Raw genomic sequence first — 287,130 nt, 5'->3', positions numbered from 1 at the left:
GCTGAGAAAAAGCGCCCGCCGTCTTGGCCTGTGGGCCAGCCTGGGGTGCATTTTCTTGATTGCTGGTTGAGGTGGGAGGGAGGTGTCATCCCTTGGCTGTGGTCCTGGTCACTAAAAGAAAGCAGGCTGAGCATCCGTGGGGAGTAAGCAACGTTCCCCCACGGCCTCTGCTTCAGCGCCTGCCTCCAGGTTCCTGCCCTGCTTGAGTTCCTGTCCTGACTTCCCTCCGTGAGGGAGTGTAACCTGAGAGTTACTAACCGAAATGAGCCCTTTCTCCTTAAGCTGCTCTGATCATGGTGTTTTATCACAGCAACTGAAACCCTAAGACAGTTGAAACCAGTCATGGGACCCCGAAATGGACTAGACCTGACTGCAGCAAAGCCAGGAACAAGGCACCCCTGGAAAGACGTGGATTCTCTCCAGAGCGGCACAGCCAGCTCCCCCTGCAGCTCATCACCTACATGCCGGAATCTGACGACCGAATGCCAAAATCCCACCCCTCAAGGTAGGACCGGATGCCTCCTCCACTGGCTTTCAGCGGACCCACTTTCCTTTGGTGCCACCCGTGAGGCTATTTGATGAGTGGGTGTAGGATGTGTGCCCCTTGTACAGTGGGGGGAAGAAGAGCAGAAGGGACCACAATGGCTGCGTTTGAAGTAGTCTTCAGGAGGAAGCAATGAGTTATCTTTTGTTCAGAGTTCTTCTGGGTTTAGATTTGCTGACCTTGCTTAACAGACATCCACCCACACGAACATTTATAGACTTACTGAGTGCTTATTCACCACCAGGGTTTCCCACTCAACACTGGCTCTCAGGAAGAAACTAATTTGACTTACTGTTGTCATCATCATCACCACCACCACCACCACCATCATCATCATCATCACCATCATCATCATCACCACCATCATCATCACCACCACCATCATCATCACCACCATCATCATCATCATCACCATCATCATCATCACCACCACCATCATCATCATCATCACCATCATCATCATCACCACCACCATCATCATCATCATCACCACCATCATCATCATCACCATCATCATCATCATCATCATCATCACCATCATCATCACCACCACCATCATCATCATCACCACCATCATCATCATCACCACCATCATCATCATCATCATCATTTGGCAATTTGGAACAGAACAAGGTCTCAACCAACCCTCAGACCACATTAGCCTAAGATTCCTGGCATTTCTTCGGCCTCAGCTCCAGAGCTCTGGGACACAGGCGGGAATGATTTTTATAGTAAAGGAGAACGCAATACTGACACTACGGTGCACATGGAAGCTGTGGTTCAGACTCCAAACGCCACTTGAGAGACAGTGTTTTCAAAGTGCACGCCTGTGTGCTCTGCACCCCTCCTGGTTAAACATAGTTGGAAAGAGGCAATTTTTGTCCTTACTGAACACCGACGGGCTGTCTGTCTTTCTCACTACTCCCTACGCAGCACAGCGTAACAACGATTTCTTCATTTGCGTTGTGGCGATGGTTACAGGTGCAGGGTGGGACACGGCAGGTCATATGCAGGCCCTTTGTCATTTCATGTAAGGGACTTGAGAGCATCAGCAGACTTCAGAGAAGCCTGGAGCCAGTGCTACGCAGACACTGAGCAATGGCTGCCCACCCTGAACCAACACCTGCTCTTTGTCCCACACTCTGGATATGCAGGTCTGAGTGAGTGGAAGGGGTGACATCAGGAGGAGTACCTCTGTAATGGCCACTGGAACAACTGTTCCTCAGCCCCGGACTGAGCTGTGGATATGAAAGCTTGAGAAAAGTCACTCCCCAGCAGAAAACAGCAATATTTGGATTGACTTAGCAGCAAGCATCACCACCTGGTCAGTATGGCCTCCTCATACTTGGTGAAGAACTGGAAAGACACTCTGGTGTCACTAAAGAGGAAAATGATTGACAAGAGAGTCGTGGGAATCAGAGGGTCCCTTAAATTTCTACCGTGTCTAGTACTAAAAACCCCAGTGTGAGGATCATGGAGGCTCAGACCCTCTGTGGATAAAAGTTTGGGCCATTCTACTGAGCAAGTGATCCCATCAGCCAAATGGCTGGCTGAAAGGAGCAAGCATTTGGAACAGGAAATGGATGAGGAAAATTGTATAGAAATCACACCTCCTAACCAGCTGTAGAAATGAATATCGTTGCGTTGGTATGCATTTTTTTTCCCTTCCATGTCATGCATACACTTTTCAAAAAATTTTTTCTTGTCTTTCTCGACTGAAGGTGTGTTACCAGCAACCAAATTTAAAATGTGATTCTGTGTAAGACTCTTCAGATTTGACATGCTTGCTGTGTAGGCCTGAGGACCCACATTTGATTCCCAGCACCTATATAGAAATCCATGGTGGCCTGGCTTGTGACCCCAGTGTTGGAGGAAGAAACAGGCAGGTCTCAGAGCTCACTGGCTAGCCAGCCTAGCTGAGCTGATGAGCTCAGGTCCAAGAGAGAGACCCTCCCTCAGAAAACAAGATGGACAGCTTATGAGGAACACCTCTGACCTCCATATGCACCTTTCACACACACACACACACATGCATGACCATAAGCATGTACACAAAAATAACAATTGTTTTAGTTTCTAAAGTTCTTTATTTCAATTTCAATTTTTATTTTATACTTGTACAGGTATTTTGCCTGCATGCCTGTTTATGTACCACATGCGTGCCTGGTGCCCACAGACACCAGAAGAGTGTCAGATTCACTGAAACTGGAGTTACAGATGGTTGTGAGCTGCCATGCAGGTGCTGGGAATCGAACCCTGGTCCTCCAGAAGAATAGCCAGTGCTCTTAACCACTGTTCCAGCTCTCCAACCCCTCCCACCTCCAATAATTTATTTAAAGTTATAAAATGCAGAGGTTGGAGAGATGGTTCAGGGTTTCAGAACACTCGCTGCTCTTGTAGAGTACCTAAATTTGGTTCCCATCGCCCACATAACACAACACACAGCTGCCTGTAACTCCAGCTCCAGAGGATCCGACACACTCTCCGACCTCTGCGGATACCCACGTGCATGTTTACACACACATACACAAATAACTTTTTGAATCTTTAAAAAGTAATAAAACACATTAGCTTGATTTTCCTTTAAGCTTTTTGACCTATGACCTTCCACTGCAAATACACATTTATTAGCAAGACTAACATGCCTAAGAAGAGAAAAAAAAATCTCAGTTAGCTTAACTCAAAATGCAAGAAAATAAATATGTAAAGAAAGAGGTACTCATTCGAAGTCATAGCAATAAAAATAGTTATTTTTGCCTTTAGTCATTATTTTATTTTTACAAAAAATTAATATACTTATGTAATTTTCATAACACAAAACTGTGAGAAGATAATACATGAATATTGATCCCATAGCTGGTAACACACAAAATGCTATGTTGGTGGACAACTGTAACCCTAGCCCCACTAATTAGAGGTCAGCCTGGGTTACATAGCAAGACTCTGCCTGAAGAAGGCCTAACCTGAAAAACAATCAAACAAAAAAACCAAACAAACAAGCAAACAAAACATTGATTAATGGGGACTGGAGAGATGGATCAGGCAGGGGTTAAGAGTACTCGCTGCTCTTCCAGAGGACCAAGGTTCAATTCCCACCTCACAACCGTCTGTAACTCCAGCTTCAGAGGACTCAACACTTCGGGCCTACGAGGTCCCCTACACTCATGTGTACACACCCACATGCAGACATACACAACTATACATAAATAAAAATAATACGAAAATTGATTAAAGTATTTAGAAAGCCATTTAGAAATATTTGTGTTAGGTTTTATATTTATAGATGTTGCCAGGTTGAAGTTTCCGTAGTGGGCACTTACCGTACCCTACTTAATAATTAAAATAATGAGGCAATACCTAAGTTTGCAGTCAATAAAAGCCGCCTCATCTTCTCCCAGGATTCCTCTCGGTGAGGTTTTTAGTGATCTTAATATGTTCAGATTTACCTTTCTCCTCAGCATGTATCTTCTCAAGGAACTACAGAAAAAAAGAGAGTCTCCTCATTAGAAAGCCACACAAAAGCTGTACAGCCCTCCTGCTATAATACCCCAGCTTAAAAGCTTCACTCTCACAGATTTCCTTATGCTAGACAAAATTTTTAAGTTGAAAATTTGAGTGATGTTGGTCTGTAGGAAGGGGATGCTCAGCATCAGAAATACTCTGACTGAATTCACCCTCATCCTGTGCCCCAGCCTGCCCCAGCTCAACTCAGCTCAGCAAAGGCTTATGCTGTTAAAGGCCTGGGATCTATCTGGTTCACTGTGGACAACGTATAGACACTGGTATATGTACATAAAAACATGTTCCCCTATTGTGGTGATATTTTATTTGTGCGCTAACAAATAAAGCTTGCTTGGGGACCACAGGCAAGCCAGCCACTATGTTAAACATAGAGGTTAGGCAGTGGTAGCACACACCTTTAATCTTAGCATTCGAGAGGCAGAGATTCATCTGGATCTCTGTGAGTTCAAGGTCACACTGGGAACAGAGCCAGGTGTGGTAGCACAAGCCTTTAATCCCAACACTAGTTAACCATAGAGGTCTGGAGGTCTGTATAGACAGACAGGAAGTGATAGAACTGGGCGGAAAGAGGAAGTGATGTAGCTGGGTGGAGAGAGGAAGTAAGATGGCAGAGCACAGAAAGGTATAGAGGCGTAAGTACACACGAAGTAGCTCTCTTGGACTGAGGATTTCCTAGCGGTAAGAACTTGTGGCTGGCTTGTTCTATTCCTCTCATCTGGCTCTGGGTTTTTTATTAATAAGACCATTTAGCAATTTGTGTTACACCCTGTGACATATGTGAATGCATGTATACACAGAATTCACATACATTATGGGTTAGAAAGAATGAATGTTCACATATATTTAAGTGACAGCATATAAATACATACACATAGATATGTTTTGTGTGCATGTATGCCTATGCATATAATTTACATTTAATTATTTTTTCGTTTTCTTGAGACGGGGCTCACTCTGTAGCCTAGGCTGGCCTTGAACTCACAGCAATCTTCCAGCTTCAGCCTATTGAGTGCTGAGATTACAACTGTTGGCCACATCTGACTTCATTTACCATAATGGATCCCTGCTGTGGGATGTATGGCAAATGTGTTGCTGATTAATCAATAAAACACTGATTGGCCGTTGGCTAGGCAGGAAGTATAGGCGGGGCAAGGAGGAGAATAAAGCTGGGAAGTGGAAGGCTGAGTCAGAGAGACACTGCCAGCCGCCATGATGACAAACAGCATGTGAAGATACCGGTAAGCCACGAGCCCTGTGGCAAGGTATAGATAAATGGAAATGGATTAATTTAAGCTATAAGAACAATTAGCAAGAAGCCTGCCACGGCCATACAGTTTGAAAGCAATATAAGTCTCTGTGTTTACTTGGTCGGGTCTGAGGGCAGGTAAGAGAGATTTGTCCTGACTGTGGGCCAGGCAGGAAAACTCCAGCTACAGATCCCTTTTTAGATGAAATGTTATCGGTAAGATAATAGCTATAGGATATAGGAAAAAGGGAAAGTGTGAGAATCTGGGTGGCTGGTGTCCTCAGAGGGCTCAGCTTCTTCCAGGGACACCATCTCTCTGGAGTTCGTGCAGCAGAGAGTACAGCCAGTGTGTCAGGGATTTTCCTGTCTGTCCCCAACTGATCTATGTGTGCATCAAGAGAATGAACTAACGCAGCAGGGACAGACCTGAATGGAAGAAAGCAGCTCTGGTGGTGTAACTAGTAAGACATACACAGCCCAGGCTGGGAAAGTGGCCTGGAAGCAGGAATGCTGGCTGTACAAAAATATGGATTTGAGTCACTGACACCCATGAAAAAGTCAAGCATGACCAGACACGGGCCGGCATGCCTGGAACTCCATCACGGGGGAGGCGGACCTTGGAATAGGCGACTCCCAGGAGCTCACCAGCCAACCTAGCCAAAATCGTGAACTTCAAGGTGAGTGAGAGACCCTGTCTTGAGAGAATAAAGCAAAGAGTGATAGACACCACATGTCCTCCTCTGGCCTCAGTGGGCCACACTCATACACACACACACACACACACACACACACACACACACACAACTTAAAAACATTTTTAATATATTACACAATAATTATATATAGACATATATATATTACACAATAACAGGCATGGTATCACTTGCCTATAATCCCAGCACTGAATTGGAAACAAGAGGATCTTAAGTTCAAGGTCACAAACAAAAAAAACCCACCAAAAACAAATAAAGGCATATATATATATATATATATATATATATATATATATATATAAAATCTATAATACACGAAAGTATATAAAATGTACAACATAATAAAGTATTAAACATATTTTACATACCCTATACATATAAATAAATAAACTTATGTGGACTTTATATGCAGATCAAGTAGCTACTGCGTGTATGTCAAGCCCAGTATGTATAGATTATATATATATATATAGAGAGAGAGAGAGAGTACAGAGTAAATATAGCTAATAAGTCTGTCACTGATGCTCGGAGCTAAAGGAGACATTCCATTGAACTCTATGATGGACTGTTTTTAATCCTCAATCTCTGTCTCATGCTGTAAACTTACCTAAAGCCAGGCTGGCTCTGCGCATGTTCAATATGTTCATTTATATGACATTAAATATAAGCCACTGTTAGTTCTATTACTCGGGAAATAGAAATCCAAGTCAGGTGTGAGGGCAGATCAGAGGGATCTGAAGTTCAGGGCCAGCCTCAGGTACATAGTGATTTTGAGACTAGCTTGGGCTACATAAGATCCTATCTCAAAACAATAACCATGGGGGTTGGGGAAGAAAAGAGAAGAAAGAAAGAAAAAGAAATCCAGTGTGTGGTCCTAACAACATCTGAGTGCCTTGGCTGTTCTGTCCTCTGAAGAACCTGAGGGGTGTGATGAGGGGCTGACTGTACACAACCTGTTATTAGCTGTCACTTTGGTCCCATATGCCTGTCCAGCTGTCCGGGTGCACAGCTTTGTGTGGTCTGCTCAGCTGACCTCCCACTGTGATCTTCAAGTTGGAGGTGTGTATGAGCCTGCACACTGTGGGAGAAGGCTGGAGGGCCCTTTACACATGACAGGTCAAACCTTCTGGAACAGGGAGAGGGCAGAACAGAAGCCTGGAGGCCCCTGGACAGAACTATAACTGCCGTGTGTTTCCGTTAGAACAGAGCTCACACTATAGTGATACAATTCTAAGTGCCAACTCTGTCCTTCAACCGGAAAGTACAGGAGACTTATGGAGTTCCTAGGGAACTCAGAATGTCTTAGGAACAGGCTGTGCCGGGCACATGCTCTGCACCTGGACTCCATTCCCTTTGGTCCCAAGGAGGGTGGACTTCAAAGCAGCGGGAAGACAGACCCAAAGGACTCCATCTGGAAAGTGATGATAAATTTGTTTGGTTTTGTTTTTCAAGACAGGATTTCCTGGAACTCTCTTTGTAGACCAGGCTGGCCTCAAACTCAGAGATCCACCTGGCTCTACCTCCCGAGTGCTGGGATAAAGGCGTGCACCACCACCACCCGGCTCATAACATTGAATTTTTATTTGACCACTCCTTCTGGAGGCTTACGGATGCCGGGAGAGGACTATCTGGTTATGCTCCGTTACTTCTCATCCACAGCTGTCTTCTTCAAAGCCTTCAGCAGAGTTCTGCAACAGGACTCTTCACTCACCCTGGGCATCCTGTAACCCCGGCTTAGAATGAAGTCCTTAAAGGGGGCGGCGGTTCTGTGCAGGACTGGGAGCAGCTCCGCCTAAAAGAGCAGTTTAAAGAGACGTTGGCGGGAAGCCGCTGTGGGGCCCTCACTGCAGGCACCTCCTTCTCACGCTGAGGTTCTTCAGTTAAGGAAGGAGGGCTTTCAGAGACTTCTGATTTCACCCTCTTGCCCATTTCTTTTTTCTTTATACTTGTATAAAGGATAAGCAACAGATTTTAGCAATTGAAAAGTTTTGACTTGGGATATCTAGAAACTAACTTGAGAGAATCTATCCACAACTTATAGATTTTAATTTTTTTTTTCCGAGACTGGGTTTCTCTGTGTAGCTTTGCACCTTTCCTGGAACTCACTTTGTAGACCAGGCTGGCCTCGAACTCACAGAGATCCGCCTGCCTCTGCCTCCCGAGTGCTGGGATTAAAGGCGTGTGCCACCACTGCCCGGAGTAGATTTTAATTTTTAACTTTTTTTTTTTTTTTTACATTGACCTAGTGAGGGAATCAAATGAGGCATCTCAGCGGCCCCACAATTTACAGATCTCAATTGCAAAGGGCACACCAATCAAAACGGACTTGCTTCAGTCCCAAACCCTCGGAATATTCAAGCCCCCTTTTGATGTTTTTTTCTTTACATTTATTTGAATTCTAAAAGTGGATGTAGAAATTTACATGCTGCAGTTCAACTCTTTAAGGTCATTTCGCCATCCAAACCCAGTCAGTCAAGTATAGTGAGAACTCTTGAGTTCCTGGTAGGACTGTCACAGGGGCCGTCCCCTGCTAACACACCACTGTAGCAGCCAACACTTTGTGCACAAGCTAAATCCTCCCTCAGGCATTATTAAGGTGACTTATCAACAACATTGCAGGCTAGGCATTGTGGAGCATGCCTGTCATCCCGGTGCTTGGAAGGATCATAAGTTCCAGGCCAGCTTGGACTACATATGCAAGACCATGCCTCCAAAAAAATTGTTGTAGAACAATTCTATCATTTTGACTCCTCCCTATGTCTAGATCTCCTAATGAATAATTTTAGTGTAATAATTATACCAACCATATTGCCCAAGTAGAAAAGATGCTACCTCTTTATTAGCTGACAGACACTATAAATAGCTTTTGCTGTCAGAATAAAACATTATGTTATGAATTAAATTCCCACACATTTGGGCACTCCTAAACTATGCACTCAGAAATTCTACTAAGTGTTATTTATATTATTTTGAAGTTTATTCAAGCATGTTGTGCTTATAGATTTACGGCAAGCCTCACTCCTAAAAGAGTTTTTTATACCCAGCATTGGGAAACAGAAAAATGTCTACCCACCAACTGTCTTAGCTTTCCAATCTGCAGACCAGCTTGACAGACAATTACTAACAAAACATCCACATCTGTCATGGTTTTACTTTCGCATGTGATTCCCACCTAGTATTCGGAGATACTCTGGTCTTTTGTAAATGAGAAGAGGTCCACAAATGTGCTCATCAAGCCGGGCGGTGGTGTGGTGCAAACCTTTAATCCCAGCACTAGCGAGGCAGAGGCAGGCGGATCTCTGTGAGTTCGAGGCCAGCCTGGGCTACAGAGTGAGATCCAGGACAGGCTCCAAAGCTACACAAAGAAACCCTGTCTCAAAAAAACAAAACAAAACAAACAAACAGAAAAAGCGCTCATCAGAGTCCTGTGAAGCATGTGTCAACACCTTCCCGTTTCCAGAGCGACGGCAATGACCTTTGCTCCAGTAGATGCATGTACACAAGGGACAGGCAAGCACGCAGCTTATCTACAGTGAAGCAGGGCCACAGTTGGTGGTGTGGCTTTGCTGCTCTGTCACCTCAAAGTGTTAAACTCTTGTCCCCTCTCTTAGAGATTCTGTGGCAACTGACTTCTAGTATTGAAACTTCCCAGGCGCAGTTTTGAATTCTTTGATCGTTATCTCTGGGTGATAGGAAACAAGTTCCAAACTTAGTTACCTGAAACTTCGTGCCATCACACCAGTTCTGAGCACTGTGGTGCTCCTACCTGGTCACCCGCCCTTTAAACCTTTATTCATAGAACACATTGTTCCAAATGGTAGTAGTGGGCTGAGGCAGAGGCACACACCTTTAATCCCACCACTTAGGAGGCAGGGGGATCTCTGTGAGTTTGAGGCCAGCCTAGTCTATGTATGGAATTCTAGGACAGCCAGGGCTACATAGTGAGACCCTGTCTCAAACATAAAAATGTTAGGAGTGCTGCCCCAGTTTAGAGGCACTGGTGCCTACCATGAAGCCAGGACTCAAGGCTCCCCACAATTCATCTTGCCTTTCCTGTTGCTGAATTTGACACACATACCCTGAGATGTTGGGGGAACCCCTGTGCCCAACCAGGCAGTGATCATCTGTGGCTCAGACAATCAAATCTCAGCACATGTACATACCTGCTCCCAAAGATGCTTTTTGAAGTCAGCGTCTTGGGCTTTGTGTAAGATCTTGGGGTCCACCAAAGGTTCATCCGCTCTTCGCTTCTTCCACAAGTTTGTCTTCAGATACCAGGCTCCGTACCTCATCTTCACCCGCTTTGGCTTACGAGGACTCTGGAGAAGGTAACATAATTCCAGGGTCGTTAGCTGCCTGTACTTACTTGTTTATTGGTTGGTTGGACGTTTCCATAATCTAAGGCTCATCTTATGAAAGGCATGTCATTGTTTAGAATTTGCAGCTGGTCCTTGCCAATTATTTTACAAAGTTTCAATGTGCTTTGATTTTTTACGAAAGAAGCATGAAGTATTCATAAATTAGGAAAACAGAGTAATGCCTAGGAACACAGCCTTTGGATGCAGACAGACCTAGGCTTGAACCCAGTAGCTCTGAGTCCATGGGCACACCCCTTAAACTATTTCTCAGTGAAACAGAGACAACAGCTACTAACCCCATAAGAGTGTCCCGAGGATTATAGGAGGGAACACATGCAAAGCAGGTAGAAATCAAGTAAAAATCATGTGTTTCGCCTACGGCTGATGATCTTAAACAAGACTCAAGTGAGCCAAACTACTAAGTTAGACTTACTAAGCCCAGCACTATGCTGATCCCAGGGATCACTGTATTATCTTTGAGCAAACGGCTCCCTAGCCCTAAGCTTCTACCCCTTTAATGGAAAGAGAGAATGTGATGGAGGAGCAGATCTCACTCTCTTTTCTGCTCCTTCCACAGTTGTGCTCCAAGGATGTAAAGAGAGCTTGAAGCTGGCCCCTAGCCAGATGCTGTGGACACATGCTGCAAACTGTCTTATCACAAATATTGATTTAACTCCTGGGTGGAACACAGAAACATGGAAGCACAATTCTGTCTCTGTCCTCACATTTATGTTTTTAAGTTTTTTTGTTTTTTTTTTTTACACATGTGAGGGCTTGTCTGCATATAAGTAGGTGTATCACATGTGTTGCCTGTGGAGGCTGAAGAGGGCGTTAGATCCCTGGAGCTAGAGTCACAGATAGTTGTGAGCCACCACGTGGGCATTGAGAACTGAATCCAGGTCCACTGCAAGAGCAGCAAGTGTTATTAACCACTGAGCCATTTCTCTAGGTCCATATACATATACATATACACATATACATACATATACATATATGTGATTTGATTTAAATTATGTGTATGTGTAGATATGTGTACATGAGGGCTGGTGCTGAGGAGGCCAGAGAGGGCATCAGTTTCTCTGGAAGTGGAGTTACAGACAGTTGTGAGCTATCTGATGTAGGTGCTGGGGAAGAGTCGAGCTCTCTCTCCAGTTCTTGTCATCCACATTTAAACGATGTAATGGAAAGGGTGGGACAGTTTGTCTAAAACATCAAATATGGCAGCTTATAGGGGGCAGTCCATCCTAGGGCTGGACTTAGCACCCTCTTTCCAAGCATCCCTTCTAGAACACGCCCATCACACTCCTGCATTGGTTCCTCCTGTACTGCCTTCCTATACCTAGTTCATGCTATTCCTGGTCATGTCTGCCCTGACCACCCGATTTAAGTATCTGCCAACCCCACAGCACACCTTGTCTTCTTTGCCTGCCTCGGCTTTCATAGCGGCACTGGCCACTGTCCGATGAGCTGCGTCTATTTTCGCTGTCTGCATCTCTTTGCGCCCCTGGAATGCAAGCCTGGGAGGCTGTTCTCCACTGTGTCTCCCTAGCATCTGGGCCACTTAGGACATAGCAGGTGCTCTACAAATATTTGCTGAATTACAGTGCTGTTTCTTAACTCTGCCACTGTTGACATTTGGGATTTGATCAGTCTTTGCCGAGGGGAGGTGGCTGGCCTCCTCACGGTAGGATGTCTAACAACATTCCTGGTCTCTATCTGTGAGAGGCGAGTGGCAGCCGCTGAGTGAGGACAACACAAAATGGCGCCTGCAAACATTGCCAGATATCCTTGGGCGGGAGCAGGGAGGATGCAACATCTCCCTCAGCTAAGAGCCACTGGCCTAAAAGAAGGGAAACTGAGGATGGGGTAAAGAGTGGGCAGAGAGATGGGACCCAACCGAAGAACAGAAGTTGTTCATTTCCTAGTGACCTCCCATGATTCAGCACAAGCATAATTTCTTCTTTGAAGCCTTTATCGAAACTGCCCACACCCTATGCTTGCTGGATTGACTATTTCTCCTTACATGTGTACACACAAGATACCACACTGTTGTAGTTAATCGTTGCCTGTTGACTTTGCTAGACTGTGAGTGTATGAAGTAGGAATCCAGGTCTGTGCCACTTGCCACCGATACCTTTGAACACACAGATGCTCAGAAATGCTTGTTGAATGAATCCATAAGCAGACAGATGAGTCGGCAAACAGAGAGAAGAGAAAAAGGGAAGAATAAGGGCACACGGTGCTATGAGGAATGGAAAGCAAGAATACGATCATCTCGACCAATGGACCTAGAAGGGAAAAACACCCATAGTAAAAGTGAACATATGCCCTCGTCTAAAAGGAGACAGAGACCCCCACAGGGAAAGGGGGCTTCAGGTAGACAAATCCATGAGCAGAGCTAAGGTGGAATGAGTAAAAACCAGTTCTAAAGAATATCAGAGGGCCAAGTATAGCCGTGCTGAGAACTCCATGTGCGATAGAAATTAAAGACGGGGACCTGCATTTCCAGAATACAGACTGACTCTCCCCCACTTTCCACATTTGGAACACACACAAAAACAATAGCCTGCAAGACACCAGGCCCCAGTAACCAGGACAGTAATTCCTGGGAGAAAAGGGACGAACAAAATAAGTGCCATAATTGCCTGCCGACTGCAGAGAACGCGTCCCTAGGGCACGTGGGGATGGGGAGCCCAGAGGCAGCCTGGGGGACTCTCCGAATTGAGGAAACAGGAACCCTGAGTCCAGGCAGAGCGAGGCAGCGGAAGTTCACAGCTCGCAGCAGAAGCAGGGGTGAGGTGGGGTGGGGTTGTCCCCTCTCTGCACATGCACAGGAAACCACCCAAGATCAAGGGAAGAACCTGCTGAAGGCATAGAGAGGCCAAGTGCCTGGTAGTCGCATAGGGCTGGGGTCAGCAGCCTTTTCTTCCTGGAAGACGTCTATGTTCACAGGACCCCTGGGAAGAACACACTTAAGGTCTTGCTCAGTACTAGGAAATAATTAGCCCTTGGTTGTTTCTCAAATCTTAAAAGCAAGACCCCAAAAGACCAGACTTTTCCAAATAACTTGATTGTATCCTAGAACAAATTTCAAAAATGTTTATAAAAATGCATAAGTACCCAAAACACCCATTACAGTGAAATCCACAATGCCTAGTATCCACTCCCCAAACCACTAGACATGGATCGATGCAGGAAAACATAGTGTATCTCGAGGAATGAATGAGTTCATGGGAACTGACACAGAGCAGATGCAGGGGTTCTGAAGAGAAGACGGCAGAGCAGTTTCTGAAACAGCATCTCATACGTTCCCAAAGATGAAGTGGAGGTATGGGAAGCAGATGCACATCGGATGTCTAGACATGAAGATTGTAATTATGAGACAAGACCACAAACGTTTCAGGGGAAAAAAAGTCACAGAACTTAAAGACCTATCAACAGAAAAACATGAACAAAGAACAAAACCCTTGAACAGAAGCATAGAGCCAGGACACAGCTTCAAGCCCCCTCTTGTGCAATTAAAATATAGGGAAGAGACCAAAAAACCAAAAACAAACTTGAAGAACTTATGGTCAAAATTTTTTCTAAAGTTCATGAAAGAAGAACATTGTACACACATATGAAAATGTCAAAACACATACATTATTTTGTACAAGTAATATATACTAATAATTTTAAAAAGCAAAACAAAAAAATCTATGGCAATTTTAAGTCCACAGATCGAAGAGGCTCAGTGAAGCCCAGCACAATAAATCTGAAAAGAAAGGTGTGAGTGAGTGTGTGTGTTCAAAAATATCGACAAAAAGAAAAATCTAAAGCGACCAAAGAAAACAGCACATTCGGAAGAACAGGTCAAGCATCTCATAAGATGCATCAGAAATAATTCAGTCAAGGCAGTGGAGCAACAGATTCAGGATACTGAAACAAGCAAAAGCTGTGAACCTAGAATTCTGTACCCACAAAACACTGTGTGTGTGTGTGCGCGTGTGTGCCCGTGCGTGTGTGTGAGTGGGAGTGCACACGCTTCTGCACACATGTACAGGGCAGAGAGACAACTCTTCACCAGTCCTTACTTTTTATTGCTTGAGTAAGGGTCTCTCTGTTGTCCACTGCTGAGATGCCAGGCTATCGGGCTCTGAGTTTCTGGGACCCCCCCCCCCCCGCACACCCACCCTGATGCCACCATGTCACCGCAGGAGAGCTGACGTCTCAGACCGTGCTGCTGTCTGGCTTTAGATGGGTTCTAGAGACTTACACTCAGTTCACTGTGTTTACGCATCAAGCTCTTTACCTACCGAGCCATTGCCTCACCCCGAGAGAAGTCTTTAAAATTGCACACACTCCATTCTGTTTTTCTCTTCGGAGAACTAAAACTACATGGCAAGACGTGTGGAGAAAAAAATTACAGGTAATTCAGCGCTAATTAGAGATAATGTGCTGTTTTTGACTTTGAGGGAAGACACTCCCCACTCAACACAGGCACCTAAGTCTGTTGCTCACTCACACAATGAGGTTTGTTTGCATCGGCAATTGAACAGAAAGTTCAAAAGACCGTACTGTTGGGGCTCCCCATGACACTTCTCTTCAAAATGCTACTACAATTCTTCTTTCTCCAGCTTCCAAATTTGGAGCAACATTCGTTTATGTTGGGCAAGAATGTGATCAAGAAAGGTGCTGTGGGCTGGAGAGAGGCTCAGAGGTTAAAAGCACTTACTGTTCTTCCAGAGGGCAGGGGTTCATTCCAGCACCCACTGTGTTCTCTCAGGGAAGCCTGACCATCCAAGAAGAATTTGTCCTGCAGAAGGTTGACATGGACTCGTAACCACCTGTAATGCCAGGGGATCCAATGCCCATGGCCTTCACAGGCACCCCCCCCCCATGTGTGTATATCCATACACACACCCTTAAAGATAATTTTTAAAAATTCTTAACAAAAATGATGTGTGGTCAACTCAATTCAAATAAGAACTCTTTGGGCATAAGATTTACAGTGTTCACAATCATTATTGTATTACTCTTGCTTATAAATAATAAGCACTCATTAATATTCCCATAGATGTTACAGTTTTAACATAGGAAACACATAAAGATTCTTTGAAAGTAGGTAGTTAGTAACAATTCCAAATGATATGTCTTCTTCATATAAACCACTGTCATAGATATTAACTATTAATTCTTTTATCAAATATTTATTTAGTATGATAACACTCTGAGAGGTCTACTGTAAAAAGCCAGAGGACTAGAGGACCAGAAGTCAAGAACTCTTAGGGCTTTAACACAGCTCAGTTTCTTTAGGTTTTCGCTTGTTTTCCTGCGGTCACCTGGGTTTTCTGTTGTCACCTCTCATGGTCTGGTTTATGGCACAACTCTGCCTCCTGCAGTTGACTTAGTCCCGAATGCTTTTTCAGCTCTCACCGTACCTGGTTTGGCCTCATCGCAGGAAGTGCATCACAGCTGTGTCTGGTCTGATAGTCAATGTCAAACTGCTGCAGAATGAACTCCTCATCGATGGGCGAACTTCCCTGCAAGGACACTTCAGGGTATGAATGGAGAGCAGGTGGCCCGGAACTCCCTGCCTCCTACCTTCATCTCAGGAGTTGCTGAACACTCCTGGGCAGCAGGGAGTTTGGAGGAAAAGACAATACTCCAAGAGCATTCACTGGGGACCAAAGTACCTGGGGACAGGATGGCTTTGGAAATCTGAGAGACCCCTTGGAACCTACAGGAAGTCATGAGTCCTGAGGGAAATACTGTGACCAAGAGCAAATTTCTCCAGCACTTTGTAGCAGTGACATTCCTAGAGTACTTTCCAGATGTATCTTTTAAAAAAAAGTGCATGTGTATGCTGCTATGAATCTATGCCACATGTGTGTAGGTGTCCTCAGAGGCCAGAAGAGGGCGCTGTATGCCCTGGAGCAAGAGCTGTGGGCAGTTGTGAGCTGCCATGTGGGTACTGGGAAATGAACTGAGGTCCTCTTAGCCACTGAGCCATCTGTCCTGGCCCTCTTAAGGGGAGCTGCCCTCTCCATGACCCAGATGAAATATGCCATTTCAAGGATATTCTGTGTTCTGAGTAACCCTGTCCTTTCCTGCCCCCTGGACACAGTTGGTAAGGGCAGAAACAGACACACTGAGAGGTTCAGCAGGGTGACTGTTATCCTGTGATGTGGCCTAACGCTGAAGGATAAACTAGAGTCAGAAGAATTCCACTTTGGCAGATAAAAATTGTGAAACAGAGGGGATGAGTTGGAGTCGGAGATGAAGTAGCATTTATGGAGAGGAGCCGAGAAACAGTCAGAGCCCTGAAGGGACACAGCAGGGCCAGAACAAGGCTGGGATGGTAACGAGAAGAATCGATGATGTGAAAAAAACTCAGTAGCGTAGAAGGAAAAGTGTGAGTTGGTGCTGGAGACTCACTCACACCGCAGACCCACGAGATATAAGGAGAATTAGGGACATACAGGACTCTGGTCACTGAGACTGGAAACACAGCAAGTTGGCAGAGCAGCTGAAGTGCCATCTCGGGGCTGGTACTGTGGTGGTGTTGTGTTTTGTTTTCCTATTGTACAAAAACTTTAATGACCTTGGTTTCTTCAGACCCTCCCAGGCTTCTTCCACTCAGCCAGCTGTAAAGATGAACTGTGTGTAAGTCAACACTGAGGGAGCTGCCGGGACTGGGGGAATGGCTCGGCTGGCAAATGCCTGCCGCAGCACAAGCATGAGGACTTAAGTCCCCAGAACCCGTGGAGAAGAGCCAGGCATGCTGGTGTGCGCTTGTAATCCCAGCATGGGCAGACAGATGGATCACTTGGGCTTGCTGGCCAGCTAGGCCAGCCTAATCGGCAACCCCCAGGCCAGTGAGAGACCTGTGTCAAATAAAACTGTGTTTGGCATCTGAGGAGCAACATTTGAGGCTGTCCTCTCGTATTTGTGAGTATACATACCATACACATACACATCATGCACACATGCATACGCATGTACACACAACACACACACACACAGAGAGAGAGAGAGAGAGAGAGAGAGAGAGAGAGAGAGAGAGAGAGAGAGAATGAATGAATGAATGAGAACTAAGGAGTTGGCATTTCAAATGTCAAAGCTCTAGATCAAATTCCTAGAAAGACTTTTTGGAGAAAGTCATCCCATGAAACAGTTCCCAGGATTATCGTTTATCTTCTCCAGAAATTGACTTCATTCTTTCTCTTTTTTTAACCTGAAATTTAATGTTCTGTACTGGTGTGAGTGCACACAGGCACATCAAATGCCACAGCACGTATGTGGAGATCACAGGGTAGCTTCTCTTCTTCCACCGTGAGTATCCCAGGAATCAAATCCAGGCCCTCGGGGTTGGTAGCGAGCACCTTCACTCTCTGAGCTCTCTAGCCAGTCCCCAGTCCGCTCCATCTTCAAAGCCTCATCAAATCTTCCATCCCACCTGACTTCACCGTCTCCTCTCCAGTGGAAAGTGGCGCTCTTCCATCCACCAGTAAAGGTGTGCACCACCACCGCCCGGCCCGTGGATGGTCCTTTAAGGAGAACTAAAGTCTGGGGCTTGTTTTTTTTTTTATCATCTGCTGTAGCTGTTCTGTGACTCATCTTCTTCCCTCACCAATGCAAACTTGTGTGTGACGTTTGATGTTTTTCCTGGTTTATGACAGTTCCTCTTATCTTGTTAGAGAGGATGCGGGGCTGCAGATGAGGATGAGGGGTACTGCTCAGGGGTATCGGGCAGAGCAGCTGGGATTCAGCTCTCATCCACAAGTAGGATGGAAGGTAGGAGCGACAACTACAGACAGTCCGGATGGGATGCTAGGTCACTTCTTCCAGAAGTCAGGAAACAGGACCAGCAAGAAGGAAGGCTCAGTGGAAAAAATGGCTGATGATCTGAGTGATTCTCTAAATCCTCATAAAGGCTGATGAAGATAAGAGACTCCACAAGGCTGTCCTCTGACCTCTGTCCTCTGACCTTCAGCTGATGACCTGAGTGACTCTCTAAATCCTCATAGAGGTTGATGGAGAGAAGAGACTCCACAAGGTTGTCCTCTGACCTCTGTCCTCTGACCTCTACATTCTCATTGTGGCATACACACATCCACACATACATACCACACACAATAATAACAACAACGATAATAATAATAATTAATAATAATTGATGTTTTCAAAGGCAGACACAGACTTCTCTGCTATGCAAGGAAAGTTCTATGCAGTCGTCTTGGAGATGTTCCCTAAGGGTTCTTAAATTTCCCACTCAGGTAGAGGAGTCTCCAGCGGTAGAAATGAGGAAGGGGTAGGAGGTAAACAGTCCCATACAGCCAGACTGTGGATAAGCAGTGCCATGGCTAGCAGGTAGCAAGCATCATCCCCTTAATCACGGTGGTCAATTCTGTCACAGGCACACGGCCCATGCAGTGACAGGAAGCCCTGGATTCAGCCCTGTCGGAAAAAGGTTTCTCTCTCCCCACCAGGCCTCACACTGGTACAATGCAAGCCTAACTAATTTTGGCGATGACTTTTGGCATCTCTTGGTGGAAACTTGAGAGTAAAGTCAGATAGAGGGGTCAGCAAGACGTGAGGACAGCACCCAAGAGCAGTTTAGCACTAGATCTGACTGTGCCTGGGTCTCCTAGGGCTTCTGGGTAATTCTCCTTTCTCCTTTAAACCCATTGAATTACATTTGGGTCTGGAGGATAGCCACTTGCTAATGAAATATTACTAGATAAATACACAGACTAGGGCTGGCCATACGGCCCAGCTGGTAAAGGTCCTTGTCAACAAGCTTGATGAGCTGAGTTCAGTCCTTAGGACCCACATGAGAGAAAGAGAATCAACTGTCACAAGTGGTCCTCTGTCACTGTGACATGTGCATGCACACACACACACATGCACATACACACACACACACACACACAGAGATAAATAAATAATTAAATAAATAAATGAATATGTCTATAAAATAATTTAACTAAAAACTACTAATGCATAAAAAAATCTGAAAGGGATGTAATACTGGAAGGTCTTACATCTGGGGAAAACATCAGGAAATCAAGAACTCTGCAGAGGCTTGGGATGGGCATCGGTTATTGCGGTTCTTAGCGAAGTCGAGGAAAGGCCTGATGACGGCGGCAGAAGTCTCACCCTTCAGAAAAGCCCCTGTGTGGGCACAGCTCACAAGCACTCCCAGCCAAGTGTGTCTGGGAGTGTGAACTGAAGCGGGAATGAAGGATGCGGAAGAGTCCTGCCACTAACGTGGGAAGGGAAGCTTCAAAGCTACATCCACGTGAAGATAGAAACATCAATATTCAAATTAGCTCCGAAGCTTACAAACTTTGCAGAAGTTGCCTGTTCCCAAAACTCTCTGCTGTTGATGACGGTACAGATTCCAATCCGACCGACGATTTGGGAGTTTGACTCTAACAATGTTTACTAGAAGCGACTTGGAGCTGGATGAGTTTCTTCAGCATAGAGCCTGAGCCCAGGGCCTCCCTCATGCACTGAGTGTGACTCTTGCACACTGAGCAACAGTAACTTTCGGAGTCACTGCTAACTTACAAGAGCTGTGGCCCAGTCGCAGAAGTCTCGGACTCTTCTGCGTATGTTGTCATGGAGGAGACTGTCTTTACAGAGAGAATTCGCTTGGCTTGGCTTTTCTTCACAAAGCCACTGGCCTGAATGGGACACCAGCATCTTCTTGGGTCTAAAGACAATGAGATCATCAAAGAATTAAAGACGGGGATCGATGACTCCCAGTGACTCTCAACCCGTATCCCTGGAATGAGATCAGACCTCTCAAGGTCTTAAAAAGGTCACGTGAATTATAGCTTCAAAGACCACATTCCCCTTGCCATGCTAGAAAGACAAGTGTGTCATGGCTAGTCATACTGATCAAAACCTCAGAACATTAAATCTAGTGTCATGTTGGCTTTTAAAGTTTATGAGTGCCACGTACTAATACATGTGCCATGTAGAAGGCACTACACTTGAAGTTGACCTGTAATCTTAAGAAAACAGAGAATCATTGACAGTACTCTTTCCTCTCTGACTCTCTCTCTCTCTCTCTCTCTCTCTCTCTCACACACACACACACACACACACACACACACACACCACACACACACACACACACACACACACACCACACACACACACACACACACACACACACACACACACACACACACACCTCTGATGTCCAGTTCATCGATGTCTGGTCAATTTTAGCTGTCTGTCTGATTCTCTGTTCTGTTGTGAAAGGCTCTCACTGGAGTTTCTATATCTTCTATCTATCCTCCCAATCCCGAATCCTTTATTTAAATTTCAGGCCAAGGGCTCATTGCTAAATATGAGTCTGAGCATGTCAAACACAGTCACCCATCATCCACCTCAAAAGGTTGGAAGCCGCTGTGGAGGATGACGCTAAGCTTCGGGTCCCTCCCTCCTGTACCTCATAAGCGCTGAGATTACAGCCACCTACCACCAAATTCTGTTTATCTGGTCCCAGAAATTAACCCACGGCTCTGTGTGCACTCGGCAAGCACTCTTAACAACTGAGCTACAACCCCAGTTCACATATCCCTTCCTGAGGGAGGCATTCCCACAGGATGGCCCCTCAGCCTACCCCTTTCTTCAGATATCCATGTACTAACTTGTCTCCCATCCAGTTCAGAAATACTCCTTAAGCACCAAATATGTGCTGGAGATTAAGCATTAGAAATCAGTATTCAGCTGGGTGGTGGTGGTGCACGACTTTAATCCCAGCACTCGGGAGGCAGAGGCAGGCGGATCTCTGAGTTTGAGGCCAGCCTGGTCTACAGAGTGAGTTCCAGGAAAGGCTCAAAACTACACAGAGAAACTCTGTCTCAACCCCCCCCCCAAAAAAAAAGAAAAAGAAATCAGTATTCAACTGTAAATACAACCAAAATCCCTGTCTTCACATGCCTTCAACTGAGCAAGATGGACAGATTGAATGGGGCAGACAGATGTCAGATGCTCACGAACGGTGGAAAGAAAAAGTAATGGGACAAAGGGCTGGAGAGGATGCAGGGGAGCAGCTCATTTCTACAGAAAGTCTCTCTGCTAAACGACACCGAGCGCAGACCCAGCAGAGGAAAGCACCGGACCACTTAGACATCAGAGCGGACGAATATCAGATATCAAATATCAAAGTGGACGCACGACACACGCAGACCAGTGTGACTTTAGTCTGCACCAGGAAGCACCAGGGAAGGCAGAGCACAGGAGTGACAGTCAGGTGTGTGAGGGGATCTGTTTAGGCTCCGTATGACAAGCGGACTCCAGGGCCAGTGAAATGGCTCAGCAGCTGAAAGTGCCTTTGGCCAGGCTTGAGAACCTGAGTTCAATCCCCAGGACCCACGTGGGAGAAGGAGAGAACCAACTCCTACAAGCTGTCTGTCCTTTGACCTCCAAGTATACACTGTGGCACACATAACCCACACAAACTAAAATAAACTAAACGTTTTAACTTCAAAAAGAGGAGAATGGGTTGGGGAAATGGCTCCGTGGGTAAAGCACTTGCTGCACAAGTGTGAGGTCCCAAGTTCAAATCCTCAGAAGGCACACCAAGCTAGGCTGGGCAGCAGGAGTCTGTAATCCCAGTGCTCTCACAGGGAGGGAGGAGGCGGAGACAGGAGACTACCCAGAAGCTCACAAGCCAGCTGCCAACAACCAAGAGACCAAAAGACCCTGCCTGAAAGAGGGTGAAGGTGAGGACCCACACCTGAGGTAGTCCTCTGACATGTATATGTCTGCCTTGGCATGCATGGTCATCCCATCACACACACACACACACACACACACACACACACACACACACACACACGAGAGAGGGAGGGAGGGAGGGAGGGAGAGAGAGAGAGAGAGAGAGAGAGAGAGAGAGAGAGAGAGAGAGAGAGAGAGAGAGAGAGAGAGAGAGAGAGAGAGAGACTGGACCTGTGTAAGTTTTTGAAACATCAAAGCCCACTCCTAGTGACACACCTCCTCCGACAAGGCCACACCTCCTCCGACAAGGCCACACCTCCTCCAACAAGGCCACACCTCCTCCAACAAGGCCACACCTCCTCACCCTTCCCATGCTCTAATGACTAAACATTCAAACATATGAATCTATGGGGGCCATTCTCATTCAGACCACCACACAAGTTCATAAGCTATTTTGATGATACAAACAACAGACAGTTTGACTTCCTGGAACAGACTAGTAGTGCTAGTAATACTAGTAGTACTAGTAAAATAGAGTACTTTAGATTTCACAGTCATTGCCATTTGGTGGCAGACTGCTGTTGTTCTAGAAGCAACTGGTTACTATTTACTCACTATTTACTGAGCTGTGAAAGGCAGAGGAGAGAAAGGAGTTTGGTTTCCGTCTGTATAGTCTGTGATGTTAATTCCAGGTCCAAGGACAAATCCTAGACTGCACTTGTCAGTGGCCAAGATCACTTGGGTGTGAATGTACAGGGGAAAACATCAGAGACCGAAGTACATCAAGGTTTAAAACAAGCAAAACAAATAAAACAAAAGACAGCCAGTGCTCCATAGGAGACCCTGCCTCAAAATAACCAAAATAAATCAATAAAAATAAATAAATAAATAAATGGAGGAACCAGTCAAAGCACTATGGGAGGACCATGAGATAGGAGGAAACTAAGGGATAAGAATGTTCCAGGAGCTAAAGGAAGAAAGGGCATGAGGCTGGGTGTGGCAGTTCACACGGTAACCCCAGCACTGCGGAGTCAGAGGCAGAAAGACTGTCATAAGGCCATAGTGAAACATATGTTTCTACATAGTGAAACCCTGTCTCAGAGAGAAAAAGAAAACAGTGCTATGGGGAAGGTGAGGTCATCAACTGTGTCAGTTGCTATGGAAACAGTTGTGTGTTAGTGCATTAGGTCCCAGGCAGAGCCCCTGTCCCCAAATGATAGTGCTGGTGACCATGTCCTAAACAGAAGGACTTTGGCCAGGTAAACAGAAGGACTGTTAGGTAAACAGAGGCCTAGATTCAGTTACTGTTTACCAGGACCCTTCTTTAAACCAGCAGGAATCTCTTTTCCTTTAGTCAGTCCCAAAGGCCGACTCCCTCTGGCAAGAAGGACATCCAGTTCCCAGTCAGTCTGAGCAGTCTACATCCGCTCAAAGCCCCCATCCTGTTCGCTGTCATATCAAATCCACTTGCTTCTCCACCATTCTGCTCTTCTCTCTGCCCCGCCCCCCAGAGATAGCTTTGGCAGTTTGGCACCCAATTAAACCTTTCTACCCATGGGGCGGTCCAGTCTGGTGCTTCACTGTACCCTCGATGACAATGTGGTGGTCAATGAATACTTGTTTAGTAACTGCTAGGGTTTGAATGGGAAATGCACACACCATAAACTCCGATATTTACTACTTGGTCGCTAGCTGGAGCTGTTCCGATTATGGAACTTCTGAAAGGATGGTAGAAGAGACTGTTGGGGGCAGGGCTTGAGGGATAGAGCCTGACCCTGCTCTTGACCCAAGCTCTCTGTTGGGCCTCAGGTGACAGGCAGCTGGAGTACATTCCTGTTGCCTTGGCTGTGAGTCCGCCTTAACCCCATGTCTTCCCCGCCATGATGGACTGTACCCTCTCGAACTGTGAGCTAAATAAATCCTTTCTCCCTTACACTGCTTCTGCCAGACATTTTGTCAGAACAGTAGGCAACATCGATGATGAGGCAGCAGAGGTGTCAATGTGACCTTCACCAAGGGCAAGGTCACTGAAGGAAGCTTGACCGCTGTGGGATCAAGAGGGAAGTGAGTTTGGATGTCTCCTTCAAAGGTTCTTCTCAGAGGAAAGGATAGAGGATCCGGCCAAGGGAACTTGTTTTCGAGAGTGCTGGTGTCACCTCATGCTCTGGTACGGTCATAGAGGCCTCTAAAGAGATCAGGTGCTAATCCTTGGAACTTGTGTTACTCTCCTTGTGAGGAGTCTTTGCAGGTGTGATTCATCCACACTTCTGAGACTGGGAGATTATGCTGGATTATCTTGCTGGGTCACACACACCATCACTGGTGTTCTTGAAGGACAGAGGGAGAAAAACTTGACACACAAGAGCGGGCCACGTGAGGACACCAGACAGAGACACGGAGCTACTGGCCTTGAAGTTTGGAGCGATGTCGTCACAAGCCACGGAACACAAGCAGCCACCGGAGACTAGAGGGGGCAAGGAACACATTTCCCTGCAGCCTCTGGGGAGAACACAGCCCTGCTGACATTTGATTTCAGCTGTGACAGTCATTTCAGACTGTAGGCCTCAGAGTTGTTATTAAATGTTGTACAAACACTTCCATTGTTTTAAGACACCATTTGTGTTGAAATTTCACAGCAGCCAAAGGAAAGGAATGCATATGCTAACAGCCCAGCTCGCCTGTGAAATGGCACATTTCCTTTATGATGTGCTAACATTAATATATTACTGTTGGACTTCTTCCGAGTGGGTGGATAACCAACTCTCACTTGTTTGCAATGTCTGACCTTAGAGCAGTGGTTCTCAGCCTGTGGGTTGTGACCCCTTTGGAGGACTCACCTATCAGATATTCATGTTACAGTTCACAACAGGAGAAAATTACAGTTATGAAGTAGCAGTGAAATAATTTTATTGTTGGGGGGGGTCACTGCAACATGAAGAACGATATTAAAGGGTTGTACTGTTAAGAAGGTTGAGAACCACTGCCTTAGAGATTTTTCTGGGTTTTAATCACGTAAATTGCCCACAGTGAAAGCCAGATGCTGCCTTTATCATCATACTATATTGTACATTATATCTCTACATACAGTGTTCCTCTCTTCCACGTCCAGGTTCTAAGCAGCTTGAAAGACAATATAAACAGTGAGGACAGAAGTCAAAGCATCACTTCTGTAACAAGTGGCTGCCATGTTGGTGGATGTGGCGTTAGGTCCAAGAGGACTTGTTCACTGAAGGCCATACACCGGCAGGCTACCCAGTCCCCACCAGGGATGACTCTCCCTCCAGCACAGAGGGGGAGAAGAACTTGTGCTCCCCGAGGGTTCTCCCCCCCCTCCAGTGGGAGAAGGGCAGAAATGGAGTAGCTCTCCCCAGATACACCAGAGAGCAAGAAATGCAACAACAGTATCCTTGTCACCCAAGGTCCCGAGGTCACCCTACTCCTCAGCACCCACCGGTGAGCTCATCCAGTTTCATAAGTAAATGTATTCCAAATCTATTTATGTCAATACTTAACTTATGTCGGCATTTACATTATTAAATAATATGGACTGGAGGAGCAAGGGCGTGATACAAAAGAGTTTCTACTAAGTTTCATACTTTGGAAAGTTTCAATTATGGGCATGGTTTATATGGGCAAAGATGAGCAGGCCTTCCAAACAGAAGATTTTATGACTGCTTTAGATGACAAGTTCATCTTTAGGTAGCCAGGTGTGGTGGCCCAGGCCTATAATCCCAGCACTCTGGAAGTTGAGGCAGGAAGATGAAAAATTTCAGGCCAGCCTGGGTTACCTGAAACCCTGTTTCAAAACAGAAAGAAAGAAAAAAAAAAAAGCTAGTGAGTGTGTCTTTGACAATTTCCTGTGTTATGCATATGTGCATACATGTGCATATGATTTTCCAACCAACCACTGGGCTGCCATGTTGAATATAGTCAATTCATGGGGCATTTTGCCCTCATCTCGTCAAAGAAAAGCTAGATGGGTGCCTGTGTTTGTACATCCATGGGAGCCATGACTGGTCTTCCTCCGCAAGTCTTTATTGCCAATTCTTCTTTAAAAGTCTTCTAGATACCCAGGGGTGGAGGCCCGGACCTAAAATCCCAGCCTCGGGAAACACAGGCAGGAAGATCAGGCACTCTAGGTCACCCTTGGCATCATAATGAGTTGGAGGTCAGCTCGGCCTAAATGAAACTGAGAGGTTTTTGTTTTGTTTTGTTTAACTAACAAAACAAAAAAACCCAAATGAGCAAGATTATTCTAAATATTCAAAATTATCCTAGAATGTTTGTCAGGGGACAGACGTCGGCAGTACTCACAGGCACACTTGAGAAGAGCGTTTTTCTTCCAGCTTTGCAGGTCCCTTCATTAACTTCCTGGTATCCTGACAAGCCCATGTGTCCTCCAGCTTCCTCTCAGGGTCCAGTGCCTCCAGCACCTGCAGTGAGAGCTACAAAGAGAAAACAGACTTGGGGTAGGGAAGGGGGAAGACTGCAGGAAAGGGGGCCCCAATTCTATAACAAAGTGCACCAAAGTCGCTTCTCTGATGTTCCTTTTCAAATGCTACTCATCGAGCCTTGTTATGGGTACTGCGCTGCAGGCTGTCTGTCACCCGGCCATCGGGTGCTCTGGCTGTGTTATGGTCCCCTGCAGGCTGTCTGTCACCGGCCATTGGGTGCTCAGGCTGTGTTATGGTCCCCTGCAGGCTGTCTGTCACCCAGCCATTGGGTGCTCAGGCTGTGTTATGGTTCCCCTGCAGGCTGTCTGTCGCCCGGACATTGGGTGCTCAGGTTGTGTTATGGTTCCATCTCCTCTAGACAGATTATGCCTGTGAGCCTCTGCCAGGTCCCCAAAGCCCCAGAGCTTGGAGTGTCTCTGCTGGACTTCTGTGGTTCTTGACTGCTGGCATCTCAGGCATCTCCCATGCTCCCTATGAATATGGTGTCTGCATTTTTCTCTGAAGAACCACCTCACTCACGTGCTGTGGGGAATAGCACATCCAGTAAAGTGCTTGCCTTGCTAGCCGGAGAGCCTGAGTTCACCCCCAGAACTCACGTTTCAAAAAAAATCTGGATGTGGTGCACGCTTGTAGTCTTAGGGCTAAGGTAATAGACACTGGCCTGTCTACCCAGTTCAGTGAGTCCCAGGCCAGTAGGAAACACTGTCTCAATACAATGATGGTCAGCACCCAAGGAACAACAGATGAGGTTGTCTTCTGCCCCTAGACACAGGCACACACGTGCACACAGATCTCAACACACATACTACCCCCACACACACACACACACAAAGAGCCAGCTCTCCCTCCATGCCCACTCACTTGGTCCTAGTTGACCTCACCTCCATTCTCAGGAAGACCACACCAGAGCCTCAGTGACTAACTTAAGGATGCAGCAGGCTCGTGAATCAAGTGGACCTACAGAAACCAGACTGCAGGATTGGATGTTTCCGGGATCACACACAAAAAAGAAGTGTCGTTTCTTTGCTGAAGGTCTGAAGTCAAACCTAAACTGGAGATGCAGGCAGCCGGCTCAGCTCCATAAACAGACCCTGCCTCAAAACAAAGCTTAGGAGACCTAGTTGGGGAAATCAGGCAGGGAAGTGAGAGCCACGCTCCTGTGCCACGGCCATGTGCCACGAGATGTGGTATAATCACCCCTTTATCTGAGACTCAGACCCTCTGGCTTGCCAGACCCAGTAAGGAAAAAGCCGTGGAGAAAAATCACTGATCAGAAATTTCAGCTGGAGCGGGGGAATGGCAGGCTAGAGGGTCCCTAGGGCCAGGCAGGGCCTTGAGCAAGGGAATGGTGCCACCCAGACTTGCCTGTTTAGCCCTGGACAGGCTGCAGGGGTGGGGGTGGAGAGTTACTCCTACTCACCCCCTGCCTCATCCGGTCTGCCTTCTTCCTCAGATCTCACATAGCCCAGGATTTGTTTAAGGCTATGGTGGTCAAGTAAGAAACCATTTCTAGGCTCTCTAGCAGGTGGGGGAAGTCAAATGAGGAAGCCATTCCTAGGAAAACTGCCCCAAAAGACAGCCATTTCTCCCTTCTTGTTGGAAAGACAAACTTGGTATCATTTTGAGGTATAAAAACAAGGTAACTGTGCCGAGGGCCCTGGAGATGAGTCAGGAGCAGCCCTGCACACTGGTGACGCAGCAGAGTTCCTGTTTGGCCTGGCCTGGGCATTGTGGTGGGTCCACAGCCCCCATCCCCCATGGCTTTCAGATTCTTTATCCGTTTGTTAGCGGGTCCTTACAGAGATCTCTTTGCCCAAGGCTAAACAGACATAAGTGAGACTGGGCAGTTCTCTGTGTGGCTTCTTGTACCTAGAAAGTATCAAGGCCAAGTCAACTGAGAGAGCTTGAGGGGGGAGAGCCGGAAGTGCCTGTGTTGGACACTTTGGTTAGTTGATGGCTGCATGGGAAGCAAAGGTTAGCTGTGTGTCCCACCATTTGCATTTCCTCAGGAGAAAAGAGGCAGGCCGTACAAAACTGGTTAAGAAACTTCACCTGGGGTTACAACCTCCTCTCCTATGAATATGAGCTCCAGGGTCTCCTGGGCACTCGGAAAGAATTCTTTTCAGGCTCCCCAAAAGGTCCCCCCTCAAGCCCAGATGGTCACCTCAGCAGGCAGAGCTTCTTCCAGATGTGGGTAGAAAGCCAGGGGGTGCAGAACCTTGTTATCCTCCATGTCCTCGAGGAATGCCTTCCTAGCTTGTGAAAGCTTGGACAACAAGGCTGCCCCCCTGGGCAGTCCATCCTGCCTCTTCTTGGGGGTCGCTTGGGGAAGTCTGTGATGGATATGAGGCAGAAAGACATTCTTGGGGCGCTGGTGTGGGGAGCAGCCTTTCCTGAAGTCATCCAGTTCCTCTCTCACAAACACCCAGCGCCGGCTGTTCAAGGATCCCGGGAACTTCAGCCTCTTGTGTTTCGTGAAACACTTGGAAGGCAAGTTCTCCAGGTACCTGGAAGACAACAGGCCAGGTGATGCCCATCCCAGGATTTAGGTGGGAGGAGGGTGTAAGGAGGATGGCCTCCAACTATTGTGGGGGTTGGGGGCGGGGGAAGCAGAGGAGGAGTCACAGGAGGCTGAGTTAATCATGCTCTGCAAGCCCCTTCCTTGCATGTTCTGCTGGGTCCTCACAGCCTGCTCCCACTGCCTACTTAAGTAAACCACTGTTCTGGATGGAGCTGTACCTTTGCCTGCACGCATGCTCAGAGCATCAGTTACCCTCAGTGCACGTGTATTCTAAATGCATGTAAACAGCAGGAGGATTGCCTGCTTAAGAATAGCCTCGGCTACATATTGAGCTACTAGCCTTTCTGATTTAGGCTTGCTGCCTTATTTCCATCACCACAGTGAAGCGCCTCTTCACCAGCTAAAACTTACTCTTAAGCAAGGAGAAAATAAAATTCTCCTTTTCCTGCTCCACCAACCCTTCAAAGTAGTGACCTGCCTTGCCAGGACCTCAAGCCATCTCCCACCAAGGGTTCTGTTTGACCAGAGCCTCCAGCTGGAGAGCTAAAGACTCCAGACATCATGGATGCCTTAAGCTGAACCAGGGGTCCCAGAGCATCTGCTCAGAGAGATGGCTAACCCCCAAGGGTGTGTTGGAGGCAGGAGCTCAGAGGCCTGGGCTAGGACAGTCTTCCTAGTGGCCACTGTGTGCCACCGTTTTCCTATCTGGCCTGGGGACTTTCAACTACTTCTCCTAGGGGTTGTGGCAAAAATCAAACAAACGCGTCCTTTGCGGGGCGGGGGACCCAGCACTGGGCCTTTTACTCTATTGCAATAGTAAGGGCAATGGGGACACTGAGAAAGGGAACTCCTTTCTCAAGGAGCAAGGACCATGTTGGCCCCAGCCCCGGGATCCCGGCTTCCCCGATCAGCAGCTGCGTGAGCCCCAGTGCCTCCGCACTTACCGCCCGCGGTTCCGGTGCTCCTGCAGCAGCCCGGGAGCCAAAGTCGTGGGCTGGAGCCTCTGCCTACGCTCCGCCATGGCGCCGCCGCCGGCGGCTGCAGGACCCCTGCCGGGTCGTGGGTGGCATGTCCCCGCACGGCTTCCCAGGTCGCTAGGAGACCAGCACAGCCCTGCTCTGCCCGGACCTGCCCCCACTGAGGCGTCCAGCAGCAGGACAGGGGGTGCGCTGACATTCTCCTGTGTGCAACTGGTGTGAGGAGGAAGGATTTCAGGCTTCGATTTAGTCAGATTTTCCTGATGGAAAGGGGCGTTCATCTCCTACCGAGAAATTTACTGGAGACCGGAGGATTTTTGTTCGCTGGTTTTTTAAATAAATATTTACTGCAGAGAAGCAACCAAAGAGGAAAGAGAGGGGAGGAGAAAGGGGCGGAGGAGCGCTAGCAGGAGCTAACTGGAGGAGGCTCTGGCACTTCCTCTGTCTCAGGCACTTGTATCTAGCCATCAAATGATGTCCAGCCAGGGTCGCTTCCAGCTCTTGTGTTTTTAAATTCGTCAACTTCAAACCACTCGGCACACCCAGTGTTACCATACTGCGGGCCTGGTAAGCAAGGTCTCATGTAAACATCAATTACAGGAGAATGTGTTCCTATTTTATGTTTGCTTGCGACTTCTGAGAGTCCTGAAGTATTCATGGGAAGTATTCCTTCCAGAGGCTGCCCACTAAAGTCTCCTTTCTAGGTTAGCTGAACACTAAAATTAGCTAGGAATACACAAACTCCTCCTTAATGAGCGCTTCCTAGACCCAGGCTAAGGGAGGTCACACCCGGAAGGGTTACCAGAAATGCTGGCCACAACAAAAGGCCAGACACAAGCCACTTTAAACAACACAGAAGCAATGATCATGTATGCTTTTTTGAGAGCCACTGAGTGGCTATTGTTTTTTTTTTTTTTTTTTTTTTTTTTTTTTTTTTTTTTGGTTTTTCGAGACAGGGTTTCTCTGTGTAGCTTTGCGCCTTTCCTGGGACTCACTTGGTAGCCCAGGCTGGCCTCGAACTCACAGAGATCTGCCTGCCTCTGCTTCCCGAGTGCTGGGATTACAGGCGTGCGCCACCACCGCCTGGCCTGTTTTTTGTTTTAAGATTTAATTTTATTTATGTGTCTTTTTTTTTTTTTTTTTTTTTTTGGTTTTTTGAGACAGGGTTTCTCTGTGTAGATTTTGGCACCTGTCCTGGAACAAACTATGCAGACCAGGCTGGCCTCGAACTCACAGAGATCTGCCTGGCTCTGCCTCCCGAGTGCCGGGATTAAAGGCATGTACCGCCACCACCCGGCATTATGTGTCTACTTTTGTCTCTGTCCATATGTATATTCCCAGGGAGGCCAGAGGAGGCCACCAGATCCCCTAGACCTAGAATTTTGGTGGTTGTGAGCAGCCTGATGTGGGTGCTTGGAACCGAACTCCAGTTCTCTGCGACAGCAGCAAGTGTTCATTCGACTGCTGTGGGGTTGGCTGTACCTTTTCTCTTTCCACCATGGGTTAAAACAACATGTGACCCTCACCGTGCATCTACCTGCTCTTAAACTGCAGCCTCTGGAACCATGGACCAACGTAGACCACTATTCTTTATAAGTGGCCCAATCTCAGGTATTCTGTTATAGTAACAGAAAAGGACTAAGATCAAATGGTGTTCTTAATACCATCCATCACCTTGGGGGTCAGGATTCGGATTTCAACAGATTAAAGGGGTGGGACACAAGTATTCAGACCACAGCACATGAGAACTGCCAAGGAATTCTACAAATGCTGATTAAATGTGGGGTTCTAAGGACTTAGGGAACAGAACCAGGACACTCAGACATAAGGAAAAGTAAGCCTTGGTCACACATACTTACACTGTTGTTCTTCAAGCCGTGTCAGGCTTCACCAGGTGGCTTCAGTGTCTAGCCTGTGCTCCTTACATACTGCCTTCTATCAGTTCATTACGTGACATAAGCGTAGTAGGAATCCCAGACACAATCAAATCAAACAATCAAAAAACCCCTTTCAATGGCTACAGGCTCTTTCTCAAAATAAAAAAAAATTTCTTGTGACCATTATATTTCTTGTGACCACTATAAAATGATTTAAACCTGAATAGCCCACATGACAGGTCTCTGTTGGTTTAGGATAAGCAATTTAATCTCTCCAACCTTTCGGGTATGTTCTTGGTTTCAGCCATGCTCATCTGAGTCTGTTGTTTTGGAGCTGTGGTGAGACAGACAGAAAGGTGCCGTGAGCAAGCTCCTCACCTGGCAGCCAAGGCCAGATACCTACACAACGAAGCCAGGGAGACTCACTCACATGACCTATTTCTGTTATGCCCGAGCCATGAGCCTCCCAGAGATCACCAGGAGTCTGAGTTCATATGCAAAAGCAAAGAGCCTTTATTGCAAGCTCAAGCTTGGGCTTCCTGTCCATTCTGACATAGCAGTTAGATCAGGGAGAGCATTGAGCTCAGCTGAGGCAGGGTTTTTAAGGAGTAAAGGATGGGGGGTAGGGGAATTCTGGATTCAGATGGGGGTTGAACTCCTGACTGGGCAGGAGTGAGGTAACAGAAATTTTGTCAAACAGGGATTGGTACTGGCGTTGCTGTGAGGAAATTGGCAACTTATATACAAGTGATGTAAGTTATCCTTCATGTTCTAGAGCATCTAGTGCTGTTTGTCTCAATTCTGATTGGTCCCCTGCAGGGTACAGCCTGTGGCTTTTCCTGGTTATTGTAATGGTGAGGTCTAGTTCCCAGTATTGTTAGTCTGTCATGGCCACACTAACGTTAAGTTAGGGCTCTTCAGTTTCCTCTATCAGGTCCCATCTTCTAATAGCCCATTCTGCTAGGAACTTATTCACAATGCAATCAGCTCTCAGTTATGCCACTATCTGGGGACTAAGCCTTCCACGCAAGAGTCTTTGAAGGGTGAGGGAGGCAATCCATACACAATCATAGCACTGTTAGACACAGAAAATGGGACCTGCCCCTTCCCAATGTCTTCTGACCACATTCCCTGAGCTACTTTGGAATGTGCAGGGAATCATGGAGTTGGCCTGGTTTAGCTGCCTTGTGAGGTGTTCATCATAGGTTTTTCAGGTTAGAGTCTGTGGCTCCTCGGGTACTATGTGCCTTTTGGTTCTGAGAAACCGAGGCACCCCCTTAGGCAGTGGAGCATTCGGGACACCAGAGTTTCTCTGCATTCCTTAGAAGTCAGCAAAGCATTTCCAAATTTGGCTGAATAATTAGTCTTAGACATTAATCTTGTGTTGCCTGTATAGCCTGCAAACATTATTGTATCCTGGCAACTATAATTGTATCCCTCCTGGAAACCGCCATTGTACTCTGCTTCTGATAATGGGATAAGTCTAATTGTTTGCAACTAACTTGCCTCAGCCCCAGTCTTGCTGAGACCCCTCTGACCCAACCTGATTGACACTCCTTCTGACCATAATCAGATAACTCTGGCTCAGTGATTTCAGTGGTTTGAAAGAAAATGACCTCCGTAAGGAGTGGCACTATTAGGAGGTACAGCCTTGTTGGAGGAAGTGTGTCACTGTGGGGGCAGGCTTTGAGGTCTCCTGTGCTCAAGCTATACTCAGTGTGGGACACAGACTCCTGTTGCCTGTGGATCAAGATGTAGGACTCTCAGCTCCTTCTCCAGCATCATGTCTGCCTGCATACCACCGTGTCCTGCCATGATGATAATGGACTAAATCTCTGAACTGTAAGCCAGCCCCAGTTAAATGTTTTCCTTTATAATCATTGCCATGGTCATGGTGTCTCTTCACAGCAATAGAAACCTTGACTAAGACAATAAGAGCTGGCACTTACTGTTACCCACAAGCCTCCTGTATTGACCAAGATTGTGTTCAGTTAACTTTAAAACTTGCTCAGGCACATTTTTACTTCTATTTGTGTCCCATGGTAGAGGGTTGGATTTAATCCCCAGCAAAAGAAGAGAAGGAGGAAAGGAGGTGGGAGGTAGATGTGGAGGCCCACAAAGGTTTCCTAGTGAGATCTGAGCTTGCTTTACCCAGCAGGGCTGCATTAGAGGATTGCTTGACCACGTGTGTGGCTACCAGGTGATTGGAAAGGTCTGCACTTGGCTGTGCTAGGGGGAGGTCTTTTGCTCCACCCCTTGGCATTCCTATAAAAGGACCTTTAGAAGAGACAGGAGGGGCTGGTTGATATTGATCAGGCCCTCCCGAGGCTATCCTGTGTTTCTGTTTCTCTCCCCTCTATCTTTCTACCTAATATCTCTTGTCTCTCTCTCCTCAAAAGTACCCTAGGGAAAAAGTGGGGGCAAGTTTCCCCACAGGTAGACAGGGATAGGGTTGGGGAAGATCCTGTTTTTTGATGAAGAAATACTGTCTCAGTCTCAAAGACTGTGACAGAGTCTTCAGGATTGGTGAGAGTTTCAACTGCCTTGCAACCTACCTTGAGCTGGCCCATGCATGGCACCAGGTGGGACCCCAGGGGAAAAGAGCAGAGACAGTAACTGTACCCAAGGAAACTTTTTTCTCTGTTTGGATTCAAACTAGAGATTGATTCAAAAGATGTGAGTTATTTTAAAGAGTCATTCCACTCCTTCATATACAAGCAATAAGTAAATAAACCGTGCACTCAAAATAGCTAAAAGGTAAGAACAACCCAATGCCCATACATATGAATCCACATCCAGTGGAATATTATTTAGCAAGAAAAGAAAACAAGTACTGATAGATGCTACAGCATGGGTATATCTTGCATACAGTAACCGATTCAAAGTAGCCAAACACAAAAGGCCACATACTATATGAAATATACAAAATAGGGAAATCTTTGGGGACAGAAAACAGAATTTCATTTGCAGGGAGTAGGTACATAATTTCCTCCTTGATGGTGAGAACCTGTTTTGGAACCATGTAGAGATGCTGATTGACAACCGAGAATGTACTAACAGCTACTAAAGTGTTCACTTCAAAATGCTTTTATTTCATACGGATATAAATGCAAATCAATGCAAATCCTGGGATAAATTTAAGGATGGGAGACAGATGAGAAGGAAATGTATTGATATAGATGCTCTGAGGATTTTTTTCCCCTTTCAGAAATATGATTCCTGTTTTTAGTGATACACCCTGTTATGTGAAAATGTAATTATGGGAAGGATTTCTGCAGAGAGAAGAGGAGTGTTAACCATTACAGGCTCACCTTGTGTTATATAATAAGCAGGAAGCTTAAGTGTGGTCTGGGTGCTCACCTGGAGTCAGCTGAGACCCCAGGGGCAGAGAGTAGAGACACTACTTATACCTGCCACTCGGCTTTCCAGCAGGCTGGTGGCTTCATCCTTGTTCTCACTACTTCCCTATGGGGCAGGGCCTGGACAACCCATAGCCCTCAGGTCCCTAGATGTAGGATACTTGGGCTGGACAACCCATAGCCCTCAGGTCCCTAGATGTAGGATACTTGGGCTGGACAGCCCATAGCCCTCAGGTCACTAGATGGAGGATAGCTGGCATTTCTCATCAAATCTTGTTTATAAAAAGGGGGTGGGGTGGACATTATTCTCTAGATAGAGAACCCATCATGTCATGCTTCAAGGAGCCTCCCAGGATCCCAAGTGAGCAATTCATTACTTTTTAAATGCCTAATAGTTGGAAAGGGGGCGCCTCAGAAGAGTCAGAGAAGTAAGAAAAAACCCAAAGGGCTAGTTAGAGCCGTGAGGTGCTGGGCTGTTTGTGGGCTGACAGCAATGACTTAGGATTCTCCTCTTGGTGGCATCTCCGAGGCAGGAGACTTGTTTACACAGCAGTTTTTTGGGAATGGCTCTCGGGTGCCTGAGAGATGCTGCAGAGTTACAAGACATACATATCTACCATGCCCAACTGTGGGGGCCCACAGAGGCTCCCTGGTAAGAACTTACTCAAGGTCAGAGAATCTGAGCTTGCTTTACCCAGCAGGGCTGCATAATGGGATGATTTGGCCACAGGTGTGGTTACCAGGTGTTTTGAGGGGTCTACACTTGGCTGTACACTGTGCTTTGATTTTGAAAGGGGGAGGTCTTTTACCTCTGCCCTTGGCATATTATAAAAAGCCTATTAGGATAAAACTTTGGGCAGCTGGATATTGACACAGGGCCCTCCTGGAGCTACCCTGTGTCTCTGTCTTTTCATTCTCTCTATTTCTATCTAACACTTTCTAATTCCTCTCTCCTCCCCTCAAGAACCCTTTGACAGGTTGGAGCTGGACTCCAACACCAAACCTTTTTTAGCAAATGCCCAGTGCAAGGTTGGGGTCCCGAGCACAGGCTATCTGAAGGTTGGTGATACAAAATACAACTGTCCAAAGCCAGCCTCCAGTCCTTCCTATGCCCTGCTAGTGCAGCTCTCCCCTGCCTTCTCCTTACTGTCCAGAGCCAGGCTCCGGTCCTCCCTATGCCCTCAGTGTGGCATCTCTCCTGCCTTCTCCTTACTCTTTTTCTACCTTCTAGTTTTTATCCTGAAGAGTGCCACACAGTTCTCTATCAACACCAAAAGGGGTTAGGGGTCCTTCAGATTCTTTAGGGCTCTATAACACAAACCCAGACTTTTCTTACTACTGCTAAAATCCTCTCAAGGCCTCTGCCTTCTCATTAAAAGTTAAATAATTCTTGCAATATGTCAGTCTCTGCTCCAAGGACTTTATACATCCAGCCACACATCACCCAATAATGGAGTTAGTCATTTAGGTTATACTATCACTGTGCCAACCTCAAAGTATGTATGCATGTAAAGACTGTTCAGTCACTGCTGAGCAATGTAATCTACAGGACTGGTCTGGTCTTTCACTTACTCCAACACCATCATATAGCACAAGACTATTAGTGAAGTGCAAGGTCTGAGTTGAGGAGGAAAACCTCTTCTGGGCAGGGGACAGAAAACCTCACAGAGGAGTATGCCTTAGCTAAGCAGAGTAGTCTTCATCAGTCATGAGTTCTAAACTAAGGCTCAGAAGAAAGGCAGATGGGAAAGGGTCCAGATGAAAGGCTGATGCATGGAAATGGACCATCAGGATATTAACACTTTCTAGCATGATCAAATCTAGACAGGTGGGTACATCAGACAGACAAAAATTTTGTACCTCTTTCAAAGCTTATCTGTAACACTCCAAAGCTGTAACTTTGCTTAACATGAAAGACGAGGTTTTGTGGGGGCTGGAAGCAGATGCCTAGTGGCAAAAGCCAACTTTTTTTTACAGTCCAGCTTTGGAACCATGTGTGTTCCCATGGAGGCACTGTATTTATTGAACTCCCGTCCCCAACCTCCAAGAAACTCATCCACTTATTCTCCAAACACATGCAGTGCTCGGAAACAGAGAGCCTCTGGGAAACAAACTGTGTCCTTGGTGCATTTCTGGATAATTCCGGGTTCTTTACCCTATAAAGTGGCTGAGAAGCCTGCACTCATGTAGTCCTACTTAGCCAGAAGTCCAAGAGGAGAGTCTTGAGGAGAACAAATGATCTGTGTGCTAAGGGAAGACAGCAGGATCCTGTACAATCCAGAATTAGTATTCTCTCCAGATCCTGAGCAAGGAACACCACCAGCAGCTGCAGCGTACTCCAGGACAGTGGTTCTCAACCTTCTGTGACCTTTTAACACACTTAGTTCCTCGTGTGTGGTGACTCCCAACCATAAAACCATCTCATTGCTAATTCATAAATGTAATTTTGCTACTGTTATAAATCATAATATAAACATCTGATATGCAAACCCCCCCAAGGGGGTCATGACCCACAGGTTGAGAACCACTGCTCTAGGAGAAGGAGGTAACATTTGGTCCCCCACCCCATGCCTCTGGTTCCTGCTTCATTCTCCTCATTTGCTCTCTCCTCCTTTTTTCTACTTCTCCTTTGCTACTTAAAATGTGTTCCCAAGATGCGGAGCATCAGAACCACCTCGGAGTTTGCTAAAAATAATCTCTTGGGCCCACGTGTGTGCCAACTACACCCAAACATGGAATTGACCCAGAACCACCTATAAGCTGTGCACATTAATGTGAGGAGATATGCCATCTGGCCCATCTTCCAGGTTGAGTAGAAGACCTGTGTTTTCTTTTTTTTTTTTTGTAATTTTTTTGTAATTATTAAGAAAATTTCTATTCATTTTACATACCCAACCACAGATTCCCCCCTCCTCCCTCTTGCTACCCCACCCCCAGCCTTCCCTCCCAACCCACCGCCCATTCCCACCTCCTCCAAGTCAAGGTCTCCCATGGGGAGTCAGCAGAGCCTGGTACATTCAGTTGAGGCAGGTCCAAGCCCCTGCCACTGCCCCCAGGCTGTGCAAGGTGTCACACCTTAGGCACTGGGCTCCAAAAAGCCTGCTCATGCACCAGGGACAGATTCTGATCCCCCCAAACAGTTCAAGCTAAACAACTGTCTTGAGTATCCAAAGGGCCTAGTCCTGTCCCATGGGGGGTCCACAGCTATTGGTCCACAGTTCATGGGTTTCCACTAGTGTGGCTAAGACCTGCGTTTTCATCCATCTCTGTCAGTAGCTGTAGTAACTGGTGTTTGGACTCTGCCCCTGGCTTCCACACACTTGAATTTACAAAACACTGTCTTCTGGTGTGCTTTCACAGGTGATTAGCATGTCCCAGCACATTCAGATTTGATCTTTGGACAGCTGCCTTGCCTTGGGAGGCCCTGTCTTCCCAGATCCTGAAGATGTTGGGGAAATGTCATTAAAATAAACATCTCCAAGGCTGGGGATGTAACTCAGCAGTAGAGTGCGTGCTTAGCGTATATAGTGTCTTGGGCTTGATCTTTAGAACATAGGAGGAAAAGATCTCCTACTATTCTAGGAAACCTGGGCAGATGAGAAAGGAAACAGGTTTTTGACTGAATAAAGCATTAAACCTGAGCCTGAGGAGAAACACAGGCAGTCTGCTAAGGAGCCTGCACAGACAGAAAGAAATCTGACTGTGGACCCAAGCAGATAAACTCCCAACACACATCTCCTCGGGTAACAGACTCAGCAGCACCATTTGTCACACAGTTTATCCCAAAGGCACCTGGCAATTGCACTGGCCTGATGTGTTAGCTAATTACTTCTCTCCAAAGCCAAAACAAAAACGGCGGAAGGTAGGTTTTAAAATTGGAGCCCTGCCACCTGCAAGTTAGGTTCCTGCTCTCCCACAGGAACTGGGAAACGGCACGAACTTTTCTCAAGATTCTATGGCAAATTGTTCATCCTTGAGAAAAGACATTTCAGGACTGTAAAGTCAGCCAAAGACCTTTCAAAGGCTCTTAAGACTCGCATATACCTTACAACAGCAGTTCTCAACCTATGGGTTGTGACCCCTTGGGGGGGTCACCTGAGACCATCCTGCATATCAGATATTTACTTTATGATTCATTAGAGTTATGAAGTAGCAATGACAATAATTTTATGGTTGGGGGTCACCACAACATGAGGAACTGTATTAAAGGGTCACAGCGTTAGGAAGGTTGAGAACCCCTGTATTATAGGGCAGAGAAGGCAGTTCTGATTGTAGTCTATTAGTTGTCTTCTTGTCTTTCTTTCTTCCTCACCCCCTTCCCACCTCCCCCTCTCCTCCTTATCCTCCTCCTCTTCTCTATGTGGCCCAGACTGGCTTCAAACCTGCTTTAATCCTCCTTCTCTGGCCTTATGAGGGCTAGGATTACAGGCATGTGCCACCACACCCGGCTGCAAGCTTGCTACAGTAGATGATCTAAATCAAGTCAGGGATGGGTGGCATAAAGGAGATTCTCTTTCTCTACTGTACCAGTGTCTTAGTTAGGGTTTCTATCGCTGTGAAGAGACACCATGACCATGGCAGCTCTTACAAAGGAAAACATTTAATTGGGCTGGCTTACAGTTTCAGAGGTTTAGTCCATTATCATCATGGCAGGGAGCATGGTGGCATGCAGTCAGACACGATGCTGGAGAAGGAGCTGAGAGTTCTACATCTGGATCATTAGGCAGCAGGCAGAGAAAGACACTGGGACTGGCTTGGGCTTTTGAAATTTCAAAGCCCTACCCCCAGTGACACACTTCCTCCAACAAGGCCACACCTCCTAATCCTTCTCAAATAGTGCCACTCCCTGATGACTAAGCATTTTTATCTATATGCCTCTGGGGGCTCTTCTCATTCATACCACCACAACCAGGAAAACCTTTTTTTCCCTTTCTTTCTTTGTGGATTTGTGTCCATCCTTCCTGTAAACATTTCCTTGCCTCTTCTCTGGCTTGTGTTTTCTGGCTTGCCCATCCTCCAAGAACACCATAAAAATGGCTACTCTATGGCAGCACTTCCCCCATCCAGGCTAATTTAGCTAAGCCGTCTCAGAGGCAGAAGTGAAATCCCGGGTTTGTAAAGCCAGCAGGCGAGGCTGGAGAGAGTGGAAAATGGGTGCCAGCAGGTCCATCTGGGCAGGGAGGTGGGGGTGAGCCCCTGCCGAGCCCTTGTGCAGGCATGCTTAGTGAGCCCCTGCAGGCTGCCATAGGATGACACAGCCAGCCACTGCTGCAGCTGATGGAGAAGCCAGTCCAGCCTCTGGCAAATCATTCATTACTAGTCTGGGTCAGACTTTAAAGCAGTGGTTCTCAACCTCCCTAATACTGCGACCCTTTAATACAGTACCTCGTGTGGTGGGGACCCCCAACCACAAAGCTATTTTCAATGCTACTTCATAACTGTAATTTTGCTATGAATCGTAATGTAAATATCTTGTGTTTTCTGATAGTCTTAGGTGTGAAAGGGTCATTCGATCCCCAAGGGGTCTCCACCCACAAGTGGAGAACCAGCTGTTTTAAAGTCTGATGACAGCTGTGATGGGTAGAAATATGCTGAGCAAAGTGAAAGCCCAACCTAGGAAATGATATGAGCCATGATATAAACCGTAAGTTTTACAGTAAAGCAGAGTGTAAGAAATGTTAAATATGACTTTTTATATCAAATATATAAAACTTGTGTTTGGGATGAGGGATTCAAATATGTTTATCTCTCCTACCTTAAAAGACTTTTGGGTTGGGGATTTAGCTCAGTGGTAGAGTTCTTGCCTAGCAAGCGCAAGGCCCTGGGTTCGGTCCTCAGCTCCGGAGAAAAAGAAAAAAAAAAAAGAAAAGAAAAGACTTTCATGAAAAATTTTCACCTCCCCCCATTACATGAAAGTCCACTGCTGTATTCCAGTGGTCTTTGCCCATCTTCCTCCATTTCCTGTGTGTGCATTATTTTCAGACTAGCCAACTGAATAGAGACTGTGAGGTTGTGTTCTAGCCAATGGGAGGAGACACAATCACCACCTGCGTTAGAATAAAAACCAATGCACTTTCTGTCCTTGAGAATAAAGTTTTGCTGGGCTTGGTAGTACAGGCCTTTAGTCTCAGCACTTTGGAGGCAGAAGCCTCTCTGTGAGTTCAAGGCCAGCCAGGTCTACAAAGAGAGTTCCTGGACAGTCAGGGCTCCATACAGAAACCTTGACTCAAAAAATAAAGAGTGGTGGTCTCTCTTTCTGTGTAGTCCAAATGTATCTCTCTAACAAGAGCAACAGCAAGAAACAAATAGTTACACAGAAGAGCTCCAATGATGGCCTGTTGATACTCATTCACATTTTCTCAATATTTTCCTTAGTTTAACTAAGAGATTGATTTCAATTCCCCTAAAGGACACTATACAGATACTTAGCTTTAGGAGCTGGGGGTATAAGTCAATGGTGCAATGCTTTCATTGTATGTATGAGACCCTGGATTTAATCCCACAGTATAAATAAATAAAATAAAACAAACCAATAGCAAAACATTGCTCCCCCCCCCAACATTTCTGGCTCTCAGGCAAACAAAACAAAACAAAACAAGAGTGACATCTTAGATACTACTGGAACCAGATATGGTAGAATTAAGAAAATAAGATGGAGATATTTGCTGTCTGGTCTCCGGATTTCTCTTCTGGAAATTGAAAACCATGCCAAAGAAGATAGGCCATTCTTACTCTGTGTGTGTGTGTGTGTGTGTGTGTGTGTGTGTGTGTGTGTGTGTGTTACCTGGTATACTAAAATGTGGAGAAGAAACCCAAGCACAGGAAAGTTCAACCATGAGGTTGTTTCTGTAGTGGCTGGATGAGGTTCTAGAACACAGTAGGTTTTTAGTACCAGCCGCAATCTGAATACTAAAGACAGAGGCCAGAGGCCTTTAGGAGCGTGGATTATAGGTAAGAGGTGAGGATACTTGAGGGTTAGGGATAGAGTCAGTAGTAGAGTGCTTGCCTACCACACATGTGGCCCTGGGTTTAATCTCCATCATGGTGTGTGTACAGCTAGGGGAGCAATTAGATGTTCAAAAAAATAATGCTTTAGTCCGAGTCGTGGATCTCTGTGCTTGGTGTTGCTTGATGCTCCAAATTCTATTCCAGAGCCCATTCTGTTCTAGAGTCTAGAGTATTCCCTCTATGCCCAGCCTCGTCCATCCAGTGTGCTTCAGTAAGGAATTCTACACACAGAACGTTAGGGTGAAATATTACGGGACTTGAGCTCTGTTTTGGGCATGAACTCTGTGAGGCCCAGATAGGAGCGGTACTGGTTCCTGTGCTCTGGAATACCCTCGGTGGTGTGTAGAAAATGCACGGAAGCATTGCAAACTCAGTTACGGCTTCCACTGAGAACACTCCGTTTACAACTTTGCTTGCCTGACACAGGGTCTTGGTAGGTTGTGGGAGGCCCAGGCTGGCCTCAACCTTGTGGCAGCTTCTGCCTCAGCTTTCCCAGAGTTCGGGTTACAGGTGTAAGCGCTTTCATAGGCTGATTTGGAGAATGAGGTTGTGTTTTCAAGGTCTTAGTTTTCTGTGTATCCACCTGCTGCGCTCTCCTCGGGGCTCTGCCTTCCCCAGTATGGGTAAAATGTTTGGAAATGGATGCGAGCGAACGTAACAGTGGCCCTTTCTTTGGAAATTGTTCCTTGGTGGAGTCATTTTTGCTCCCCTTCTTTGCCAGGCAGTCTAAATTCTAAAGAAAAGCTCCACCTGAATTGTTAAGATGTTAACTGCTAAATAATCTTTGTTTAGATTTACAACTTCGTAACTTCTGATCGCCTTCAGGTATGTGCTGTGTTCCCTGTTCTTTAATTCTACCCATCAACTAACACAAGGCCTGTAAACGAAGGTGTTGCTTAATCTGCTGAAAAGTAAGGTCTCGTGACTGGCCCCTGGAAAATCAAGACTCAGGGTGATGTTAAATCCAGAGACCAAGGGAGACACTGACCTGAATGACATTCCTCTGGGTGCAGCAGCACCTGTTCCTCTTGTCCCTGCCTCCAAAAGCCCTTTGAAACCCTGAATTTCCTAAGATGGCTCTTTGAAGAGGACAGCCCTGCTATCTTCTCATGACCAGCCCCTGAAAGAAAATCTGACCGCCTTTCCACCAACCTTTACCTCCTATGTATGGGCTTTTAGGTATTCAACAGCTGGACCTGCCGTGGTAAGAGGCTAGCAGGTGGCCTGCTGGACCAGAAGAAGCATCAGCTGGAAGCGGTATAGGACTCCTCGGATTGGGTTTACATTAGGGCTTTTGTCCTCATTGGATGACTTTGATATGGGGACAAAAGGCAGGAGGTTATCGGGGATGATTGGTTTGGGGTATCGACATGGGGAAAGTGATCATCTGGTAGAATGTTTGCAGCGTGCAATGTCCTGAGCTTGATCCCCAACATCATATACAACCAAGGATGGTCGCTGGCCTGTTACTCCAGCACTCTGGAGGTAGAGCAAGAGTACTGAGGTTAAAGGTCATTGTGGGCCACATAGTCAGTTGGAGGACAGCCTAGGAAACATGAAACCGTTGATCAGATACAACTCAACATTTTGTTTTGCTTCTGTTTCTTTGTTTAATTCAAGGTCTCATTATGTAGCCTGGACTGGCCCTAAACTCATGATTCCTCCATCAGCCTCCAGAGTGCTGGAATTCCAAGTGTACACTCCTATGCCAGATAAAATCCAGAACGCTTAGTGAATCATGAAGCCTGTTTGACTCATGATTCCATACCTTAGTGGCTGTTCCACTGTCAGCAAGTGTTGTGGAATATTTGTTTAACTAGGCAAAGGTGTGTTATATTTGTTTATGCTGAATTTGTTTAACTATGTAAAGATGTGTTGCATTTGTTTATGCTGAATTTGTTTAACTCAAGGGACCAAGCAGATGCCATAAAAGGCTACTCAGTCTTCTCTCAGAGATCAGGCCTTAATTTCAGTTTCCTGAGACTTGAGCAAGCAGTTTCTGGGAGGGCTATGACATAGTCCTTGCAGTAGCTCCCTTTCTGCACGTACTCTGACTGCTCAAGGTTCAGCCAGTTGTTTACCGTCTGGGACCCCTCACCAACTTAGAGCTACATGCATGGGTCAATGTGAACGTGCGAGGCCAGCCAGCCTCCATGGCAGCTCAAGGATAAAGCCTGGGATTTTTTCAGGTCTGCCCAAAAAATGGTAACTGTAACCCCCAACCAGTAAATTCAAAGGTTACATTCCCTCACCCAATCATATGATGCAAAGGCTTGTACCACCCTGCTTGTGGTTTTTCCCTCTAAAAACCCCTCACCCTGAGAGCTCAGAGACGCCCTCCTCTACCCGCTGCGTTGGAGTGTTGGACATCGACCAAGCCTGGGCTTGCTTGTTACCAATAAACCCCAGTGCGTTTTGCATCAGATATCGGCTCTGTGGTGGTCTTGCTCGGGGTTGGGGGGTGTCTCTCGACATGGGCATAACATAACAATGTAAAGATGTGTTGCATTTGTGCTAATTAAATAAAAATAGCCTAAACTCAGAGAGGTGGGGCTAGCAACTAGTAGACAGGAAGTATCAGGGAGGAGCTTACAGTGGGTTTTTGGGGGCAGTGTGGAAGGAGAGTGGCTTCCAGGATGCTAGTTAAGAGAGAAAGTTAGCCAGTTGCTATTCTAACTCTCTGAGCTAGAAGGTTTTCACCCTAGCCTTTGAATCTCAGGTTTTATTAGAACAACAGAGATTTAGTTAAAGCTGCCTTTACCAACAGCAACAGAGCCATTGTCTGGGGGAACAGAATCCCCCCTAGGCTACGGCCCTAGTAGCCAGTAAAGCGCAACCACTGGGACGAAGGTAAAACAGAAAGCATGTTATTTAACCTCTTGGGGTTTTACTTTCTTCATCTATAAAATGGGGATGATAATAGTACCTCCTACGGAAGATGTAAGGATTAAATGAGATGAAAATTTGAATGTGCCCAGCACTGAGCTGTAGCTAGAGTTTTCCTGCCTGGCCCACAGTCAGGGCAAATCTCTCTCACCCGCCAGTCCCACAGCTGCTTAGACCCGACCAAGTAAACACAGAGACTTATATTGCTTACAAACTGTATGGCCGTGGCAGGCTTCTTGCTAACTGTTCTTACAGTTTAAATTAATCCATTTCCATTAATCTATACCTTGCCACATGGCTTGTGGCTTACCGGTACTTTACATCTTCCTTGTCATGATGGTGGCTGGCAGTGTCTCTCTCTCAGCCTTCCACTTCCCAGAATTCTTCTCCTTGTCCCGCCTATACTTCCTGCCTAGCCAATGGCCAATCAGTGATTTATTTACTGACCAATCAGCAACACACTTGACATACAGACCATCCCACAGCACTGAGCAAGTGTCAGTAATCCCACAACCATTTATTATGGCTTGGACAGAAGTTCCCCGTGAAGACCCATGTGTTGAATGAAGACTTGTTCCCAAAGTAGTAGGACTTTAGAGAGGTGACTGGATCATAAAGACTCTAGTTCCACTGGCAGATTAATCCATTGAGGGGTTCCTAGCTGAATGTGCTGTTGGGAAGAAAGGCTTAGCTGGAAGAAGTAGGTTCCTGGGAGCAAATGAAAACACTGAGTTCTTTCTCTCTGGCCATTGTGCTCCTAGGAAATAGGCACAGCGGTAAGCCTTGAGGGGTAACATTGTCCTTAATCCCTCCATCGCTGCTCTGCCTCACTGTAACCCAGAAACAATGGAACCATGTGACCACGGACTGACACCTCTGATATAGTGAGCCAAAATAAAATTTTCCTCTTTGAAGGTTTTTTTTCCCTCAGATAATCGATCACAGCAATGAACTGATCATTAGACCATTCTTAACTACTCTGAGGATAGATGTTTGTGTGTCCTGCCCCATTCATATGCTGAAGTCCTGACCCCCCCCCACACACACACACATACAAAGTGATGGTTCTGGGAGGGAAAGCCTTTGAATGGTGATGAGGTCATAAGGACAGAGGTAATGAAGGATTAGTGATCTTATAACAGGTGTCTAAGAAAGTTAGCAAGCGCCTTCAACTATGTGGGGACACAGTAGAATGCACTATCTATGAACCAGAAACTGGGCTACCACCAGATTAAAAAAAACAAAACAAAACAAAACAAAAACCTGCGGCCACCTTGATCTTTGAACTCTCAGCCTTTGGTGCTGTAAGAAGCAAATTCTCTGCTGTTTGTAAAGTACATGGTTTGGGGGGGTTTGTTACAGCAACTCAGACAGACAGCAGCAGACTGCAGCCAGGCTGACAGGAGGGAAGACTCGCTGGCATTCTCCTACCAAACTTTGCAAAGATAAGAAGGCCTACTCAGATAAAAATAGCTGACTTTTATGCCTCCTGGGAAAAAAACAGGGAGAGGAAATACAATGTACAAAATGAAAGTGTTGTTCAACATGAACAATGCTGCTGCCTGACCAGACAGTCACCTCTACCAGACATGCTCAGCCTCTACCTCTGCTTATCTTGAAGACCGGAGAGCCTGGAGGCACACACCTTTAATCCCTAAATGTCAGGTGGAGGCAGAAGGGTCACATAGATGAAGGCCATACTCAGCTCCATTGTGAGTCTGACATCAGCGTGAGGGTGCAGAGACCTTGTCTCAACGAACAAATCTACACCACCAACATTTATTAGATAAATGCAATTGGAACTTGGTTCTCTCACTCTGTTCTGCCGTGTGTTTCTGCCTTATCACATCCCAGAAGCAAGGGAATCAGCGGCCATGGACCCAAAACTCAAACCATGAGTCCGGATAAACCTGTGTTTCCTGAGGCTGTTATTCTCGGGGTATATCTAATTGCTCCATACAATTGACTAACACAATTATCTTAACCCCAGCTCACTATCTGCTGGTCCCCTTACCATATCCTTGTTCATGCCTAATAGCCACTGGCCACCATCTGCGACTGACAAGGTTCCCTTTGACCCACGGCTTTCTTTTCCTTTCTTCCTGTCTCTCCCTCAGAAGGAGAGACCGCGTAAACGAACCCTCATTTCAACACTTCTTCTGGTGAAATGACTCATCAAAGAATAACTGCGTGCTTGTGTTTGCGTCTTCAACCTGATTTTGCAACATCCAGGAAGCCGGTCAGCACTAACATTTTGTAATACACTGGCATTGCCTTGCTGAGCTGAAAAGCCATTCCAAAACAGCCCAGACCTCATTTGCTTCCACAGACTACATCTGGAGAGGCAGGTTTCAAGTCAGAACAGATTTTGGAAACTCTGTTTTTAGCCACTGAGCTGCCCGTCATTCCTGGCTCTCCATTCTAGTGCAAGATCTAGTCCCAGCAGGCAAAGGAATTTTCTCTCATAGACCTAATCCCAACTCCTGCACCCCCTGAACGGCTCGCCTTGAGAAGTGTTCTAATGCCAGGGTGTTTTCAGCAAACGCATCACTTTCCTTTGATTGCCAATAGAGATGAAGCTGGGGATCCCAAGCGGGGGCTAATGGGTTATGAGCCTGCATAGGTACCAGGTTTATTTGTGTCTCAGTACCAGCTTTGCTTCTAATCGGCCAGATGTTGCTGGGTTGCTTTGACAACCTGTCTGTATCTATTTTCGTATTTTGAGAATAGAGATAGAACGTCATCTACGTAGGGCCATGGGAGGGTTAAATGAAGTACAGCAGGTCCACTGTCTACCCATGTGTATAGGTATACTGTGTAGGAATCTGCTGTTATGCTAGTTACTGCCCTTCCCCTCTGGGGATTAAACCCAAGTAGAGCACTAGTCAGGTGCTCTCCCATTGAACTACAGCCCCAACTTATGAGTTTGTTTGTTTGTTTGTTTGTTTATGGGGCCAAAACGGGCTAGAGAGATAGCTCAATGATTAAGACCACTGGCTGCTCTTCCAGAAGATCTGGGTTCAATTCCTAGCACCCCTACGGCAGCTTAGGACCATCTGCAGCTCTAGTTTTAAGGGATCTGATGCCCTCTTCTGGCCTCCACAGGTACCAGGGACACACACGGTGCAAAGACATACAGGCAGGCAAAACAACCATAAACATAAAGTTTAAAAGATGGGGCCTCAGTATGGAGTTCAGCCTGGCCTTGAGTTTGAGATCCTCCTGCCTTAGGTTCTCAAGAGCTGGGATTACAGGCATGTGCCACCCCAGCGGGTTTCTTCTCTCCTTTTTCTCCCCTGGCTCCACCTGGACCTCACCCCCAATACTCATTCTACTAGTTAGAAGCACTAGGTTAGCATGCACAAAGCCCTAGGTTGGAGTCCCAGCCTTGATGTACAGAAAACATTGTGCTTATTGCTTCAGGAGAGGAGAGGAACAAGGCAAATTGGTTTTCTCCTCCTTGTTTTTTACGTTTTGAAAAAAAAAAACAAAACTACATCCTTATGTGGGAGTGGGGGAGGGGAAATGAGACTATCTAGAGAAAGACTGTCTTAATCTACAAGGATTCTAAAGGAAAATAAAGGCAAGAGAGAGGTGGGGGGGCGGGTGTCCCCCTAGCCTAGGTGATAATAAGAACAAAGATAACAAAAAATAATAACTAAGATGATAACGGGAAGCCACTAGGAGGCAGTAGAGAGGGCTGTGGACAGCCTCAAATATCCCCTCTGCCTTGGTATGGTGTGTGTGTGTGTGTGTGTGTGTGTGTGTGTGTGTGTGTGTGTGAAAACAAAGTGGCAAATAAGCTCTGTTCCAGGGAATTTCACCTTGTATCCACAAAGAAATTTGTGGTTTGGGTTTTAGTGTTTTTTTACATTTACTTATTTTATGGGTATAAATGCTTTTTGGCTGCATAGATGTTTGTGTACCACTCTCACGCCTGGTGCTCTCGAAAGTAAGAAGGGGGCATCAGCTCCCCTGAAACTGGATTAAGGGATAGTTGTGAGCTGCCATGTGGGTGTTGGGAATCAAACCTGGGTCCTCCTCTGCAAGAGCAACAAGTACTTTTTTAACGAACGAGCCATCTCTCCAGGTCTCTCAATGAAGTTTGTAATATCTCACTTAGGGTCTATTGGCAAGGGAGCAAGGGAGGAGAAAACCAATTTTTCCTATGGATCTTGTATTGTTCAGGGCAGTAGACACATCACAAACACTTATGAATAATGCATTTAAATTACTAAGGTATGATGGCACATTGTAGAACATCTTTAGGTAACAACAGGAAAACCCAATTGGAGAATACCTTGGTCCTGAATTTATCCCAAACCAAGCAAGTCCTAGGGCTACTTGCATTCTTTCTAGGCTCCTGAAATATTAAAATAATTAAAAACAGTAAAACCTGGTATTTCAATTTTTATTTGATTTTATTTTTATTTTCTGTGTAGCTTTGGAGCCTATCCTGGAACCCACTCTGTAGACCAGGCTGGCCTTAAACTCACAGAGATCCACCTGCCTCTGACGCCCGAGTGCTGGGATTAGAGGTGTGTGCCACCACTGCCTGGTCTTATTTCAATTTTTAAAGTGTGTGTGTGTGTGTGTGTGTGTGTGTGTGTGTGTGTGTGCACACGCACGCGCTCACACAGCAAGGTCATAGGACAACTTTCAGGATTGGTTTTCCTCTTCCCTGTGGGTTCCAGGGATTGAAGTCAGCAGGCTTGTATAGCAATCACTCTACCTGCTGAGCCAGTTCACTGGCTCTACGTGGTGTTTTTTTTTTTTATATTTCATAGTGTATCAAGTCACTCCCAATTTAGTAACTTAATACACAGTCACTTATGTATTTACTATTCTTCATATTCATCTACAGGGATAGCTGATCACCTCCCTCCCATGGGGCAAAAAGCTGGATTCATCTGGGAACGTTGCTGGGGCTGACACTCGTGATGGCCTCTTCCTCTCCAGGGTCACAGGATGTCTCCCCATTCAGTAGTCTATCAGAACGTCCATCATGGCGGCCGGATCCCAAAGAAGGTAATGGAGGGAGCTGGTGCCTGTCAGGTCTGACAGCATCAGAGCTGTGTTGGTTCTGTCGCAATCTTCTGATGAAGGCAGGCCAAGGTGCCAGAGCAGCTGCCAGGGGAGAGGGTGAAACTCTTTACCATGGGATGAGCAGCATGAATCTTCAAAAGGAACCAGACAGATTGGCAGTGACATCGGAACCTGAGCAGGGTTATTTAGAAGTGTATTGCTGGGTGTAGCTAGGTGGTTGAATGCTTGTCTAGCCCATGTGAGGCCTTGGGTGTATACAACAAATGCTTACAGTGAATAAATGACCCCTTTCAACAGAAAGGTACACAATGACTATATGATTGACCTTGAGTGTGACATCAGTCTCCTAAAGTTAAGGTGGAACCACACAAGGCACTAGGATCTTGAGCCCCAGGACAGCCTGGGCATCCCAACAGGTTCCAGACCAGTCTAGGCTACTAGTGATACTCTGTCCCCTCAAACCAAAAAGTAATGTTAAAACAGTGATTGAAAGTGATCTCTTCCTCTCCCGCTGCTGCCCAACAGTCTCGGGGAGAAAATTCTTCATCTCTGAGTTCTGAATTGTGGCTATCAGCAAGCACCAGTGATTACTCCTCCCTAAGTGTCCTTGTTCTCCTTGGATGGAGTATTCTGACTTTATGTACAGAGAGGTCATTAGGAAAGCCTCTGTCTCCTTCCAGGGTGGCAGCCTTTCCATCCTAGGGGTGCTGACCTTGCCGGAGTACCTGCCTTTCTTAGGACTATTTGCCTGCATGCCTGGCAGCCAGGGCCTCACCTTGGGGGGAGGGGCGGCATTTCACCTGCAGGTGAGGTGATTCCATGGCAATTAAAATAATAGCTCCGTGTGTCTCATAGACCAGAAATGAGGAAGTCCCAAAGGGCATTGAGAAGCTGATCAGCATCCGGCCCAAGGTTCATGAAAATCACTGCCATGTGGTAGAGAAGACAGACCCAAACAGGAAGGCGTTCAGGCCAGGGTGTGCCAGGCAGCAGGGTGAGACGGAAATTACTGTGGGATTATAGCCTGTTATTTTGGGGGACACACATTGTTTTTTAAAATGAGGACATTCTTGTTCTGTCATTGTGTTTAGTACATTTTTGAAATCCTGGTCTGGTCAGCTGTGCTCAGAGGAAACAAAAAGAGGTTTTTGTCCAGCTCGGGCCAGAGATTTAAAGGGGAAGCAGACATAGAAGAAATAGTAAAAAAAAAAAAAAAAAAGAGCTTAATTGGGAAGGTAAACTGAGGACAAACGGACTGGGATCCCCTTGTGTGGACCCTGAACTATGTTCTCACGTCTGTCTGTCTGTCTGTCTGTCTGTCTGTCTGTCTGTCTGTCTCTCTCTCTCTCTCTCTCTCTAATCTATCTATCTAGCTATCTATCTTTCTAGCCAATTACTCTTGCAGTGGCTCAGACAAAGACAGGAAGGGACCTCAAGTGCCTGACATCGTGGTGCACATCTGTGATCCTAACACTGGGAAACTGAGGCAAGAAGATCCTGAGTCCGAGACCGGCTTGGACTACACAATGAGATCACTTGAAACCACAGACAAGTGAAGCGAGATGGACTTTAATGTGCTGGGCATGGTGGCTCACACCCGTAATCCCAGCACCCAGGAGACCAAGATGGGGCGGGGCGGGGGAGGGGAGGGTGATTGCAGTGAATTCAAAGCCACCAACTGACATGCCAACATGGATGGGGCAAATCACACAAGCTCCTACCTCTAGATGAAGATCTAGAGGCAATTAATAACCCATGAGAGGGGGAGAATCAGTCTTCCCCAGGGACGAAGCCACTAACTGGTTATCCAAATTAAACAAAAACAAACATGTACATATAAGCAGCATTAAATGGACTCAGCAGGCTGCATTTACAGAGTTATTCACATCGATACAATAGTAATTCAAAAGGCCATGATGCGGGTCGGGCACAGGAGGGGCTGAGGGAGGAGACTGAGAGAAATGATTTAGCATGGCACACATATACGAAACTGAAGAAGGAGCTGTCCTGGAATTAGGGGTCAGGGCTGGAATGCCTGGTAGTTGTCTCTGGAGTTTGTGATCCAGGATGAACCAGCCAATAGAAGCTGATTTAGAAAGGAGAGGCGGGAATAGGAGTCCAGTGAACAAGAGCCTGTGGGTGATGTGATAAGCACTGAACACTACTTAGAAAAGCCGACTTTTTCCTAGTCAGGAAAGAAAGGACACAGAGTTTGTAGCAACCCCCCCCCACCCATGCCTGAGAAGGGGGAAAGAGAATTGGGGGCCTGGCATGTCCCCTTAAACAAACTGGGGCACAGAGCAGAGCAGTGGGTGGGTGGAGGCAGGAGATTCCAAAGTTCAAGGTCATCCTCCTACATATCGAGTTCCCCGCCATCCTGGAATCCATGAGACTGTCTCAAAAGTTTAGACAGCAGGAATCGGAAGCAGCTGTTTGAAGATGCAGTCATTTCTACTATGTCCTTCTGATCTAACAAATCACTGTGTCTGCCACAAATCAAAAGGAGAAGAGTCAGTTCCTCTCAGTGGAAGTGGTAAAGAATGTGTCGCCGTTCTTATGACATCACGCCATCTCACCAAGTCCTAGCAAAGCCTCTTGATTCCTGTCTCCTGATCCTCAGTAGTCACAGAGTAGAAACAGGGAGGGCTTGGGAAGCCAAGCGCCCTGCATCTTACATCAGTCAAGAGCTGCTGCCATTCAGCAACTGGCTGGACCTGTAAAGTGATTCAGTGTTCCCCAGAATCTTTAGCAGATTGGTTCTGGGGCTTCTGCAGATGCCCAGATCCCTTAATAGACAATGACATAGTAGGGCTAGGGGACATAACTACAGAAGGCAGAGTGTTTCTAGCATGCAAGAAATCCTGGGTTTGATCCCCAGCACATCAAAACCAGAAATAGCGAACACCAGTACTTGTAAGCACTTGACAGGTAGAGGCAAGAAGATTAGTTCATCAGCCTCCTGCATAGCAAGATTGAGGCCGGGCTGGGATGCACAAAACCCTTTCTTAAAATTGAAAAAAAAAATAGACAAAATAAACCAGTTTGTTGTGTGTGCATAAAACCTACACACAACTTTCCTTCTGCCTCAGTTTTTAGATAGATCACTAACAATCCTTAATACAAAGTAGTGCTGTAGAAATAGTCACGCTATTGTTTAGGGAACTGTGACAAGAAAAGAAATCTGTGCAGGTGCAAAGGTCCTGAGTGTGACTGCCCTGCCTAGTACATCGGCAACAGTGTAACTTTTGAATTCTTTTCTTTCACCCCTTCTTTAGTTTGCTTCCTTTTCGTTTGTTTTCTTTCCTCTTTTGGGACAAGGTCTCCCTGTACAGTGCAGGCTGGCCTCCAGTACCGTGCTCATTTGAACGTTTTCCATCCTGGTTAAGTCCTCCCAGATCTTCCCTGCAGACGGCATTAGTGACTGATGATGGTCTCAGCTGCTGAGCACTACTGAAATCTATCCCATGGTGTTTAGCCCCCGGTTGGTAAAGACCTTCTTCTCAAGGTTGCTCCCAGTCAGCTGACTAAGCACAGAAGGGACGTCAGGCCTGCATCTGTGATGTGTCAGAATTTTGGGACATGCCAATTTGGCTCAAGGACCACCAGGGCTTTGCCAAACCTGCAGTGTAGTGCCAGGCACTTCTTTTCACCCAGCCTTCCCTGCTTGCCTGTTCCCATCACCGAAAATCACACCTGTATCCCAGTTCCGGTTCTCCTTATAAACCTGTAGAGCATTTCTCTCTGGCATGGACTCTGAAGAACTGGGATAGCTAGCCACTTCACAATAGGGGCTCCTGTGGGCATTAGTGTGTGTGTGTGTGCGAGCGTGCGTGCGTGCGTGCGTGCGTGCGTGTGTGTGTGTGTGTGTGTGTGTGTATACTAATAAAGGCCGGGTGTGTGTGTGTGTGTGTGTGTGTGTGTGTATACTAATAAAGGCCGGGCATGGGACTAACCCTCATTCAACTAACATTTACTGAGCTCTTGCTGTGTGCATGCCCTGGCCTGGGTACCTGGTGAGCAGAGCAGGCAATAAACATCCGTTGAACTTGCTTCTCTGCTAACAACACCCTTCATCAGGACACAGAGAGCGTCTCAAATCTGTTCTCCGAATACGTGGCGTCACATACATTATACACTTGAGCCCACTCAAAAGGAAAGTCCTTGTTTTTCAGGTTTTGCTTTCACTCCTACAGGTCTTGCCCTAGGTCCGTGAAACGCCTCCTCCCTTTCTTGGGGACACACACTCATATATTCCTGGAGACCCAGTTCAACCCAACGAGGCAAATGTCGCTGCTGCCGCCACAAATCAATATGCACCTTGCAAAAGCACTCGTTACACTCTGCTAAAATCTTACAACGAACCCCGGAGCTCCCCTGGAGCAAGGGAAACAGAACATCCCTCCCGAGTTCCCCAGGCTTGGCCCACAGTAGGCCCTCTGCCCGGACCCGCCCGATAAAGAAAGCGGATGAGCGAATCGGGAAGGGCGATTCAGTTCCCGGGATGACCGCGCCGCCTGCAGGGAGAGGATGCAGACGCTACGCCCGCCGAATCGCTGAAGCCGCTGCAGGGCACATGACTGGCGGCCTCCGCCCCGCCCCGCCCGCTTCCCCAGCGCAGTCGCCCGCCGCCGCTGCCGCTGCTGCCGCCGCGGGTTGCTGGCGAGCCACACCGGCCCGCGTCACCGCTCTGCGCGCTCCCTGCACCTCCCCGGCTGCTTCAGCCCAAGAAAACGAAACCCAGGCGGCCCCGGCACCCGCGATCGCGCCGACTTGGTGCTGCGAGGGCCGTGCTCGCCCCGCGCTCGCCCTGCGCGGACTCCAGAGCTGTGCGCACTGCGCGGGCGGCGGCTGAACCGGCACCGGGAGGGCGCGGGAGCCGTCAGGCCCCGGGGCTTCGGGCGCCTGCTGCGCGGCCTCGGCGGCGTTGGCCCTTTCCCGCTCGCAGTTGGGTCGCGGGCCCGGCCCGTGAGCCGCGCGCAGTATGGGCAGATGCTGCTTCTACACGGTGGGGACCCTGTCCCTGCTGCTGCTGGTGACCAGTGTCACGCTGCTGGTGGCTCGAGTCTTCCAGAAGGCGGTAGACCAGACGATCGAAAAGGTGAGGCAGGCTAGGCGTGTGCTTTTTTTTTGTGTGTGTGTGTGTGTGTGTGTGTGTGTGTGTATGTGTGTTCGCGCACGCGTGCCTTTCCAAGCCATCCTCCCACTGCGGACTCTGTGTGGAGAGAGTCGCGCTGGCGCCGACCCTGCAGAACACAGCCCTTGTTTGTCCCTGTGTCCCGGGCTTGGCAGCATAGGGAGGCTTGAGGTGACTGTTCCCTTTAAATAACCTGTAAGTCTACAGGTCTTGACTTTTAAGAAAGCTTTGTGTTTACATTCTATCGTTTGCATTTCTCTCCACCCCTTCGCGCACCCAGTCTATGCTGAGCCCTGTTTTCTTCCCACTTCACTAAGAAATAGAAATGCATAAAAGCGCCGCAGAAAAGGCAGGTTTTGTTGGCTGCCAGCCCGGCCTTTGAAGCGGAGTGGGGCTGAGGATGAGAAATGGGTGAGAGGTCTATTGTGTTCTTGACTTCCTGGGCAGGGCAGGGCAAGGCAGTTGGCAAACAGGCCAGGCTTTTGGAGTGGGTGACATTTTATCCATCGCCGTCAGTGCTTAGCGGCTTTGTGTCTCTCAGACAGCCTTGTCTTCTGTTCATCCTTGTCATTACTTGGGGGTGCCTTTAGGCCCCTTTAAGGATCCGGGCCTGTCTCTCAGAGTGGATGATTGCGGGCTGCAAAGCTGGTTGTGTGGAAGACGTCTCCATCCTGGGACTGCCCACACCATTTCTTCCTTATACCCTTTCACCCACATCCACCAAGCACAGTGAAAAGAGGAACAGGAGAGAGTTACTAGGATCACTCTCTCCTTTAAAAGTAAAGGGATGCATAAACAAGTCACTGGAGTGGCCCTTTCTCATTAGCCTCATGCTTAGACACAATGTTCCACTAAACTGATTGCCGGCACCTAGGTACAAACGCTTAGGCTTGGTGTGCTGGGAATCAGCGTACTCCAGTTATTCCAAATGGCAGTCAATGAGGTCCCTAAACAGAGACTTCCAGCAATAACCACTGACTTGGAATCCTGCAATTAAAGACTTTTGGTTTTTCGAGACAGGGTTTCTCTGTGTAGCTTTGCGCCTTTCCTGGAACTCACTTTGGAGACCAGGCTGGCCTCGAACTCACAGAGATCCACCTGGCTCTGCTTCCCGAGTGCTGGGATTACAGGCGTGTGCCACCACCGCCCGGCAAGACTTTTTTTTTTAAGTGTCAAGGCAAAGCTCCATTCGAGTCTTAATGAGATGGCATTGCCAAGACCAGGCCCACTGTCTCAGCCTCTCAAAGACTGTTGTTTCCCTGAGCCTGTGTGTTCAAGGACAAAAACAAACCCTTTCTCTACCCCCCACATCTAAATTCCTGGCTCGTCTTAGACTCTTGCTTTGGTGGCTTGAGCTAAGGGATACAACAGTCAGGTTGTTTAAAAAAAATTTGGGGGGGGGGTGCGGAGTCTGGTAGGATAGTTGGTTCTCCCAGCACCTCATCTGTAACCACTCTGATTCTTTTGGATTCAGTTTCATCCACAGAGGGAGATGTGGGAGGCAGCATCGTGGGACCGGAGTTTCTGTCGGCCACAAGTGGTTTTCTTGCTGGGAAGGACCTGGCTGATATGGTACAACACAGGAGACTTAGAAAACTGCACAAGCCCAGCTGCAGAGCAGTGCACCACGTGGTGCCTGACAGAAAGGAAATGTGTTAGTTTCAGCAGCTGGACTGGGGGTGGCGTAAGTCAACTGGAGGTTACCAGTGTGCATTTGCCTGGGTAACCTGTGGTCACACCAAACGGAGGGAAAGACCGAGAAGGACTCCGCAGATGGGACGTGCAGGGAATGGATGTTGGCTCCACGTGGGCCAGTTGAGTGACCCTGGACTACTTACTGAATCTTTCTTTTACTTTTTCCTTTTGAGACAAAGTCTCACTATGTAGCCCAGGCTGGTCCTTGAACACAGCCCTTGTTTTAGACTCCCATTTCCTGGGATCATAAGAATGCATCACTACACCTGGCTCTGTTAATCTTTTTTTTTTTTTTTTCTTTTGAGGGGAGAGGGTTCTCTTGTAGCCCAGGCTAGCCTCAAACTTACTGTCAAGCTGAGAATGACATTGAACTCCTGATCCTCCTGCCTTCATGTCCTGAGTGCTGGGGTCACACCTGGTTTATGCAGTGCTATGATCAAACCAGGGTTTCTTGCATGTTAGACAGACGCTCTTCCAACTTGCTTTACCTCCAGCCTATAATATTTATTTATTCATGTTTCCTTGTCTGTAGGCACTGATAATAATGACCAAGGTATTTAGAAAGATTATAAAAATTTCCAAGAAAAAAGTCCTTATATGTCCATATTGTAGGCAGAAGTTTCTGTCTCACAAGCCACTCCCAAGTAACCACATAGAGACTTAATTAATTATAAATGCTCCACCAATAGCTCAGGCCTGTTACTAGCAAACTCTTGCATTTAAATTAACCCATATTTCTTATCTATGTTTTGCCACGTGGCTTGGTACCTTTTCTCGGTACAGCATGCCTCTTTTGCTTCTCCTGCATCTGCTGGTGACTCCAGACTCTGCCCTTCTTCCTCCCAGCATTCTCCTAGTCTGGCTCTCCTGCCTAACCTTATCCTGTTCAGCTATTGGCCAGTCAGCTTCTTTATTCAGTGACATATATTCATACAGTGTAAAGGAATATTCCACACCATATAGTCAGTGTTTAATGACATGATAACAATTTTGTTTTTATTAGAAGCCACACAGTGAAACTTCATGAGATTAGGAATTAGACACCTATATTCAGATCTGAAATGTGACACTCTCCAGCTTTTAACCTTGGGCAAGTCACTTAACTTCTCTAAGCCTCAATTTCATTTCTTGTGAAAGTGGAGATGGGAAACGTGAGCCATCTTGGGCACCCAGTTGTATTTCCATGAAGCTTGTGAAGTATAAGCTTTGGGTCCTTTGCTTGCACAGGTCCTTCCAAAGCCCTGTGTTTAATTTTGTGTCCAATTTTTTTCCTTCCTAGGAAGGGCCCTTTGAATTGCAGAAGCTTCAGGGCCCATAAAACCCGACCCTGTAGGCTAAGCATAGAGCACTTGATATCACACAAGGACTAGGTGATCAATATGTGGCAGCCATCATTGCTTCCAATAGTATTTCTAAGGGATGTTTATTTGTAAGTTGACTTTAATGTAGTTATAATATAATCCACTTGGACACTGCCAGTTCTTACTATTTTCCTTTGAAGATTGTCCATTCCCTGACTTGTATAATATGAAAAAGAGGAATGGGGAAAAGGTCGAAATTCAAATGCACCGGTTTAGCCAATTGTGGGAAGTTTAGTGAGATAATTGTTATACAAATTGATCTCAAAGATGTGGAGATGACTTCGTAAAATAAAGTGCTTGCCAGATAAGCACAGGGACCTGAATTTAGATCCCCTACCCCCTCATGAAAGGCAGGATGGGGGTGGCATGTACCTCTAACCCCAACATTCCCAGAGAGACAGAGGGTCTCTGGGACTTCTGGTCAGCAAGTCTGGCCAATCGGTGAGTTCTAGATTCAGTGAGAGACCCTGTCTCAAACAAACAAACAAACAAACAAACAAACAAACAAAAACAGATAAAGAGACTTGGCTGAAGAAGATACTCAACATTGACCTCTAGCATCCACTTGCACGTGGACACGTGCACATGTAGTCACACATATAGCCACATATACCCATATATACACATCAAAAAGAAAGAAAGGAGTTTATCTTGAATGATCATTGTCCTTGAGTTCTAGATTGGCACAGCAGACGGAAGTGGGACTTTTATTTTGGCCAGTAAATATAGTGGATGGAGTGGATATTGGAACTATATATCCCAGTTGCCTGCTACTTGGTATGAGCAAAATTTAGACACAAGTGTTGGTTGGAAGTAATCAAGTTTATTCAAAGCCAGCCATGAAAAAATTAGTAGGACCAGCTTCTCAATGTCTTGGGGGCTTTTATGGGAGTTAGAGGGGATGGAAGATGGAGGAGATGGAAGATGATGGAGGGGATGGAAGATGATGGAGGGGATGGAAGATGATGGAGGGGATGGAAGATGATGGAGGGGATGGGAGATGGAGGGGATGGAAGATGAAGGAGATGGAAGATGATGGAGGGGATGGAAGATGATGGAGGGGATGGAAGATGATAGAGGGGATGGAAGATGATGGAGGGGATGGGAGATGGAGGGGATGGAAGATGATGGAGGGGATGGAAGATGATGGAGGGGATGGGAGATGGAGGGGATGGAAGATGATGGAGGGGATGGAAAATGGAGGGGAGCCTGCATCTGAGCAGGGCCTTTGAAGGTAGGGCCTGCGTTTTATCCAGAACTTCATGATAGATCTTGAAGTGTGTGTGTGTGTGTGTGTGTGTGTGTGTGTGAAAGAGAGAGAGAGAGAGACAGAGAGAGAGAGACAGAGAGAGAGAGACAGAGAGAGAGACAGAGAGAGAGAGACAGAGAGAGACAGAGAGAGACAGAGAGAGAGACAGAGAGAGAGAGACAGAGAGAGAGAGAGAGAGAGAGAGAGAGAGAGAGAGAGAGAGAGAGAGAGAAGGTCTCACTATGTAGCCCTGGATAGCTTGTGTCTTAGTTAGGGTTTCTTTGCTGTGAAGAGACGTCATGACCACGGCAACTCTTACCAAGGAAAACATTTAATTGGGGGTGGCTTACAGTTTCAGAGGTTTAGTATTATCGTCATGGTGGCAAATATGGTGGCACACAGGCAGACGTGGTGCTGCAGAAGGAGCTGTGAGTTCTATATCTTGATCCACCGGCTGCAGGGAGAGACTGTCCCACTGGGGGTGACTTGAGCATATATGAGACCTCAAAGCCCGCTTCCACGGTGACACACTTTCTCCAAGTCCACACCTATTCCGACAAGGCCACACCTCCTAATAATGCCACTCCCTGTGGCCAAGCATTCAAACACATGCCTCTGTGAGGGCTGTTTCTAGTCAAACCACCAAGCACACCAGTAAGCAGTGTTTCTCCGTGGTCTCTGCTTCAGGGTTTGCTCCAGGCTCCTGCCTTGGGTTCTTCCCCCCAGCTTCCCTCAGGGATGGACTGTGGTGGAAATATAAGCCAAACAAATCCATTCCTTTTGGTCAGTGTCTTATCACAGCAACAAAAAAGTAACTAGAACAGAGAGTTCCTTCAACCAAAGGATTGCAGAGGGCTGGAAGGGCAAAGGTCAGGGCAATTTCAAAGGAGCTGGTGCTACGGGACCCAGGCATGCTGGGCCCCACTAATGACTGCCTTATCCTGGGAAACCATGTAGTCACTGGCTCAGTTCTTATTTACAGAAGAGGCGTAGAAGCACCTTGCTTGTCTTCAGCCCCCACACACTCCGTAGGGGTGCTAAGGCGTCAAGAAAACCTTTGGCAAGCATTTGAGGCTTTCTAAAGACAGATCTCCAGAGACCCAGTAGACAGTTTTCCTCTGAGAATCAACTGTGGTGATTGCACCATCACACCAGCACTTGGGAGGCAGAAGCAGGAAGATCGGAGTTTGGGGTTATCCTCCACCACATAAGAGTTCAAACCTGGCCAGAGCTGATTGAGACCCTGTCTCAAAAAATAAACACAAACAAGCAAACCACTTTTTTTTTTCTCAGAGAGCCCGGAAGGATGAGACTTGATATGGTATTTATTCCATAGCCCAGCCCATCACTTTGATACCTGACATATGCCTGCTACCTTCTAGGTGCATAATAATTGAATTTTCTTCCTTGCTGGGAAGCAGACCCTGGGCTCCTAGTACATGCCGAACAAGCTATGGCTGGGCTATACCTCCACCAACTAAATAGAATCTCCAAGGACTCTTTCTTGCACATGACCTCATTTCCCTACCTACCTCCATTCAAAGAACATGGAGCCGGACTATGGCTCGGGGGTGGAATGCTTGATTGGCATGGGAAAGGGCCTAGAGTCAATCCCTGAGACCAGGAAGGAGGAGGAGGGATCACCCACTTAGAGCTAAGAGCTACAAATGTAACAGTAAATAAGACAGAGTCTCCGTCCAAAGTTGAGAAGATGTAGACTCTTGGTTTTTGTTTCGTTTTTTATTAAAAACAAACAAACCAACCTTTGAGATCACCTTATTTGTTATTTTCCTTTTGGAAGCTAAGTGGCTTATCCAAAGCCCAGGGGAGTGGTAGGAGTGCCAGCTTGGTCTCCTGACGCTGAACCTAATTCCCCACCTTAAGAAGGACCACATTGCATTTTCCTGGGACTGCCCAGTCTGATTCGTGTGTACTTGCTGCTCTGGTGTCAGGATTAGCAGCCTCTTCCCCCAAAAGACTGCGAATTGGATGATGAACGCTATGGCTACCTCTCACCTGACCCATGCTACACTGTCTTCATGTAATTCTACTGTCTGCCGTGTCTTGGCATGGGGGGAGGGGCACACTCTTTAAGGAACTGAGACCCCTTCAAGCAGGGAGACTTTTTTTTTTTTTTTTCTCTAAAGCCTTTGAAATTCGGAATAGAAATGGCTCTGTCAGACCTCCTGAGAGTATGACAGAAACTGGAAGGTCAGCAGGAATCCCAGCTTCCTTTGCTTACTCATCCTGGCTGTTTACTGACCTGGGGCTTCCCCCATTTCTGTGTGGCTTTCCAGCTGACCTCCCAGGAGCACGCTCATTTCTCAGTTTGTCTTTTGCAAGTTCCTAACAGTGATGTGACTGGCTAGCTACCCAGGGAGGACTCAGAGCTATGAACAGGCAGTGTCGTTAAGTTTCTTAAATGATGCTGGACTCTGAAATAGAGTTCTCTTCTCTTGGAAACACGATCTTGTCGTTGCACACTCAGAGAATGCTTCTTTCAAACTCTTCAATCCGTGTTGACCACAAATGTACTCATAATTACCAGTTATGACAGTGGAGCAGACCAGTAGTTGTCTGTGTTGTCCCTGGACTCTGGGGGGCCACAGTGTAGAGGAAGCCAGACCTCGCCCAGACCTGCCTCATTAGGTTAAGGAGCTGTGGATAGCAATGGTTTTAGCCAATCTTCATTCCCTGAGATGGGAATTCTGGCTGAGGACGTGACTACGATACTGCCATTACCTAGCACATTTAAATGAAAAGAAACAGAGGTGTAGGGAGATTCTTAGCTGTGGGAGTCATTTTGCTTTACTGTTCAATAAAGTACAAAATTTCATTCTGTCAGGCCCCAGCCAAGGGGCCATCTGGTCTGCCAGACATTCACTTGCTTCCCGGGGAAGAGTCAGCAGGTGGGAATAAGCTCATTAATGAAAACATGGGATGTTGGCCAAGTGAGGAGACACTTACAACCCATATCATCAAATGTACTACACACACTCACAGTACTAAGAAAGGGGCTGCTTTGAATCAAAGCTGGTAACCCATCAGAAACAACCAAAGGAAAGCAAACGCTGTCCTGGGATCTAACTCTCTTGCTGTTTGAGACAGGATCCCATAGAGACCAGGCTGGCCTTGAACTCACTGTGTAGTTGAGGATGACCTCTAACCTGGCCAGATCCTCCTGCCTCCTGAGCTCAAGTGCTGGCCACGCCCAGCGGTTTGCTTTCTCTTTCTCAAAGTCCTTTCAGTGTGCACGTTGTCTTTGTTGTTTGTTTAGAAAGTGTAAAGAGAATGTGAACCCTTTGCAAGGCAGCATGCTGAGCGCTGTGCGTATAACAGTAAACAAGCTAAGCTTGTTGTCTTCCAGTTCACACTTCTGGCCTCTTTGTACTCCTAAAATTACTAAGGACTCCAGAGAACTTTTGTCTCTGTGGGTCATCCGTACTGACGCTTACCATAGGAGAATTAAAACCAAAGATGGCGAGATGGGTCAGTGTATAAAGTGCTGGCTACGCAGAGTGACCTGAGTTCGAATCCCCAGAACTCGTAAAAGGTAGGCACGGTAGTGTACTTCTGTAATCTCAATGTTCCTACAGCAAGATGCGTGGTGGGGACCTGAGAATCCACGGAGACTGGCAAGCCAGGTAGCCTGGCACACGCCGCACAGAGACAGACAACAGAGACCCAGTCTCAAAGCGGGTAGAAGGCCAGGGCCGACATGTAAGGTTGTCTTCTGACCACACACACACTACGGCATGTATTTGCCCACACCCACGCACACACACACACACACACACACACACACGCACACACAATAAAAATTTAAAAATTTGAGAAACCTTTAAAATACAAGACGACATCAGCAACTCACCTACTCTATCAAAGCAAGGACATCTTCATGGGCCAGGTAGCCTCTGGAAAACTCTACTCCATACTCACAAAGCCAGGGAGGGGAGTGGAGGAAATCATGTATGACTAGTGTTACTGAAATTGCTTTTGACTTGCAGAGTGTCTGAGAGGGTCTCAGGGACTTCTAGGGGTTCACCCAGTTTCAATGAAATTAATAATGTTGATTTTTTTTAGGAATGTTTAAAAATATATAATACATGTTATTATATTATTAATATAGTAATTAAATATTACCCATGTTATAATAACAACGTATTATATATAAAACATATATACATATATATACACACACCTTTGTTGTTATAACATGTACAATATAAAACTATAATAATTATCCATATCTATGATTATATTTCTATATGACCTATTTGGATTTTTGTTGTTGTTGTTTTGTTTTGTTTTCTTTGAGACAGGGTTTCTCTGTGTAGCTTTGAAGCCTTTCTTGGAACTCACTCTGTAGCCCAGGCTGGCCTCGAACTCAGAGAGATCCACCTGCCTCTGCCTCCCAAGTGCTGGGATTAAAGGTGTGCACCACCACCACCGCCTGGCCATGACCTATTTCGTTATTTTTACTACTAATTATCTATTTTATTATTATTTATTATTGCTATTATTAATTATTATTAATTATTACTATTACTATTATTAATTATTACTACTAATATTTTCATAGCAGCCAGAGTTGGCACAGTGCACTATTCATTTACTGTGTCTTTCTTGTGTGCCCATGAGTTCAGTGTCAAAACAGGATTATGAGATGGGTGAGGTGACCCAAGCCTGTAATCCCAGGACTCAGAAAGCTAAGGCAAGGGAATCGCTGCAAATTTGAGGCCAGCATGGGCTGCAGAGGCTGGCCTCAGCTACAAAACGGTACTCCGTCTTGAAAGAAAAAAACAAAAAGGTGCCAAACCAAACAGAAGTCCCAGGTTTGGGGCCATTAATGATTCGGGTTCTGGGAATCGCTTGTCTTTCATTGTGTCTGCGGAAACTCAATGAGAACATTGGTCTCTCCATAACTCATAATGTCCTTCTCTGGCATCAGTCCCATGGGGATGCCAGTTTGTAGCACACAATTTAGTATTCCAGGCTAGCTTGAAAGTTTTTTGAAGGTAAAGGTCCTGCCGTATTTAGTTCTGTATCATCTCCTGTTGCCAAATTCAATGAGTTATACAAAACAAGATGTCAGGGGCTGGGGTGTAACTCAGTGGTAGGGCACTCATGCGGCCCTGGGTTTAATCTCTAGCACCACAGAAAGAAGGAAGAAGAGGAGGAAGAAAAGGAAAGGGGAGGGAGGGAAAAGAAGGAAGGCAGGAATGAACAGGATGCTTAAGGAAGTTCTTGGATGGATGGAAGGTTAGGTAAAAATTCTCTCTTTGGGAGGATTTTGTTGGCTTGTTGTTGTGTGGCTTTACATTTGATCCCACCCTGGAGCGCTGCAGGACAGTGGCCACATAGTTACCCCTGAATGGTTTATCCCTTTAAAGTCTGGAAATGTGGGCCAGAGAGATGGGTCAGAGGGTAAAGGTGTTCATTGTGCAAGTGTGATGACCCGAATTTAACCCCCAGAACAATGGAAAAGTGGGAGGCAAGAATTTCCTACCTGACTTAAATCCAGTCCAGTTGATAATAAAGGTTAGATCTCTGTAGATGTAATTCTGAACGGTCTTATTAAATAAGAAACACAGAGCCAAATAAAGAGTTAAAAGCCCAGAGATCGAGCAGTAGCCAAGAGCTAAGACCACCTTATCTTACCACTCGCTGCTGTCCTTCCCCTGAGAGAAAGACCTTCTTCCTGTGTCCTGTCTTTTTATTGCCTTTCTGTTCTGCCTTCTCATTGGCTCTAAACCCAACCACATGACTTTCTTGTCACTGCCTGTCTATACAGACCTTCAAGTCTCTATGGTTGGTACTTAGATTAAAGGCGTGTGTCACCATGCTGGCTGTGTCCTTGAACACACAGATTCTGCCTGCCATGTGATCGGGATTAAGGGTGTGTGTTACCACAGCCAGACTTCTGCTTAATGGCTATGACCTCTGATCCCCAGGCAACTTTATTTATTAACATACAAATAAAATACAAATGAAATCACATTTCATCACAAATGAAATATCACCATAGTTATCCTATTCATGAGGGCTCTGCTCTTGTGACAGCCGATTCAAGGCCTCACTTGCTGACACCATCACCTTGGAGTTGAGGATTTCAACATAGAGGTTTTGAAGAGACAGGGGCATCCAGATCATGACACCCTGCTGTTCTCACACCTCTCTTGGCTCCCAGTGCCTAGCAAATGTCCTTTGTCATCAATCAGGCTTGCTCTCTTGTCTTTTTTAGAGAAACCTCTCTCTGTACCTCAAACCTGTTTGGTTATGATTATATCTTATATATGAGCCATGCGACATGATCCTTACTTGCTTATATATTTCTGTCTCCTTTCCCATTCCTGGTAATTATCAGACATACAGTGTCCCTTTCAATGGGACTTTCAGGGTGGAGGATAGAGGAGAAATGTGAAAACACAAATTTCTTTTTTCTTTTTTTTTTCATTTTTATTTATTTATTTATTTTTTCTATTATCAGCTTGATACAATACAAATTCTTATCCTAATAGTGAAATGTTTTACTGAGGCTTGCCCAGTGATTGAGTAAAACCAAAATTTATTATAAGCCACAGTCATCCTAGGGTCTCCCCTGCTAGGTAGCCTCCCTGGATCTGTGGGTTGCAGTCTGATTGTTCTTTGCTTTATATCTAGTATCCACTTATGAGTGAAAACACAAATTTCAATCAGATAAGAATAAGCAAAACAAATGGAAGGTAGGTGGGGAGACTTACGTGTTTAATGAATGTGGGCAAAGGCTTGTTTCTGTGTAGAAGTGAATAATGCTATTTCCGGTTTGACAGCCGCAGACCCACAGCCTGCCCCCTTTCCCCAGCCATTACCCCTTCTGCCCTGAGTTTAATACTTTTCCAGAGACAGTGAAGGCTAATGTCATCAGCAATATCATCAGCCATCACAAGTCCTGGTTTAAATTGACAATTCAAATTATATTTATTCATGGCATACGATGATGTTGTTTTTAATGTGTATACAGCATGGAATGGGTAAATGAAGCTAATTAACACATGTATCACCTCTTGTACTTATTTGGGGGGGGGGCTAAAACAGTTTAAAAACCTACTCACCTGTTTTCAGGTAGAGCATACATACCTACAGTGTGTTGGCATTAACTACAGTCGCTCTGTTGGACAATAGGTCTTTTGAACTTATTCTTATCGGATTGAAATTGTGTCTTCACATTTCTCCTCTACCCTCCACCCTGAAAGTCCCATTGAAAGGGACACTGTATGTCTGATAATTACCAGGAATGGGAGAGGAGACAGAAATAAATAAGCAAGTGAGGATCACGTCGCATGGCTCAAATATAAGATATAATCATAACCAAACAGGTTTGAAATAATGAGGTAGGGCTGTACAGGTTCCACACAGAGCATGGTCATTGTTTCCGTGGCTGAGGTTCTTATTTAGTTCCATCTTGAAATCGTTTTTCTCACCCCACTCTCTCGCTCCCTGCCCACCCTCCCTACACACATGTATGTTCCTGACTTTGGCTGTGGGGAACAATGGATACCACAGTCTGAGTGCTCACACCTCTCCCAGATTTCCGTGTTGAAACCCTCTCTTGTTAGTTGTGTTTCCTTTGGCAGCTACTCTTCCCTGTTTAGACCTGTTCTTCTCAACCTTGGCTGCAGTTTCTGATCACCCTAGACCCTTTGGAAACAGCGAGTGTTTCCCGGTAGGGTTTCGCTTCAATGTAGCTATTCCAGCATCATGACCGCTGGGTAATTTATAGACAGGGCAGCAGTTGGCCAGTGAGCTGGCATTTGGAACTGCGCTGTCAGCTTTCAGTAGCTAAAATTGTGACAGTTACAGTCACAGCAGAGTGAGTTAAATGATGATACAAAGACCGTGGACGCCAGAGTATTTGTTTCCAATTTAAAGTCAGGAATCAAGGGGAAAACGTTAATGGCAGAATTTTTATCTTTTAGTGCATACGAGACTAGGCGGAAGTAGTGAAAATTATTCAAATTACAGGAGTCTTGGGTTTGCTTAACTTAAGGGAGCAATTTTTCAAAACAAAACCAACTGGTGTTTTGGTATTTGGTGAGTTTCGCTAATCTGCAATCCAAGGAAAGCCACACACACACAGACACAGACACACACTCTCGTCGGCCAGGTTCTCAAAGTTGGTTGCATTAAATGTGGGTGAATGGATGGCAATATGGATGCTTGAGTTGTGTTTAATTATTAAGGAGCCTTCTGTTGACCTTGAAGAGTCCCTGATAGTGCTCTTGAGCCCTGGTGATTTCCTTAAAAGTATTTCTGACTCCCGTCAAGTCTGACGCAATTCCCCAGGTGCTTATTTTTATCATTGGGAAGTGACTTGCCCTGGGACAGCTGGTTCAACAACTCTACTGCTATTTCATCCCCAAAGGTCACTGCAAGGCTGCCCCACAGTGCTCAGCAGAGAAGCCAAATGAGCTATGTCTGACCTAAGCCAGGCTTGGCCTGGTCAGGGGCTTCTGGTCCCCGAGTTCAGGACAGGGTTATTATTCTCTTCCTCTCACCAGCTTTCCATGGAGTCAAGGATCTGCTGTTTGTGAATTCTGCCAACTTCACTGGCAACTTTGTAAAACAAAACAAAAGTTTACTTTTCTTGGTATCTAAGCTGTTATTTCCCACTATTAAATAAGCAAAATTTCAAACATCTTTGAGATGTCTTTTGGAAGTATTTGCTCCGTGATGGTGTTTCTGGAAGCAGCTGGTAATGTGAGTTCATGAAAACCTTGATCAGATAATTCCAATGCTGGCACTTGATTTGAAGAAATTAATAGGGTTGGTGAGGTGGCTCTGTGGGTAAAGGCACTTGCCTCATCAGCCTGCCAGAGTTCGATTCTGGAAGCTGTGTAAGGGTGGATAGAGAGAAATGACTTCACAAAGTTGTCCTCTGATCTCCATGTGTTTACTGTGACACATGCCACATACAACCTCCCTCCCAACTATGCACAAACACACACACTAATACTTAGTTAATTAAAAAGTAATTAATCAATAACTTAGAGATATTGCAGAACAGAAATGAGTACATGTCCAAAAGAGAATGATTAAGTAAGCTGATTGGTCACTGTATAACAGGTAAGTACACAGACAAATATTGCTTCTAAAACCAAATGAGGATAGTTTATAATTTTTTTCAAAATGCCCGTATAGATTTTAAAATATCAGGAGGGACTAGAAAGATGCTTCAGCAGTTAGGAGTAACGGCCGCTCACCCAGGACCTGGGTTCGGTTCCCAGCACCCACATGGCAGCTCACAGCCACCTGTAACTCAAGTTCCAGGGGATCCAACACATTCTTCTGGCTCCGTGGGCTCCAGTCACTTTCATGGTGCATGTGCATACATGCAGGCAAAGCATGTGTGTGCATAAAATAAAAACAATTTTTAAAAAAGACATTATTAGTATTTTTAAGTAGAATAAGCTAATAGTGGGAGAGTGGATTATAAGGGTGTTACATTTTTTTCCTGTCTTTTTTTTTTTTTTATTAATCTGTATGTGTGCATGGCGTGCATGAGCATGCATGTGCCGTGAGGTGCACATGTGACATGTTGCTCTTGTGTAGCTCTGTGCATGGGTTCCAGGGATGGAGCTCAGGCCATCGGGCCTGGGCACTAAGCATTTTTACTCACTAAGCTAGCTTCTTGGTCCTTGCTATGTAGCCAAGGCTGGCCTTGAACTCCTGATCTTCTTGCCTCTGCCTCCCAAGTGCTGAGACATAGGTATGGGCCACCATGACGGATGACTTCCTGTTACTTTTTTAAATCAAAATTTGAGTATAAAGACTTTGCATATGAAAACTTTTTTATTGTCCAAATTTTCTATGGCAGCAGGGTGTCCTGGGCAGGGAGAGAACGAAGCATCGTCTTCCTGATTTCAGGTGACAGCGAATGGGAGCCTCATTTGGGAGCTGAGGGTGGCAGCCCACGCCACTCCTCCCGCACATCTGTAGCTTGTTTTTGTTTTTGTTGTTTTCATTCGCTGTGTCAAATGTCTCTTCTAAATCTGATATGACCAACACACTTCTGTGCACGGATCGTTTTATCTTAGGCAAGAGTGAGTCTTGCTTACAATTCTGTGTGACATTTGTGTCCTTAAACTAACTCTTGTCCTGAGAACGCGGCTTCTTCTTGTTGGGCCCAGGAAGGACTGCACTCTGTACCTTTTGGCTGATGCACAGACAGTGTGTTTTCCTGCCTGTGTTGTTGGTTTGGCTTTGGTTCTTAACTCACCACATAACAAGGGATCCATTCCAATATTTCTTTTAGTGGTAGTCCACAGTCCTGTGCTTTGAAAAATCGATCCCATTCCACCTGGCTAAAATTAGTAAGCACTCGCTAACATCATTTGTGAGACTGGTTTAGGACCTTACGCTGGTTTTTAGTTTAGTCTGACTAAGACAGCTCGGCTAATGGGAATTTTTATCTGGGGCTGTCACTGCCAGAGCAGAGCTCTCAGTGATAGGCAGCAGTTGTCCCCATGTATGGCTTTATGTTTAGAATGGCCCAGGGCAGCCGTGATACTGGTTCCTGGTGTCTGGCAGAATGAGTGACTTCCTGTGTTAGGCTTTCTCTGGTCTTAAGGTTGTTATTTGTTCGTCTGTCGATACGGCTTTTGCAGAGCAAGCTCTTGGCCTTGCAACGCCAATGCCTTATGTGTCTGTCTGGTACAGAACTAGAAGGTTCGGTCAATGGGGACACACATAACTGGCCCATCCTGTGGTACAAGGTTCCCTTGCTTTCTCTGGGTACATTAGCATAGTGGGGCTGAGCAGCATGGAGGCTCTGAGCTCCAGTTCTTCTTCTCTTAGGTCCTGACACGCCTGTGGATGGAGCTCAGCTCAGCATGACCTCCCACAGCCGCCATACTTCCCTTTCCTCAAGAACTCAGCCTGACTGCCGGGGAAACCCGGAGTCCAGTGTGTTATGCTTTCTCTGTTGTTTTTATGGTTCCCTCTAGGGTAGGGTTGCTAGATACAAAACAAGATGCATAGTCTAGTTTCCAATCGAGATAAACAGCAAAATGATTATCTCAGTATATATGTGTGTGATGTTACCATTCACTTCCAGGTATCAGTTATTGCTGCCTGGCCATATCTCTCAAACACACATTATTATTATTGTTATTATTATTGTAAATATTTCGGTACAAGTTGCAGGCATCACAACACTTTGTGCCTAGATCCTTCAGTATGCTTCTTCTGTTAAGACTAAATTATGCCGGGCGGTGGTGGCGCACGCCTGTAATCCCAGCACTCGGGAGGCAGAGCCAGGTGGATCTCTGTGAGTTTGAGGCCAGCCTGGGCTACCAAGTGAGTTCCAGGAAAGGCGCAAAACTACACAGAGAAACCCTGTCTCGAAAAACCAAAAAAAAAAAAAAAAAAAAAAAGACTAAATTATTTTCTGGGCTGGAGAAGTGGCTCAGTGGTTAAGAGCACTGGCTGCTCTTCGAGAGGACCTGGGTTTGATTCCTAGCATCCACAGGGTGGCTCACAGCCCTCTGTAACTACAGTCCCGCTGAATCCAGTGTCCCTGTCTGACTTTCTTGGGTACCAGGCATGCATGTAGTATAACAGACGTACGGTAGGCAAAACACCAATACAAATACAATTTTTAAAAATTAAGAAATATTTAAAAGATTAAATTATTTTCTATGCAGCTCATGTAATATCTGGGACATAATTGTACTTAAAAAATTGTTTCCATGAAATTCAACTGCATTTGGTAAATCTGGTCATTCCACCAGATTGTGAGGTAGGTAAGCACAGGCTTTGCCACATTGCAGCCCAGGGCTTGTCCAGGCTTGATTTAACGTGCTGGCTTTGTAACTTGGGAACATCTGTGCTACTGTCTCCTGGTCTACAAACTGTAGTTTCTTCTCGATTCTCTTTTTGGTGCTTGACTCTGGTACAAACTGGAAAACTGGAAGTTCTTATCTTGCAGGACTTGCATTAAGTCTCAGAAGCAAGGCGTCCCCTCACACAGTCCCTGACACGGGCAGGGACACAGTCGTAGGCAGCTGGCAGTGGTGGCGACCGTGACTGTCCTGTGAGCTGGCCTCAGGAAAGGATAAAAATAAAGATGAAACTGTTTCAGAAATGTTGGCAGCTGCATTTGCAACTTCCCTCTGCCCTCTCATTCCCCCCTTGGTGTCTCTCTCTCTCACACACTTTCTTTCACACACAGACATACTCACACACACAGACACACACATACACACACATATACATACATACATAGACAGGCAGGCAGACACACACACACACACACATACACACACACACACACACACACAGATACATACAGACAGACCACACACACACATACACACACAGATACATACATACATAGATAGACCACACACACATACATACATACATACATACATACATAGACAGGCAGGCTCGTGCACACACACACACACACACACACACACACACACACACACACACAGGCCCAGGGTCTCTTCTGGGATTTACAGAGGGCTCCTTGACAAGCATGCAGCCATGTGAGATGAAGGAAAGACATCAACGGTGCAGGAAAGGGGGAAGATTTGAATGTAATAAAAGGAGACAGGACAGTGTGTTTGGATGGCTTCGGTTCTTCTCTGTTCTGCAGGACAGACAAGTGCTGTGGGGTCAGGCTGACCATGGGGAGAACCAGAGTCTCCTACCAACTGTGACCCAGGCAAGCTGCCAAGGACTGTTTCAGTAGTTAACTATGAGTAGTCGACTATTTGCCTTGTGTAAGGAGACAAGGCTTCTAAAGGTTTATTTTTATCTATACGTCAGAGAGACATGTTTATAGATGCCCAAGTACTGGCTTCCACCCTTTCTGGAAGGAGCTCTGCCCCTTTCTTCCTGGAAACTCCTCACTTTCCTTTGTACCTTGGGTTGCCTGAGCTGCATGAAACCAAGCAAGATAAGCCCAGCTGCTTGCTCATCTGTTCGGCTCTCACTCGTGGAGTCTCCTTTAAAAGATAAATGAGACCCTGGATCCTTTCTCCCTCACATTTTCCGAATGCCTTGGTGCTGGGCCATAGCTGGTGAGGCCCTCTGCTCACTGGCTGATCCTGCCACTCCTAAGCACCCCACTTTCCCCAACACCACGTTCTCTAGCCTTGCCCACCACTCCTCCCAGGAAAGCAAACTCTTGGCCTGACCCTTGAGACTCTGCAAACATCACTATTAGCTTTTGCCGTTTGCAGTAGTCCCTTCCGTCCTTACAGTAATGCTTTCAAGTAGCCTGTCCTGACCCAAGTCAGATTTGTATTGTTCACCTCCACCATCTCCCCCTCCCCCGCCAACCCACCCTTGCTGGGAATTGAACTTAAGGCCTTCCACGTGCTAGGCGAGGGAAAGGTTACCATTGGGCTATATCCTCAGCCCCAGATTTATATGGGTGTTTTGTTTTGAAGGTTTATGTGGTTTCATGTTTATGAGTGTTTCACCTGCATATGTATGTGTACCATGTGTGCATGCCTGGTGCCCACAGAGGCCTGAAGATTTCCTGGAACTGGAGTTACAGACAATTGTGAGCTTTCATGTGGGTGCTGGAATTGAACCTGGGTCCTTTGGAGCAACAAGTGCACTTAACCACTGAGCCATGTTTCCGGCTCCTCCTCCTCTTTTTATTTAACCCTCTTGACCGTTGTGCTACGCTGCCTGTGTTGAACAGATACCTGAAAGGGGTGCATTTCTGTACTGTTTGTGTTTTGTTTTGCTTTTCTCTTTGAGATAGGGTCTCATGCTGTAGCCCAGGACAGCCTCAAACTTGTGGCCATCTTCCTGTCTCACCCACCCCAGCACTTGTTTGCAGGCGTGGGCCACAGCATACAGATGCAGCCTTTCCTGTGGGAGACCAGCTCCCACTTTTTCCTCCCAGGGTACTCTTGAGGAGAGAGGGATAAAAGATTTAGATAGAAATATAGAGGGGAGACAGACAGAAACACAGGATAGCCTCGGGAGGGCCTGGATCCTTATCCTCTGGCCCCTCCTGTCGAGTCTAAAGGGCTATTTATAGAAATGCCAAAGGGTGTAGCAAAAGACCGCCCCCTAGCACAGCCAAGTACAGATCCTTCCAAACACCTGGTGACCGCATGCCCACCTGTAGAAGCTACAGTAGGATGAAGACACTACCAAGTGTCTTGCTTTTCACTCTCTGCTTTACTTGCGAGAGACAGGGTCTCTCACTGAGGCTGAAGGTCACTATTTGATGTGGGCCGGCTGGCCATCCACCTCCTGGATCAGATTGTCAGTGCTGGGGTGACAGGCATGTGCACCACCCATGCCTGTTTTTTGGTTTTTGTTTTTCCAGTGTGGGAACTGAGGATTGGAAGTCAGGTCCTCAGGCTTGCACAACAAGCCCTCTTAGTCACTGGACTGTCTCAGCAGACTCCCTTCCTCTAGTCTTGGAAAGAAATGATGAGTCTGGTGCTGCATTGCCGAGGTCAGCTGACTCCTCCACAGGAGCAGCCGTTCCAGCCCCCACTGGGCTCCGTGCAGAAAAGAAAGCCTGGCTATCCTTTACACTGAGTTTACCTCATAGCCTTTGACTTGAACTTGTTCCTCTGACCTTCAGCAAACGTTTAGTAGATTCACCTTTTTCACTCAGCAAGCAGAGAGGAGAATACAGATGGTAGGGATAAAAACAGTTCGAGGGTCACGGCTAGTGGCTGGCGGTGTCACACCTGGGGTTGTCTTTGTTATCTGCTTCCCCCAAGGTCTTTCTGTGCCTGGACAAAGGATCACGCCCCAACTTCTCTTCCCATGTCTAAGGCAAAGTCAGTGGAAGCTAGTCTAAAAGTTTTCTAGTATTATATCGAACCAACATTTCTGCAGGAAGTGTGTTGTCCTCTGGGTCATAGGAAGTGTAAAAGCACAAATTTTAGACTACTATTTTTTGGTGAACAGGATGCTTCATTTTGAGAAGCCAGGCACTAACCCTGTTGGTTACATACTGAAGAGCTGAGTTTTCATTTTTGGTTGCTGGTTTTATATGCCTCTTGCTGGTTCCTAATGACTTCCATTAGTAGATGTTTCTTATGCTGACCATCCTTAAGTGATACTTACATGCCTTGTCATGGAGTTCATTGGCAAATAATAGATTTCTCCCAGTATAGGTTTCCTCGGGGAGTTTGTAGAGAAGAAAAATTATTACTCAACCTTTTTCTAGAAAGTTTTGGACAAGAAAAAGCGATCCTTCTCACAGCTGACTAACTCTTTGAACATCCACGGGTCTTGGAAATTCTCTGGAAGATGAAGTAATTATTATTTACAGGCTCTACATTCTCATAAATTAGTTTTAAGTAGCTTAAATTCCTGGTACCGTTTTTTTTAGGTGTTTTACCATTTTTTAGGTGTTTTATCCATGCTTTCTGATAGAAATATGAATTTGGGATGAGGGATATTAGCTCATGACACCTTGGTAAAAGTAGGAAGTAAAGGAAGGATTGTGGGGAAAAGAGATTGTCTACAACAGTCACTAACCTCAGTTTGAGTTTGAGCCAGAGACAGCCATCTCTACTTTATGGATTTGTGAGGGATTGACTAGAAGATGCACGCAAAAGCTCCTGATGGTGGAGTTGCTGGGTGGATGTGGTTCCGTGTCAACGGCGGGACCAAACCTTCTGATGGTGGAGTTGCTGGGTGGATGTGGTTCCTCGTCAACGGCGGGACCAACGCTGGTGCTGACCTGCCTGCCTGATTCTTTCTCTGAGGCCAGCTGGGAGTGTAGTGTGCTTTTCAGTGACTTCTAAAACTGGGTGCTATTAGTGGATCTTCAAAATACTGAAGCCACACAGTGCTCCCATCCATGAGCCCTGTCTGCAATATCTTTCTGTTAGAGCAAATATTTACTGAAAACCTATGACTTAATAGGGCAGTGGGTCCTGGTACTGTAAGAGATGGCCCTGTTCTCAAGAGATTGCAAGTGGATGCCGAAGAATTAATGAAAATAAGCAATTGAGGAGGGCAGAGCGTGACAGGCACCTAGGATCTGCTTTTGCTAACAAGCATGGAGTCCTAATTTGGGCCATGAAATAACTCAAAGCATGATGAAAGCCTGGCCACTCTGCCCTCCTTTTGTGCTTGCTTTTAGTCAGATTAGACTCCTGCTGAGTCTGCAAAGGACAGACATGATCATCCCTGAGGAATGTCTCTCTGTCCTATCTAGCTTAAACCCCTCAAGGCTCACCTACCCGAAAATGAGAACCATTGTGTGTGATGGAGTGGTTATGTCTCAGAGTGGATCATTCGGTAGGAACCAGTTGGTACAACAATTAATTTATCAATGTACCGAAGCCCCTGGCAGGGTCAGGTCTGAGACAAAGATGGGCAGAACCACACTAATTCTCCCTCTGTTTAAACTTAAGGTTCACCAGGCGTGATGGTGCGTGTCTGTAGTCACCCAGGAGGCTGAGACAAGAGGACTGCCTCAAAGGGCCAGCCAGGGCTACATAATGAATTTCAGGCCAGCCTAGACTTCAGACTGAAACCCTGCCTTAAAGCCAAGCTAAACTCCACACTTCTAAAGCTCTGTCAAGACCCCAAAGATGAACTTGGAGTCATAGGATTCCTTTATGTGTTCTTCTCAATGCATCGATAACACTCTCTGCTTTTTACAGTCACTCTTCTCTTTAATTCATGGATTGGCACAGGTTGCCACCACGAGCTTCTTGTGGTTTCTGGGACCTGGACTTTTGCCCCCAAACCCCAGTTACAGGATAAAGGCCCCTCTTTCTGCCCTATGTTCAGAAGCAGTGGCCTTTCTGTAAACCAGTTTTGTTTTTTTGTTTTTTCTCCCCAGAATATGGTGTTGAGAAATGGTTCCGAGGTCTTTGACTCCTGGGAGAAACCCCCTCTACCTGTATACATCCAGTTCTATTTCTTCAATGTCACCAATCCAGAGGAGATCCTCCGAGGAGAAATCCCCATAGTAGAAGAAGTGGGGCCGTACACCTACAGGTGAGTCCCTCCTCCGCTGTGAGCCCGGGGGGGATACTGGAGGCGGTACCAGCACAGCCTGCTAGGACACAAGCTGGTGGAGACACAGCTTTGGTTCTATTCTGTGTGTGGCATTGCTGGGGTCTGGGGAGATTCCTCCACAGAGCTCTGTCCTGTTCAGGAATGCTGCCCCGTCCTGTCCTCCACGGCCGCTCTCCACCTCTGGCCCTTTAGGGCTCCCTCCAATTTCCTTCCACATGTACTTAGTTTTAAATCAGTTTCTAGAATTTACTGTTAATCTGAGATTTTTTTGTTTTTTGAGACAGGGTTTCTCTGTGTAGCTTTGCGCCTTTTCTGGAACTCACTTTGTAGCCCAAGCTGGCCTCAAACTCACAGAGATCCGCCTGCCTCTGCCTCCCAAGTGCTGGGATTAAAGGCATCCACCACCACTGCCCGGCTCCGAGATTTTTTTTATGTTTCTCACCCATTCAATTTTTTTTTTCTAATGAGACAAGATTTCCTGTAGCTCAGGATGGCTTTGAATTCACTATGTCTCAAAAGATGACTTTAAACTTCTTGGACCTCCTGATTCCTAAACACGGATTGTAGCCTTTATCTCATGTAGGATATGAACCCAGGACTCCTTGCATGCGTATCCCAACCTTTCTTTGAGACAGAATTTTACAATCTTGAAATTCATTCTGTAGACTGGGCTGGCCTTGAACTTGAACTTGTGGTAATCCTCCTGTTTCAGCCTTCCAAGTGCTAGGATTTCAGACTTATTCAACCACACCCAGTTCATCCATTTCTTTCTAAGCCCCATGTGTAAGAAATAACAGGCGGTAACTGTTTTTGTGGCAGTGACTGCCAGTTTCAAAGGCTGAGAAGATTGAAGGATGGTATCGATATCGATCATTTTTTATTACATTTATTTGTGTGTGTGTGTGTGTGTGTGTGTGTGTGTGTGTGCGCGCGCGCAGTCGGTGACTTAATGTGTACAGGTCAAAGGTCAACTTGCAAGAGTCAGTTTTCTCCTTCTACTGTGTGGGTCCCAAGGACCAAACTCAAGTCCTTAGGCTTGGCACCTTTACCTGCCAAGCCATTTCCCCAGCCCTGGATCATATGTTTTCAAAGAGTTGAGCAGATGGAAGGGATAACTTGGGTCTTCCAGTCATGGTAACTTGGTGTTGTAGTAGTCATAGCGGCTCCTTCTTCCCCTCAGGAAGTTTGCCAGTAAAGATTTTCTTTGCCAAGATTTAAAAAAAAAAAAAAAAAAAAAAGACATTAATAGAGGAAGCAGACTGTCAGGTCTTTCCTTAGGACTGCAGCTGGTTGAAATGTCTCACAGGGCTGTTGTAATCAATTGCCCAGTGAATGAATGGTTCTGGTTGATTCATGTTATGAATCAGTATTATTCCAGATGCTGGGAATTCAAAGATCAAACACTGGTACCTACCTTGGGGAACATGCTCTGCCTCAAATCAGACGCTGACTTGGGTCAATCACAACTTTGCAACTTTTTGTCTAGGTTTCCTTCTCTGTAAGGGGATCAAAATAAGCCCCCCATGTAGGGTTGTTATAAGGATTAAATGAGTTGATGAACCAGTATTTATGAAATGTTCAGACTGTCCCTGCTCACAATAAATAGTGATATCTAAGTACTTGCTATAATCACTAATTAGTGGACTTACTGTTTTAGTCTATATAAATCCACCTCCATAATTATACCAACAAACCATGCTATGTAAAGGAATTTTAGGAGAACCCTTAGGCCCTTGTGGTTTATGCATGTATGTGTTCATTTGGAGACGGGATCTCACTGTGTCTGTTAGTGCAAGCCTGTAACTGTAGTTGGTGGCTTTTGCTCTTTGGCACTTTTGCTCATTTTGGGGTTCCGCTACCCAGCTCCCAAATAAATCCACAGAGTCTTATTGGGGTTATGATAAAAGATAAATTAGATATGAAACCTTAGACTCACAAATATAGGATAGATAGAATATTTTCTTTAATTTTGCCAAATACAAATAGAGTAGATGTTGTAACTGTAATTCTTGCTTGATAAATGTTCTATTTTATGTAATTTTACTATGTTAAAGATAGAACCTTCCTTTTTGATTAGACAGAAAAAGGGAAAGTGCTGTGGGATGTCTTTCTGTATGTTGTGAATATGTGTTGCTATGATTGGTTAATAAAGAGGCTGCTCTGGCCTATGGCGAGTCAGGTTATAGCCAGGCAGGAAATCCAAAAGAGTGAGACAGGAGGAAGAAAGGCAGAGGCAGAGAGAGACGCGAGCCACCGCCAGGAGAAGCAAGATGCGAAAGTATGGGTAAGCGATGGCCATGTGGCAACTTATAGATAAACAGAAATGGGTTAAGTTATAGGAGCTAGCTAGCAAGAAGCTAAAGCCATAGGCCATCCACTTCATAATTAATAAAAGCCTCTGTGTGGTTTTGAGACTGCAGCTGCAGGACCAGGTGGGGTGGAGAAACCTTCTGACTACATTCATAGCTTGGCTTATTTCTAGCCAGCTTTTGTTAACGTAAATTATCCCACCTATCTTTTGACTCTGGGCTTTTACCTTTCTCTATTTCTGTATACCTTTCTTTACTTCTTATTCCATGACTGTCTGTGTAGCTGGGTGGCTGGCCCCTTGAATCCTCCTCCTAGATCTTTTATCTCTCTTTCTCCTTCTATTTATTCTCTCTGCCTGCCAGCCCCGCCTGGCTTTTCTCCTGCCTCGCTATTGGTTGTTCAGCTCTTTATTAGACCATCAGGTGTTTTAGACAGGCAAAGCAACACAGCTTCACAGAATTAAACAAATGTAACATAAAAGAATGCAACACATCTTTGCATCATCAAACAAATATTCCACAGCATAAACAAAGGTATCGCATCTTAAAATAATATTCTACAACATGTAACCTCAATTGCTAGAGGGGCCCAGGCAAGAGGACCGCAAATTCAATGTCTATCTAAGTTAGCCTGGGCAATTTAGAGACAACCTTGTCTCAAAACAAAAAGCAAAAAAAGAAAAGAAAAGAAAAAAAAGCTTTGGGATATGACTTAGTATAAAGCCTTGCCTAGCATGTACTAGGCCCTTGGTTTTGTCCTCAGTACCAGTAAATAAATAAATAAATATATTCACAGAGGAACTTACTATGCAGCCCAGGCTGGCCCTGAGTATGGAATCACCCCGTTTCATCTTCCAGAGTGTGGTATTCAAGGCGTAAGCCACTGTATTGGCAAAGGAGACTAGAGAATGATATTTTTGAGTGTGTGTACACATATGCTCCAGTGTGCATGCACATGTGAAATACTGGGGTTTAAACCCAGGGCCTTGCACATGTTAGGCAGTCCTCCAGCACGATCTCCACCCTGAGCTCTCTGTTGTTTTAACTAAGTCTTTTAGGATTAGAGGGAGAAGGAGATGCCACCTCCTCATAGGGATTAGCCTCCCTTGAGAACTAGAGAATCTCAGCACATCAGTTCTCACCACATCTCCTGGCCTGTTCTTACGGCCATTCTCCTCATTCCTTAGAGAAAAAGACTTCCACCCTGTGCCAGCTGCTGTGATGGTGCTGCATGCTGTTATCCCACCTACCCAGAAGCCAGAGGTTAGAGGATTGCTTCAGTTTATGAGTTCAAGACCAGCCTGGGCAACATAGCAAATATTATCCTAATAACTTCTATATTATTATTATTATTATTATTATTAACAACAATGCACACGCTAACAGAGCACATTCCTGAAGAAGCAGATATCATGACTAGTCATAGCTAGCCATGGCTGCCTTTAATCCCAACACTTGGGATGCTAAAGCAGAGAGAGTATGGCAGGTCAGGACTAGTGTGGGCTATATCATGAATTCTAGGCCAGCCTGGGCTACACTGAGACCCTGTCTCATAAAAGCAAAACAAAAAAACAAAAACAACAACAACAAAACAACAACAACAACAACAAAAAAACCCAAACCAAAAAGAACGCTCATGATGGAGTTTGAGAGTATCAATACCTCTCCAGTGGGTGTTCGCTCATCCTCATCTCCCCCCCACTCCCCCCCCCCCCCCCGGCCTTCTTTTATCTTTTTAAATAGCAAGTCCAGTCAGAGTGCCAGGGCTCAGGATTCTTCTATCACTCCAGGAGTTGAGAACAGCCTGGGTTAGAAGAGACCCTCCCAACCACGTCCCCAAAGAAGGAAGGAAGGAAAGAACAAAGCTTCAGAAAACAAGTGGGGTTCAGTGGCATACCCCTATAACACCTACACACTCTGACACAGGAGTATCATGAATTTAAGGCCAGCCTGGGCTATATAGAAAACCTAATCTCAAAAAATAAAATAAGCCTGGCAGTGGTGGCGCATGTCTTTAATCCTAGCACTTGGGAGGCAGAGGCAGGTGGATCTCTGTGAGTTCAAGGCCAGCCTGGTCTACAGAGCGAGTTCCAGGACAGTCACCAAAACTACACAGAGAAACCCTGTCTCGAAAAAACCAAAACCAAAACCAAATAAAATAAATAATAAAACAACTAAAGCAACTATCAAACAAAAACACACAAAGAACCAAAGCCACAGATTCTAATCATGACTCAAAAGAAAACCCAGCCTTCTGCTAAAATATCTCAGGCCACTGTGTGTGTGTTGGACAGGTTTGCGGTTTAGATGTGGTCACATGACTAACTCCTGCAGGTGAAATTGTCTGTTACAGCCCCCAGATCCAGTTTTAGGATGGTCTTAACTGATTGCTCTTGGGGAAAGTTCAGAAACATCTTACAGGTGTGTTTGACCCTCAGGGCTCTCAGATAAATTTCGCAGTGCTCTGTGACATTATTGAGAGCACCCTCCCCCTCCTCCCCCCCCCCCCCCCCCCCCCGCTCCCCCACAGCCTGTCACTCACAGGCATTTTCCTTCACATGTAAAGGTGTGCGGCAGTGTTAGTGCGTACCCGAGTGTAGCTGTCTGAACCGTTGTTCCCCAAACTTGTAAATTACAGCCGTTATCAAACCAGCTGCTCCGTCTTGCTTGAGTATCAACAAAGAAGCGTGCATGCGGCTTCTGGACCATAGAGTCTTTTCTGTTTGGTGTGTGTACACGTGGGGAGTTAGAGGACAGTCTTGGGTGCCAGTCTCTGCCTTTGATCTTATTTGTGCCAGGGTCTCCTCTTGGCCACTTCTGCACAACACTCTGGCCTGCAAACTTCCAGAGATTCTCCTGTCTGCATCTCCCATCTCACTGTAGGGGCACTGGGGTTACAGGCCAGGGCTACAGGGTCTGTTTTCACCTGGGTTCTCAGGATCCAACTTAGAACTCCATTCTGTCCTGGCACACGTGTTACAACTACGCCACCTTCCTTGGTTTTTTGTTTTTGTTTGTTTGAGTGCTTACTAGAATAATCGAAGCTCACCTCGAACTTCCAGACTTCCTGCTTCAGGCTCCCTAAGGCTGGAATTACAGGTGTGTTCCCCTGGCCTGACTCTAAAGCGTAGACTTTTAAACAATGGTAACTCTATTTCTTTTTTACAGTTTTTGTGAATTTCATATATGGTTATTTATTTACATCATTTCCCAACTCCTCCTATGCCCCCCACTCCTTCTCAAATTCATATCCTCTTTAATTATTTCTCTCTCTCTCTCTCTCTCTCTCTCTCTCTCTCTTTCTCTCATACACACACACACACACACACACACACACACACACACACACACAAATTTATAAATACAACCCACTGGGTTCATTTAGTGTGGCTCATATGTCTATGCGTTTAGGGTTGACCAGTTGGCACTAGATCACCCATCAGGAGGCCCTCCTCTGGGAGAGGCTGATTCCTTCTCTCCCAGCAACTCATCCATGACCCATAGGTCCTCATCTAATGTGGAGACCCTGTGAATTTCCCCATCCATGTTGCCATGTCAACTGGTGTCGTTTTTTAGGTCTTGAGAGAGTGCAGCTTCCCTGTCATATGGAGAAGACGCGAACCTGCAGCAGACACCCCTGGTCCCCTGGCTCTTGCAGTCTTTCCCTCTTCTGCTCTTTTCTGAGCCTTGGGTTGTAGAGGTTGTGCTGTCGATGTAGCAACTGGGGCTGGTCAGTTGTTCTATGCATTTCGACCAATTGTGACTTTCTGTGATGGTCTCTGCTGCCCCAAGAGGCTTCTCTGATGAAGGCTGAGAGCTGCACTTGCCCTGTGGGTAGAAGGGTAAGTGTTTAGAATGCAGTTAAGAATGATGCCGGTTTAAAAGAGCAGCAGTAGTAGGTTCTCCTCAAGGGTCATTGGCCTTACCAGCCACGGGGAGCGGGCTAGGTTTACCAGCCACGGGGAGCGGACTAGGTTTACCAGCCACGGGGAGCGGGCTAGGTTTACCAGCCACGGGGAGCGGGCTAGGTTTACCAGCCACGGGGAGCGGGCTAGGTTTACCAGCCACAGGGAGTGGGCTAGGATTTCTTCCTTTTGGACTTCCTCTTAAGTCCAAATGGCTGTTGGTTACCCCAGGATATAAGTGCCACTATTACACCTTCAGAATATCTTGCCATTCTTGTTATTGTTGTGGTCTGTAGGCATCATAGTTACCAAGTAAGACTATTAGTCGCTTTCCACCCGTGGCTGCTTGTCTATCTCCTCCTGATAATGTGAGAGCCTGTCCTCAGGGAAGAGGCTTCCAGGTTGGTTCCAGCTTGATTTCTCCAGTTGTTCTGTTTGAAGTGTGTAGTGTCTTCAGCAGAAGGGACCTACTCTCCATCTCTGGGAGGCAGAATCCAAGGCCATGGCATTAACCTATATTATTTTATGTTCTCTGGGACTCCCCTGACCAACAACTTGAAAGGAGTTTTCTGTGTGTGCCTGGCAGTGGGTTTTTATTAGATATCTATGGCTTTAGCGGGGGAGCATTGTCATTCCAAGTGACATAACTTCATCTCATATGTGTGTGTGTGTGTGTGTGTGTATGCATATATATACACACATACACATATTTATATACACATGAACAGACACATTCTTACATGTGTAATTGTAAGATGTAAAATAATGTGATTTCCTTTTTTCCAAACATCCATAGGGTTATATATCCTCTGTCTCTGTCTCTGTCTCTGTCTCTGTCTCTCTCCCCCTCTGGGTTGCCCTTCTTCTTCCCTCCACAGCAACTCTTCCCCGTTTCCCATTTCTCCCTTCCTGGTGCACAGTCTGCCCTCTCTAGCCATGGCTTCTGCATTTACCCACAGGGTTAACTAACTGCAAATTGGAAATGCCCTGGGGAGAGCTCAGTCCTTGCTGACGTGCTGTGTGGTTGGGCATGCAGTCGTTGCTTCTGTATTAAACACATGCTGACCTCCTTGCCATTGCTTCCTGAATAGTTGGAACACATGACAGCTGCCCACACAGCATGTACATGATATTAGGGTGCACTGATCTGGAGACCATTGGAAGTAGATAGGAGGAAGTTGGGAGTATAGCCCAGCATTAGAGTGCTTGCCTAGCGTATTAAAAAACATTGAGTTTGATCCCCAGTATGGCAGACGGCAAACAAAAGAGCATGCAGGGCAATGTGTGTATGTTATATGCCAACACTGTACCCTTTTATTTAAAGGATTTGAACATCCAGATTTGAGGGTATGGAGGCTAGAAGCAAGAAACACCCCCCTATGGTCCTGAATTGGTTTCCTGTATACTCCTGGGTATTTATCTTCTGAATTAAAATTTTGGTATGAGCTGAGCCTGATGACACAAGTCTGTGATTACAGCTACTCCACAGATCCAGGCAGAGGGGTATTGCAAATTCAAGGGCTCCCTGAACTACAGAATGAGTTCAAGGCCAGCCTCGACAACTTAGTGAGATCCTGTCTCAAAATAAAAAGCCAAAGATGTTAAGGATACAGCTTCGTGGGGCAGCACTTTGCCTGCCATGCCCAAGTTCTGATGCTCGACACTGCCACCAAAGAGTTAATGTGAGGAAGAGCCCAAAGGGTTAACTGTAGAACGCCTGCCCTGTCATGCACAGTGGATTAAGGACCCCTGAGAGCACTTGGGAGGCAGAGGCAGGAGGATCAAGAGAAGGAGGCCAGCCTGGGCTATGTAGCAAGACTGTTTCAAAAGAAACAGAAAACACAAAAATCAAAACAAACAAACAAACAAACAACAGCAACAACAAAACCTCCTGAAAACATAGCAGTACCCTGAGAGAGGATGCAGTAGTTGGAATGTGCTGGTGCCTCCTACGCTTCCCTCCCCCTCACGTCCTCTCTAATGCTAGAGCAAGCTTCTTAGGGCAGATCAGGTATTTCCTTCACTTCCCTGCTGGGGGTCATAGTGACTCTCCCTGTGTGACGATCATGGCTGTAGAGGTTTGGTGTCCTCTGTATTTAAGCCTTTTATTTTTATTTTTGTGTTAACACTGTAGAGAAACAAGATTTCACACTTTGGGAGGTCTCTGAGAGGACTGCTTGGCCCACTGCTGCTGGGCACAGGAGGAAGGGGCTGAGTCTCATGTTCTCTTCAAAGGCAAGCCCTGGTGACCCGCAGGCCTCCCACTTCCCCTCCTGCTTCAAGTCTCCACCTTCTCCCAGTAGCTCCCCCTGTGGAGGATGAGACCTAACAGGCCTCCGGGGACACTTAACCAGACCATAGCCTTGCTCTTAGCTTGGATTTTACACTCTAAGCCAGGTGGTTCAGCACATCCCTGCAATCCCAGCACCAGGGAGGCTGAGGGCAGGAGACTAGCTACAAATCCAGCCTGGATTACAGAGTGAGGCTGTCTCAAAAAGAAAGAAAGACAGAAAGAAAGAAAGAAAGAAAGAAAGAAAGAAAGAAAGAAAGAAAGAAAGAAAGAAAGAAAGAGAGAGAGAGAGGGAGGGAGGGAGGGAGGGAGGGAGGGAGGGAGGGAGGGAAGGAAACAAAAAAAAAAGAATCTATTCTCCAGTTAGAGCTTTCTAATAGAAATTTAATATGAACTACACAAGTGACTGAAACTTTTCCTAGTAGCCACATCTAGCAAAGTAAAAAGAAACAGATAAAAATGTTCATATTTCATTTGACGCAATAAGACCCCCAAGTATATTTCAGCATTGAATGAAAAAAAGAAAGAAAGAAAAAAAGAAAGAAAGAAAGAAAGAAAGAAAGAAAGAAAGAAAGAAAGAAAGAAAGAAAAGGACAGGACATGACTGCTCCTAGGTGTGGTGGAGGAGAAAGTTGATTGTCCATAGGTGGGAGAGCACAGTCAGAGGCAGGGTTCAGAGTTCTCCGGGAGAGCCCGGAGTAGACATGAGCAGGCTGAGCTGGGCTGTGTGGGGAGAGGTGGAGGGACAGGGAGAGGAGAGAGGGGAACCAGGTGCAGCAGCCAGGAGACTGAAGGTACAAAAGGGGTGGGTGACCAAAATGTCTGGGTTGTATAGGGAAGAGCCTCTGGGGAAGGGCAGCCCAGCCGCTGGGCTGGAAAGTTCAGGGTAGAGGGCCGGGTATGCCAGCCATATCCAGTAACAGGTCAGGACTGAGGGATGCTGGGAGAACCTGGTGGTCAGGTCTGCTTTGATATGTTAAATAGGCACCTTAGCCATTTGTCATGGGTTTAAAACTTAACAAGCATAATTAATGTCTGCATTCAGAATTGTTAATATTTCATGTCTTCCCTTTTCATACTAAGTCTTTCAAATCTCATGTACATTTTTCATTTATATCATATATTTCGGGTTTTTTTGGCAGGGTGGATAGGGTGCTGGGGATTGAACCTACTAAGACTTTGTGTATGCTATGTAAGCACCCTACCACGGGGCTGTAACTCCAGCCTCTGCATGTCTCAGTTATTCCAAGCAGTGTGTCCTGGATTGGCCCCTCGTCACTACCCCACCTGCTGGCAATTGAATTCCAGCCTGCCAGGCAAATGCTTTGCCACTGAGACCCACCCCTTCCCCCTCCAGCCACTGAGACCCACCCCTTCCCCCTCCAGCCACTGAGATCCACCCCTTCCCCCTCCAGCCACTGAGATCCACTCTTTCCCCTCTAGCCACATTTTGCGTGTCTGCGATTAGGACTGACAAGCAGGACAAATCTCAAAAGAGGCGTCTAAAACTTTGGAATGCTAACATGTCAGTATGCAGTCCTCAGCCTGCTTGATACTTCAGTTAAAGTGAACCAGAGGAGCAGGGGAGGGCCTTAGATGGGGTCACAAAGCTAAGGGGTTAACACCACTAAGTATAATGAACTAATTCTTCCTATGCCCAAGCTAACAAAAGCTAAAAGGTAAAAGTCAGGATGATCAATTCAGGGAGCTATTGTCTGTGATAAACAACCGTCTGAGTCTTGACCCACTTGTAACTGACTGCAAAATTAAAGCTAACAGCAATAGCTTTGTTTCTTCATGTTGAACTGGGAAGTGTAGCAAAATTCTCACACCTAAGACTCATGTTATCATCTGCTCTGGTGGTTTAAAAGAAAATGACTCCCAAAATAGATGGCACTATTAGGAGGTGTGGCTTTGTTAGAGTAGGTGTGGCCTTGTAGGAGGAAGTATGTCATTGTGGAGGCGGGCTTTGAGGTCTCAGATACACAAGCTACTCCCAGTGAGACAGACCACTTCCTGTTGCCTGTGAGTCACGATGTATGAACTCTAAGCTCCATGTCTGCCTGCACGCTGCCTTGCTTCCCACCGTGACACTAATGGACTAAACCTCTAAACTGTAATCGGGCCACCACAATGAAATGTTTTTCTTGATAAGAGTTGCTGTGGTCGTGGTGTCTCTTCACAGCAATAGACACCCTAAGACAAGCACAGAACACAATTTTCATGCTCATCCCAATTAAGGCTTCAATGAACAGACTTGGGGTACAACTCAAGGTAGCTGCTTCTTTCTGGAGTCACCCCAACCCCATTCATCCCCTTTGCAAGGTGTCCTGTCCTTCCCTAACACTCTGGTTTCATGAGAAGCTCCCTCAGACTGGATGCTGTGGTCCACGCTTGTAATCACAGCACATGGAAACTGAGGCAGGAGGACGGTTGTATGTTCAAGTTAATCTGCGATACATAGTGAGATCCTGTCTCAAAAAGCCAGACAACAAAGGACTAAATAGAGGCTGGAGGGATGGCTCAGTGGTAAGAGCATTTGTTGCTCTTGCAGAGGACCTGAGTTTGATTCCCAGCATCCACATGGGGGCTCACAACCATCTGTAACTCTAGTCTTAAGTGGATCCTGTGCCCTCTTCTGAACCTTGCAATCATGGTGTACAGACATACAAGCAGGCAAAACACACAGACGCATAAAATAAAAATAAATGAAATCTTTGAAAAAAATTTCAAGGGCTAAATACAAGCGCCCTTGAGCTTCCCTCTGGTTTCTGTTTGGTTCTCTGTTTGGAAGGCGCTTTAAAGGAGACCTTAGGCACCTCAAGGACAGAGTTGATTTTCCAGTTCTCTAGGAGCACAATAAGTGTCTCACAGCTGCCAAATCACAGCTCGGTTCTCACCATGCTTCCGTCATCTGTAAGCCCCCACTCCCCAACACTTCGTGTGCTGGCATCCTGCAATGTCTCAGTTGGGAATGAGGACACCTCTCCTGCTAAGCATGCCTCTTCCTCCTGAGACTCCTTCTGACCGGAAATGCTCTCTCTGTGGTATGTGTGCCCATTGCAACCATGACAAAGTGCATTTTAGTCATTGCTTCTAGGGGCTGGTGATGTAGCTCAGGCTAGGGTGCTTGCCTTGTTCAGTCCTCAGCGCTCTGCGGAACCAGGGTGGTGTTGCCTGCCTGTAATCTTGCACTAGGAAGCTACAGGTAGGAAGACGGGAAGGAAGTTCCGGGTCGTGCTGAAGTCTGTAGAGAATTTGAGGTCAGCCTTGGCTATATGAAACCCTGTGTGAAACCCAAGGTAGGGAGATGGTCCAGTGAGAAAAGTGCTTACCCCACAAGTCTGAAGACCTGAGTTCAGATTCCCACCACCCACTCAAACACTGGGTAAGCGTAGTGGCTAGTCTATAATCCTACTGCTGGGAGATAGAGACAGAGTCTCTGGAAAGAGCCTGCTAGTCTGGCAAGCTCTGGGTTCAAGTGAGAGACCCTGCCTTAATATATAAAGGGGAGAGTAATTGAGGAAGACACCCAGCATACACACACACACACACACACACACACACACACACACACACACATATACAAAAAGTGGCTATACATATCTGATTTCTTGATATATTGGAAAGCCTATGAAGAACAGGGGCCAGGTGGTTTCATCTTGAATATCCAGCGTCTCTGAATATGCATGGAAGAAGTGAATGAAATATTCTCCACTGTGCTTTAGAATCCATAGGATGCAAGTGGAGAAGCTGATTAAGACTGGAGGATGTGAGTAGCTCAGCTGGAACCACAGGTCCCAGTCAGGGAGAGTCAAGGAGAGCCGTGAGCAGGTCCTGAGGATGAATAGCTGCAAGTGCCAGGTTGGCTGAGCGCCCTGAGATCTGGGTTTGGAGATAAACATGGCTTTTCAGGGAGCCATCCAACTTCTGGGTGGAGCCTGTTTGTCTGCCCTTGCTCTCTGTGGTCTTCAAGTGGCCCCCATGCCACTCGTGACTTGATTGTGCTATCGTTTGAGCTGACGGACGGAACGTAACCACAGCACCTGCAGCAGCGTTTGGTCGTTCGATGCGTTCCCTCCTTGTACGAGGCTGCTGACTTGTTTTTTTTTTTTGTTTTTTGTTTTTTGTTTTTCTTCCAAGATAGGGTTTCTCTGTGTAGCTTTGCACCTTTTCCTGGAACTCACTTGGTAGCCCAGGCTGGCCTCGAACTCACAGAGATCCGCCTGCCTCTGCCTCCCGAGTGCTGGGATTAAAGGTGTGCGCCACCACACCCGGCGTGTTTTGTTTTTTCAAGATAGGGTCTTATTGTGTAGCCCTGGCTGCCCTGGAACTCACTATGTAGACCAGGCTGGCCTGGAACTGCCAGAGACCTGTCTGCTTCTGGGGCCAAAGGCGTGAATAACGCCTTCAGGTCAGCTGACTCTTGCCCACGGTGTGCCAGGAGGCCTGGGGCACCTTGTGGGAGGTCGTGGTGATGCTGCCACTGTTTACTGTGGAAGGAATTGTGGCCGGAACTCTGAAAAGGGGGATAGCTTCTGGGGCTGCAGAGGCCTGGCTCTTCTGTTTGCAGCTGGTTAGCATGTTGTTGCATTCAGAGTTTGAATGTTCTTGGGAGACCTGGCAGGTCTGCATATGAAGAACCAGTCTGTCTGGTTTAAGGAATGTGGTGCTGCATTTGCATTTTCTGAAGTTGGAGCTCTAGTGGTCAGAACTAAGTTGCCCTGGGAGCCTTCTGCTCAGTAACACCTTTGATTGGATTTTCTACACATCTCTGATAGCCTGTGGCTTTCTCAGCCTTTGGCAGACTTATTGTTTTGTCAAATGAATCAAAAACAGTTTGTCTGAGACCTGCTCAGTTGATCTTCCTGTTTTTGTTAAGTGTGTGTTAAATGTACAGTATGCCGTGATAATCCGTCTTTTTGTGTTCCTTTGTTCTTCATGTCGCCCCTCTCCATTGTAGGCTGATATGACTGCCTTGACAGCAATAAAAACATAAAGTGGATGCCAAATCGGAAGTGGGTTTGTCTTTTTGAGAGAGGTTCTCCCACTTGTCCTAGATAGAACCCAGTCGTCAGGCAAGGCTCCTTGGTCAGTGAGCCCCAGGGATCCACTTGTGTCTACCTCCCCAACACTGGGGTTACAAATGTGTGCCTGCCTCTGTGGCCTGCCTTTTTATGTTTGTTCAGGAGATTGAAATTGGGTCTTCACGCTTGCAAGGCAAACACTTTCCTGACTGAACTATCTCCCCAGCTCTTCTTGCCCCCCCCCCCCCGCCCCGCCTCCCCCCACATGTAAAAGCAAAGAGCCTTTATTTCAAGCTCCAGAGCTTGGTCCCTCTGTCCAACACAGCAGTGAGAGCAGAGAGCCCTGAGCTCAGGTGGGGCAGAGTTTTTATCATAGCAGAGGTTGGGGTGAGGGGATTTCCAGGGTCCAGGACCCTGATTGGCTGACAATTGTCTAGGGGTATCTGTAAAATAAAAATAGGTCTGTGCTAGACTCAAGGACATCTGGTCACCTTTTTTTTTTTTTTTTTTTTTTTTAACTTTAAAGATTTATTTGTATTTATGTGTATGTGTCTCTGTGAGTATATCCGACGGGTGTGCGGGTGCCTGCAGAGGCCAGAAGAGGGCATCAAATCCCCTGGGGTTGGAGATGCAGGTAGTTGTGAGTCACCTGACATAGAAGCTGGAAGCCAAACTGGGCCCACCACTGAACCATCTCTGCAGCCTCCCCCCCCCCCCCCCCCCCCCCCCGCTTCTATCATTTTACCTTAAAAAACTCACTTCTTCTTTCCTACTTTTGGGGGAATGTAAATTAATAGTCATTATGGAAAACATATAGAGGTTCCTCTAAAAACTAACAAGAGAGCTACGCCACGTGATCCATCCGTCCTACTACTGGGTATCCATCCAAAGAAACTGAGTCCGGCAGGTTGGAAAGATGTCCGCACTTACATGTTTATCTTAGGACTATGAATAGCATCCTTTCTTAAATGGTGGTCTCTGGTACTTCCCTGTGGATTCTTTGAGCCTGGAGACAGGGTATAACATCCCCCATCTCAAGAGCTTAGTACAAGCAGTAATGCTGCATGGTAACGACTAATTAATGTTCCTAAGAACTTAGTGTGTGCTGGGGTGCTTCGGCTGAACTTGACATTCCTATGACTTAATTCTCACAGCAACTCCGTGAGGTAGGCACATTGTCATCCCTACTTCACAGATGAGGAAAGAAAAACAGAAGCCACGAGGAGCAGGTATGGGGGTGGGGGTGGGGGTGGGGGCTTGTGCTGCAATCCTCTCTAGAGAGGCAGAGGCAGAGGGATGGCTGAATGTTTGAAGCCAGCTGCCTTACAGAGTGAGTCATGTAGTAAGGCCTTGTCTTAAAAAGATAAAATGAAGAGGGGGAAACCAGGAGTGACTTCCTAGTCCCACAGCCAAGTATCAGTGTAGACAGGGCTGAGCACAAAACCGGAGTCGGAACTCACCCCACACGCCTATCCAGTGAGCTCTGTCACTGATACCGAATCACGGTGAATTTCGGTGGAGAACCGGATGGGTGGATGAACCCAAAGGACTAAAATGTGAGGGTATCACTTGCTTGCCTTCCTCGGGGTGGTGTGGATTGTCCCCGGGCATGCTCGGAAAGTGCTCCTACAACACTGAGCTGTGTCCCCATCCCTAGCCAAGGTAAGAATTTCCTAACAGCATTGCACAACCTAATTTATCCGACATCTCAGAGGTGCTGGATGCACAGCTGTTGAGCTTTCCAGCAAATTAAAATGGTTCTTTTGTATTCCATGTGGCCTTCCTTCCTGTGGGATTCAGTAGTTTACGGGGGAAAGCTCAAACATTTTCTTTTTTTGTTTGCTTTGGAGACAGTCTCGCTCTGCAGCCCAGGCTGACCTGGAATTTACAGCCATCCCGTTTCAGTCTCTGGAGCCGGAGACTACGGTGGAAGCCGCTGCTGGTGCCAGGCTTCTCTCTTTCCTCTCCTGATCCTTTCTTTGTTTGGGTTTTGATGTTGTTTTCAACAGAGCTTTGGTATAGGTGAACTGTGTGGCCCAGAAGTTCCGAAACTTCTGGATTCTTAGGTCCAAGTAATCCTCCTGCCTCAGCCTCCGTAGTGCTGAGATTACATGCAAGAACCACACTAGGCTTTTCATCCACTCTCTTTTCCCTCCCCTCCCTCCTTCCCCCCTCCCCCTTCCTTTCATTCTGAGACAAGTATCACCATGTAGCCCAGGTTATCTTCAAACTTGAAATCTTCCTGCCTCAGCCTCCCCAGAGCAGGGACTACAGATGTGGCTCCCACTCTTGGCGCTCTCTGTCTCTGTCTCTGTCTCTGTCTCTGTCTCTCTCCCTCTTCTCTCTCTCTCTCTCTCTCTCTCTCTCTCTCTCTCTCTCTCTCTCTCTCACCACCATGATGATTTACATTAAACTATAGTCTGAGATTGTTGTCATCCATTGAAACACAGGGCAGTTGGAAATACAATTCCTTGATTCGTTGTCTAGGCCCAAGATTGCCTTTGTTTCTGATGTAAGCTGTTGTCGGTGTCTCTGGATAGTTCTTGGGTCTTCTCTACTGTGGCTGACAGTAATCTGATCCTTGCTTGCTGTCAGTTACAGTTTACCAGCAGCTCCACTGATTCACGTCGGCTGTTGTTCATCAGCTGGTGGCTGGCGTGCATTTGTGTGTATGACACGCGCATGCGTGTTGCTAAGTAGGTTTAACTGCCATTGTCGCAGCCCCTCCTTCCTGCCTGTCTGAGCACTGCCAGAGCAAGACTTTGGTTTCCTTGGCCTGTCACATGCTGTCTTGAGAGGAAGGCTTCCTGCCCCCTCTTTCTCTTCCTCTCCCTCCACGTCTTACTGTCTTTTTTTCATGTACCGAGTTCTGTAAAGGACAGGAGCCAGTGATGCCGAAGGATGGTGGGTGGAGGACTCCAGATAGCTGAGGGAAATCATGAGGTTGTCATGAGGAGACCAACTGAGTCAGCGTCCCACAGGAGTCATATTAGAAAACCTTTGACCTGTTGAACTTTATTAAGAAACCAAGTCAGGTTATAGGCCTAAATTGATGGCATCTTTGGCCCCAGTTGCCCCTTAGACATCAGATTTCCACAGGGTAAACAATAAAGGCAACAGGTTAAAAGTTATCTCTTCTGTCCATGTTATATACATAAATCTAAGTGAAGCAGGCCTTGAGATTATTCAGGCCTTTAGGTTCCTGAACTAAGACTTGAGAGAAGAAGACAAATAAGTAAAACATGCTTAGCAAAGCCCCTGATTTTGACATTAGGAAATGACCACGTTGACCCCTGGACTTCTAGGACTATCTGAGTGACAGTTTCAGCTCCCTGGACCGGCTTCCTTGGCTTTCAAATTGGTGATTACCTGGCCACTGTTCTGCCTCCTCACTGAGATGTGGATCAGTGTGGGTACTCAGTAACCATCATCACAAGTCCTCTGAAGAAGATTTGTCCTTGACCTCAACATAGGCACTCAGGAGGGGACCTGGTGAAGCCTTCTGTATAGGAACCAGCTTTGGCTGAACAAGTGTTTGGCTTGGACATTTCCTCTCTTTCTCTGTCTTCTAACAATTCTAATCACTTTGAATTAACTTCTGTGAACAAGTAGTTAATGTGAGGTCAGGTGTCCAAGACTTTAAACCTGCTTGGTTCCCAGATTGTCTCCTCAGCCACAGCGACTAGGTTGTGATTCCCAGAGGAGGAGTGTTTGATCTCAAACAAGGGAAAGTATCTCTTCGATGGGAGTCAGGAGAACCTGTTTGAGGGATGTAAAGTAGGCTAACAGAAGACCAAAGGAACAGCTTAGGACACAGGGCAGGTTTAAAGATCCATGCTACAACCCAGGCCTGGGGGACACACCTGGAACCCCAGTACTTAGAAAGCTGAGGCAAGATTGCTGGTTCAAGGACAGCCTGGCCTATGTAGGGAACCCCTGCCTCAAAACACAAAACGAAACAACTCCCAAAATAAGATAAAGATCTAAGTCATAGGAGCGTGTACTTTATCAGATCCCACGGGCCCCACCAGGAGGATGCTAGGCCTTGAGGATGTATGTGTGTTGAAGCACTGTGGTCCAGATGGAAAGCCCAGAGGACGTGCTACCCTCAGGCCCTCAGCACCCTGAGTGGTCCAGGACTGAGGGGAAAGGAAACCAGGTTGCCACAGAAGAAAGGGGGCTGGAACTCAGCAGCAGAAGTGACTGCAAAGCTCTGGACTTCAGGCTGTTCATATATTTGAACACAGCCATCTCCACCGGATGCATTATATATTCCCAGAAGGCATGTGATTGTTTTCTCTCTCACAGTGATTTCAATTTGGCCTGGGTCACAGGCATTCATTGGTTACACCCCACTGACTTTTGTCAGCCACCGCTTGGCTTCACATTTGGATTCTCTCCAGCCCTGGGATGGGCCCTGCAAGGGTCAGATCCTCATGGCTACTGTGCACAGCGCAGTACTTTGTGCTATAGAACATTCAAAGGCTTGTCTATTCTTCTGTTCTTGAGTACGCCTGTTTATTACATGTGCCTTTGTTATTGTCTTAGCTATTCTTATTTTAAAATCTAGAAAGTATCAGGCACACGAGTGCACAGCTGTAATCTGAGTTCTCAGAAGGCAGAGGCAGGAGGGTCACTGCAAGTCTGAGGCCAGCCTGATCTGTAGAGTGAGTTCCTGTCCAGCCAGAACTACATGGCGGGGCTGTTTGTTTGGGTTTTAAATGCCATCCACTTGCTTTCCAGTAGGCTACATGGTAATTCCTTCCCTATCTAAATGATTTCACTCAGAGGTTTAGAACTGAGTGCCTAAGTTAGCAAACTCCATACCTAGGCAGATGGGTGAAAAAAAAATCCCCAAGAACTGCTGTGGTCAGAAAGGGCCTGCGGGGGAAGTGATCATGGCCTAGCTGTCCGTGCTCTTCTAACCTGTATGTGATTATAGACTCTTAGATGGCATTTTGTTAACTACATATGTAACTAAAGATTTTCTAGATAGATGTAATGGTGCGTGCCTGTAATCTTAGCACTTGGGAGGCTGACACAGGAGGATTGCCCCCAGTTGGAGGCCAGAGTCAAATCCTATCTCAAACAAAACAGAACAAAAAGCCCCACCAAATTTAGAAAAAAATAAATATTGCATTAAAGTGTTATCTTATCCTGATTATCTTTGATACATCTTGCATTTCGTGCCTTCAGTGAGTTCTTCCTCGCATCCACTCTAGGCCCATACACCCAGGCCTGCCCACTCCCTTTTTTTACCAAGTCTCACACTGTAGAAGCCTGGGTCTCACTACATAGGCTAGGCTGGCTTCCAACTCTCAGTCTTCTCTCTCTCTCAGCCTCCCGAGTGCTGGGATCACAGGCATGAACAGTCACACCCACCCAGCCCAAGCACTTTGAGAGGTGTGCTTTTTAATTGACACAGTAATTTATAGGGTGCAAATATTTAAAGATTAGTTCCGAGTAAATGGCATATCCGTCACCTCAGATACATGTCTAGCTGTGGCCTCAATTTTTTTGTTTTGTTTTGTTTTTTGAGACAAGGTTTATCTGTGTAACAGTTCCAGCTGTCCTGGAACTTGCTTTATAGACCAGGCTGGCCTCAAACTCACAGGGATCTGCCTGCGTCTGCCTCGAAAGTACTGAGATTAAAGGTGTATGCCACCACTGCCCACCTGTGGCCTCAGTTTTTAAAATAAATTTAGAACTGAATTCAAGTTGGAATCAAAACCACCAGTATACAGATTGAAACAAATAGAACCTGTGAACTGAACTGAAAATATTTCAGGATCAAGTTATAATTCAGGAAAGAGCTCATTGTTTGACTATTATATCTCCCTGATTCTGGGAGAAAAAAAGAAAGTGGGAACAATAGATTTTGAGAAGTGTCTCCTAGACCTCATCCCCTCCCAGCGTCTCAGCTCTAATCTGTAGTTTGAAGGGCTGAATATCAACAGCCTATGTAAATAATCATTTTTTTTTAGAAATGTTACTTTGAAAAAAATGTAACTTTAATACTGAAGTGAGGGAAAGGTCTTGTTTGTTAGTGTGGTATCTATTTTCAAATAATGTTTTGTTTGTTTTGTCTGTTTGTTTGTTTAGGGAACTCAGAAACAAGGCAAACATCCAGTTCGGAGAGAATGGAACAACCATATCTGCTGTCAGCAATAAGGCATATGTTTTTGAACGAAACCAATCAGTTGGCGACCCTAACGTTGACTTGATTAGGACAGTAAATATTCCTCTGTTGGTAAGTAGGCCTTGTGGTATCTTAGGTTTGCAGAAGGGAAAATGGCAAGCCTGATAGGATTCTATGTAATTTAAAAGCTATTATTTTATGAGAAAATCTAGATATTATGGGGCAGGGGAGGGTGGCTCATCCTGCTTAGCATGACAAGTCCCTGAATTTAATCCCAATGCCACCCAAAACAAACACAAATAAAAATGGACATACACAGAGACTTTGATTTGTTTGTGTGTGTGTCCCTCCTGGCCTCCAGCTTGCTACATCAATTCTCCTTCATCTGCCTCGTGTTTGAATTATGGGCACGCTCCAGCGGCAATGCCTAGCAAGCCTTTCATGGATATGTACTTTATTAAGTATGTTATGCCCAGATAGGGACCCCAAAGACTTCACCACAGACCTTAGGTTCAGAATGCAACAGCATGGTTTATTTCTGTTTGTTTACAAGCCGCGGACAGGGAAGCTCGATCCAAAGCACTCACTCATAGTCGTGAGGCCAGGAGGAACTTGCTTTTTCTTTGTGTGGCTAGCTTTTTAAAGGCAAAATCCACAAGCCCTTCAGGGGGGTTGGGGGAGTTTTGCACGGGTGCAACTCGGATTGGTTTATTTCTATCTCTGTTCTCTTTTACTGGTTGGTGGTTACAATTTATTGCTTTGGGGGCAGTCCAGCACAAGTCCCAGGCTTTGTCCTTGAGCCACCATGGGGGCTGGCTGGCCAAGCACGTACTGCATATAACTCTAAGTTGGTGAGGGGCCCCAGAAAGTAAACATCTGGCTGAACTTTGAGCAGTCAGAGTATGTGCAGAAAGGGAGCTACTGCAAGGACTATGTCTTTTGTTCATGGCCCTCCCAGAAACTGCTTGCTCAAGTCTCAGGAAACTGAAATTGAGGCCTGATCTCTGAGAGAAGACTGAGCAGCCAGTTATGGCTTCTGCTTGGTCCTTTCAAGTATACAGATATAGACTTTTTTCTCAGGGCTGTAAAACAAGGTCCTTTCAAAAGTCATTCAAAGATTAGGTCTCTGGGGTTTTTCCTTCGTGTTCAGGATTAGCATTACGCAAATAAGTAGCGAATGTTTTGGTACTTATGCCATCCTGAGACCTAGAGTTCTCCTCTCTTGAAACTGGGTCTCGTAGCCCAGGCTGGCCTACCACCTTGTAGCCCAGGCTGGCTTTGTTTTTTTTAATTTGGTGCTAGGGATCAAACTCTGGACTTCCTGAATGGCCAGGTGCGGAGTCAGGGGCTACTTTACTCAGGAAGCCACATCCCTAGCTCTCTAGGGGACTTCCTTAATCCCTTACCCCAACCTCCTCTGAGGCTCCCACACTCAAGTGTCTGCCCCTTGACACTGATGGGCCCAGGGCCTAAATCTTGCCTTGTCCTGCTGCTAAAGATGTAGAGTTTAAAGGCTCAGCCACCAGTCTGCGCCAGGGGAAGTGGAGCCACCTCGTGGCCAAAGGTCTCTGTGTGTTTATAAGATCTCTGCGAATGGGAATTCTAAATTCAGGTTACAATAAAATGAATTGAAAGCCTGACCTGGTGGTCCCAGCCTGTAATCCCAGATCCTTTCCGAGGCAGAAACTGGAGAATTAAAAAGCTCAGACCAGGCTCCAGAGTGAGTTCAAGGTTAGCAAGTGGGCAGCTTAGTGAGACTGTCTCAAAATGAGACCATCTCAAAATTTACAAAAGAGGACTGGGGCTCAGGATAGAGATCAGTGGTAGAGGGTTTGTCTACCATGTGCAAGGCCATGGAGTCAACACACACACACACACACACACACACACACACACACACACACACACGAGAAAGGGCTGTAGCTGAACTCTTACTCCACACAAACAGGGAGGTCACTGGTTGGATTTTCTGATGAGTCTCAAACATTTACACCTCAGATTCTGGCCCATTCTGCTGAGGGGCAGGAAGAGAGCCAGGTGGGTGTTTTGGAGGGGTCACTGGTTAACCTGCCTCTGCTTTGCAGACCGTTGTGGAACTGGCCCAGCTGCCCCTCCTCCGGGAGATCATCGAGGCCATGCTGAAGACCTACCAGCAGAAGCTGTTTGTGACCCACACTGTGCACGAACTGCTCTGGGGCTACAAAGATGAGATCTTGTCCCTTGTCCATATTTTCAAGCCTGACGTCTCCCCTAACTTTGGCCTGTTCTATGAGGTAAGGTTTCTTCCTAGAACCTCCACTTCAGTTCACAATGGGAAGAGGGAACGCAAGACAGAGTGCATCTTGAGTCTGGCTTTCTTGTAGGTGAAGGCCAAAATTGCTCGGAGTTCTAAATATTTCTAAAAGTCTGTGAAAAATAAGACAGTAGTTTTGGAGGGGGAGGAAAGAAACTGTAGTAAAATGAACAGTCGGTAATAGATAAAATTAACCCCAGGAGTAAAGCATTAAGGTAGGGGTGGAGTGCTCTGCTCATCTTCTGGCTCATGACTGTCCAAGGTCTCGTGCTCAAAGCATAACGCTCAGTAGCGTTTCACTTCCTCTCTTGCAGAGGGCAAGCCTTAAGGGTTGACAAAACCTCGAGGCTGTTCAAACACAATTATCAGCAAGTTTTAAATACGACTTCTGTGAGAGAATGGGTCCCGGAAGTCGGTCTCACCAACATTGCTTCCTTCATTCTGGGAGAGCAGCCTGAATACTTGTTCCCTAGAATGTCCTGCCTCACAGGACACAGCTTTCACGGGGTAATTTGAGGATCAGCGTACACTCAAATTATCACAGTCTTTCAAAAGTTTTTTTTATTTTTTATTTTACTGCTTATATTTTATCATTTTAAAAATTGTGATATTCACTCATTTTCAGAAAAATGGAACTAATGATGGAGACTATGTTTTTCTAACTGGAGAAGACAATTACCTCAACTTTACAAAAATTGTGGAGTGGAATGGAAAAACGTAAGTCTCATAAGATTTTCTGGTGTAAATTTTTTCATTTAAACAGAATATGTCTTCCCCCCTTCCCCAATTTAATATTGGGGATGTTGCCTAATAGTGGAGCATCTGCCAACCATACACAGAGTCTGAATTTGATCCCAGCAATGAGAAAGAAGTTGGTGTTTATCTTTTGGATAAAAATGTAAATGTTCTTAAAATTATTTCTTTAAAAATCAAGATGAGGGTAAAAATACCCTGAGAATTAGTACTGATGATCTGTAGGCTTTACCACAACCAGATCTGAAATAGAAGCCATGGAGTAGCTGGTCTTCCTTGTAGTTGTGGAATAATGTGTGGTCGCTTTTCCTTCCAAATAAGACAGTAATTTTACTGTTTCTTACATACACATCTTTGCACTTTGACTTTGTTTTTGAGATCTAGTCTAACTATGTAGCCCTAGCCGGCCTGGAACTCCATATGTAGACCACAGAGATCCACCTGCTTCTGCCTCCTGAGTGCTGGGATTAAAAGAAATGTGCTACCATGGTTTTTATTTTATTATGTTTTTTGCCTTATTTATTTATTTTTGGCAGTGCTGGTCTTTAAACTCAGGCCTTGTATGTGCTGAAGCCTCTACCACTGAGGTATGCCCACAGCTCCTTTGTTTTGTTTTGGGGGTGACTCGAGCCCTCACTCTGTATCCCAGCCTGGCCAGGAGCTCTTGCCCTCTCTGCCTGGCTCCCCCGATGCTGGGATTGCAGCTGCGCACCACAGCGGCTCTCCATTGACTCTCAGCTTTTGTCTTAACCTTGACCGTCTGTGGTTTTACAGAAGTGCATCCAGATTTGGATTTATGGTTCTGTTTGGCCCTGGGGCACACCTCTAATCTGAGGCCTCCAGTCTTTCCGAGATTTGGGGAAACTCAGCAATTATCTATTTACTTGACTGGCATATGCTGGAGTCTTGCTACAAGTGCCTGGGATTTAGGCCAAGTGACTCCAGGTTCTTGGTATCTTATTCAAAGCGTTGAAATAAGCACATGTAGATTTGCAAAATAGCAAGGAGACTTTATTCAGAGCAAAATGACCAGCATGAAATGATGTTGAGAAACCCAGCAGGCCACATGAGTGAAGGCCACATGAGAGAAGGCCACATGAGTGAAGGCCACACAAGAACCCAGACGATTGTTTGGGACTTTCTTTTTTGGTTCAGGAAGTCGGATGATTGCTAAGGATCATAGTGTATGTGGGTGTTGTTTTTTTGTTTTGTTTTTTGTTTTATCTTGATTGATAGACTGTTTTATGACCTCTTTTCTTCTCTCATGTCCCATCCCATAATGCATCTGACTGTAATCATATGTAAGTCCAACTCTACCTAGGCATAAGATAATACATAGGAGATTCTCCCTAACCTAGCACTTAGAGGACCAGATCAGCCCACTGCCCATGGTTCAGGATACATTGGAATGGAAATAAGGAACTAGTAATGCGTTGCTAAGGAAGTAACTGATTTCCATTGCTTAAGTGCAGCCTGATGCAAGTCAGGGTCCCAGGTTGCCAGCAGGTTGCTTGATGATTGTGGAGACACGCGTGCGTGTGCATGCATGCGTGTGTGTGTGTGTGTGTGTGTGTGTGTGTGTGTGTGTGTGTGTAGCCCAGCCAGTAGAGACTGGGTTTCTAGTCACTGTGCTCGTCTGCCTCAGTCCCGTTTCCCCACCTCGTAGCCTCTGAATTCCTCGTTATCCAGTCTCTGTGTCTTGATTATTAAAATTTTCATTTTCTGATCTTGTATTTATGTAAATTCCCTAGAACTGTCTTTTCATGAGTTTTCTCTTCAGCTATAGTCTGGAGTTTTACCCCTGTTGATTTTTTACAAAGCATTTTTTTTTTTTATCCAAGTTTTCTATTTTTCAGTCTTCTTGATTTTGTTTCATTTTTTCTTCTTTTAATATTGTCCCCCACTGATCTCTTTTTTTTTTTTTTTTTTCCGGTATTGGAGACCAAACTCAGAGCCTCATGCACGTCAGCCAAGAGATACACACTAAGCTGCACTGTTAAGCTCCACTGTTTTCTGTGTAAAAGAGGTTTATTTTATATGTATGACTGCTTTGTCTACATGTGAGCCTGGGCACTGTGTGTGTTTCTGATGCCCACGAGGCCCCAGGGGATTAGATTTCCTGGAATTGAAGGTTGTCACAGAGGGTTGTGAGCCATCATTTGGATGCTGGGACCCTAACCCAGGTTCTCTAAAGAGCAGCAAGTGTTCTTAAACCCTTAGCCGTCTCTCCAGCCCCTAGCCTCCGTTACGCTTAAGAATGTTACCGTTTCACTTTGTGATGCTGAGCACACATTTATGGAATTAGCCTGAATTCACTTCCATGTGACATTGTTTTCTGTCCTTCATGTTTCAGTTAAAAAATGATTTGCACAATTGTTTCAGTTGGGCAGCTAGTCTGGAGTGTGTGTGTATGTGTGTGTGTGTGTGTGTCTGCTTTTCTGTCTCTCCCCTCATCTCTCCTTATGTACCAGTAGGCCTCCATGTAGTCCAGAACCAGTGTACAAGGTGTGCCTCCCACCATGACAACGGAGAAATCCAGGGACAGCTTAGTTCAGGTTCTGCAGTGAGGTGATATCTGAGTCTTCCTACTCTCCAGCCACCAGCCAACACCAAAGCCCATGTAGCGGGGAGATGCTGCTTTCTTTGGCCTCTTTTGATGAGAGGGAGTCTCTGCTCCTTGGACCCTGATTCAAGCCCTTGGTGGAATACTCTCTCTCCTTATTAATGCAGAAACGGACCCCTGCTGCTTTCTCCTGGGTTCCAAGCGTGCAGAAGAGCATCAGTCTAGCTCTGCTTACCACTGTATACATACCATCTCTTTGTCTAGGAAGATGTTCTGAATGTGGTCTGGGCTCTCTGAATGTTTTCCTTCCATGTTTTGTCAACCTTTATTTCCTGTTTTCGCTTTGCAAACACCCTCAGTGCAGGAACTCGGAGAACCGTCTGGACCTAAAATTGGGAGGATTGCTATTTACTCTTTGCCCTCTCCTTTCTTGTGTGTCAGTCCATTCTGACTGTTATAACCAATTATCATAGGCCACATGACTTATAAAAAGCAGGAATTTATTCTTCACAGTTCTGCATGCTGAGCAGTCTGAAACCAATATCCCAGAAGCTATAATGCTGGGGGCGGTGGGTGGGGGTGAATGCAGTTCCTTATAGGGCCATCTTCTTGCGCTGGAGAGGGGGGGAGATATGGTTCCTTACAGGAGCCGTCTTCTCATGATGGTGGGGGTGGGTGGGATGCAGTTCCTTACAGGGGCGTCTTCTCACTTTAACTTCATACATGTGGTGGAAGGGCTGAGCTGGTCCCTAGGGTCTCATCTAAGGTCACTAGTCTTATGTCAGGGCTCCTCTCTCATGACCTGATCACTCCACAGAAGCAGGGTTTCAACATAAGGACCTGAAGGGATCATGACTGTCTAGTCCACTACATGTCCCAGTATTCAAGCATGCTATCTCAACTGTGCTTTCAGTGTGCGACACCAACTCAGTGTTAGTGTTTCTTGTTGTGCTAGGCAAGTCTGCTATTTTTGGAAGTGAGAACTATTGAGAGGGTAGTTAATGGTCTCTCATGAATATTAAAGAATGTGATATATCTATCCAAAGCCCATCTGTCCCTGGCCTAGCTATGAGCAAGGCTGTTATTAATGCCTGCTTGGGTTACTGCCATGAGGAAATCAGTATTTCTATTGTTGTTGTGTTTGTATATGATGTGGGATAGCGGTGGGGGGGGGGGGGAGGGCGGGGGCAGGAGAGTGTGCCCCGAAATGCATGCAGAGGTCTAAGAACAACTTCATGGCCATCGGTTTTCTCCTCCACCTTTACATAGGTTCCAGAAATTGAACTCTGGCTGTGAGTCTTACAGACCAGGGTCTTTTTCCACTGAACCATCTTGTTGGTTCCTAAATCAGTATTTCTAAACACCATGCAGGATGCACTTCTTTTGGAGGAAGGAAACAGGAATTTGTGGCTGGTGTCTTTATCAAAAGTGGTTTTGGTTTGGAACCTACTTTTTCTTCCTCTGTTCTAGTTCCTGGCACTTTCTTGCCTGCTTATGGATAAGATGCTGAGGTCGCCAGCCCCTCTAAAACCTGGAAAGGTACTGACCATTAAGAGATGCTACAGTCCAACGTGATCGTCTTTAGTCTTTCTTGTACTTATCAACCCTAGGTCGCTGGACTGGTGGACCACAGACGAGTGCAATATGATCAACGGGACAGATGGGGATTCTTTTCATCCACTGATAACCAAGGACGAAGTCCTCTACGCCTTCCCGTCTGACTTCTGCAGGTAGGAACTTTAAACACGGTCTTTGTCTGCAGGACAAAGTGTGAGGGATAGAAGTGGATACGCTCAGAATGTACATACATCCAGGTACTGTGACATGCTGGAGGCACACTGAGAGAAAATGGCGTGTCATGGCTCACAGCATGGACTCCGCAAGGTAGCTGTTGATTTGGTCTTAACACCAGTTAAGCAGCTGTGTGGCCCTGGGCAAGTTATTTAACCATTCTACCTCCCCTCCCCTCCTGTCCCGTCCCTTTCCTCACTCTTTCTGTCTTTCTTTCTGTATTTCTTACTTATTTATAGATGTATTTATTTATTTATTGGAGACAGGGGCTCATGCATCTCAGGCTGGCTTCAAACCTGCCAGAGGCCTGATGCAGCTTCTGATGACCTTGAACTTCCCACCCTCCTACTTCCACCCCCCTGGTGCTACAATTACAGTTGTGAGCCACCACACCCTGTTTGTGCAGAGCTGGGATTTGAACTCGGGGTTCCACGGGTGCTAGGCGAGCATTCTGCCAGTAAGCCACATTCGTACATTGACTTTGTATTCTTCCCTCCTGTCAGGTCGGTACATATAACTTTCAGTGGTTTTGAAAGTGTGGAGGGATTGCCTGCTTTTCGGTATAAGGTGCCTGCAGAAATACTAGCCAATACCTCCGAGAATGCTGGCTTCTGTGTACCCGAAGGGAACTGCATGGACTCAGGCGTGTTGAATGTCAGCATCTGCAAGAATGGTAAGACCTTCTAGAGAGGTCATGGTTACAGGCGTCTAGAATGCAGACAGATTCAGGGTGTGCAACGAAGAATTTGTCACCAACCTGGTATATAGTGCAAGGCCAACCTTTCAAGAATAGTATTTTGGCATATGCCTGCAATCCCAGGACCAGATGGTAGAAGCAGGAAGATAGTGAGCTCAAGGCCAGCCTGGGCTACATCGCTGTCCCCTGTGTGGATGATGACGATAACAACAATAATGATGATGATACCTGTCAAAAAATTTAAAAATTACTAGTTTTGGTAGCACACGCCTTGGCTAAGATTCCCAAAGATTTTGAAGCAGATTTACTTTTAAGCTGTTCTGAGTTTCCCATTGTTTCTTTTCTCTTTAATTTGAATGTATTATTATTGGTGTGTGTATAATGGGTGCGCACGCATGCCATGGGGCACATGTGGCCATCAGAGGATACTCAGTGGAGTCAGCTCTTTCTTCACACCTTTATGTGGGCTCCCAAGAGCTACCTGGGGTCTTCAGGCTTGTGTGGCTACCCTCTGAGCATCTTGCTCTCCCTCTCATTTCCTGACACCTCAGCTCTCTGTCCTGTCCGTGAATGAGGGAGAATCATCAACGCCGCAGCTGACAAAAGGGGTCATCTTTGTCTTGAAGGTTAATTTATATATAATATATGCATATGTTGTAGTATATGCATATATTATAACATATACATATATTTACATATATTTTTTATTTCATATGCATTGGTGATTTTGCCTTCATGTATGCCTGGGTGAGGGCGTCAGATCCCCTGGAACTGGAGTCATAGACAGTTGTGAGCTGCCATGTGGGTGCAGGGAGTCAAACCCTGGTTCTCAGGGAGAGCAGTCAGTGCTCTTAACTGCTGAGCCATCTCTCTAGTCCCAAAGGTTTACTTCAACAGTGAGATGTCACAGCAGGTGACAGGGCCTTACCTAACAGGTATGCAGTGTCCTCTTTTTTTGGTTTTGGCTCTTGGTTTTGTTTGCTTTGAGGAAGGTCTTACTGTGTAGCTCAGGCTGGCATCCAACTCTCCATCCTTATGTCTCAGCCTTCTGGGTCCTGGGACGATGGGCACAACTTAATATCTTCGTCTTACTGGGCAAATATCATGGCAGTCTGTCCTAATAACTCAACTAAGAACTAGGCGTCGGTCCCTGCTTCTTGGAACTGAGCAGGCAGTTTCTGAGGACACAAAGGACAGTCAATCTTCAACGCTCCTCACAGCAGGGACAAGGGAGACAGGACATGCCCAGCCCGGGCCACTGAGCCAGCCCCACAGTCAGCAGCTCAAGATAATACCCAAATAAGGACAAAGCCTGGGACTTGTCCAGGCCTGCCCGTTGTTTGTGAATAGGTTTCCAGTACTCCTGTTTGGGCTTAACTCAGCTTGACCAGGAATTGGGAATGGCACTCTTCAATGTGTCTTCTAAGCAAGGAAGCACAGAAGTTAATAGAACATGGAGGAGAGTCCTTGCTTCTACAGCAGCCACACAACCTTTTTAAAAATTTCCTTTTTAAGACAGGTTCTCATTTAACCCAAGTTGGCCTTGTTCACTGTGTGAACACAGCCAGCCTTGAACTGCTAAACCTCCTGCCAAGTGCCGGGCTGACGGGCATGTGCGACCATGAACAACAGGGGAGACTCTAAACTGCTCTTACATTATGCTGTCCAGGAGAACAAGGTCCATTGGTGTAAAACGGTCTGTTTTTCTTTCCTCAAAATCAAAAGCCAGGCATGATCGTGTATGCCGGTAATCTTAACGCTTGGAAAAGCAGAAGCAGGAGGAATTCTGAGAGTTCTGGGCCAGCCTGGTCTATGGAGTGAGTTCCAGGCCAGCCTGAGCTACAGAATAAGACCCCGTCTCAAACAAACAGCGAAACCCTAAACAGAGCAACGACAGCACAAACTTCATAGTCAGTCGGGTGTGCTCTGAGGAGGGACCTTCTCAGCCAGGGAGAACACGTCCTGCACAGCTACCTGTGCCTGGGAAATTTTGGTCCTGTTTGGGAACCTCGGCTTCTTCAAGAGCAAAACGAGGATAAGGGCTTTCGTTTTCTAGAGTGTCTTGGAGCATTACTTAACACAGACAAATAGATAAAAAGTATACTTATAGCTTCAGTAACAGTTTAAGTATAAATGTGACCGGGACTGTGGTGTAAGATGTACAGTAAAATTACGTGGGACACATCCGGTGGCGGAAAATGCAGTGTAAATATTGGACTAGGAGCTACGGAGAGGGAGGGAGCCTGGCCAAGCTCGCTTGGGTATGGCTTTTCTTTTCCCTTTAGGAACCAGTTTTTGTGGTCAGGAACTGTATATTCATTTGTCCGGCGGTGGTGGCGCACGCCTGTAATCCCAGCACTCGGGAGGCAGAGGCAGGCGGCTCTCTGTGAGTTCGAGGCCAGCCTGGTCTACAGAGCGAGTTCCAGGACAGGCTCCAAAACTACAGAGAGAAACCCTGTCTCGAAAAAAAAAACAAAAAACAAAAACAAAAACGCCAGCACCATTCATTTCTCTGTCCCTTACCACGCAGGTGCACCCATCTTCATGTCTTTCCCGCACTTTTACCAAGCCGATGAGAAGTTCATTTCTGCCATTAAAGGCATGCGCCCAAACAAGGAAGAGCATGAGACATTTGTGGACATTAATCCTGTGAGTACACACTTCCTCGTGTGTATGCGCAGGTTCTCTTAGTCCAAAGCATGGAGAGACACACTGCCTTCTGTGGATATTCAAGAGGGCAGAACGAGATCGTGTGTGCTGTGGCCCAAAGCCTCTAATGGGAAGTCCTAACTCCGTGGATGCCTTCTGCAGAAACCAACAAACCCGTTTTAAAGGAGAGAAAGGAAGCTGAGCAAAGCCACGGGGCCAGGGACAGAGCCCAGTGATAGAGTACTGACCCAGCCTGCGTGAGGCCCTAGGTGCAATCCGGCATAACAAAACGAAATGAAAACAGCAGTATAAATTCAGTCACCAAAACCAGCTGAGGCCGGACCCATGTAACCTAGTCAGTCTGCTGTCGGACACAAATGCTTTTCACCTTCAGAATTATAGATCCATTGTGTACTCTGTTAGAATGCACGATCTAAATGGGAATATTAGCTTCATTCACTTTTGGCAAACTTCTATAGGTACTGAGTGTCCTATATATTATTAATGTAGACGGTACCATATATATATACACTTTGCTCCTTGTTCCCAGAAAAGAATGTTAAGGTGACAGAGGATCCCTTCAGTGTAAGAGTCTCTCACTGTAGAAACTAAATGAAAAGGTCAAAGGTCTTGCTGGGCCTGGCGGCACAGACCCATGATCCCATTTACCCAGGCTGAAGCAGGAAGATCACAAGTTCGAGGCCAGCTTGGGCTATCGTGTGCCTCACGAATGCTAAGCAAGCACTGCGGCAACTAAGCTGCAGCCCCATCCCTCAAGGGTGACTGTATTTCTTCTCTGTTAGCCATCGAGTTCCCTCTCATCAGCCAAACAGCAGGGCCTGTCACCAAGGGATAGGTGAAGTCCTGTGCCCTCAGCACACATCTGGGGCTGTGCCTCATGCTTCCTGTACTCTGGCACGGGGAGCCCTGGACTTGGAAGCCATCCTCCCCTTAGCTCTGGACAACTGCCCACATGTCCATATCCAACAAAGAATTTGTGGCCTCTGATGGAGTGCTCCACACTCTGCCCTACCAAGTGGCGCTGTCCTGGGAACTTACTAGAAATGCCTTGTTTCATGTTCCACCCTGATCTACCAGTCAGAATCTGCATTTTAGCAGATTCCCAGGGATTCACATCCCCACAAAGCCCAGGCCACCCAGAACAATCAGTACCTGTAGTTCTGTTGTGAGGACCAGTTTTCCCTTGTTCACTCCGCCTGCCAAACGTGGCAATGGGTCCCTATGGGTCAGAACCACAGAGTTACACTCTGTTGAAAATGTGGCTGGAAAAAAATACTAATTTTTTTTCTCTTTTTTGATCTGCAGTTGACTGGAATTATTTTAAGAGCAGCCAAGAGATTCCAAATCAACACTTATGTGAAAAAACTGGATGACTTTGTGTAAGTGTTACTTCTTCCTACAGAGGTAGAGATGGGGTTTGCCTCGTGACTTTCGGGTAGGCATAGATAGTATCGGGGCGAGTAGAGCCTACTTCTAACTCCTCAACTTGGCTGTCCCCAGTGGGGCATGGTCTCAATCTTCACAGTACCTTGGCCTTGTACTAATCACTCTTTATGCAGTACTGTCCATGCATCAGGGGTCACAGTCAGCACTTTACATGCGTCAGCTTACATCTTTCCACTGTCCCCGTTGTACACCTGAGAGGACAGAGACACAGCACTTGAGTGACTTGCTGGGACTCACGCATTTGGTGAGGCTGTGGATCCAGAATGGCTTTTATCCACTCCCCTAGCAATGCCCCCCACTCTGGACCCTGGTTTCCGTATCTTTTCTTGGTACTCTCTCTGCTTCTGCGTAGGCTCAACCGCTACAAGTTCTCATCTGGACGGTGGCCGTAGGCTGATCCAGCCTTTCTCTCCCACATTTCATCATAAACAACTCCACAGTGAGAATCCCCAAGTACAGCTTCCTGCCCAGACTTGCCAGTAGATTTTTCTTAGATCTGAGAAAATACTTATCAAATGCATAATTCTGACAAACCTTCTATAGGTACTGAGTGTCCCATATATTAGTAATGTGGACAGTACCAGATATGTATACACTTAGCTCCTGAGTTCCCAGAGAAGAATGTGAAGGTGACAGGGATCCCTTCAGTGTAAGAGTCTCTCACTGTAGAAGCTAAATGCAAAGGTCAAAGGTCTTGCTGAGCCTGGCAGCACAGACCTGTGATCCCAGCTGCCCAGGAGGTTGAGGCAGGAGGATCACAAGTTCAAGGACATAAAACCACACATGTGTTGTCTATCTATGTGTCTATTCATCTGCCTGCTATCTAATCTGATCTATCTATCTGTCCATCCATCCATCCATCCATCCATCCATCCACCCACCCACCCATCTATAATGATGTATTTCCCCACTGAACTCTCCAGATTTAATCCCATGTTATAGGTTCCTTCTAAGAAGCAAACATGGTTAGAGCGATGTCTTCTGGCCACCTGTCTGTGTATTTTTGAGGCAGTATATTATAGTAATAAGCCAGAACCTCAGACTCAAAATGGAATGACAATCTTGGTTCCACTGCTCACTCACGGTGACCTTGGGCATATTACCTAGTCTCTATTAAGATTTCCCCTCTTTTACCCTGTACATAATGAGAGCCATGGCATATGACTACTGTAAGAACTGAATAAAATAACGCCCCTAAATTACTGAGTACAGAGTGGGCAAACAGTGGTCAGTGGGCTCTTCTTGCAGGGACAGGTATAGGTGGCCTAGAAACTTCCGAAGTTGTGGGGGGGCCTGCCCCTACTTTTTCCCAGGGTACTTTTTCAGGGTACTCTTGAGCAGGGAGAATTGAGAAATATTTAGATAGAAATATAGAGGAAGAGAGACAGACAGAAACACAGACTAGCCTCGAGAGGGCCTGGGTCAAAACCCACCAGCTTCTTCTGTCTCTGCTAAAGGGCTATTTAAAGGAATGCCAAGGGGTGGAGCAAAAGACCTCCCCCAGCACAGCCAAGTGCAGAACATTCCAAACACCTGGTAACCATGCACATGGTCAAGACAGCCCCCAATGCAGCCCCGCTGGGTAAAGCAAGCTCAGATCTCACTAGGAAACCTCTGTGGGCTCCCACTGAACGGTGCTCCTTGTATGGCTGTATCTGTTATCTTATGCTTTGATAAAATACCACATAGATTTGCAGTTTGCATGGCTGGCTGATAACGGTATGGTCTTGATTTCTGATTTATATGTGTCTTCGAAGATAACTAAGAAGCCCACAGTCAATTCTAGGTAACTGAGTGAATTAAGTGTACTGTCATTTTTGTGTGAACACGTCTCTCCAGGTGAGAGATGTTTCCGTGAGGATGTCTATGAAATAATGCCATCCTTTGCCTTTGTAGGGAAACAGGAGACATTAGGACTATGGTTTTCCCAGTGATGTATCTCAATGAGGTAAGTCCCGAAAGAGGAGAAAGTCTGTTTAAACGGCCCAAGCTTGGGATACTTCCTTAGGATGTCTACTGCTGTGGTGGTGTGCCATTTAAGTTCTGAAAAGAGGAAAAGGTGGCTCTTTTAAAACGAAGACTTGTTTTTAATCCTGTGTGTTCGTGTGTGCACGTGTGAGTGTAAATGCAGGTGCTCACAGAGTCAGAAAAGGACACGATCTGAGCCCCTGGAGCTAGAGTCACAGGGGGTTGTGAGCTGCTCTGTGTGGGTTCTCCGACCTGAACCCAGGTCCTCTGCAAGAGCAGTGATACTCTTAACTGCTGAGTCATCTCTCCAGCCTCAAAGGTGACTTTTTAAAATAGAAGCTGCCCCGGAAAAGCTCTCTTTAACACTCGTGGCAGGGGCCTGCGTCTGAGTTTATTTGGACATTTTCTGTCTCAAGAGCAGTTGAATAATGCCCTTCTGAGGTGCTGCTTATGTGGTGAACAAGCTGCAGAGGTGAGGAGGGCGCTCCAAGCTCTGTCCCATGAAGCCTTGGCCTCCACTGAAGCCCTGACAGCTTAAGACGGCATCTGTAAAAGTCACGTGTCAGGGGCCAGTGAGCCGGCTCAGCAGGTAAAGGTGCCTGCCGTCAATGCTGAAGAACTTGAGTTTGGCCTCCAGAACCCACAGGGTGGATAAGGGGATCAACCCCGACAACTGTCTTCTTGCTTCCATCACACACACACACACACACACACACACACACACACACACACACACCACCCCGCCACTGCCACCACTACCACCACCAAACAACAACAAACAAATAAAATGCTTTTGAAATTACATATCAAGGTCAGGCAGAGTGCCACATGCCCATAATCTTGGTACTGGAGAAGAGGCAGGGGCAGGTGGATCTCTGAGTTTAAGGCCAGCCAGGGTTACCTGGTGAGATCCCGTCTTAAGAAGGAAGGAAGGAGAAGAGGGGAAGGGGAGGGAGAAAAGAACAATATTAGGCCTGGAAATGACACTGGAGACTTCTGTCAGGTGGAGGCCCCGACTCTGACATTCTGGGACAGTTACAGAAAAACCTGCCACAGAACCTGCCCGTCCCCCAACCCATTGGTCAGTGCAAACTTGTCAGGATTGTTGTCATCTTAGGGACATGTGCTCTCCTGGTGCCTCACCCATCACACTGAGTGGCGAAAGCTCTGTTCTCATATTGCAGTGCTGTTCCAGAGCGTTTTTTTCTGTTAGGAATTCTCTCTTCAATTCTTGTTAGCACCACAACGCACTTGAACCAGTTTTGTTGAGACTGGTGACCGTAATGTGGACTCAGGAGAGAAATGATACTGCCTGGGTACCGCTTTTGTAGAGTTTCATCCATTCATTCAGTCAGCCAGTATTAATTAGGCACCTACTGTGTACTGGGTGCTCTCCCCTGGGTGGAGGGGGCTGAGATGTCTTGCCTTCAAGGAACTCACATACACGGGTAAACAGTTACGCTGGTTACAAGGACAACAGATGAGGTTCTAGGGAGAGTAACAGAGGCCTGAGGCAGCCAGAGACACTTCTAGAATGAGGTAATGCTGAGGTGAATGTTGTAGTAACCGCCTGATGCCAAGCAAAGGGTGTTATTATTTACTCGTGTGTCACTGCGACAGAAAGGTTTATAACGGCTCATGATTTCAGAAGGACTTCAGTCCAGGGTGACAAGGAGGCCATGTTGATGGGCGTGGTCGGTAGCAGGGGCACGCGGCTGAATTCCTCACATCACAGTGAATCAGGAAGCTACTTCTCCAGCCAGGCCTCCCTCTCCTAAAGGCTCCATGATCTTCAAAAGAAGTGCAGCATGGCAGCACACACCTGTAACCCCAGCACTCCAGAGGTAGTGCCACAAGTTCAAGGCCAGCCTGGTCTACATAGTGAGTTTGAGACTAGCCAGGGCTACAGAATGAGATCCTATCTCAAAATAAAATCCAAACAAACAAAAACAGTACTACAAGATGGTGATCAACATTTAAAACATGAGCTTGTAGGGACATTTCATACTCTAACCATAACGCACATTATCTCAACATTTCTCAACATAAATTGGAAAAGAGAGAAAAGATATTAAGAGTTATAGTTGTCTTCAAGAGAAAATATATGAGTAAATTCCCTCTTTGGTTATTCTAATTTTAAGTGAATTTTCAGTATATCTGGCTTGCTTATATATATATTTATAAAATCAAATTGTATTATATTGTTTGAAATGCACACATACACAGAGGCTATCTAGTTCTCAAGATAATACTATTTCTTCTCCCTCCAGAGTGTTCTCATTGACAAAGAGACTGCAAGTCGATTGAAGTCTGTGACTAACACAACTCTGATAGTCACCAACATACCCTACATCATCATGGCACTGGGCGTGTTCTTTGGCTTGGTGTTCACGTGGCTTGCATGCCGAGGACAGGGGTCCATGGATGAGGTAAGTGCTGGCTGGGAGAATTTCTCTTGTCTGGAGGCAGACTTTTCTTTCCTGCCCACCAGTTCCCAAATAACCAACAGGGAGACTCAATATTAATTATAAATGCTTGGCCAATAGCTCAGGCTTGTTACTAGCTAACTTGTACACTTAAATTAACCCATATTTCTTATCGATGCTTTGCCACATGGCTTGGTATCTTTTCTCAGTATGCCATGCTCATCTTGTTTCTCTCTGCATCTGCTCAAGACTTGGCCCTTTGTCTTCCCATCATTCTCTTTGGCTCTTCTGCCTAACCTTATCCTGTCCAGCTATTGGCCAGTCAGCTTCTTTATTAAACCAATCACAGCAACATATATTCACATAGTATAAAGGAATATTCCACACTTATTGATAAGTTTACTTGAGGAATTCCTCAATAATCTTATTGAAGGGCTGTCAGCTGGCTCCTTTGGGTGGATTTGGGGGTTTTATGGAGGAGGGGAACACTGATTTTTGTGGTTGTATTACCAATGGACCAAGTAGTAGGCAGGGCTCGTGTGTGTTGAGAAAGACAGGGTGATAGAAGGGTGCCATTTGGTATTTGAGGCTTTCTTGGTGGGTTTGGAATTCCTGGATATATCCCATAGGAGGTAACTTCACATCTTTGAAAACCATAATTTGAAAAAAGAATAATGCTTTGGTGCTAGACTGCCTGGGTTCAAATCCCAGTTCTACCGTTAAACATCTGTATGACACTTGGAATGGCCTCAATTTATTATCTATAAAATAGAATGATGATAGGGTCTCCTTGTGAGTTTCTGGAGATGATGGGACAATGTAGAAAGCACAGAGGAGGCTCAGTGTTACTCAGTAAACTTTGTTATTATATATGATAAAATAATTCTAATATTGTAGAGCAAAGGGGCAGTGGCATGCTTGTTAAGAATCCCTGCTGTATCTGAAGGTGCTATGGTTGAGATCCCATAGCAATGGTAACAGGAGGCTACATGAGAATCATTTATTTCCAGAAGGAATAGGACAAACTGGCTCAGATCAGCCTCTCAAGTGACCAGGAGTCTGAATACCTCATGATGCTCTTCTGTAGAAGCCTTTCTTTTCTGTGGAACCAAAGGTTGAAGCAAGGGCCTCACATACACCGGGCAAACACTCTAGCCCTGAGACATATGCCTAGTCCTTAAAAACAAGCACATTTTTGAGATGAGTCGCTCTGAGCTGCTCAGGCTGGCCTTGAACTTGCTTTGTGGTCCAGCCAGTTTGAACTTGTGAATCTCATGTTTCAGCCTCCTTGGTGACTGGGATTACAGACCTGAACCTTCAGGCCTGGCCTGGGCACCCTTCTTAAAAATGCTCAGCAACTTCTGCTTTTAGAACCTATTCTCCCTTCTATTATCCTGCTAAACTGTCTGAGCAATGTGAAGTAGGAGGTGAATTAAACTGGTTGAAACCATATGAGTGATACTGGCTTGGATAACCCAGCCGGTACGTCACTTTCACTCATGCTCGTCAGGCAAGCCTGAATTAGCGATAAGGCGAACGCTTACCATTGCCATCTATGGATCTGCCAGGGAATTTTCCTGGATATAAACGGACTTAGCAATGTTAATTAGCACTCATTAGCCATCTTCAGGTCTTTCCCGAGTGTTAGTGAACATCTACAGCTTCTGAGACACTGCTCCCAGGTAGGTTACAAATCAGGAAGGAGGCTGTTTCGGTCCAGGACGCTAAGGGTTGGAGTCCTGAGCAGAGAGGAGAGCGCAGGTCTGGTGTTAGGGGCTGGAGAGGAAGAGCCTTCCTCCAGCAAGGTCAGGTTAGAGCCGTAAAGAGCAAAGGCAGCTGAGGGTGGAGGGAACTGCCTTCCCACCGACCGGCTTCTCCTCCCACCTCCTCCATCCCCACCTCGCCTCAACTTTTCACACCAGGACAGACTTCCTGACATGAATGTTTAACCTCTGCATCTCTGTTGCCTGTCACAGGGAACGGCAGATGAAAGAGCGCCCCTCATACGAACCTAAACGAACTTACCTGTCGCCTGAACTTGGTGAGAGAACGTGTGAGCTGCCCTGATCTGGACCAGGACAGGGAAAACCCTGAATCCTCTCAGGCTCCTGGCCTGTCAAGAAGAGGGAGAAGCTGAAATGCTGGCAAGTGAGGAGAGCTTCCTGGACGGAGGGTAGTGAGCAGGGTGACATGGCCGACCGGGATGCTTTATAGAATCATGTCTCTGAAATTGTTCTAATGTGTCTAGGAAGTATCTAATAAACTTGTGTAGAAACTTTGTGGTTGGGCTCTGGGAGCTGTGGGATTTTGTGACCCCCATTGTAGATACAAAGTCTGCATCGCTTGTTAACATTAGTTGTTGACCTGACCTGATTCAGTATGCTTCGTTCTCCAAACTGTGTTCAAAATATATATATGTATGGCTTCCTGTTCTTCTCCGTTCAACTCCTTCCACAGGAGGAAGTGTGTAGCACCAGGGTAAAGTGATAGCTTTGTATGATGCACCACACAAACGTGTCCACTTCCCTTCTTGGAGAAATCACATGCTGCATTTCGCTCTATCCTCCAGTGTGTCATCCCTTCAGGAAAATAACTGTCTTTGGACTAGTCTAGAGTGGGTGGGAGTCACTCGGGACAGGGCTTGGGTGGGGTGGTGTCTGTAAGAAGATAGCTTTGAGCTCCTGAGGATTTTGAAGTTTTGCTTTTGTAGAGCAAGCGGATGTCCCAGCAACGTTGGTGTGAGGGTAAGTAAGACAGATGGTCCCTTTAGAATAGAGTTCAGTGTGAGTTATAGCATTTATAGGTTAACTGTCATTTTCAGTCGAAGCTGTTTTGATATAGATGCTTCTGGGAGAATGGAATCAATATCATGTACCCCCCCAACCCCCCCATCCCACCCCCGGCATCTTTACCAAATAGGTGACTGCCAAATACTGAATTTGTATTTGTAAAATTATAAATGTTGCAAAGTCCATCTGCCCATAGCTTATGTTACATACAGATCCAGGAAGGCATTTCGTCTGGACAGGACTTTAAAAATTTTAAATTCATTCCTTAGATTTAGGCCCAGCCAGTGTTTTGTGTGCCACCGTCCCCCCCCCCCCCACACTCACTAAGTGCTCTCTGCTTCCTGTGACAATCATTTTTCTGACAAGTGTTTAGAGTGCTAGACAGAAAGTCCTTCAGATGAGGTGTCTGGAAAGGAGCCAGCTACTTCTCTTCAGAAGGTCGCTGAAGGACAGCGGCGTCACAGCGGTCAGACCTCATCCACCATGGAGGGCACTGTCTTTGATTCTCAGAGCCCACCACTGATTTTTAATGAGGAACCTTATATGTTGGCTGGCCAACCTCTTATATAATTTCATGAAAACTGAATTTCAATGTAAACAAAAAAATTTAAAAAAACCCTGAGATCTCATATACATATTTGGAGGTAAAAATGTTGCTTTAATATACAGGCCCAAATTTTCCTTTCTTGACACTAAAGCAATATGTGATGTTTCCCTTCTTTTTTATTTTGGGGTTTTGAGACAGAGTCTCTCTATGTAGCCCTGGCTGTTCTGGAACTCACTGTGTAGACCAGGATGGCACTGAACTCACAGAGATCCTCCTGCCTCTGCCTCCTGAGTGCTGGGATCAGTGAGCCACCATGCTTGGCTACTGTGTCCCCTTTTGAAGGGACAATTTGTTAAACTTTCACCTTTCCAACCAATCAAGGTAGAAACATTAAATACCCCAAACCACCAAAATGTGAAAACTAAATTGAAAATACTTGATCCTTAATAACGACAAATACCTTTAGACTTTATCAATATTTAACTAGGTAATTAGCATATCCTGGTCTTCATGCATTGAGGCGGGGTCTCACTCTGTAGCTCAGGCTGGTTTAGAACTCACTACGTAGCATAGGTTGACCTTGAACTTATGGGTGAGCCTCCTGTCTCAGCCTCCCGGGAGCTGAGATTACAGCTGTGCACTACACCCGACTGTCTTTATGCAACTACTTACCCACACTAATAAACTGGTAAGCCAGTGCATACTAGTTGGTTCATTCCTATTTTCAGGATATAATCATCTCTGAGGAGATTTTTTTAAACACAGACGTGACGGCAGTTAATGATGTACATAGTAGACTGAACCTCACATAGAAAAGGAGACCAAAACCGGATTAATCCTTCATTAATGCCGTGGTTACTAATAGTGATGGCTCAAATCACGTTTGGTATTTCCTTCTAAAAGGTCCATGGCAAACCCACAAGCCGCACTCGGGATTATAGGTTGACTAACAACAAATGTACCCCTTTTGTGTGGGGTTGGAAATAGCAAGCTGTTCTCTGTGTTCTCTTGAGACCGTCACCCTGGAAGGGTCCCGAAGGCTGTGGGGCATCAGCATTCTCACACCACAGGATGGCAGGGAAGTAGGAGCGCACAGGATAAGAAGGTCTGGGCATTTCCGGGTAGGCACCAGGCTCTGCCCAGTAGACCTTACTTCCTCGTGTTCTACAGAGATCACTAATATCCAACGGAACAAGCACCGCACAACTAACCCCTATTGGGGTCTTCACTTACGGGGGGGCTGATTTTTAATTTGTTTGCGGTATGAATTCTTCAAAAGGCCCCCTGAGTGCTGTTACTGGTGTAGATTGCTTGTGTCGGATTTTAACAAGGATGATCGTTATGTTCTTTCTGTACCTTACACCGTTGGCTCATTTCTTGTGATTCTTGACCTGGTTTTATTTCTACCCATAGCACTGAAATGTTTCACTAATAATAATAATAATAAAAAGTTTATAGGAAGTTGCTGTGTGAACTGTCTCTCATTGGATGGAGTTTTCATTTGAGAAATTTGCCTCTGCTGATACATCCCCAATTCACAGGCTTGGGGCCCGCTCACTCCAAGCAGATCCTTTGCCTTGCTTTTCTGCCGCAGGGTTTTCTTCAGACTTGGAAGCCCCTGATAATGGAGGGAGAGTTCATAACAAACACAAGGCAAGCCTAAACTGAAGGGCCAGCAGTTTTCTGATCAGCGTCCCAGCCTCAGGGTCATCTCAGGGTCCATGGTCTAGGACTGCTCTCTAGCAGGACCGAGGAGGATCTCTCTCTCTCCCCCTCCCTCCCTCCCTCCCTCCCTTCCTCCTTCCTCAGCTGGGAATTGCTTTCTCTTAGCTGTTATTCATTTCCTGGTCTTTCCTGCCAGTTTCCAGGACTGTTTCTTCCCACCACACCATATACCTCCACTGATGTCCTCACCTTGGGCTGCCTCCAACCACACCAGCTGAAATGCTCACAGTGCACCAAGAAGGGGCCTAGGAGATCAGACACTATTTTGGTTCTGGGAACATTTAGATTGAAGCTATTAATCCTAAGATTCCGATTACCTTTAAAACTTCCCATCCCAATATTACACCTTCCTCCTGAAATCGGAGCAGAGCCAGGGCCATCCTACAGTTTCCTGGTTAGTGTTATAGATGTTCTTATATGTGAAGGACCTTGGTCCCTAGTATATGTCCTTTCTAGGAACCCTAGACCCAGTTTTAGCTGCTTGTATCTCAAGGGAAGCTCCTCATACTGACTTCTTACCTAAAGCTATACAGAGACACGTAGACCTATGTACCATACCTAGCACAAATGTTTCAAATCTAGGATTATAAGAATCCAGAAACCAGGTGGTGAGGCGCATGTCTTTAATCCCAGCACTTGGGAAGCAGAGCCACCATGACAAACAGCATGTGAAAACTCTGGTAAGCCATGAGCCACATGGCAAGGTATAGATTAATGGAAATGGATTAATTTAAGCTGTAAGAACAGTTAGCAAGAAGCCTGCCACGGCCATACAGTTTGTAACCAATATAAGTCTCTGTTTACTTGGTTGGGTCTGAGCAGCTGTGGGACTGGCAGGTGACAGAGATTTGTCCTGACTGTGGGCCAGGCAGGACAACTCTAGCTACAGAAGGCTGTAAATAGAAGTGTCCTGGGAGGGTGGGTGAGAGAAGGCCCAGCTGTGAGGTGAAGAATGAACTGACAGAGTTGACATAAACTCTGTGAGATCAGTTAGGAGGCTGCTCTGCTAAGTCCACCTTTTTCTGGGAGAGTTCTTTGTTATTTTAAGCTTTTACTTGGTGAGTTTTTTGTTTGTCTGTTTTTTAAGACAGGGTTTCTCTGTGTAGCCCTGGCTGTCCTGGAACTCAATTTTTAGACCAGGCTGGTCTCTAATTCACTGAGATCCGCCCCCAGCCTCTGCCTCCCAAGTGCTGGGATTAAAGGCGTGCGCCCCCACTGCCCGGCACTTGGTGAGTCCCTAACCTTTATATGCCAGCTCTCCTATAGACTTTTTCATTTCTGCCAACATATTTAAGCTTACAGAGTAACAGTGGTGCAGCGGTCATCAGGTATCGTCATCGGGCATGGTCAGCATGCAGAGAGTAGACAGCAGCCCACCACTCACCCATCTACTCACAAAGGAACCAGGGAGGGTCCTTGTGTCCTCCCTTCTCAGTCCCGAAGCAGTAGAGCAGCAGATGAACCTATGCGGTTTATTCTCTCTCTGGAATTTGTTCCCCTAGCATCACTTGCCAGAGCCGTAATCAAGTCTTTGCCATCTCCTCATTATCCTTCAACACCCCTGAACGCTCTGTTTCCTCCAGATATACAGATCCCTTTAGCTTCCCTTGATAATCAAAAGGGATCTTGTGAACATCCACTGCAGTAGGATTAGATGGAGAGAAGGCTCAGCAATTAAGAATAAGCGCTGCTCTTGCAGAGGACCCAAGTTCAGTTCTCAGCATCCACACCATGGGGCTCAGGACTTACTTACTCCACCTCCCAGGATCCAATACCTGCTTCTCTGTATTCTGAGGGCACCTGACTCACACGGGAACATACCCACACATACACACAATTAAAAACAAAATAAACCTAAGCATTTTAAAATTATTTGGGGGGACTGAGAAGATGATTTAGTAAGAAAGAGCACTTCCTATTCAAACATAAGGACTGAGTTTGGATCGCATGTAAAAAGCTGGGTGTGGTCATGCATGTGTCTAACAGTGCTGGTGGGCAGACAAGATCCCCGGGACCTATTGACGGAAAAGCCACGAACTCCACGTTCAGTGAGAGACGCTGTATCCTGGGACGAAAGTGGAGAGTAAGAGAAGAAAACACCAAATGCCCTCCTGCGGCCTCCACCTACATGCATGAGCGCACACACCTGTGCACGAAGGTACACACATGCATATACCACATTCACACGCACATCAAAAGTGTGTGAGATACTTCCACTGTGTATCCTGGGCTGGCCCCCAACTCAGTCCTCCTGCCTGTGCCTCCTGAATGCTGAGATTATAGGCATGGCTGTTTGGTTGTTTTTAATTCCCTACATTAAAAATTAAATTCAGATCATAACATTCTTTGGTCTAAAAACCTCTTCAAAGATTTCCTTATCGCTCCCAGGGAAGAATATGAAATCCTGACCATCATCTACAGGGAAACAAAATGTAATGGTAATTTTTCAAAACTGGGGCTTGGGAGACAGCTCAGGCAGTCCAGTGCTGGCTGTGCAAGCTTGAGGGTGGAAGCTCAGCCTTCAGGTCCAGATTTAAAGCCAAGCCTAGCACTGGCACAGTGATAGTCCCCTATAACCTGGCCCTGGGCACGCAGTCACAAGTCCCCTGGGGATTGTTGGCCTGCCACTCTTGCCAAATCGATGAGCTCTAGATTCAGTGAGAGATCTCGTCTCAAAAAACAAGAGTAAATTAGGAGGACACCCACGTCAATCTCTGGTGTCCACACATATGTGCACATATGTATACATGCACCCTCCCAACATACATGCATACACACACACACACACACACACACACACACACACACACACACGAAAATAAATTGGGGCAAAGAGGTCCTCACAAAAAGTAAAACTAGATGTACCACGTGACTCAGTTTATATATAAACTAGATGTTTATACGCATCAATGTCTACTGTGGCATTAGTCACAATAGTTAACAAACCCAGCTGCCCAACAACGGAGGGATGCGTACACAAAGGAATTTTCAACCACAAAGAATAAAGTTAAGTCATTTAAACAAAAATGAGATGACTGGAGATAATCGTATTAAATAAATTAAGCCAGTCACAAAAGGACAAATGTTTTCTCTCATTTATGACTCCTAAGTTTAAATATATACATAAAATCATATATTTAATAAAACTGCTAGAGGGACAAAGGAAACTAATGGGAGGGGTAGGGGTAAGAAAAATTTAGGGTGTAGAAATATATGTTCAAAATACAATGTATACTTGTATGAAAATGCCCTGATGTAACACAGTACCGTGTACAATAAACATTTTTTAGAAGGAAAAAAAGGATCCGGACCAAGTCGAGAAAATCTTGTTTCAAACTAGATTCCAGGACGCACCGGCGACATGAACTTTGGGGATAATTCCATCTCAAGACGGTGCAAATTAGTCAATAACAGAATCTTCTCTGTGGGGTTGAGGATTAAATATTCCCGAGAAATGCGACGCTGGGCACAGACGTGGGCAGTTAGAGGGCTCATTGGCTTCATTCGGGCCAGCCCTCCCTCTCGTTCAATGGCGATGGTGGCAAACTGAAAATACAGCCGGGGATTAAGTTTAAACTATGCAAAAACGCGGACTGGAGTGCGTGCCACATAGTAACCACACGTGTGACTGCTAGCCCCATCGTCTTCCCATCACTCCGAAAAGCCTCTTTCCCAGCAGCTTCATCTACCCCAACCTCACGTCCTCCGGGAAGCGCCACTCCTCGGTGGCCCGGGTCGCACCGTCACACCCTAGTGCAAGCAGCCGGTCCCCTCGCTAAGACGGCTTCTCAGAGCCCGCAGGAGACCCTCCAAGCCCAGCTGCCCCTCATCTGCCCTTTGTTGTGACGCCCCACGCCACGTGAAGCCGCCACACACCCCCGGAAGTGAGCGGGACGGAGGCGTTCCCGTTCTACCCCTCCCACTCCAGCCTGGGCTGGTTCCTACACCTCCTCCGCTTAGGCCAGACAGGAGGCGGAACTAATGGTCCGGGCCGACGTTTCCCGGCCGGACGGAAGAGCGGTGAGCACTGAGCGTCGCGCCGCGGGAGCCCGGGCCAACCTCAGCGCTGCTCCCGCGACATGGCTTTCAATTTTGGGGCTCCTTCGGGCACCTCGGGCACCTCTGCAGCTACCGCGGCACCCGCGGGTGAGTCAGCCCCTGGGCCTTCTTCCTCCGAGGAACGGAAGCCTTGGGCCCGCCCCCCTCGGTCCGATCCCCTCCGGCTGGGGAGCCCGGGTTGCCCTGGCACGCGGGACACCTCGGGGGGCATTTGGAAAGGGCGGGCGACGGCGGGAGGGCCGCGGGCCGCTCAGGCTCGCCCTGGGGCTCGCACGGCGCGTGCATCCCGCGTGGCCCGGCCGCCGCGTCGCTTCCCGCCACCGGGGACTCCGCCCGGGAGAGGCCGGAGGCTACGCCCCTCTCCCTTCCCGGGACCCCGGGACCCCTCGTCCGCCTCGGTCTCCCGGCCCAGAGGGCTAAGGCTGGAGCCAGGCTACCCGCAGCTCCCTCCGTCCCCTCCCCAGGCCGGGGTGGGGTGGGGTGGGTGCTCGACCCCGGCCCCTGGTGCCCTTAGCTCCTCTCCCTGTCCCCACCTCCTCCGCTTTCTTAACCGGTTCCGGCGCCCGTCAGGTTTATTCACGCTGTGAAACCTCTTGCTGATTCTTGTAATTTCTTATCTTGCTTTCTTTTTCTTTTCTCTTCCCCTCCTCTCACCTTTTCAAATTTTTGTTTCCCTGCCTCCATGTCTATCAGGATTTGGTGGGCTTGAGACTGCCAACTCCACCGCCACTGGGTTTAATTTTGGGGGTTTCGGATTAACTGCTAACCCTGCAGTGAACTTTAATATTGGGAATTTCGGTGTTTCTACCACCTCGGCGACTCCGTTCAATTTTGGTAACAGTCTGACGAGTGCAGGTAGATACTGCGGGTCATGTGTGTGACGAGGGTCGGGGGCTGGAGTCCAAGAATGTTCCGATGTTCCTAGAGTTTGGGGGGGGGGGGGATGACACTTGTCTAATAAGGAAAGGGATTCGTTTCCTGAGGTCAAATTAAGTGTATATCAAGTTTTGATTGTCTTAAAAGATGGTTTTTTTTGGAAAGCCTGGAGAGTTAGAATACTCATTTGTTGGGTTTGCATTTAATCATACAGAGTACAGCTTCAAAATGATAAGAATTTGGAATGGAATTTTAAATAGAACGTTTTTTCAAATTATTAGCTGTAGTATAAGCTCAGCGTTCCCCTGGGATTCTTGGACTCCTGCAGTCATTTTTCATTTTTTATACATATTTCATCGAGATTTCATCTTATTGTCCTTGTGTTTCCAAGAGAAACAAGTCTTATACGAACAGCGGTGACCTGTCTTGGTTTTCAGTCTGTATGACAATGTTTTTCTTCCATCAACTCGACATGTTAGTATGTATTTCTGTAAGAGATGTAATTGTAGACTCTCCAATTCTTTGCTGCATTTTTGGAAAATTCTCGATGAGCACTTTAATTTACCAGATGACATTGAGTTCTAAAAAGTAGGCTAGACATCTTTGCATTCAAGAAGAGAATTACGAGGGTTTTTTTTTTTTTAAATCTGCGCTTTGTTTGAAGATCATTAAATTTTTTCAGAACACAAATACAATGGATGTGTATGTCCCAATTTAAAATAGGCTTCTGTGAGCTCAACATAAAATGACCCTTGGAGAAATCTTGACCCTCAGCTGCTCGTATATGAATTTATCGTCCATAGTCTATGTTATACCACTTCTGCCCATGCCAATTATATGCATCTGGTAAACATTACATCCTGGACTTACTTGGAAAGTCAAGTCTTTTGTCCATTCACTTGGTTGTGCATTGTTTATGAAGCCTTATTCTTAAGTCACCTTATTCTCTGAGTTGAAAATAATGTGAAATGTACTCGAAAACTCCAAAGGTAAAGTGACTCATTAGGAAGTGTTTACTTATCCCTGCTCTTGGTATATTTGCTTTTCCTACTTTGCTTAAAATTGGCACTGGGCAAAACAAACCTTATTTTGAAATTTATGTTTCAGAATAAAGCAAACCACATAGTTCCACAGCAACAAATAAACCTGTTCGTATTTGCTTGATTCCATGTCCATTGGAAGTTGTCACTGTTGAGTTTTGAGTTGTACAGATATGATTGTGTTTTGCTTGCTTTCAGATATGTTAATCAACAGCCTCAGCAAAGAGCTTTAAAAATTACTTTTTTTTTGTATCCATGCAGGTCTACTATTACTAATAAAGCACTTTTGGTAATTTGAAACAAGATAAGATACTGACTAGTGTTTTTATTGTGTAGCCAATTTAGATAACATAGTTTTTTCTTTGAAAGTAGGAAGTTAAAAGGGGACTAAAGACAGTACTTCTTATTTTAGGTGTTTCATCAAAATGTTTAGCTGGCAGTATCGCGGTGGAATCTATAAGTTACATGTGTGCAATAACTATGCACTAATTTTCCAAATCTACATTATAGACTAGAGTTAGAGTACTTGCCTGCCTAGCATGTGCAAGGTCCCGGATTCAATACCCAGCACCACAAAAATGATTAAAACTATTTTTTTTTTTTGAGATGACTTTTCACTATGTAGCTCATGCTCATTTAGAAGTTGTAATCCTGTATCAGCTTCTCTCTCGATGGGTTTACAAGCACGCACTATCACACCCATCCTATGTTACAGTCTTGATGAGGCTATCTGATTACAAGGAATATACGAGGTTTGAGTTAGAATCTCAGACAACCTGGAGTATAACTAAGCATTTATGGCTGAAATGTTTTCAAAGTCTTTGACAGCATATTTATAAATAGGTAACTACTACCAATACTCTTTAAAAATTGGGTTAGCATTTCATTCTCTTCATATAGTGTTAGATATGTTAAGATTAACTTTGTTTCTAGACTTACTTAAAAATAAAATCTGTCAGAGTTGCCACAGTGTGCTCCCGAGGCCCATGGTATCCTCTGCTACCTTTCCTGCCACTCCACTTTTTTTCCCTTTTCCTCCTTCAAGAAAGACATTCTTTCTTTACAGAGGTAAGCCTATCGGTGTATTTCCTTTGAAAAGCTGCTTCACACAGACTAAAAAGAAATGTAAGCTAATGTAGATGTACTTGATTCATGAAAATTAAAGTTGCAAGCTGGCAAAGCCATCCTCTGCCATAACATGCCTGGTGCTACTTTTTTTTTGTTTTTTCTTTTTGTTTGTTTTTCCAGAGTCTCAAACTCACAGACATCTGCCTGCCTCTGCCTCTGCCTCTGCGTGCTGGGACTAAAGGCGTGCGCCACCACCTGACTCGGAGCTACTTTTTAAACAGAATTCACTTTGACCAGCTCCCCTGTCAGTAAACACCTAGACTCATTAACTTGATTAGTCTAAATCATAGAGACACTTGAATTTGTAATAGCTAGTCTAAAGGCACATACATATCATTTTAGAGGTAAGACCAAAGTCTTAATGTTTTTTTTTTTTTCAATCATGTTACCCATTTAGTTAAAGGACTATGTATTGTATTGTGTTATTTCTATTTAAAATACTTCATCATTTGTTTCTTGCAGTGTATTAGTAATAGTGGAGAATTTTTTTAATGATGTTGAAAACAGGGAAAATTTAGATCAGTATGTTCTTTGTATTTAGCAACTACTTACAAAAGCATTTGAAGATGAAACTCCCTCTATGTGCATACACAAAAGAACCTTTATGTTTTATCCTTTTTTTTAATTAGGTGGGTTTGGAGGCTTTGGAACAACCACTACAAGTACAGGCTCTGCATTCAGCTTTTCTGCCCCAACAAACACAGGCAGTACAGGTGAGAGGCTGTCTGAAGTCATCGGGAGCCGGTAAAAGTGCTGTTCTTAGCTTACACAACTCTGCTTTCTCATTGAAAGGCCTTCTCGGTGGCACTCAGAACAAAGGTTTTGGCTTCGGTACTGGTTTTGGTACAGCGACGGGAACTGGTACTGGTTTAGGTACTGGTTTGGGAACCGGCCTGGGATTTGGAGGATTTAATACGCAGCCGCAGCAGCAGCAGCAGCAAACTAGTAAGTGGGATTTTTATCTATCTTAAGATGTAAAACTGTAGCAGTAACAGCTAGCACCATTGCTTCAGATGCAGATTGTCTGTTTTAAGGACTGTAAATAGGTTCCGGAGAATTCCAAAAGCTGCTTTTCATACTTACGCTTGATAGGAGTTAGAGAAAAGCCTGATGGCATGATTAGAACTGTAAGGGCCTGTGTTTGAGGTCATTCCATTATAAGTTTTGTTGTTTCTAAAAGTAATACGTACAAATGGAGAAATCTGTGTAAGGTATAATTTATTATATTATACATATGGGGCAGGCACACCCTTGACGTGTCAGGACAGACCCTGAGCAGACTCCTAGGCACTGCTCCATTGGAAAAACTCTTGTCCCATCCTTTCCAACCGGCTTCGTCCTCTGTAGCTCTGTCGCTCACGTGTGTGAACATAACTCTTCAGCTCTGCTGTTCTTAGATCTCTGCAGGCTTTCTTTCCTATTATCGATTCCGGAAGAAATCCAGTCTTCTATCCTTCAGATGTTTTCAGTCAGTTCTTTACTGGTCATTCTTACCTAGTTTAACATAGTGCTTGTCATCTGTATCTCAGTTGTTGAATGGGATCTAGGGGCTTATTTATATAGATAGATTTGTTGTTTTATTTGTCAGACTGTCATAGGATAGCCTTTATCAAGAGGTGTAATGTCTAATTTTTTTTTGGTAATCATTACTTAGATCAGTTCATTTTTTATGAGTTAAGAAGTAATGTTGATCTCAATTCATCTATAAAGAACTTTACCTCACTTCCGTGGTTCTGATCTTTTTTAAATATTGGGTGATACAGTTAGCCCTGTGATTTTTTTTTCCCCCCTCTCCAATAGAGCTTGTCTCTCCAACCCTTTTTTCCTAGGAGTATATCAGCAAAGTATTGCTTCATCAGGTTCAGCCTTCTTGGTCCTCTGTTTTTTTAAAATTAGGCTGCCAAGCATTTAAACTTTATTTACTTTGGTCCGCTGTGAGTCAAACATGGGCTCTCTGGAAGAGCAACAAGCACTCTTAACTGCTGAGACCTGTCTGTTCTAGTTCATTCACTCATTTATTGATTGGATTATTTGTTTGATTTTTATTTAATGTTACGAGGGTTTTTTTTGTTTTTTTTTTTGTTTTTGTTTTGTTTTTTGGTTTCTCGAGACAGGGTTTCTCTGTGTAGCTTTGCCCCTTTCCTGGAACTCACTTGGTAGCCCAGGCTGGCCTCGAACTCACAGAGATCCGCCTGGCTCTACCTCCCGAGTGCTGGGATTAAAGGCGTGGCCACCACTGCTGGCTTATTTCACAGCTCTGCTGGCCTGAGGTGCTGTCGGCTGTGTCTCTGAAGTGTCTGCTCTCAGCAGTCTGGCCTTTTTCCTAACTACGCCATCCGTTAGTTATCTGGGGCATCTGTAGAGCTGTTTGCTCAGCCAGCCGTGCCCTCTGCCCTGCACTCCAGAGGGTCCGTTACACTTGAGACCCCGACAGTATCTCAGGCGAGCTTCCCAAAGCTGCTGCCCGTTTAGTGTGCCTTTTGGCTGTTTCCACTGTGGTCCTCTTGGACATCTCAGGCTTTGGACAGCTGGGCTCGCTTGCTTTTCCTCTCGGTTCTGTCCTGTCTTGGCTGCACACCCCCTCCACATGTAAGAAAATACAGAAATGGGTTCCTAAGGTAGAGTGGGGACAGCTGGGGAGGGATTTGCTCACCATACCTGAATCTGAGTGTTCTGGCTTGTGTGTGGTGTTGTGTTTCCGTGTTCAGCTCTGGGCGGGCTCTTCAGTCAGCCTGCACAAGCCCCCGCCCAGTCCAACCAGCTCATCAACACTGCCAGTGCTCTCTCCGCCCCGACGCTACTGGGAGACGAGAGAGACGCCATCTTGGCAAAGTGGAACCAGCTTCAGGCCTTCTGGGGGACAGGAAAAGGATATTTCAACAACAATATTCCTCCCGTGGAGTTTACACAGGAAAATCCCTTTTGCCGATTTAAGGTACCAGTTGTATCTTTGGTCTTCATTTAAAGAGTGACTGTAAGAGAGTCAGTAACTTTCAGATGAAAATGACATTTAAAAGTGTTTTCATGGTTCCTTAGTATTTCTTGAGAATGGTGTGATTACACTTTTTATTTTAAACAAAAATTATAAAATTAAAGTGATGTTTGAAAAAGTGTCATGTGTAGTTCGGAGTGTGACCACACAGCCACCAGAATAGGAGCAAGGAAGGTGTTGGCAGAAGAGGAACAGTGGCAAGCTGCCTGTGGTGATGCACACCTGATCCTCAGCTCGGGTGGACAGAGAGGGACCGGAAGTCAGGCCTCCTCAGCTGCTGAGCAAGGTGGAAGCCAGCCCCGGCTACAGTAGACCCTGTCTCAAAACAAACAACCCAGGGCCGGCAGCTGACTCAGTGGAGGAAGGTGCTTGCCCCCGAGCTGATGACCTGAGTTTGACACTCTTCCCCAAAGCACATGGCAGGAGACTGACCTCCCTGTGTGTGCCAGGGCATGCCCCCTTCAATAAATGAAAACGAACAAAAAACAAAAGAAGGCATGGTCTGCCTGTCACTTTAAAGGTACTAGACTTGTAAAGGTTGTGTTTCTGAATGGTCAGGGAAGTGCCTCCCAGCCAGTGCACGGGATTCTCCTTGGCATGTAGAACCCTGTTACTGTTAGAGTTGGATGCCAAAGGCAAGAGAAGAATGAGGGCTGCTTGCTTTGTCCCATCTCATTGTCTGTAAACAACCATTCTCACTGAAATTTGACTCCAGGTAGTCTGTGCTTTAGACAGTGGAGTGTCTCCTTGACTGTTTATTTTTTCCTTCTTTGTTTTTGCTTTTTGTATATGTGTGGTCTCTTTTCTTTTCTTTCCTTTTTTTTTTTTTTTTTTTTTTTTTTCCTTCAAAGAAAAACTCACAGAAGAGAGGCTTTTGCTTTTGCTGTAATAGTCCAGGCTGACCTTGAACTCATTATATAACCACGGTTGGCCTCAAACTCATGATCTGTGGGAGGCCAGCTGGGAGACCGGCTCCCACATTTTACCCCAGGGTGCTTTTGAGAAAGGGATAAGAAATTTAGATAGAAGGATAGAGGGGAGAGAAACAGATAGAAACACAGGATAGCCTCTGGAGGACCTGGATCCTGATCCACCAGCCCCTTCTGTCTCTTTTTTATAGGAATGCCAAAGGGTGGAGCAAAAGACCTCCACCTAGCTCAGCCCAGTGCAAACCTTTCCAATCACCTAGAAACCATGCACATGGTCAAGCAATCCTCTAATACAGATCTGCTGGATAAAGCAAGTCAGATCTCACTAGGAACCTTTGTGGACCTCCATAATGATCCTCCTGCCTCAGCCTCTTGAGTATTGAGATGGTAGGGCTACACCACCACACCCAGCTGGCAGTGTATTTTCCACATAACAAATCAATATATTACAATCAAGTTTATACTTCATCCTGCCTTTTTTGGGGGCGGGGGGGGGGGGGTGATGCTTGGGAATCAAACCCAGAACCTCATGTATGCTAGTCACATGTATGCTGAACTTCACTCCAGCACCTCAGGACCAGAGAAGTAGTGTAGCTACAGATTTTTGGAGTATTTATATACATAATGACATACCTTGGGGAACTCTTCTAAACAGGAAATTAATTTATGTAGCTTTAGCTTGTACATATAGCGTAAAGGTAATTTTATACAATATTTTTAGTATGTTTTTGTGCTGCGACCCATCATACAAGGTCAGCTGTAGAATTTTTTGACTTGGGACATCATATTGGCACCAGAAAGTTTCAGAATTTGGAGCACTTTGTAGTTTAGTTTTGCACATGAGGGTTATTTAATTTCTGTATCATCTGAGTGCATTAGTTGAAATTTTTAATATTGTTTAGCAATAAGATACGCAATAGTAAACATAGGTAGAAGTAGTGGTTTAAGTGTTTTAACTTTTCTTTAAAAAGTTGCTATATAATGTACATAGTAAAATGTATAAACGTACATATAAATGAACTTAAATACTTTTATTAAAGTTGCATGTAAGTGGTAACAAAGGATAAAATATTCCTAGATGTAAGCTGTTTTTAGCAATGTGTAATTCCTTGTATTTAATATTATGTAGCCTAACTCTTACTCATTTAATATTACACTAATAACTTGTTTCATAAAGTTTTATTATATGTAATCATAAAACAATAGACATTCTTTATATCATTAGTATCTTGACAGTGTGATTGTACTTTAAACATAATTTATTTGTAAATTGTTTCTTTGAAATTTAGTTCAACACTCATGAGTCCGCTCTATAGTGAAGTAAGGACATGCAGTCCATTACTTCTGCAGTTATGTTTATGACATAGGAGTTGCTCCAGTGTATCAGAAACCTCCGAAAATGAATAACTATCAAAGTCTTTTATGTTGGAGAGGAAATTGAAATTTCACTGCTTATGTTTAGGGGAATGAAGTTTATTTATAATATGTGATGTCCCACAGATTGGTTACCATTTCCATCATTTTAGCAGATACTAAGCTATCAAACATTTGGTATAAAATCTGCATTGATTTTTGATCCTTTGGTTTATTTCACAGGCTGTAGGTTATAGTTGTATGCCCAATAATAAAGATGAAGACGGACTAGTGGTTTTAGTTTTCAACAAAAAAGAAGCCGATATGAGAAGCCAGCAACAACAGCTGGTAGAATCCTTGCATAAGGTTTTGGGCGGAAACCAGACCCTTACTGTCAATGTGGAGGGCATTAAGACCCTGCCAGATGATCAGTAAGTATACAGCGTGTGGCTTGTTCCCTTGTGGGTTTTGTTGCTGCTGAAACATAAATCTCAGTGGACTGTTTTCTCTAGTTGGTGATTAGTACGTGTCTACAGAAATGTTGAAAAGTTTTTTCCTTTAGTTTGGATTTCCTATCAGATGCTAGCTTGTAGATAACTTAGCATGTAGATTTCCATTCAGGAGCAGCAGGGTGCATTGTGGCTGTACGCAGATTGAACGGAGCATTTTAATAACTGACTCCTTTTGCTTGTGTTGGATTTTGTTGCTGTTGTTTTTGGTGGGTTTGAGATGGTCTTGCTGTGTAGTGCTGGTTATCTGGAAATGCGTTCTGTAGCCCAGGCTAGCCCTTGGAGTGTTTCTCCTGCCTCTTCTACGTGCTGGAGTTAGTTAGAGAATGGCAGCGCTGTGTCCAGCCCGGCCACCGCTCACTCATGGACATGGACGGCTCTCGTCCTGTCCTTTCGTCTTTTCTTCCCGTGGTGGATACTCTACTTTGGATATTTAAGGTTGGATGGGTTATGTCATTGCTATTTCTAGCAATATCTGGTGACTGACTCGGGTTGTACTTCTGGGGTCTTGTCTGCAGCCCGCAGCCCAAAAATTTTGGCAGAACCATGAGAGTAAATAGGGGCGGGGAACAGTAAGAGACATTTGATATAGAATATACTGCTGAGCAGATCTTCTCAAAAGATAAGTTCTATCTTACTTAGCCACCTCGTTTTGGTTTTTGTCATTAAAGTTGATTTACAAATGAGCCTAACAGAGATTTGCTTTCAAGATAAAAAAAATTAAAAAAGAAAAAAAGACTTCTTGTAAAAAAAGAAACTGTTTCTGACGGCAGTCTTTTAAAACATCATTGTGCTGTGTTTGTATTTGTGGCTGTGGGTCATGAAGTCAGTGTGTGATAAATCGGTTGTTTTCCTCTAGGACAGAAGTTGTCATTTATGTCGTTGAGCGGTCTCCAAATGGCACCTCGAGAAGGGTCCCAGCGACAACACTGTATGCCCACTTTGAGCAAGCCAACATTAAGACACAGCTGCAGCAGCTCGGGGTGACACTTTCTATGACCAGAACGGAACTGTCTCCTGCGCAGATCAAACAGCTCTTGCAGAACCCTCCTGCTGGTAGGTGCTGGAGTTTGTCACACGTCTGCTTATTTGGAATGTATTCTTGAATATTGTCTTTTAGTCAGTTGTAAGTTTAAATTATATAGCTAATACATTTATTAGAAATTTGGGGCCTGGAGAGATGGCTCAGTGGTTAAGAGCACCGACTGCTCTTCCAGAGGTCCTGAGTTCAATTCCCAGCAACCACATGGTGGCTCAGAACCATCTGTAATGAGATCTGGTGTCCTCTTCTGGCCTGCAGGGACACATGCAGGCAGAATACTGTATGCATAATAAATTAATAAATCTTTAGGAAAAAAAGAAATTTGGAGAGGTAATAAAAATAATTCATAATGCATCTGCTTGTAGATAATTCACTTGAAATGTTTGGGGTTTGTTTTAACTATTTAAGTAAAACTTAAATGTTTGCACTTTAAAAAAAAAGTCTAAGCCAGGCGGCGGTGGTGCACGCCTTTAATCCCAGCACTCAGGAGGCAGAGCCAGGCGGATCTCCGTGAGTTCAAGGCCAGCATGGTCTACAGAGTGAGATCAGGACAGGCACCGAAACTACACGAAGAAACCCTGTCTTGGGGGAAAAAAGTCTAGATATCTTTTTTTTTTTTTTTTTTTTTTTTGGTTTTTCGAGACAGGGTTTCTCTGTGTAGCTTTGCGCCTTTCCTGGAACTCACTTGGTAGCCCAGGCTGGCCTCGAACTCACAGAGATCCGCCTGGCTCTGCCTCCCGAGTGCTGGGATTAAAGGCGTGCGCCACCACTGCCCGGCTAGATATCCTAATGAAGTAGCTTGATAATTCTAGCTTGTCTCCCTTCCCTAGAGGTAACTGTTAATAGCACTGGACTCCACTGATCCTGTGTCTGGTTTGAAATGTAGGCATATGTGCATGTAGTAGAAAAAGGGTTCTGCATCGTGCATTGCTGCAGCCTGCCTTTTCACTTACAGGGTTTCTTGTATGTCTCACATTCATTCTTGAAGATGAACTTTATTCTGTGTAGACACTCTGTAGTATTCTATAGATATACCTTACTTAATTCAATATTGTTTCTGTGCATTCACCATTCCAAACTAAGCAGCAGCTAATATCTGTAGAAATGTATCTTAGAACACATGTGTATATAGTTTTTTAGAATAAGCTCTCTGGTACCTGGACTCTCAGCCTTTGGGAGATGGAATGCAGAAGATCATGAGTTTGAGGCCACAACCTGGACTGCATAGTAAATTAGAAGGCAGCCAAGGCAACTCAGTGGCACCCATGTTCTCCTCCACACCAGGAAGTCCACTAGAATACAATTCTGACAAGGAGGCTTGAATCACTGGGTTATGCTTGTTAGGTGTACTGGCAAAGTGCCCTTCAAGGAACTTTCTACCAATTATATTTGCAGTTGTAATGTATTGTCTCCCCCTACCTGCTGTAGCAGGAAATTAAAGAATTACTATTTAGTCTGTATTTCCCTGAATATCTTTTCATACTTGAGAATCGCCTTGTTATGTCCTTTGCTCATTTCCTGTTCAGTTCATTGCGCTCTTTGTTATGTGGGCTCTTCTGTGTTCTAGAGGTAGATGTGTTATCCTGTCTGTTGCAGATACTTTCTTTCAATCCATATTTATAAAATTAGTTTTGCAATGATCATTTTTTAAAAGTAGTTCCTCATTATGGCTTCTGAACTCAGTGTCTAGTTTTAAGAAAACGTTTCCCATACAAATATAAATACAGAGAATCATGTTTTAAAAGAGTATTTTTGTTTGTGGTAGGTGTTGATCCTATTATTTGGGAACAAGCCAAGGTGGATAACCCCGATTCTGAAAAGTAAGTGTTTCACCGTCTTACTTTATACACAAACTGACACTTAGCAGAAAGGAAGCAGACAAATGCAGACTCTCAATTGTATTCTCACATTTGAAGAGTTGGTTTCATTGCTTTTTAAAACAGTTCTACCATGGTAAGGCAGCAGGATGAGGTGAAACTAGGAAGGATTCCTAGTCAGCTATTACATTTTCATTCATAATGAAAGTTTTAACTGAACTATATTTCCTCATTGGTAAAATAGGGAGGTTGAAAATAGTGTGGTAACTGTTGATCTCATTGCTGTGGATTTAGAAATTCATTGTAAAATTGCATGAGGTCTATAATGGGATATGTCTTGTTGGCTTTAGTAATAGGTTCTGAAAAGTGACCTTGCATTTTAGATTAATTCCTGTACCGATGGTGGGTTTCAAAGAACTGCTTCGAAGACTGAAGGTTCAAGACCAGATGACTAAGCAGCATCAGACCAGATTAGATGTAAGCATTCTGTTTGCGTTCTCTGTCCTGACAGTGGGAAAGTCAGAGATGTCTTTACCATCTCTGCTAGCTTTTCTGATGGGGAACTGGTATGCTGGAGATCAACAGTGACAGCTTCATGCACCTGCTGTCTTTATGGTAGTAGCCCCTGCACATACACTTTTTTTTTCTTTAATTTTATGTGTATGACTGTGTATACATGGTCTATACACCACAGATTGTGCAGTACGCTTGGAAGCCGGAAGAGGGCGTCAGATCCCCTGGAACTGGAATTACAGACTGATGTGAATGTGGAATTGAACCTGGGTCCTCTGGAAGAGCAGCCAGTGCTCTGAACATCTGAACCAACTCTCTAGCCCCATAAATTTGATTTGACATATTTTATGAGTTTAGATTCATCTAAAGTCATCTTTTTTTTCCTTTTTTAATTCAAGGATTTAGCAAGCCCAATTCTGATTAACTTCTAAAATCAAACAAGATCTGGGTGTTCTGACTATGGATTTACCTCCATGTTCTCTTATATGCAATTCCAGTTTCATTAGACAGAGGAGCGAGCTCACTGTTTATAGCGGGGTCCCTCTAACTGTTGGCCAGTTCTGTGAATGTAGTTCTCCTACACTGATCCAGCGTTTCTGTGTGTGTAGCCACTGTGTCCCGGAAAAGCCCTACAAATAGTTACATGTAATTATTTTTCCTTCTCGGTGTTTCTTTGTCCAGAAATTCCGGCATGATTACTCTTGTGGCCTAATTTCCAGACCCTTTATTATGTTACCCTGAACACAATGAGTTCATGAGTCAGGGCTGGAGAGATGGCTCAGTGGTTAAGAGCACTGGCTGCCCTTCCAGAGGACCTGGGTTCATTCCCAGCACCCACATGGCAGCTCACAACTGTCTGTAACTCCAGCTCCAGGGAATCCCACACCCTCACACAGACATACATGCAGGCAAAACACCAATGTACATAAAATAAAAATAAATAATTTTAAAAAATGAATTGTTAGCTTCAAACTCATTCTGTAGCCAAGGATGACCTTGAACTTCTGATTCCCCTGCCTCTGCATCCCAAGTACTGAGATTACTGGTGTGTGCACATCACTACACCTGGTGAGAATTGACTCCTAATATTGAATCATTTTATCCTTGAATATGGTACAGCCTTTAACATTGAATCCCGTCTCTGTCCTTTAAACTAGTTTTTAGATTTTCTCTTCAAAAATCTTAGACATCCTTTTTTGGCTGATTACCAAATTTTTAATAAATTTGTATGATGAACACAACCACCCAATTTTGTCCTTTGACCCTTCATAATGTCCTGGTGTTTCACTAAAAGTAATGGAGGCCATACCTAGTGGTACCGGCCTGTAATCAAAGCTGCTTGGGAGGCTGAGGCAGGGAGATCTCAAGTTCAAGGCCACATTGGGCTGCAGAGTTAATTCAAGGCCCACCTATCTGGGCAGTGTAGTGAGATCTTGTCTCAAAATAAAATGTGGAAAGGGGGCTGATGGCTGTAGCTTAGTGGTAGAGTGCTTGTGTCCCATATACTAGGCCTTCGGTTCAGTTCACCCCAAACGAAGGTGATCCACGTAGGTGGGCGTAGTAAAATAGCCTATACAACCGTTTTGTCCTCTTTAACACTCAGTGGCGTAGAAATGAATTATGATAGGGTTGGAATGCTTCAATGTAATGGAGAGAATATAATATGTTTTTGGTTGGGGGTTAGTGCCATTGTTAAAGTGCTGAGCATTATGACCTGATTTCAGTCCTCAGAACCCATATGAAAAAACCCAGGCATGATAGTGCTGCTAGGCAGGCAGAGACAGGCAGATCTCTGAAGCTGACTGCCCAGCCAGCTCAGCTTCCTGGACAAATTCCAGGTCACTGAGAGACCCTCCATCTCTGAGGACACCTGAGGTTGTCCTCTGACTTCCATCCAAGCATATGCATTGTACTCTCAGAACACAACCGTGTGCACACAGATGAAGCCCACCCTGTTAAGATAGCCTAGGGCAGACAGAAAACATCACTAGCCAGAGGATACAAGGAAATGGATTCACTTTTAGGATTTATATCATTGCTTTTTCTCTCTGCTCTGATTACCCTAGCCAGGTGTTCTGTACCAGGATATGGAGTCTACTGGTCTTCTCAGCTCTACCAACTCAGACTGGTCATCTGTGAACCCTAAGCCCAACAGTGTTCATAGATCTTAACTTTTTCCATTCAGGCCTGGTTATTGGATCTATTCTGATGTACTATTTAAAATTCCTTATTTCTGAAAAGTTACTGTTTTCCCTGTATGTTGCCTCATTACTAAATATCTTAAAGCTGTAAAGAAATCTTGGAATAGATGTGTAAAGAAAGAAACAAAATGCAGAATTATGAGGCTGGATAATGGCTCAGCAGTTAAAAGCTTGTACTGCCTCAAAGGGCCTAGGTTGGGTTCCAGAGACCCATATCAAGCAGCTCAGAGTCACCTGAACTAACTCCACCTCTAGGAGACCAAGTACCCTCTCTGGACTCTGGTGCATCTACACAGACATGACATACACACATATACAAAGAAAAGGAAATGTAGAAATAATAAAATGAAAGATAATGTTTTGAGAGATGGCTCTCGAGGTTATCTGAGAATCAGGCTTGTCCATGTAGGTGGACCTGTTAAACAGCTGCTGTGTCCTACTGGATTTATCCTCAGAAACATTTCTTTCAACAGATCATATCTGAAGATATTAGTGAACTACAAAAGAATCAAACTACAACTATGGCCAAAATAGCACAATACAAGCGAAAACTCATGGATCTCTCCCACAGAACCTTACAGGTAATAATTTGGAATTCCCTCAATGTTTAGAAGGGGTTATATGTGAAATATATGCCAAATAAGGAAGTGTTTTTTAAATAGGAAGAAGACCCAAAAGTTGGAGGATCCTCGGTGGGAGATAAGAGTAAAAATAGTATAAGGTTCATCTTAGTGACAGGTGACAGAAACAATTTGGGTACAAGGGAAGGTATAAAATCGAGGACTCCTGGTTCCATAAAGTGGAAAACATTTTTGAGTGCAGGAAAAGGAATGTGGCCATGTAGTAATGATTAAAACCAATTCCTAGTTTAACAGACAGAATGGAACAGCAACAAAAGGTGAAACCATAAATCATCATAGAAACAAGTGCTACATACCAGATTCGATGGGACATGAGCAAAAGCCTGCGTCAGAAACACCAGTTAAAATAGGAGCTCACTGTTAGGAGATTTTAGAAATACCGAAGTAAGCTTGAAACCTGTAAGAGAGCGAGCTGAGGAACCAGCGATACATCAGAATAACAGTGCACAGACCTGAAACAGAACAGAACCATCTCAGAGGGAGAGGAACATCCAGAATCAGAGGAACAGTGCCACACACGTAGACCTAAATAATAAAAGATGGCATACATTTCTCCTAGGGGAGATAGGTGATTTTCTAACAAGTAAAAATTACCGAAAGTAATGGGCAGCCAAGTAAGGAAGCTGGAACCTGCCCAGAAAGCAGAGGGAGTCACTCAAGTCCACGTGGAAAACGCCCAGTGTAGCTGATTTCACTGTTGAGTTCTGTCGAGCTAATAAAAGGCTAATTCTTGTGTTACTTTACATTGATGGCTTCCTTTTTTCCTTTTTGAACAATTTCATTGGGATATAATTCATATACCATACACTTACCTCACTTAAAGGATATACCATCTGTGAGTGAGTAGTGTGTTTACAGTCCCATGCAGCCATTCCAGTGATGAGTTTTAGGATATTTTTATCATGCTACAGAGAATGTCCATGCCTCTCAGTGAGTGGGAGCCACTCACCCATTTAGCCCACAGCTACTCCTGCTGGGCAGCCTTTTGCCAGTGCTTGGCTGCCTGTATAGCTCGGAGAGTGGCGAGATGCTCACCTGACCAGGAGGCTGGAGACTACAGTGGAACTGACCCAAATCTGGATGTTGTGGTGCATGCCTGTAATCCTGCCCTTTGGATAGGGCAGAGGATGAGTAGTTAAGGTTATCCACAAGTCAAGTTTAAGGCTACCCTGGGCTACATGAGCCCTGTCTCAAAACACAGAAATGATTTTTATTCTTTTCTATAGTCTTTGAGTTCAAAAACGGTAAGTTTACAAACAGCATTGATTTTAGCTGTGTTACATTTTATACAAAGATACTTTCTTTAATAAGGAAATCTAATTGGAATGTAGCAGATGTCTAAAAGCACTTCAGAGTAAGCGTAAAGCACTTGGATTTTTTTTAGTGTTTGGGTTTTTACTGTTTACTGAGGCAGGGTCTCAGCTCTGCAGCCTAGGCTGGCCTGGAACTCTCCTTGATCCTCAGGCCAGCCTCAGACTTGTCCTCATGCCTTAGCCTCCCAAGTGCTAGCATTTCAAAGCACCCCTATATTAGTTCTTAGCCAGTTTTTATCAGCAAGTCCATAATTGATTTTAAAGAGCACTCTACTAGCTCGTGTATGATGTCTTGTCTTTTATAGGTTCTAATCAAGCAGGAAATCCAAAGGAAGAGTGGCTACGCCATCCAGGCTGATGAAGAGCAGTTGCGGGTCCAGCTAGATACTATCCAGGGTGAACTCAATGCCCCTACTCAGTTCAAAGTAAGCACTTGGAAGTCGATCAGCTAGAGGTCGTTTGAGGCGATCTGAACAGAGTTGAGTAGCCATCACACAGGACCGTGGAGCATTGTGTGTCTTAAGCATTTGTTCGCACTAATTAAAACTTCCTAAAATAAATGCTCAGTCATGGTACTTTTGGCTTGCATTAGTGCTTCCCATCACAGACCTGGGAGTTGTAACTAATGGTTTTGAAGCTATCTTTTCAAAAACAGCCATCGTCTTTAGGAGTAGCTGTGATTGTTAGCGCTTGTTTCTGACTCATCTTTAGGGTCGCCTAAATGAACTGATGTCCCAGATCAGGATGCAGAATCATTTTGGAGCTGTGAAATCTGAAGAAAGGTATTACATAGATGCAGACCTCTTACGAGAAATCAAGCAGGTAAGTGTCAGCTCACAGCTTCATAGCCATCAGGGTGGGTGCTGGTCAACAGCAGAAATACTCATTAGAATGTGGAGAAATTATAACCTTCAGGCACCTTTAAGTAATGTAAAATTAAAAAAAAAAAAACAACAACAATAACAAAAAACATTGCTTCCTCAAAAAATTAAAAGTAGGCTGGCAGTGGTGGTGCACACCTTTAATCCCAGCACTTGGGAGGCAGTGGCAGGGGGATCTCTGTGAATTTGAGAACAGCCTGGTCTACAGAGCAAGTTCAGGACAGCCACGGATACACAAAGAAACCCTGTCTCAGAAAAAACAAAATTAAAAGTAGAATTACCATATCATCTGGCAGTTCTGTTTATTTTTGAAAGACAAGGTCTCACTATGTAACCCTGGTTGGTCTTGAACTCAGAGATCTGACTGCCCTGCCACTTGAGTTCAAGGTGTGTGCCACCATGCCCAGCCAGCTCTATTTCTGGATATATACACCCCAGGAAGTTGAAGGCAGCAATCTGCACAGATACTTACACACCTGTGTGCACACACATATAGTAGAGTATTACTCCCTCCTAAAGAGGAGGAAATTCTGACACATGCAACAACATGGATAGATCTTGAAATATGTGGTCATACAAGGACAAGTATTGTATGATTCCCCTTCTGTGAAGCAGTGACTAATGATGTGAATGTACACAACATCCCTGCACACTGAAAATGGTCCACGTATTGTTATGCCACAGTAAAGAGCCAGATATCTGTATTAATAGAAGTGCCAAAGGATAGACAGCAGCAGAACTCAGGTCAGTGGGAAGGTAAATCTCAGGCTGCCTCCAAATCCTCTCAGCTGCATTTTATCACAGTCTAGATGGTCGGTATGTGTGTGAAATTGAGAAGCTGGGACTAGGGATTTGACTCAGCTGGTAGAGAGAGTGCTTGCCTACTGTGCATGGAACTGTGGGTTCAGTCCCCAGCACCACAGACACACACTGTGGTAGTGCACACCCATAGTCCCAGCATTCGGGAGGCAGGAGCACCGGTTCAAGGCCCTGTCTGTAAAAATACAGACAACACATTTTAAAGATACTGTCGATGCATACTTGTCTGGTCTACCTGGTTTTAGAGTGATCTTGTGCTGATGATCACTGTCCCACTGTCCATGCTGCTTGTGTTTAGTCACCAAGAGCTGTATTGTGAGTACTTTGTGAGTAGCCTTCAGTTTAACAGAACAGTACACTCATCTTCTATTTTCTTTAATTCATTCTAGCATTTGAAACAACAACAGGAAGGCCTCAGCCACTTGATCAGCATCATAAAAGATGACCTAGAAGACATAAAACTGGTAGAACATGGATTGAGTGAAAGCATCCACAGCAGAGGTGGTGTCTTTAGCTGACCATTGACAGACTTGTTCAGAGGTTCAGAAAGTGCATCTTGTCCATCAGCCCTTCCTTATGATGACCACATGGACGGGAAAAAGAATCCTTTTCCTCACTGGGATGTTTGAGGTTCTTGAGAAATTACTGTATATTAAATCGGAAATGGACACCACAAAGCTCTTCAAAGGGAATCTTTGAAAAATTTATATCTAAAAGCTATATTTACTTAAAAAGAAGTACACAATTACCCGAAGTGTCTGCACTGTTGTACATTTTACAACAGCATTAGGCATAGTCACAGTGTTTTCTGGTTAGTCTCCATTCTCTTTCCATAGCACAGAATGAAACATGGCTGCTTCCTACCTAACAAAGTAACTGTAATTACGTGGCTGTTGGAGACTATGCTCCGGAGTGTAAATGCATTTCAGCTTCTATAGCTGTGAAATCATCGGTGGAGAGTAAAGAGAATCCCAAGTATTTCATGATTTGTGTGGTTTTTCCTTTTGTTCTATGAAGACTTGAAGATATATTTTTATATTATTTTACTTATTTGGAACTTATAGAACATACCTAACCAATTAGGATTTAACAAAATCATCGTTTTTGCAAACTTTTTTTTAACTTTTTATTTCTAAAAATGAAATCTTTAAAATAAATTATTAATTTGCAATTTCATGTAGTATCTGTCCTGTGGTGTTTTGTTTAAGGACTTGTCAGTGCTGACATTTTGGCTAGAGTATAATAAATGAAATCATCTAGGATGAAGAGTTCCCTCGTACATCAGCATCTGAAACAGTGGCTGAGTAGACAATGTAATTCTTCCACAGCACACCGCTTTTAAATACGACTTCTGACTGCAGGACTCACCTGGGATGCAGCTGTTGACACCTTCCCAAATGCTGTAACTACCTTAATGCTTCTGTGTGGTGCTTTGGCTTATACTGGGGGACATTACGAGAGAACACCGTGAATCTTGCTCTTGTACCAATGTGGAGGGTAGGGAAAGTGCTGGGTCTAGAATCCTACTGACGCAGAGGCGGTTACACCGTAAAGATCAGACGCTTCAAAACTTCTTTCCAAGTTGGCTGCTAGCAGTCGCTGTCGCTGAGCATGGCATGCTTACGTGACACCACTCTCCCTTGGGGTTTTGGGGTTTTCATCTTAATTTCATGCTTGTTGCAATGGCAGTGGTTTGGGGGGAGGGTGTTCTCTGCATGAGCTCGTTCTCACTTTGGCTCAGAGGGTAGGTCCATTCCCGTCTTTGGAGCCAAGTGCAGAAAGGAGGGTCTGCCGCTCTGTGTACCCTGCGTCGACCTAAACAATGACTGCTGAGGGCAGGCTCAGCAGTGGGTAGCTAGTCAAGGCTCTCACTCATCCCACCTCTCCTGGAGCACGTGTGCACACTGCCAGGAGAAGGGGGGTTTGCTGAGAAGGGGAGACAAGGGAACAGCTCCCTGTGGGAAGTCTTACAGGGTCCCCGAGGGGCTGCTTCCTGCCTGCAGTTCTCCAGGGCTTTGTCCCTGGGAACAAGAGGCTTCCCGCCGCCGTCCTAGGAGCTCACTCACTTCCCCTGTCTGCCTATTTATTTGAAGTTTGATTCTTCAGAAAGAAACAAGCATCATTTGCATTTTGTTTCTGGCATTAAATTCATGTTAATCACATGAGTAATTTAATAGTTGGAAATTCTATAGGAAGACATTTAATAAACTTAAAAGTTTTATTGAATCCAATCAAAAGTATACAGCTTTGGGATTTTTGCACTCCTAAAATTAATCAGAGATGAAAAGTTAATTCTATGACACTATTTGGACCAGTTTTTTAAACTGTAAAACAGGGAAGAAATACACAGTTCTTATTTTATGCAGTGAGTCTGTCACATCTCTTCTCGTGACCTCCTGTGGGATCCCCTTAGCGCCTTTCAGATAAAGGTTAAGACACCGACTCAAGCTATAGAGCAGTGAGAATGTTTACAGCAGAAGCCACGACTAAAACGATGGATGCTGTGACTGGCGGGAGGAGCCTTCTGCCAGAGGATGCAGAGGGATGGGTCTTGGGACGTGGAACTGGACGTGGACCTGGAGCTGTTGGAGAGAACAGAGTCATGGACACATCACTTGGTGGTATGTCTTGAGTGTCGGCCACCTGCCACAGACAGCAGGACTGTGAACCGCGGCAGGCTGTGTTAGAAGCCCACTGAAACAAGTCAGGTAACGTTGCACATACACACAGCTTCGAAGCTTCAAGCTACATTTCTACATGTGTCATCAGGGCATACTGTTTGAGGGTTTTTGTTTTTGTTTTTGTTTTCTCAGATTTCATAGGGTTTTTAAATCTATCTAGGCAACCAAGACAATTATTTCTTGTTCAGGTGCACCAGAATTGTAAAGTTTACCTCAAGTGTCTTGTTTCAAACATGACTGTGTGTGCACATTCACACAGATATCAGTGTAGCTGGATATATCTGCGTTTTTAAAACACAGCCTACAAATGGGGAAAAAAAAGTTTCCTTCACGCGGACATGGCTTTGGGGAAAACTAGCTTGTTTTACTCTGCTTTAAACCTGGGTAACTTGCTTACACTTTTTGTTTAAGCAGAGTGCATAGGGAAGGGAGCGTTCTCACGGAGTTTATGAATGAACCAGTCAGCTTTCATCCACGAAGCCAAGAGAAACAGTAGTTTTCTAGGGCTTCCTGTGGGTTTGCTTGCCAGAGTTGCAGACATGGCAGTCACGTGGCTAGAGGTGGAATGTCGGGTCATCCGTGCACCAGGATGCTCTGCAGACAATCGTTCACAAGTGGGCAGTACTGCACCTGAGAAGCAATCTAGAAGCTGTCCAGGATAGAATGGGGGTGCTAACGACTGAACTTGGGCCTTACAGGTGCTAGCTCTGCCACTGAAGGAAACTTTACTGTTGGGAGCTAGATCTGAAATGCTCGGGATAGCCTTCCACAAAGAAGCATGGACCTACCCTCTGCAGTTTGCAAGTATGCTGCCAGACACATGTAAATCAAAAATTGCTTCCAGTGCTCACACAACCTGGAGCAGCTTGCCATGTAAGCCAAGTATTTTCCGATTGTTTTTTTCTTTTTTTTTTTTTAACATTTTTTTTTAAAGCTTAGCAGAGTTTTTTTTTTTTTTGTTCGTTTGTTTTTTTAAGATTTATTTATTTATTATGTATACAGCATGTATGATTGCAGGCCAGAAGAGGGCACCAGATCTCATTACAGTTGGTTGTGAGCCACCATGTGGTTGCTGGGAATTGAACTCAGGACCTCTGGAAGAGTAGTCAGTGCTCTTAACCTCTGAGCCATCTCTCCAGCCCCCTGATTGGTTTTTTCAAGACAGGGTTTCTCTTTGTAGCCCTGGCTGTCCTGGAACTCACTCTGTAGACCAGGCTGGCCTTGAACTCACAGAGATCCGCCTGCCTCTGCCTCCTGAGTGCTGGGTTAAAGGCGTGGGCCGCCACTACCACCTGCTGTTGTGATAGTTTTAATTAACACTAAACAGTTCATCTACTGTCTGCTGCTACTTCACTTTGATCGTACAAAGAATAGCTTCCAATATGCCCCTCACCCAGATTTTCATGGAGGGTATGTCTACTTTAGGAATTTAGCATTTATGCATTGAGACATATAACTACAAATATTGTCGGAACATGCCAATTCTTTTACGGGTAAGGTACATCTTACCACTAATCTTATTTCAGGATGCTATGATGGGTTTATGAAATACTTTTTTTTTGAAAAAGGATGACTTAAGAGAACTGAAAATGTTCTAAATATAGTCTCTAGACAGTTAATGGTTATTTAAAGTAAACAGATGGGTGGTGGTGGGGCCTCTTAGGCATGCACATAAGCGCATGCAACTTTTAATAAGAAAAAATGGACTTCACATGTTTATATTTCACAGCACTTATCATCTGAAGAGAAGGTATTTCTTACTAGGGTTGTCCGCATTTCTTTGACTTTTGCCTTCTAGAACACAAAGAGATTCTGGGTTACTGCATTATATATTTCTCCAGAAAGATCTCATAAAGCTGGAACAGGCTTGTTCTCCCCTTGGGTGTGGGCCTGGGGCCAAGGTAAACTGGTCCAGGGACATGTGTGAGGCTAGAGAAGGCTTTCATTTGACCTATCTGCTCTCTGAAAAGTTTCCCCCATGAATGTGTGTTTTCATTAAAATAAGTGTGAAGTGTGTTTACCAAAAAGAACCTTTTTCTATATATTGAACTCAGATTGCCAAGTACAAGCCACCCCGTCTCCCACTCACTGAGTACCAGCGCATTATGAGATCAGCACATTATCATCTACTGGGCACAGCTAGCACCTCGAGGACACTGCAGCCATCCACACTGTCTGAGACACAGCGTGCATGGAACCAGAGCTGGTGCATCCATGGGATCAGTGTCTGACTGACCTCTGCTCCATTGCTGTGGTCTGCCACCACCAGGTGCGTGGCTAGCCTTGGAATACTGATACTCACATTTTCATAATCTTAAATCTACATGCTGCGTCTTAGAAGTCCAGAATAGATGGGTGTCAGCCTGGCTGTCTCTTTCTGCCGTCACCAGATTCCTAATCTTGCTGTGCAACGACAGCATCTACCTTGCTGGATTAGATGAGTCAAGCCTTAAAAAGCCTGTACTACAACGCATCTTTCCGGGAGAGACACAAGGCATCGTCTCCTCACAAAATCTGGCTGTTGAGGAAAAAGAAGGCATGCTGACACAGAAGAGCTGGTCCTGCATGGCTGTGAGGTTCTCATTTCCACTTTGCACAGTGTATTCTTGTATCTACAGACACCCTAGACCCAGTTCCTGACTCGCTGTGGAATAAAGGTGCAGCTGGACACCGTTGTCCAGAATCAGGCCACCTACCCTTTTCTGGGCTTTAGCTACCTGCGCACACAGAAATGAGGTCTCAGCACTTCCCCCTTCTAACGTCAGGATGGGATGTCAGAACTGTACAGCCCAGGTGGCTTCCCCTAGACCCCGAGCTATCTGAATGATGATGGTAAAGAACTTAGAACTCCGTGCGCCTCGCCCCATTAAGAATTACCAGGCTTTTCATCTGGCCGGAGAAGGTTTTCATCTGGTTGTAGCACTTTAATTTCTAAATGAAAAAAAAGATTTTCAGTTAATAAAAAAGGCAGCTTCTATGTACTGTTTTACTACTCTCGGATGGTTTGTGACATCAGATCCTCAGCCCCGAAAGGTAGAACCGTCCGCACCTTACAATGGAGGATGCTGGGATAAAGTGAGTCATTGCACAAAGTTACCAGTGGCAGGCAGCAGAGGGGGACTTAATGCCAGGTCTGTCTGCACAGCTCACATGTGTCCTCCACACTCTGCTTAGAAGGTGCTTTTCACACGGCCACAGAGTAGACTGTGAAGACCCCTGAGAGAGCACTGTGCAAACTCAGATCCCAAGACTGGAAGTGATGTAAGGGGAATGATGCCAATCTGGATCAGTACGAAACAGTTGCTGGACCTGCTTTGTGTGTCTGTTCTATGAGTTAGCTGTGACATGCTGTTTCTACATGGCCTACTGTTTAAAATAGACAGCAGTGTCCAGAATGGTCAGAACCATGGATGTGATTTTAGCACAGGCTAAATTTGCTGGGAATGTAGCTCAGTGGTAGGGTACTCGCCTAGTATGCATAAGCCCTAGGTTCAATCCCACTAAATAACCATGACCATAATTAACAGATTATCATGCCCATAATTAACAAAATCCACAGGGAAAAAAATCTTTCAAATCACTGAATGAACCCAGGGGAAGGATATTAAGCATTGGTTGTTTGAAATTCCTTACCAATATTCCTGTGACTGAGGAACCTCTGAGGACTCTTATTGGAGTCTCAGCTCCTTTTCTCTGATCCCAGTCGCTCAGCCCCTCAGTGCTTGCCCCCTGGCCCCCCTCACACTTTTAAAACCACACTTGTTCATGGCAGCTGTGAAAGGCAGGTGGCATCTGTCATGGTAAATACAGTGGAAAACGCCAAGGAAATGCAAGCATTGAGGAAGGAACAGTAAAAGACCCTGGTCCTTCACTCGCATGCGATTGTGTTCAAAGACTTCATGGCACATGTAATGATGACAATTATGTCTCTATCCCTGCGCTGGCATTTCTTGCCCTTGGGTGTGTCTACTATTGCTCACCAGGAAGTAGAAAAGGTCCTGCAGTTTTCTTTCCTAAACAAGAAAAGAGCTTAAGTGGCCTCTGGTTGCTCCTGAGCTCTGCGTCATGAACACATGACACCACCCTCGGGTCCCACTGCACTATGGCTTCAGTCTTGTGATGGCACAGCTCTGGCTCCGTGAGCCCTCACTGGGCACATCCACATCAGACTTGGGGAGCTTGTGAACAGCACCTCACTGAGCTGTGTCTGTACCAGCAGAGTACCGTGTTTTGTTACTTGCAGGTCCCCAGAACAGCCGTGAGCCTGGATGCTTGGCCTGTCCAAGAGTGTCTACAGAGCTTCAGGAAGGCCTGGACCCCTGCAGGCAGGTCCCAGCAAGCTGGCCCTGAGCCATGTTCCAAACAGCTTAGCTGTCCTGCCCAGAGCCAATGCCCCCAGCAACCTGGGAAGGCTGGGTGGGCACAGTCTATGGTCTTCCCCAGAGAAAGCTGTAGAGGTGACCAGCACGAGGCTTAAGTGAAACCTTTGAGTATCATCCCTGACATCGGCTGTAATGCTCAGACCAGCTCTTAGTAAAGAGAAAACAACCTTACCTGGTATTCCAGTGGATTCGAAGCTTTTCCTACCTAAAGGCAGAAATAAATGCTGTTGGTGTTTATCAGTTAGTGGCACTGCTAACAATTCCCCCTTTGCCTCCCATCTCCAAACTTTAAATAGGTAAGTCAGAAATGTAACAGCAACAACAATAAGAATTCAAATCCATTAAGCGAGATTTCAGGAGCATCTATGATTTAGTTCTCATCACTCCATGTTTAGCTAACGTGGTCCATCATTTTTAAATGAAACAGTACTGGGCTGAGGTCTCTGCTTGTATGTCCGTCTCACTGTAGGTATTAGGTCTGACTTTGAAGTCTCTGAGTATGCAAAAGAAATAGCTTGCATATTATAAGAAGTGAGAATTAATGGAAAATATTACATCAAATGCTTGCTTGGCTTGCTGCACAGAGCATTTAAAAAAAAAAAAACCTCTCACATTTTTGGTTGTAAGGCTAGCCTTTAACGGCTGAGCCATCTCTCCAGCCCAGGCGGTGGTGGCGCACGCCTTTAATCCCAGCACTCGGGAGGCAGAGGCATCTCTGTGAGTTCGAGGCCAGCCTGGGCTACAGAGTGAGTTCCAGGAAAAGTACAAAGCTACACAGAGAAACCCTGTCTCGAAAAAAAACAAAAAACAAAAAACAAAAAAAACCAACCAACCAACAAACAAAAAACTCTCGAAAGTGATAAATGTCCTGCCTATAGTGGCTTAATCTGGTACCGTTGTTTCTCACAGCTTTCTGAGCTTTTCACTACAAAGAGTCCAACATAAACCTAAATTAATTTGGAATTTAATTACTTGACCTGGTAGCTAATCTGACAGAGTAAAAGAGAATTCATTTACCAGGTTAGCCCCTAGCTTTTTATTTCTAAAGCTAAGCATAAGAGCTTTCTTGTATGTGTGTTGGGGGGTGGGGATGAGGGTAGAGCCAGTGGGAGCTGGTGCCTGGAATCCCAGTCTTGAGAGGTGGAGGCAGGAAGATCAGGAGTTCAGGGCCATTCTCTACTACATAGCAAGTCAGAGGGCAGCCTGGGCTACATGAGATCCAGTTACAAAGTGAGGCGAAGTACTCAGCTTCCAAATTAATGTAGGTGTATGTTGGACTCTTCGTAGTGAAAAGCTCAGAAAGCTTTGAGGAACAACGGTACAAAATGACTAGAGGAGGACAGAGTCTTTAGACACTGAAGCTTAATTCACAGGGAGGACTAAGGCTCGCCACTGGGGAGAGCGCCCCAGGTGAGCGGACAGTTCTTCATTAAGATCAATCCATCAGCCCAGGGCCAGCAGGACGGCTCAGCAGGCTCAGACACTTGCCACCCACGGCCGACCTGAGGCTCAGCTCTGGAACCCACACAGTGAAGAGAGAAAACTTCCTCAAGTTGTCCTCTGACCGCCACGTGTGTGCTACAACATGGGGGTGCCCCCATCACACACACACACACACACACACACACACACACACACACACACAGAGAAATGGTAGTGTGAAAATCTGTCCAAAGTCTCTGACACAGTTTTCATTTTGTATTGTATGTGTGTGTGTATATGTGTGTGTTATATGTATTATGTATACATTATCTTCTATATGGTGTTTTATATAATATTTTCTGGTCATATACATAATACATGATAACTGTAGAAATGAAAAATATGGAAAATTGAGGATTAAATTAATTAAAAAGCTCACATCTCAAATATTAATTTGTAACATTTTTTGGTATATTTACTTTGACTCTTTTTGCATATATATACATATATATTTTTTAATTATAGATACTTTGTGTTATTTTATATCTTTTTGTTTTTGTTTTTGTTTTTTTTCAAAACATGGTTTCTCTGTGTAGCTCTGGCTGTCCTGAGGCTAGCTTTGTAGACCAGGCTGGCCCCATCACCCGGCTATATATCTTAAAAAAAAAAAAATATATGGTACTGGGGATCAAATCCAAGTTTTTGGTTTGAGTTTTTATAATTTTGAGGCAGGGTGTTTCTGTGTATCCCAGGCTACCCTCAAACTTGCCATCCTTTCCAAGTGCTAGGATTATAAGTTGTACCACCACACTTTTTTGTTTTATACTGATTGTACAAAATAATGAGCTTTGGCTGACAAGATGGCTCAGTTGGTCAAGATTCTTGCCACCTGAGTTCAGTCCTGGGGAAGCCACTTAGTGGAAGCTGTCCTCTGACCTCCACACATGTGCTGTGACACACATGCATATACACATATGTACACACACTAAATAATGTGATAAAAAATAGGTTTCAAGTGTGATCTTTTCATGCATGTATGTGATGTACTTTGATCATATTTCTCTCCCATGACCCTTTCTTATCTGCCTTCTACATGTGTGTACGTGTGTCTGTCTGTCTGGAGGTCTGCATACATGCTAGTCCAGTGCTCTACTTACTGAGCTTGACCATCAGCTCTTACAGTTTACATCGTATTATAAGTGCTTTCTTGGATCTTTAAATGCTTTTTAAAGCCTCATTTCTATGTTTAGTGTTTAATACTGTTAATGTTGTTTAATAGTACCCAACCCACACGGGTAGTGTATGTAGGAATGTCACACTGTGCTCCGGGGAGCTGCATGATGCCTTGGGTCTTTGGCCACTGGTCAGCCAGTAGGATCTGGCCAGAGCTTACCTGAGCTTGGTCAGCTGCTGGGCAGACCACTGAGTCAGGGCTTGTCTACAACTGGGTCCTTTCTGATTCTGTGGAGCCTCTTTTAAAGAAATGTAGGATTGGTGGGGGCCTGTGGTTGAAAGTTCAAGGCCAGCTAATCTAATCAGACCCTGTCTGGGGTTTGTTTTGTTGTTTTTTTGTTTTGTTTTTTTAAAGATTTATTTATTTATTATGTATACCGTGTTCTGCCTGCATATGTCCCTGCAGGCCAGAAGAGGGCACAAGATCTCATTACAAGTGGTTGTGAGCCACCAATGTGGTTGTTGGGAATTGAACTCAGGACTTCTGGAAGAGCAGTCGGTGCTCTTAACCACTGAGCCATCTCTCCAGCCCTGTTGTTTTTGTTTTAAGGCAGGATCTGCTATGCAACCTTATCTGGCCTGAAACTCACTATATAGACCAGGCTGGCTTCGAACTTATAATAGGCATCTGCTTGTCTCTGCTGGGGTTAAAGGTGTGCACTGTGTAAGGATTCTGTTCTTCATTACATCATCAGCCTGCGGCCTCGTCCCAGCCTAAAAAGCGGGTGTGTCCTCTGTGCGCTCTCTTCTTCCCGCTCTCTCTCTTCCCACCCCTCTCCGCAAGGTCCTTCTCTCCCTCTCTCTCTCTCTCTCTCTCTCTCTCTCTCTCTCTCTCTCTCTCTCTCCCCCCCCCCTCTCTCAGTAAAGCTCTAGAAAGGTAACTGTGGCGCACTGATTCTTCCGCGACCCATACATCCATCACTCTCCTCAAGCACCGCTGCATAACCAACACACTGTCGTGCTCAGCTCAGACTCTGTCTTAAAACATCCAGAGGGCTGAGACAGCTCAGTGATACGGCAGTCGTCTGGCATGCAGGAAGCCTCATCCTGAAAAACCGACCTCTGCTGGCACTGCTGTCCTTTCTAAACACGCCGCCGCCACCGAGACAGGGAGCTACAGCTTTACACTTACGTTTCTATGCTGTCCTAGTTTCCAAGTTATAACCGGTCAAAGGTAGAGTCATGTTTAAGGTTAGTGACACATACTCTTGGATCAACCGTTAGAAAATTTGTTCCAAGGGCAGGGGGTATATCTCAGCAATAGTGTGCTTACCTAGCTTGCAGGGGGCCCAGGGTTTGATTCCAGGCACCATGGAAAAAAAAGGAAATAGAAAAGTGTTCCAATAATTTCTTCAGTAACTTGAAACTTTCCTACCCTAGCACTTGAAGACAAGAACAAGTTTAAAAAGGAGAAACTTGGCAGCTGGAGAGATGGCTAGCTGGATAAAGTGCTTGCCGTACACCACAAGCCTGAGCACCACAGTTTGGGTCCCCAGAACCGACATCCTAGCCGGGTGGGTATCGTGGCCAGCCCATAACCCTTGTATGTGGGAGGTGGGAATGGGAGCTCCCAAACATGCTGGCTAGCCAGATTAGCAGAATCGGAGGGCTTCCTGTTCACAGACCCTGCCTCAGTACACAGAGTGATCTAGGGAGACACCTGGTATCAACCTCTGGCCTCCACAGGCACGTGCGTGCACGCGCGCGCGCACACACACACACACACACACACACACACGCACACACACGCACACATGCACACACACACACGCACACACACACACACACGCACACACACGCACACATGCACACACACACACGCACACACGCACACACGCACACACACACACACGCACACGCACACACACACACGCACACGCACACACGCACACTCACACAGAAAAACATTTATTTATTTCTATGTGTATATGTGTGTGCGTGAGTGGGTATATGTGTTCCACTTGTTCACAGGTACCTGTGGAGGCCGGAAGGCATCAGATCTGCTGAACTGGAATTACAGACAGTAACTGTGAGCCACCTACTGTGGATGCTAGGAACTGAACCTGGATCCTCTAAAAGAGCAGCAAGCCATCTCTCCAGCCCATAGTTTTTTCTTTTCTTTCTTTTCTTTTCCTTCTTCCTTCCTTTTCTCCTTCCTTCCCTTCCTTCCTTCCTTTCTAATTAAAAACCTTGGAGTAAGTTATATTTTGGAATGAACTCATCAAATGAACATGAGTACACATGTTACTCAGACACACATTCAAAGAATCATTTTAACTTAGGAAAAATAAATGCTATTTGTTTTGTCAACAACTCCGGGTCACAAAAGTTTGCAGAATAATCAGCCCCACTGTCCTCTGCTTTCTGGGATGACTACAGGCATGGGTGCTGTATAGTTTTTACAAAGAATTCACTCTGATAGATCAATCTAGGAAGCTAAGATGGGCTCCAGCTTCTCCCCACTTCTCCCCACCCGCTCAGAGCTTGCAAACGTGACGTCCCCGAGTTTACAAGAGTGTCTTACCAGAGTCTTCAAGCTTCTGACTTTCCAGATCTACGTCACAAACAAGCAAAATGCATCAGTTTTACCAAGGGAGCAGAAGAACTGTAAAGGACCTGGAGGCGCATCGCTGAGTACAAGTGCCACCTAGAGTCTCCGTGCATGTGGGCAACGGGCGGGACCCTTCTCTGGCGCCTCCACACAACTAGTCTCCTGGGAGTGTCAGGGAGACAGGAAAACGGAATGTCTGACTTCAATAGCTGGCCGAGGTCCTGGGCAAGGGTCAGAATTTTGTGAATGCAAAAGGCCAGTAGGGGGCGCTGTAGGCACGTCTCCAGGGTGTGGGCTAGCCAGCGGCTTTGCCTCTGTGGGGACAGGTTGTAACACCTCAGAGCACACTTTCAAGATGGCCCGAATTTGTGTTTTCCTATATGGTAATCCTAAATTAGCTCAAGATGCTCGATGGACACATCAAACATCTGGCTTCTTGGGGGTGGCACATATGCTGAGAATTTTAATTTCCACTTGAAGGTGGGTGTCACCTGCCTATGCTAATTCCAACAGAGGAATATAGGGCTACCCATGCCCCACAGACTGGCCTTGAGTGAGCTCCTGGGGTACCCCTGTCCTTACCCCCCAGAACACTGGCTGCTCGGAGGGCCACAGAGCGACCAACTGCAGGGAAGGAGGATATTTCCCAGAATACACTGGTTCCCTTCCTCTTGGATCTGCCAAGTACCACCTTCACTCAGGTAGGAAGTGCATTTGCCCCACAGGAAAGAGCTATTAAACATGCTTGCTGGACTGTTTGTAAAAGTGTATACTCACCGGGGTTGTAGACATACACAGGCTCCATATATTCTGAAATACAAACATTTCCATCCATGTTACTGTGCCCAGATGCCATGCCAAGGCCAGTCTATTTTTAAATACTTACTAATCATGAGGATTTGAGCTGACCTACTTTCAAAAAATATACAAAGCATGGTTACAAAAAACCATAAAATTTCAATTCAAAAATATGGAGATACGTTTTTTTTTTTTTAACCCGAAAAACAATGCATAGAAAAGCTTGTCAGGAAGACAGCTAGAAATGGACTCTTGTTTCCAAACATTTCAATGAGGAAGTCTTCCAGACGATTCCCTGACAGCATGCGCCGGCTGAAGCATTTTTGGCACTTTGACAGCATGCGACCCACACGGCGATGCTGATCCTCCACACACGTAGAGTTCCCCGGGTGTACCTTCCCAACCCTCCCACCCTCTCTAGCAGACAGTACTTATTGTTACATCTCCCCACTTCCCCCAAGGAAGCGGAAGCGGGCCCATCACGGTCCCACCAGGCCTTTTTTCTCCTTTATGCCACATTCCCTCCATCCCTCCATTCCTCTCCCCAATCTTGTTTCCTGAGATACCAAAATGCAGGAACTGGAGTCTAGCTCTTTGCACGGGAGCCGGGTGGGAAATGTCCTGTGAGGTGGGACGGAGTGAGATGGCATGTCCCAGGCTGCCCAGGACAAGAAGATCAGGTTGGGGTGGAGACAGCTCCCCACAGGACACAGCAATGACAGTGTGACCGTAATCTGGCTATGCCATGCGTCTTGAACTGCCCTGTTCCGGACTGACGCACTTTGCGACATGCCCTGTGTAAGGTGGCTCCCTAGTTCCCCTCTACCCAGCACTGTAAATTCTCAAGAAAACTACGTGTAAACGACCCAGACACAGCTGCTGGAGTCACCTAGTTACTGTGGGAAAAGGAGACAGAAGGACACTTGTCCTGGAAGGTCCTATGCCATCATCCTTCCAGAGTTTCCCGTTACCTGGTCTGCGTGGTGCTCTTCAGATAACCTCAAAATGCGGGACAAGGGCTTGACGGTATTATTCTTTAATTAAAAGTGGGATCATGTTTAATGTTCAGAGAAATGATGTGTTAGTAAAAGGGTCACAGGCACTAGCCTAGGAGACGGAAAGTCTGTGTTCATGTCAAGGATACCCCAGCAGAAACGGGGAAGGCACACTGTGAGACGTAATGGCTGTCAGGCCTCTGTATGACTCACTCATCACTTGGCCTTCCTATCCCCTGAGCCTCCCCTTCTGGTGAAGTCTCTTTGTGTACCTCAGATGGCCCTCCCAAACAACGGTGCTCCCCATTTTCTCAGGGTGCCGACCTTTTTGTGTGACTTGGTTTTCTTTCTACTAACTCTTAATTCCTGAGTGTTGGTTTCGGAGTGGACAGCAAATGGACTCAGAGCCACTAACAAAGCAAACTTTAGCCTTGAGAGATGAAGGCAGCAGTAGTATGCCAGTACAGTGGTGTAGGGCGGGGGGGGGGGGGGGGGAGGGAGGGAGCGGCAATAGTGGCCTTTGACCCGTACTCGTGAGAAAAAAAAAAAAAAAAAAAAACTAATAAAATTCCCATGACAGAGATGATCATTTAAACATGTCTTACCTGGGTTTGCAATGCAATTTTCAGTTTTTAGACCTGAAACACAAAGATAAAATTTTAGACATAACCTACCCTCATAAGTTTCAAATGGTCTATGGCTACTGGCAATCTAGTCTGTAAAGTCCTAGTTTATCAGACCCATGCTTTAGTGGGATGCAAAATTCCAAGAACATAGTTTTTGTATTCACAGAACCGCCATGAACCAATGGTATGAACTTTGACAAAGTGCATACCTTCTGAGGTGTTCAATTTTACTCAGAAATTACATATAATGACCGTGGCAGGCCCTTACAAGGCTAACACTTTACTTTCTAGGCTATATCTATGGCTAGTTACAAAAGTTAGAGAGAAATGTACTTGTCTAACTCAATTCTCTGCAGATAACAAGCATTACTCAGTCTTCTACCGGACAATTCCTATCCTTTGGAGAAAAGGGATCACAATCATATTCTCAAGATCTTTTAACATATGAGCAAAGATTCTCCTCATATTCATATAAAAAGATAGTTGGTATCTTCCCAAACAACTTCTGTATGTGAAAAAAACAATCTACAATCCCGGGAGAACAGGAGCATGGCATTTGACGGTCAATGCTTCTTCTAATGGCTCTAGACACTTGTGCTGGTAATGCCACAGGAAGTTCTCACCAGTGTACCCATGCTCCCCCTCACCTTGTCATCAAGACAGCACAGGGCTCTGCCGGTCTGCCTAAGAGCTGTAGGTCGGTGAAAAAATAGGGAGATTTCAGTGTGGGACATGGAGGGCTGCCCAGGTGCCCATGGAGGTCTGAATGCCTTGGTCTCTCTGTATCTGATTCACTGACTTAATGTTGAAGTCTAGTTCCCCAAGGATAAGCCCTGAGAGACCTGCTCCACAATGACAGATGTACAGTCTCCTCTCAAATTCCATCTCATGGTTTAGAATTTGAACCAGACATCCAGGTAACTTGGTCTATTTCCACTTGTCCAGGAAATAACAGGTCTGTTAGAATCTGGCTGATGCCTATGACGGTGCTGTCAACTCCACTGAACCCGGAACAACCCGGGATGTGGGCCTCTGGGCTTGTCTGTAGTGGGTTATCTTAACTCTGTCAGTTGAGATGGGAAGACCCACCCACTGTGGGTGGTAGCATTCCCTGGCTAGCGTCTCAGACTGTATAAACGGGAAAAGGAACCAAAGGATGTCACGTGGCCAGCTGCTTCAAGCCCCTCTGGCCTCACTTCCCCTGTGGCGGGCTGCAGCCCGGAACTGTGAGCTGAAATACCCCTTCCCACTTACTCTGCTTCTGTCAGAGTATTTTATCACCACGGGTAAGAATCTCAGCAACACTGTAATGCAAAGCTCACTCACTTGTCTAAAACAAACTAAGATAAAGCTGAAAACAGTTCCGGAGACTACCGCACCATCCGGACTTAAGCAGGAGGTGGTGGGCCATGCCTCCCCTAGGGGTTAGCTAAGAATTAGGAAAATGGAGATGGTACGATTCTAGACTTTCTAGTCACTGCAGGGGAAGCCGGGTAGGGAAACAGGAAAAGGCTGAAGATATGGATATGGAAAGGGAGCGAGATTCTCATTGTCGCCTACATGGATTCACCTTACATCTTCTGTTTACTGAGTCAAAGGCTTCAACACCGCTGACTAGATCATATGCTACACAGAAACTACACTAACCTACCATGAACAAGACTATTAAGACAGCTGGTTGGCCAGACACATGGCTCACAGGGTAAAGATACTTGACACAGAGGTCTGAGGTCAATCTCCGGAACCCATGTAAAGACAGAAGAAGAAAGGCCACTCTGGAGGTAGTCTTCTGGCCTTCTTGGCACAGCTGTGACATGCATGTCCCCCCAGTCATGCACAGACATACAGTAATAATTTTAAAAGATGCCTAGTTGCTGTAGGATGTCTTTCTGTATGTTGTGAATATGTGTTGATCTCGTTGGTTGATAAATAAAGCTGATCTGGCCAATAGCCAGACAGAATACAGCTAGGTGGGAAAGCCAAACTGAAGAGAGGGGAAAAGGTCAAGGCAGATGCCAGTCAGCTGTCCAAGGAGCAACATGCCAGCAGACCGGTAACACCACGACCACGTGGCAATACATAGATTAATAGAAATGGGTTAATTTAAGTTGTAAGAGCTAGCTAGTAATAAGCCTGAGCCATTGGCCAAACATTTATAGTTAATATAAGCCTCTGAGTGGTTATTCAGGAATAGGCAGGCAAGAGAGATTTGTCGGTTTGTACCTAGTGATCATGCTCATGATAAAGACGCATCTTTGTATGACCTCTGCATTATCTTTTCAAGTGATTACTCAAATGTTAGGCATATCTAATTTTCCTGATACCACTTAAAATAAATAAAACTACCAGGTACTCCTTCCAGCCTGGGGGTCCCTGTGAATAAAGTTAAGACGTGAAGAGGCACTACAAACTGAGGATCCCTGAGACAGCAGATGTGGCACCATCCTTACCTCCCACTTCGCCCAACAACTAGCTCAGTGGGAGCCCCGCTACAAAGCTTGGCATCTGAAAAGAATAACACGGTCCGATGATAAAACAGCCAGTCTTCAGAGTGAGTAAAAACAATTCTGCAGCCATGTGTTGCAATGGTATTAATTGTTCTTTGCTTTAGAGTGTGCCAGGCTGAGCTACAAATGGTGGTCCTGGAGGAGACTATACCATCACAGCGGCATACAGTGTCATCTGGCACCCGGATGCCCTCGCTGGATGATCAGCCTCCTGAGACACTCAGAACTGTGTTCCCGAAGAGAAATCCATATTTAGTGTTTCTCTGTGGACACATGCAGCAGACACACTTGTGCGCCCGGTGGGTATGCATGACCGCATCTGAAGAAGTCCCTTGGAGACTGACGGGGCACGTGAAGTGAGTGCCACTGTCTACTACAGCCGGTGGATCTAGAAGCAGATCTCAGGGAGGAGGTCATTTGTAAAGGACTGGGCGACCAAATGAAAATTCCTCCTACTGTCACCCACCCGGCTGCATCTGGGGACACACACATGCAGCCCCGGCATGAAGGAGGATGCCTTCTCCCTCCTTACATGATGAGACCCTATCTCAAAACAAAACACACACAACAAAAACCACTACAAGAAAACCCTAACTGTACCAGCCTTCCCAAGGAATCTCTCTCTTTGGAGCTGAAGGCTGTCCTCAGCTGTTTGTAACCTGAACTCATCCAAGCTAACTTCTGCCTTGGCTGAGTCCCCAGGCTCCTGGGAGTCAGGGGTTGGAGGGTAACTGGAGGAAGAGCATGCTGCTGTGGGCATACTTGCTTTGGGCCACTGGCGTGAGTACACTGGCCATTCAGATAATGCCTGCTTTTAATCCAGTGAATGAAAACGCATTTCACATGGCCTCAGACAGTCACAGTAACCAGGCCAGAAACACCTGTTCATACAAATGACATCTGACAGTTCTATGGCAAATACTCTTGAAGTTTGAATGTAATTAGCAACCATAAACTCATAGGGAATGGCACTATTAGGAGGTGTGGCCTTGTTGAAGTAGGTGTGGCCTTGTTTGAGGAAGTGTGTCACTGTGGAGGCGGGCTCTGAGGCCTCCTATGCTCAAGATACTGCCCATGTCTCAGTTCACTTCCTGTTGCGTGTGGATCAAAGATGTTAGAATTCTCAGCTCCTGCTCCAGCACCATGTCTGCCTGCAGATCCCATCGTGATGATAATGGGCTAAACCTCTGAACTGTAAGCCACCAATTAAATGTTTTCCTTTATAAGAGTTGCCATGGTCATGGTGACTCCTCACAGCAATAGAAACCCTGACTAAGACAGTTCTTTTCTCCCAGATAGATAGAACTCATTGTTATGGGTAAAGGACACAGTGGATCATCCCCAAAGGAGGTGACGATATAATGGGCTGGATTATGGCAGTCAGCTTTGACATAGCTCCTGAAGCTCCTCCCTGTTCACACTCTCGTGTGACTCCCTTGGAGTACGTGCTGAATAGTGGGTGCTCCCTTCAACCATGAGGTCACTGACTTACTGCTCTCTACAGACTGATTGCGGGGTTGTGAGCCTGAGAGGCCCATGTGGCTAGGAACCAAGGGAGGCCTGCAGCCAGCTGCTGATGAGAACCGTACCTTCGTTGAATAACTCTGGAAAGACCATGTCCTACCCATAGCCATGTGAATGAACCGAGAGACAGATCTCTTCCAGTCAAACCTGACTGAAGAGCTAAGAGAAGCTTACTCAAAGGACCCAGGCAAGCTGCACCTGGACAGCCGACCCACAGCAACTGCAAGGTAAACTGTGGTTCTTACCCTGTGGGTCGTGAGCCCTTTGGGGATCGCCTAAGATCACCAGAAAACACAGATATTTACATTATGATTCATAACAGTAGCAAAATTACAGTTATGAAGTAGCAACAAAAATAATTTTATGGTTGGACCCAGCCAGTCCTCAGCTATTCACTGAAACACCGAATTACCTACTGCTATGAAATTATATTTTATATACAAGATCGAAGTCTATATGCAGTTAACTATAAGTAATGGAAATTATCCAGAACATTCTGGGCAGCCTTTAATCAGCAGAAAGGCTAAGAGGGGAGCTGGGGCTTCCTGAAAGGAATTCTGCCTGTGAAGGGCATCTCAAGGTCATGTTCTGAACTCCTGCTACAGCGCTTCACAGCCCAAGCGGTGGACTCCAGACCTGCCTGGCCAGACCCCTAACAGGGCAACCGACTCCTTGCAGGAATCATTCAAATATGCATTTCCTTCCCTCTCTCAGCTCTGATGCTTCACCTTGATGGAGACAGCAGTGAATCGAAATCTGGTGGATGAGGTTCTGGTGCACAGGGTTCCTTTCTTCTAAATGGTTCTGGGTGTCAACTCACAATGGTGAGTTATGGGTCACTTCCCACCTGTCTTCACTACTTGAACGGCTGCCCAATCCCAGATCATTTCAAACAGAAACTTCCAGACTCCCAGGAAATGCTAACAGGAATCAGTTAGAAACAATGAAACATGTGCATTTAATAACCACTCTGGTCTGGGCAGAACTGTGTGTGTGTTTTCTCAGCACAGAGGGAACATGAACCTTAGGCATGCCAGGAGAACCCTCTGCCTATATCCCCAGCCTCGGGGTGGATGAGTAAGAAATAAGTCTGAAGAGTCCAACAAACTTCCTCTTTTAATAGCTTGGCAGGGATCTGGCTCAGCACGCCTCATTGAGTTCAAAAATGGGCTTATGGCAGCAGGTACCAGAGTCCATGAGCTTGTCTTGCCTAACAAGGCCCATTTCAACTAGGGAACACTTGTTACGTCCTGATCCCCCGACTCTGTAAGTATGCAGAGCATTATACAGACCCCCCCCCCCCCAACAGAAACATGGCTGAAACCCTGGCCATCTACGCCCCGAGTACTGGTTAAGGTGATTAGGTTCGGGGATGGCGCGTGCGTTTGCACTGCAGGGCCACAAGGAATCCTGTGGCTGGGGCTTTCTCTTAGAACTTCATAACTGACCCACACACAGCCCTCCAAATCCAGTTACAGTTATCCAATGACGTCATTTTGGATGCTAAGGAGTTTAATCTGACTACGCAGCTGACATCCCATCGTTATCAAAAATTCCAGAAAAAAATCTACGCTGGTTAACGGGCTGTAGGCTCTCTTCAGGAAGGAGGAGAAGTTTATTCCTTACTTGGATTGACAGCAAGACTAAGCAGGAATTGGTCTCTCTGTTTCCTAACAATTGGAACTGGGTTTTTGGTTTGTTTGTTTGTTTGTTTGGCTAGCGAGTTTTTGTAAGATCCACACTCTACTTTTATGTTAGAAATCACAGGTAAGGGCTGGAGAGATGGCTCAGAGGTTAAGAGCACCGACTGCTCTTTCAGAGGTCCTGAGTTCAATTCCCAGCAACCACATGGTGGCTCACAACCACTTGTAATGAGATCTGGTGCCCTCTTCTGGCCTGCAGGGACACATGCAGGCAGACACTGTATACATAATAAATAAATCTTTAAAAAAAAAAAAAGAAAAAGAAATCACAGGTAAGTTCTCAACAGTAACAAGGGACTGTGTTAGCACTCTGAGTTTAGTAAATTTAAATACCTTCTAGAAACATTGCCCTTTCCCATCCAGAACTACTACAGTTGTGTGTTTGTTTGCACACCGCCGCCCCCCACCCCCAGTGTTGGAGGATGTTGGTACCTAAGGGCCTCTGGCTTGTTAGCAAGTGTGCGACCACTCAGCCACACCTAAGCCGGCCTTAGGAAGTTTTTGACCGTGCATTCCCATTGGTTATCTCTAGGTGGCAGCAGAGAACTCCAGTTTGTGGTCAAACCCTGCGCTCAGCCTTGCTTTCAATCAACTCACGCAAAAGCAGTAGCTGACTTGGTCAGAGCTCTGCAAACATGGTCCTTGTGAGGGCCCACAAATGCCTCCTTTAGCTGGGGTGAACATGAACCTGTGAAATGGCCTACCCTCAGCCTCATGCTCCTCCTATACAGACAGGCTCCTAAAGCGCCATGAGAGGTTCCAGCCCCTGGCTCCCTCAGAATCAGTCCACTAGCTCACTTCTCCTTGTATATTTTGTTGTATCACAACTCAGCTCACAAACATGGAATCTGTGGGTTTCACTGCCCTCCACAGCCCATCAGCTAGGTACTAGTGCTAAATATGGTCGGTATCCAGACTTTTTATATAACCAGGGCCTCCTTAAATGGCATTTGCCTGAATGCATCAGGGGCACCAAAATAGGTATGATTTCTACAGTCCAGCTGAGACTGGGTTTCTCGCTGTGGTGTTCTTGAGAAGTTAGACACACTCGGTGGGGGGAGGAAGGGAGACGGTGGTTTATAGTTTGCTTATCTCCACGTTCCCTCTTTCTCCACAGTTTAACCGTCTATGGGCTCAGTCACCAGTGGTCAACTGATGTCTGCAAATATTCCCCAAGAGAGATGGCATTTGCAGAACTCCTAGTACACACTTGTAATTATTCTATTATTATCAAACTCTTACTGTACCTAATTTATAAATTAAACTTTCTCGTAAGTATGCATGTACAGGAAGATAGCCAGTACATGCAGGGTTTGATATTATCCATGGTTTCAGACAGCCACTGGGAGTCTTGGAACACATCACCCCCATGCATAAGGGCGAAATAACAACTCAACTGTGGCCAATTTTAAGCCACTGTGATGTAGGAGGAACAGGAAAAAGATGCAACTCTGGTCTAAGCTGGCTTGGCCTGTCCTGGTTGGGGTCATGGCCAATAGATAAGAGGTGATGGGGATGAATGGTTTTTTTTAACATAATCTGTTCATTTGTGTTGACATCACCTCAGGAAGAATGCTCGGAATCAGAGGTGACTCCAGTGCCGGTCAGGAGTGTGGCAGACAGGTGCCTAGGGTGATTAAGGAGTCATTCACTCTCAACATCAAGGAAGTGCAGGAGGTCAAATCGTAAGGCCCTGCGAACACTTCCTGAAAGAAAGCCTGTAACCTTGGCACGGCAAGGACTGCCTGGCTTCAGTCAGCAAGAATGTCAGCATCCCGACTGTCCGACCCACCCATTTACCTCTGTACACTGGGCACACTGAGTCAAGGTTGGAAGTTTCCCCTAGGTCTGAGGCCAACTGTGGCAGTCACTGCTGGACCCAGCAGTAGTGGGTTTGGGTTCAGTCAGCAATCATGCAGACCCAAAGGCCAGCTCCTCTCTAACTGTGTTTTGCAGGAGAATGCAAGACCGTGCACACAACAGGAGCAGTCAATGTCTTCTAAGGGAAGTCCTCTAAGTGGTCTTTAGCCCCACCCTCCTTAGTTAGGAGAACACAGCAGGAGACACAGTAACTCCTGAACAGACAGACCACTGTCGGGCAGATCAGTACCAGAGTCCCCTGCTGCCTCCAGCCCCCACACGGAGAGAACTTGGACATGTCGCACCACTTTGAGGAAGTTTGAAACCATGGCGTTCTGCCCCAGGAACTTAGGTCCCGTCCTAATCCTCCTGCGCGCATGTACTTCACCATCTAGGGCTTTGTTTACCACAGGCAGCGTCGGGTACAGCTGGCCGCTGCCCTTAGCCCATTACAAAGAAACGCTGCAGTCATTTTCATAGGAGGAGGGAGAACGGGTTTTTATTAACCCTGTATTCACATAGAGCAAGGCACAAAACCTTAGCATTTCAGAACGCTGCAAATAAAGACTTGCAAAATGAAGCCATCAGCTCGCAGGCTGGGATACATGTAGCTGACTGCTAAAGGACTTGCCTAGCATGTTCTGGTCTCTAGGATTCACCCCCAGCAGCAGAAAACCAAAATGAAACAAAAACAATAACAGCAAAAACCCAAACGTCACAAAACCCACACCAGGATTCATCTAAAGTTTGAATCTTCAGAGTGGCTTCTACACAGCCATGGCGAGCGCCCCACAGCCTCAGCCGGAAGGGATGGCAAAGCCTTCCCGGAGGACCCGGTGTGAGCGGTAACAGTGTGTGCAGAAAAGGGTCCCCACAGCTTCCTCCCCTCCGATGTTTACTTCCCACAGAGACCACTCCAGCTGAGCTGAGCTATGCCTGCCCCCTTGATCCAGCTGTACACCACAAACTCCGGCTCCTTGTTTATCAGCATTTAATAACCCTGCCTCCTGGTTCAGCTGCATGCAGTACCCCCACCCCTCTGTTCAATCTATATACTAAACATGCAGAGTTTCTGGGGTGCTGAGGTTTCTCCATTGAGAGCCAGGCCACTCCACTCTAGCTATTTACCTGGGTCTGTCTGTCTGTCTGTCTGCCTGCCTGTCTACCTGTCTTGTCTCATTCCCTCACCACCTCCCAGTCAGGTTCAAGTTCCAAGGGCCATGCAAGGAGGGACGCGCAGGCTAGAAAAACTGTAACTTGAGCTTAAAGGCAGATCTTTCACACATGCGGTCCTAGAAAATTTGCCCCAAGATACCATTTCTCAGAAAACTGTGGTCAGCACTTGGCCTCACCCCAAACAAAGGAGTAACTCGGGGAAGATGTGCAAATCCAGAACAGGGCTGTGGGGAAAATCTCAGCCTCAGGCTGGTGGTGTGGAGACACTGCGGGACCTTCAGTGAGCCTAGGAGCACAGCCCAGAGCAGAATCCGGGAGGGTATATCCAGGGGTGGGAAGACGAATGTACAGAGAGATTGCTATTTCTGTCAAAGGATCTGGGGTGAATTATTAATACGACATTTAAAAATGAAGTCATAAAATCACCCCAGCAAAGGAAGTACTACATGGGGTAAAAAACCAAAACCAAAAACAGAAACACCGATCAACTGGACCACGAGCACACGTGAGGGAAGGTGAGTCACCAGACTATGAGAGAAGGAGACAGTAGTCATCGGACACTGTGGTTACTGGCCTAACAACTCTGTCTTCTTCTTCTTCTTTTTTTTTTTTTTTTTTTTTTTTTGAGACATGATCTCTTTAAGTATCCCAGGCTAGACCCAAACTCAAGATCCTTGTCCTTTTCCTGCATGCTGGGATCACAAATGTGCAGCAGCATCCCAGGTCACTTTGATTCCCTTTCTTCCTGCACGACAGAGCCTGCAAAACTGTTTTCCTCCTTTCTAGGCCTTTCCTGCAGCTATACGTGACCAAGAAACAAGTTCTACTAAGTGGTTAGGCTAGCTTTCACTTTCCTGAGAAACAGGTAGATCCGGCGGGTCAGTCCCCCTTCTGTTTCTGTCTGGGATGTAAACTGACGCCTGGATGCAGACCACAAGGCAAATCTGAATTCCCAAACCAGTGGGACAGAAAGTTAGCCTGAGCTACTAATGCCATGGAGGAGCCGTGGTACCCAACAGCCTAGTTGTAGCAATGAGAGGTTTTCTGCTAAAGCTGACAGAAAGATGAATCTTTAGACTCCTTGGTATCTGACCCAGGGTCCATGTGCATGCAAGGCCGGCACTCTGTCACTGACCTACTGTTGTCTGAGACAGGGTCTCACTAAGTAGCCCAGGCTAGCCTTGAATTCACTCTGTACTCCAGGTAGGCCTTGAACTCGGACCCTTCTGCCTTAGCCTCCTTCCTGAGTGGCTGGGGTTACAAGCCTGCATCACTGGCCCAGCAACAACAAAGAAATCCTAAATGATAGACGGTGCAAGAAAACTGACTACCGGAAATACTTAGACCACATCTAAAAAAATTTAAATCCTGAAACAATAAAAGCATGCTACTCACTTACAAACATGGTGGTGTATACCCGGGGGAAAAAAAAAAAAAAAAAAAAAAAAAAACAGCTAAAATGATTTAGAATGGATGCCAGTGAGGCTTGGAAATGGGATGGGACTCTTTTTACTGAATGACTTGTAATGAGATTTCTCAACACCAGTACTCCTGACATTTTAGACCAGATAATTCTTTGTTTTGACAGGGTCCCAAGAACTGTTTAGCCGATCCTGGCCAATAGCAACCCCACCTCTTCCTGAGTTGTGACAACCAAAAGGATTTCTGACCATTGCCAAACCCTGCAGGGCAAATGGCTTCTATTTCACAGTACTAGTTTTGTTCTTAGCTTTAGTAACTAGGTACTGTGTTTGACAACACCTGAGTTGTGGATAAAGAAACGGTGTGAGACTGAAAACTGCTGGTGTTATCTCTCTTTGCAAACACACATCACTCTCCTGGGCCTGAACCCTACTCCTCTCCTCCCAGACACCCCTCAGGGCCTGCACCCCACTCCTCTCCTCCCAGACACCCCTCAGGGCCTGCACCCCACTCCTCTCCTCCCAGACACCCCTCAGGGCCTGCACCCCACTCCTCTCCTCCCAGACACCCCTCGGGGCCTGCACCCCACTCCTCTCCTCCCAGACACCCCTCAGGGCCTGCACCCCACTCCTCTCCTCCCAGACACCCCTCAGGGCCTGCACCCCACTCCTCTCCTCCCAGACACCCCTCAGGACCTGCACCCCACTCCTCTCCTCTCAGACAAACCCAGATCGTGACTGAGACACTCACCCCCGAGGAATGCACACTTGTAGTAGCTGCAGGTCTTGTTTATGCTCTCAAGAATAAGGTCATTGCCGGTTCCTGCCCGGGACACTTGAAAAACCTCACTCAGAGGTATTAAAACAACTCTCTCACTTGCTTTGTCCAAAAACCTTTCCACGGCAACCCCAAAGCAGGTGTGGATGGTTAGCACTGGCTGGCCGTCAGCTGTGGGGGGTTTGGCTGGATATGCCAGTGTGAAGTTGCCCAGCCTGGCTTGGTTTGGCCCTCCGAATGTGAAGGAAATATCTTGACTTGTGAGGTACACCACGTCCTTATAACTCTCCTCACAAGGTCTTCTCAGCAGCTGCAGGGCTCTCACCAGGTAAAAATGAAAAGCTTTGAATGGGAAGTTATAGATGTATTCTTTTCGGGACTGGCCGGCCATCTTCACAGCTCTGTTGAACTCTCGGTAAAAGGGCGTCTGCTCTCGAGCCTCGGTTACAAACGCCATCAGGGTTATTCCATAGGGATCCTTGAAGTTCATTGGGAGAGAGATCTTAGCCTTCCGAGCTTCCCACAAGATCTCTGCGTTGTCCCACACAGTCTCCAGGAGGTCAGAGTTCGCCTTTTCATCCCTGAACAGCTGTGGAATGTACTTCCCCTCCATCCTGCTGCTGCACTTCAGGTATTCATCGTCAAACGAATTCTCCGCCATGTCTAACACTTCCGCCTTCACCTTCAAAGCAAAAGGAAAGGAGTGCTCTTGCCATCAACTTTTTATTTGATCTCATTTTCTCTTACAGCACGATGCCCACTCTCCCCCCCCCCCAACCCTTTAACTGCGAGTTACACCCCACGGCTATGGGCAGCTTTTCTCGGCGCTGACGTGTCCCTATGAAAGAGTAAACGTCAGAGGCAAGATATGGGTAGGAATTCTGCCTGCAACTCGTTTGCCTGAGCTCTGTGGTGCACAAGAGACTAAAGACCCCAGTGGCAGTCCAGGCTGAACAGTCTTTACCTTCACTCCTGAGAACTCTCAGGACTGGTTTGGATCATTGGAAGCATCATGTATAAAATACTGCGCGTGGTGGGAAATACAAGGTGACAAATATTACCTTGCCCTCTGGACACACTCCCTCATTCCTATGACATGGGGAGGACTGGGTTGGCACCTCCAGCCAAGTAAAAGCAGGTGCTCAAGGCCCAGAAATCAGAATAACCCTCTCCAAAACAAAACAAAACAAAATAACACAAAAAACCAGAAAAACCCCCAAAACCAAGGAAATCAGAAGACAGTGTAACTAGAGTTACAGGTGAGCTATGTGGGTACTGGCAACTGGTCCCAGAGTCTCTGTAATGTACAGCAGGTGCTCCCAGCCACCAAGTCGTCTCTCCAGCCCCAAGCCTCCCTTCCACCTTTTTCTTTAAAGACAAGGAAACTAAGATATTGAGACATGGTATTGGTATTTACCCCAGACAATCTGGTTCCAGAGTTCTACCTTCTTAAGCAAAGTGTTCTGTTGCTTCTAAAACATTAGCATGTTCCAGTGATGAGGCCCACTGACATTTATTAGGTAACACCTTTAAAAGAGTTTAATTTTGCTAAACAAAAGAAAACATTTTACCACTGAGATAAGTAAGTGGGCCAGCACCAGAAACTGTGGCCTAACCCTAGTACTTAGAGCTGGGAGTCACCGAGGCCCCAGCACTTCGGGGTCTGTCGGTCAGTTTCTTGACATGGGGATTTGAGCTTCAGAGAACAAGTCCCTTTGGATTCATGGTTAAGGGATGCACTTTGCTCTGTGGCACAGAATGTACCAGAATTCAGCCTGAGCAGCAAAGCATGATTTATCTTGAAGACTGCAACAGAAGCCATCAGACCCGAAACCAACTCCCACATTCCACACACCGTATCAGAGTTGATCCAATGGGCTCCTGTCTTTTCCCTCAGCCTCAGAGCAGTCTTCACATGTCTAATTTTAGACAGCAAGGCTTCCTGGCCAGACACCACAGCTGATTGTGTGTTCCGTACAGTGCGTGCCTTGCGGTGGCAAAGCCCCCAAATGCCCTCGCCATTCAGGACAGAGGAACGGACACTAAGGAGCAGGGACGGAAGACTGGGTGGATTAGCTGATAATGCTTTCTTCCTCTGACATTTCCACCTGAACCAAAGCTCAGAGCGATGCCATTCAACTACCGACAATTCATTTCACATATGTGGAAATGACCTTCGTGTTCCTTTCTGAGAAACCAATGAAATGGAAAAACATTAACCGAAGTATGTTAAAATGATGTGCTGCAAACCAGTACTTGAAAGGCACATTAAGACCACACAAGGCACCACTTCATACCCACTAAAAGAAAATAATGATAACACAAACAAGGGCAAAACAGGAAAATCCAAGCAAAGAGGAGGCAGCCGATCGGAGCCCTGATCTATGCTGGAGGGAGTGCTGTAGAGCCCAGCCAATGTGGAAGGTACTGCAGTAGCACCTCAAGGGGTGAAACATGAAGCTGTAGTGTGACCCAGTGACCCCACTCTAGACTCACACCCAAGTGAAGCATATGTTCACAATAATGCACAATTCCGCCATGCACTGTAGCACAGTCCTGGCTAATTCACGTTCACTTACATAGGTAAAACCAGGTTGTAGAGAGCCGTGCACGGCCGTGCCTCAAAGATGGCGCAGCGTCTGGCTTCTGCCTTCCCGATGGCAGATGCTCCTTATTTGGCTAAGGCTAGGATCTGGCTTGCTTCTGCACACCTGGACCTAATCTGGCTTGCTTGCATATGTCTGACCCTAGTGGCATTGTCCACGTGGCACCACGGGGTTGATTGCCCAGTGGCTATAAAGGGCGTGGGCTGGCTTTCCCGTGAGGGTGATTGTGAGAGTGACTGGGAGGGTGACTGTGAGAGTGACTGTGAGTGAGAATGAGAGAGACAATGGGAGAGTGAGAGTGAGAGAGAAGAAGAAAATGACTTTCCCCGGGGTCAGAAGATTGTTCAAGGTTCCTGAATAAACTGCTTAGAGAAGAGTCTGGCGTCGCGTCATCCTTGCTGGTCGAGGCGGACGCGACACCAGGTATTCAAGCAAATACTGCATAAGGCTAGCAACAGTGCTTGGATGAATTCCCAGAGAAGAATAATTATATAAGAGAATTGAAAACATTCATACAGAAACCCATACACAGTTGTTCTTGGCAACACTATCCATAGTTACCATAAAGCGGAAGAGCCAAATGCCTGAATGATAAACTTTGGCCAGCCATGATGGCATTAGTGTTCATAGATGACAAGAAGAAGACACTAATATATGACACACCACGAATGGGCTTTAAAAATAGTATCCTAAGCAAAAGAAACCAAGCACAAATGACCAGAGTCTGCAAGATTCCACTCTGCTGAAATGTCCGTAACTCTCACTGGTTGCCAGAGAATGGGGGAGGCAGGCAGTGGCATTGACTTCCAATAAGCAAAGTGCTTCTTTAGAGAGGGATGAAATGCGACCCCACAGCTACTGTGGGACGACATCGTAAAGACACTAGAAATCAATGATGGGTGTGGTTGAAAATGTTTGTTAGGGTATCTCAATTATATGTCTGTCTTGTTAGGGTTTCTATTGCTATGAAGAGACGCCATGACTAAGGCAAATAAAGGAAAACATATAATTGAGGTGGCAGCTTACAGTTTCAGAGGTTTAGTCCATTATCATCATGGCAGGAGCGGGGCATGGCAGCATGCAGGCAGATCTGGAGCTGCTACATGTTGATACGCAGGCAACAAGAAGCAGACTGTCTCATTGGTCATGGCTTGAGCATATATGAGACCTTAAAGCCCACCTCCACACTTCCTCTAACAAGACCACACCTACTCCAACAAGGCCACACCTCCCATTAGTGCCACTTCCTTTGGGGGCCATTTTCTTTCAAACCACCACATTCTATTCCCTGACCCCCAAAGGCCTGTAGCCAATTCAAAATGCAAAAATGCATTCAGTCCAACTTCAAAAGTCCCCATAGTCTATTAACAGTTTCAAACTTATTTGAAAGTCTAAAGTTCAAAGTCTCTTCTGAGATTCATGCAATCTCTTAACTGTAATCCCCTATAAAAATCAAAAAACAGATTACATACTTCCAACATACAATGGCACAGGATTTTCATTTCCATTCCAAAATGTAGGGAAGGGAGCACAGTGAGGAAATAGTGGACCAAAGCAAGACCGAAAACCAGCTGGGCAAACTCCAAACTCTGCATCTCTATGTCTAATGTCAAAACGATCTTCAGATCTCCAATTCCTTTCAGCTTTGTTGACTGCAACACACTTCTTCCTATTGGGATGTTTCCACTCTCTGTTAGCAGCTCTCCTTGGCAGGTATCCCACAGCTCTGGCATCTCCAACACCTTGGGTTCTCCAAGGCAATCCAGGTTTCAACACTACAGCTTCATGCAATGGCCTCTCTAGGCTTCCATTCAGGGACACCCCTGACACATGCCTGGCCTCATTGGCTTTCCTTTGCCAGCGAGGAAGTTTCCATAATGCCTTTCTTCTATCCTTGATTCTAAAGCTAGAACCACCTGGCCAAAGCTGCCAAGTTCTGCTGCTTGCTGGGGCTGGAACATGGCTGCCACCTTTGTTCAACTACATTTCATCAGCTTTCTGTCCTTCACTGCCTAAGCTTGGCTGTCCCAAAACTGGATCCGCAGACCAGGCTGGCCTCAGACTCAGAGATCCACCAGCCTCTCCCTTCCCAGTGCTGGGATTAAAGGTGTGCCCCGCCACACCCAGCTCTAAGCTTTTCTTTAATTCCTTTTCACAAATTGGAAACTCAACTGGGTGGGATCTTGCTCTGAGATCATCATTCCCTTTATTCCATTTCTTAATCTATTTATCTCCTTGAATACAGAACTTAGCTTCATTCCATTTTCTGGTACTCCCTTTCTCCTCAAATATTTTTCCTTGTTCAGCTTGATCCTTTTCATTATATATCTTCATTAGAGTTAATACTAGTAACCATACAACAGAGTCTTTGTTTTGAGATTTCCTCTGCCAACAGAATTAATCCAAAACTCTTCACTTTAGCCTCAGGCAGACTCTTCAGACAAAGGCAAAACGCAGCCACGTTCTTCACCAAAATAACACAAGAATGATTTCTAGGCAACATACTAAAAATTCTTCCCTTCTGAAACCTCTTGAGCCAGCCCCACCCCCCACAGTTCAAATCACACTCAGTGCCACTGTCTTCCATGTTCCTACTAGGATGGCCCATTAAGCAGCACTTAAAGTGTTCAACTGCTTTCCTAATCCATAGTCCCAAGATCCATATTCCTTCAAACAAAAGTATCGTCAGGCCTATCACAGCCATACCCCAGTCTCTGGTACCAACTTCTGTCTTTGTTAGGGTTTCTGTTGCTGTGAAGAGACACCATGACCATGGCAACTCTTACAAAGGAAAACATTTAATTGAGGTAGTGGCTGTTTCAGAGGTTCAGTCCATTATCACCATGGCGGGGAGTATGGCAGCAGGCAGACAAACACAGACAAGGTGCTGGAGAAGGAGCTGCTACATGCCGATATGTAGGCAACAGGAAGTAGACTGTCTCAGTGGGTGTGGCTTGAGCATATGAGACTTCTAAGCCCGCCTCCACAGTGACACACTTCCTCCAACAAAGCCACACCTCGTAAGAGTGCCACTCCCTTTGGGGGCCATTTTCTTTCAAACACCATAATGTCTCAAGTTAAAAAGCAAACACCAGAATGCACAGGAAACAAAACATACGATAATGCTCTAGAAAGTGGGTCAAAGCTCTAAAAATGGATACAGTTTTTAAAATTTAAGGTATCTTAAAGAAGGCAAGTGAGATACCTGTTTCATACGATACATACATAAAGTATATTAGTTTTTAAATATTGAATGGCAAACAAAACCATAAAATTTCTATCAGTAAAAAGACAACAAGGAAACAGTCATTATGTAGTTTAATAACAAACATGGAATCAAACACTGCGGCATTATTTGGAGAACACACGATATTCCCTGAATATTTATTGACTTGGAAATGCTGTGCAGTATTGCTTGAAGACAAGGTTAAAAGTACTCTACATACAGCATTAATCTACTTTTTAAATAAATTATACACACAGAGAGGAGCCACATAGGTTATCTACACTGTCCCCTAAGACTCTCTCTCAGTGGCTGAATTTCTGTTCTCTTCATTTAATTATAATTATATATAACTTTCTACACGTAACATATGCGTCACCTGCAAAATGAAGGAAAAGCTACTTACAAGCTAATGCCTAGTCTGGCCTCTCTCAGTCCACAGAGACACCCCAGGCAATGTTACAGGCTCCCGTCCCAGTGAGCACATGCTTCCCATTCCCAACATTACCTGGAAGATGTCCACTAGAGTCACGGCTGCCAGCAGCGTGGTGACCATTTCGAAATGTCCCATCTTCAGTTTTCTCTTCTAAATTAGAATGAAAAATTTTATTTCAGCCGGGTTAACAAAGAGGTTTAGGAAAAAAGAGCAAGATAACGTGCTATATATAGTTTCATTCTGGGCAGACACTGTGATGGTAGAAGAGATTATCCAATACATTCCTATGGCTGCAAGAGCGATTGGATTTTATCTAGAGGGCTAACAAAACCTTAAGAAACTGCAGCGCTTCCAAGATCAAATCCGTCCACCTCCACACAACTCTAGACACGTCTCTCCCACCAGAGCCGCCCCGAGGCACAAGTTTCCCATCTCTAAATCTCCCCTGAGGCCACACAGGAAACACATACGAACACCACCATGCTCTCAAATTGCTCCCCTAGCTCCCAGTTTCTAAGAGCCGTCTAGAAAATTTCCCATGGACAGCTTCCATTCTTCCAGCTGCTTTGCAAGTTAGAGCATGCCCATTAGGGTGGGAGGGAAGAGACGAGGCCAGCAGCAGGACAGAGTGGGCTACCTGAGGTGACCTCCTTCCTCCAACTCCTCACAACCAACAGAAGCCAGAGGTTGAGCAAGTGTGTAACGTTCTGGAGCTGGGGATCGACTAAGCAGCCCCGGGAAGACAGTGATTCTAACTAGATCCCATCAGTCTACTGGCTGAGCGCCCAGGACCCATTCAGGGGCGTGTGGCTGCATAAGGGGTAGATAGGAGGGTAGGAGGGAAAGAATCCTCATGGCCGGAGCTATCCAGAGCCATTAGCCGACTCAATTAAGTGATTCAGGCTGATGCCTCCCGTCCCTCACATACATATGCTTCACCAAAGCTGCCGTTCCTGTAACTCAGATGAAACCCTACTTCCCTCTCTTTTGCCAATCATCTTAGCCTGGATTCTGAAAGAGGAAATGAATGGCATAGGGGAAGGAAGGGTAGGTAGCCTTTCTTTTTGTAACTCATTTTGGCCCCGGGTTCCTGTCTTTCTTCAAAAGCAGTTCTTTTGTCTAGCACTATTAATATATCTGTAGTTATTTTAAAATGCTACTCTGTATCAAACTTCCCTCTCAAAAAAGTATAAGGAATAGAACACAGGCAGCATGTGCCGAGTCAGCTGTGGGCCAGGGTTTTCCTGGTCTTCATTTCAGCAGTCTGGGTGCAAAGAAATCAAAATGTTTACCTGGCGTTTGTACCTTTGCAGGAGGTTTAAATGATGCCCCGGCTCACGCTGATTCCCACCCTCAGCTGTGGTGATAGTCCCTCCAGGATGAGATGTTGTTGACAGTGAGAGCTGCCTGGGAATGCTTTTCTTTTTATAACACCCCTAGCGGTAGCTTGGCAGTGGCACATTACCCCACTTGTGTCCTGCTATTTATATCTGGTCCCCAGCTCTGCCCTGGAACCACTGCTGTTAACGCTTTAAACCTGCAAGAGGCCCGAGAACCCAGAGCAATGCCCCTGCCACGGAGCATGAAGCGATGGACTCCCTGCAGAAAGAGTCACTTCCCAACACTGACTTTTGACACTCGTGTGTCAGAGCGAAGGCTTGACTGGCCTCTATTAGATGATACCCATAATGAAGAGGGCTTGTTTGTTAAACACTGTCAACGGTGATGGCTGGCACCACTCACTCAACTAGCTGACTGTATTTCAGGGACTGTGCCAGGTGCTGAGGTATACAAACAAGCAAAGTACTGAAGAACGTTCACAATCTAATAAAATAAACCAGCATGTGGATGCACCAAACACAACTAGGAAAGAACTGCTCAGAATAAAACAAGTCCAGTGGAAGTCCAACAGGAATGAGGAGGAGGAAGGGTGCTGTGGAACAATCCTCTTGTACACTGGAAAGATTTGTCACTCAAATTGGTTTAATAAAACGCTGATTGGCCAGTAGCCAGGCAGGAAGTATAGGCAGGGTGACCAAACTAAGGATGATGGGAAGGAGAAGGGTGGAGTCAGGAGTCGCCGGCCAGACGCAGAGGGAGCAGGAGATGAACATGCCTCGCTAATAAAGGTACCTCCACATGGCAGAATGTAAATAAGGAATATGGGTTAACTTAAAATGTAAGAGCTAGTTAGTAATAAGCCTGAGCTATTGGTCAAGCATTTATAATTCATACAAGCCTCTGTGTTTATTTGGGACTGGGCTGTTGGGACAGGAAATGTCTGATTACAGAAGGGAGCTGGGAATGCTGGGAATGCCTACATCTACAACTCTTGAGTAAGACACAGGTGCTGGAAAGATTTCTGTCACCTTGACACAAGCTATAGTCATATGAGAGGAGGGAGCCTCAAGTGAGAAAATGCCTGTATAAAATCCTGTTCTAGGGCATTTTCTTAATGAGTGATTGATGGGGGAGTGTTGCCATCCCTAGGCTGGTGTTCTTGGGTTCTATAAGAAAGCAGGTTGAGCAAGCCATGGAGAGCAAGCCAGTAAAAGACACCCCTCCACAGCTTCTGCATCAGCTCCTGCCTCCAGGTTCTTGCCTTGTTGAGTTATTGCCCCAAATTCCCTTAGTGATGGTCTGTTCCTGCAAGTGTGGGATGAAATAACCCCTTTCCTCCCCAGGTTTCTTTTGGTCATGGTGTTCTATCACAGCAACAGAAACCCTAAGACAGCACTCATGGCAAAGTCAGCAATGCTGAAGGACATGTACAACCTTCAGGGACTGCAGACAAAAACAACCCTAGTTAGGGTTACTGTACCTGTGAGGAAACACTATGGTCAAAAGCAGCTTGGGAAGGACAGGGTTTATTTGGCTGACTCTTCCACATCACTCACTGTTCATTACTGGAAGAAGTCAGGACAGGAACCCGACCTGGAGCCAGGAGCTGATGCAGAGGCCATGGAGGAGTGCCGCTTATTGGCTTGTTCCTCATGGCTTGCTCAGCCTGCTTTCTTATAGAACCCAGGACCACCAGCCCAGGGGTGGCCCCACCTACACTGGTATCACTAATTGAGGAAATGCTGTGTCAAGTTGGCATAAAACCATCCAATACAGATATCACTAGACATTAGTGTATATTTACATCAAGATACATGAATAGAAAGCTGATAATAACTACTCAGAATGTCTCCAAATGGAATAAACTGTGAAATACGTTTATATACTGAAATTTTACTTAGTATTCAAAATGAATAAACTCTAACATTATATAACTATGAGGGTAAATCTCACAAACAAAATTTTACATGAGACACAAGCATGTACACATTATATGACTTATATAGAGTTCAAAAGTCAGGGGGAACTAGTCTGGAAAGATGGCTCAGTGGTTAAGGGTTCTTACTGCTCTTGCAGAGGACCCAAGTTCAATTCCCAGCACCCATATGGTGGCTCAAAACTGCCTGTACAATGCAGTTCCGGGGGATCTAATGCCTTCTTCTGACCTCTGTGGGTTCCTGTAAGCATGTGGTGCACATACATATACTTGGTTACACACACATATACATAAAAAATTCTTTAAAATAATCAGTGCAATTCACATTGGCTGTGAAAATTGCGGACATAGAGACAATATTTCTCCTTCCTTCCTTCTGTTTTGTTCTGTTTTGTGTTTTTTGAGACAGGGTTTCTCTGTGTAGTCCCAGCTATGACGGAACTCACTCTGTAGACCAGGCTGACCTCGAACTCAGAGACCCACCTGCCTCTGTGCTGGGATTAAAGGCATGCACCACCATGCCCAGCTAGACAATATTTCTTAATTTAAAAAATCAAAGAAGACATCTGACTTCTAATGGCATAGATGTTTTCTGGTGTGATAGCTAGGTTTTGGGTTTAGTTCTGGGAACAAATCATACGGCATTATTATTCAGTTTGTGAAAATTACCAGGTTATATGTTTACATGTATTTTTCTGTAACATACATGCTACTTCAATGAAACACTAAGAATTATCATGACACGTTCTTCAAGTGCTTGGTTAGAAAATATGTCTTGGGCTGGAGAGATGGCTCAGTGGTTAAGAGCACTGGCTGCTCTTCCAGAGGACCCAGGTTCAATTCCCAGCACCCAAATGGCAGCCCACAATTGTCTGTAACTCCAGTTCCAGGGGATCTGACACCCTCACACAGACACACAGACAGGTGAGACACCAATACACATAAAATAAAAATAAATCTGCTTGGTTCCCAGTTGGTGGAACTGTTTGGGAAGGACTAGGAGGTGTGGTCTTGTTGAAGGAGGTGTGTCACTGGGGATAGGCTTTGAGGTTTCAAAAGCCCACACCAGGCCCGGTCTCTCTGTCTGTTTCATGCTGGTGGATCAGCTATAAGCTCTTAGCTACTGCTCCCATGTCATGCCTGCCTGCTGCCTTCATCTCTAACCCTCTGGAACCATGAGCCCCAGATTAAATGTTTTGTAAGTTGCCCAGGTCATGATGTCTTGTTAACTGTAGTAAAAATGTAACAAAGATAGATGCTCACAACCATTTGTAACTCAAGTCAGGGCATCTGATGCCCTCTTTTGGCCTCCAAGGGCACTGCACACATGTGTTACACAGTCATACATGCAAGCAAAACATCTATACACATAAAAGAAAAAATGGGGAAAAAAGACAACCAAAAATTGGTCTTTAAATTACTTATCAGCATTATTATTTATAGTTTTATTACTTAGTTTTGTCTAGAGCACAGGAAAATTGAGGAGTATATAATGGCACTAAATTTGCACCCTGCTTTTTATTTGATGTTAGCTTTTTTCCTCGTGCACTGATTCAGACTTTGTATGCTTGCTACCTTAATTTCCTATTCTTGATTTGTGACCTGTGACCACATACAAACTGCTCTGCTCATCTGTGGCACCAGGGTACGTCTGAGCTCTTTTGTTCATGGTGTGATTGGTATTCTGGTTAGAACATGGACTTACTTTCAGAAACTTGAGGGCTGTCCCTAGTAGCAATTTAGCAAAGGTAGAGCTCACGCAGCGCAGAGCAAAGGGGCCTCTGCCTGCTTCCGACTGTGACCTGCAGGGGGACCTCTTGAGCCAACTCTAATTCCTTCACAGTTGATTTCCTCTTCACTGAGGAATTTAGTTAGCTGTGTGTTCTGTAAATCTAATGTTCAAATAGCTTTTGCTGCTATTAAAATGGGATGATTCATACCATAACACTCTACACAGGCTAAGGTATCAGTTCAAAAGAAGATGCCAACAACACACTGTAGCTAGAGTTTTCCTGGTCCTGCCTGGCCCACGGTCAGGACAAATCTCTGTCACCCGCCAGTCCCACATTTGGTGTAACTTCAGACCTTGTCCAGAAACCAAAGGGCGCACCCCAGCCTGTAAACACTAAGGAATTACAATAATAAGCCCTCGGCTCCCAAATGAGGCATGTGTGAAGATGCTTATGTGAGAGGGATGCTGGAGAGACACATGTACAAATACGATGAGCCACCATGCCCAGAGAGGAGGGGGCTTTACTGTAAATTAAAGTACGCACTCAGGGGGAAGGCAGGCTCTTCAAAAGACGGTTGCTGAGGCCAATAAAATCTCTCTCTCTCTCTCTCTCTCTCTCTCTCTCTCTCTCTCTCTCTCTCTCACCCTCTCTCTCCCTTTCACACACACACACACACACACACACACACACACACACGCACACACACACGCACTTGCACACGCACGCACATGCACACACCAGTTGGGCTTTTCTTGGTGGGCTTTATTCAAAATCTAGGGGGTAGTAAAATGTTACATAGGCTTTAAAAAATGTTCAGACTATTTTTGTAGCTATATGAACTACACAAAATAACTGGCTTCACTATGACACATTCCTAAGTGTACATAATGTACCTTATTCATATTCACCCTCACTCCCCTCTCTTAATAGCAGTTATTTATAATAAATGTTATTTATAATTCTAGATTTCAGCTCCACGTCCATCCTCTAATGAATGGGTGAACAGAGTATTGTTCTACTGTTAAAAATAGGAAGTGCTGATCTATTCACACCGTGTGCTGCAGTAACCAAGCAGAGGGACGGGAAGACACCGTTTCTAAAGGTGTGAGACTGCTGCTGATGTGGCTTCCTTTCCAGAGCAAGGAAGCAGCATGGAAGGAGTTCCCGGGAACCTGCATCCACCTCCTCCCTCCGCCCCCTCCCTCCACCTCGGCCTGCCAGTCACTCACCTCCTTCCTGTCATCACAGCCTTGCCTTTCTCTGTGTCAAAAATGATCACAGGGTCAGTGTATGGTCTGTGGTGATTGGCTTCCTAGCACACATAATGCTTTGAAATGCACACACGTCATGTGCCTCTAAAAATGACGGCAGCAATGGTCTCAAATGCACTTTGTAGCCCAGGCTGGCCTCAAATTCATAATCCTCCTGCCTCGATCCCCTGAGTGCTGGGTTTACAGGCAAATGCCCAGCTATGCCCAGCTAAGAACTACGCATTTTAATTAGGTAAATTTTATGGTATGTGAATACTATCTCAAATAAAAAGATGTTTAAAATAAAATCTGTACTTATTTTATTTAGTATTAGTGTGTGAGCACACACACATGGGTATGTCATGGCATGTACCTACGTCAGTTCAAGGATAACTCTGGGGAGTTGTTGATGTGGGGTCTCTGTTGTTTGTGCCGATGTCTGTATCCTCCCGGCTGACTGGCCCGGGAGCTTCCATATGGCTGTCCTGTCTCTGGAATTTCATCTCGCTGTAGAAGTTTGAGGATTACAGATGCACCCATCACATCTGGCTTCTTCTGTGGATTCTGGGGACTGAACTAGGGGCGTCAGACTTACCCACCAAGTACTTTACTTACTGACCCATCTCTCTGGCATGTTATCTTGGTTTTACTTTTAAGGGCTGGATTGCTGGTAAGGAGAGAAGCGTTAGATTCTTTCCGCCATGTTTAAATCATAACTCCAGTGGCGGCTACACAATAATATGCATTTGTCAAAAGTCATAGAGCTTACAGTCAACTTATGAATTTTACTGATGCAGAGCAAATCCAAATTCAGATCCTTTTAAGCAGACAAGAACAACAAAAAAGCCAAGGTCTTGCTCGGGTACTCCTTGAAATTCCTTTGGTACCCACACAGATACACAAAACACTACCCCAGCTAGGCACCTGAAATACTGCAGTAGCCCAGAGAAGAGCCTGGGGGACCTGGGGGACCCTGGGTTTATGATGAGGTGACCGAAGAACACACCAGTCTAAGAGATGGCAAAGCAGAACGCTGCCCTGAAGAAAGGAAGTTCTTCCTGGGAAGAGCATGCCAGACCAAATGACGCTGTGAAGACCTGTGGCCACCAGAGGGCAGCACCAGAACACAATCTCTCCACTCCAAAGGTTGGACTCTTAGGCGCTACTCTTAGGCAGAAAAGAACTCTGAAGTTAAGTCATAGTCAAAGAAGGTTGTTTCACCAAACTCCATTTTCGTTGTAAAAATGCATGTTTTTTAGCATGAGTGGACGGGGAGGCTTCTGAACTGAGCTCATTTCAACAGGGAGAAACAGTTTCCATTTTGCATACTGCCCCCCATCACCCTGTGCATCTCTGATACAGGGAAAACGGTACTTTTGTTTCCTGGTAGTTGGAATGTTTGACATTTAATGGACGGCTCAACATCTTAATGTTTCTACAGACTCATGGACACCCTCCTGTACGTCCCTCATCACAGCCTCCCCCACTGGGAACTCGAAGTGAAACCGTCTCTCACGTTCCCCTCAACCTCATTATCAGGTGGTTTTTCCCAGGAGCTCTGTGCAGTTCCCTTCCCTTGCTGGCCGTCTTCTCACAGAAGATTGGAAGCTGGCTCTGCCGGTCAGCTTTCCTAGGCTCCCTCTCACAGAGACTCCCCTTGCTTGCTGTTATGGCCTCCCCCTGCTTGCTGCCAGCAGATCACACAGATCTTCTCCTGCAGGCTCCCTAACCACCACCACCCCATCCCTTTGTCTCAACTGCTAACTCCTACAAGAATTCTCTGGGAACCAGCCAGCCATAGCAGCCAGCCACACCAGCCAGCACATCAATCAGCCACACCAGCCAGCCACACCAGCCAGCCTCACCAGCCAGCCTCACCAGCCAGCCTCACCAGCCAGCCACACCAGCCAGCCTCACCAGCCAGCCACACCAGCCAGCCACACCAGCCAGCCTCACCAGCCAGGAAAGCAGTTAGGCAATATTCTTGTCTTCACTGTCCCTCCACTCCTCCAAACCCAATCCCCCAGTCTCATCCTCAGCTCTGTAGCAGACTACCAGCTGTGGCCTCTCCATCCTTTCTGCCCCAAATCTCAGGGGAATTAGCAGACCCTGATGGCACCCCCTGCTTTCTCCCTTCCTATTGACACCCTCAGCCCACCTCCTTCCAGCTCATAGCCATTCCTAAGTGTCCATTCCAAATATCAGGAAACACATTCTAACTGGAACCCCCAGCGGCCACACCTGGCAGGGCCTCAGAAGCACTCCCTACCAGGCAGCCCACAGCCACCACAGTCTCCTAAGACCTGGACAGGGCAACAGAAACCAGGGAACAGAGCACACACCCAACAAGGACGAGGGCAGACAGTGGCACTAGAATTGCAATCTTCCCAAACCCAGATGTCTAGACTCCAGGGTAAATCACACTCAGGACAATATGTTTCCACTAGAGCCCGGCAACTCACAGGAGGTCCCGGGAAGGGCTGTCTAGCTGAAGAACCGGACATGGACTTCAAAAGAGCCTTCAGGAATATGTTAGAGGTCCTTAGAGAAGAGGGAACGAATCCCTTAGAGAACTCCATGAAAACACAAACGAGCACTGCCACAGAACGAGGAAAACGGTACAAGACCTGCAAGGGAGACAGAGTCAATAAAGACAACCCAAACTGAGGGAAAACCGGACACGAAAACTTCAGGAATTTGAACGGGAACCTCAGAGGCAAGCCTTGCCAAAAAAAACAAGGGATGGAAGAGAAAATCTCAGACTCTGAAGACAAGGTAGGAGACATGGATACTTCAGTCAAAGAAAACATTAGACTAAAAACTCCTGGCACTAAAAATCTAGGAAATTTGGGAAACCATGAAAAGACAAATCTAAAGATAATAGAAAGAGAGGAAGGAGAAGAAACTCAGGTCAGAGGCACAAGAAAATATTTTCATCAAAATCGTAGAAGAAAATTTCCCCAACATAAAGAAGGAGATGCCTATTGAGATACAAGAAGCTTACAGAACACCAAATAGACTAAACCAGAAAATAAATTCCTCTTGGCACATAAATAACCAAAACATTAGATGTACAGAACAAAGAAAGAATATTTAAAGCTGCAAGGAAAAAGACCAAGTAACATATGCAGGCAGACCTCTTAGAGAGACACCTGGCCTCTCACTGGAGACTCTAAAAGCCAGGAGAGCCTGGACAGGTGTTCTATAGACTCTAAGAGGCCACAGATGTCAACCCAAACTACTATATCCAGGGAAACTTTCAATCACAATAGATGGAGAAAGAAAAATATTCCAAGACAAAACCAAATTTAAGCAGTATTTATCTACAAATCCAGCCCTACAAAAGACACTAGAGTGAAAACTTCAACCTGAAGAGTCTAACCACACCCCAGAAAGCACAAGGAATAAATAATCTCAGACCAGCAAGCCAAAAGAAAGAAGGAAAAATCCACACCACCACAACAAAATAAGAGAAGTTAGCAAACATAGACAACTCACCATCGCTGTCTCAATTCCCCAATGAAAAGACACAGACTAACAGACTGGATTCAAACAGGACCCTTCCTTCTGCTGCATCCAAGATACAAAACCTTAACATCAAGGACAGGCATTACATCAGCGTAAAAGGATGGAAACAGATAATCTGAACAAACAAACCCAAGAAACACATTGGTGTAGCCATTTTAATATCTAACAAAATAGACTTCAAACCAAAAGTAATCAGAAGTAGTGAGAAAGGACTCTACATACTCCTCAAATAAAAAATCTACCAAGAGGACAGTGAATTTTCAAGCTGATGCACCAAACGCAAGGGCATCCATGTCAATAAAAAACAAACAAACAAACAAAAAACACTACTGCTACAGCTAAAAATCACATATTGTCCCTTACACACTGATAGTGGGAGACTTCACTACCTCAATCTTGCCAATAGACAGGTCATTCAGACAAAAACTAAACAGAGAAATGCTGGAGTTAACCAGTGTGATAAACCAAATGGACCTAACATACTTACAGAACAGGTAACCCACACGAAAGAATACACCGTTTTCTCAGCACCTCATGGACCTTTCTCCAAACCTGATCACATACTTGGACACAAAACAAGTCTCAACAAACACAAGAAAACTGAAATAACTCTCTATATCTTGTCAGACCACAGAGTAAAGCTGGATATCAACAACAGAAACAGCAGAAATCCTATAAACTCATGGAAACTAAATGACTTTCTACTGGATGAAAAATAGGTCAAGGCAGAAAATAAGAAATAAATTAAAACGTTCTAAAATTGAATGAAAATGAAAACACAATATACCCAAACTTATGGGACACAATGGAAATGGTTCTAAGAGGCAAGTTTATATCACTAAATGCCCACATAAAAATAATTGGAGAGGCCAGCCTGGTCTAAAGAGCAAATTCCAGGACAGCCAAGGCCATTACATAGAGAAACCCTGTCTCAAAAAAATAAATAAATAAAAAATAAAAAATTGGATAGATCTCACACTAGTAACTTAACAGCAACCTGAAAGCTCTAGAACAAAAAGAAGCAAGTTCACCCAGAAGGAGTAGATGGCGAGAAAATATCAAACTCGGGGATGAAATCATTAAAATAGAAAGAAACAAACAGTACAAAGAATCAATGAAATGGAGAGTTGGCTCTTTGAGAAAATCAATAAGACTGAAAAACCCTTAGCCAAATTAACTAAAAGGCGGTGAGGGAAAATCAAAATTAACAAAATTAGAGATGGAAAGGGAGACATAACAACAGACACCGAGACAATTCAGAGAATCATCAGGACATACTTAGAAAAACCTGAACCCTATCAAATTGGAAAATCTAAAAGAAATGGATAATTTTCTCAGTACATACCACCTAACAAAGTTAAATCAAGATCAGACAAGCAATTTAAATAGACCTATAACCCCTAGTGAAATAGAAGCAGTCATTAAAAGTCTCCAATTGCCTTCCCCCGCCCCCCAAAACCTCAGGACCAGATGGTTTTAGTGCAGAATTCTACCAGACTTTCAAAGAGTTAACCCCTATTCTCCTCAAATTGTTCCACAAAACAGAAGAAACATTGCCCAGTTATTTTTATCAGGCCACAATTACTCTGATACCTAAACTACATAAAGACCCAACAAAGAAAGAGAATTACAGACCAATCTCCCCATATGAACATAGACACAGAAATTCTCAATAAAATGCTTGCAAACTGAATCTAAAAAACTCATAAAAGAATCACCCATCATGATCAAGTACGCTTCATCCCAGAGATGCAGGGATGATTCAATATAGAAAATCAATAAATGTAATCCACCATATAATCAAACTGCAAGACAAAAAACACATGATCATTTGATTAGATAAAGAAAAGGCTTTTGGAGAAAACCCAACACCCCTTCACAATAAAAGTCCTGGAGAGCAGTGATACAAGGGACGTACTTAAACATAATAATAACAAAGGCAGTTTACAGCAAGCTCATAGCCAATATCAACTTAAATGGAGAGAACCTCAAAGCAATTCCACTAAAATCAGGAACAAGACAAGGCTCTCCCTTCTCTATATTCAATAGAGTACTTGACATCCTAGCTAGGGCACTAAGACATCTGAAGAAGACCAAGGGGAGACAAATTGGAAGGGAAGAAGTTAAAGTATATTTATCTGCAGATGTTATGATAGTATACATAAGTGACTCCAAAAATTCCACCAGGAAACTCCCACAGCTGATAAACACTGTCAGCAAAGTAACGGGATACAAAAGTCAGCAGCCTTCCTATATGTAAATGACGAAGGACTGAGAAAGAAATCAGGGAAACACCTTTCACAATAGCCTCAAAAAATATATCTCGGGTTAAGTCAAACCAAGCAAGTGAAAGTCTTGTGTGATAAAAACAAAACAAAACAAAACAAAAACCCTTTAAGACACTGAAGAAAGAAACTGAAGATCTCAGAAGATGGAAAGACCTCCCATGCTTATGGATTGGTAGGATTAATATAGTAAAAGTGGCCATCGTACCAAAAGCAATCTACAGATTCAATGCAATCTCCATCAAAATTCCAACACAATTCTGACAAAGAACTTACAAGGACAATTTTCAGCTTCATATAAACACACACACACACACACACACACACACACACACACACACAAGAATAGCTTCATAACCCAAATAACAAAAGAACTGCTGGAGGTATCACCATCCCCAATCTCAAATTGTAATACAAAGCTATAGTAATAAAAACAGCATGTTTTTAAATTTATTTTTATTTTATTGGGACAAACACAGACACATTGTTTAATGGAATAGAATTGAAGATACAGAAATAAGTCCGCATACCTATGGACACTTTTTTTTTTTAATAAAGCCAGAAATACACACTGGAAAACAAGACAGCATCTTCAATAAATGGCGCTGGTCAAACTGGATGGCTGCAGTGGGAGAATCCAAACAGATCCGTACTTACCACCCCACACAAACCCTGCTGCAAATGGATCAAAGACCTCAACATAAAACCAGATGCTTGAACCTGATAGAAGACAACGTGGTGGGATAGCTTTGAACTCATTGGCACAACTTAAGTGTGTCAGGGCACTTGGTTGTATTTAATTTTAAACCCCTGATTGGTTTACTGGTCCCAATTAATAAATGGGACCTCATGAAACTGAAAAGCTTCTGTAAGGCAAAGGACACCGTCATTCAGACAAAGCAGCAGCCTACAGAATAAGAAATTTTTTTTTTGCCAAGTACACATCCAATAGAGGGTTAATATCCAAAATATATAAATAACTAGAGAAAAAAACACAAAACAAAAACCTAGACACCAAGAAAACAAATAACCCAATTAAAAATGGGGTACAGATCAAAAAAATTCTCAAAAGAGGAGATTCAAACATCTGATAAGCCCTTAAAGAAATGTTCAACCCCTGTAGCCATCAGGAAAATGGAAATCAAAACCACTTTGAGATTTCAACTTACACCAATCAGAATGGCCAAGATCAGTAACAAAATACAGCTCATGCTGGTGAGGCTGTGGGAGGGGAGCACACATCCATCACTGGTGCGAGTGCACACTTGTACAGTCACTATGGAAATCAGTGTGGTGCTTCTCAGAAAGGTAGGAATTGATCTGCCTCCACATCCAGCTAGACCACTCTTGGGTGTCTACCCAAAGGAAGCTCCATCCCACTCAGGGACACTGCTCATTCACGTTCACTGCTGTTCTGTTCTTAATAGCCGGAAACTGAAAATGAGCTAGATGTCCACTAACGGATGAATGGATGAAGAAAATATGCTACATTTATACAATAAAATACTACCCGGCTATTAAAAAATGAAATTCACAGGTAAATGGATGCAGCCAGAAAAAAAAAATCATGAGTGATGTAACTCAGACCCAGAAGGACAAAGATGGTATGTATTCATTTATATGTGGATGTTAGCTGTTAAGTAATTGATTGATAAGCAAGCTGCAATCTGTATAACCACAGAGGTTAGGTAGACAGTAGGGGACTTCGAGGGGGGATGGGTCACCCTAGAAAGGGAAATAGAGTAGTGATGGATGGATGAGAGGGCTGGACTGGAACAGGAGAATCAAACAGGGAGAGGGAGGGATGAGTGGGCAAGGGACAGCAAAAACTAGGGGCCCCCTGAAGGGTCTTTGGAAACCCAATGCAGTAGACGCTTCCTAGAACACATACTTTTCCCTACCTTACAGGTCCTTTGAGTATACACTATAGGGCTTCTTCTGGTTTGGGGTTTTATGAGACTCCGGAGTGTGCGGGGCCCGTGTGTCTCTGCATCTAAACATTTCTTGTGCTTTCTCTTGGCTCTTTTTCTTGCTTGGTTGTTTTGTCATATTCTGATTGTTTTTTATTTATCTTATCTTATTATTATTCCTTGGAAGCCTGTTTTTCTAAGGAGAATCAGAAAGGGAGTGGATCCGGATTGGGGGGGGGGGGAGGAACTGGGAGGAGGAGGGGGAAGGGGAAACCGTAATCAGAATATGTTGTACTTTTAAAAAATCCATTTTCAATAAAAGAAAAATAAGGAAATCTAGCTGCTCCATCACAAGTCTCCATTTCCAGAACACTGGAAAGAGCCTTTGTCCTCACTCAGATTCTGCCGCTTGGCAATTTCCTGTGTGTGAGACCAAGTGTTTTTCTAGGAATCCTTGAGACTTCTCTGGCTCTCTCCACAAAAAACAGGCAAAAGAAAAAAAAAATTAAAAGTAGAACATAAACTGCCGGGTGCTGAGAGTTCCTGAGACTTAGTGGGGGTGTCTCACTGCTCCAGCAGTGTTCTAGAGTCTAGTCCAGAGAGAGCAGCGCCCCTCTCTTGTCTAGAGCCAAGCATTATGATGATGCTACTTTACTACATCTACGGTATGGATGCTGAGCTAATGCGCTGAAATGTGAATATGCTTAAAATTTCATAAACAGTTCTGACTGAGTAGGTTAACCTGCTTGCTGCCAAGGCTGATAGCTTTCATTTCTAGTATCCACAGGATGAGGGAAGGAACTCCAGCACCAGGGTGTCCTCTGACCTCCACACAGCACCGTGGCACACTCTAAAATGTAATAATGTTTAAAGTTTTCGATATAATTCTAGTTTCAAAATACTTTCTTCAAAAAATTATATAATAAATTAATCACTACAGAATTTGGGTCAGTCTTCTTTTTGGAACTTAACTTTCTCACTGTCTCTTGTTTCAAACACATCTTTAAGTGTAGGTTTTAGAGACTTTACACTCCTGTTCACTGTTCTCTCCATGTCACCCACATCAAAAAGTTAATGATACAGAAGCATGTGACTGAAATGGCAACTGAGAAATCCTCACTCAAAAAGGTACGTAGAGCACCAACTCTGAGTCAATGTCTAGTTTTTGTAACATCCTCACTCTGTGTCTCGACCCTTGTCTTCCTAACTAAATGGCAAGTTTCTTCCCCATTGCTCACTCATTCCTCTGTCCACTGCTCCCAGCTCAAACAGCACGAACTGCAGAGAACACATTCAGGCTGCGTTTAAGAGATTTCGTCAACAGGCTTTTAAATCTTTACACATTTTGCTGGATGTAGCATATACTTACTAACAACTTAACAAGCCTTTATAAAGATTAACCTAGGCGATCTAATCCACATTGTTTTTCAGTGCCAGAGAATATTTTCCAAGGCCAGGAGGCACTGAGCTAAATCCTCAATTCCTGAGTTGTAAAGGCTAAGATATTATCAGCAAAGGAAACAGATACTGTTCCAAGGAGTCTGCAGCTACCAGGTGGTGGAGTCGGGGGAGGCAGCAAATCAGATAATAAGTCAGCAATCATTGGGCAGGAGAGATGAAAGTCCTGTGGAATGAGCAGGTTCAGAGGTGTGCAGTGTGGGCACTGAGGACATTTTGTATTAAACGGAGGGGTCAAGTGAAACTCTCTGACAGGGCGGAAGCAAAGGCAGAAGGGAGGGAGCCGGTGGAGGAAGATGGAGGGAAATTCTTTCAGAGGAGAGCCAGAACTATCTTCCAGCTCCCAGGCACCCCATGCCTACGGAGCGCTTTGAAAGTGACTGGGTGAAGAGGAAAGTAATGTGTCAGGGCACTTGGTTGTATTTAATTTTAAACCCCTGATTGGTTTACTGGAAAGTTTCCAATGTTTGGAACAATGGAAGTATTTGCATCTATTTTTGCACTTGACATTTCATGAAATCTAAATATAGATCAATTATTTGCGATGAAAATTTAGTATGCAAATGCTAAGGGCTATCAATATAAAACACTTACAGGATTTCAGACACAGGAAGAAAGTAAAGTATGCCCTTCAGATGCAAGGGGTTAAAAAAGATAAAATTAGTGATATTAATTTCACTTGTTTCTTGTTCTTAAAATGTGGCTACAAGACAGTTTTCCCCCTTTGGCTTGTTGAGATAGGGTCCCTGTAATCTAGGCTGGTGTGAAATTTGCTTTGTTGACCAACCTGGCCTCTTGGGGCAGCCTCCAGCTAAGGCCAAATCTGTAATACAGATTACAGGTGTGAGTCACCACACCTGACTCAGGAAGTTTCAAATTATCCATGTAGCTAATGCTAGCTACTTTTTTTTTTTTTCTCATGTAGCCCAGGCTGACTTCCAGTTCATTTTGTAGCTAAGGATGAGTTTGAATGCCTAATGCCCCTGCCTCCAGCTCTCCAGTGATGGATTACAGGCATGTGCCACGGAGCCTGGTTTACACAGTCCTGGAGATCAATCCTAAGGATTCATGCCTGCTAAGCAAGCCCTCTCCCACCTGAGACACCTTTGTAGCTCTTTTCTGATTGTCTGTCTGTCTGTCTGTCTGTCTGTTTGAGGCAGAATCTTGCTATGCAGCCCAGGTTGGTTCAAAGTTGGAATCCTGTCTCAGCCTCCCGAGTACTGAGAGTGTAAGCCGTGTGTCACCAGACCCAGCTCACTGGGTTTCTTTAGACGATGCTGGGCTAGAGCGAGCAGTCGGCCTGCTATGGCTGAGAAAAACAAGCAGGTTGTTCAGTGGTGAGTGTGGCCCAGGGCAGTGTGTGACAGGCAGGAGGTGGCAGGCAGTAAAGGACTTGTTCTGGTCGGGGTCTCTTGTGTCTTTTACCCCTTTCTGGGGCTAGAGTAACCTGAATCCAAGCCTGGACGTGGCATCGCCATGGGAAATCCCTGCCTTCCTGCTAGACATGTCTCCTAGGTAACCCTTGGGGTCCATAAGCCCTTGTTCATTCATCCCGTGTGGCAAGAGAAGTTACAATATCCATAACACAAAAAAGTGGGAAGTCACTTCCTTGGCTCACAGGGAAATTCTGAAGTGATCTGTCAGTGGGGTCTCTCACGGGAAGATGCGGGTCCATCTGGGCACAGCTGAAGATGTCTGTGTCTCATGGAAGAGGAGACCTTTATAATGGGGGCTCTAGAGACCAATGCACTGGAACCTGCCACAAGGAAGGAAGAACTGGACCAAGGGCAGGCCATCCACACTCCTGTGCCACCACGCCCACACTCCTGTGCCACCATGCCCACAGACAGCAGCAGGCCCGGCCTGACCCAGGCTGGTCCCTTCCTCTTCTCTCCACACTGTCTATTCTGTTGTCCTCTTCATTTAAATTTTTTGTTGTTGTTGTTGTTATTTGTTTGCTTGTTTGTTTTCAAGGCAGGATTCTCTATGTGGCCCTGGCTGTCCTGGAACTTGCTCTGTAGACCAGGCTAGCTCAGATTCAGAGATCCACCTGCCTCTGCCTGAGTACTAGGATTGAAGGTACATATACCACTACACTGGCTCCAATGCAATCACTTTTTAATCTGCGATTTTCCTTCTCCACATAACACAAAATGGGACGAGAAACAAATTATTACAGTTTGTTTTCAGCTGTAAGATGTTCAAAAAAACAGGGCTTTGTGGATTGAGGTAAAAAAGTAAGGAGAGATAGGATCTAAGGGACCCGAAAGGGGAAAGAAAGGAGTTTTCACTTTCAGCCAGGACGCTTTCTTCTTTACCGCACAGCTAAATAAGTGAACCATCACAGCATGAAGGAAAGGGTAGAGCTCTTCGCTGTGGCATGGGGGGGGGGGGCTGTAATCGAAAGTTGAATTATTACCTCTATTCCCAAGGCTGGAAACCCCCATGAAGTAACTGTGGTGGGAACCTCAGCCAAACTTAAAAGAGAACTAACTGCTTTTTAAGAGTGTAAATGTATTCCCTTCTGAAACAGGAAACGCTAGCTTTTAGAAGAGAGGAAGCAGAACCATCTGGGACAATCCCTGCGTGTGGGTGGTGGACAGTAACCCGAGCGGGTCTGGTAGCGGTCTTACAAGTCTCAGGACCCATAACAGCTTTCTCCTTTAAGGTAACTTCCCTAAGAGCATGCCGTCTGCTCCCTCAAACGTAAATGCTACTCCATTCGCTCTTATTGTAAGAAAAAAGGCTGTCATGGAACTACGCCAGAAACATTGCACATCAGATTGTCCCAGATGATCAATGCCCACGCTGTGGCTCACTTTATGTATGGGCATTCTGCTCACCCGTCTTTAAACACCGCTTACAGAGTCCAACATGTGCTCAGCACAAAAGGGGGGTGGTGGTGTCCTATCCTCGAACCCCTTAATTTGTACAGAGAGGACACTACACATGTGTTGGTTTGAATGGAGGTGTCCCCGGTACTCTCGGGCGTTTGAACACTTGGTCCCTAATTGATGGCGCCAATAGCTGGAGAGTATGGCCTTGTTGGATGAAGCGTGTCATTGGAGGTAGGCTTTGCGCCGTCTGACTTTGCTCTCTCTGCTTGTTGGTGCCTGTGGTTCAAGATGGGAGCCCTTGGCTTCCAGCTCCTGCCACTGTTGTCTCGCTCTGCCATTAAGGACTCTAGCCTTCTGGAACCACAAGCCCAAATAAATGCTTCTACAAGTTGCCTTGGTCATGGTGTTTTATCCCAGCAATAGAAAAGAACTACTACACCACATGACCACCCCCTCTTAAAAAAAGATAGAGAAAATTGCAGGCACTGATGACATAAGAATAGTAAATAACAAAAAAAAAAAAAAATGCAAGTCACTCTCTTCTTTTGGGGAGCCCATGCACATCCCCACAAGAAGGAACATTCCTGAGCACACTCAATTGGAGAATCTATTGCCAAGCATGCTCAGTTGATGGTCATACATTTCCGAAAGACAGCAGACACATGGCGGCATGCTTGGCTTGCAGTCGTGAAGTATGTTTAAAATGTTAAAACAGCAGGCGGAAGTGCATCTGGGCATTTCGGCTTGCACGTTAGCTGGAAATAAAGGACACTTTGGAGGTGCCATGGCAAGGGTGTTTGTGCTGGACGTGCCTGCCTCACTCACAGGAGAGACTCCAGTTTAAGGTGCAGGCAGTGAAGGCAGGGAACTCATCACAGCGTAACCAAGAGATAACGCTCAAAGGGCGGCACTTCAGTGAGACGGCAATGGACATCAAGTGGAGGAGGAAATTATCCCATCTCAAAGGCCATGCCGTACAGGAGAAGGTGACCGGCAGGAACCTTTAACTGGAATCAGTGGGGAGGATGGGGCACAGTCAATATGGAGTGGTGAGGACTTGACTTAAATCAGTGGTGACAGACCCTGAAGATTAATGGCAACAACCACGTAGAGTGGGGGCACTTAGAGAGAGGACAGGACATGGACTGCGGGATTTCATCGAAGGTATCCGAATGCATAGGACCAATGTCAGCCAAGGTAGGGGACTTGTGGCCGGGCTCCCCTCTCTGCCTCATGACTGCCAGGGATGCAGGCATGTGCCAGGATGCTGTTAGCCTCCGTCTACACCAGACTTCTGGCTTGTACGTCATACTCCACTATCTTCTGCCAAGTCCTGAAAGTGCTTAGGAAGCTCTGCTGAGGCCTTCATAACCCTGCCTAACAGAAGCCTTCAGCAAGCTCCAGACTAGGTTGATCAAGAGCTGTACCCAGAGAGAAAGCTGGTGTCCTTCCTACCTATGTATACCATTCATTGTAAGGGTCTCAGCATAGCATCCGATACGTGTGTGTGTGTGTGTGTGTGTGTGTGTGTGTGTGTGTGTGTATGAGAGAGAGAGAGGGAGAGACAGACAGACAGACAGAGAGAGAGAGAGAACTCATGTGTGTAAAGGCCAGAGGTTGACATTTGGTCTCCCTCTGCCACTGTCCACCTTGTCTTTTGAGACAAGGTCAGCTAAAGGCCACCCCCCCCCCCCGTCTCTATCTCACCAGTACTGGGTCAGGACTGCCAGGTGTGGCCTTCCCCTTGGGTGCTAGGGATCTGAACTTGGGTCTTTGGGTTTACCTTCCCAGCCCTTCTATACTATGTATCTTCATAAGAAACGAACAACATTTGGGAGAAAGACCTGGGACACAGGTCAGCATATTTAGTCACTTTCCCTTGTCAGAGCAGGGGAGAGTTCAGCTCCATATATTATATAGGGAGTAACAGCAAAGGAAAAAGGGGAGATTCTGTAAGTCAGGAATTACAGAAATAAACTTTCTAGTTTGACTATACTGGCTGAGACGGTGACTCAGTTAAGGGTCTGCCATGTAAACCTAAGGACCTGAGTTCGGATCCTCAGCACCCAGGTAAAAGCTGGGCATGGTGGAGGGGTGGAGACAGGCAGATGACGGAAGGTTGTTGGCCAGCTAGGAACTGATGAGCTCCACGCTCACTAAGAGACGCTGTCGCACAAACTAAGACGGAGCATGCCTCAGGAAGACACCCAGCGCCAACCTCCGGCTTACGCTGGCACTGCTCTCCCCTCCCCCTCACTCACTTCAGTTTATACAAGGCAAATGAGGGGAGGGGGGGACTATCAGACAAGCGTCCTGCATTTAAAGGACCCCAGAAAGTGAACGGTCACTATTTCAGCATCTATACAAAACCAGGTTCTAATTTCCTAAGGACCGACTCCCGTACTGCTTTGCACATCACCGCGCCAGCAGCCCGTCTGCCCATCTTGTGTCGGCGTGACGGATCAAATGTCCATCTGCTTGGTGACTTGCTCTGCAGCCTTCATTTGTCAAGCACATGCAAATCTACTGGTTCTGAGACTTACACAGTTTGCTGGTGTTTTCTCTTAACTAAACTTAGCTGCTTAGTTTTCTAAGTTGTTCAAGTCACTTAGCACATTAGCTTAGATGTCCACACAATGTGAGACTGCCTGGACATACAATTAGAGGGCTGGATGGCAGGCAAGGGATGATATATCTATTTTCTTCTGAGTTATCTACAAAGGGAGAAATGAACTGAGAAAAGACAGACAAAAAGCCACTTAATGGGCTGTGGTGCACACCTTTGATCCCAGTACTTGGGAGGAAGAGGCAGGCAGATCTCTGAGTTCAAGGCCAGCTTGGTGGCCTACAGAGTGAGTTCCAGGACAGCCAGAGTCAAACAGAGAAACTATCTCAAAAAACCAGCAAAATAAAACAACAACAACAACAACAAGCCACTTTACAGCTTTGAGAAACAAGAAAGGTCCAACTTAGAGTCTTTTAATGTTAAGGCCAAGAAATAATCTTAAAATACATACATACATACACACACACACATATATATATATTTAAAAAAAACCCCAAGCTATGAATAGGGTTGCATGTTAGTTCCAGCACCATCGAGGCAAAGACAGGTCTCTGTGAGTTCAAGGCCAGCTTGGTCTATATAGTGAGTTCCAGGACAGCCAGGGCTACATAGCGAAACTCTGTCTCAAAAATCCAAAGCAAACAGCTAGTAGTACTACTAGCAGAGACACTTCAATTTCCTGCTATCAGAAAGTAAGACTGGAGAGACGAAAGGAACTCAGTGTGAGCAGAGACTCTGGGGAAAAGCAAAACCCCCACAGGAGAAAGGGAAGAGAAGACAGTAAGAACCAAAGCCAGCAGGCTGTGGGAGTGCACGGCACTTACCCCAGAGGCAGAGGCAGGTGAGTATTGAGTTTGAGGCCAGCCTGGTCTAAATAGAGAGTTCTAAGCCAGCGAGGGCTACCCAGTGAGACTCTGATTCAAAAAACCAAACAAATAAAATGAAACAAACAACAAAAAACAACATAAGCTAACCTGGAGGCTGAGGCAGGGGGATCATGAGTTTGAGGCACAGTCTGGACTATGTCGTGAGAAGAAGGAAGGGAGGGTGGAAAGAAGGATCAACCTAAGAGAACTCCGACCTTTGGATGGTCTAAAGCAGGAATGTGCTATGACACCCCACACTCCCCACAAATTTAAAAATCTTTTAAATTTTAGACCAGTACATAGGGGGAAAGCCATAACTACAGACTGAACAGTAACAATCCGCGGTTTCTACAGCAGACTAGATGGTTTCTGTGTTGTGTGTGAAAATAGACAGGAAAATTCCTATCACTTTTCTCACCTCTTAAATAATTAGGGATTTTTTTTTTTTGCCCAAGAAAACAGAAAGATAGAGATGAATGTGTCCTCATATATGAATGAATCATTGATGATTGATTCCTAAAATTGTGACATTACTGAGTCTCTAAGTGCTAATATATGCACTTTACCAACTTTCTATTTAACTAACTCTCAGAGTAACGCGCATCGAGTAGCGGCTTCTCGGGCAGCTCAGGGCAGCTCAGGTCCACGTCATAGACCAGCTGGACGCATTCAGTGTTGCAGATTCCCAGAGGTCCACTCCACCCCACTTCACACCCTAGTGTTTCCTCCATTCTAAACATTTTACAGGCACGTTTTTCCAGTGCTGGACAAACTTTGGGGGTTTTGCTTTTGTTTGTTCATTTGTTTATTTGTTTGAGACAGGGTCTCACTATGTATCCCATCTGGCTGGCCTTTAACTCATAAATGTCCCCCTGCCTCTACCTCCTAGGTGCTGGGATTAAAGGTGTGTGCCTTTCAGACAGACCTGGTTATTTTTTTAAAACAATATAAACAGGTGATTTACCAATAAAAGGACATGCATAGAGATCAAAGCTCCCAAAAGCGACAGTAATGTTGATTTTACTGCATTTTCTCATCATTTCCAAGTATCCCAACTATATGCCTTACTATTATATTCCTGCTTTGCTGTTTTTTTTTTTAAGTATGCAACTATGTCACTAAACCAAAAACCACAAATGCCCAAGTGCAGATCCCAACCTATCTGTGTTCTGGTCATGTGACTACTCAGTCGCCATGTGGCACTGTGCATGCTTCTTCCTACTGTACCCACATACGTCAAACGGGGACAATGGATCCCCTCATTGTGCTATGAAAGAAACACAAGAGTTAGGAGAGAGAGGGAGAACACTAGGCACAAAGTAAGCGTGACAATGAGAAGGAAATTATGGTTAAAAGCAACTGGTCGGGAACATTTCAAACTGAAATGGGCGCGGGGTGCATCAGAGGATCGGGGCCTCTGTACATATCAGGTGGCTGCCTAGAAAAGTGAACTCTTAAACTGGGCAAAAGAAAATGGCAGAGGGGCTAGAGAGATGGCTTGGCTGTTAAAAGTACTGGCTGTTCTCCCAGAGAACCTCAGTTTGACTCCCAGCTCCTACACGGAGGCACCCACTGTCTCTAACTCTAGTTCAAGGGGATTCAATGTCTTCTTCTGGCCTCTGTAGGCATCAGGCACATACTTGGTGCACAGACATACCTGTAGGCAAAATACCCATGTATGTAAAATAATAATAATAATAAATAATTAATAATTAATAAAAACTTCAATGAGGCAAAGACGCTGTCTTTAGACCTGGCACCAAGGCATGTACAGCCACCAGCATCTTCACACATGACCCACGGACTTCACCCCTGGAGATCATTCTAGCAATCAGTCACAGTCAGCTTAGCAGTGCACAGCTTCATGCTAGGAGAGCTTTTCTGCACTAATGGCCTTTACTTCAGGTAACCTGTAGAATTTCCTTCATTCCCAGCATCTCCTTCCCTTTAAAGTCATGTACAGCGTGAATGTCTTTGGACCACCCTTTCACAACTAACTGACACTATTTCCACAAGTTTCAATCGCCAGGTGTCATGCAAAGTTCTTTTGTTTTTATAGTTTCTAAGTTTAAACTGATCATCATAATGAGTACTATGCAATGATTGTGTATGATAATTTTAAATCTTTATTCTGAGCTAATTTTAGACATAAGGAAATTGTAAAAAAAAAAAATGATACAAAGAAGGTCCTTATCCCCCTTCCTTTCTTCCTTTAATGTCAACATCTTTATAACTGTCTTACAATTATCAAGAGCAGGGAATGAACAATGGCACCACATCACTAACTAAACTTCAGACCAGATTTGTCACTAATGTCCTTTTTCTAGGATTTGGTCCAGGGCTCATGTGACATTTAGCTGTTTCTCAGTGTGTAACAACCCTTCCTCACAGGATACAAACGTTTCTTTGCCCCCTGTCTGTTCCCCCCCATTGGCCACGGAAGGCCACATGGCCTCCTTTGCTACAGATTCCCGCAGTCTGGAGATGACCTGCTGCACTAACTGAACGTCAGCTACTGCCAAGTGCCGACCACAGGTCTGTCACCTTGTCCCTTGTCCCTGGGCTCTGCACTGGCTGTTCTGAGTGACTACTGCTGGTCAGGATGGCGACACAGAAGGGAAACACGACTAACAGAGACCGTATTTTAACCAGTCCCACGATAATCGTCTGAAACGTCAATCACAGGGCCTCGACCTTCTCAAGCTTTCTTCCCTGCTTCTTCCCCAAGACCCTCAGACTCCTTGTCTCAAACTGCCGAACACTTCGCCTCCTGTTCCAATCGTCTTTTGTCAGGGAGGCCTCAGTATGCAAGTTAGGGTCAGACCTCTGCGGTCGCCCTTCCTTCCTATTGCTTCTTATAAGTGGTTGTATACAGCATTGTATACATGCCCGAATCCTTGTTTTCTTCTTTAAAAAGATATGCCCTTTCTTACCGAAGTATTACGTAATTGGAGACACTGTCTACTCCACGGCACACCGCAGATATCAAACAAGCAACAGCCATTATTCTGGTCCCCATCCATCTGCCTTGCTCCTATATCATTCCAGCCACCGACAGGTGCAGATGCAAGGTCAGAGTGGGCAACCACGCCCAGAGGGAGATAGATGAGGCTCTGTCCAGACCTTCATTACTCAGCTCTCTATGCATTAAAACCATGAGTTGGGAAGCTGGGGCCACAAAAAGAAAACGAAGCTGTGGATCTAAGGCAGAACAGGAAACAGGGAAATGACAGGAATCTTTCACTTCATCTAAAAAGAAATATACTCAGTTCCTTAAAAACACTAAACTTGGAGCTTTTTTAAATATTTAAAAGGCTACTTTTGTCTCGAATACAAAAGTCAGTTAAGTTTAATATAATATAGTATCTGCAAATGACAAAAATGTCCTTCCAATCCCCTTTTTACACTCCTGGGCAGATCTCCTGTGTTAAACAGGTCTAGTTAACCTCTAGTTCAAACTGGCAAACCACATGTCCCGGAATGTCCCCTACAACCGGTCATTTGAGTCAGAGCCCATTAAAATACCAGGAAGTCCAATGCAATGTCATACCTTGCCCACATGGCTCTTCTAATATTCACAGGCAGAACTCATCCCTCGAAGCAGGACCCTCCAACTAGACCCGGGACAGTGTCACTCAGATCTGCTCCCTCCCCTCTCCTCTCGGGGTATCAGTGACAAGACAGGAACAGCAGTCAAACTACTGCCCAAGAGTGCCCTGTTACTGAATCCACTAGTTGTTTGGAATGCCGCTCACTGCTACTCTCCTGCGTGTTTCTATTCCTTAACAATAGCCACGCTGTTTCCCAACTTGGAAAATTAACATGGACATCGGCATTGCCCCTGCGGTCATGTTCTGTTCTGGGTGGCCAACCGAAGGCCGCGCATAGAGCTGCCTTTGTTGGGAGGAAAATGCTCTCTCTGAAGCTCACACGGACACTGAAGTTGTTGTGTGCTGTACACTGTTCCTGGCTCAGACACATGCAAATGACAGCAGACTCCCTGACAGGGGTGTGGAGGACACAGAAAAGTGGGCCAGTCTAGCCAGTGAGGTTACAGAACTCGAACACTCCCTGTGTTTGCATCTGTTATTTCTGGTTCATTATATGCATGGGTGTTTGGCCTGCATGTACAGACATACATGCACTGCGTATGTGCCCGGTGCCCTCGGAGACCAGAAGAGGGTATTGGAGTTAGAGATGGTTGTGAGCCACCAAGGGGGTGCTGGGAATCGAACCTGAGGCCTCAGCAAGAACAGTCAGGACTTAACCACTGAGCCATCACTCCAACCCTGTGTTCTGAGTTTTGGCATAAGATTCTTTGGAACTTACCTAATATTTTAAATTAATTAGTTTTCAGACTCATGTTCTTTTCTTTCCTTTAGAATTACTTAAAAGTAAAATAGGTGGGTCTGGAGAGACGGCTCAGTGGTTAAGAGCACTGGCTGATCTTCCAAAGGGCCTGGGTTCAATTCCCAGCACCCACATGGCAGCTCACAGCAGTCTGTAACTCCAGTTCCAGGGGATCCAATACCCTCATACGTGCATCCATGCAGACAAAACATGAATGCACATAAAATAAAAAATAAATCATAAAAAAATAAGTGAACAGCCTTGGCATGTGTTAATTATATACTAATATAATTAGCTTGGCAGTGGATTTCATAAAAAGTGATATCCTAAGACAAGCGAGTCTGGTTATAGATATTTGTTGAGGCACTGTGCTTTCCCAGGCTAGAAAAGAAAAAAAGAGCAAATAATAACTACTATTATATCTGATATTTTTTCTTCTAAAAAAGGGAGAGAAATATTCAGAAGGGAAACAGCTCAAACTCTTTGTAGCTCAAACTCAGTTTCCAAAAGGAATGAAAGCGGATACCTTAACAAACACCTCGCTTATAGCTTAATAGAGGAAAATGCACAGTAAGTTTAACCCAGCCAATAAGAGTCCACTAAGGGCAGGAACAAGCTGGAGACGTGGGCAGCAGACCAGCAGGAACCAGTACAGTAGGTCCGACTCTCATTAACTGCTTATCAGGGGCTGAGGCCTTGGCTCAGTGCATCAAACATTTCTTTGGCAAGTGTGAGGACTGGAGTTCACATTCCCAGAACCCACTAAAAGCTATGGCAGTGCCCCCCCCCCCTCTCCCGCAGTCTCAGCACTTGGGAGGCAGACACAGGGGCAAGTTGGCTAATAAGTCAGAATTGGCAAGCTCTGGGATCAGCAAGAGAACCTGCCTCTGTCCATACAATGGAGCGGTCCAGGGAGTCACGTAACACCAACCTCAGACCTCCATATGCATACATGTGTGTTCTCACATGCATGTCAACACACAGCCTCCATATGCATATATACATACATATGTGCGCCCACTCACATGTGAACGTGAAGTACACAAAATAAACAGCTTTTAAAATCTCTGATGGATGGAAGTCAAAAGCTGTTTCTCCCCTGCCTTTCAGACACTGAAGTGCCTCCCATTAGCACCGGAAGTCCAGCAGATTCCAGTGCTGTTCGTGTGAGCTGCAGTTTTGATTCCATGCTCCCGGGCTTGCTGACAAGGCAGGAAATGAGGACCCACGGTAGCTCTCTCCAGCATGGGGAAGTCAGTCAGATGGAGGCGGCCGCTGGAACTGACCCTTATTTGGTGCACATACGCGATGCTGTAACATCTGGGGCCGCTCATATCAAATGTGAAGCGGTGCTTACGAAACGTGGCACATCTGTTTCAAATACCAGACGGCCTAAGCAGAATGCATTTTAAAAACGTTTTCATGTGTCGAATTACCAGAAGATTAAGCTTAAGTTCAGAAACAGCGTTACTCAAGATTCCTCCTCACTCTGGCACTCTTTTCAGCAACAATAAAACGCACAGTTTCTCAGTGCTTTTAATGGACTGCTGTGTTTATACGATTTCTGTCTAGTTTCTGTTTCCTTCACTGTGGTCTTACTCAGGGTCTGACAGATGCTTTGAACACAGTGTGCAGGGGTTTTCCTGACCTCTGGATCAGTTTTTTAATGTTGTAAGGAAATCATAGCGTCATTGTCTTAACAATACAAAAATTGATTAACAGCTCCCTAAAATGATGGAATTGCTTGATAAAAGGGCAGCAGGTGTACTATCTTAGGTTTAAGGAGCTGAGTTTGGGAATCACCGTCTTCAGTCTGGACATGTCATTTTAGACTTCTGGCACTCTCTCCCGCAGGAGTGAGTCATCTGTCTTCTATAAACCTAAAACAGGATTTCTGTTACGTCATGCTGGTTTCTAATAAATGGAAACATTATAGTTTCCATTTCCAGTTTGCTTTTCACTAGCTGAGCTGAAGAAAATATCCTTGGTATTAACATTAGGTGAGGGAGTCAGTATGTATTTCTGAAACTTATTGAATGGAGAGTTAACATTACACTTAAATGACTTGCATTAATCTCTTCAAATTTGAAAACTACGTTGGGAGTTTTAGGGGTCAGTCATAGAGCCTACAGATGCACTGGGCAATTTTTGAAGTCTACATGGACAGAATCATGTGGTAGCATTACTAGAGGTTCAAACGGATCACATGCTGTTAGCTTTCACCGTCAACTTGACACAACCTAGTGTGACCTGGTAAGGGGGAACCCCCACTGAAGAACTGCACCTGTCAGACTGGCCTGTGGGCCTATCTGTGTCGATCGTCTTGGAAACTGAGTGATGTGCCCCAGTCCACTGTGGGCAGAACTATTCCTCAAGCAGGTAGTCTTGGGGGTGTATGAAAAAGTTAGCAAGGAGCAAGCCAGTGAGCAGCATTCTTCCATGGTCTCTGCTTCAGGTCCTGCTTGAGTTCCTGCCCTGGCTCCCCTCAGTGATGGAGTGTGACCTGTAAGCAGAAATAAACCCCTTCCCTCCCAGGATGCTTCTGGTCATGGTGTTTTATCGCAAGAACAGAAAACTCACTAGGCCACACAGTTTTTAAGAGATGGAAATTAGATTCATTTCCTGGGATATTCCTTAAATTCAAGGGGACACTGACTAGGTGAACCTGGAATGTAAAACAGAAAATAGCCCAATTTGAGAAATGACAACAAAAAAATGCAGTAGTTCTAAAAGGACAGAATCTGTAGTTTAGGAGGCTGGAGGGATGTCTCAGCGGTTAAGAGAACAAAATGGCTCTTCTAGAGGACCTGAGTTCACATCTCAGCTCTCATACTGGGGGCTCAGGACCACCTGTAACTCCAGCTCCTGGTGGCCTGATGCTGCTGGCCTCTGAGGGCACTTGCACTCACATACACATGCCCCACACAGACATACATGAAAAAACACAATTAAAAATAATAAAGATATTTTGAAAAACAAACTATAGTTTAATCTTTTTTCATTTTACTTGAAGAAAAGAGCAATGAGATACAATTCGCAGTGAACAGAAAACCGTTAGGGAAACTTAGAGACGCTGCCATAAAGCAAAATCACGGCATCTGTTGTCTTCAGCTGTTTCAGAGCGAGCATCATGGCAGCCAGTATATACTAAACATGGAATGCGTGTACTAACTAGGTCCTCCTTCCCGAACGGCAGTTACTAAGCACATATGACGACTGAGCATTTGGCATGTGACTGGTTCAGTTTGAACTCTTAATAATAATAAAAAATAAAATCTCATTTAATGCTGATTAGGTAGCAAAATAATCTTTTATGTTTTGAATTACATTAATATATTGCTTAAATTATTTTCAGTTATTTTTATTTTTAAATGTGGCTACTAGAGATGTAAAACTATGGGTACAGTTTATATTATTCCTGGATAAGCTAGGCCAGGGCAGTCAGTTCTATAAAATTAGAAGAAATGATCATTATATAATATGAATATTAAGATGTCACTTTTTTAAATAAATAAGTGAGGGCTCAGTCATATTGGCACATGCCTATATTCTCAGTACTTGAAAGGCTGAGGCAAGAGGACAGTCACAAGTTAAACCAACCTGAGCTCCACAGCAGAAGACCATGTCAAAAAAAGAAATCACAAAGCTATGCGGACTTAAGGGACTCAGAACAGGAGACGAAGGACGAAGTCCAGGTCCAAAGCACTAAACTCTACAGAGAGCAGAGGATCCGGGAGTGAGGGATGTTCTGAAAGAAAGAACCCTGTCATGTGACACCACAGACTGTCAGGGGAGAACAAGGCAGAGCCAGTCCTAAAGACCTCTCCCACCCCCCACATCTGCAGACATCATTTATGTAAGGCAAAAGTTCTACAAGAAGGGATTTGGTTACAAAGTCTGTAAGAATGCCAGGATTGTGACATACGTTTGAACGTGAGCGAACATTTGTTGAACTGCTGTAAAAGGGTGGCGCTTTCCAGGAAACTGGATTACTGAGAGGAAGGAGTGGGGGACACTTGCCAACCCTTAGGCTGGGCTTTCCTTAGGTGCAGGAAAGCAAGTGCGAAAGTTTCAACACACAAGCAGCCCCCCTCGCAGCTCGCCACCCTTTCACATCTATTGCATTTACACTGTGATTTCTGAGGGAAAGCGGACACGGCCATACCCACATGAGGGTCGGGGGCACAGCTCTTCCACTGCTAGGTCGACACAGAAGAACAGCCGCCCTACAGACCACCTTGTCATTCTCAGGGAGGAAGAGGAGGGACCCTTGTTCATTCTTTGCTCCTGCAATCATCTAAGTGATCTGCAAATACAGACCTTGCTTTGTAGATCAGGCTGGTCTTGAATTCACGGAGATCTGCCTGCCTCTAACTCCCAAGTGCTGGGATTAAAGATGTGTGTGTGCTGCTACCACCCCTAGCCTAAAGTTCTCTTAAAAAAAAAAAAAAACAAAGAAACCTGGATTTGAGCTCCTTCTGTTTCTATAAGTGACACATTTAAAACTGATTCAGAAAACTTAAGAGGAACAGAAAGAGGTGATGACTTTGTCTTTATAGTCCTTAAGAGAAAACATACAAATGTCTGCAGAAAAAAGCGTGCGCGCGCACACGCACGCGTGTGTACACACACACACACACACACACACACACACACACACACACACGGCTTTAAAATTCAAACAGAAATAGATGCAAGTGCACAGGTATGGGGAAAGTATTTCAGACCTGAAATTGAAAGCAAAATAAAGTTAGATGAAGGTCACCTGTTAGCAAATAACATGTGCCTAATGTGCATATCCTTTTGTGTACTATGTGAAGGAGGAGGATGAACTGACTGGACCCAGGAAGGTCTTCCTGAGCCTGTGGGTCTTGGGATTGCACTGCCCAGAATCACCAGACAAAGGCATTTCTAGGAAAAGTCACCTATAGACAGCTGCTTCCCATGGGAGTGAGCTACTGTGCATATAGCACTCTAGTTTCCAAGTACTTTCACATTCCAGTCACAGTCCTCCCTGTGTAGACAGGAAGGCAGAGACACTGACATGAGATAAAAGGGAAACTCTAGGAAGCAAGAAAGCTACATGAGTCAAGGAGGGAAATTCCTGTTTCTTCACAAGGATTGCTGGCTATAAAATGCTCCTGACACACTCCTGGGGTCCAGCCTGCTCACTGCTCTCTGCAAAGACCATCGAAGCCGAGGAGGAGCAGCAGCAGCCGAGATGAACATGAAGGGCACGGCCATCGTCTTGGCTGTGATAATCTGTGCTACAGCTGTTCAAGGTAGATGGCTCCTTTTGCTTCTAAGCCTATACGCTCACTTGGTTATCTTTCAAATGTCTTTTCTCTAAAATACACAGTCAATTTACTTAATTTCACACATTAGAAGTTCTAGCAATGGCAGGAAATGTTGGAACTCTTTATATAAAATGATTATTTTAACTATGAATGATAAACACTATGGATTTCTTAATTTTCTGACAATTATCTAGCAAGAGCCTTTAGAGGTAGCTCTCAATGTCTGTTCAGAGAATCTTATATGGGATTATGTTGGTATTCTGGGAAAATTAGTTTTTTAAGCATGAGCCCACTAATTTATTATACTTTCAGAATAGGGAAAAGGAAATTCTTGCTGGGGCGATGGTCATAGTCATTTCATATGTGTTTGATCAATACTTCACTTGAGAACACGTGTGTTTGAAGGACAGTATGGACACTGGCAGCCCTCTGTAGGCCTTCCCCCAAAGAATGTTGTCTCTAGATAGAAACATTATTAACATTTTCCCATAAGCTGAACCCAGAGCTGCCCTGTGATCTGCTGGTTCTTCTGTGGTTATCACAGCAGACCCAGGCGAGGAAATACGGAGTCTATAAAACAAACCTAGTCATTTTTAGAACTCTCCCTGCTCTTCTAAAAGAACAAATCTTGGCGGTTTCCCTGGAGGCATTTGCGAGGTCTGAAAGACAGGTTTAGCTGTGGAGGGTAACACAATTTATGACACTTAGTGTTAATTTAGAATCTGCATTATTTGCTCATTTAATAAAGAACAGATCACCAGGGTCTTCGCCAGCTATGAAATAATTTAAAGTGAATACAGAAGAAAAGAGCCACGTTGTTCTCGGGGTTTCTATATTTTGTGTAGTTGTGCTGGGCTGGTGGTGTACACACAGCACAATGTAAGTTCAGCACTTAGAGAGGCTGAGGTGAGGTAGGATGATAATACTAAGATGTGGGGCCTGCTATGTACCTGTTTCAAGTTCAAGGTCATCTTGGGCTTTATGGTGAGCTAGAGGCCAGCCTGGGTCAAACAGCAAGTTAGTCTTATCTGAAACCTAAGTTAAATAATTAATACACCTGAATGAATGAAATAATCAAGGATATAATAAATTAGCATAAAGCAGAGGGAAATATTATAGGGAGATTCAAACTCAATTCCAATCTGCACAAATGAGATTACTGGAAATGTGTCTGCTGTCCACTGCCGAGATTGTAAATCACAGCCATGACTGACCAGTTCTGCGATCTGTTCCAGGCTTCAGTATGTTCAAAAGGGGGCGCTGTTTTTGCATAGACCCCAGAGCGAAGGCAGTCAAGCTGGCAGATATAGAGACGGTCTCTGTAATTTACCCGAGTAACGGCTGTGACAAAGTTGAAGTGATGTAAGTAACGGGCTTGCTGGAGAGGGCAGTGGTGTAGACGTTCTTGCTTTGTTGATGCTCTCCCCTGAAGTTTACAACTTCTCTGTGTCCTCCCTAACAGTATTACCCTGAAAGGACACAAACGGCAAACATGCCTGGACCCCAAATCAAAGCAAGCACGCTTAATACGACAGGTAGGTTACCAGACTTCAAGTCAGAATGTGATTGTATCCACGAGAGCTCTGGAACAGAGAAAACAGCAACTGCAGGAAGACCCCATTACAACCCTAACAGAACGTACATGAAGCATTTAAGGGGTCCTGGGTTATGGCAACATCCTTTTCCTGCTCCGTGTTTTTACAGGTTAGCTCTTAATTATTGAGGATACAAAACAACCCAGGAAACAAAACTCTTCATTTTCTCATTACAGGCAATAGAAAGAAAGAAGTTTTTAGGACACCAAAACAAGTCCTGAAAAAAAAAAAAAAAAAAAAAAAAGGACTGGAAACCTGGGAGTGTCTGCCTGTGATTACTCAAATATGAACTCTGAGATAAGAACCGGACCTTCTCCTGTCTTGGAATATGTACCCATATATTACCGGGTTACAGAACCTTCTAGGAGGTTTGATAGGCCTAACTATTCTGCTTGGCTATGAAAATATTTATCTCTAAAGTCACATGTCTGTATGTGTGCACATTCCACATTACCTTCTGTGGTTACAATGGATGCATTGTTACTGGAGCCCAGCCCAGCACTGGACTCAAAAGCATCTAAGTGTGTAGTAAAACATTCCTTAAAGGATTTTCATAAAAAAAATAAGCATTCCTTTCCCCAAATATCCTGCAGAACATAAACATCTAGGAAAGTTTCCATGTACCACCTTGTTTGTTCATTGCCAAAACTGTCATTCACGAGACGCAGCGCAGACATGGCAGAGCACTAATGTTTCCTGAGTCAGCAACACTGGATTCCCCGAGGTGCACTAAAGGGGTTAAGATGTGTATTTCCTCACATTCCTTATTATCTATTTTATCAGTGACAATAGCCTGGTTACATTTTAAATATAAATTGTTTTTGCTCACCAAAGAAAGATGTTGAAAAAAAATCTATGAACATCTATCAATCTGTTCCTTGTGATTCTGATTCTGAGAAAAATATGTACTTTGTATATTTCCTTTGTCATACTGTGAATGGTAGGGATTTCTTTAAAAAGAATAAAAACTGTGTTTCTCTAGTAAACTACTATGACTTGTTAAATCATAAACAACTGCATACTGTCTGGGCATTGGCATGCCTTGCGTATTTACTTTGTATTTTACTTTTGTATTTTAGAGGCACATAGCTACTTGTCACCGTGCAGAATTCTTTAGAAATCTACTTCAGTGGGGAGTTAGAAATCTACTTCAGTGGGGAGGAGTTGGGAATGAGAAAGAATATGATAAAAAGGTACTGTAAGAAATTCTTAAAATAAATAAAAAGAAATTAGCTAGGTATGGTGGCGCACACCTTTAACTCCAGCACTTAAAAGGCAAAGGCAGGAGAATCTCTAAGTTTGAGGCCAGCCTGGTCTACAGAGTGAGTTCCAGGACAGCCAGGGCAACACAGAGAAATCCTGTCTCAAAACATGAAAAGAAAAGAAAAAAAGAAATGCCCAAATGTAAAAAGGAAAATATCCTTTAATGATCGTCATGAAGGAATCCATTCAACTTTACTTAGAGGGTTCTTCCTAGTCCAACTCCCCAACCACCACCATTTCCACCTTTGGCAATTTCCTCACATTGTGGCTTTCTGAGTCTAGCCAAGATGGAGACACCAAAAGGAGATTTCCTGCCAACCACAATGAAAACTCGGCCTGCTTGTGCCTACCCCAGACTCTGAACGTCAGCTAGGACACAAAGACTCTATCAGGAAGAAACTCAAAGTAGCATTGATGACAATACCCTTGCCAGTGCTTCCTAACACCCGACGTGACTCTGACGGGTCATTTCTGCCGAGCTCCCTCATGTCATGTTCATTTTCCAATTGTGATTGTCAGTCCATAGCTCCGTAAACAGTGGGTCACAACGTAACTGAATGTGGAGTCACAAAACAAAACAAACAACAACAAAAACCCAACCTGGTAACAGTACAACCTCTGAACTCACAACAACCAAAAATTAATTCAAAAACCAAACACATTAGTCCACAGTGTCTGTAGCAGTGTTTGTCCATGTTGTATTTGCCTATGGTGCATTACAGGACCTCACTTCTGAGTAACCTCGGTTCTGAGTGCACAATGTGTACACTGCACCGTGCATGCCATGACACCATGAAATGCAATGAATCCCGCTTGAAACATTCAGATTGGAGGCCACTGCATATGCAACAAATGGAGGTGTTTTTACTGTGCATACAAAGGTTCCTGCTCTTGCAGAAACATCATTGTTTAATTATGAAGAAAAGGGGTTTTCATATTTTCATACTGTCATCACTCAGTATATAAAAGTATCAAATTACTGTATCTTTGTGTTGGATTGTATTAGAATATTCTGGTTATTTTTAACTTCCCTTAAAGGACTGAGAACATGGCTCAATAGTAGAGCAGTTGCCTCTAATGTGCAAGGCCCTGGGTTCAATCCCCAGCATTGAAAGAGCAGGGCTTTTTGAGTTGCTGACTTGAGATTCATTAAAAATAAGTCAATTCATTTTAGCTGAGGATTAGGAAAGAATTTCCAACAATTTCTGAAATGCCCTAAACACATGTCATCATGTTTATATAATTATGTAGGGCAGTGTCTGTCCTCTACACTGATAATTATGAAATAAAGTCATCAACAGACTTGGAAATGTACTGAAGACGTTGCACTCCCTCCAGTATCAAGCATCCAGCTGGATGTTTTATGTCAAAAGAAGTACCACATGCATTTCCATTCGTATGCAAGTCTGCTCTTATCTTTCATAAATGGCAAAATTATATGTGCACCAAATTATTATTTTAAAAATACATTCTTTATGATATATTATGAGCATTTGCTTTGTATGCTTACTTTATACAACTATGCATCTGGGGTCACATAAACATTTCTGGGGCATAAAGAAGTCACAAGTTGAAATGTCTCAGAGCCCTGCGCTAGCCTCCCTGTGGATTCTTCAGCTAACAATTAAATTCATTTTTTTCTTATGTCAGAGCCTCTGACTAACTACAGCACTAGTATATAGCTGCATATACATTTGGAAAATGGAAATATTTCAGGATTATGATCTGGTGTATCTACAGATTCAAGGTTGGTAGGGATTCGTGAGACAGGGTTAAGGGGGAATGCCGTTTGATGGGCACAGGTGTCTGAGATAAAAGAGCACAGGATGGGGGTGGGGCCCGGACTGGGGGAGGGGGCGGGGGCATCGGCACGGTGCTAGGAATGCACTTACTACCGTTTAAGTGGCTAAGATGGCAAGTTATAGGTGCATTTTTTCACAACAGAAAGGGCCAAATCAATCAGATAACAATAAAAACAGAAGGAAAATGAGAAATACACCATAGACTGAAGGACAGAGTAGATGAACAGTAGAAAGTAAGGCAAGGAATCAAGGAAAACGTTAAGGACCCAAGTCATCAGAGTAGAGACAGAGATTGAGAAACACACTGAGCGGGTGAAATTTGAAAGAACAGTGCTTGAATGTAGAATGTTGCCCAAAGACTCCCATTTGAATGCTGGGTCTCAAGCTGGTGGCGCTGTTTTGAGGGTCTGTAGAACCTTTTGGCCATGGGAACTAGTTGGTAGATGTGGGGCTCTAAGGGCAGGGTTGAGCCTGAGAGCTGAGCTCCACTATAGCCAAGCTCTCTGCTTCATCATCTATGAAGATGTGAGCAAGACACGGTACAAATTCCTGCCACCACAAACAATGCCATGCCTTCCTCAGGGTGGACTGTATCCCTTGAACTATGCTCCAAAAGATATGCTCCAGAATCCACCGTCAAGTGGCTCCTGGCCAGATACTTGGTCACAGTCGTGAGAAAGGTAACTAGTACAGTACCGCCTGGACCAGGAATAGAAGCTAAGAGCTTGGAAGCATTGGCTTATTGGGGAAATCTGAAGGCTAGGTTTTAAATATAAAGAACGTGAAATAAAATTACTGACAGTCACTTAGAAATTCAAGACTGTTCCTTCTAACTAACCAAGAGAGTCCCCAAATAGACGAAATACTTCTGCAAAGTATTATTTGAAAAGGGAAGATTATATTTAACTGTTTTGGATATTGAGTATGGTACCCACTGTGTCCACATAGAATTAGCATCTCTTTTTACCTACCTCATGAGTTTTCCATCAATAAGCCAGGTGTTATGTGCATGCCTGTAACCCCAGCTCTTGGGACATTGAGGCTGGAGTACCACAAATTTGAGACAAGCTTGAGCTACATAGCAAGACCCTATCTCAAAAGAAATCCATAACTAATAAACACAAGTATTTGTGATATGACCAACACATTCTGTGGATTATAAATAATACACACAGAGCTGCTAGCTCTCTGGAGAGGGGGATAGTAGTCACTTCTTCTTGTCTTAGTTGCTAATTCTACTTTCAAGACACTGATAATTAAGCTGGACAAGTGTGAGATCATAATATGATCTATAGTTTTGTGTAAGTATCAAAAAATATGTTTCCTGGGAGATGTCCAACACCTGGCCAGTCCAAAGTCAGCAGTGGCCCAAATGTCAGAGAAGGCAGGAGACTCTAGTCAGCTGAGAGCCCCTCCCTTGGTAGACTCCAATCTTAGAGGACCCATCAAAAGCTACTCCAACCCTTTTGGGGTGGGGGACTATATGACTAACAGTATTTTTTACTTCCTATTTTTTTTTTAAGATTTTAGTTTCTATTGGCTTTGTCATGCTCCTCTGATTTTGCTGAGACTTTTCCTTCTTGCCAATCAGATGTTTTCTTTCTTGTTCTCTTCTTCCTACTGTGACACTGTGCCGTTCCTTTTTTTTTTTCCTCTTATATGGTCTTGGTCTTTCTTTCCCCCTCCCCCCATTTCTTTATTCCATTCACTCACTATTCTCAGATTTTCCTCAAACAACATTTAACTTCATAGTACACACTGTCTTCACCATTTTGTTTCTGTGATCATTGGTGATGTATCAGTTGGCTTTAATCGTTTTCAGTTTGCTTCTTAGCTTGCTTGGTTTGGAGGCGTCACTGTTATAGTGGCGTGTTCTCTTCTGAGTAGCTCTGGGTACTGGGCTTCCCAAGTAGAATGCTGTGAAGAGACACCATGACTATGGCAACTCTCATAAAGGAAAACATTTAATTGGGTGGCTTACAATTTCAGAAGCCTAGTCCATTATCATCAGGGCAGGAAGCATGGTGGGTAGACACGGTGCTGGAGAAGGAGCTGAGAATGGAGAAAGAGCTACATCTTGATCCCACAGGCCATAGGAAGTGAACTGAGACAATGAGTGTGGCTTGAGCACATGTAAGACCTCAAAGCCTAGCCCCACAGTGACACACTTCCTCCAACAAAGCCACACCTCTAATAGTGCCACTCCCCATGAGCTCATGGGAGCCAATTATATTCAAACTACTACATTCCACTCCCTGGCTCCCGTAAGCTTATAACATCATAATCCAAAATGCATTTAGTCTAACTTCAAAAGTCCCCATAGTCTATCACAATCTCAACAATGTTTAAAAGGCCAAAGTTCAGAGTCTCTTCTGAGATTCATGCAATCTCTTAACTGTAAGCCCCTGTAAAATCAAAACAAAAAATAGATCGCATACTTTCAACGTATAATGGCACAGGATATACATTACCATTCCAAAACATAGGGAAGAGAGAATAGTGAGGAAATATTGGACCAAAGCAAGACTGAAAACCATCTGGGCAAACTTCAGACTCTGCATCACCATGTCCGATGTCAAGAAGATCTTCAGATGTCCAACTCATTTCAGCTTTGTTGACTGCAACACATTTCTTTCTCTTGGGCTGGTTCCATTCTCCGTTAGCACCTTTCCTTGGCGGGTGTCATCCCATGGCTCAGGCATCTCCAACATCTTGGGTTCTCTGAGGCAATCCAGGCTTCAACTTCACAGCTTCATATAATGGCTTCTCTAGGCCTCCACTCAGGGACACCCCTGATACATGCCTGGCCTCAGTGGCTTTCCTTAGTCATGGAGGCAAATGCCATAGCCCTGAACCATGTGGCCAAAGCTGCCAAGTTCTGCTGCTCATTGGGGCTGGAATATGGCCCCCTCATTCAATTACATTTCCACCAACTTTCTGTTTTCAATGGTTTCCTTCACTGCCTAAGCTTAGCTGTCCTGAAACTGAATCTGTAGACCAGGCTGGCCTCAAACTCAGAGATTTACCAGCCTCTGCCTTCCCAGTGCTAGGATTAAAGGCATGCACCACCACACCCTGCCTTAAGCTTTTCTTTAATTCCTTTTCACAAGCTAGAAATGTAGCTGGGTGGGATCTTGCCCTGAGGTCACCACTCCCTTTATTCCATTTCTTAATCTGTTTATCTCTTTGAAGACAGGACTTAGCTCCATTCCACTTCCTGGTGCTTCTTTTCTCCTCAAATTGTACATTTTGTATTTTTAGTTTCTCAGCTTGCTCCTTTTCATTTTAAATCTGTGTCAGAGTGACCAGTAATAACCACACAACAGAGTCTATACTAGGCTATTTTAAGATTTCCTCTGCCAACTAAAACTCTTCACTTTAGCCTCAGGCAGATTCTTCAGACAACGGTGAAAAGCAGCCACATTCTCCACCAAAATATTAAAAACACAATCTCTAGCCAACACACTAAAATTCTTCTCCTCTGAAACCTCTTGAGCCAGGCCCACAGTTCAAATCACGCTCAGCACCACTGACTTCCGTGTTCCTCCTAGTATGGCCCATTAAGCAGTGCTTAAAGCATTTCAACTGCTTTTCCAATCCAGTCCCAAAGTTTGTATTCCTTCAAACAAAAGCATGGTCAGGCCTATCACAGCAATACACCAGTCTCTGGTACCAACTTCTGTCTTAGTTAGGGTTTCTATTGCTGTGAAGAGACACCATGACCAAGGCAACTCTTGTAAAGGAAAACATTTAACTGGGGCTGGCTTACAGTTCAGACATTTATTCCATTATCATCAAGATGCAACATGGCAGCATGCAGGCAGACATGGTGCTGGAGAAGGAGCTGAGAGTTCTACATCTTTGATCCACAGGCAACAGGCAGTGAACTGAGACACTGGACATGGCTTGAGCATATATGAGACCTCAAAATCCACCCCTAGGGTAACACACTTCCTCCAACAAGGTCGTACCTACTCCAACAAAGCCACACCTCCTAATAGTGCCACTTCCTATGGGGGCCATTTTCACTCAAACTACCACAGATGTTAACTAAGAAGATCCACAAATAAACTCCAAGACCTCTCCAAACCAACATATTCACAAATCAAGAAACTAGATACCAAAAAATAAATGATCCAATTAAAATGGGATACAGATCTAAATAGAGAATTAGAAATAGAGAAAAATCAACTGGCTGAGAAACACTTAAATGTTCAACATCCTTAGCCATCAATGAAATGCAAATCAAAACTACTTTGAGATTCCATCTTACACCTGTCAGAATGACTAAGATCAATAACACATGTGACAGTTCATGCTGGTAAGTATGTGGAGCAAGGGGAACACTTCATTGTCGGTGGGAGTACAAACTTGTACAGCCAATGTGGAAATCAATATGGTGGTTCCTCAGGAAGATGGGAATTGATCTATAGCTACACCACTCTTGGGACATATACCCAAAGAATGCTTCATCCTATATCAAGGAAACTTGCTCAACCATGTTCACTGCTGCTCTGTACATAATAGCCAGGAACTGGAAACAACCCAGATGTCCTTCAACAGAGGAATGGATAAAGAAAGTGTGGTACATTTACACAATAGAGTATTACCCAGCTGTTAAAAAGAAATGACATCATGAAATTTGCAGGCAAATGGATAGAACTAGAAAAAAATATCCTGAGTGAGGTAACCCAGACCCAGAAAGATAAATATTGTATGCATTTGCTTATATGTGAATATTAGCCATTAAATCAATGATAATTAAACTACAATCCATAGACTCAGCGAGGTTAGGTATGGAGGAAGGGACTAGGAGGGACACACGGATCTCCCTGGGAGGGGGAAACAGAGTAGATTTCATGGGTGGACTAGGGATGGGGAGGGGGAAAGGATGAATCAGGTGAAGAGGTGGAGGAGAGACAGGTTTGCAGGCAGATATGCCTAGGATTTAAATGGTGGAATGGAAATCTAGTACAGTGGAAACTCCCTAAAGTATATGAAGGCAATCCTAATGAGGTCTCCAAATAATGGGGGAAGCAGAGCACCACTGGACATCTCTTGTCACCAAACGAAGCTTCCAGTACCAGGACTGGGTTACATTCAGTTGAGTTGTTGGTCAAAGGGGGTCCCATGGAAATCCACAAACAACCCAGGCTATTGCCAAAACAATAGGTTGTTCTGTTGTTGTTTTTTTTGGGGGGGCAGGGAGCACTACCTAGCTCCCCAATAAATCACACATGGAGTCTTACTCTTAATTATGAATGCCTGGCCTTGGCTTGCCTTGTTACTTGACAGCTTTCCTTAACTTTAAATTATCCCATATACCTTTTGCCTCTGGGCTTTTCTCGTTCTCTTACTTCTGTAAATCTTACTCTTGCTCAGTGGCTTGCTGTGTAGCTGTGTAGCTGGCCCCTGGAGTCCTCCTCTCTCTTGTTCCTTTTCCCAGATTTCTCCTATTTATCCTCTCTGCCTGCCAGCCCCGCCTATCCTTCTCCTGCCTTGCCATTGGCCATTTAGTTCTTTACTAGACCAATTAGGTGTTTTAAACAGGCACAGTAACACAGCTTCACAGAGTTAAACAAATGCAACATAAACAAAAGTAACACACCTTAAAATAATAGTCTACAACATTGCTCTCTGCAAACTGAAAGCAAGGCCGCATTCCTGGAAGGAACACCCTCACAACTCACTGAACATGGAGAGGGTGAGCTGGAGCCTACATAGACCCTTCACCTCATGGTCAAGTGTCATTGGCACAGGAAGATACTCTGCAAACAACCACCAAAAGAGAAACATAAACACCAACCCAGCCACAAAACCTTCGATCTACAACCTGTCTGCCTGCAAAATATGCTAGGACAGTGGTGCCTCAAAGCTTGTGGGAGTGACCAACCAATGTCTAATTTGACTTAAGGCCCACTCCCTGAGATGGAAGCCATACCTGATATTGCTTAGGTGACCAAGAACCAGAAACTAGAGAGCTCAGAGACCTAGGTAAAACCACATACTACTGGTCTTAAAAAGGTCTTAAAAATGACTCCTAATGATATTCTGCTATACCCATAGATCTGTGTCTTGCTCACACATCACCAGAAAGGCTTCCTCCTGCAGCAGATGGGAACAAGAACGGAGACCCACAGCCAGACATTACACATAGAGTGAGACCTTGGAAGACACAGCTCTAAATGGGCTTTCTCCATCAAACCCCTCCCCTCAGAGCTCAGGGAACCCCAGAAAATCAGGCTGAAAGTGTGTTAAGAGCCAGAGGGTATGGAGGACACCAGGAGAATGAGGCCATCAAAATCAACTGAGCAAAGCTCATGGGAACTCACAGAGACTGAAGCAGCAGGCACAGGGCTGACACATGTCCGCACCAGGTCCTCTGAGGACATAGTAGAGCTTTCAGCTTAGTGTTTCATGGGACTCCTGATACGTGAATGAGTGGGTCTCTGATTTTTTTTTTTTTTTTTTGGTTTTTTGAAGACAGGGTTTCTCTGTGTAGCTTTGGTGCCTTTCCTGGATCTCACGCTGTAGACCAGGCTGGCCTCGAACTCACAGAGATCTGCCTGCCTCTGCCTCCCGAGTGCTGGGATTAAAGGTGTGTGCCATGGTTTAAGAAGTCTTGGTGATATTTTAGCTTTTGTATATTTATTAGCCAATTCCTGCAATGATTTTCTTGTATGCTTTGTATGCTTCCAAAAACTCCTAACAGTATATTTATCTAAAATACCTATCAAGCATCCACGGCCAAACAATCTCCTGAATTAAGAAAAATTAAGCTCAGACCATCCTTTCTTATACAGCCTTAGTGGTATTTATACTAACATTATAGACTCCTAACATTTACCTAACCACCACCAGGAATGTAGTTTGATCACATGAATTCCCTTTTTCTGATATATTAATGATCTTAGCTCTCAGTTGACCTCCTCCTTTACCACTCCCCTTGTGGGTTGTAAAAGAACTGATGGTCTCTGCCTCAGGAAAACTCTTGTCTGCCTTTATGACCCTGTAAGAATTCAAGCCTGGTGACCTTGCTTTAGCTAGAGCACTGCTATTGCATGGGTATGTAACTGTAAACCTCAGAGTCTGAGGAGGATTTTGACTGGAAAACTAGAAGAATGAGATGGAAGATGAGGAAGAGCCAGATGGGGAAGAACAAGATGAGAAAGACCAAGATGGGGCAGAACTGAGATGAGAGAATTAAGGTAGGACTTAGAGGGGAAGGCAGGTAAATGTAGAGAGAAATCAGGCAAGAAAGGAGCTAGGCATGAGAACAGAACTAAAGCTGTCTAGATAGAATCTTATCCCAGAGGAATAAAGTAGACGGAAAAGAGCTCCGTGTTCTTAGACTCACTTCCTGAAAATAATTCCCACCATCCGTAGCTTCTCTTCTGGGCCCCTGGGAAGAAGATTATTAAGGCTGGACCACAATAACTATTGAGACTCCCCAGCTGTTAGTCCAGAGTCCGTGAGCTCCCACTAGCTTGGGTCAGCCATCTCTGTGGTTTTTCATGATCTTGACCCCCCACCTTGCTCTTATAGTCCCTCCTCTCTCCAACTGAACTCTGGGATCTTGGCCAAGTGCTTGGCTGTGGGCCTCTGCATCTGCTTCCATCAGGCACTGGATGTAGGTTCTATGATGACAATTAGGGTAGACACCAATCTGAGTGCAGGGGAAGGCTAGTTCAAGCACCCTCTCCACCATTGCCATGAGTCTTAGCTGGAGACAATCTTGCCACACCATGTTTTTAAAATTTTTCTGTTCACTGCTACCTGATTATGAGCTCTTTCATTTATAATCAGTGTATGCATTATCATCTTGACTTCTGCAACAACTTCCAGAAATTTGACTTCTGCAACAACTTTCAGTAAAAGATTCCTTGTTGAAAAAAGAGTCTTCTGAAATTCACAGCTGTATCGTCCATTTCCTTAAGGTCCCTGTGGGACGTGCACTCCGGTCAACCCTGGTCAGGTAGACTGAATGAGAGAACTGCTGCTTCCTCGGGGCAGTTCATGACTCTAAAGTTGAGATAACCAATGTCCTGATTTGTAGATTCATGTCACCGATTTCCTTGCCTACAGAGGCAGATAATAAAGGCAATACAGATGTACAGTAGTGTGGTTGTGAGGCTCTGGAATTCGTCTGCCTGGGCTTAGACTGGCATCTTGCTATGGAACATCACTGAGCTGTTTAAAACAGTCTAAGTCTTTAGCAAATTGAATAAATAAAACAGTACAGCCCGGCACAGGTGAAAACACGCAGTAAATGTTGATTTTACTGTATGATTTTTAATAAATTCTAACACTAAGCAGTTTACATGGATAACTAATATGGAAACCAGGCACATTCCATACTCTGTATTAACAAGTATTCATGTGCTGAGATTCCCTATGCTGGGATTTTTCAAAACATCTTAAGCCACAGCCTTCCTGTTCTAGAAGGGGAGATGGGGAGACAGAAACAAAGTGAGAGGGTGGGAGAGCTGGAAAGGGCGAAGAGGACCAGCTCCCGTCACCTACCCTCCACCTGGCCTCCCGCTTTGTCTCCTCCCATTTCAGCTATTACATTTATAATATTAACCATGATCTTCCGGCTCTCCCCTTTAGTTCTCTGATGCTCTCTGAATACTACAGTGATTTAAGCCCTTCAATCACTTTGCTGAGTCAAATATCACCACAGCTTAATATCGAAGGTAGTGCTGGGAACTTCCTAGTTCTTACGATGTTATGACCCGGGAAATGCTGGCACAATTCCATTATGACACACTTCTTGCTTTGTTTTGTAGGATCTCCTAGAACTCATGTTCTACAGACTGGCCTCAAACTTATGGCAATCCCCCTGCCTTAGCATTCTGAGTTCTGGGATTAAAGGGATGAATGACCACCACATGGCTAGGGTGCATTTTCCTTGGCTCCTCTCTTCTAAGAAGGAACTGGGAATCTAAATAAAACCCTTCTTGCTGTTTCCCTGAGATGAGAACTTTGTAGCTAATATTATTTATTTTTATTGACTGTTGGTTTTTGAGACAGGGTCTCATTCTGAAGCCCAGGTTGGTCTAGAACTCACTATATGCCCAAGCTGGCTTCAGGTTCACAGTGGTCCTCCTTCCTCAGCCTCCCCAGTGAAGCAATTACAGATGCATGCGGCCTCACCCGGCATCACTGTTTACTACAACTCTGGTATGCAGACTGGCTTGTCCTTTTACTTACTGACACATAAACTCTATCCCCAACCCATACATTTGCATACTTACATTTGTAACATGAAGGTCTATGCGCTCTCCACCCAAATCAAGAGCATTAAATAACTGTTTGGTACCCTATCCCTTCAGCTCGTCCAAATCCAACGTAAACACTATCCTGTGTTTTGCTTTTAAATGTGTGGTAGGATGAATCAATGGAATGGAAATGGAAACTAAGAGTTTTGGGTTGGGTTTTTTTTTTTTTTTTTTTTGGTTTTGGTTTTTCAAGACAGGGTTTATCTGTGTAGCCCTGGATATCCTAGAACTTGCTTTGCAGACCAGGCTGGCCTCAAACTCACAGGGATCCATCCACCTGCCTCCCGAGTGCTGGGATTAAGGGTATGTGCCACCAGGCCTGGCTCGCAACTGAATTCCTTAACTCTTATTTTCTTTCAGAGTGAGCCCAGAATGGTGAATACTGGCAAAGTAAATGTACCAAAAGCCTTGAGAGAATTTTTGAAAGGAAAAAACAAATATTAAAAGTTATCATTTTCCTTTTTCATTCCAATACCTCACGCAGGGTTGGCAGTGACTGGAACATTAGCATAAAAGTTGCCATCAGCCCAGTGACACTGAGCACATTCCCACAGAGTGCCTGCAGCCACCCGTACAAACACACATGCCCAGACAAGAGGCCATTTGACTTTTGGCTGTGGAACTCTGTCAAACGGGAAAGCATGAGATGTTTAGCTCAATGTTATTTGATAGCATCTTAGATTCGTCTACATTTGGTGTAAACAAGTTCTGCCTCCTGCTTGTTGACTTTTATAAGTATTGTTGCAACTATAAATTATTTTTATAACATCTTAAAGTTATTTGCTACTCATGTAGATGTCCCCAGTATACTACCTTCCAGTCGTCTCTAACTAGATTTTTTTTAATGTGTTACTTTTGAGTTTTCTGTACGATTTTATTGTCTGTAAGATTTTTATCTTCCTGTCCCCCTTAGTTTAGCCTTCAGGATAGGACCCACAGTGCACTGCTTTGTAAATTCACCATGTGCTATTATTTATCCTGTAGGTAAACTGGCTTACCAATATAAGCCCTTTCCTATGAGCAAATGCTGCATGATTGAGGTCCTCAATACTAGTGCTGATGTATCTACAGCTTGTGAACTCTGCAGAAAAGCTAACACATGTCACTAGCGGTAACTGGGTCATCCACAGGATTTCCCACCTGGGGGTGGGGGAGCTGGGGATATGGCACAGCTCAGTGCTAGAGCACCTGCCTAGTATGTCTAAGGTTCTGGTTTGGATCCCCAGCACCAGAATAAAAACTAATCACTGCATGGTCTAAAACCATGCTTCTCAAAGCAGTGGTGGCGTACACCTTTAATACCAGCACATAGGTGGATCTTTGAGTTCAAGGCCAACCTGGTCTACAGAGCGAGTTCCAGGATAGCCAGGGCTACACAGAGAAATCCTGTCTCGAAAACTCAAAAAGGAAAACAAACTGTTTCTCAACCTTCCTAATGCTGTGACCCTGTAGTGCAGTTCCTCATATTTCGGTGACCTGCATTCAAAGTTATTTCATTGCGACTTCATAGCTGCAATTTTGCTATTACAAAACGCAACGTAAATCTGGTATGCAGGATATCCAATATGTGATTCCAAGGGAGCAGCGACCTACAGGTTGAGAACCACTGGAATGAGCCACCCAGAAGCTACTGTCAGCCTTCCCAAACATGATTGTATCTCTCACTCCTTTGTGAGCACTTCCTTTGCCCCGGGCTCCCTCCGGCTGCCGGTGATGGAAGAGACAGCTGGGTCACTGGGAAGCGTGTGAGCAGTGCACAGAGTAAGTGCCAAGTCAAAACTCCGAAGCGGAGGCTTTGCTGACAGGCGGCAGAACAGTGTCCTGCAGCACCGAGGGGAATCCCATCCACAGACCTCCGGCTCCGCGCTTCTTCTAAGTGCTTTCATTTCTCAGAAAGCCTTTTCTTTGGGTCTGTGCTCACGAGCATTTAGGAACAGGCTGTTTTATTGTGCTTTACTCTTCTGGTCTGAGGGCATAATTAGAAGCAGAGGAGCCGAATTCATGAAGTGGAAACTGAAACTACGTTCTTTAATTCACTTTCTTTCAAAGTGAGCCCCGAACAGTGAATTCTAGTAAATGTACCAAAAGCCTTGAGAATTTCTGAAAGAAAAATAAAATTTAAAAGTTATCGCTTTCCCTTTTTCTTCTTCCACACAAATACCCGATGCAGGTCGGTAGTGACAGGGACATTCACAGCAAGTTTGCGACTGATGTACAAGCCACAGCTGTTCTCCAATGGTTTCCATGCGGGTCATGTTCATGAGGTTTATGCCCTGAGTAGGTTCCCATGCAAAACAAGAGATGGAATCTTCGCTTCTCTTCTCACCAGGCAGAACACAGCTTCCTAATTCACATTCCCAGGCACCCTGATCCCAGAACAGGGGTGGCCTGGATACCTTCCTCAACCAGCCATCCCAGTCATGAGAAGACCCACGCCAACAAGGAATAAATAAACTTCTTAATTCGCATCTTCGGCTGGGCATGGCGGCACAGACCTTTAATCCCAGCACTGGGATGCAGAGGCAAGTGGACGGGTCTCTGTGAGTTTGAGGCCAGCCTGGTCTACATAGTGAGTTCCAGGACAGCCATAGCTACATAGTGAGACGGTGTCTTGAAAAACCATAATAGTAATAATAACAACAACAAAAATAATTTGTGTCTTAGTCTTTATCAGATTTGTTTGGCATAATTAACTCCCCAAGAGCATTCTGAGGATAACTGGGGACAATGAGTGTTCGGGACCTGCAAAGCTGAACTCCAGGCCCTACAAGGGTTCAATACCCTGTGCCTCTCACCAACCTTCCTGACTGGCTGGTTGGCTTCCTCTGTATTTGTGTTTGAGTGTGTGTGTGTGTGTGTGTGTGTGTGTGTGTGTGTGTGATATCTATGCTGGCATATGCTTCCCCTCCTGGCCATCTCACTCTTTTGTTTTTCTTGAGGTGGGCTCTCTACATAGTCCTGGCTGTCCTAGAACTCAGTAGGTTCCAGGCCAGCTTTGAACTCAAGAGATCCACCTGCCTCTCCCTCCCAAATGCTAGGACTAAAGATGTGCAATGACATGAACATCCTGTAAATACACCTCACTCTTTTTTTTTTTCTTCTGGTTTTTTGAGACAGGGTTTCTCTGTGTAGCCTTGGTTGTCCTGGAACTCACTCTGTAGACCAGGCTGACATCGAACTCAGAGATCCTCCTGCCTCTGCCTCCCAAGTGCTGGGATTAAAGGTGTGTACCATCATGCAGCCTGCAAGTACACCCCACTCTTTTTTTTTTCTTTTGGTTTTTTCGAGATAGGGTTTCTCTGTGTAGTTTTGGTACCTGTCCTGGATCTTGCTCTGTAGACCAGGCTGACCTTGAACTCACAGAGATCCGCCCGGCTCTGCCTCCCAAGTGCTGGGATTAAAGTTGTGTGCCACCACCACTTGGCTAAGTACAACCCACTCTTAAGGCTCATCTGAAGCTGACCTTTTCTTCAGTGTCTTCAAAGCACTTCTGACAGTGAGTATACTCTCCTAGAAACTTCCATATTACAGATTTCAATACATGTCTTTCTCCTAGCAACAAAATTTCCATGATATGTATGCCATACTTGCTATAATCTGTGCCAGAATTCAGCGCAAAATGTCTGTTTTAGTCAAGAGGACCAATTAAAAATACAAATGCATGCCTATCATGTGTCTGTTTATTGGGTAACACATCCATGCAATGTATATATACTATGGTAATTTTCATTTTAGCATGAAATTTGGTGTAAAATAAATCTAACTTAAGCCTTTCCTAGGTGTTTAGTTCCAGAAACTCCAAAATAACCTCAAAGATGACTTCAGCCAAGTGAACAGACAGAAGGGAAATCAGAAACTCAACAAGAATTTGCTCTTTATCACCAAATGTTTGAGAGTATGGCCTCCAGAGATGGGGTCCTGGGCTCTTAAAGGGGTTGAATGAATAAAAGCTCATAAGTAACTAACAGATACTTAATGCTCTGGAATACTTACTAAACTATTTTCTTCTTAATAAATGACTATGAGTCCATTTGCTATCTACCTCAAATCTGTTTTCTCCTTTGCATCTTGAGAACTTGAACAATAAAAAAACAAAACTGTCACCATGTATCTTTTTTTTTATTATTTAATGTAACACTGCCCAACCCTGCTCCCATTCAGAGTCCACTCTAAATTCTGCCATTCCTACAGTGCAGGTTCTATTCTGCAGAAGCAGGTTTGGGGGGACTCCTCGTGGCACCCTCTCACAGGGGCCCTCCCTCATCAGAAGTCTGCAACACGGAAGTCTCTTGGCTTCTGTCAGCCTTGGCCTCACTCCCCTTCCGTCTTCCAGATTCCTACAGCTGTCCCACTGGCTCACTTGAAAGCTTAGCTCTGTTCTCGACCTCGGACTACATCAACCTAGGATTTAGAACTCTAGAAATTTCCATCTTTTCCAAACAGCAACTCACTTCCTGCTCTGGCACAGAGCTCCTGTTCTGCAGGTCCAGGTGCAGATACGGGCTTTGTTCTTGGCATCCAGTGATGCTCTGAACCAGTGCGCTATCCCAAGACGAATCGCTGCCACTTTCTGGCCTGTCCCCAGTGGAAGATTTCCCACGTATTTTCCTAGGTTCTAGTCATCGGCTGCCTCAGCTGCTGCACTGCAGAGTGATGCCCACATCTAGTAGGCATCACTTCATCCATGATCCTCTGTTGCCACACACTCGCTAAGAAAACAACCATGAAATCCATGAACAGAGTCGGAACTAGACCAATGATTAGCTTCCCATCCTCCTTTGTCACTCGTGACCACCCCCTCCCCGCACCCGGTGTAAGAGTCAATGGGAGGCTCCACAGCTTCTGTTCTGGATGCCTAGTCTAACTGCACAAAAGCTCGTTAAGTTGTACAGACTTTGGATCTGGTTAATTAATTTAAAAAATCTCTACTGTGTGATTTTTCATTTATTGCAAGTTTTTATAATAAAGTTTGTAAGATAAACAAATTTCTCAAAAAAAAAAAAAACAAGAGTAATGGAAATGCAACAAAAATAAAACTGTGTTTAGGACTTAACTTGACTTAAATATTAACTCTGTTTTACAAGATAGGAAAGATGAGATTTCAATCCATTTTCAAACTTATTCTGCAATGCACTCCATCTTTTTTCCTCAAACAGCTCATGCTTTGGAAAGTGAAACTTAACTCACTCACTCATTGAAAATGAACAGAGCACAGAGGGAAATTCCAAACTCGGAGCTCACAATAAACACAAATAACCTCGATTTTGCAACAGGGGACTTCCCTTGAAGGATATTAAAGTCTTGCTGAGTCAACTCTAAAGTCATCCAATCAAGAGTCAGGGAGGGAAACTCTTGGCCGATAAATACTGCCCAGTGGCCCAGCACTTCATGAGGCATTCATCCACGGCTAACACACGTCCTGAGCCAGCCAGCCAGAAGCCTCCACAGTCAGCACCATGAACCCAAGCGCTGTCCTGGTTTTCTGCCTCATCCTGCTGAGTCTGAGTGGGACTCAAGGTAAGGATCGCCCAGCCAGAAAGACAACTGAGCTCAGCTCTAAACACAGTGTAGTTTTAAGTTTGGTGTGTGCCTATAAAAGAGAGGGAAGCAGGCAGAGATTCCTCCTGCTTGCAGAATTTGTCTCATGCTGGTTGGTCAGAGGAAAATTGAATAAGAGAAAGAGAATAAAGAAGGGAAGAAAGAGAGGAAAAGGGAAGGTAGGAAAAAAACTGTGAGAGGGTGGAGGAGGAGGGGAGAGATGAAGAAGGAGAGAGGGGGCTAAGACAGATGCCTCCTTACCTAAGCCTAATGAATAATATGATCTATACCTGAGGGCGTGATTTCACTATTAACAAGTTGCATGCAGCTCCCTTCTTCACGATAATAACTATTTCACCATTCAGACCTATGATATGACGATGGGCTACATCTCTTCCCAGATTAAGTGATAATGTGGGGACAGGTTCTGCATATACTACCTCACCTGTATTAAGTGCCTAAAATGGAACAGTAAGCTAACCTTCCCGGCTCCACTGCTCTCTTCCTGCAGGGATCCCTCTCTCGAGAACAGTACGCTGCTCCTGCATCAAAATTGATGACCGACCGGTAAAACCGAGGGCCTTAGGAAAACTGGAAATTATTCCTGCAAGCCAATCCTGTCCACGAATCGAGATCATGTGAGTAAAGCCCCACCTGCTGCTAATTTCCCTCATGTAGTCACATGTTAGATATGGGATGCTAGTCAGGAGAGACCCGCAAAGGGTTTGCGGTGACCCTACAATTATATATAGTGAGCGAATGGAAGATGAATTCTGCTCTGGGCCTGCGTGGTCCTTCTGTTGTTGGCCCGCTGTTAATCTATCTCACCACTCACTTCCAGTGTCACAATGAAGAAAACTGAAGAGAAGAGATGTCTGAATCCAGAATCTGAGGCCGTCAAGAGTTTGTTGAAACTGATTAGCAAAAACAGGTAGGTTGGCTGTGGCTCTTTCAGGAAATGGCAGTCTTAGGAAGTAACATATGCGCTGGGCTTTGCTGTGGGATCTTTGCCTGAAACCCCCGTCACCACCGTGTCCCATTCTGCCTCCATTTATACAGACACTGAGGTGCCACCTCGGCCATAAATACCTAAAGTCTGGAGGTGACAGGTAATGATTTTAACCTGTGAGCAGTTCTAACTGTCCGGGTAAAGCTGTCCAATTTTCCCCATTTCCTCACTAAAAACAACAGCCATTGTGACCCATAGTGACTGGGTAGCAGAGGGGAGTGCACCGAGCCTTATTCCCAAGGGTCTTTGGGTTCCCAGACTGAAGCCAGAGTCTCCTGCACTCAATACACTGTCTTCTTCCTACAGGTCTAAACGAGCCCCTTAACCAGAGAGCAGCTGATCACCGCAGGGCTGTGACCAACAGGCGGCGGCAGAGAGCCTCTCTCTCCATCCCTTCCCTTTCCACGGTGTATGGCTAGCCTTAATTGTCCCTGGTTCTCCTGAAAGGTGACCAACCATGGTCACATCTGCTGCTATTCCTGGTGACGTCAGGTCACTACTCCTGAAGGACGATGGACAGTTCATCATCCTGAGACAATAGTAACTCCAGTGATAAGAGTTCCCAGCTCCACTAAGAGCTGGTCCTGAGTTCTCAAACAGCTGCACTAGCTCTCCTGGCCCTGTACTGTAAGCTATGCTGAGGTGCTACACCCCCAGCCTTGTGCCAAGTCCTGCCTGCTCCCCACACACTCCTCATCTTCCTATCTTAGGTGTATTAGGAGATCTCTTCAGTTCTGAGTTACCTAAGTTCATTTATTTCAAATACAGTCAAAGTAAGACTACCACCTGCCTGCTTCTAAGAACAAACTTTACTTCACGGTGTACTGCCCCATCTTCCCAAGGGAACTTCATAACTCAGAATACTTACAGGAAGCTAAAAATATATGGAAATGTGTGTAAAAATATTATTTAATGAACAACTGTACAAAGTAGAATTCCTAGATGTATGTTTTTTGTATACAGAAGAACTTGTGCAATTAAGTATGTATCAGTGAACAATTAGAGAAGTTTATATAGACAAGTGTTTCTAAATGTTACATAACACAAAAGTGTTGAATGGTTTTCAAAGTAAAAATAATGTACTGTACTGAAAATATTAAGAGACCAAAAAGGTAATAAAGTAATAACTGATATGAAATGCCCTATGGGTCATGTGACTGAGAATTATTTCAGAGGTTTAGAGACTCCATGGCTTGGACAGGAAGTTGGGGTGGGGGTGAGTAGAGGACAAATGAATCAGGAAAATTACCACACTCCTCCTAAGTTTAGCCTCCTGAAGGCCCAACAAACAAGATTCCTATATGACTGGCAAGGCATGAGAGCATGCCATGGGCATGGACCCTGTCCTGGTGAGTTTTTATTGTCAGCTCCACACAACTGAGTCATCTGGGAAGAAGGGGTCTCGGTTGAGGGGATGTGCAGATCAGCCTGGCCTGTGGCCATGTCCGAGGGCGGTTGTCTTGACTGATGCTTAATGTGGGAGGGCTCAGCCCACTCAGGGCGGTGTCACCCTGAGCAGGTGGTCCTGGGTTGCGTAAGAAAGCTAGCTGAACATGAGCCAGAGGAAGGAAGCCAGAGTGCAAGCCAATAAGCAGCCTCCTCCGCGGCTTCTGCTCCACCGTCCTGCCCTGGCTTCCCTTGGTGATATAGACTGGTGCCTGGAAACAGGAGCTAGAGTAAACCCTCTCCTCCCTGAAGCTGCTTCTGGTATTTACCACAGCAACAGAGAGGGAGCTGGAACAGACTCCTAGATCCAAGACATCTCCGCCAGAATAGTGCACAGGAAAGCCCGGAAGCAATCACTTCTCTCCTACTCCTGTGTCTTCACCTCCACCTTCCAGACTTGGCTAATTACACCATCATCCACTCAGTTCCCCAAACGAGCAACCCACATTACCACTTCTTCCTCACCTCCTCTGTCCAGTTAGTGACTGAGAAGAGGCCTGCAACACAATTAGCTGATACATTATTAGTCTCTGAAACGTATGAAGAATCCTCATGTAAAAACAAGAAAATAAATTTTAAAAAATTTTAATAATTAAAACAATAGCCCATGGTACTTTGTGCTTTTACTCCCCATGCTGGTGAGGTGGAGACATAAATCTCAGCCAATGTAGCCTACTGCTACGCGTGCACACACGCATATACACATACAGTACAACTGGAAATAATCTCACATGCCAATTTTTGCATAATAAATACAAATAATAGAAGACTGAGGAACAGATACATGTACATATTATTTGGGATTATTACAAAATTAACCTCTTTCTGGCAAGCAATCAAATGTTACAGAAAACATTGAATATTCTTATCATCTGTCTTTTTAATTTCAAAGAAGGAAAAACCAAAAACATTTATGTTACGAGACATGGTTTCACTGTGTTGTCCACGCGGGCCCTGAACTCTGGGGTTCGAGCACTCACCCTGCCTCAGCCTCCTCAGCAGCTGAGGCTAAGGTGCATGCCACCCCACACAGAACCAGAAAATAAAGTCACTTAAGACATAATAAGAGCATTATTGTACTACTGATACTAGAGACAACCCAAATGCCCAGCGTTGAGAACCAACAGTCTAGACATATGAAGAACTATTTAAAAACACATCATCTACGTAGAGGCAAAGGACATTTTTATAGAAAGTAAAATTAATGGATGACAAAGTGACAAAATTAGTGGCAAAGACTTATACATGGATAGGGGTGTGGTGTGTGTGTTTGTATGTGCGTGTGTGTGTGTGTGTGTGTGTGTGTGTGTGTGTGTGCTCACTTCATAAACCTCTGGGATGTGCTCCCTTGACTAGAATCCTTCATTTCGTCTTTAGAGACTCTAACCCTTCACCCTTCAGCGCCTGCTACGTTTTTAGACTCACTCCTCCCAATTCCACCCCACTGTCTTCTACCCTTGCACAGCACCTGAAGCTTCTGAACGCCTCCTCACGCCTCCTGTCCTGCCCTACACTTAGGAACCCCAGATTTCTCCTCCGGCTCTAATTCCAACAGCTGTTTGAAGCTTTTCACAACAGATGCAGATTTCTCTGCCCAGTCAATGTGTGTTGTCCTTTTATGGGACATTTCTCTCCTATAGTCATTATTTGTTTAATGTTGATTTGCCCCAAATAAATTACAAGCTCTCTGAGGGCAAACATATTTGTGTCCTTAGAATCTAGAATCATAATAAAAGTTTGATGAATGAACTGGAGTGAAGGATAAAAAGGGTCAATGAAGCGTTCGTGAACGTGGAATTTTCCAGCATGGAAACACACACCTGTAATCCCAGAACTCAGAGGGTGAGTCTCAGGAGGTCAAGGTCATCCTCAATTACGTGAAAAAAAAAAATTAAGTCAGGCTGGTTACGTGAGACCCTGCCTCAAAAAAAAAAAAAAATAATAAAATGGATTTTTTTTCCCTCAGTGGTTTTTGCTTGGTTTGTTTCTCTAGATTTACATAGTTTTGTGTGCATTGGTGTTTTGTGGGCAGGTATGTCTGTGTGCCACATGCATGTCATGCTGTGGGGGCCAGAAGGGCGACAGACCCTCCGGAACTGGAGTTACAGCCAATGATCAGCTGTCGTATGGGTGCTGGGAACCAAACCTACATCTTCAGCAAGAGCAACTAATGCTCCTAAAACTCCTGAGCCCCAGCCCTTGGAGAGTTATTTTTTAAACTTGTGAGTGAATCACTTAAAATAAGTCTGAGTATTTAAAACAGAAAAACCCGTCCTCCCTTTTCAGGATGATCTTCTTTGGTCTTGGAAGCAGCTTTTTTGTGACTATTACTACTGTGTGTCATCAGACTGCAGACTGGCTCGCCAAGTCCCAGGACCAAACAACTGGGCTGTCTGTCACCAACCTTGGATCACATCTGTCCTTGAAAAGATGTCGGACAGTATCTCTCAACACCATCTAACACTCACAAATCTAACAGCCCCCCCCCCCGGGGGGGGGCTTTTTATTAGACGTAAACTACAAAGCCAAGACAATAAGATTAATGAAGGAAGAACTTATTCCTTTTTGTTAGGGACCTGAAATACACAAAAGTACGATTTGCTAGCGAAAAGGTTTTTCATTTTTTTTTCTTTTTTTAAGGAATGACTCCCTGACTGAGGGAAACGAATTCAGAATGCTAACTCATAGCTTGAGACTTTCGAGAAACACCCCGTTTTAAAGTTAGGCTCCTTGAATAGTAGCAGCGACTGGTGGAAAGTGGGGAACTCCACACAGTGAGAAATTAAAACAGGCATGTGAGTTTCAATTTGAGAGAAACTTCCCCTCCGACAAGCAAAAGGAAGCCTCTGGTCTTTACTAAGACAGTGACAGTGGCACCGGTAACCTCTTTAAACGGGTCTACAGGACTCCACAACGAAACAGGTGGCAGGCGAGGCCAGACACCCACAGAGGGCCAGCAGGCCTGCTCTGCCTGGCTCCTGGGGATTACATCACCACTGAGTTCCTCAGGGACACTGACTTGGAAAAAAAAGAAGTGGGTTTTTTTTTCTGTTGTTGTTGTCCAAGGAGGGAATTAAGAGCTGTCTGTTGATTGCAACAGTCCTGATAATCCTTGGCTTTCTTCCCAGGCCTGTGAGAAACTCTCTCGCCTCGGTCCCTCCGGTCTGCACCGCACTTCCTCTGGAAGGAAGCTGGTGTGCATGTGTCGAACATGGAGGCTGGAAAGCAAACTTCTTAGGAGCCTGAACCCAAATGGTCTATCTTCACACCTAAGGGCCCAAGGCTGATCTGAGAAGCTTTGCCCTGGAAGGACATTCCCGCTGCTCAGGAAGCCTCCTTTAGCTGTTAGTGAGGAAGGAGCCCCTGCGAGGCAGCAGGGAGCCCGGGCCTCTGGAGCTCCCTGCCTCTGGGGATGCCAGCCTCTGGGGATGCAGCATCTGGGGATGCCAGCCTCTGGGGATGCCAGCCTCTGGGGATGCCAGCCTCTGTGGATGCCAGCCTCTGTGGATGCCAGCCTCTGGGGATGCCAGCATCTGGGTCTCAGGGGCTCTGGCCGACCTCAACACCAGCTCTGCCCAATGAGCGTTCCTCGGGGTCACCTCAGCCACCCCCCACCTCACCCCCCAGGGATATTCCCGAGCCCTGTGGCCTCCATGCATGAGCTGGGCTTCTGCAGCCATTGCTCCCTCCCACCCTCACCAAGGCTCCAGAGAAAGCCACACGCTCCCACTCCGCTTCCTGGGGACCGTGGGGACGAAGGGGAGAGCCCCAGGGCACACACTACCTTTCCTCCCTAAAGTGCTTCTTTCCTTCAGCAGATGAGTGCAGGCAGCCCCAGCAGCGACAAGCGGCTTAGAGTGAGCGTTGGGCACTCCGGGTGGAGGAAAGTTCTGGAAGCAAACTGGCTGGGCATGCGCACTGTGCACAGCCCCACTTGAAGAGGTCACGGAATCTGTGGCTCAAGATTTCAATCCTTGGCTGATGCCAGATCTTGCCCAAATGGGCTCTGGTCCCTGTTTGTCACTTGTGAGCATTATACTGAGTACCGTTACTAGGCTTCGAGAACACTCTTCCAGGAGAGGTGCTGGGTTATCATGTTCACATGTGGGTCTTTACAAACCCCCCTCCTAATAGGAGGAGAGAGTAGAGTGTCCCGGATAAGCTGACATTGCTTCCTACATCAGTTCGATGAGGACAGGCCATGAGGCGCCATGAGGACTGACTGCTGGTGGGGCTAAGTGACGTCTTCCCAAAGTCAGGATGCTGAGTAAGGTAAAATTACCGTGCTGCAGGGTAAAGCATGCTGAGTCCTCACACTGCAGACACGAGTGGGGAGTCGGACATGAGAAAGAAAGAGTGATGCAATCAGTCTGGAAAATAAAACTAGACAGCTCAGACGGAGCCTGCCTCCCTCCTTATTCTAAGAAGTCTCCACCAGCTCTGCTAGGAAGGACAGCCGCGGCTCCCGTGGAGCTTGTGTTTGGGAGTGGGTTCTTTCTGCACACACTTCGACCGTTTCATACATGCATGTATGAACGGTAGGCACTTGCACCGCCCAGTGCCCTCTCTCATCCCTCACGCTTGCTTGAAACCATTCTTCCCAGAAATGCCCCTCCCGCTTTCCACTCTAGTTTTCTTTTTTGACTCATAAACATTGAGGGTGGGGCCTCATGAGCCCCGCCCCATAGGCATGATGAAATGATTACTGATGTTCTGCATGTCCCGAGCAGGTAAACACAGTTGCAGTGAGTTCGTGAGTGCAATGGGATGTCCAGTCCAGAAAAACTCTCTCCCAGTCCTCCTCCCCAGCTTCTGGCTCTTATGCTCTTTCAGGCTCCTCCTCTGGGATATTCCCTGAACCTGGGGGCAGAGGCGACACAGATGTCCTGTTTAGGATCAGAACACTCGACAGTCATTAATTCTCCACCCTTTGACCAGTTACAAGCCTCTGTTCGACGGCTACCCACTGGCAGGATATTCTTGTTATTAATCTTTAACAACCACTTGTGAAGCTGGCTGTTGCTTTCTTGGGAGAGATCCAAGGCTGGCAGAGGTCATCTATACTCAATAATCACCAAGTAGTAAAACTGGTACCTGAATCCAGGTCCACCCTAACCACGGTCACCGTCACCACCAGGAGTAAACATAACAATAAATAAATTTGTCCAAAGTCACCACAAGTTTTGTTTTTCAAAATGATTTCTGTAATATTTTATTTACTTATTACTAATCCATATAGAAACTAGTAAAAAATTGTGCATCATGTAACATAAAATATGAATATAAATTATGTCCTTCTCCTAAAACATGCATTCTTTAGGGAAAAGGGGAAGAATAATTGCTCCAAGGACAACCATCAGTCTGGGAAGGCTAAAAAAATTCTTAGACATTAGTGGGGCACAGGATGCAGATCTACAATCCCAATACTCAGAAGGCTGAGGCAGGAGAATGGCAAGTTCAAAGCCAGCCTGGGGTACATAGTGAGACATTATCTCAACAACAACAAAAAATATGTATTACAATGATCAGTGCTCAGCCAAAATTTACATTCCATTTCTTAGTATAGTATATATATTTCCATTTCTCTCTTCAAGGAGAAATTTACTTTTGATTTTTGGTCCATTTATTTTCAAATTTTAGTTAAGTTATACATGCTTTTCCATAGGGAAAGGGAGTACATAATTAAAAAGTCAGTAAACGTTGTTTAGATGACTTTTATTTTGATTCAAGGATTATGTTGTTTTAATCTTGCCAAGATTGATGTATACCTTGGGTTGTGGCCTGTACAACTAAAAACCCTCCAGAACTGCCTACAATTCAGTCAAACCAGCTGGTCTAGGGAGACGATGGATAGAGAGAGGGGAGTGAGTGACGTGTGAGAGAGAGGAGGAAAAGTAATTTATGTGCTATTGTTCATTTTGTCCAATGGTATTCTTCTAGAATAAGTTTAAAAGGAAGATACATGAACTAGTTCACTGAAACCCTGGTCCAGCCCTCTCTAGAGGAGGTAGAGAAAGAATTGAAAGTCCAGATGCAGTCTACACGGAGACAAAGTCTAGATGTGTACATACTCACCTACAGCCCAGTAGCATCTCTTAGCTATCATCTTTCCCTATTAACGAGTGCACTCAGTGATCGTGTGAAGTAGAGCCAAAAAATCTCTAATACTTTTGCCAGTCCTATCTTAATTAACTATTGTGTGAAGTAGAGAAAAAAATCCAATACCTCCTGCCAGTCTTCTCCAGCGTTTGGTCGGAGCATTGTCACATTTTCATTATATTCTAATAACATCCTTGTCTGGACGTGACGTGTCAGAGGACTATATATAGCACCAGCACTTTATGAGCTTTTGTTTTTATTTGTTCCTTTTTCTCAAATCCTGTTTTGAAAGGGTAATTTTTGGCTTTGTTCCTTTGTCCTGTTTTTTTTTTTCTTTCCTCTCATCCTGTCCCAGAAAATAATATTCTCTGAGAACACTTCATATCATTTTTCTCATTATCATACTAACTCTGATTTTAGTTTCAATAGCTATAAGAATCTTGAACAGCCAGAATGTTTTAATAGCTACTTTATTTTTAAAATTATTTGCTGTTGACTGCTGTTGAATATATGTAGCCTCCTTAAACTCCTTAGAAAATACTCATTAACACGTGTTTTCATTTAATAGTCATACTATCAGTGTTACAGACATTTGTGAAATATTTGGAGAAGGTAGCAAGGAATGGAGCAGCTGTGGCTTATGCAACTAATCTAACAATGGAAATAATAGTAAACTGTGGCAACAATGAGGCAAAGTGGATTTACCACAAGCAGAAAATAATCTAGTCCCTCAACAAATCAAGATGCTTTAAGTTGTCTGGAAAGTGTGAGAAAAGATTAATGTAGTCATACAATGTACAGATATAGGTACACGACAATACAAATACAAAAGGATAACTTCCCTGAACTTTAGTATTTCTCATGTGGGAGGCACACCTCCAACCTTCATTGTATGGCATTAATATATTCATCGTATAATCCATTCTGCATCCAGGTGGCCACTCTGGCTGTGTTCAAAGTGAGTACTAGCGGTTTCGCATCCCTTTCTAATAAACTACCCATTTATACGAAATGGAAGTAAAACATGCAGAAATTCCCTGGGATCTGAGAGTAGGGTTTTCCCCAGGACAATTGAGTTTGTGGTTAATTTAGTTCTAGGTCAGCTGAGGAGACCAGCCAATCAGAGACAAGAAGGGAAAGGGATTTCCTAAATAAATATGATTCCCAAGAACATGTTCTCTAAAGACGTTCTCCGACTTGAATCTAACACAGTGACTCAAAAGAGACCTGCTCTGCCATGCAGTTAACTGTTCTTTTCCTTTTGGGCATCCTCTTCCTGGATCAGCATGGAGTTCAAGGTGAGGAGTTTTGCATTGTATTAAGTTAGTAAATTCTGAGACATGCAACACTATAAAAAGCCTTCTTGGTTCAGCAGATAAAGCTGAATGTTTTGCATGCAATAAAAAGTAATATTGCTCACTCATCAAAGCATTTGGATGCTGGGACCAATTATCCAAAGGTCATAATTTGTACCTGCCAAGTCAAATATGCCTTCTTAGTGTAGGTATTGGGAGTTTCCAACGAGGGTTCAAAACATATTCGAACATTTAATGTTTCCAGATGTAAAGGAATTTCTGGGTGCTTTATTTCCATTTCACACGAGTCTGTCATTTGTCATGTGAGATATGAAATCTGTAGCACTGGCAACCAGTAGTGAGATAGGAGATCATTTTCTGAATCGTCTCCTGCATATTCTGCATCTGATACTGCACATTGATAAGCATGTCTGTGGTAAACCAACCGAGAATTCAGAAATCAGAGACGTTGCTTCTGACTTTTTTAAAAATTCATGACTTTGTTTACCTTGGACAAATAACCTTCCTAGAATGTAGTTTCCACATCTTTAAAGAAGTTTTGTGGTTAAGTTATGATAGTAAAACCTAGGTAGATAGATGCTGAGTCTATGTAAGTATTAAGGGACGAAGACAATATGTTTAAAATGATTTTTCAGAGCAGTGGGGATGAGAAAGGATAAGGATTGAAGTGGTAATTGGTTATTGTAAGTAGAGCTTTCTGTCCATACCTACATCAATTCCATGCCCCTGAAATTAGGTAATAAATGGGTTGAGGAACCAGTCCTTATAGTACAGACAGGTGTGTGTGTGTGTGTGTGTGTGTGTGTGTGTGTGTGTGTGTGTGTGTGTGTGTCTGTGTGCCTAACTTCAATAGGGATTTAGTTAAGTATTGTGGAAGTTTTCTGTTCTTCTAAAGTTGTGGAGTAAGGTAGTTAAGAACTCTGAGTGGATTCAGAGTGACCTCAACTGAAATTCTTCCCCTGCTCCCTTTGGATAAAGGACTTTGTCCTTAACCCTGGCTCCCTCATTTACAGGATGGAAATAATGCCTACCTTGAAACTCTGCAGTGATGATTTACACACACTCGCTCACAGCAATGAATACTAAGTCAAATGCATCATTCTAATCGACCATGCGAAGTGAGACCTTGACCTAAACATGTGTATTCCCTTTCCTACAGGAACCCTCGTAATAAGAAATCAACGTTGCTCCTGCATCAACACTCGGCGAGGCACGATCCACCACAGATCCTTAGTAGACCTCAAACAATTTGCCCCAAGCCCTAATTGCAACAAGACTGAAATCATGTAAGTGAAAGCTTCCAACATACACGTTCCACCTTGAACTTGTGGCGGTCTCACCCTCAGACTAACTGCTCACACAGGCTGTTGTTTCCTCTATAAATCTGTCTGCTCTGCCTTTTTTCTTCTCCCCAAATAAGAAATTTCTGATGAAGACTGAAAATGAAAGATGACATACCATTTAAATAATAAAGTGTTTCCAAGACAAACTTACCTTTTTAAGGTCATTTAGGATTCTAATTCAGAAAACATATATTTGAATAATGTCAAAAGTTGGCTCCTATGAATCTGATCAAACTACATTGAATGGAATTCTTAATGAAATAATAAAAACACAATTTTTAAAAGATAAAAAGGAAATACAATTGAGATTTAAAAAGGCGGCAGCGGCGGCGGGGGGGGGGGGGGGGGAGGGGGGGCGGGGGGGAGGGGGGGCGGGGGGGAGGGGGGGCGGGGGGAGGGGGGGCGGGGGGGGAGGGGGGGAGGGGGGGCGGGGGAGGGGGTTCCATTGTTAGGTGCTAGGGAGATTCCCAGGAATCCATAAGGATGACCCCAGCTAAGACTCCTAGCAATAGTGGAGAGGGTGCCTGAACTGGCCTTGCCCTGTAATCAGATTAGTGACTACCCTAATTGTCATCATAGAACCTACATCCAGGAACTGATGGAAGCAGATGCAGAGACCCACAGCTAAGCACTGAGCCAAGCTCCTGGAGTCCAGTTGAAGAGAGGGAGGAGGGATCATATGAGCAAGAGGGGTCAAAATCGTGATGGAGAAAATCAAAGAGACAGCTGACCCGAGCTAGTGGGAGCTCAGGGACTCTGGACTGACAGCTGGGGAACCTGCATGGGACCGAACTAGGCCCTCTGAATGTGGGTGGCAGTTGTGTGGCTTGATCTGTTTGTGCGGCCCTGGCAGTGGGACCAGGATTTATTCCTGGTGCATGAACTGGCTTTTTGGAACCCATTTCCTAGAGTGGGACACCTTGCTCAGCCCTGACGCAGTGGGGAGGGGCTTGGCAGTGGGGAGGGGCTTGGTCCTGCCTCAACTTGGGATGGCAGACTTTGTTGACTCCCCAAGGGGAGGTCTTACCCTCTCTGAGGAGTAGATGGGGAGTGGAGTGGGAGGAGGTGGGGAGGGAGCAGGAGAAAGGGAGGGAAGGGGGAACTGTGATTAGTATGTAAAAGGAAAAATATTTTTAAATTAAAAAAGAAATGGACTCCTAGATGCCTAAATGTTTAAAGCAGATTGCTGAAAGGAAGAAAGCAATCATAATCTGCTCTCCTAACCCCTCAGCATGCCGTCTTTTAAAGTACCTTCACTTCTTTCTCATGTGTGTTCCTATTTATATGTAACACATACATATATACGTGCAGACAAAAGTCAAGTCAATGAAGTTACACATTATATCCAGTCCTTTCCTCTTATCTGTCAATTCAAGTTCCTAAGTTTCGTTTCCTGAAGTCAACCATGGTCCACAATATTGAATGGAATATGCTGGAAACAAATGGTTCCTAAGTTTTTAGTAATTTCATTATGGTACATGGTTGTCGTTTTATTTTGATATTATTTATTGTTAATATCTTACTTTAGTTTATGCATTAGAGTTTATCTTAAGTTACGTAGGCACCATCTGAGAGTGTAGGAACCTGGACATCTTCCCTGTGGATAAGGAGAAATTCCCATTTGTAGTTTGCTTTAACACAATAATAATGGACAGATTCTCACATCAATTAAATTTCTCTAAAAATGCCATACTTGTTAGGATTTTGGGGGAGGGCTAGGGATTGAACCCAGTACTTTGCATGGGCTATGAATATACTCCCCACTGGACACTACTCCTGAGTCCTAAGAATAACTTTTAAACTTTTTGAGGGGCCACTGGAGAGACGGCCCAGAGGTTAATTGCACTTGTTGCTTTGTTTGTTTGTTCGTTGTTTTTGTTTTTTGAGAGTCCTGGCTGTCCTGGAACTCACTCTGTAGACCAGGCTGGCCTCGAACTTAGAGATCTGCCTACCTCTGCCTCCCACCTAGGATTAAAGGTGTGTACCACCGACACCCCCTGGCTGCACTTGTTGCTCTTGCAGAGGACATGAGTTCAGTTTATATCACCCATGTTGGGTGAGTCACAGCCATCTGTAACTCCACACTCAGGAGATCCTATACCTTCCTCTGGACCCAGTGGGCACCCGCACACAAGTACACATAGACACACATAAATTAAAAGTAAAATAAATTCTAATTCATTATTCTGCATGTTCAAGTGCACATGCCACAGCACGAATGCCGAGGTCAGGACAACTTAGTGAAGTCCGTTTTTTCCTCTGTCCTTATTTGGGGTTCAGGGAGTTGAACTCAGCTCTCCAAGCCTATGAGACAAGTGTGCTTACCAGCTGAGCCAACTCACTGGCCCTAATAAAGACTTTTAGTGGCTAAACTGTTTTCCTTCATATTGATATGCCATGATTTGTATAGCCAACGGCCATTGCTAGAAATGTAGGTTATGCCAAAAATTGTACTATGGGAACACTGTTACTATTACAGTATCGTCTTTAAGTCTTTCCTAGTAATACTTGTCTAGAGGTTAGAATTTTTTGTTTTGTTTTGTTTTGTTTTGTTTTGTTTTGTTTTGTTTTGAGACAGAGTCTTCTTATGTAGCCAAGAATGGCCTCGACCTCCTTATCCTCTCTCTACATCAGCCACCTGAGTGCTGAGGCATAAGCCGCCATTCCCAGCTTCTTGGAAGTTAGAATTACGAAGTGAAAGGCTGTGTATATATAAGACCTTTGACACCCAAATCAAGGGAGTCTCTATGGAGTAGCTATTCTTAGTCTCAAGCTGTCCAGAGAAATGAATATTAAAACATGAGATTTCGGGGGTGGGGAAAAAACAAACAAAAAAAAAAACATGAGATTTCTCCTGAAAGGTCTGCTACAATTTCTGAAATCCACCTGTTAATCTTAGGAAAACATTTTACTGCATTTTAAGTGGTTCCGTTGGAAAAGTCAGTAAAGCCCATGTTTTCCCCCACTACTTCTGCTAAGAACTTTTAAGTTGTATTGAGGAGGAGAAAGCTCACTGGTGGTTCTTTGGCAGTGCTACACTGAAGAACGGAGTTCAAACCTGTCTGAACCCAGATTCCGCAAACGTGAAGAAGCTGATGAAAGAATGGGAGAAGCAGGTGGGTGACGGGAGGGACTCAAGTTCCTTTTAGAGACTCTGGGAGTCTCGGGATATGCGCATATCCATTAAGGATACGTTTTCCATCTGTTTGAATCGTATCACATAGTAAGACACTAAGGATTCAAAAAGAACAAGCTATCACCCTTCCCTGGATTGCATATTATCACTAGCCATGTCTAAAAATCAACAGACTTGGTGGAAGACATATAGAATAGTGTATACACAAGAATCTTGAGAATTACGAAGGAAAGAGTAATTGGCAAAGAGTAATTGGCCTGGCCAGGAGGCAAAATAGAAAGTTTTAAGGTAGACTTCTTTGTATCAAGTGACCTTTGACTTGGATCCTGAAGGAGAAGGCGTTTTCCAGGAAGTTAATTAAGTACAATCTGGACCTTAGTGGCTTCATGAGGAAGCGGCTGTGTTCAGTGAGTCTGAAGTAATGCAGCTGGAATTTAAGTGTCGAGAACAAAGGGATGGAGATGGGAAGGAAGCCAGGAGAAAGTGGAAAGAACCCTGTGTGGTGTGCTAAGGAGCCGGGTTTGAGAAGGGCCGTGGAGTATGCAGTGGGGAGCTTGAGCCCCCCAGTCTGACTCCTGGGTCTGCCACAGACCAGCTGGTAAGCTTTAGGCAACCCTCTCTCCCAGCCTTGTCCACTTTCAGGGTGTCTCAGCTTTCCCAACGCTGCCGCCACCTTTTAATACAGTTCCTCGTGTTGTGCTGACCCCCAACCATAAAATTGTTTCGTTGCTACTTCATAACTGTAATTTTGCCATGGTTATGAATCACAATGTAAATATCTGATGTGCAACCCTCAGAGGGGTCTCGACCCACAGGTTGAGAACCACTGGCTTATATGAAAGGCAGAAGGTTCCAGTACCAGCCCCAGAGGGCTGTGTTTGGCACAGGTGGGGGATGAAGGAGGATGAGGTGAAGACAGCAAGACGCCAGGAAAGTAGACAAACAGGAGCAAAGAGGGAGTCGTGGTCGCTTCTCTGAGTGTGGAGAACCGATAAGGAGACCAGCGCCTCCGAGAGAGCAGCGACTTCAGGTGGTTCTGAGGACAAGGAACGACGGTGGTCGGGAGGAGTTCGACCATCGGGAGGGAAAATCACAAGATTTGAAAGCATTGCCCCTTTCTCACTTCCTGCAGGTCAGCCAAAAGAAAAAGCAAAGGAGGGGGAAGAAAACCCAGAAGAACAAGAAACCCAGAAAAGCTAAAAAACCCCAAGGCTCTCGTTCAAAGAAGACTCCTTAAGAGACCACTTTACCAACAAGCGCTCTTCGTTGAAATTGTTTTTAGATCATACTGAAATGCCTTCGTTGGGGAGCGGGCATTAATACATAAGCTCATTAACTTGGCTAGAAAATATAAAGCATGATTTTGAAAGTATAACTAACACTAGAAAGTTAATCGTAAAATCCAAATAGTAAGGATTGCTAGGGGCAAAAACTGTCTTTGTGCTAATCAGCCAACAAAATTTCATCGAGCTCTTGAGCACCGTCACTGGGCAAGTGTCCACACATACTTATCCCATGCGCACCAGCTCTCTGGGCTTCTAGCCACACATTGCAGCATCCGGAGGGTTCTGAGACCCCTGTCACCAAGCCTCGGCCTGTCTGTATGCTGGTGAGCAAGACCTCACCCAGCTGGCCCTCAGCAGTGGCACTTGGGTCAGCCTACAGGCCCGAACGCCACAGTATGTCTCAGAGATCCATGATAATGGTTTTTGGCTTCCACGGTCAAGGTCGCTAGACTTGGCTTTCAGAACCTCCCATGTAGCTTTTGAGACCATGTGATCTCATCATTGACTTGAACCTGTCTTCAAGGCTCATTTCAAGTTTTGCTTCTTAAATAAAACCCTTGTAGAGGGCTCTGGGCATAGCTTCTTGGTAGAGCATTTGCCTTATAGACAAGGGCCTAGAGTTGATCACTAACAGTGCAAAAACTTAAGCAGTTAAAAAAAGATTTTTCTGGCTCCTCAAAGTCTCTTAAGTCTCCTTTCTCACTGGTTGCTCAGTTCCTCAAGAGTACACACTTCATTGTTATCTAATTACTGTGTGTGTGTGTGTGTGTGTGTGTGTGTGTGTGTGTGTGTTTTCTCTTTCCAATGAGATTTTTTTTTTGAAGGCAGGGGCCATGGGTTATTCCCCTAAATCTTCCACAGTGACAAAAACTTGGTTTTGAATGATTTCCTAATTGTGTGTGTTAGAGGTAGCAAGGCTGGTAGACACCAGGCATTGGCCAATCCCTGGCTACTCCATATTGCACAACTCTAACCCTTGGTCTCCTTGCTTGCTTATGTTTTTTTTTTTTTTTGAGACAGTTTTTCATCTGGCTATCTTAGAACTCACTATGTAGACAAGGCTGGCCTTGAACTCACATATATCTGTCTTCTTTTGCCTCCTAAAGGCTGGGATTAAAGGTGTATATTACTATACCTCCTCTTCTTTCTCTCTCTCCCTCCCTTCCTCTCCCCCTCTCTCTCTGTCTCTCTCTGTCTGTCTCTCTCTCTCTTTATCTAGCTTTCTTATTATCTTCAGGCATCTTCAATACACAAGCCAGGGTGAAAGGATACTAGCATCTTTAACAAATAGGAGTCACATGTTTAAGACATTGGTGGATATTCCCAGACTGTTCACAGAATATACAGCACATAAGCATACAGCAAAGAGAGGTGTAGCTACTCACTACAGAGAGGCTTTACTGATGGGCAAGCGCCAGAACTTTCCCCACTCAAATGTTCCTCTAGTATCATTCCCGATTGGCTCCAGCTTCCTCTGAGTCAACAGGACAGCTGTCAACTCCTTTGATAAGCTCATCTTGGGTGAATATGAATTTCATTATCATTTCAGAATTCCCAGAATATAATTCCCAATTATCATATCAATTGCCATATCAGAAAAGGAACGTTGAGATACCGAGGGAGGGGCTGGAGAGGTGGTCTGCACTTGTAGAGGACCGGAGTTCCATTCCCAGCAACCACATTGGGAGGCTCTCAGCCACCTAGAACTCCTCTCCAGGGGCTTCAGTCCTCTCTTCCGGCCTTTGCAAGCAGTGCACAGATGTGCACGAGCCCACGCTCAGACATGACACACACATAATTTGAAATCAAAATAAAATCTTTTTTTTTTACAGAAATATTTTTTAAAGAAATCAAGAGCTACAGGAAATGATAAATTCTGTTGGTGAAGGTGTGGAGGGGGCCAAGTTAGCCTCTGTGAGGAATGGAAACCGCCTTAGAGAGGAGGTCCAGTGAGCTAAGGAGGAAAGAATGTCCCTGGCTAGAAACTCAGCCTCCACGCGCGGATTTCCCCAAATCCCATCCTTCTTCATGCTGCAGGGGGTTTTGAGTGCTGTTGGTGGGACTCCCAGCCAAACACCATGATATAGTCATGAAGTTGTCCAGCTCCCTCCAGGTAACTTACTCTTGTGGTGATAGATTATGTACCCTAATAAAATGTGCCTGAAAATCATCCCACTAACTCCATGAATCCTCTCACTGAATGTCTCTGAGTCCTCTACTGAAAGAGTCTCCAGTTGAAAAGCTTCTTGTTCCTGTCTCCTCACACCATATATACCTTTTCCCACCCAGCTATATCACTTCCTTCTTAGTGCTGGAATTAAATGCCTGTGTGCCTCCCAAGTACTGTGTGCCACCACTGCCTGGCTCTGTTTCTCTCCTAGACTGAGTCAATCTCATGTAGTCCAGGGTGGCTTTGAACTCACGGAGATCTAGATGGATCTGTGCCCCCCAAGTGCCAGGATTAAAGGTGTGTGCCACCACTGCCTAACATCTATGTTTAATCTAGTGACTTGTTCTGTTCTCTGATCTTCAGGCAAATGTTATTGGGGTACATAATATATCACTACATACTCTGGAAAAAAATCTAAAAATGTTTCCTAACTAGTTAGTCTGTGGCCCTTGCATGTGACAGGTGGGCTGTGTACATAACTACTAGCCAAAGATTGTATATTTTCACTAAGTAACTATGATGGATATATAGCATATGCCTACAGTATGGCTTCATATATATACTCTAAGTAATCTTTAACCTGAATCAATATTGGCATAGATGCTTTGGAGCTATTTTGTGAAGGGGCAGTGATATCAATAAAAGTCCACTAATACCAAAATAAACTTGTTTTTCTTTTTCATTGTCTTTATCTGTCCTTTAGCTGCTGTGTGCGTCAGAATGATTCTCATATGGCCTTTATCCATTTGCCTGTTGGCTTTTATCTTGTGCTATTGGTGTCAATTGAGACAAGGACACAAGAGCACTTTCAGGAGTTTCTTAGGCACAGAAAAAAAGAACTTCTACGGGAAATAACACAACACTGCCTGTTAAGGTTCCCGTCGCTGGGATGAAACACCATGGCCAAAAGCAACTTGGGGAGGAAAGAACTTATTTTACTTATATTTTATTATCACACTGTACCATTGAACGCAGTCAGGGCAGGAATTTAAACAGGGGAGGAGCCTAGAAGCAGGAGCTGATGCAAAAGGGCTGTGAGGTACAGCTTACCGCCTTCCTCTCCATGGCTTGCTAAGTCTGCTTTCTTATAGCACTCAAGACCACCACACCTGAGGTGGCATCACCCACAATGGCCTGGGCTCTCCCACATGGATCGCTAATTAAGAAAATACCCTACGGGCTTGCCTATAGCCCAATCTTATAAAGTCATTTTCTCAGTTGAGGTCCCCTCCTCTCAGATGACCCTAGCTTGTGTCAAGTTGACATATAACCAGCCAACACACTACCTGACAATAACATAGACTTATAAGAGTTTTATATATATATATATATATATATATATATATATATATATATATATATATATATAGTGATGATGGTGGTGTGTGCCTTTAATCCCAGCCCCTGAGAGGCATAGGCAGGCAGATCTCGGTAAATTCAAAGCCAGCCTGGTCTACAGAGCAAGTTTCAGGACAGCCAATGCTACACAGAGAAACCCTGTCTCCAAAAAAACAAAAACAAGTTATGTAGGGGCTGGAGAGATGGCTGGGAGTTGGGAACACTGGATGCTCTTCCAGAAGACCCAGGTTCAATCCCCAGCATCCTTATTGACAATATACAACTGTTTGTAACTTTGTTTTTCTGGCAGCTTAGCGGCCACACCTGAATCTACTGATATTTTAACTTACCGTCTGTGCCCTAAGGCACCGCAGTCAGCAACGCAGCGCTCAGACCACAGCCTGACAGGATTTCTGTTCCCTCCAGCACCAGCTTGGCTGAGGCCACCAAATGCAGATTTTAACTAAGTCTCCATTGTCCCAAGACTCAGGAGTCAAGACACCAGGACGAAAACCTGCTACGTCAGAGAAGCCGAGAAGCAACCAGCTGACCTTCCTTTTTGGCTGGAGACCCAGCAAGAGAAGCATCTCTCCACTGTCCGAAACCAAAAAAGTCCGTGAATCTCTAAGTCTCTCCCTACTCTTTCCTGTGCGTCTATCTGTCTTCCAGGATCCTCCTTACTCTCTATGGCTAATTCCTGTCAACAAGCCACTGGCTCTGCCCCCTGACCCAAAGGATAATTTTATTAACACAGTCTCAGAGTTTCACAGGGCGATCAAATATCCCCAAATGTAACTCAGTTCCAGGGGATTTGATTTCTTCTTCTGGCCTCCTCTGGTGCCAGGACTGCACATGGTGCACAGACATACACGCCAGCAAAAGGTCCATACACTTAAAATGAAATAAGATACAAAGAATTATGTAGCATTGATAATTGATTCTCTAATTATCAAGAGTAACGCTATTCCAGTGAGCTATACGCCCAGCAAATCTCTTTTCTCTCTCCTAAAATCACGTATGTTCAAGTAAAGCCCCAAGTAGGGAGGGTGGAGATCCAAACACCAGGTCAATTATTTAAGTCTCAGGAGCTAGGGTTTAGAAATTATCCTCCAAAGGCCTCTCTGACCATGCTCCTTCATGTACTGAGGCCCTCTTTGCAGTTGTGGGGCACACTGCGTCCATTTCCTTTTTGGGGCCCCGGCAGGATCCCTGTTATTCTGGACCATGTTGTGTGGATGCGATGTGGTTGTACTGGAGGCTAGACCATGCTGTGTGGATGAGGTTGTACTGGAAGCTGTATTTCCTGTGATCTCTTTCCCTGTGTATTTTTCAGGCTTAATTATCAGCCTGTGGTTACCTCTTTGGAGGAGATAAAGCCTTGAAGAGGTGGGGCCGCTGGGAGGAAATTAAGTAAGGACGTTCACTTGAAGAGGATGTTGGAACCCTACCCCTTCCACCATGCCCCACTTCTCCTTTTCCTCCTGAATAGCATGTTGTGGACAGTCCTCCTCTGCCATGAAGCCTTCCGTGATACACCGTGCCACATGATACTTGGCCTAGAGCCCTGCAGTATGGGATCTCTAGGAAGGCTGAAGGTAGACGGAAAACACCAGCCTGTACAATTGGGGTATTGAGAAGCCAGACTGGTGTGGTGTTTCGGCAGATGTCAGCCACGAGTGGTATACATGAACCACCCCCCACCCCCCGCCCCAGGGCCTTCACCTATGAGGCAGCCAGATGCTGTGGAAAGAGCAACGATGTTTAGATTTGAAGATAGGCGAGTGAGGAACAACTGAACGCATTTTTGGGCTGCATGGCATTGGTTCAAGCGTATATTCATTTCCTCATCCAGGATTGTTGTGAGAGACAGAGATCGGATAGATCTTGGTGCCTAGGGAGTACTAGGCCCTCCTTGCCCACTCATCACTGTGGGGCCTGCTGCCTCTCACCAGGGGCTATCACATGCCTCGTGGACAGAGATCTGTGTGTAGATGAAAAACTATGTTGGAGAAATGAGACCCCCTGAGTAGGTCTTTCTAGAGACGTTTTCATAACCCAGACTATTGTGGGCACTTTCCTGGGTTACCACAGTGGTTTCCTATATTCCAATGTTTCTCTTGCTTCCCTACTACCCACAACAGCCAGAATGATTTTTTAAAAATAATAATTCAAAATACAATACTTTTCTTAAAATCTTGGGATTTAGAATTGGGTCAAAGATGTCATATCCAATGTGCTGGGCTCTGCCTGCCTCTCTGATTATGTTCTTTCATGTATGGACCTCAGCTTTTTGTCTCTTGAGCATACTGAGTTCATTTCCTGTTCAAGGCCCTTGGTAGATTCTGCTCTGGGCTGGGCTGGACTGTGCCATCAACTTGGTGGGACTGGGGTCTGCATTTCCTGGCATCTGGTTTGCGCCCCTCAGTTAGAGTTAGCTTACAAGGGACTGGGTGGCTTTCAGAACGGTTCAAGAGTGACAGTGATCTTCAGAGGACTACGAGACAAACTGGAGTGCAATGACTCTCAGCTTGTCCTGGTCTCTTCCTGAACAGCTGGCTCCTCTTCTCCATTGCTGACCTTGTGCTCACTGGTGCTCCTAGGTCCCTCATGAGCAGCAGATGGCTCTTCAGAGGCCGTACTGATACAGACGCAGCAGCTTCCCATAAACCTTAGCAACCCTTGTTTGGCAGCCGGGGCTCATCTTGCGTTTTCTCACGCACTGAAAGGTCCAGCTGGATCAGTCATTCTTTCTTCAGTCCCCCGATTTTCCCACTGGGACTTTCACTTCCCAGCATCCTCCCCTAATTCCCCTAACAAACCCTTTGTTCCCACAATGTCTAACACTCTGTTCCCCGACTGATACAGTTTGCGTAAAAGCGCTCTTTTCATCATTTTGGTTTCAGTTTATCTGTTAGTGTCTTTTCGAGAGCTGTGATAAAACACTATGACCAAAGGCCATGTATAGAAGGGAGGGTTTATTTGGGGTTATGGTTCCCGAAGGATGAGTCCATCATGGCATCAGGCAGCGGATAGGATGGCAGAAACTGCTGAGAGCTCACGTCTTGAACCAAAACCAGGAAGCTGAGAGTAACTATGACAGAGAGATAGAATGGAATGTGGCTTTGAAACCTCAAAGGCTGCTGCTTCCCCCACCCCCAGCCCTGTGACATACTTCTTCCAGCACCCAAACAGCACCATCTGGGAGCCAAATATTTAAACATCTGAGCCTACGGGGGCACTGTCACTCAAACCACTGTAGTTTGAATGTGACTTTGGAGTCTCCTCCCTTCCTCATTTTCAGTAAAATAGTCACCCCTTTCCCAGACTCTTACTATTACACTGGTTTCTAACCCGGGGTGTGTGTACATAAGAAGTGAATGAAATGAAACACTTAGATTTTACATTACAATTTTAAAAAACAAGAACTGGTTCACACATTATACACACACACACACACCCCACAGGAAGATAAGGCTCAATCCAGTGGCCAAGACATGCACATAACACTTCCTTATGAGCCAACCTGGAGTCGACCTGAGGGCCTAGCAACAGACCCTGTCAGAGGTCCTGATCAAGCCCAACCAATAAGGGGTGACCATGCAACATCACCAGATCAGGACACAGCCTGGATGCTGGGAGGAGGGTATATAAGTCTTTCCTCAAACTAAATAAATGAGTCTGCTGTTCGCCTTTCACCTGACTCCCAGCGTCTGTGTTGTTGACTCCGCGCCTTCTCAGCCCCTTCCCCAAGGGAGCCATTAGGACCCAGCAACACACACACACACACACACACACACACACACATACACACACAAATACACACACATACACACACAAACACATACACACACACACACACACACACACACACACCACATGCACAGCTTGAACTGGAGATTTATTATAAACCCATGATTGATACTATCAGCTTCGCTCAGGGCATTTGTCAAGTGGTCATGTCTCATGCTGATTCTTCTGAAGGAAAAGGGAGACTTTCACAACTAGGAGTGACTGACACAAGCTCTCACTCAGTCCTTCCCCTTCTACATGTTGGTCACTTAGCAGTTGACCCCATTAGTGGTGACAAAGCTGGATATCATGTAAGAGAGTGTCATCCTTTCCTTCACAAAACTGGGACATGGCTTTAAAGAATTCCTATGAAGACAACCATAGCAAATTATGTAAATAAAATAAATAGATTAAAATAAAAAATAAAAAAAATATGAAAAAGAAAAGAAATTCATAGTGACATAACATTAATAAAGCAACCTAGGCTAGCAAAAGAGTTAAGATATACATATTTCACCTTGTAGATAGACATCCTCTTCTTGCCTTTGAGGGTACCTGCACGCCAGTGCACATACCCACACACATACACAGTCACATATGTATAATTAAAAGGAAATCATTAATAAAAATTATGCAATTATTTCTTGTTCTCCACCCACAATACACAAGTTTATACTGCTTGGCTACAGAAATTCTGCCTTCACCACCGTATGGCTAGTGTATAGAGCAGGTCCTGGCATTTAGGAATCCTTTAATAAGAAATTTTTAGTTGATTGGTTATATGCTTTGCCTTAAGTTTTCTCATAGGCCTTTTCCAAATCCATTTCCCCTACTCTAGTCCAGTCACCCACAAATGGACTCATTTCTACTTTCAGCCTGGCCCATCCTTGCACACACCTGCTCTGCTTCCCACCTCTCTACCTGACTTCTGCCTGTGTATGACCCAAGGCCCACTTTCCCAAAACTGCATCCTGGGATGCCCCTGGCCACGCTGAAGTCTCTGACTGACAAGTGCCTTCAAGTAGGAAGAACGATTCTCTCATTCATTTTTAAAATGTTTTCCTATGCCAAGAAGCACTGTATTCCTAAACAATTAATAAAAGACTTGGTTATTTTTTTTATTTAAATTGGCAAGCTCTCAGTCAAGTAATTGGGAGAGATCTACGTGTGAGAAAATGGAAAGTTGTTCTGTACCCACTGATGACATCAAGACTCAGAGCCTCAGGCGTGCTAGGCTAATGCTTTTCCCTAGACTACAACCCAAGCCCCAGCTCAGGGCTTTTGGCAACTGAGCAGTCTAGTCTTCATCTGTCAATAAGATTATAAACTGTGATAAACTGACAAAAGATTTGATGGAGGAAGAAAAAAACTGATTAGAGGGAAGTGTCTTGGTGTTCTATTGCTCTGAAGACCACGGCAACCCTTAACGAAGGAAAGCATTTAACTGAGCTTGCTTACAGTTTCTGAGGTTTAAGTCCGTTGCCATCCTGGTGGGAAGCATGGCAGCACACAGGCAGATACAGTGTGGAGAAGTAGCTGAGAGGTCTACATCCAAATCCGCAGGAAGAGAGAGACACTGGGCCTGGCTTGGGCTTTTCTTTATTGTGGGGGAAGGAAGATTCGAGACAGGGTTTCTCTGTGGAACCCTGGCTGTCCTGGAATGCATTCTGTAGACCAGGCTAGCCTTGCACTCACAGAGATCAGATTGCCTCTGCCTCCTGAGTGCCGGGACTAGCTCACCCTCTGTGACACACTTCTTCTAACAAAGCCACACCACGCGGGGCAGTGGTGGGCATGCCTTTAATCCCAGCACTCGGGAGGCAGAGACAGGAGGATCTCTGAGAGTTCGAGGCCAGCCTGGTCTACAGAGCGAGATCCAGGACAGGCTCCAAAGCTACAGAGAAAACCGTGTCTCAAAAAAAACAACAACAAAAAAAAAAACAAAAACAAAAAAAAAAAAACAAAAAACCCAAAAAAAAACACACCTACTCCAACAAGGTCATACCTTTTTTGTGCCTGTCCTGAGTCTCACTCTGTAGACCAGGCTGGCCTCGAACTCACAGAGATCCACCTGGCTCGGCCTCCCAAGTGCTGGGATTAAAGGCGTGTGCTGCCGCCGCTGCCACCACCACACAACCGCCCAACTAAGGCCATGCCTCTTAATCCTTCTCAAGTAGTGCCACTCCTTGATGACTAAGCATTCGAACATATGAGGCTATGGGGGCCATTCTTATTCAAACCACCACAGAGAGGAAAAGAAAGAAAGAAAGAAAGAAAGAAAGAAAGAAAGAAAGAAAGAAAGAAAGAAAGAAAGAAAAAGATTAAAGAGAAGGTACAAGTTATACATAACTATTTGCTCTCCTTAAAAGTCTTTCGTAAACCAGGTGTGGTGGCCCATGCCTGTAATCCCAGCTTGTGCAAGGCAGAGTTGGAAAGTTTTCACATTCAAAGCCAGTGTGGGATACACAACCAGATGACCCCTCAGGCAAAAAAAACGAAAGTTTACTACAAAAATAATGAAATCTTATCCCTTGAATGTGCTATAGTGTTTCAAGGCTATTTTAATAAATAATTTATTTTGATTTTTCAAAATAGGAAAATAATCCTGGTATCACCATCTCCAGGGCACTAGGCTTTGTTCCTCTGTGTCCAGATGGGACCAAGACAACCTGGCAAGTCACTCTCCCCTGCCTCTAAGTTTTAAAGCGGACAGCTTGAACTCGCTCAGGAAAGAAACTAAGAATCAAAATCCATAAAGTGAGAGGAGAATTGACATAATAACCCATATACCAGAAAGGGGAAAAAAAAAAAGCTCTGGATTTGGGGTGTGTGTGTGTGTGTGTGTGTGTGTGTGTGTGTGTGTGTGTGTGATGTGTGTATTTGTACATGCTCCTGTGTATCTATATTGCTGTGTGCATGAATACAAGTGGCGGCTAGACCACAGCCTCAGGAGTAGTTTCTTGGGCACTGTTCACTTGTATTTGAGACAGAGCATCTCATTGGCCTGAACCTTTCCAAGTAGACCAGACTACCCGGCCAGTGAGCAGCAAAGATCTGTCTACCTCCTGTCCCATCTCCCATACCACACGCTCCCCATGCCCCCATACACACCACAATGCTAGCTTTTTTTTTTCTTTTCTTTTTTAATGTGGATTCTAGGGGTGGAACTCGGGTCCTTATGCTCAAAAGACAAGCTAGTTTAGGGACTGAACTATCTACTCAGCCACAGTGTGTGTGTGTGTGTGTGTGTGTGTGTGTGTGTGTGTGTGTGTGTGTGTATGTGTATGAAGTATAAAACAACTAATGAAGTACAGAAAGAAAACAAAATATATTTTTACTCTGAGCTTTCAAGTGTAACGACAGAGAAAACAAAACTATTCAGTGGTGAGTTTTTTTGTTTTTTGAGGGTTTTTTTTTTTTTTGAGAAATATTTTATTTTTAAGGACCTGACAGTAATTTTTAAGAAAAATCAATCAAAGAATGCGGCTCAGACAAGTCCGCATTAAGCTAGGAATATAGGTTTATCCTCAGACAATCCCGATTGTTCTCTTTTCCCAGGAAAGAGAAAAACAGACGGGCTTGTGGGCAACATTCACAATAAATATACAGAACAGTGGGAACAGGACCGACCAATGAAAACGAAGCTGTCGGCGCAGCGGGTGAAGGCGCTTGCTGCCTCCACCGAGCCAGGGAACCTCAGTTTGACCCTCAAGTTAGCTGTAGAAAAGAAGACTGAAGTTTTTTACGCCGGTTTTCACGTGTGGTCCTTTGGGCCAGCCTGGCGGGCTTTCTCGTTAGGACAGAGCAGGGGCTCCCCCCAGTGGCTGCTTTAACAGTTTCTGAAATGAACGTTCTCACCCTTGGTTTCTTTTCATGTGTATGGTGTTTTGCCGGCATCTGTGCCTGTACACCACATGCGTGCAGAGTACCTGCAAAAGGAAGAAGAAGAGAGTGTCAGAAATCCTGGGACTGGAGTTACAGTTGTGAGCAGACACGTGGGGGCTGGGAATTGAACCTAGGGCCTCTGCGAGAGCAGACAGTGCTCTTTAACTTTTGAGCCCTTTTGATGTTGGTTTCGAATGAGAGTAATGAAAATTCCTGTTGACCACTTTCTGAGATAATTAAATTTTTGTCTTTTTTTAAGATTTATTTATTTTATACCTATGAACGTTTTGCCTGCAGGAATGTATGAGCACCATATGCGTGCCTGGTGCCCGAGGAGGTCGGAAGAGGGCATCAGATGCCCTAGGACTGGAGTTTCATGTGGTCGTGAGCCACCGTGCAGTTGTTGGGAACTGAACCTCTCTCCCCCCTGCAAGAGTAGCATGCACTCTTAACCAGAAAGCCATCTCTCCAGCCCCTATTTTTGAGATACATTTTGGGTGCATCTAAAATATTTAAAACTACTGATTTGGCTGAGGGGCTATTGGCACTTGCTGGCTACTGGATGAAGAAGAGTCAGCTTTCTTTAAGAATGGAGTGCCTATGAAGTTGACTGTGATCCAGTGGAAGGCCCAAAATCTGTAAGAGAGAGAGAGAGAGAGAGAGAGAGAGAGAGAGAGAGAGAAAGAGGGAGGAGGAGAGGAGTTGAGGGAGGGGTGAATATGATCAGAACACACTGTAGCAAATTCTCAAAAATGAATTAAAATATTTTTCTAATCTCGGGAAGAGTTGCAAGAAACTTAGCCGTCCACCTGTCCATTCCACGAATGCTGACTGGGCCGGTCTTTATGCTGCATGTCCCTGCCTTGCTCTAAGTATTGGGGGTACAGCAATAAACAAACCCCAAAGTCTCAATGAATTGTCTAATCTGTTGCAGATCCACACGCAGCAAACAACTGAATAGTGACTGTGTCTGCAGGAGCTGGTGGAGGCCCTGGAGACATGAAACAGAGGAGGAGCATGCTGGGCTGGGAGGATGGAAGGCCATGGAAGGCCATGGAATGGGCTGTCATCGAGCAGAGATTTGAAATGGGGAAAACAAGACTTACTGGCTTCCAGAAGAGGAACCAGCATGTGCGAATCACGTGTGATCAGGGCCTGAAAGGCTTTGTCCACTTGGTCCTCCATAGCAAGTTACCCCCAGCTTAGAGACATACACGACATCCACTTCTCACAGTTTGGGAGGAGAGCATCAGGACCCAGGCGCCAGCAGACCTGGCGTCCAGGGCGGGCCCTCCTCTTGATTGACAGGCAGCTGTCGTCTTGTGTTCTCACACTAAAACGGGCAGGGAACACGAGGACAAACGGCAGAGGAAGTGTGGCCCTGACCCTGTCACCACGGAGAGTGTGCTCTGTGTTTACTTCTGTCTCCGTTCTTGTACACAAGCGACAGCTTTGTTATAAAACATGGGAGGCCACTAGGCCAAATGTTTACAGACCAGAAAACCCCTACGGCTAAACCCAGCGAAAGCTGGCGGGGTCTGGGATGGCTGTACAATGACAATCATAACCACCGGAAAATCTCGGCCGGAAAATGCCCTCGAGTCAACATCTGTCAGACAGTCCATCGGAACAAAATCACATTTGTACATAATTCACCCGGAAAGCCCCGGTTCTGAAGGTCCATGGCAGAGGCAGCATGGTTTGCTGCACCGTGTTTCGCTGGCTGAGAAAACACCTCTGACAGGCTCGTGTTAACATCATCTTGGCTGCCTGGCAGAAACCTCAAGGCCACTTTTGCTTAAACCCTGTCTCTCTGGTGAAGCCACGGGTATCTCTTAGACAGCTGAAAAAGCTCAGCATCTCCATCTTCCTGTTGTATCTGTCCCCTTTGCTGTCTTAACCCTCGACCCGGATCCCCGACTCTGACATAACCACTTTCAAATATTTGTCCAAGACTATGACACAGAATTAACTAGGCCTATCAGCTGTTAGGGTTGAATGTGGGGAGAGGAGGAAGCCCTGAGTGAATGAAGTCCTTCCTGGTGAGTGTGTGCAGTTGACATGAGCACAGCCATGTCAAGGACCCCAGTTCCCCAGTCTCAGGGAAATGGCAAAGCCTCCCCTGCTGGTCTGAGTGCAAGTGTTGATAGTGTGTACAGAAAAGGTCCACCACCGCTCTCTCTCACCCTGTATTTACAGCCCCAAGACTGCTCCCCTACAGAGACCACTCCTACGGAGAACAGCTAAACCTGCATCCTTTTGCTGCTGCATGCAACAGCACCCCCTCCCTGTTCAACTGTATGTGATAAACACTCTGAGCATCCTGGCTTCGGCAGCTTCTCCATCAGAGAGCCCCGCCCACCCAATCCCAGCTCTCCAGTGTGTCTGAAGGTCTGTCTTTTCTTTCTTCCTCTGTTGCCCCAATCGGGTCACTCCTGGAGCTGTGCTGGACGCCACATTATCTGTGTATTTTCAGGCACCCAGAGCACCCACAGTTCCTCAGACTCATGGCAAGGCTCAGGACATTCGTTAAAAATGTAACTCTCTGGGCTGGAGAGATCACTCGGTGGTTAAGAGCACTTGCTGTTCTTTGAGAGGAGTGGTGTTCAGTTCCCGGCACCCACATGTTGGCTCAAAAGCATCTGTAACTCTGGTCTAAGGGATCTGACACCATCTTCTGGCCTCTGTGGGCACCAGGCATACACATATGTGTGCAGATCTACATGCAGACAAATCACCAACATACATAAACAAATAAATACAATGGGTAGCTTCATTGCTGGGCTAAATCACCACCCATCAAACATCAAGGTTAGAATACTTGTACATGGAAGGAAAAATCCTTTGAAACTGTGCCCTGGAACAATGGACAGCTACCAAACTTTAGCAACACCCCCATCCCCTACGCCTGCCACACACACACACACACACACACACACACACAGAGTCAATGAAAACCCTTTGTAAGCTGGCAGTCCTATCATCATTTTGATCAGTGTTAACTTCCTTCCGCTCAAGGGCTGACGTCCACTATAGGAGCCTTGCTCATAACATACGGCTTGCTCTCATTGCTACTGTTCCCACGCCATGTGGTGGAGATCCTGCTGTCTGGTATCAGCATGGACGGGATGAGGGAGGAAACTTTCTCTGTAGACTACTAACCCTTTCGTGAGAACACTTGATCTGATTATCCTCAGGACTGTGTCCAGATGTGACGATGGACTTGATAGACTTGTTTCGATTTGGACTCACTCTAACAGAGTGGCAGGTGACCTTGGGTGAAGATGGTCTGGGAAACTGCCGAGGTTGAGCAGAATAACAACAGCTTGATTCTTTTGTTAGTGTCAGGCCAGTTACCAACCCACAGCTACCCCGCCCTCCCCCCACCACATCACCTCGTTTAGAATTAAGAGTTGCCTGGATTGAATCCCAGCTTCGTTGTCATGGGTGAACTTGGGCAATCACCCTCTTCGTCTGTTACCTCACCTTTAGATTAAAGATAACAGTGTCCATTTTTAGAGGGATGCTCTGAGGATTGAAGAGAATTTAAGAGAAGTGCTTGAACAGTATGGGCACAGGGTGGGTTATAGCAGGAATTAACGAGGCAATTCCATGTAGTTTATTTGGTAGTTAAAAGCGGTTTATTTCAGGGTAACTTACAGCCAGTAAAAATGTCGGTTACAGAATCTGGGAGAGGTGAGGTGCAGTCCAGTGTGGTTCTCTCGAGAACTCTGACTTGGTCTGCAATCCAGCATCACAAGGAGCCAAGAGAGCCAGCATGTATGCGCATCTCTGGTCTTAAGGGGTCCTGTCTCAGCCACGCCCTAGTGGCAGGTCATAGGCAGGTGTGGCAGTTACCTGCTGCCTCATTAGGGGCAGTGTTTCAAGGTAAAAGCTGGAACAGCTACCCACTACAGTGGGTGATAGTATGTTTTTGTATTAACACTGGCATTATTTCACTCATCCAGCCAACCACCTCATGTTCACTGATGCACATTAAGGGACTGTAGAAACTTCTCTGCAAAGTACCAGATCTGAATTTAAAACTCTAGCTGAGGAGCATTCACAAAAGTTCTAACAACAATTGAATTCTAAATACATATTAATTTGCATTCTTTATCTAAACAGCGATGAATGGAAACAACCAAAACCAAAATACAAACAAGCATATGATGGCCCACATCTTTAGTCCCAGCACTCAGGAGGCAGAGGGAGGCAGATCTCTGAGTCTGAGGCCAGCCTGGTCTACAGAGGGAGTTCCAGAATGGCCAGGGCTACACAGAGAAAACCGGTCTTGAAAAAGAAAAGCAAAATTAACAACACCACAAAAAAAACGGTCTTAACCTCCACCCCTGCTCTTTTGTCATTCTCTAAAACAACGCTTTCTAGGCATATCCCTCACGGATTTTTCTTCTAACTTTAGTTCAGTGTACCAGGCTTTTTCTTTTGGGCCATCAACCAGCTTCCAGATCATAACATGGAGACTTCTTATTAGTTTTTAATGCTTGGCCTAGCTTAGGCTTATTTCTCGATAGCTCTTTTAACTTAAACTAACCTAGTTCTCTTTACTTACATTTTGCCTCAGGGCTTTTTACCTTTTCTTACTTTCCTGCTGTCTCTAGGTCTGGCTGGCTGGCTGGCAGCTGCCTGGCTTCTAGCCCTGGGCATCTCCTTTCTTCTCTCCTCTCTTCTTCTCTCTTTCTTCTCCCCAGCTGAGATTTATCCTCTTTCTAGTCTCTGCCTGCTAGCCCCGCCTATCCTTTCTCCTGCTTAGCTATTGGCCGTTCAGCTCTTTATTACACCAATCAGATGCCTTAGGCAGGCGAGGTGAAAGAAATGCAACACTTCTTTACACAATTATCCACACATCCTTACATCATTAAACAAATGCAGCATAAACCAATGTAACACACCTTTACACAGTTAAAGTAATATTCCACAACAGTACAGCCTAAAAAAAAAGGTTAATCTTCACTTCTACTTCCTCTTTTTGTTGTGTTTGTTTGTTTTTCAAGACAGGGTTTCTCTGTGTAGCCCTAGCTGTCCTGGGACTTGCTCTGTAGACCAGACTGGCCTCGAACTCACAGAGAGATCTGTCTGCCTGCTTCCCAGAGTGCTGGGATTAAAGGTGTGCGCCACCATGCCCTGCATTAGTCCTCATTTCTAAAAGGGTTTTTTGTTTGTTTGTTTGTTTGTTTGTTTGTTTTGATATGTGTGCATCTGTGTGTGGCTACGTGCACTGTGAGCGCAGATTCCTGTTGAGGCCCCATATTTCTCTGGAGCCGGAGTTATAGACGGTTGAGAGCCGCCTGTGTGCTGCAAACTGAACCTGGGTCCTCTGTAACCTCTGCTGAGCCGTCTCTCTAGCCCCTAATCTTCATTTTGCAATACAGGGTCTCATGTACCCCAGGCTTCCCTCAAATTCCCCATGTGCTGACGATGATCTTGGAGTCTCAACCCTCCTGCCTCAACTTCCAAAGTATTCAGATTGCAGGCGTCAGCCAACACATCCAGCTGGGAAACAAACCTACAATCTCCCACAAGATAGGCCACCCGAGCCAGTTCTCAAGCCTCTGCTTGATTTCTGTTGTTTTTCTTGAGACAGGGTAAATTTCAGCCCAGACTTGCCCCAAACATAATCCTCCTGCCTCAGCCTCCTGAGTACAGGGATTACATCCATGTGCCGCCATACCTGGGTCCCTTACTATAATCCTCACTCATTTGTGCCATCATAAAAATGTCGAGAAAGATGGGGAGGATCTGGGAGGAACTGGAGGAGGGGAAAAAACATGATCAAATATATTGGATAAAAATGATTTTCAATAAAAAAGAATGTTGAGATAATGAAACCTGCTCATGCATGTGGAAGAAAGGCCCCCACAGCTTTAACTTTCAGATCGCGTCAAAAATATTTGGTGATAGTAGTAGCGAGTGCCCAACAGCAGGGGCCGACAGCGTGCAGACCTCAACAAAGCATTGCCCAGCAGGGCGGGTAAGTTTGATCCTCCGAGACTCCCGTAGCTCGGTACGGCTGGCCGAGTGTCCCATGTGCTGCTTCCGGTTACACTAGGAAACACGCGTGTGAGCTGCGGCGGGGACTCGGCGGGGACTGACGGAGGTCTGCGTTTTCCAAGAACTCGCCCGGGAGCCCATCTGCAGCCACCATGTCGGGCAGGAACAACAACAAGCTGCCCAGCAACCTGCCGCAGTTACAGAACCTGATCAAGCGGGACCCGCCGGCCTACATCGAGGAGGTGGGACGGGGATCCGGCTCCCTGGGGTCCTCCCGTGGGCTTCCGGGGCCCTGGGGAGGAGAGGGGGTGTGCGGGGAAGGAGCGTTCCTGAGGACCCGTTTCCCGCCGCTTGCAAACATGCTGCCCGGCAGACCCCACGACCACTGACACAAACCTTAAAACCCGTTGCCTCCGGGTTTATGCAACCACCCACCCCGCCGATCGGCCGAGGGCTGAAGAGGCTGCGCCCAGCCGCCGGCCGCCTCGTCTCAAAAACTCCTAATTAGTCCCCAAGATTTCATGAGCCGTGTGTAAAAAGTGCTTTCCACGGACGGCCGCCCCCGAGCGCCCCAAGCTCTGCCAGGAAGAGCAGAGAGTTCTCGAATGCCTGGGCCGCGGTCAGAAACTTGGCAAGTGCGGTTAAGCCAGGGTTCAAACTCCTTGGGAGCCAGCCTGAGCTAGATTTCCGAAAATGCTTTGGGAAAAGATGAGGTCGGAAATGATACTAGGCCCGCGTTGTGAGGGACTTAGCACTTGAGGTGTGTGAACTAAGAAGAGACGAAGTGAACACGGTGACTTTGTGCTGTTAACCTGGTAGCTACTTCAGACTCGAATTTGTCTCGGAAGCATTAAACCATCTCAGTCTGCTGCCATTAACTTCCTTCGACACTATGATTTTTCCCCCAGTGGATAACTCAGATCATTTTTTAATTGTTCTTCTCCTCCAAATCTTTACATATGAGTATTTGTATGGATGCTTCAGTTGGCCAATAGTGTCAAGCTCGTACAACAAATTAGTAACCGGCAAGGCTTTCCGATGTTCAAGCCAGTGTCCCGTCATTCACAAGGGAGTGGTTAAGAGCCCTTGCAGTTCTTTTTGTGTTATTAATTTTTGGAGTTAACTTGCAGAGTGGTGGGTTTCATTTCAACACTTTCATGCATACATGCTGTGTTTTGTTCTTATTCTGTCCCCCTCTACACTGCCCTTCCCAATCCTCCCTGTGCTCCTCTGACTGGTCCCCTTCCTCTTCCCCAAAAAAACCCTCCTTCTGTATCGATGTCACATATATTTCAGTTCCCTGCACCCCTTTAAGATCTCTTTCTTCTCCTTGGGGAGTTGGTTCAATGGTTAAGAGCACTGGTGCTTTTCCAGAGGACCTAGGTGTCCAGCATCTCCATGATGGCTCATAACCATCTGATCCAGTGTCAGGGGTGTCCTACACCCTCTTCTGGCCTCTGAACACCAGGCACATGTGCACACATACGTATATACAGGCAAACACTCAGTACACATAAAAAAAGAGTCTCTTCCTATATTCCCCTTTCTAACATGTCACAAACACAGATTTAAATCTAAATTCTGCTTATGAGAGGAAACATGGGCTATCTCTGAGTTTGGCTTACATTCCCGTCAATGATTCCATTTCCAGCAGCTATATGTGTGGAAAGACAATAGCTGTAGGGCATGAAACTAAGGCTTGACTCCAGTTACAGTTACAGCAGTAAACTGGATTGTTTGTTGGATTAAACGAGGTCCTGTATATCTTGAGCTTGGCACAGACCAGGTGCTTGGCAAGTGGAAGCTGTGGCTTTAGACTTATTCCTTACGTCTTTTACCCTGGGCTTTGTTGCTGTTTGGGCTTGGGGGATGGAGTCAGGTGGGCAGAGGTTAACGTGTATGCACACCCGTGCCCTAGTGTGGAGGCCACAGGAGGATGTTGGGTGCTCTAGGCTCTCATTCCACCCAGTCTCATACTTTCACTGGTCCTGGAGCTAAGCTAGTGTTCAGTGAGCCCCAGAGGGCCTGCCGTCTGCACCCCTCACGCTGGCTTTATACATGGGTGCTGGCCTCAGAACTCAGATCCTTGGGTCTGCACGGTGGGCACTCTCAACTACAGAGCCATTTCTCCAGCCCTGTCCTTGATTCTCCTCCTCCTCCTCCTCCTCCTCCTCCTCCTCCTCCTCCTCCTCCTCCAGTTTTACAAGCTGTGTGTGTGAGTCACACACACTATGTGCATGCGTACCTGGTACCCTCAGCGGTTAGAAGAGGGCTTCTGATCCCGTGGAACTGGAATTATGATGGTTGTGCATCGCTGTGGGTTCTGGGACATGAGCCAGGCCTCTGAGAACAAGTGCTCTTACCCCTGAGCTGTCTCTTGAGCTCTGCCTTTGATTCTTCGCCCGCCTTGTCTAGAACTCCGACATAAAGCTTCAGTGGGTATTTAAAGGGGTGACTTTGACTGGAAGGCTTCATGTCCTCGGGTACACTTCACATTTACTGGCCTGGCCTGGCATTTTCTGCAGATCCTGGTGCCCTTCATGCACAGGTCATGTCATGTAAATGGCAGAGCAGCATCAGAGTTCCCGACCCTTGTTTACACCACACTGCTCAAGCCTCTGTTCTAAGAACGGGTCTTCACGTGAGCCATGTGGTGCTGAAGAGTTTTCTAAACTCATTTGGAAAAATGCAGAGAAGGAAAAAGGACTGTTTGAAGAGCTGGGGGTGGGACTCAGGGTTTGCCTGCCATGCACAAAGCCTTCTTATATACCCAGATCTTCTCGGTGCCACTGGCAGAGTGTGCCAGCTTGTTATTCTGCATAAAGCATGTGACAAACTCCGTTCTCTTTTTCCCCTGCAGTTCCTCCAGCAGTATAATCACTATAAATCCAATATGGAGATTTTCAAGTTACAACCAAATAAACCCAGCAAAGATCTGGCAGAGCTGGTGATGTTCATGGCACAGGTAAGAAGGAATTTCTAAGTGAGACAGAAGTTGGTGCAACACATAATTTGCAGAAGTACCACCACCCCACCCCATCCCTGTTGTTTCCAGCCCCTGTGTGGAGACTTAAATTTTTCCAAAGCCTTCCCTTTGTAGATCTTATTTTCTTCCTAAGATATGTTAGAGGGTTTTGATGAATTTTATCACAGAACCAACCAGAACAAAAATCATTAAATTTGTCCTACAGGCAGGATCTCAATTGTGCTGCATACTTTTACAAAAACTACTAGAACAATGAAAGTAGTAGAAAAATCAGCATAGGGGAAGGCTGGCAGTTGGGAGTCATTACCGCCGTGAACCGGCTGTCCCCTGAGCATCTACGTGCGTGCGCACCTGAAGTCAGGGGGAGAGGCTGCTCTTGAGAAGAGCGCTGCTGTGTGCTCTGTTACAGATTGGCCACTGCTACCCCGAGCATCTCAGCACCTTCCCGCAGGAGCTGAAGGAGCTGCTCTCCTACAATCACACTGTCTTGGACCCGGATCTCCGCATGGTTAGTTAGAGCCCCCGTGCATGTGATGGTAATGGAGAAGGGAGAGCACCTTGCAGCCAGCATCTCCCCGGTGCCTGGGCGAGGGCAGAGGTGGGGTGGGCATGCCATGTTGTCTCGTTTGATTAACTAGACGTCAACTTTTCGTATGTATGCTTCCTTTTCCTCTCCCTAGACGTTTTGCAAAGCGTTGATCTTGCTGCGAAACAAAAATCTCATCAGCCCCTCGGGTTTGCTGGAGCTCTTCTTCGAGCTTCTGCGCTGCCACGACAAGCTGCTGCGGAAGGTAAAGAGCGGAAGCCTGTTCCCTACGCTCCTCTCTTCCTGCGCTGACATATAGCAGAGTGCAGAGTTCCCGGGATTACCGACTTCCTTTGATAGGATGAGAGATGCAGCTGGTCCCTCAGCAGGAGGAACGTCGTGCCGTGCAGTGTAGTATGAATAACCATCTTTTGCTGAATGCCACTCAGGACCTTTACATCTCAGGGGCTTCAAGTATACATTTACTCACAAACACCTGAGACAGAGATTGTTGATCTTTATTGCTAATGCTTTCTAGACGGGCAGGTTGAGGCACAGGTGAGTGAGTGACTTGTCTCGGGTCAGACAGCTTCTGTGGGTAGGGCCGGACCGTGAACCCAGGCAGTCTGATGCCAAAACCTGGTCTCTTCCTGACCACGCTGTACTGAATGGTTATGTGAGGACATGCATACTAGCTGGAACCAACCTGCACAGTAAAAACTTAGCTTTCTGTTGCTTCAGCATTTTTCTATGACTATGAATTTGCTTCTTTAAGACAAGAGCCGAAGGCTTATGAAACAAATTTCAGAAAGAAAAACTTAAGTTTTAAGAGACTACTACTATTTGATTTGAGCATTTTGTAGTTCTGGTCTAAGTTGTGAACTACAGATGATCCATGGGACCATGTTTGGGGTACTAGTGATGTTTATAGTCACAGACCTGTCGTGTATTCAGATGCTTGCTTCCCTTAAAAAGTTAGGGGCTGGAGAGATAGCTTTGTGTTGAGTACTTGCTGCTCTTTCAGGAGATCCAAGTTCAGCTCCAGCACCCTCGTCAGGCAGTGACAACTGTCAACTCCAGCTCTAGGGGATCTGACACCTCCAGCATGCATGGCACCTGCACTCATGTGCCCGTACCCACATGCTGGCACACACAACTGTATTAATTAAACATAATAAAAATAAATCTTTTAAAAATTATATTCATTTCTAGTGTACAGTTCGGTGCACTTTTTAAAAAAGATTCCTTTTTCTTTGTGTGGATGTTTTGTCTATGTGTATATGTGTACTGCATGCACTCATTACCCACAGAGTCCAGAAGAGGATGTCAGGTCTCCTAGAACTGGAGTTATAGACAGCTGGGAGCCACCATGTGGGTGCTGGGAACTGAACTTGGGTCCTCTGCAAGAGCAGCCAGTGCTCTTAACTGCTGAGCCAGCTCTCTGGCCCTCTGTGCTTCTTGTTTCTGCGTTCCTGGCAGTGCTGGAGATTGGGTCCAGAGCCTTACAGCTCCTAGAGGTGCCCTTTCACTAAGATGCTTCCCAGCCCTTGAGTTTTTCAGACAGGGTCTCACTGTAGTCCAGCCTGACCTTGACCTTGTTGTAGTCAGACTGTCTCGAACATTCGTCCTACCTCTGTCTCAGAGTGGTACAGTACCACAGTTTTGCCTGTTCCCCATGTTTCACTTAAGTGGAGTCATACGTTACATTTTCTCCTGGCTGCCTTCTTGTACTCAGCATGCTGTTTCAAGATCCATATGTATTGTAGTGTGTATGGTTGTGTCTTTTTGTTGCCAAATAGTCCATGGTATGGCTCTGCCGCACGTTTACCCATTCATCAGAGCTGTTCATCGTCCAGTGGGCGCTTGGGTCCTATTTGCCTGTTGTAAACAAGAGTTATGACTGTTTGTGTAACAGGTGGGATAGGGGGGTTCTTTTCTCTGGTGATTCCACTCACGGCCCTGGAGGGCAGCTTTACCTTTGGCTGCCCTTATTGCTTCCATCAGATCTCTTCTCTTCCGTCAGATCTCTTCTCTTCCGTCAGACCTCTTCTGTTGTGGAATGAAACAGGAAAAGCAGAGCTGTCCTGCTCATCTGTGCTTCTCTCCTGGGTTTCACATGTGTCCCGCTCATCTGTGCTTCTCTCCTGGGTTTCACGTGTGTCCTGCACATTTGTGCTTCTCTCCTGGGCTTCACGTGTGTGCTTTGTCTCCGCAGACCCTGTACACACACATTGTGACTGACATCAAGAACATCAACGCCAAGCACAAGAACAATAAAGTGAACGTGGTGAGTGCCCTGGCTTCTTGGGCTCCAAGCTTTGTCCCACCTGTGCATTGAGTCTTGGTCCTCCTCGTCCCCAGGTGCTGCAGAACTTCATGTACACCATGCTGAGGGACAGTAACGCCACTGCAGCCAAGATGTCTCTGGATGTGATGATTGAACTCTACAGAAGGAACATCTGGTAACATGCAGGAGTGTTTCTCGTGAGAAGTACACACACACACACACACACACACACACACACACACACACACACCCTTATTGTTTGTTAGTTTTTCGAGACAGGATTTCTCTGTATAACAGCTCTGGCTATCCTGAAACTCACTCTGTAGCTCAGGCTGGCCTCAAACTCAGAGATCCGCCTGCCTCTGCCTCCGGAGTGCTGGGATTAAAGGTGTGCGCCACCACCACTGCCCAGCTCTATTTTCATTTGTAATGATTACAGAGCCCATAGAGAGGTGTGGCTTTTTGTCTTTGTTCTAATCTTATACTCTTTAATATACTTGTATCGTGCATTAAAGTTGAGCGTGAAACACAGAGGCAGTCTGATGTGGTTGGTCCTTGTGTCGGCTCAACACAGGCTCTCATTATCTGGGAAAAGGAACCTCAGTTAGAAGATACCTCCATCAGATGGTCTGTAGACAGTTATGGTGCATCCTTTTAGTTCATGATGGATGTGGGAGGGCACAGCCCGTGTGGGCAGTGTCATCCCTGGGCAGGCGGTCCTGAGTTGTTAAGAAAGCAGGTTGAGTAATGTGAGGAAGAAAGCCAATAAGCAGCACTCCTCAGTGGCCCCCACTTCTGCTCCTGCCCTGACATCCTTCAGAGATGATTGTGAGCTGAAATAAAGCTTTTTTTTTCAGCAGTGGTTGAGATTTTGCTTTTTTTTTTTTTTTTTGGTTTTTTTTTTTTTTGGTTTTTTTTTTTTTTGGTTTTTTTGAGACCATGTAGTTTTGGTGCCTGTCCTGGATCTCACTCTGTAGACCAGGCTGGCCTCGAACTCACAGAAATCCGCCTGGCTCTGCCTCCTGAACTCACAGAACTCCACTGCCGCCCGGCAATTTTGCTAAATTTTAAAGATGTTAAAATTTTTTTTTTTTAATTTTTATTTTCCTTTTTTGCACACACGTTAGGGGTGCATGCGTGCGTGCGTGCATGCATGTACTCAAGCTTGGCATCCCATCTGCTGTCTCCCTCAATTGCCCTTTACCTTATACCTTGAGACAAGATCTCTCATTTGAACCCTGTTGAACTCAGTTGAGCTGGTTCAGCTACTCTGACCAGCTGCTTTGCTGTGGGGATCTCGTCTCTGCCCGCAGACAGGCCGCCATGCCCCCCTGACAGGGGTGCTGGGATCTGAACTCCGGTCCTCATACTCACACGAGCGCTCTCCCTCTAGCCCTGGGTTTGCTGTGTTGTGGGTTTCTCCTTCTGAGTTTTTGCTGTTTTTGTTTTGTTTTAACACTTAATCTGCGCGGCTTCCTAAGCACCAAATGTTCTCCACATCGATGGCTTCGTTTGTGCCTCAGGCTGAGCTGGAATTAGTGAAGTTTGCACCTGTGCCGACTCTTAGCACCTGTCACTTTAGAATCCAGGAATTGACCGTCCTAATGTCAGAAGGACTCACTGCTTTGTGCCGTTGTCTCTTCCAGGAATGATGCTAAAACTGTCAATGTTATCACAACTGCCTGTTTCTCCAAGGTCACCAAGGTGAGCTGGAGTGCTGTGCGGAAGAAGCAGGGTCTGTTCCCGAGGGCGGAAGTGGAGATGGGTGTGTCGGGAGGAAGTGACTACCACATACTACATCGAGCTTTAAAAATCCTGTGCTTCTAGTGGACTCCTAAAGTGAGCCAGGAAATCACTCTGTAGAAAGAGACACCATCAAACCCAACTGCATGATGTTCACGAAACCCCGGCAGCAGTTTAGATTATTTCCCTGTGAAACCTGGCTTTTCTTCTGTTGGCCTCCGGCACAGCAGAAAGGAACTCATACAGTGTTTGACTCAGAAGTGAGGCTGTGATGGCACCTTTCTTGGGGATGTAGAGATTCTCAGCCGTCTGCCTGAAGGGTGACTGTGCAGAGCCTGGCTGTTGTTTCTGTTGGTTTCCTTAAGTCAGTGTTCAGCAACAGGTACAAGTGTGTAAAGACCGTGATTAGATCCCACAACCTCGATGCCAGTGCCTCAGCTCCGTGTGTGTTGTGAGGCTTGAGGTCCTCCATCTCTGTCAGGGGAGAGCTAACCTCCTTTCAGAGGACATGCGCCTGACAGTTTTTTATCTCATAAATGATTGATTTTGGGGGGTTCGCAGGTGGAACCCAGAGACTGGGCTTCCTCTCCAGCATGTGCTCTGCTGTTGAGCTCTGTCCCTCTCCTCCATCCTAGTTAGGGTTATTGGGTATTTGTGGAACACGCGACCTGGTGAAATATTTTACATCATGAAAAAGGAGTCATTACCCTCCCTCCTACTCTTTGAGATTTTTTTTCTCCAGTCACAGCATATATGCATGTGGGGTGGCAGTGTAGACAGAGTCTGTATTGGGATGCGCTGGGAAAGTTGACTTTATGTAGGGTGGCAGTGTGGACAGAGTCTGTATTGGGACATGCTGGGGAAGCTGACTTTATGTGGGGTGGCAGTGTGGACGGAGTCTGTATTGGGATGCGCTGGGAAAGTTGACTTTATGTGGGGTGGCAGTGTGGACAGAGTCTGTATTGGGACATGCTGGGGAAGCTGACTTTACGTGGGGTGGCAGTGTGGACGGAGTCTGTGTTGGGATGCGCTGGGGAAGCTGACTTTACGTGGGGTGGCAGTGTGGACGGAGTCTGTATTGGACACACTGGGGAAGCTGACTTTATGTGGGGTGGCAGTGTGGACGGAGTCTGTGTTGGGATGCGCTGGGGAAGCTGACTTTACGTGGGGTGGCAGTGTAGACGGAGTCTGTCTTGGGATGCGCTGGGGAAGCTGACTTTATGTGGGGTGGCAGTGTGGACGGAGTCTGTGTTGGGATGCGCTGGGGAAGCTGACTTTACGTGGGGTGGCAGTGTAGACGGAGTCTGTCTTGGGATGCGCTGGGGAAGCTGACTTTATGTGGGGTGGCAGTGTGGACGGAGTCTGTATTGGGATGCGCTGGGGAAGCTGACTTTATGTGGGGTGGCAGTGTGGACGGAGTCTGTCTTGGGATGCGCTGGGGAAGCTGACTTTATGTGGGGTGGCAGTGTGGACGGAGTCTGTATTGGGATGCGCTGGGGAAGCTGACTTTTGTCTTGTTCTTTAGATATTAGTTGCTGCTTTGACGTTCTTCCTCGGGAAAGATGAGGAGGAGAAACAGGACAGTGACTCAGAATCCGAGGTGGGTTGAGTGCAGGTTCTTCGAGGTGTCTGGTTCCTCATGGGTGGCTCCTCTGCGCTCAGTCTGTGTAAGTTAGAGGGAACGAGGGCCACATCTGTCCTTTTTAGAGGCCTGCCATGTTGAGACTGTAGTTCAAGACATCGGCAATGTATTCCTTTTGTCTGGTGAGACTGACTAAAATGTAAACCAGATTCATTTGACCCTGATCTTAGTTCAGAGTTATTTCTACCTTTCATATGTACGTTTAGAAGAATTGAGTAGAACCAACATCACAGAAGTAGGAAAGAGGAGAATAGTATTGCAGTGTCTTTAAAATCAAGTGATAAAAAAGTTTCTTAGAAGAAGTAAAACGAAGTTCTTTTTTAAAAATACTAAGAATGTGCATATATATACAGGGCTGGAGCGATGCCCCAGTGGTGAAGAGCACTTCCTGCTCTTGTAGAGGACCAGAGTTTGGTTCATAGCACCCGTGTTGGACGGTTTAAAACTGCATGTAACTCCAGCTCCAAGAGATTCAACACCCTCTTCTGTTCTCTCTAGGGATCTGCAGGGATGCTCAGATGCATGCATGCTCACACACACACACACACACACACGCACGCACGCATGCACGCACGCGCGCACACACAAATAATTTTAGCATTGCTGTAACTAGATCAGGAACCCCTGATAACATCTTACTAGATTTCCTTGTAAGAACGTTAAGATGATGTAGACAGAGTAAAGGTTTCCTGACTTTGTGTTATTTCTGTCATATTCCTTCCAGACCCATTTCGTTTCCAGGGCATTTATATGTTTGTACAGAAAGTCTTATGTAAGCATTTAGAAGCTATATGCATCATATGTACACACTGCAGTGGGCTTTGTTTGTGTCAGTGTGTGCAGATGCATTTTGTTTAGATCTATGAATACCCACCGAATATTCCAGAATATGAATGTATTATACTTTAAACACTCTTCTATTGATAAATACATTTCCAATTTCCTTCAAATAAAAGCAACATTGTATCTGCATATCATACTGAAATGAAAAATATAAAAATCATTGCTGCAGGGAAAATGTGTGGTCTGTTTTTGCACACGTGTGCATATTTCCTGATTTTAAAAGTTGTATTCATTACTAGGTGTGTGCAAAAAGTCTAAGAACAAAATGTGGGGGCAGAGAGATGGCTCAGCAGATAAAAGCACTTGTGGGGCACTCCAGCGACCTGAGTTCTGTCCGTAGAACCCATGCACAGAGGAAAGTGGGAAACCAGCTCCACAAAGTTGTCCTCTGCCAGCTACACAAGCACTGCTGTATAATCCGCACGCATGCACGCACGCACGCACGCACGCACGTACGCACGTACGTTGATGCCGACAGATATTTTATTAATCAACCAGACACCTGTAACTCCAGCCTGGGGACTCAAGGCCTATAGTCTACATGGGCACCTGCACTCACATGCACACACTCACAGACACATACATACACATAAGTGAAAATTAAATCTTTAGAAGAAAAGGAAATGTAGTTGGAAGGACTGTGCACTGCTTCTGTGCAGATGTCCCCTGTCCCCGGTTTCCTACTGTGGTCTGTTCTGCAGGACGAGGGCCCCACAGCGAGGGACCTGCTGGTGCAGTACGCCACGGGGAAGAAGGGTTCCAGGAACAAGAAGAAGTTGGAAAAGGCAATGAAAGTGCTCAAGGTGAGACTTGTGCCTGGAGACAGCGGTGGGAAGCGTTAGCCTGGAGAATACGAGACAGAGAGAGAGAGAGACAGAGAGAGAGAGAGAGAGAAGAGAGAGAGAGAGAGAGAGAGAGAGAGAGAGAGAGAGCATTAAAAACAAACAGACCTTAGAAATGCATGATGAATTGTAAGCATTAACATTTTAGATGAATAGGTTATGTTCAGCTCTGACAAAACTGTGACTGAATAAATTTGATTAACTTACTCTAACTAGACATGAGTTCTTAGAAAAAGTTTGGTATTTGGTGGTGGTTACTCCAGATAACATCAGTTTGATCCCCATGGAGTCTGTGTATGTGTGCATGCATGTGTGGGTATTACAGTTTATTTGTGTTGGGGGGTTAGTGTGTGTACGTGTTTGTGCACATGTTCACATTTGTGCAGATGAACACAGTGCAGGTTGCCAAAGATCTATGTTGGGTGTCTTCGATCACTTTGCACCTTACTCTTAGAGAAAGCATCTCTCCCTGAACCTGGCTAGGCTGGTGGTCAGTGAACTCCAGGAATCCACCTGTCTCTGCCTTCCCAGAGTTGGAGTTACAGGGCGAGCCACCACATCCCACTTGGTGCTGGGGATCCAAACTCGGTCTTCATGCTCACATGGCAAGCACTTGGCCAGCTGAGCCGTCTCCCCAGGCTCTGTGTGGTGCTGGTGTTTGCATCTTTAAATCCAAGTCTCACTCATTTCATAGCTGCTATATTTTCAAAGCTTTTGTTGTTGTGGTTGGGTTGGGTTGGTTTGGTTGTTTGAGACAGGATTTCACTATGTAGCTAGCTCTGGCTGTCCTGGAACTCACTCTGCAGACTAGGCTGGCTTCAAACTCACAGAGATCCTCCTGCCTCTGCATTCCAAATGCTAGGATTAAAGGTATGTACCACCATACCTGGGTTCTCAAAGCTTAATTTTAAAAGGCAAAAACCAACTTTAGTTCTTTCAAATGAAAAGAGATTTTTTTAGAACACGGATTTTTTTTTTTCTTTTAAGCTAGTGTAATGGGGACAGGGAAATGGCTCAGTGGGTAAGAACTCTGCTGTGCAAGCCTGACCACCTGAGTTCAGATATCTATCGCAAGCCAGGTGTGGTTGCCCACATCTGTAACCCTAGCTCTGATGGGAGAGGAGACGGGTGGGTCCCTGGAAATTGGTAACCAGCCAGCCTTACTAGAACACAGCAAGTCCAGGTTCAGTAAGAAACCCAGTCTCAGCGAGACAAAGCAGAGTGGTAGAGCACTGATGTCTTCCCCTATTGGACATACAGCACACAGTCTAGGACTGGCCAGTGGCCTTCAGGACACACAGCACCCAGTCTAGGACTGGCCAGTGGTCTTCAGGACACACAGCACCCAGTCTAGGACTGGCCAGTGGCCTTCAGGTCACACAGCACACAGTCTAGGACTGGCCAGTGTCCTTCGGGGCACACAGCACACAGTCTGGGACTGACCAGTGGCCTTCAGGGCAGTCTGAGAACTGGCTGATGGCTTTCAGGGCACAGGCACACAGACAGTTTGACTAATAAGGCATGTTACAGGAATTCAGAGCCAAGGGGATTTGAATGGGTTTCCCTTCTCTTTCAGAAACAAAAGAAGAAGAAGAAACCAGAAGTGTTTAACTTTTCAGCTATTCACCTGATTCACGATCCCCAAGGTACCGCAATTACTACTTCTGAGTTCCTTGTTGGCCTTATCACTTCTGTTTTCTTACTCCTGTTTTAGACCAGTCTTTCTTAATTGGTCTACCTAGCAACTGGGTAAAGTGCAGATTCTGATTCATTAGGGCGTGGGCATGGCTTTGGAGTTTGCACTTCCAAGAAAGTCTGCGTAGATTTGCTGCTGGCAGTCTGCAGGCCACACTCTCAGAAGCAGACTGGGTCCAAGTCACTGTAGAGGTTGATGCACACCACCTCAGGAATATGTAGTATATCCAAGTATACACATATGCATGTAACAATAATTAATGAAAAAAAGCCTGGGAAAGGTGTGTGGGAGGGTTTGAAGAGAGGAAAGGGAGGGGCAAAATTATAACCTCAAAAAAGAAACGATTTAAAAATGTATCTTAGGAACCCAGAACTCTGGAGAGTTGCCCTGTCAGCTGAGAGCACTGGCTGCTCTTGCCCAGGACCCAAGTTGGCTTCCTGCCCCCACATCAGGTGGCTCACGATGCCGGCCTGGCTTTAAGGGATCTAACACCTTCTTCTGGCCTCTGGGCATCTGCACACATGCACGTACAAGCATACACATAAATAGAAATTAATAAATATTCTCTAAAAAAAAATGTTAAAAATCTCCTTGAGTGTTGGCACAGCACTCAGGAGGCAGAGGCAGGCAGATCTCTCAGTTCTGCAGGCCAGCCTGATCTACACAGTGAGTGCCAGGGTAAGAGTCCTTGAGATGAATTTGGGGTGCCGTATTTGATCTTTTCACTGCTGTAACACCTCATGCCCTTTCCTGTGCCTGTTACATGCTGTCTGCAGCCGCGAACCCACGGTTCCTCTGATTCCTTCCCTCCAGACTTTGCAGAAAAGCTTCTGAAGCAGCTCGAGAGCTGTAAGGAGAGGTTTGAGGTGAAGATGATGCTCATGAACCTCATCTCCAGACTGGTGGGGATTCACGAGGTGCGTGACTTGCTGCTTCTCTCGGCTGTTAGGAGTTGGGTGGGCTCAGTGAAGGCAAGCAGTTATGTAGAGCGGTGTTCCGGTTTTCATCCCCAAGTCGCTTGCACAGCTAGAATCAGCAGGAAATCTGCCTTTCTGTCTGAAAGCAGCTGCTTTTATTTATACTGCTTCCTTTCCAGTGCGTGAGCGCGCTAATCTACACACTCAGTTCACGTGTAACCGTTACGTGCTTTGTTCTTCGTACCTTCACATGAGTGTTCCTGAGCCAGAATAAACTACATACTTCTCTTGATTCTGGCTACCTTTCAGTGTGCCTAGCCCTGCCTGGCATGAACTTCCGGGTGTCTCTGGTAGGGGTTGTGTGTTTGCAAAGGTGGGATCTCTGGGTGTTTCTTTTGTATTGAGTTAGATTGCAAGGGCTGCTTGGTAGTGGTGGTGTGTGTGTGTGTATGGTGGACGTGTGGATACTTTCAGAAGAGCTGCCTTGAGAATAGGATTAACAAAATTTAGACCACAAAGAAGTAATCCTTGACGTTGTTCTCTTGTCTGCTTTATTTTCTCTTCTGTATATGGGGGTTGTGTGTGTGTGTGTGTGTGTGTGTGTGTGTGTGTGTGTGTGTGCAATGCATGTGTTCAGTGCCCATGGAAACCAGAAGAGAGCATTGAACCCTCTAGGACTGGAGTTACAGATGCTTGTCAGTCATCATATGGGTGCTGGGAACACGTGGTCCTCTGGAAGAGCAGCCAGTGCTCTTAACGGCTGAGCCATCTCTCCAGCCCAGTTTTCTTTTCTTTTCTTTTTGGTTTTTTGAGACAGGGTTTCTCTGTGTAGCTTTGGAGCCTGTCCTGGATCTCACTATGTAGACTAGATTGGCCTTGAACTCACAGAGATCCGCCTGCCTCTGCCTCCCAGTGCTGGGATTAAAGGTGTGTGCCAACACCGCCCGGCATCCAGCCCAGTTTTCTGACAGGCTTATCATGACTGCTTCTGCTCTGAGATTGTTCAACATGTTGCTTTCCTTGATTAAAATCACCGAGTGCAGAGTCCTTCCTCCAGTGTGGTGGGACTAGAAGACAGTAGAGTCAGGACTGTCCATTTGTGGCAGTCTGAGAACACTAGGGCCTCTCAGATTTGCCTGTTCTGTCCCAGCAGCTTTAGGACCGGTGCTGGTCCTGGTCCCTCCTCTTCTGTGAACACCAAGTTGGATCTCTGCAGCCAGGGCAGGGTCAACACTAGAAGAGTGTTGGGTTTTGTTTGCCTTTCCCTACGTTATTCTTCTCTTTCTCTCTCGAATGGTGAGATAGTAGGGGAGTGTTGGGGAGAAAAGCTTTCCCTGGGTTACTGCAGCATATTGAATTAGCCTGTGATGAGATTGCTTCCTGAGACAAAAACGAGTCAAAATGATTCCAAGTGCATTTGGCTTGATGATGGCATTACTTGATGGGAAATGAAATTTCATGCTTCAGTCTCATAAATATTCAAGTTGGTACGTTCTTCTCTCTACAGCTTTTCCTCTTCAACTTCTACCCTTTTGTGCAAAGGTTTCTGCAGCCCCACCAGAGAGGTAACCTGCCCATGTGTCTGCTACCTAACAAGTGCTAGTCTGTTGTTCTAGTGTCAGTAAGACAGATGGAGTCATGTGTGTTTTATATAGAGAAAGGAAGATGGAAGGCTGAGGCAGGGGGATCAGGACTTCAGGTCAGCCCCAACCCCCCTACACACACCTATTTTTTAAATTAAACAAAATAAAAAAGATAAATTCTTGCTTACAACTCTTTTTGTAATATAAATTCTCCTGCCAAAACTTCTAGTTTGGGGGCTGGAGCTCAGCAGTTAGGAGCACTGTACTGCTCTTGCAGAGGACCTGGGCTCACTTCCCAGCACCCACACGGTGGCTTACAACCATCCATAGCTCCCTCTTCTGACCTCCACAGGCACCAGACATGCATGCAGTGCACATACACACATGCACACAAAGCATCCATACACATAAAAAATAAATTACAGAAAAGTCTAGTTTTCACCTTTGACTGTAGCTTTGTGGTAACAGGACTTTATGTTACTGTTCTCTGTGGCCTTGTGTGCCTTCTCAGCAGGGACACAGAAGCAGGGAAAGATGGTTGTCGTTTGCTCAAACAGGAAGGAAGTGAACATCTGACGTGAGCCCTGCACTGTGCTAAGTGCTTTCTGTACATCACCAGATGAAACTGCTGTTAAATGACCTCTTTGAAGGACAGAAAGGGACCAAGATCATTCAAGTGAATGACAAGTCAGAATTTGCTTCTTTCCCAGAGACCTCCTCCTTTTGATTTTGGTTGGTGATGGCTTTTTGTTCGGTTTGTTTTTATATTTTTGAGAAACTCACTATGCATGCTGGGCTAGCCTGGAACTCCCTGTGTGCACCAGGCTGGCCTTGAATTCACAGAGCTCCTTCTGCCTCTGGCATGCACCACTGCACCCAGTTTGGGGCTTGTTGGTTTTTGCCCGGGCTGGCAGGAACTTCAGCAGGCCTCCTGCATGGCCTCTTGTGCTGCCCTTAGAGGCATGAGTTACTTGCCCGGTCCAAAGGCCTTGTTCTTTACCTACACTATGCAGCCTCTTGAAAGAGAGTATGTTCATATATGTACATTTGTGTTTGTCCAACAGATGTTCATTTTGTGACTTATTTAGTTTGGGGCTTGAGACCAAATTTGGTGTGTAGCCCCAGTTGGCCCCAGTCTCGGGGTCCTGCTGTCTCTGCTGCCACTCTTAAGTGCTAGGACTCTAGGTGTGAGGTACCACCTTCTTGGTGGTTTCTGTGCCTGCACAGAAGGCCAAGGAGAGCAGTACATCTGTAAGGTTCATGGTGACCGTAAAGCAGAGTCCTTACTCTCACTGAACTTGTTCTACAAAGAAGTCTAGGCAGCGCTGTGTATACTACCCAGGTCAGGGAATTTGAAGAGAAAAGCAGAGTAAGGACAGTAGTGAATATGGGGGCAGATGCTCTCTTAGACTGCATGATCACAGAGGGCCGTTTGGTGAGGTAGAGTTGAACACAGGACTTGAAGGAGCCAAGAGGTGAGCCCTCAGATAGGTAGGGCCTGGTGTTCAGGTGGAGTAGGTGAAGTGACGGTCCTGTGATTACTGAGATTGCTTGCAGTGTCGCTGTAGTCCTTGGAGGCAGATGATAACGTGTGCCCTTTCTCATCTCTGGTGCTTTCAGAAGTCACAAAGATCCTGCTGTTCGCTGCACAAGCCTCTCATCACCTGGTGCCGCCAGAGGTGAGAACTTGCCCTAACCTCCAGATGGGTGCGTGCAGTGCAGTGCTGCCACCCGGATCCAGTGTGTGCAGTGCTGCCCCTCCCATCCAGTGTGAGCAGTGCGCGCCCCCCCCATCCGGTGTGTGCGGTGCTGCCCCCTGGATCCAGTGTGTGCGGTGCTGCCTCCCGGATCCAGTGTGTGCAGTGCTGCCCCCCGGATCCAGTGTGTGCGGTGCTGCCTCCCGGATCCAGTGTGTGCAGTGCTGCCCCTCCCATCCAGTGTGAGCAGTGCGCGCCCCCCCCCATCCGGTGTGTGCGGTGCTGCCCCCCGGATCCGGTGTGTGCAGTGCTGCCTCCCGGATCCGGTGTGCGCGGTGCTGCCCCCTGGATCCAGTGTGTGCGGTGCTGCCTCCCGGATCCAGTGTGTGCAGTGCTGCCCCCTGGATCCGGTGTGTGCAGTGCTGCCCCCTGGATCCAGTGTGTGCGGTGCTGCCTCCCGGATCCAGTGTGTGCAGTGCTGCCCCCTGGATCCGGTGTGTGCAGTGCTGCTGCCACTGGACAGGTTAGGTTTCTTCCCAGAGTTGCCATCTCTCCTGTCCCTTTTACAGGGACAGAGGAGACCTAACTCCTAAGGAGACACAGTAGACCTTAGCTGTACAGTTCACAGAAGGGAACGAGCTGAGGATTCTGACTTTAACTACCAAGTTCTATGACTAGGAAGGTCCAAGGGTATTTATAAGGCCATGGTATTATCGTTTAAAGCTGGTAATTCTTTGATTCAAAGAACACTGAATTAGCCTGTGTCAGAGCAAAGTTTTGTTTTGATTTTGTCATTGTTGAAAACAATGGAATGGACAGTAAGAAAGCAGAAGTAGCCGGGCGCCAGCACTTGGGAGGTAAGGACAAACAGCTCTATGAGTTCGAGGCCAGCCTAGTCTACAAAGTTAGTTCCAGGACAGCCAGGGCTGTTAATAGAGAAACCTTGTCTCTGGAAAAGCAACACCAAAGAAAGCAGAAGTGGGGGCTGGAGAGATGGTTCAGTGGTTAGAGCACTGGCCGCTCTTCAGAGACCCAAGCTTGGGGCCTCGAACCCAAGTCAGACACTCACAAACTTCCTCTAACTAGCTCCAGCTGGTCTAGTGCCCTCTTCTAGCCTCCGAGGCCACTAGCGCAATGGCACACACACAAAAGTAAAAAACAAAAATCTTTAAAAAGAAGACACAAGCGTGACTATTGGAGAAGGGAGGGAGCAGCGGGGAGATGGGAGGGTACTTCAGAACGAAGGGTAGCAGGGCAATGGCCCGTGGATAACAGTGCCGTGATGACACATGTTACCTGTAAAAAAGGAGAACTGTGTTCTAAGCCAGTCATATGGCTCAGTGGGTAACCACGACAACGTGACTTCAATGCCCAGAACTCACTTAAAACTAGATGCAGCTGTGCACATCTGTGATCCTGGCACTCCTCCCAAGAGACAGGCTGTAGAGTAGGAAAATCTCCCCAAAGAGTAAAGCTAGCCTGGAGTGTGCAGTCAGTAGAAACCGGAGACCTGCTCCGGTGAGGTATGAGAGCTGACTCTTGTAAGTTGTCCTTTGACCTCCGCACACATGCCCTGGTGTGCACTCACTTGTGTGCAAACACACACACACACACACACTAAAATTTTAAAAGTTTAGAAAAGAACAATGTTAAAGGACATTGTCCAACACTGGTAACCTTTGCCTTAACGGTAACGCAGAATTCTGACCTGGAGGTGGATGTTTTCTCCCTCACTCCTTAGTTCTCATTCTCAGCTCCCATCCCGAGGGTGAAAAGCTCCTTCTGCACTGAAGGATCGGCTGTGCTCAGGAAGCAAGGACCCCTCACCTGACTCACCTCTTCTGTTTCCAACCCAGATTATTCAGTCATTGCTCATGACGGTGGCCAACAATTTTGTTACTGACAAGAACTCTGGGGAAGTCATGACCGTAGGGTACGTAGAGCATGCCTGGGGAGGTAGGTGTTTTAGTGTACCAGCATGGGCAGTTAGAGCTGGAGGTGTGGCCTCTAGAAAAGCAGTCTTCTCAGGAGGCTCTGTGGTTTCATCTTATTGGAGGGAACCGGATAAAAATGCTTGTCTTGCTGGTCAGCCACGTGATGTTTTGTAGGTTACTCTTATGTGAGTGACTTTCAGCAACCTACATGTTTCTTTGTCTCCCACCATGAATTGTGCTGGGACAAGTGATTTGTTAATGAGTCGCTCTAAGGAGAGACTAGAGAACTTCTGTAGCCCTTCTGGTTAACTCAAAGGCTTGTCTAATCTGCCCACATTTGGTGATACGCTAAATAGTTCCTTTGCATCTCCCTTGCAAACTGTGGCTGGCTGACCGAGCTGACTTCATTCCTGCTCCTTAGAGCTGGTGGCAAATCCTGCCCTGATTAACAACACTGGCCCTTGTTAACACTGGCAGAGCAGGTGTGGCTGTCGGGAATGTCGGCCTGTAAGGCTGCTCGCCCTCTTTCTCTGCCACACTTTAGGGTTAGGCTCCTAAGGCTATAAAATCCGACCTGTGTCCTTTTGATTTTTGAACATAAAATTACTCTTTTAAGTTCACTTTTCCTTTCCCAGAATCAATGCTATAAAGGAGATAACGGCCCGATGTCCTTTGGCCATGACTGAAGAACTTCTCCAGGACCTGGCTCAGTATAAGACACACAAGGATAAGAGTGAGTTCATGTCATTCTCTGTAGGCCATTGGGCACAGCTGACTCGCTTTTACCTCACTGTAGTCTCTGCCTCAACATTTCTAATCAAAGGTGGTGTTTATTTATAGACGTAATGATGTCTGCCAGAACTTTGATTCATCTCTTCCGGACACTGAACCCTCAGATGCTGCAGAAGAAGTTCCGGGTAGGTGAGGGCACTCAGGGTGGTCTAAAGATGGTGTTCTCAGAAAGTGAGGGCAGCGCCTGCTGTTCACATGATAGATGAGTGATGTGTGTGGTTCTGTTCTTCAAGCTTAGGGTGCAGTTGATTGAGTTCCTTGGTCCTCAGCCCAGTGGCCGACATGTGCTCCGTGATGACGGCTGTCTGTCAGCTCTTGCTACTTGACAGTGTTTGATGCTGTTGGCAGGGTGGAGTCTGCAGGACCAGTCAGCCCCCGATGCACAACCCAGCAGAGAGGGAGGCGCGTTTGTAACACAGAGAGATGGCGCCGTGGAAACTTCAGAAGGCAGGGCAGTTACGCTTTGCAAAAGCCAGCTTCTCAGTTTAGCTCAGAAGACAGAGAGAAAGAAGTGAACTGTCTTCTGTCTGGGGGTTATGTTGTTGACGTGATGTGTACACAAGTTGTTCCTATTATTTGCCCACCTCCATTTTTAAGAGTGTTCTCACCCTAGAGGGCCTTTCATAATGAATGTTCCTATCCTCTAAGCACCTTATTTTTAAATACTTTTCTCTTTTAGGGTAAACCTACTGAAGCCTCCATTGAAGCAAGAATACAAGAATATGGAGAGTTAGATGCTAAAGATTACATTCCAGGAGCAGAGGTTCTAGAGATTGGGAGAGAAGAGGGTACAGAGGATGATGAAGGTCCGTTGGCCTGCCCTTTGCCTTGCCTTCTGCTGGGATTGAACCCGGGTCCTCACTCATGCTTCACTTCAGATCTGGCCCCTGGAGCTAAGATCAGGGAGCTTTGGAGTGGTTGTGTGTGTGCCCGACCAAGAGCTATGACACTCACGTATCCTGGCTGCCACTTACGGAGTGGCCTGCAGCTGCTTTCATAGCCAGCACCGTCCCTGTTCCTCCTCCATCGTGAAGACATTTGCTGAGGTAGCCAGAGACGTGCTTCAGGCTCCAGTTAGTGTCCAGGCACAGCTTTGGGGAACACTCAGTTCCCTGGACAGCGGGGGGTCTGAATCAGACAGGCTCTCCATGACTTCAGTACAGGCTGGTTTCTGGCGAGAGTCTGTTCCTCTTTGAGCTCTAAGAAGTAGGCAAGTCACTGCAGGGTTTGGCTGTTGACAGATACTTGGTCAGCACTGGGTCCCCGCTCCTTAAATTCACTGAGGTGATGTGGCGGCATATGCCAGCAGATGTCTCCCCTCTGGTCAGTGGAGCATCTGAGGCTCTTTACCTTACTCTTCAGCATTGCTGATTTATGTCAGCTTGCTGTGCCTGCTGAACCAGAGGCGGTACCAGTGAGTTCTCTTTCACCCAGATGGATGGGAAAGCGCCAGCCTCAGCGAGGAAGAGGAGGAGGATGGTGAATGGGTTGATGTGCACCACTCTTCCGACGAGGAACAGCAAGAGATTGTAAGTCCACATGTCCCGTCACAGTGCATCTCTGTTTGCCAAGGTGCCATTTTTGCTGGGCCATGTTAAGATTGCAGTGACTGAGCTGTCCCTTAAGCTGGTAGCCATTTATCCTTTCGGCTGTGTGCTTTTCAAGGCTAAGAAGCTGGACAGCATGCCCATGGAGGAGCGGAAAGCCAAAGCTGCAGCTATCAGCACGAGTCGGGTTTTAACACAAGATGACTTCCAGAAAATCCGCATGGCCCAGATGAAGAAGGAAATGGACGCTGCCCCCGGGAAAGCCCAGAAAAGGAAATACGTCGAAATCGACAGTGATGAGGAGTCCAGGTGAAGATGGTACCCTGCCAGATCTGCAGTCGGCTTGGGCAGGGTGCAGTCCAGATCTGCAGTCGGCTCGGGCGCTCAGGCGGGGTGTGGTCCAGATCTGTAGTGGCTCGGGCGGGGGTGCGGTCCAGATCTGCAGTGGGCTTGGCAGGGGTGCGAGCATCAGGGAAGGACGGTCACCCTCACCTTGTGTTGTTTTATCCCTCGCCACAGGGGTGAATTGTTGTCTCTTCGGGACATTGAACGCCTTCATAAGAAGCCCAAGTCTGACAAGGAAACAAGACTAGCAACTGCCATGGTGAGTGGCACATGCCATCCCTCCTTTTGTGGACAGAAAGGGAAGACAATGAACCGTAATCCACCAGTGGGGGGCTATAAACTCCCTGGTGGGTGCTCTTTCCCTCTCCCTTCTCCTCCTTCCTTCTCTTCCTTCCTCTCCCCCCCTCCATCCTTTAAAGGTATAATTAACATAGAACAAAATGTACCGTTATTAGGTGTTAGATTAGGTGAGTTTTTGTTTTGTTTTAAGGCATGCAGGATCTTACATAACCCACAATTCAGGCTGGCCTAAAGCGTTAGTTGAGGATGACCTGACGTGCCTGCCTCTACTCCCCAGGTGACTGACAGACGTGTGGGGCCACGCTTGGTTTATTCAGGGCTGGAGAAAGGACCCAGAGCCTGTGCCTGCTAAGCAAGCATTCCACCAACTGAGCGACATCCCAGCCCTAATTAGATGAGAGCTTTTTCTGTTTGGTTTTTGGTGTACTTTTTGTTGTTTTGAGACAGGGTCTCTATGTGACTGTCCTGGAACTCTTCATGTAGACCAGGCTGCATCTGCTGGGATTAAAGATGTCCCCACTACACGTGGCTATTAGATGAGTTTTGACAACTGTATATAACCATGTAGCTACCACCCAAAACAAAACGTGGAGGGTAGAAATGAGTATTCCGTGCTCCTGGTGTCAGAACTCTTAGCACAGTTATTAAAGCAATAGAGAAACGTGCTCACAGGTGGAGTCGTTCTGGCTCCTCCTGCTCCTCCTGCTGCTCCTGCTCCTGCTCCTGCTGCTCATGTTTGTGCAGTGACCACGACTGAGCTGCTTTCTGTACCTTGACAGTAGCTCCTCCTCACCTTTCATTCTGTGGGAACAGAGAGTCCTGGAGACAATTAGAACCCATGTGCTTTCTCCTCTGCTCTTCCACACACTGACATCTTCCCCTTCCCCACCATCCAGCACCAGCTCAGCTCTGGGCATCGGGCTGAATGGGTTTCCTTTCACTGAGCTCAAGCTCATCTCTGCTGGAGTGAGTCCTAGAGAACAAGAGCTGTACTTTGTCCCTGTCTTGGTGTTGACATCCAACACCAAGAGATTAGGTAATGCCCAAGGTGTTGTTCTTAAAGAAGTACTAATCACTAATTGCTTTGTGCTAATAGGCAGGAAGGACAGACCGAAAGGAATTTGTGAGGAAGAAAACCAAAATAAATCCGTTTTCCAGTTCCACAAATAAAGAGAAGAAAAAACAGAAGAACTTTATGATGATGCGATATAGCCAGAATGTCCGGTCAAAAACCAAGCGTTCCTTCCGGGAGAAGCAGGTGGGTTCAGTGTGGAGCCTGAGTGCTAACAACACAACACAGCTGTATGTTTGACAGGAGGGGTGCCTTCTGAGGACCACATGCTGAGTGTGCTTTGGGGTTCAAGGGAACGCTCTGAGGTCGTGAGCCGTCAGGGTGGAAAAGTCTCAAGCCTGAGTTGGTAAGGGTCACCATGTGACCTGTGGGTGACCCTGGATCTCTGTAAGTAAGAGAAGCAAGCTGGGTCCCCTCTGATGTCCATTCCCATGCTAAAGTAGTCCCCACCCTGTGAGGTGGATTGAAATTGATACATGTTGTGCGTGGGAAAGCCATGCTCAGCACACAGTTCCGCTGTGTTGTGATGTCTGTGTGCCCTTTCACGGGAAGCATCGTGTTGACCAGCCTTCGGGGTTTCCATCCATTGTAGCTTCGCTGGTTTGCTTGCCTGTTTTTTTAAGACAGGGTCTTACTGTGTGTTTTATAATGGCTTGAACTCACCCAGGCTGGCTTTCCTCAGAGATTCACTTGATTCGGCCATCGTAAGTGCCGCTTTGCTCATGATTGCAGGTGTGTGCACCCATGCATGCATGCATGCATGCGGGCGTGTGCTGCCGTGCATGGCCCGGTCATGCCGCTTGGGTGGCCCACTCATCTCAGTGCTGCCCTGTAGTAAACATCTGACGTCGTGTTTTCCTCTTCTGGGAGCGTCCTAGCTTACCACGTGTCGTTCTGAAGCCACGGTAGAGAGTCGGTTCCAGGCTACACAGTCTCTGAACCAGCTTTCCTGGTAGCTAGCCAGCGACAACCTGCCAAGACTGAGCGTAGTGGCCAGCCCTGCGGGCAGCTCTGACTGCGTGGGTGCCACCACCTAACACTACCTGTCTGTTTTATTCCTTCACTTGTAATCTGTGTTTAACACGTGTAGATAATAAAGTGATGACATGTCTAAATAAAGGCTCTGCATTCTGCCAGAGTTGGACTGACTTAAGTTCTGTCCTTCAGAGCCTTCCAAACTTGTAGGGTTGAGGAAATGGCAGCCACTGGCAGCCTTGCTTCTGTGTGGATTAGTTTAGCTTAGGGCATCACTCCTCCACTTCCTGTTCTGTAGAACGCTGGTTTTTAGCATCATAGAGAAGCTGGCCTTTGACCCTTATCAGTGCTTTAGTAAACGCTTCTCTCACGGATTAGAGAAGTGCTAAGACTGAACGAAGAGTTCACTGGACACACTCACAGCTGTTGGTTACGGATGTTTCTTCGTCCTGCAGCTGTGTCCCGCTCCTTGAACTGACAAGTGAACCCGCGTTGCTGCACGTTTCCCTGCATGCGGTTTCTTCAGGGTTTACTCCTTATAAAACATAGCTCTTGTTCCTGGTTTTCATATTGTCTCAGCTACACTGAGATGTCACTGTTTAAAGTGAGCATGAGATGTGTCAAATAAGCTGGGCGGTGGTGGCACACGCCTTTAATCCCAGCACTCGGGAGGCAGAGGAAGGCGGTTCGAGGCCAGCCTGGTCTACAGAGTGAGTTCCAGGACAGCCAGGGCTACAAAGAGAAACCCTGTCTCAGAATACAAAACAAAACAAAACAAAAAAGCATCAAATACTATTTTTAAGAAGATGAAATTAATTTTTGTAGTATGCCTTGTTTTACCTAATAGATCGAAGTAATTCTAACACCTAATATAGGAGTTATTGAGATATTTTATATTTGTGTTAAGTAATTAAAATCCAGGGTCCTGTTTTACACACACATCCAGTTTGAACAAGTAACTCTTTGTTCTAATTATTTCTTTCCTGTTGTAGTGTATGCAATACTGAAGCGTGCACACACCTCCTGTCAAATGCTCAGTAGCCAGAGAGTCCCTGAAACTTCTGTGACCCTGGGCACCCTCTAGAAATGAGCAGCACGGTTAACCCCCTTATCAGTATTTCACTGTCCTAAACAGAATCTAGAAGCCTTGCTGTGGAGCCCAAAGTAGGAGATGGGGCTGGAGACATGTCTTCTTTGAGCTAATGGCATTTGAAGGGGAGGGAGTTGAGGGGATGTGGGAATAGTTGTGTGGATGGAAGTGGCCAGCAGGTGCCGAGGCTTAACTATTCAGGGCTTCCGAGTTCACAGGAGCAGGTCCTGTGAGTGAAGTGTAAACACAAACAGCCAACAAGCCCCTGGAGAGTGGTAGCCATACCTCCTTAGGCAAGCCGGCTGAGATTCCTCCTTTTCTTCTTTAATGCCCTAACGACTCCACCTGCCTACAGAGAGATTGGAAGGCCCAGCAGGAAGCTGAAGGCATGGAGACTGTAAAATCCAGAACTTTAGAACGTTCAGATGTAGAGCCAGGTGATGTCTACCCTAGAATGGCTTTTATTTTATACTTTTGAGACAGGGTTTCAAATGAGTATGAGCCCAGACTGGCCTGGAATTCAGTCTTTCTGACTCAGCCTGCCAGGTGCTGAAGGTGTAAGTCACTATACTGGCTTCCAAAAACGTCTTTTAAACAAAGCAGAACAAGTTAACACGTGTCTTATTAAAGTAAAAGGCCAGAATTTTGTCAAGTGTATGGGACAAAGAGTAGTGTTTGGGAATTAATGGAGAATTGCTCATCACACACTGAAGATGTGTGCCTTGCTTACCTTTTACTACGTAAAACTTAGGCTTGTTCTTAATAGCCTTTTGTATTCCGGTTATCTGGGAAGGCTTAGAAATCTTGACTGAGCCGGGCAGTGGTGGCGCACGCCTTTAATCCCAGCACTTGGGAGGCAGAGGCAGGCGGATCTCTGTGAGTTCGAGGCCAGCCTGGGCTACCAAGTGAGTTCCAGGACAGACGCAAAGCTACACAGAGAAACCCTGTCTCGAAAAACCAAAAAAAAAAGAAATCTTGGCTGGACATCTGTACCTCCTCTATGTGCTGAGAGGAGCAGAGAAGTGCTGGGTGCCACCCCTGAAGTCAGGTGATGCTCTTTCTGTAGGAAACATGAGGTCACTGCAGAAGTTGGGTCTTTTTTTCTGGACCGTAAACTCTGCCTTCAAATTCTACCCCATTTATCATCATCACAGGAGCCTCCAGTTCCCATGGCCAGAAGAAAGAGTCACATCCACATAGAATACACACATTTCTTTTCACCTGACGTATTTCTGATACAAAGTGATTAAAGATATTAAAAAATGTAGAGCCTGGGTTGATGAGATGGCCCAGTAGATAAAGTCCTGGAACCCATGAAGTGCAGAAAGGGGGTCAGTTCCACAGAGATGCCCTCTGACCTCCACAGGGTACCATGATACATGCACGTTTCCCCTCCCCTGTTGTGGAATACATGTTTAACTAGGCAAAGATGTGTTACATTTGTTATGTTGTATTTCTTTAACTATGTGAAAGCGTGTTACATTTGTTTGTGTTACAGAGTATTATTTAACTATGTGAAGGTTCGATACATTTGTTTCTGCTGCATTTAATTATGTAAAGATGTGTTGCTGTTTCACCTTACCTGCCTAAGTCACTTGATTGGTCTAATAAAAAGCTGAGCAGCCAGTAGCTAGGCAGGAGAAGAATAGGTGTGGCTGGTGGGCAGAAAGAATAAGTAGGAGGAATCTCAGAGAGAGGGGGTGGGGGGAGAGAGAGAGAGGAGGGAGAGAACAAGGGGGAAAGAGAAGGGCACGCCCGGGGCCAGAAGCAGTGGAGAGAGAGGTAAAAAGCCCTGAGGCAAAATACAGATGAAGAGAAACAGGCTAAGTTATAAGAGCTAGTGAGTGGGACAAGCCTAAGATAAGGCCGAGTGTTCAAAACTAATAAGAAGTCTCTGTGTCATGATTTGGGAGCTGGGTGGTGACCCAAAAGAAAGCCTGCTACATTCCCCTCTCATACACGTACACAAGTAATAATAAATAAATTAAAATCTTTTCTATTAAGAGCCTGAATTAACTAGGAAGAAATATTTGTCTTGAGCCTAATACCCAGAGTTTTGACTCCTAATGTTAATGTCTTCAAGTCCGAGCCAATGAAAAGAAGTTACAGTGGTGACGTATGGTAAGGTTATCTTACTGGCTGGGCAGCAGTTGCCTTTACCCTGTCTTGCTGACCTGGACTGGATCCTTTAGGAAGTATTTCACTATGTGATGTTTTAGGATGGCTGTTGACCTAGTGGTTCTTGTCTGGTTAATTTATGACCTAGTTGGTGTAACAAATTCTCACTGTTGGTGTTTTCTTTCTCTCCTCTTACAGCTAGCACTACGAGATGCACTTCTGAAAAAGAGGAAAAGAATGAAGTAACCTACGAGCAAGTTATCCATTTCCTACTAAATGCTAAGTGTGTATCAACATGCTGAAAATTAGAAAATATTTGTTTACATTAAAAGGCCAAGAAACGCTATATTTTGGAAACCACAGTAACATTTGTAGCAATTTGGTATTTTTCATTTGGAGGTGGGGCTGGTGGGAATGTGAAATGTAAACAGTAGTGACGTTAAAAAGCTCATTTTGAACTCAAAGAGCAATTCCAAGTGCCTACCGATTGTTGCTGCGGACAGAGCTGAGTGAGCCAGAGTCCTCTCTGAGGGCGGGTGTATGTATATAGGGTGTTTATAGTGAGCTGTCAGTAGTTCCCTCGTGGCAGTTGGTCCACACTCTTGGGGTCGCTGGGGCTCCTGGACTAACTGCAGGGGTGGGAGTTACACATGCTCTTCAACCGGACATAGTTACAAGAGTAAGAGGTTCTTACTTGTAAATAGGCTTACCCGCTGATCGGGTTCCTGCTGTACAGACGGGCAGACAATCGGGCGCTCCTTTTCTTTTTCTTTTTTTTTTTTTTTTTTGTAAAGAGTTTTGGCTAAGACCTCGTTTTTCAAATCGCCTTAAGTCTAAATAGTGATTTTGAAAAGTCTTGCAGGGTGCGGTGGCACACACCCATAATCCCAGCATTTGGAAAGCTAAGGCAGGAGGCTCGTGGGTTTAGAACTAGCTTGGGACATACCGAGCTAGTTCAGGGGCAGCCTGGGCTGCAATAGTGAAACTCCAACCAGAAGCACAGGCGTCTTTGAGCTTTCTTTCCATTTGAGTGGCCTGTTCTCCTCTGTCTGTTCCTGTTGGGGTTTGGTTGATGTTTTGCTGTGCTGGGGATCAGCCCCAGGGCCTGGTAATTGGCATTAGGTGGATTCTCTGCCGCTGAGCTTCTCGCCAGCCCTGAGTACCTGCTCTTCACATTGGTTTGATCAGTCCCTTCATTCTCAACTCGGCCCATTCCTTGCCTGTTTTCAACCAAAGCTTACAGGTTTTTAATGTCAGATGGGTGTGTGCAGTGAACAGTCACACTTGAGTCCCTTGTGGGACACGGTCTGTGTGCAGACTGCTGGATTTAGAAATAGTAATGCCTTTTGCCTCAGATGGCTTAGGTAATCTTGTAGAGAAAGCGTTCCAGGTTTGGATTAGAGGAAAGGTCAGATTTCCGCCCCTCGGAATTGGTAGAAGCTTCTACGTTTGGCTTTCCTTCCGCTTTTCTTTTTTTTTTTTTTCTTTTTTTTTTTGGTTTTTTGAGAAAGGGTTTCTCTGTGTAGCTTTGCGCCTTTCCTGGAACTTGCTTTGGAGACCAGGCTGGCCTCGAACTCACAGAGATCCGCCTGGCTCTGCCTCCCGAGTGCTGGGACTAAAGGCGTGCACCACCACCGCCCGGCTTCCTTCCCCTTTTCATAGTTCAGTTTCCAAGTGCACCCTTGGTTTTCTTCATCCCTGTCACGTCCCCCGTGGTGCCCTGGGTCACATCGGGATTGCCCGGCGGCCTCACCCAGCTGCAGAGGCAGGGTGCAGTACAGACTCATGTTGGACCTGAAACCGTTTGTCTCCCCTGTTCTGCATTGGCTGTCTCCTTGGGCACCAGCTCTGAAGTGAGCTGAGACTCCAGCTGTGGCTGGGCTCTGGGCTTTGTTAACGCCTCCTGCCCCACCCCCAGCTCCTGGGATTTCGGGCGCGCACTGCCATGCCCAGTTTCTGGACTACCAGGGGTCATACCCAGGCCTTGGTAATCCAGAACACTGGCACGTGACCTCTGTGGCATTAGCAGATTTCACTGGTAAAGAAGTGCCCCGGAAGAGAGTCACCTCCTCTGTGCCACATCCCTGGTGCTGGTCAAGTGTCACTTGAACACCTGATTAACCCTGCCTGCCAAGGCTGTCTGTAAGTGTTACACCACCTACCTCTCTCAGGAAGTTGTGTTTTGGTGGTTAGGTTTTAGTTGTTTTTCTCTTTTTTCTTGTGATAGTTAAGTTGCTGTGTTTATTTTAACCACCAAGTCTAGTGTTTAGGCAGCTAGTTTAAAATACATGTTGACTGTCCACTGTGTGTAAAGCACTGTGAGGTGCTTGTGGCTGCACACACAGTATTTGTCATGTTGAAACTTTGAGTCCATTGAGGGAAACATGGTGTTACGTACAGAGACAGCTGTGCTTCATCAGGATCAGTCACTTCCGGTAGACTAACACACTGAGTCTTCGCACCGTACCCTCATACATGTCGCAGCATCCCGATGCCCATGGTAGGCAGGGCACCACTGTAGAAAACTTGTTCTTGAGTCCTGTGATTAAGTCAGTGTGGTGTCGGCATAATTTTTAAAGGTTACAGTTAATGCAAATGTTGTTTTTATCCATATTCTAATTCATTGAAAATTTATAATGTACACAGAGTATTACATTGAAATTCTAGTTTAACTAAAACATTTAATTGTTCTGAGTATTTTTTAAATTGTATATAGATAACAATGCTCTTCCATGTAGTGTCCTCTCATTAATTCCTTGCATGGTTTTGGAGTGTATTTTCCGAGATTGAAGTTTAACCGGGCATGGTGACACGTACCTGTAGTCCCAGCACTCGGGAGAATGAGGCAGGGCAGGAAGTTGCTGTGAGTCTGAGGCCAGTCTGGATACATAGCAAGACAGCAGAACCCTGTCTGGGGGAGGGCGTGTGAAACAGAAGAGCAGAGAGATCTCGACCACAAGAAGAAAGTTCCAGGCAGCACCTGGACCTCTAGGTCAGGCCCGGGCTCCAGAGATGGCTAGCCCCTTTCCTGGTCGCCTGGTTTCCACCTCTGTAATGATGGAAGCCGAGGACGCAGCTGCTTCTGCTGCAGTTAAATAGCATGCACTTCGTTTGTATACGGCCCTGTGTGCTGTCTTCTGCTGCAGTCTGCTTGCGGGTTTTAGTGGTTCAAGTATGAAAAGTATTTGCAGTATAATCCAGTATACATGTGGGAGATTATAAAAACATGCAGAGAATGTGCCAAATATTCAAGGGGGAGTTGGTGTTGGATCATGTATAAGATGTGTTTTCTTTCTGCTTTCATTGTATGTGTTTTTACTTATGTCATTGCGTAAGAAACAAAAAAATGAGATGAGGAATAAAGGTATGTGGAGAATCAATCGTTCTTGTGAAATTTCTCTGTAATTAGGAGGAGGAGCCCCCACCCCACCCCCCACCAGTTGTGCTGGGCCACACTGAGGACCCTCGTGCATGTGGAGCAGTTAATCTCCCACCCAGCTCCACTTGAGGCCTGGACGTGCTCCTTAAACCCCAAGGATAGTGTGATTGGAAGTGTCCAGAGATGTCTGTCTCCCCTTCCGCATTCTTTCCCCGGCTTCCTGCTGTCTAGAAACATCCTCTAGGATCCCTCTGAGTCCTGCCAGCAGTACAGTGTGTTGTCAAAAGTGCCATTAGCAGGGTAGAGGTGGCTCAATGGTTTAGAGTACCTGCTGGTTTTGCAGATGGTCTGTGTTCGACTCCTAGCACCCACGTGGTGGCTTACAGCTGTCTGTAACTCCAGGGGATCCAATGCCCTACTCGAGGGCACCAGGCATGCACATGACGCACACACATATGTGCAGACAAAACACCCATATATATAAAAAATTAATCTGTTTTTAAAGTACCATTAACATGGTTCTTCAGGGGGAAAATGACTTACAGTTTGCTCAGAGTCTAAAAATAATCATAAGCTTTAGCTCAAACCTACTTTGAGATTTTTGTCAAAGAAAATGATCCAGAATATGGCAAGAGCTGCAGTTTTTTCTTTGTGCTTTTACATGAAAACATGCATTTGTGGTTGTTTCACTGCAGGGAATAAAAATATAACATTAAATGACAGGAATAGATCCAATATCTAAAATACAGACAATATTTGTGGAATATTGATCACTTTCTCCTTGCTCTTACCAAATATCTAGCAAGAAGTGACTTAGGAGGGTTTATTTTGATTCCCAGTTTGAAGGGATACATTTGTGGAGGGAAAGGCATGGCAGTGGGCAGCTCCCTGGTGCCGGTGTGTGGCTGAGGTTTCCCATTTCCAAGGGCCAGAAGGCAGAAGAAAAGCAAGCCTGAAGCCCCTGTTCCACATCAGCCTGTCCCCAGCTGGCCAGTCCCCAGCTCCTACAGATTCTCAGCTCCCAGATCACCACTGCCAGCTGATGAGACTGGGGAGCTCAGGCCAACACAATTCAACCATAAAGCAACAATCTAGCC

The 287,130-nt window shown here is 45.6% G+C and overlaps 8 protein-coding genes, 1 long non-coding RNA gene and 1 other non-coding gene across 12 annotated transcripts; 7 read left to right on the top strand and 3 right to left on the bottom strand.

The window, feature by feature from the left end:
• Positions 1-2,716: 2,716 nt before the first annotated feature.
• Fam47e (family with sequence similarity 47 member E) lies at positions 2,717-30,100 on the bottom strand. 2 transcript variants are annotated; one of them, XM_059274681.1, is made up of 9 exons: positions 30,051-30,100; positions 28,723-29,065; positions 26,419-26,549; positions 19,939-20,083; positions 15,804-15,905; positions 15,098-15,178; positions 10,189-10,344; positions 7,737-7,817; positions 2,717-4,021 (listed from the first exon to the last, which is right to left on the bottom strand). In XM_059274681.1, the coding sequence occupies exons 1-9, from the start codon at positions 30,098-30,100 to the stop codon at positions 3,929-3,931; spliced, it is 1,182 nt and encodes a 393-aa protein (XP_059130664.1). In that variant the 3' UTR covers positions 2,717-3,928. The 2 variants fall into 2 exon arrangements, with proteins under 2 accessions (XP_059130664.1, XP_059130663.1); XM_059274680.1 differs by lacking the exons at positions 2,717-4,021; positions 7,737-7,817; positions 10,189-10,344; positions 15,098-15,178; positions 15,804-15,905 and having other exon boundaries at positions 19,930-20,083; positions 30,024-30,100.
• LOC131920347 (uncharacterized) lies at positions 23,272-24,698 on the top strand. Its single transcript, XR_009381624.1, has 2 exons — positions 23,272-23,363; positions 24,341-24,698. It is a non-coding gene; the product is annotated as an uncharacterized LOC131920347 (long non-coding RNA).
• Positions 30,101-54,883: 24,783 nt separating the features above from the next.
• Scarb2 (scavenger receptor class B member 2) lies at positions 54,884-115,390 on the top strand. Its single transcript, XM_059274679.1, has 12 exons — positions 54,884-55,330; positions 76,503-76,660; positions 96,315-96,462; positions 98,436-98,624; positions 99,270-99,361; positions 103,571-103,690; positions 104,255-104,424; positions 106,979-107,097; positions 108,424-108,497; positions 110,461-110,512; positions 112,803-112,961; positions 114,935-115,390. The coding sequence occupies exons 1-12, from the start codon at positions 55,214-55,216 to the stop codon at positions 114,971-114,973; spliced, it is 1,437 nt and encodes a 478-aa protein (XP_059130662.1). The 5' UTR covers positions 54,884-55,213; the 3' UTR covers positions 114,974-115,390.
• A 6,510-nt stretch (positions 115,391-121,900) lies between these two features.
• Nup54 (nucleoporin 54) lies at positions 121,901-141,312 on the top strand. Of its 2 annotated transcripts, XM_059274677.1 has the most exons (13): positions 121,901-122,165; positions 122,772-122,933; positions 125,752-125,835; positions 125,915-126,067; positions 127,831-128,057; positions 130,640-130,827; positions 131,765-131,961; positions 133,713-133,767; positions 134,148-134,241; positions 136,952-137,059; positions 138,738-138,857; positions 139,144-139,254; positions 140,522-141,312. In XM_059274677.1, the coding sequence occupies exons 1-13, from the start codon at positions 122,099-122,101 to the stop codon at positions 140,648-140,650; spliced, it is 1,695 nt and encodes a 564-aa protein (XP_059130660.1). In that variant the 5' UTR covers positions 121,901-122,098; the 3' UTR covers positions 140,651-141,312. The 2 variants fall into 2 exon arrangements, with proteins under 2 accessions (XP_059130660.1, XP_059130659.1); XM_059274676.1 differs by lacking the exon at positions 122,772-122,933 and having other exon boundaries at positions 121,903-122,165.
• On the bottom strand, positions 126,868-127,005 carry LOC131921314 (small Cajal body-specific RNA 4). The gene has a single exon (XR_009381942.1). It is a non-coding gene; the product is annotated as a small Cajal body-specific RNA 4 (non-coding RNA).
• A 1,019-nt stretch (positions 141,313-142,331) lies between the features above and the next one.
• Positions 142,332-203,305, bottom strand: Art3 (ADP-ribosyltransferase 3 (inactive)). Its single transcript, XM_059274778.1, has 13 exons — positions 203,261-203,305; positions 173,347-173,490; positions 172,127-172,204; positions 165,763-166,471; positions 154,800-154,832; positions 153,179-153,211; positions 152,376-152,404; positions 151,124-151,160; positions 147,368-147,400; positions 146,794-146,826; positions 145,691-145,744; positions 144,575-144,607; positions 142,332-142,714 (listed from the first exon to the last, which is right to left on the bottom strand). The coding sequence occupies exons 1-13, from the start codon at positions 203,303-203,305 to the stop codon at positions 142,581-142,583; spliced, it is 1,395 nt and encodes a 464-aa protein (XP_059130761.1). The 3' UTR covers positions 142,332-142,580.
• Positions 203,306-203,335: 30 nt separating this feature from the next.
• Cxcl11 (C-X-C motif chemokine ligand 11) lies at positions 203,336-205,227 on the top strand. The gene is made up of 4 exons (XM_059274777.1): positions 203,336-203,396; positions 204,647-204,773; positions 204,874-204,946; positions 205,183-205,227. Exons 1-4 carry the CDS (start codon positions 203,336-203,338, stop codon positions 205,225-205,227), a joined length of 306 nt encoding a protein of 101 aa, XP_059130760.1.
• A 17,532-nt stretch (positions 205,228-222,759) lies between these two features.
• On the top strand, positions 222,760-224,667 carry Cxcl10 (C-X-C motif chemokine ligand 10). The gene is made up of 4 exons (XM_059274678.1): positions 222,760-222,869; positions 223,402-223,528; positions 223,732-223,821; positions 224,206-224,667. The coding sequence occupies exons 1-4, from the start codon at positions 222,809-222,811 to the stop codon at positions 224,222-224,224; spliced, it is 297 nt and encodes a 98-aa protein (XP_059130661.1). The 5' UTR covers positions 222,760-222,808; the 3' UTR covers positions 224,225-224,667.
• A 9,230-nt stretch (positions 224,668-233,897) lies between these two features.
• Positions 233,898-238,720, top strand: Cxcl9 (C-X-C motif chemokine ligand 9). Its single transcript, XM_059274776.1, has 3 exons — positions 233,898-234,046; positions 237,135-237,219; positions 238,372-238,720. The coding sequence occupies exons 1-3, from the start codon at positions 233,898-233,900 to the stop codon at positions 238,474-238,476; spliced, it is 339 nt and encodes a 112-aa protein (XP_059130759.1). The 3' UTR covers positions 238,477-238,720.
• A 17,041-nt stretch (positions 238,721-255,761) lies between these two features.
• Positions 255,762-283,020, top strand: Sdad1 (SDA1 domain containing 1). The gene is made up of 22 exons (XM_059274675.1): positions 255,762-255,961; positions 258,580-258,684; positions 259,115-259,213; positions 259,386-259,496; positions 261,447-261,518; positions 261,593-261,693; positions 263,165-263,222; positions 264,787-264,861; positions 266,448-266,549; positions 268,165-268,234; positions 269,098-269,201; positions 270,709-270,766; positions 272,405-272,463; positions 274,338-274,414; positions 275,051-275,148; positions 275,256-275,332; positions 275,887-276,013; positions 276,642-276,736; positions 276,873-277,063; positions 277,274-277,358; positions 278,496-278,657; positions 282,853-283,020. The coding sequence occupies exons 1-22, from the start codon at positions 255,872-255,874 to the stop codon at positions 282,898-282,900; spliced, it is 2,064 nt and encodes a 687-aa protein (XP_059130658.1). The 5' UTR covers positions 255,762-255,871; the 3' UTR covers positions 282,901-283,020.
• Positions 283,021-287,130: the final 4,110 nt, after the last annotated feature.

This window comes from Peromyscus eremicus, chromosome 10 (assembly GCF_949786415.1).
Source record: "Peromyscus eremicus chromosome 10, PerEre_H2_v1, whole genome shotgun sequence".
NCBI lineage: Eukaryota > Metazoa > Chordata > Mammalia > Rodentia > Cricetidae > Peromyscus > Peromyscus eremicus.
Note: the sequence above shows the minus strand (reverse complement) of the source record. Positions and strands in the feature narration are given on the sequence as shown.

Bases quoted from the DNA above. Each gene is read 5' to 3' on its own strand.
- Nup54 (XM_059274677.1), top strand. From the start codon at position 122,099: ATGGCTTTCAATTTTGGGGCTCCTTCGGGCACCTCGGGCACCTCTGCA. The intron at 122,934-125,751 runs GTAGATACTGCG...TTTTTTAATTAG, and splicing joins TAACAGTCTGACGAGTGCAG to GTGGGTTTGGAGGCTTTGGA. The intron at 131,962-133,712 runs GTAGGTGCTGGA...TGTTTGTGGTAG, and splicing joins CTTGCAGAACCCTCCTGCTG to GTGTTGATCCTATTATTTGG.
- Cxcl10 (XM_059274678.1), top strand. From the start codon at position 222,809: ATGAACCCAAGCGCTGTCCTGGTTTTCTGCCTCATCCTGCTGAGTCTG. The intron at 222,870-223,401 runs GTAAGGATCGCC...CTCTTCCTGCAG, and splicing joins GAGTCTGAGTGGGACTCAAG to GGATCCCTCTCTCGAGAACA. The intron at 223,529-223,731 runs GTGAGTAAAGCC...ACTCACTTCCAG, and splicing joins TGTCCACGAATCGAGATCAT to TGTCACAATGAAGAAAACTG.
- Cxcl9 (XM_059274776.1), top strand. From the start codon at position 233,898: ATGTGTATTCCCTTTCCTACAGGAACCCTCGTAATAAGAAATCAACGT. The intron at 234,047-237,134 runs GTAAGTGAAAGC...GTTCTTTGGCAG, and splicing joins TGCAACAAGACTGAAATCAT to TGCTACACTGAAGAACGGAG. The intron at 237,220-238,371 runs GTGGGTGACGGG...CACTTCCTGCAG, and splicing joins TGAAAGAATGGGAGAAGCAG to GTCAGCCAAAAGAAAAAGCA.
- Fam47e (XM_059274681.1), bottom strand. From the start codon at position 30,100: ATGGCGGAGCGTAGGCAGAGGCTCCAGCCCACGACTTTGGCTCCCGGG. The intron at 29,066-30,050 runs GCTGCAGGAGCA...GTTGTCTTCCAG, and splicing joins ACGACTTTGGCTCCCGGGCT to GTACCTGGAGAACTTGCCTT. The intron at 26,550-28,722 runs GTGACCATCTGG...TTCTCTTTGTAG, and splicing joins AAGAAGCTCTGCCTGCTGAG to CTCTCACTGCAGGTGCTGGA.
- Scarb2 (XM_059274679.1), top strand. From the start codon at position 55,214: ATGGGCAGATGCTGCTTCTACACGGTGGGGACCCTGTCCCTGCTGCTG. The intron at 55,331-76,502 runs GTGAGGCAGGCT...TTTTCTCCCCAG, and splicing joins TAGACCAGACGATCGAAAAG to AATATGGTGTTGAGAAATGG. The intron at 104,425-106,978 runs GTAAGACCTTCT...CTTACCACGCAG, and splicing joins TGTCAGCATCTGCAAGAATG to GTGCACCCATCTTCATGTCT.
- Cxcl11 (XM_059274777.1), top strand. From the start codon at position 203,336: ATGAACATGAAGGGCACGGCCATCGTCTTGGCTGTGATAATCTGTGCT. The intron at 203,397-204,646 runs GTAGATGGCTCC...GATCTGTTCCAG, and splicing joins CTGTGCTACAGCTGTTCAAG to GCTTCAGTATGTTCAAAAGG. The intron at 204,774-204,873 runs GTAAGTAACGGG...CCTCCCTAACAG, and splicing joins TGTGACAAAGTTGAAGTGAT to TATTACCCTGAAAGGACACA.
- Sdad1 (XM_059274675.1), top strand. From the start codon at position 255,872: ATGTCGGGCAGGAACAACAACAAGCTGCCCAGCAACCTGCCGCAGTTA. The intron at 261,519-261,592 runs GTGAGTGCCCTG...CCTCGTCCCCAG, and splicing joins AGAACAATAAAGTGAACGTG to GTGCTGCAGAACTTCATGTA. The intron at 276,737-276,872 runs GTAAGTCCACAT...GTGCTTTTCAAG, and splicing joins ACGAGGAACAGCAAGAGATT to GCTAAGAAGCTGGACAGCAT.
- Art3 (XM_059274778.1), bottom strand. From the start codon at position 203,305: ATGGTCTTTGCAGAGAGCAGTGAGCAGGCTGGACCCCAGGAGTGT. The intron at 152,405-153,178 runs GTGAGTATACAC...TTTGTGACGTAG, and splicing joins TGTGTATGTCTACAACCCCG to ATCTGGAAAGTCAGAAGCTT. The intron at 147,401-151,123 runs GTAAGCACACTA...TTCTGCCTTTAG, and splicing joins CTGGGCCCCCTGCAAGCTAG to GTAGGAAAAGCTTCGAATCC.